The 288,358-nt window shown below is 43.1% G+C and overlaps 2 protein-coding genes, 1 non-coding gene and 3 pseudogenes across 6 annotated transcripts; 3 read left to right on the top strand and 3 right to left on the bottom strand.

Moving 5' to 3' along the window:
- Nucleotides 1-48,450: 48,450 nt before the first annotated feature.
- On the bottom strand, nt 48,451-206,377 carry Syn2 (synapsin II). 2 transcript variants are annotated; one of them, NM_001034020.2, is made up of 13 exons: nt 205,874-206,377; nt 97,107-97,164; nt 95,875-95,966; nt 92,401-92,557; nt 87,972-88,061; nt 78,062-78,124; nt 77,556-77,698; nt 70,566-70,640; nt 70,012-70,114; nt 68,693-68,842; nt 56,093-56,153; nt 52,059-52,311; nt 48,451-49,354 (listed from the first exon to the last, which is right to left on the bottom strand). In NM_001034020.2, exons 1-13 carry the CDS (start codon nt 206,251-206,253, stop codon nt 49,219-49,221), a joined length of 1,761 nt encoding a protein of 586 aa, NP_001029192.2. In that variant the 5' UTR covers nt 206,254-206,377; the 3' UTR covers nt 48,451-49,218. The 2 variants fall into 2 exon arrangements, with proteins under 2 accessions (NP_001029192.2, NP_062032.2); NM_019159.2 differs by lacking the exons at nt 48,451-49,354; nt 52,059-52,311 and having other exon boundaries at nt 55,842-56,153.
- On the top strand, nt 73,093-73,220 carry LOC120102740 (small nucleolar RNA SNORA76). The gene has a single exon (XR_005504331.1). It is a non-coding gene; the product is annotated as a small nucleolar RNA SNORA76 (small nucleolar RNA).
- Timp4 (TIMP metallopeptidase inhibitor 4) lies at nt 79,946-86,629 on the top strand. Of its 3 annotated transcripts, none has more exons than XM_039108336.2 (5): nt 79,946-80,594; nt 81,759-81,856; nt 82,294-82,408; nt 84,720-84,844; nt 85,771-86,629. In XM_039108336.2, the coding sequence occupies exons 1-5, from the start codon at nt 80,456-80,458 to the stop codon at nt 85,867-85,869; spliced, it is 576 nt and encodes a 191-aa protein (XP_038964264.1). In that variant the 5' UTR covers nt 79,946-80,455; the 3' UTR covers nt 85,870-86,629. The 3 variants fall into 3 exon arrangements, with proteins under 3 accessions (XP_038964264.1, NP_001102863.1, XP_063142742.1); NM_001109393.1 differs by having other exon boundaries at nt 80,092-80,594; nt 85,752-86,611; XM_063286672.1 differs by lacking the exon at nt 79,946-80,594 and having other exon boundaries at nt 81,772-81,834; nt 85,752-86,629.
- Edf1-ps2 (endothelial differentiation-related factor 1, pseudogene 2) lies at nt 133,063-174,653 on the bottom strand (annotated as a pseudogene).
- Tuba1b-ps4 (tubulin, alpha 1B, pseudogene 4) lies at nt 137,771-139,360 on the bottom strand (annotated as a pseudogene).
- A 73,206-nt stretch (nt 206,378-279,583) lies between the features above and the next one.
- On the top strand, nt 279,584-282,671 carry LOC134486834 (mth938 domain-containing protein-like; annotated as a pseudogene).
- Nucleotides 282,672-288,358: the final 5,687 nt, after the last annotated feature.

Genomic DNA, 288,358 nt, shown 5'->3' with positions numbered 1-288,358 from the left:
AGAAAGATAGGGAGATATATTGAGAGAGTTTGGAAAAAACAGGACCAATAACATGGGGGGGGACCCCACTGCATCCATGAAATAAGAGAAATAAAGATCAAGAGCTCTTAAAAATTAAAATATTACAACTAAAAATGAAATAGTTGACACAAGGTTTAGAACTTAAAGCTAAGGAACTGTCTCAGAAAGAACTAGAAGACCTAGGCATAAAAAAGGCAAGAAAAGTTAAGAAAATTAGAGGACCATGCAAATGTTTGGGAAAAAAGAATTCTAAAGGTACAAAAGGAAATTGGTTAAAAATCATCACTAAGGGGAAAAAATCTAAGAATTCACACCAAGGATGGACAGTAAACACATGCTATGTAGATAGGTAATGTGGATGTGGACAGATGAATGGATGGACAGAGATAGAAAGGGAGTCGCCAGCTTTCTGTTCCAAAATATCCCAAATAATCAACTTTCAAAGAGGAAACGATTTATTAAGGCTCCTGCTGTTAGAGGTTTCAGTCCATGGTTGACTGAATCAGTGGAGGCCCCACTGATTAGGCAGCAGGCTGGGCCCTAAGGTAGTATACAGGCCTTGGGGATGAATGTTCATGAGGCAAGCTTCAGAACTATTGCCTTTGACAGTATGTGGAGGATTTGGTGGTCTAGGTGAAGGGAAGGTAGTCATAAATCATTTACTCTACTAGTCAATGTTGATTCTGGTACTAATCACTAATGGATGCAAAGCCAGGAGGAACTTTGATATTCAAGAGGATATCAGCATTTTGAAGGGTCTTCCCATACCACCTAGAGCAAATAACCATATAAAAAGAAACCCCAAAACCAAAACAGCAACAACAACAACAAAACCCAGTATCTTTTTTTTTCTTTTTTTTTAATTTATTTAATACGTAATAATAATTCTTTGGTTTCCAGGCAAACATCCCCCTCCCCCCTCCCCTTTCTTATGGGTGTTCCCCTCCCAACCATCCCCCCATTGCCGCCCTCCCCCCAACAGTCTAGTTCACTGGGGGTTCAGTCTTAGCAGGACCCAGGGCTTCCCCTTCCACTGGTGCTCTTACTAGGATATTCATTGCTACCTATGAGGTCAGAGTCCAGGGTCAGTCCATGTATAGTCTTTAGGTAGTGGCTTAGTCCCTGGAAGCTCTGGTTGCTTGGCATTGCTGTACATATGGGGTCACGAGCCCCTTCAAGCTCTTCCAGTTCTTTCTCTGATTCCTTCAACGGGGGTCCTATTCTCAGTTCAGTGGTTTGCTGCTGGCATTCGCCTCTGTATTTGCTGTATTCTGGCTGTGTCTCTCAGGAGAGATCTACATCCGGCTCCTGTCGGTCTGCACTTCTTTGCTTCATCCATCTTGTCTAATTGGGTGGCTGTATATGTATGGGCCACATGTGGGGCAGGCTCTGAATGGGTGTTCCTTCAGTCTCTGTTTTATCTTAACCAGATGACCAAACTCAACATCGTTAATGAGGGACAGGTGGGCCTTGAGTGTCTCTCAGAGCTGATGCTTGGAGATTGTTGGCTTTGACCCAGAATGTGTTACCTGAACCTAACCAGGAGAAAGCAAGAAGACATGAAAAGGAAAAGAATTCTATAAAACATAAGGGAGGGACTTTACTTTTAAATTCTTAGAAGACAAAGCTAGGCTGCGGTAATGTTTCAGATGAAAAGAGACTGAAGACTCAGGAGAGTTAACTATAACATGGGAGCCTACATGGAAACACAACGTGGATCCTGAGAAACATACACAACCTTTCTGGACCAGTTGCGGTTAGAATGAAGAGGGGGAAGATTTTTATAAAAGTGTTACATCAGTATTACATTTACCAGAGTTGCTGGTATGTAAAATATTACTTTAAGTCATGTGGACTGTATTGGTAATTAGGGATAAAGGGAACAGAAGCTAGTTCCAAATGGCTCAGAATAGGTTTGCTTAATATAAATGCACTCTCTACCTCCTCTCTTTCTCTCTCTCTCTCCCAACCCCTCCTCTCTGCCACTCTTTCTTCTGCTTATATGTATAAAGGCAAGTAACAACAAAATGGGCAAAGTATCAGGAACAGGAGAGAGGTGACTACTTGCTGTATAACTCTTCTTGTAGCTTTTCCACAAAATTAAAGATTATTTACAAAGAACTTTCCTTGAGTTGCTTCCCGCTCAGCTTTTCTTAAGCTACTACCGGAGGATGTGCTCTAATAAAAGGATGGCGTAGACTAATTACACAGAAGACAAGAATCCAGGAAACAGAAGAATCAGCCCCGGAGAAAGGAAGGGCCATTCTGCAGATGACTGAAACCTGGCTGACACTGAACAGACAGACAGCAAGAACAGCTAATGCTGCCTGGGGTGGTGTTGGAAGAACTGCCAGAGAGGCGTCTCTCCAACCCTATGAAAGATACCTATACACCAACTGCTTGATGTGTCTGTGCTGGAAGGAATTTTATTTTTCTTTTGGAGAAGGTGGGAAGAGCTGTTGGTACTACAAGAGGAGGTGGTGATCAACCCTAGGGAAAAGCAAGCTTGTAGGAAAGGGGCGGGCCATGCTCATGATGGACACACTTGGCTCAATTAGTGTGATTAGTGTTTATACAGTAATAATAACACAAATAACTGTTCATTTCTTCCCCCAAAATTATGATAAAATTACATTGAGAGAATGAAAGAAAGGAGAGGATTGAACAGCACTGAAGCTGAGGGACAAAGAAAAGGCTGCACGAGAATGTCGGCTAGAAGTATCAAGGGAAGCATTAGGAGAGAGGGTGAATGAGGCAGAAAAGAGTGAAGGTTGGGGAGAAGTGACTGAGAAACAGAATTTTGGGCTGGTGGTGTAATAAATTATGCTTTCTTTTTAAAATTATATTAATTCTTTGAGAGTTTCATATAATGAATTTTGATCATATTCAAACTAATTCCCCCAGATCCACCCCCATCTCAAATTTTCCTGCCCATGGTGCCACCCACTGGAACCTAGTTGGTCTACTGACTCTTCCTCCTTCACAATGTATTACTGTCTACAGCTGCTCCCCAGGTAGGGGTGGGAGCCCATGAGCCCCGCCTCCCTCCGTGCTGGAAAGTTGACTGGCTTGATCTTATACCGGTCTTGTGCAGGCAGCTGCAGCAGCTGTGAGCTGAGGACTGCATCGGTCCTGTTGTGTTTAGGAGACAGTTTCGCTCAGGTCTTCCTTAACGTCTGGATCTTACAGTCCTGCCCCCTCTTAGATCACAGTTCCTTAGGGTTATCTGGTTTGACTTGTATACATATGTGTATTGCTTGGATAAACATTTCAAAACTCCTAATTCTGCTCACTATGATTACTACCAACAAAATATGTTCATTTTGTATTTTTGTTATTGTTAGTGGTATTTTTGAGGTGCTGAAGATAGAATCTGGGGACTCATGGATGCTGGACAAACAAATACCATTGAGCTCTATACACTGCCAGCCTTGTGTTTCCATTTCTTCAGATGCTACCAAAATACGACTAAAGTACAGGTGACAGCTCCATAGAAAATTTTTTATTATATTCAAGATGAACCTTAGTTTCTTGTGATTTTCATGTGACCCAAAGTATCCCCAGTGGGAAATGAGGCCTGTAAGAAGTGACCCGGTCTTGAGGGTTCCGAGTTGCCATTCCTTTCAGAAAGGGTCATTGCTCAGTAGGTGGCTGTCAAGGCAAGTCTGGCCTGCTGGCTGTCTGGATGTGTGCTCACCAGAAGAGCCCCAGGAACTGTGGATGACAACTCCCCACTCAAATGGCCTTGTGTTGTTTTTGAGATGAGAGTCTCACTTTATAGCCCAAGCTGGCCTCAAACTAATTGATTGAATACCTCAACTTCCAGACTCCTGGGATTACACTACCCCAAACGGCAGCAACCAAACAGACCAATGACTCTAATTTCTGAAAAGTGCAGCAAGGAGTGGTGAGTACGTGTGGGAACTGGTTTTGAGAGTAAGAAGTGAAGGAAGGGTTGGGGTTGGATATAACTGGCCTTTACAGAGCTAAAAATGAAATCCGTATCCAAGATCCACAATATACTTATGTTCAAGAATGTCATGGCCCCAACACAGTCTGAAAAGAAGAAATGGAAGCATGGGATGTGATGGGGGAACCAAAGACAGGTGTTTGCATTAAAAAAAAAAAAAAGGCTGCTATCTCTGGTCTCCGAACTTCAGATAGAATATAAAGGAGAAAACACAACAGGACAGATGCTGTCAAACAAGAGGTTCTCTTTCGGCTAAGATTTCCCTGGGGAGTTGGAGACTACCAAGGAGGAGAGAGTAGGTGGTGCACAGTCCCATCTGTTGGGTAAAAATCTGAGAGCTAAGTAGAAAATACGCTGAATTTTCTTTGTCCAAAACAAACCAAACCAACAAGAACCAGCCAGTCATCAGAGTACCAGTGATTTCTCAGTCCACTTGCCAAGATTGGGTCTGACAAAATGGGATGCTCAGTTCGAGCTAACTCGTCGTTCCAATAGGTCAGAGAACAGAGTTTAATGCTAACAAAAGGAAAAGGAAAGGACAGAAAACAGCCGAGTCAGAACGTTCTAAAAACAACCAAGTTCCAGGGTCTCAGAATTGCTCCCTGGCTCAATTCCTGCAAAGGGAAAGTGAACACCAACTCCACACAACCTCACAGTCCTTTCTTCTCTCACGTCCACTTGGAATAAAGCAAGGCTGGTGCTTTCTTGACGGCTCTCAGTGTCAATTACTAATTGGAAATACTCCAAATTAGATTGTGGAAGGTCTCATCAAAACGAAAACCCTTGGGGTTGGGGATTTAGCTCAGTGGTAGAGCGCTTGCCTAGGAAGCGCAAGGCCCTGGGTTCAGTCCCCAGCTCCGGAAAAAAAAAAAAAAAAAGAACCAAAACGAAAACCCTTAAGGCTGCCATCTGATGTCGAAAATCTACCTGTTTAGTGGCACAGAGACAAAACATTCACACAGCAACCTCCAACACACAGAGTCTTGCAGATATTTCTACACGCTGAAGATGGCTTGGCAGAATACTCACCCATCTTGCCTCAGACCTCAAGAGATGGGCTGCGCAGAGCTTGGGGCTTTGTCTTAATCTCTCTCAAGTTAGGTTGGGACTCCCTGCTGACAGGAGTCACGACTAGGACTCTTGCCTTCACACTCATATGCATATATAATTAGTTCATTGTATTTTTCACAGTCAGAAAAAAGATTTGCAGCCCAGGGCTTCCAAGTCAAATGAGGAACTTGTTCAGTTTATTCTGGTAGTCAGTTTTGTCTTTAATGAACACCCAGGAGAAGTTTGGATTTGAGGGGGGAGGGGGAGCAATTTGTTCTGTTATTTTAATGCAATAGAAAAACAGCCAATCAGGGTGTCCTAATTGTCACCAAATAAAAATAAAAATCTGAGGCCAATGCAAGGTTGAGGATCCTCTGGGACCACAGAGCCATCCTGAAGTGGTAAGAGTCAGAGGTGGCTTTGTCTGTCTGTCCATGTGAAAGAACCATTCTCATAGTTCACATTATCCCAGAGCTCAGGCCGGAAAGACAACCTAACCAAATGAGAGGAGAAAGAATGAGGAAGGAAGGAAGGAAGGCAGGAAGGAGAAGAAGGTGGGTGGGAAGGAAGGGAGGGAAAGAAGAGGGGGAGCAGAAGAGAAGGGAATGGGATAGAAGGAAAGGGAAAGAGGAGAGGGAGAAGAAAGATAGGAAAGAAGGGAGGAGGAGAAGGGAGGGGAGGGGCAGGGAGGAAGGAGTCTGTTTCCAATAGCTGTATTCACATATGTGTTTACACACCTATGAGTGGCCTACAGCCCAACAGCAAAGATTTTGCCTCCCACAATTCTAACACAAGTGACCAGAGTCCAGAAGGTGGAGACAAGGCCTTTCCTGCTGTCAGGCTGCTGAGGCTTTCGCAGAGGAGACTTCTTCTGGGCCCTAGACTGCAACTCAACCCTGTGGGGAGCTCATTCGGGCTTCCATGATACCCCAGGTTCTCTTTAAGGCACTGCCCAGCTTTTCTGTGCTGGGGGAATAGAGAACACAGAAGAACAGGGCAGGAGACTCCAGCTGGATCTGCAGAGGACCCAAGGACAGAAGGCTGACTTAGCCAGCCTGTGGTCCCACAGCCAGAGACACTCAGCCAATTGCCTGCCCTCAGCAGCTCCTAGTGCTTCTCTCTGGAGAACAGCAGCCTAACCCCACTCCCACCTAGCCTCTCTTTCGTTTGTCTTCTTAAACAAATCGTTTAAATTTTTATTGTTTTGTTTTGTTGTTGTTTTGAGGCAGGGTTTCTCTGTGTAGCCCTGGCTGCCCTGGAACTCACTTTGTAGACCAGGCTGACCGCAAACTCAGAGATCTGCCTGACTCTGCCTCACAAACGCTGGGACCAAAATTGTGCCCCACCATGCTGAGCTTAAACAAATCCTTCCATTGTTAACCTTAAGAAAAGTTTGGATCTTGGCTGAGAGAACATCTATATATAACTTATGGCTGTGTTGAAAAACATGAAGGCAAAATAGTGTGATGAAAGGAATATTCCCTTCAGAATGGGAGAGCCAATCTATAACCCTAGTGTGTCCAGTTCTCTGTAACTTTGGTTTAATCTGTCAGTTGTCCAATGTCACTCTTTTGAACTGTATTATATTACAATGTAAGAAGAAAGTTATCCTGGGCTACCCTCATAGTCCAGTGTCACTCTTTTGAACTGTAATATAAGAGAGTTAACCTGGGCTACCCTCACAGACTATGTAATATAGGAGAGTTAGCCTCGGCAACCCTTATAGCCTATTTTGATTTTATAGTTCTATGATTTATCATCCTGTTTTTAAGGTTTTTTATTGTTATTGTTTTAGGCAGGGTTTTATTACATAGCACTGGCTATGGTCCCCATGGAGACCAGGCTGGCCTCAAACTAGAGATCTGTCTCCCTCTGCCTTCTGAGTGCTGGGAATAAAGACATGGCCACCAGGACTGGCTGATTCTTTTGTTTTTAAATGAATTCATTTATGATATCAAACAAGAGCCCCTCTCCAATTTCTCTCCTCTTTGGTGCTAGCGATTGAACCCTTGTGTAGGTTAAGTACCAGCTCTACCACTGAGGGACTCTCCTGCAGCCCCACTCTTCTTCGACTCCTAATCCCCTCTCCACCGGAGCAGTCTGTATCTGTCTGTTGTGCCTCTGCATCAGCTTCCCTTTTGCACGCATCAGAACAAGAATTGTGTTTATGGAATTCTCCTTACACACTGTTTCCCACAGTATCACCGAGTCGCACTGGCTCAATAAAGATTTTGCAGTGTGACGATAATAGTGGCAAAATGTACCACAGACACAGATATCCAAATGCCTGACTCTCAGAAATGGTTCCTCTGTATCAAGGCTAAAATGTTGGTTTTGACAAAGGAAAATAAATTAGATCTCATCATAATCGCTCTCCTCTAGTAGACACATTAATTAATGAGCTTCAAGAGAATCCTAGGAGAAGCATCTTCCTCTCCTAGCCTGTCACAGTCAGGCCATGCTTGATCTATTCCAAATACAGTGAAATTCAAGTTAAGGAAGAGTTGAAAGAGAGGTTTTAGCCCCCAGGAAAAATGGAATATATTATTTGATTTTGTGTGTTTAAAACAAACAGCAACGACAACAAACAAACAAATAAAAATGGCTAAGTGGGCAAAAGTGCTTGCTTTGGAAGCCTGCTGACCTGAGTTTGATCCTCAGAATCTACATAAAGGTAGAAGGAAAAAATCAACTTTGTAAAGTTTTCCACCTACCTTTTCATGAATACTACAGCAGGTATATCTCCCCTTCCCTGCCCCCCTCCTACACACACACACACACACACACACACATACACACACACACTCATACACACAGAATCACACACACACACACACTCATACACACAGAATCACACACACATACACACAATCACACACAATACACACACGCTCATACACACACACGCAATCACACACAATACATAATCACACACACTCATACACACACACACACACACAATTTTTTTTTAGAGAAATAAAAAGAACACTTGTTTATAAAACTTCCTTAGGTTGACGTTGGCATGGTGATACATGCTTGTAATCCCAGCCCTTTAGGAGGCAGAGGCAGGAGGATTGCCTCAATTCCAGACCACCCTGAAATGCATATCCAGTTCCAGGCTAGCCAGGACTACATAGCAAAACCTTGTTTCAGAAAACAAGAATGAATCTTATTTAGGCCTATGGCTCTGGGGTTCATCATAACGAGTTCACTAGTGTCCAAAAGGTGCCGTGTGTCTTACAGATAACTTGAAAGTTGGAGGGCCAATGGTGACTTTTCTAACAACGAACATGAGTCACTATTACAAACGACAAGTGAGGAGAAAAAGAAAGATGCCTGAGAATAGAGAAAACTATCAGAACCCCAGACACACCATCAGACTGCTCCCAAGAGTTAGCTCAACTCTTCCCGCTATGAGGCTGGATTTGCCTTTTGAAGGAGCTCTGACTAGTTCTCACCACAATACCTGGTGTGGCCAATCGTCCCTTGCTTTATTGGTGTTTGCAGTTGCTGTTACTTGCCTGATTGTGGTCTGAGATTTCTCTGTGCTGTTTTCCCTAAAACAACAAATTCTCACTTTCAACTTTCTCTTGCTTCTTTAACTGGGTATTTAGGTATTCGAAAGGAAAGAGTCTTGCTTTCCTTGGCTTGACACTTCAAGAAAACAGTAAGAAGAAAGATGGGGGTTGGCGGGTCCCTTAGGCCAAGTGCAATTAAAAACAACTTATTAACGAGATCAGATCTTTTCCTCACATAATTCAAGGTGCGGGAGAACAGAAAGCCCATTCACGAGGACGGAGACTGACACTCAGCCCTCTGAGTGGCTCATGTGAGAACAATAGATGAGTTACCATGCTTGTGGGGAACTGACATGTTTATATTCCTGTATCCAGAGCAGCTACTAAACCTTCTCAGCTCTAATGCCAGCTGGGGACTGACCCCAGGGCTTGAACTCTGGCAATACTGAAGGATCTACGTACTGTTGACTCAGATGCTTTTTTTGGTGGCAAACTGACTTCCAAAGGTTTACTTCCAGAATTCATATTAAATACACAAAAGGTTGTTTTAAACGAAAGGTTCTGTTAACTCACTTTCAGTGAAATATTAAGCATTTCCAGTAAAACAGGTGTGTGTGTGTGTGTGTGTGTGTGTGTGTGTGTGCGCGCACACACACATACATGTGTGAATGGTTTCAGAGCTGTAAATGACAAAGCCATTTCGAGATCAGCATCTCTGTAAATAGAGACTGTAATCTATGTGCATCTTAAGTGTTCTCTTTCAGTACAGCTGCACTGCACAGAGACCGAGGCAGCTGTCGGGGAGGTCAGTCAGGGATGCTCAGACTGCAGGAGCATCTGTGGACGTGGCTTGGAAACAGGAGATAAGGAGAATGCAGAATGGTGTCTTGGGCTGGCACTTCCCTGCCCTCCAATATTCTGGAGTCCCTTTCCCAAGGCCTACCTCCCCTCTCCACCCGACCCCTTGGCTGAGATTGCCCTGAGTTGTCACCTGCTAAAATGCAAGTATCCTCTAAGTGTGGAACTCATAACCACTCCCTATAGCAGGACTCCTGTCCGCTGGGTCTGTTTTAGCCTGGCAGTTGTCTAAGAGCAAGTTTGAACAGCATGTAGGGGTGAGAGTGACATGTGGGGGGGGGAGGTAGGATGGTACGAGAAGTAGATGCTGATGCAAGGACCAAGCAGAAGATGTTCTGCAACGTGAGGGCAGAGACCCAAAGGGATGGATGGAGACTCTGCTTCCAGAGCAGTGAGAGCCTTTGGGCTAGCAGAGCTACACCAGGATGCCTGCAGCCAAGCAAGGGGAAGAAGCCTCCTGCAAGACACTCCATCTTCCCAATATTATTCACTTCTGGTAACACGTTACAAAACTGAAACTCTGTCCTCATGAAATACTAGTTCCTCTCTCCCTGGCCCCAGTCCTCAGCCCACTGACTTCGCATCTCTACGAAACTGACTTGACAATTCTAGGAACCTCCCGTGAGTGGAACCATCCAGCACCTGCCCTCTGGTGACATCAACACAGTGTTTTCCAGGTTCACCCGTGGTGCAGCATGTGTCAGCACCTCATTCCCTTTTATGGCTAGTGTTTAATGAGTACAGAGTCTCATCTGGGGACGGCAAGAAGGCTCCAGAGCCAGACGGTGGTGATAATTACATAATAACCTGCTCACTGCCGTGAAGCCGCACATTTGAAAAGGATAAAATGGTGGGTTTTATGTTTCTTTTGTACAATGAATAGTAAAGAAAAAGAACTGTTCTTGTTTACAGTCCTTGGAAGATACACAGCGTATAAGGGCAGTTTTCACTGAGTGTGAGATAAGAATGTATCTAAGCTATAAATAAAGAAGACAAAGGAAATGCAAGTTACTCCCTTCCATGTGCCCAAGTGGCTGCTGGGACACGTGGCTTTGTAACCCCCAGTACTTCAGAATGTGACAGTGTCTGACTGGGTTTTTATGAGTGACTCTAGTAAATTAGGTTAAATGGGTGCGCGCGCGCACACACACACACACACACACACACACACACACACACACAGCATACACTCACAGACCTATGTACATTAATAAAAATAAATCTTAAAACAAATGAAACGAGGTCATTAAGGCCAACTTAATCCAGTATTTCTGGTGTCTTTACATGAAGAGAAACTTTGGACATGGGCCCAGATGGAAAGCCACGTGATGATACAGGGAGAAAAGACCATCTATGGGTCCTGAAAAGAATCCTTAGATAGAATCCTTAGATAGACTCCATCTTGCCAATATCTTAATCTCAAGAGTTCCAGCCTCCGGACTATGGGACAATAAATTCCTGCTGTTTAAGCCTGTGGTATTCTGTTATTGTGATGTCACAAACGAAGACATCACCGTTTACTTTACTTACATTCCTTTACTTTATTCAGCAGAGTTTGAGGTAGGGCATGAACTCATCCACACAGACACTGTGGAGGCCAGAGGCCAACATGGGTATTTTCCTCAATTGTATGAATCTCTACCTTATTTCTCGAGACAGGGTCTCTCGCCAAGTCTGGAGCTCACCATTTAAGTTAGACTGGCCGGGTGGCAAGCTTCTGGGTTCTATCTATCTCTGCTTCTCAGTATTTGGGTCTCAGATATGCACTGTCATGCCTGACATTTTACATGGGTCCTGGGGCCCTGGAGCTTACAGAGTAAGCACTTTACCCATTGAGCTCTCTCCCCGGCCCCTCAGCATACACTTTACGGTGTACATTCTTCTAAACATTTTACAAATAAAATTTAATCCTTACAATGGCCATGGGAGGCAGAGGTTACTATCATTCACATTGAAGAGGATGGGAGTCAAGCACAAGGAGATCAAGTAGTTTGCTCATGGGCTCATACTTAATCATTGACGGAGCTGGGATTTGAACCAGGGCAGGCCTGCTTAGCACTCTTCTCTGTCTCCTACAGTTTAACAAGGTACTAAGTTGCAGAAACAGGCTGAAACCTGCCTCTACAGTTGTTGTATGCACATACAACCGAATGCCACACTGTCCCCTATGCCAGAAAGATAGACATCAGATTTCATAATGTGTTGCTGGATGTTCAAGCTTCACATGAAGAGAAACAGTTCAAGATTCTTGCAAAGTATTTGTTGGTCCATGAAGGGACACTGAGAACTCCAGGCTTTGGGTGGAGTCTTCGTGTCTTATCCAGCAGCCTTCCATGGAGATATGAGAAAGCTAACATTGTCTTGAGCCAGCCCAGAAAACTTCTAGTTGTGTAGAACTTTAGTTGCACTGGAGAGCAGTGCTTCGAGGGCACAAGCACACTGTGGGCAGCCAAAGGAACTTGCTGTGTCCTCGGCTGTCAGGGAGATGCCACTCTGGTGTTCAGCTGCTTCAGTTGAAAATCAACCTTCTGTAAAACCGACTGGAGAGCCACACAGAAGGAACACATGTTCTAGACTACAAGTAACTAAGACAAAGAAGGGGCTCCTGGTCTCTGATCAAGACATGCAAGCATTTTCAAGCCTGGTATTTATTGTCTCAGCAGCATTTTCCATGAGAACTGTGAGCAACTGCCCCGAAGTTCAGTGGCCACTTAATTCCTTCCTAATTAGCAAAGGGAAGGAAAGTATGCATGTCTGACCTGCTGAACATGCAGCTTCAACCTTGCTAGCCCTGTGCAGTAAAGCTCCCCACACCCTTCAGTTTCATCGAGAAGCCTTTGTTTGCAGTCCTTCCTTGCTCAGAGTCATGTGTGCAGGAGCCAGAAACACACCTCTTTCCTTTTTTTCTCATCTTGCTGACTCATCTATAGCTTTTATGGAGGTGACCATGAGAGGCAGGGCATGGGAGGCCAAGACGGTGCCAGCAAAAGTTTGGACTTTAATGAATCAACATTCTTAGCGATTAAAAAGATAGACCAAAGGGAGGGACTTCTCATGCTAGAGGCATTCAGTGGCCTTTCCACATCCCTCAAGTGCTGGCCCCAGCTGTGCAGTGCATGTCCTGAGAAGGTCAGGGACAACCTGCTCAAATGTGGATGAGACACGCAGAGCAAGTTCCTCCTATCGAGAAGGGGTATCTACCATCCCTTAAGCCTGGCTCCTTTATAAGGATCAATGTGATTTTCTGGCTTGTTCAGATAGGAGGTGTTGGCATTTCTCTTCCTACTTTATCTCTGGTATTTCTAAACAGGCCTTGGTCCCAAGATTTCTCCTGCAGAGACGTCCTAGGCAAGTTTGCTGGCAAGTCTGTCCTGTTGTTCCGGGAGCCAGCTCTTACCCAGGTGTGCTAACAGGGACGTGAGCTACAAGGAGCTATCCGAGAACAAAAGGAGGGAGACATTATGAAACGTGATTCTGCCCGGGATGTGCCAGATAGGAAGGAAACACCTTTGTCAGGAAGCAGGTCTCAGCCTGAGTGTCGGTGTCCAAGAAGAGGATGCCAGGAGGTTAGCGCTGGTGGCTGCGATGCTGGGGTAGGTGGGAGGCTGGCATAGAAGGGTGCTCAAGGATTTCTCAACGAGACTGCCTGGTTCCAGGGCAACAAAGTGATGTGGACATGTTTAAGTGACAGCCGTCAGGACCTGGCAAGTCCAGGGTAGGGACATAGTCACTCCTGAAACAAGCTATCCCATGTCAGGTAGATGGAAGAAACCGGGTGGGATTTGCCCACTTCAGGCATGAATGAGAATGCTCTTTAAGAAGCCAGCTGAAGAGATTGCATAAGAAGGGGGGAGACATTGCTGCAATTCAGATCTTTGTAGTCCTGAGATTATCTTTGGAGATGTGGCTAGACAATGCAGTTATAAGTCATCTCAAGGCAAGATTTGGGTTCTTCTGGGTGGTTTAACCCAAATGGCGAGCTGCAGAGGATTCTAGCCTTCTACGCCATGTCAGTGGTCAAAGTCCCTCCCCCGTCCCTCCCATCACACCAAAGTTCTTTATCACTTTCACATAGCTTTATACTGCTTCAGGTCCCACATAACTCGCATAACGACATTGTTAGATTATCATTTGCAGCTAAGTCAGGCCATACCTGTCCTGCAGGATTTCTGGGCAAAAATGATTTGCTCAAAGAAACTGTCCATTTCTTGACTGCCTCGGTGGCTCCAGAGAGACTGACAAAGAGCAGCGATAGGAAAGGAAAATATTTGCAAAGGCAAATCAGAGTCCCTGCTCCCTCTCCTCAGCCACCACCCTCGGCCTTCCCTGAGAAATTCTCAGACTTGTTCACGTTGAGAACTCAGCCCACGCCTTCACATGGTCGCTGTGTGTATGACTGGATGTTGGCTTCATTCTCCATCAAAGAACCGATTTATTTACATGGAGCCCCTTCCACAGGAAGATCACCAGCTTGCCTTTACTTTCGATGAGAAAGAGTTTCAATCCATCACAGGACGACTCGCTGGAAGAAGTGTGCTATGCGGCTCTTTCTTGAAGGAACACGCACACTTTCCGACTATTAGCTCACTACACTGGGTTCAACTAGAGATCATTTACAAAAAGTCTTCTATCGGGCTATTCTTTAAAAAAAAAAAAAGCTGATATTGATGAAAGTGTCTACATAGTTTCTCACCCCCGCTAAGTCGCATTGGTTAAATTATGCTGATGGCTTGCAGAACTGAATTAGGAACTAGGAATGCCAGAAACCCACTCGAGGTTGAGAAAGCAACAGTTAGAATAACTGTGGTCACCAAAGAATGGAGTCAAGAAAATGCTCCGGGTTCATGGAGGGATCAGAAGAGAAAGTAGAAAGAATTCCGTGGTCGTGTGGTAAAAAGAATATCAAGAGCTCTCAATGAGGCGGTCCCGCTCTCGTGACTATTGTATCCATGCTGTGAGACTCTAGGGAACTCACTTCTGGGCTCTGTACATAGAATGAGATGCTGGCTTGGCTGGTGTCCAAGACCCCTTCCGTGACTGCTAATCTGTGAAACAGGTTATAGTCGTTGGTGGTGTGTCGGTCTGGGGCAGTGATGTATGTTTTGTTTATAAGTGATTTAACTAAATTAAAATTTATACTGCATTAGAATGCTTGGGTTTTTTTCCAGTGGCTTTTCTAATCCCTATATTCAACTTGGTCAACCAGGCTACTTAAATAGTTTCAAACTAAAAACCTCTAGTTGAATTTACTGCCAGGGGGAGGTTATCAGAGCCAACTGTCAAAATAGTGGGAGGGATACTGGAATCAGAGAAAAGAATGAATGTATAAAGCTTAACCTAGCTAGAGAACTGGAATGCCAAGAAAGGAGAAAATATATATGCATAATTTTAAAACAAAACTTTGATTTAAAAATAAAGAAAATAGGATAATAAAAACAAATGCTTCTAATGCTGAAGAAATAAGGTCATAGAACATAAAAACAGGCTTGACATTTCATGGCCATGAGCAGGCAGAGTCTGCGTCAGTAGAGGCATCCTCTTTGTATACCGTTGCTGACACAGTGATCTGATTTAGCCATGGTTTTGCGTTCTAGTCTCAGACCCGGTGAGTGCCCACCGTGGCCACCAAATATTAAATGGGGCCAGGTGCACACCTGTAATCTCAACACAGGAGGCCGAGGTAGGAGGATGGAGTCCAAGGCCAACTTGAGTGACATAGGGAGACCTTTTCTGGAAATAAAAAGAACATCCCAGAAGTAAATGTTTATGCAGTTTTAAATTGTGCTGTTCTGAGTAGCATGGTGAAATCTCCCAGTCCCACCCTGTCCCACTCCAGATCTGAGTCATCTCCCTGTGTACCACATCCATATTGTGTATGATACCCACCCATTACTCACTGAGCACTCATCTGGCTATCAGCCTGGCTGTTACACACTATCACAGCGCTTGTTTTACTAAGAGGGCCCCAAAGTCCAACAGATTCGATGCTGGCAATTCAGATGCATTGTAGGGAAGCTGTAAAGTGCTTCTTCCATTGAGTAAAAAGGTGAAAGGGTTGTAAGGGGCCAGGTGTGGAGGTACACACTTGTAAATGTAGCTAATGCAGGAAGATCGAATGCTCAAGGTTATCCTCAGCTACAGGTGAATTTGAGACTAGCCTGGGTTCCCTGAGACCCCATGCCAAAGAAAGAATAGCAAGGTAGAAGGGGAGGGGCAAGGAAAGGAGGGAGGAGGAGATACTACATTCCTGGGACTTTAGTCACAGTAATAACTCTTCATTTTATTATTTAATATTATTAATCTCTTCTTGTACTAATAGCATCATACTAGTTTAGAAATTAGGCTTCATTGTAGGCATGTGCAGCAAAAAAATCCTTCATGGATAGGGTTTAGTATTATCCAATATTTTGGGTATTAATTAGGGTTCTTGCAGTATATCCTCTGTGTTTGTGTGTGTGTGTGTGTGTGTGTGTGTGTGTGTGTGTGTGTGTGTGTGTACCCTGAGGGAATACCATGGAAATACCAATTTTGAAAATGTGTTATTAGCATACATGAATTATATACGGTAATAGGTTTCAACATGCCATTTTCATACATGCATAGATAAATGTTTATATGTTATCAGGGAACATGGGGCTCTGCACATTCTTCTTGAATGGTGAGGGAGTCATACATATCCTTGACGTGACGGCTGACCACAACTCAGTTCTGAGACAAGCCTACCTATTTGGAACATATCCTCTGTTCCCCAAGAAAGCAAAGGAAAACTACAGTTGAGCAGACACGATGGGTGGTGCCATGAAGTCTGTGTTCCCAAAGTCATGAACAATTTTGTAAGAAAATCTGTACACAAAATTCAGCAATAACAGTTCCTATGTATCATTCAACTTAAATTGGATTTTCTTAAAATTTCAAGTTAGTTCAATTTCTTGAATGTGACCTGTCCCAATATATCTGCGAGGAAAGGACCATGAGGGAGGAAAAACATCATAACCACAGAGGATAGACGTCTACAACTAGTATTCAGTGCTGGGGAAACCGTCTAAGTGCCTTGTTATGCTTAAGGATCCTATTGCACTGTGCCTCACAGCGACTGATAATTTATAGGGTGCCTTCAAGAAAATGGTACTCTACACATTTTATTTATAAGGGAAAAAAACAAATGTCAGGAGGATTTCCTTCCTGGAAAGCTCATGTTATGGTGCCAGGAATGGAGCTCAGGGCTTCCAGCAGGCTAAACACACATTCTACCACCAAGCCACTCCCAGCCCAGGATCTTATTTTATAAGCTTGGCTGCTTCTTCATGGCCATCCAAGAAACCAGGCTACCTAGACTGCACTCCTCCTCGGAGGGTTCTGTGGGGCCCAGTTAGACTCCGTGTGTAAACACGGAAGGCAGAGGTTAATGGGCACAGCTTCAGCAAAGGTTTTAGCATGCAGTGCTTTGTAGGGTGGCCTGGTAGCAATGTGCCTCTATATCGTATTTCTTTCCTTCCTAATCAGGCCCCCTAGGGAGCACAACAGATAAGCATAGAACCAGGTACATAATCTCCCAGGTGAATTAGATGACAAGGTCAAGCTGAAATTTTTAAAACTATTTGTCTGTCTGTCTATCTATCTGTCTATCTATCTATCTATTGTGTGCACATGCATGTCTGTGCATGCCACATATGCATGTAGAGGTCAGACAAAAACTCCGGGGAGTCAGTGCTCCCTTTCCACCCTGTGTGTTCTAGGAAGGAACTCCAGCTGTCAAAGCATCGCAACAAGTAAGTGCCTTAGTTTGCAAATGGGGAGTCTGTGGCAGCTCTTTGCCTCTGCAGCCATACCACCTCTCCCTTGCTAATACCAGAACTCACTGCTGGAAGAGAGAATTCGGCCTTGGCCATCATCTCTGGCCAAAGCCAATATCCAGTAGGAAGCTGGTAAAGGGAACCCTCCCTGGTGCAGACAGAACTCTGGGCAGCCTTGAGAGGCGACAGCCACCCCAGTGCATCTGTTCCTTTCCAGCAACTCACCTATATGTGAGGAGAAATTATTCCTCAAAGTGTATGGAGCTGGACCGCCAATGGGATTGAGCTTTTTGTGAAATGCTGACTCATTGGGATGCATGGAGCCAGAAGTTTATGCAATTGCTCTTTTATCTCCGGAAGATCTTTAGTAATTGCGGGCACTCCCCTTATTTCAATAGCTTCAGAGAGGGACTGTTGACACCTTAGATTAAGCCAGTGGATACTTGCCACCCTTTCCCATTCATAAAGTCAAAGAACTAGGAGGTATTGAAATTAAGGACTGGACTCAATTTTTTTTAAGCTTAAAATGTTCATAGTCTTCTTTTAAAAAAAAATCAATTTGTTTGTTTTTAATTCTCTTTGTGTATGTGTGCATGAATGCGTGCGATAGTGCCTGAAAGGTATCCCATCTTTCTGGAGCTGGAGTGGCAGCTGCGAGCTGCCTAATCCACAACCTGGACCACCTCTGCTAAGTCCCTCCAAGAGCCCAACAACGGTGCGGTCCTCAGAGAGATGAAGAACAAACACTGCGGACAGATGGATGGCGAAAACTCACGTCTCCCTCACTCACCGGCACCATTTTCTCACAGGGCACTCAGCAGACACAGTGTAGGCAAATTCAAAGAGTCAATGTCGTGGTTAACTCCCGCCCCCGGAAAAAGCATAAAATGTGTGATAGACCTCTGAGAGGAAGCATAATGAAAACGTGGGACAGCCAAAATAGTAACCACATCTCCATGATGGACAAAACCCAAAGGCTGAATGTACGTTAAGAGAGGCAGCTGGCCCTAGTCCCCAAAGCACAATCTTAGATTTTTATATAGAAACGATCTGATGTCTCTCCTCTATGAAATGGTAAAAAGAAGTGTGCCTGGATGGGACAAACACAGTGGGGGGACCACTTCAGTGAATAAGGCCGAAGTGGAACTTACTCCACATCTGTAACCCTTTAAATGCTGGGAGGAATACGCCAAAGCCATTAGGGCAACATGTTGGTGGCGTTAATGATTACTTAGAAGTGAAGGGATAATTGTGGAAGTATGCATGGCCTCAGGGAAGAATGGGTCTTCACTTAGACTACCCACGTGATGGATGTGTTTCAGGTGAGCTGTTGAAGTCTCTCCAAGCTCTGGGAGACTCAGGCAATTTATGTGACCATATCTCACTCACTCATGAACTCAAACACCCAGCCCAATTTTACCTAGAGTGGGAACACAGCCATCAACAATCATTGTTCGTGAGACTAGGGAGTGGATTATAGTTCTGTTTCCAGGAATGGGTCTGACCCCCAGCTGGATGGAATCTACGAAACAGCATTGGACAGGTGAGAGATCATACAGACCACGGGACTGAGACCTTCAGGAGCAGCAGCAAGTAAAGAAACCCTGTGGGTCACCTTGGCTGCCAGGACTGCTGTCTGGGAAGGAGGAGCTCACCAAGAGTGTGCAAGTCATACTGAACAAGGAGATGGAGATTAGAGTTCTGGGAAGATGATGACATACAGTTTTTCATGAGGAAGAAGAGTTCCAGAACAATTGTCTGAGTTCTGTAGTTTGTGGCCAGATGGTAAACCAGGTAACCATAGGATGACCCTACCCAAGGCAAACCCCACGGGGAAGAGCACAGCTCTCAGGAGTTCTAAGATAGGCAACGTAGAGATCTCAAACACTGTGGGAGATGTCTTTGTTTGTTTGTTTGTTTGGCTGGTTTGTTTTTGAGAAAATTGGCCAAGCTGGCCTTGAACTCACTATGTAGCTATACGGCTGGCTTTGAATACTGTCTCTACTTCCCAGAATGTTGCATTTACAGGCATGTTGCCATGCCTGGCTAAATATAGTCCTCTTCAAACATCCAGGGTATTATTCAATTAGAGACTTCAGAAAAACCAAGACTTAAAACTAGAGCTAACTCAGGGCCAGCCAGATGGCTCAGTGGTTAAAGATGCTTGCTGCTAAGCATGACCACCTGAGTCTGACCCCAGAATCCACAAGCCAAAATAAGAGACCGAACCCCCCAGAGTTGTGTTCTGACCTCCATACATGGCGGTGGCAATGGCTAAAAACGCACACACATAGACAGACAGACAGGCGGATGGACTAACAGACACACGCAAGACAGACAGGTGGATGGACAGACAGACAGACAGATGCAAAGACACACACACACACACACACACACACACACACACACACAAACACACAAAACTGGCCTGAATGAACCATAGTTAAGATTGTTCTACTGGTACATAAGAAAAAATTCTTAAATTCCCGTGGAGGATCAAACTGATCATAAAATATTTTAATAGCTTCCCTCCTAGTCCTCACAACACTCTGAGGGAAGATACACAACACTTAAGACAGAACATCAGGATATCCAGTATCTCATAAAACATTGCTATTCTCAAAGAGGCAGAACCTAAGAATACAATAAAAGTCAGTCGCAGCAGCCCTAAAAGTGGAGGTGGTGAGATTATCAGACGAGAGCTGTAAGTTGCTGCAAATGAATGCCAGGCTTTATGACGACTCTGAAGACATGTTAAAGAACTGAACGAGCATTTTCGAGCTAAAAAACAGAACATGTGACATGGAAAATCTGCTGGGTGGGGTTATTAATAACACTTTAGATGATTTAACATAAGACTAGAAAATTCAAAGCCATAATTACAGAATTTATGAACAGTAAAGAAGAGGGCTAAGAATGTACTCTGTGGAAGAGCGTACCCCTAGCATGCAGGAGCCCCTTTCTTCCACACCACATATAAACAAACAAACAAATAAATAGAAACACAGAAGGAAAACACAAAAAAAACGAGGAAAGACTTTGAGTCTTACGTGACAATATGAAGTGCCCTTAGCTGAATATTAAGTATTCTAACATGAATATCAAGTAGACTGCCAAGAATATTAGTTAACCTAACATAAATATTAACAAATCTAATGTTATATGGCCTAATGTCCTTTTAAAAAGACAGAAATAATATGAATAAAGGATACCAGATACAAGGAGCAAACCAATAAAAATCACAGCTCTCAGGAGGTAGAGTCAGGAGGATCATAAGTACAAGGCCAATCTCAAACACAAAACAAAAAACAACAAACAAAAAGAAAAAGTAGAAAGAAAGAAAGAAAGAGAGAGAGAGAGAGAGAAAGAAAGAAAGAAAGAAAGAAAGAAAGAAAGAAAGAAAGAAAGAAAGAAAAGCCAATTTACCACATAAGTTGGAGAAAGGAATCAAATAACCCAAGCATCTTGTACTGGTGAGTTTTTTTATTGTCAATGATACAAAGAGAGTCTCCTGAGAAGAGGAAACCAATTAAGGAACTGCTTCTATCAGATTGGCTTACAGGAATGTCTGTGGTGAATTGTCTTGATTGATGACTGATGTGTAATGGCTCTGCCCACTGTGGGAGGCATCATCCCTAGGCAGGTGGATCTATGCTATGGAAGAAAGAAGACTGAGCATGCCAGAGAAAACAAGTCTAGTGAACTGCATTTCTCCCAGTTTTCTGACCTGACTTCCTTCAGTGATGGATTGGGACCTGGAAGCATAAGATGAAATAAATTCTTTCCTTTACTAATTTGTTTTTGTTTAGTGTATTTTATTATAGCAACGGAAAGCAAATTAGAAAACACCTCTACAACCTGAAAATCCAATGGCTCCATATATCCTAAGATAAACACCAAGGAAGTGACATCAAGGCGTATTATAATCAATTCGCCAAAAAAGAAGTCATAAAGAGAATGCTTCAAAGCAGCCAGAGAAAAGAGACATTATAATACAGAAAAGATGAGAAGCCAGATGAGATTTAGTGCTGAAAAAAGAGACCTGCTCTTCTAGCAACCATTAACTGACAACATTAAGTCCACTCAGGAGCATAGGGGCTGCATGAGCCCCTGTCTTGTCCATGGTGGGATGCTGGTGGGCCCTGCTTCAGGAGGGTCTTGTGCAGGGAGCCATAACCACTATGAATCCCAGAGTGGCCCTTCTTCGTCCAGGAGCTTCTCATTAGTGATTCAACCTTGCTTGCTATGAGTCTATCCAGATTGTAGAATTCTTCTTGGCTCACCATTGGTAGTCTACATGTCTAGGTTACCATAGCACATAAAAGTATTTCTCATATTCTCTTACAATGTCTGCCCCGCCCCAGCCTTTTCCATTAAGTTGGGAATAACAGCTTCTAAATGTCACTAATTTTGTTTCTTTCTTGTGTACGTGTGTCACCTGACTAAAGGTCTTGTCAAACTTTTTTAAGAGCCATCTTTTTGTTCAGCTAATATTTCCTATTGTTTTGTCCTTGTTCTGCTTTGGCTTTTCTGTAGTGTTCTCTTCCGTCTGTCAGCTTGGGCTCACTATGTCCGTCTTTTCCTAATCCCTAATGTGTGTGCCTAGGTTACTGACTAAGGTCTTTTCTCTTTTCAACGCCGGTTTTTACCTAGAAGTCCCCATCTCATACAGCTTCTCCTACATTCAGACACTTCAGCACCGCCCGCTTTGACCCTTTGGCTTCTTTAATGGTATGCTAATTACCCCCCAATTTTTCTGCTTTCCTTTTAGATTTATTGAGACTTGTTTTCTGATCTTGAGTGTGCTGTACCCTTGAGAGCATTTATTTCTTAAACTCTTTGAAGAGTTTGTAGCCCACAGTCATTGGATGGAGTGCTATATGCCTGTCTGTTAGAGTTAATTGGTTTATAGGGCTGTTCAAGTCTCCCGTTTCCTTATTGGTTTTTCTGTCTGTTTTTACTGTTATTGAAAGCACACTGCTGACGTCTCTGAGGACTATCACAGTCCTTTGATTGTTGCCTTTCATTCTGTCCATTTTGCTTTATATGTCTTGGGTCTCTACTACAGTCACATAAATGTCTAGAGTCATTATTTCCCCCCTCGGGTTGAGCTTTTATCGAAATGCACTGGTGTGTGTTCTATAAACTTCAGTCTTTACAAAATCGGCATTATCTGGTAACAAAGCCTCTCAGTTCTCTCTACTCTCTGCATGACATACGATCTTCAGTCCATGTACTCTGAAACACGCCATGTTTCTTTCATCTGTGATTTTCTGCAGACACGATCAGAGTTTAAAGTCAATTCCTCCAATCTCCACCCTTGGACGCTGAGTTTTGTTCCCTGCCTCAAAGCAATCACAGAGGAGGAAAGTCTTCTGTTTCTTGCTGTGTGTCTGTCTTGCGTCTTCTGTCCTTCTGCTATCGGCTCTTCAAGACTGACTGGCAGCATGACACTGCTTGACTCTCTCGTCTTTCATTGCTGTGCATCTTTAAGTTATTCTTTCCAGTAACTAATCTGGGATTTGCTGTTAGCATCTGATGTCTGTAACAACCTTATTTGCATATAGCCAACTTGGTTTTCCAAGTATAGACACATCCGGCCCCTCCACATTTCCTTCCCTTATCCCTTCTGACAGTTAAAGCCACACATTATGTCTTTAGACCTGGCGTGTCTGTTGGTTGATTTAAATAGTGGCCTCATGTATTTGCCTTTTAAACTACATAGAAAATATAGCAGTTACATAACAATAGGACAGCCACCAGGGATGTTATCTTCATCTGTGAAGTTACCTTTATCCTGTTTTTCATGTCGCTTTGGGTTGTGTCTGGTGTCATTTCCTCCCCGCATGAAGGAAGCTGTTGGACATTTCTTACGGATCTAAGAAATGTAGGAAATTATTTGTTTGACGAGGTGCCACTTTCTCTTCATTTTAAAGGATGGTTTCTAGAAATGGGGTTTGGGGTTGGGTTTTCTTTTTCTTCTTCTTCTTCTTTGGCCTTTTTCTTCTTTTAGAATTTTAAATCTGTCTGTCTTCCCCATGCCTCCTGGCCCCTGGAGCTTCTGATGAGAAATCAAGTGATCTTACTGAAAGTCCTGGGAACAGGCAGCTTCTTTCTCCCTGCTGCCCTGTGGCTTTGAGTTTATTCTGCTCAGGGTATGAGAATCCTGAGAACTTCAAGGGTCACGTCTTTCATCCAATTGGAGGAGTTTGTGCCATTCTCTCTTAATATTCTTTCCCTTTTCTCTTTCCCTATGTGCTGATACAACTGAGGCTATTCCTGGACTGTTAATTTTTTTCTCCTTACTGTTTTTAATATCTAGTCTGTACACTGGATGACTACAGCTGTTTTACCCTCTCAGCCATTGCCTGCTTGTAGTTTGTATCTGCCCCCCCCCCCCGCCTTTTCTGGAGTATTGGGCTTAGTTCTGGAATTTTGTTTTTACCAATTCTATACCTTTATTTAGTTTTATTCTCTTATTATGCCATCAAATATCCATTAGTGTTTTGGTTGATGGTTCCTCTGAGCAGATCACGTGTGTATTTACCACAGACAACTTAATGTGTTTCAGTATCCAATGAAGTAGATAGACTTCCTGGTTTTATTTAGATCGAGTTGTTTTGAGATTCATGATGAGGTTACTTGGAAGTCAGCTCCTCCCTCTCCTTGGGAAGGCTGTAGGAAGGCTCATTTCTTTTCTGATATCTATAAGGTTAGTCTGGGACCTAATATAGGGATGACCAAGCCTTTGACAGTGTAACATGACATGACTGCTATTTCTTTTCTGATATCTACGAGGTTAGCCTGGGACCTAATGTAAGGATAACCAAGCCTTCAACAGTATAATATGACACTGTGATGACAAATATGTTGGGCCATGTTCATAACCATCTTGACACATACTTAGTCCCTGAACCATAGATTGAAAGGGAGGACAGTTGTTCCTTTTTTTTTTTTTTTCCGGAGCTGGGGACCGAACTCAGGGCCTTGCGCATGCTAGGCAAGTGCTCTACCACTGAGCTAAATCCCCAACCCCTAGTTGTTCCTTAAATCTTCAGATACACACCAGGAAGCCTATGTAGCCTAAGGGGGCTGAAACAGAGCGACTACATCCAGTCCTTTAGAGAACCACCATGTCAGCCAAATTGTACCACCAGTGTTCTGGGGAAGATAAGTCTTTACCACTTACAGTTCCAACACCCTAGCACCACAGATGCCAACAGCAGTGTGGGGTAAAGTATAGAAGAGGGTGGTTGGTTCTACATGCATTCTCTTACCAAAGTCCAGCAGCCTCTTTCGTCCAGGAGTGTGCTCATGGCTCATCCTGCTCTCATATAAACGTCAGATCAGGCTCCAGTGCTCTGAAGGAGTCTGTTCTGATCACTGTGGCTTTCAGTTTAATGCTTGTTTATGAGGATAGCTGAGTCTTGGGGCTACCAACCTCATTCTTTTACCAGAAAATGCATCTTTTGTGCAGACTTTGTGTGAGAGGTAGAAGATCACTGGGCTGTGCTAACACAAAGATGCACACTGTAGACTCATAGATCAACATATCGAGTGGTGGGCCATAGGCCAATCAATTTGCCATTTTCTAGTAAAACTAGTATTCTAAAAATGTTAAGTTAACCCAAAGGAGGGGGAAAAAAGGAACAGAGAGCAGATGGGAGAAATGAAAGCAAGAAGCCGGTAGTAGTGATGTATGACTAATTTCAGCTACACAGGAACCAGAGGCAGGAGGATTGAGAGTTCAAGCTCCCTGGGCAGCTTAAGTAAAACCCTCATTTCTAATTGACTAAATAATTAAAACATAGCAACAGCAATAAAGAAACAGCTAGCAAGACAATATATCTAAATGTGACCATACCTGATTATATTAAATGTAAATGGTCTAAGCATTCTAATCAATGGGCAACAATTTTTAATTTGAATATTTAAACAAACCAGGTAGCAGGAAGGATGGACAAAAAATATTAAGATGAAACATTTACTGACTAGAACAGTGGTGGGGGAAGGGGAAGTCAGACTAGGGGAAAAGAGGATCAGAGTAAGGGAATGATGGAGTGTCTGCCTGATAGACGGATGCATGTATGGAAATATTGTAGTAAATACTACTAATCTGTGTAACTAATATATTAAATAGTGACAAAAATCCCAGATGTATGCTCTTTACATAAACACATTTTAAATATGAAGATACATAAAAATATAAGTATGTCACCATGTATATATTATATATAACATATAATATATTACATATAATAACTTGGGCTAGCAAGATGGGTCAGTTTAAGTTTTGCCTGTTACCAAACCTGAAGACCTTAACCAAATCTCTAGGACCCACATGGTGGAAGGATGGCACATTCACACACACACCACCATACAGATAAACAAGTATAACAACAAATTAAAGACACTGATAATTAAGTGATAACTCAATTAAAAGTATGCAAGCATCTGACTGGATACTTCTCCCCCCCCCCAAAAAAAATCAACAATATAGGTTAAGTTTTAATTGTCCTTAGGTCATTTGTTGAAGGCTTGATTCTCAGCTTGGGGAGACACTGGAAACTTTAAGATGTAGTGCCTAGTTGGAGGAAGTATATCAGTGAAATGTGCCCTTGAAGATGCATTTCTCAGCAGCCCCACTGTGAGCTCCCACTGTGTGTCCCTACTGTGTGCTCCCCACAATGACACACAGGTCAAAAGTCATGGACCAAGTGACCATGAACCCCAAAATAAACCTCTTCTCCTTTTGTTTTCTTGGCTACTTTGCCTCAGTGACAGAAAGCCGATTGACATTATCAGGAAGGATATAAAAAGATGCTTAGGACCTTTAGTCACCAGTTAAATACATATCCACTGAACGTGGCTATGAACAAAAGGACAGATAATGCCAAGTGACAGAGAGAATGGGCATCAGTGAACCCTTTGTACACTCCAAAGTGAGATCAACAAACTAAGATAGTATGTTATTAGTGCACACTGTGTCTTTTGGATAAGAATGGCCTCCATGAAAGAGGAACACTCCTCCATTGTTGGTAGGATTACAGGCTGGTAAACCACTCTGGAAATCAGTCTGTAGGTTCCTCAGAAAATTGGACTCAGCTATACCACTCCTGGGCATATACCCAAAAGATGCTCCAACATATAACAAGGACACATGCTCCACTATGTTCATAGCAGCCTTATTTATAATAGCTAGAAGCTGGAAAGAGCCCAGATGTCCCTCAACAGAGAAATGGATACACAAAATGTGGTACATTTACACAATGGAGTACTACTCAGCTATTAAGAACAATGACTTCATGAAATTCATAGGCAAATGAATGAAACTAGAAAATACCATCCTGAGTGAGATAACCCAATCATAAAAAAACATACATGGTATGACACTGATAAATGGATATTAGCCCAAAAGCTCAGTCTACCCAAGATACAATCCACAGGTCACATGAAGCTCAAGAAGAAGGAAAACCAAACTGTGGATGCTTCAGTCCTTAGAAAGGCGAACAAAAATATTCATAGGAGGAAATACCGAGACAAAATTTGGAGCAAAGACTGTAGGAAAGGCCAACCAGAGACTGCCCCACCTGGGGATCCAGCTTATACACGTACAGTCACCAAACCCAGAAAATATTGCTGATGCTAAGAAGTGCATGCTGACAGGAACCTGATAAAGCTATCTCCTGAGATGCTCTACCAAAGCATGACAAATATAGAGGTGACTCTCACAGCCAACCATTGAACTGAGAATGGGGTCCCTATTGGAGGAGTTAGAGAAAGGATTGAAGGAGCCGAAGGGGTTTGCAACCCCATAAGAACAACAATACCAACCAACCAGAGCTCCCAGGGACTAAACCACTGTCCAAAGAGTACACAGGGACTGACCCATGGCTCCAGCTGCATATGTAGCAAAGGATGGCCATGTTGGGCACCAATGGGAGGAGAAGCCCTTGGTCTTGCCAAGGCTCAAGCTCCCAGTGTAAGGGGATGTCAAGGCAGGGAGGCAGGAAGGGTTGAGTGGATGGGTAGAGGAACACCCTCATAGAAGGAAGGGGAGGGGGGATAGCTTATGGGGGTTATGGACAGGAAACCAGGAAAGGGGATAACATTTAAAATGTAAATAAAAAATATCCAATAAAAAAAAAAAGAATGGCCTCCATAAACTTATATATTTGAATGCTTGGTCTTAACGGAGTGGCACTACTTGAGAAGGATTAGGAGGTGTGGCCTTGTAGGAGTGAATGTGGCCTTGTTGGAGGAAATGTGTCACTGGGGTGAGTTTTGAAGTTTCAAAGGATAAAACCAAGCCCAGTGTCTTTCTCTTCCTACGCCTGATGGTCTGGATGTAGAAATTCTCAGCTACCTCTCCAGCACCATGTCTGCCTGTGGGGACACCATGCTCTTGGCCATGATGACAATGGACTAAATCTCTGAAACTGTAAGCAAGCCCCGATTAAATGCTTTCTTTTATAAAAGTTTTGATGGTCATGATGCCTCTTCACCACAGTAGAACACTGACAAAGACATATACCTAGCTGGGTATAGTTGGAAAGTACAGTTTTAAGTATATCAACATCCCCAGACCATGAATTATTTAGACAAAAAACATTTTAAAATATATACAAATTTTACCTATACAGGGAAAACTGGAAACATGGCCAAGGGAAAATTAAAGGAAGCATTAAACCATGTTCATAAATTAAGAAACTCAGTCCACAAATTAAATTACAGATCATAGTACAAAGAAAAATCTCAACAGTCATTTTTTAAAAAAGAAATTGATGAGTTGATTCTAAAACTCATAGGGCAAAAAGATCTGGACTGGCTAAAATAAATTTGAGGAAGAGGACAAATCAAAGTACTTATATTATCTGACTTGAAGACATGTTACGAAGCTGTAACGAACAAGACTGTAGTACTGGCAGACAGATGGACCTCGAAGATGATGGCTAACAGAGTGTCCATAAATAAACAACAAAACAGTCAGACATGTGCCAGCCTGAAACCACTGGCTGTAACTGTGTAACCGAAAAGAGAACACCTTTAGGAAATTCTGTCCCAAGAGGATGTTGTCTAATTCAGGTCTCTGGAGTTAAACCTAGTCATTGATGAGGAATGAATGGTGTGTACCCTTCACTTACGTACAGTCCACTCTGGAGATAAACCAACACAATGGAGCTAACGTCGAGTTAAACCCAATGATTACAACAGCAGCAGCCACTGGTGCTTGTGAAGGCCAACCGGGCTCCTGGCAACAAGATGCTGAACACTATTGTTCTTCCTCACATTGTCAACCCTTCACCATAAGTCAGTGAAACACATATGGTTTCTCTTGTCCCCCACTACCGATGAGGAAACCAAAGACTTGGGAGGGAGAGCAACTTTCACCATGCACACGCAGTTAATAATCTAAAAAAACAGCACAGGAAATAGGCTCAAGCCACGGCTCCCAGAGCCCCACTTTACACTCTTTTCCTGCTTCAAATTACAGTTTGGTATTTTTTCACCTGCATGTCCTTGGGCAAGTAACAAGATCTCAGAGCCTCTAGCAAAAGGCTTGAAGGCAAGAATAATTTAAAGAGGGCTGAGACGAAATTGGATAACCCAAGCTAAAACGACTTAGCAGAGCATTTAAAAATAATAAGATAAATACTAGGTTTCTTCCCCCTCTTTACTTTAGAATTACCTAATAACATGTACATAGTATAGAACTTTGTGGGGATCGAATGAGAGAATTACATACAAGCCCCCAACCCCAAAACAAGAAAGCTTAATTCAGATGACTATGGTAAATATATTCAAGCATGAAGTAGGGCTAGCGATGGCTTTTATATAAAATTGCTTGGGGCTGGAGATGTAGCTCAGAGGTAGTGTGCCTCCCTAACGTGTACTCAGTCTGAGTTCAATCTTCAATACTACAATTAATGAAATTAATTCATTAAGGAGAAAATCAAACTGCAAGAACTGCTTTAAATTACTAGTTTCCAGCTAGTATTTTAGGATGTGTTGGTACATGACTTCAATCCCAACTCTATAAGAGTGAGGCCAACTTGGTCTACATAGTAAGTTCTAGGGTAGCCAAAGCTACAGAGAGGGATCCTGTGTTTTGTTTTGTTTTGTTTTGTTTTTTTAAAAAAGCTTGTTTCCGCACATGGCTGCTCAAACCAAGGTTTCTGGGTCACAGACAGAGTTCACTGTGTCTAAAATCTCTGACTGGCGCCACAGCTCCAGGATCTAGATCATTCTACACACCGCAAAGTCTGGGGATGAGTTCCAAATGGACACGTTGTCTTTATCAACCTTCAGAAGCTATTTAAGGTATGTCACGTAGGCCCACACCCTCTGCCAGGTCCCAAGATCGATACTTTGCAGTCAGGGATATCAATTATTTATCATCGGAGAAGATATGGTATACCACATGATGTGGTATTGTGAATCATCTCCATTTCTCGCTGAAACCCTCTTAGTAAATGTCCATTTTCTGACACACTTCTCATCCTTCACCAGTGTCCTCTCCAGAAACAGAAACAACAGGACATACACAGCCACCCTCAGCACTCACAGATCCTGCATCCTTATATTCAGCTGACGGTGGACCAAAAGTATATTAAAAATATCCTCTCAGTGCTGAGCACAGACTTTTTTTCTTGCCACCATTCCCTAAAAATACAGTGTAGCCAAGTATTTATATGAAAAGCATACTGTTCTGTAAAATCAATCTGGAGAGAATTTAGAATACGTAGGAGGATACGTTTAAGGGAACTGAGCCTCTACGGGTTTTGGTATCTGTATGGGTTCCTGGAATCAATCCCTTAAGAGTAATTGAATGCATCAATTAGAGGAAGGGATCAATGCGTGTGAGGGGGGGTGATGGGCACAGAGACCTAGAGTAGATAAGGGCAGACAGTAAGGTATTGATACCTGCTGCAACATGGAAGCCAGTGACAAAAGAAAAACATATATTGGTGCTTGGTATGGTGGCACGCACCAAGCTTAGCACTTGGGAGGGGAAGGCAGAAGGATCAGGAGTTCAAGGCTGGCTTGAGTCAGCAAGAGCCTGTCTCAAACAACAAACAAACAAACAAAACAAAACCACAACCAACAAAACAAAACCTGTCAAATAAAACAAAACATATGTTGGGTTGAAGAGATGGATCAGTTGGCAAGATTCTTGCTCTGTGAGCATCAGGACCTGAGTTGGGATCCCCAGCACCCAGACGGTGGGAGATGGGACACTGAAAGTCAGCTGTAATCGAAGCACTGGGAGGCAGAGACAGAAGAAGGTTGCCCATCCAGCCAGTCTAAGGCAGTAAGTGAGCTCCAAGTTCAGTAAAGGCCCCAGCTTAAAAGAATCAAGAGAAGAACAACTGGGAAAGACACCCAGTGTCCACCCCTGACTCTACAATCACAAGCACACACGTGCATACACACCCACACAGAAAATGTAATCTCGTCCAACCCCACTTATACAAAATGCTTAACACAGGCAAATCCATAAAAAACATAAGGCAGATTCCTGGCCATGCGAAGCTAAGGAGGAGTAGGGAACAGTTAGTAGTAGATCTATGCTTTCCTTCCAGAGTGACAAGAATTGGTAAACTGTACTGTACAAACCTGTGAACATACTGAAAAGTACTGGGTCAGATACTTGGAGCAGGTGGCTTTTGCAGAACATATATGTGTCAGTAAAGCTGGTTATGAATGCATCCTGTAAGTAACACACTTGCATAAAAAATTAAAAATCAAGCATCTACGCTAAGAGGAAGAACATAATGAGATGACAAACATTTCTTGAGTGGCTCAAAAGCAAACATGAGAAGAGGGGAAAGGACAAAGGACATGTTGGACAAAGAAGAAAGGAAGATGGTGGATTGAACCCCAGTATTGTGTGAACAGTCCAATTACAGTGAAAATTAATTAGATTATCATCTCTAAAGAGCTGCCCAGGGAGATGGCTTACCAGAGAAAGGTGTTTGCTGACAAAGCTGACAAATGGACTCAATCCTGGGGCCTAACACAGTGGAGGGACAGCAGGGACCCACTCATGATATGTCCTATGAAATATACATTGTGCCATGGCACACCCCTACCCCAAAAGGTAAAAGAGAGGCTAACAAAGCAAATGGATATTATATCCAATCATTTGTGCCTTCTAAGATATCTTTATAGGGTCACAAAAAAGATCTCAGGAATTCTAATCGAAGGGAACTGTTGTGGCTTTAATGATACCACAGAGAGCAGACTCGTCAGTGACAGAGACAGACACAGATGATATCTGAGGCAAGACATTGTAGAAAGCCTTTTTTCTAATAAAATTGAAATCTTAAAAAAAATGGGAAAATTTCTCCTAAAACACATCCTTCCAATGTCAACATATGAGGGCATAGGGAATGTGAATTATGTTATGTTGACTAAAAACTAAATCATGATGAAAAACTTTAAAGAAAATTCCAGGTCAGTCTGTTCAACAGTAAGCTTTGCAGAAAAAACAACCATTCTAATGAAAGTCTTTCTCAGAGACAAGAAGAGAAGAGATCCTATCCCAGAGGGTTTCATCGAGACAACATAGTGATGATATAAAAGCTTGGTAAGGAAGCCATGATTCACATAGAAAACAAACAGAATATTGCCCAACAAAACCCAGTGTGGAATTAAAATAGCAATACATTATAACTTGTTCTTGTTTGGTTTGTTTTTTTTTTAAAGATGTACTTATTTTTATTTTATGTGGTTGAGTGTTTGCCTGCATGTGTGTATATGCACCACATGTATGCAAGTCGGAAGAGGGTGTCAGACACCCCAAACTGGTGTTACAGATAATTGTGAGCCACCATATGGGGGGGTTACAAACAGAACCCTGATCCTCTGCAAGAGCAGCCATTATTCTTCACCACTGATTCATCTTTGTAGCTCCCACCCATCCGGACCACCACTGATTCCCAAGTCTCGTTAACCCCAGGAACTAAAGAGGTGATTTGCAACTTGAAAGCTAAATAACCTAATTCACAAACAAACGGTATGAAGATGGAAATCCATTTGACTACCTAAGCGGTGGGCAAACACCATCTGATAAAAATCTACTCACTGTTTAAAACCAGGGATACTTCCGTAATCTCATAAAGGTTGTGTTGAAGAAGAAAAGAAAAAAAAATTCAGCAGACGCATTTTTTTTTTTTTTTGGTTCATTTTTTTGGAGCTGGGGATCGAACCCAGGGCCAGCAGACTGCATTTAATGGTGAAATATTGAAATTTTTCTATTTCTGCTTTATCCACCTTAGGCAGAATTAAACTAGAAGTTCCAGCCTCTGCAACAAGTCCACTGGGGGGTGGGGGACGGGGAGAGAGAATGGAAATTCCATTGCCCGCATATGGTGGATTGCAACATGTAAAATCCGACTGCTAAATATGTGAGCTTGGATTACTGGGTATAGGTCAGGCCCCAAAAGCATCTGCTGTATTTCTATACAGTAGACACAAATAAGAGAAGACAATTTATTTTTATCAGCACTGAACCTCAGGTGTCATTTATGCTCAGCAATGCCCCTGCCACTGAGCTGTATGTATCCCACACTTCTTCTTACGTTCAGGATTAAGACAGAGTTTCACTAGGTTGGCCAGACTGGCCTTCAAATCAGTCTGTAGCCAGAAAGGCCATGAAGTTGGAATCCTCCTGCTCCAGCCTCCCAAGTAGCTGAGATTACAGGCCGGCATCACCAGGCCGGCATCACCAGGCTCTGCTAAAGGAATACAATTTTCAAACTTACACCTGCACAACAGGAAAGAAACAAGTCTCAAAGAAAAGAAAGCTGGCAGAAGACGTGGCTAAGCTGGCACAGAGGAAAACCCAGAATGTCACTTGGAGAAATTAAACACCTTGGATAAACGGGGCGTACCATAGTCACAGACTTGCAAACTCAGCATTTTAAACATAGCAGTTCTTCCCAAACTGATCTTAAGAGTTACTGCAGTTCCTCAGCGATGTGGTAAATGATTCTTAGTTGTCCAGTCTTCTGTTGCTCACAGTGAATATTCATGGACACAGCCTACAGAAGGAAAGCTCCTCGAGTCTTTCTGGGGTGGGGATGGAGCCCGAGCCTCAGTTGGGCTACGGCCTCCCTTTGCCCCCACACTGTACTCCAGCTCATATTTCAGGAGTCCCCAAAGGTTTGGGAATCAATAGTCTACCAGTCTATCAGGTAAGCTTTGATGTTTCTCCCGAGCACCAGGCTACCTACCATTTCTTACTTGGTGTCTTTGTGTTTCTCGTTTTAAAAAAAAAAAAAAAAAGAAAAAGAAAAGTCAGCTAATTCTTTTGATTGTACCAGCTTTTTAAATGTATTCGTTTCAGTTTTTAATCTGATCAACTTTTGCTTTTATCCTTACCAGTTTCTCTTTTTCCCATTGATGACGCTCTGACTTATTAGTCACATACTTAATTTAGTTTAATTTTTAATTAACACAGGTGCTTACTATTACCAGTTTCCTTCTTTGGCTCTGTTTAACCTTACTGCTGAGATTCTAAAATACCTGTTTTCTAGCAAATTTAAAGAATCATTTCATGTTCCTCCTTTGATCCCAGAGCTCTTTGATAGTATTTTCAAGAATAGAAGCTTTTCCTTTTCTTTTATCTTTCTCCATCCCTTTCGCATTATTGCAAAATTGGAAATAACAGGATTTGGAAGCATGAAGTTTTACGGCTCATCTGTGGGCACCTGCAAGCTTGATTTGCACAGCTCCGTGCCAAGTTTGTGATGGGTACAGTGGGGCTTGATGTCCTCTGATATCCCTTCCAGTTCTAAATGTCTATTATCTTAATGTACATGCAGATCAGGGAAAATCTGCTTTAATGATTGCTTCTCCCTTTAGGAAGATGTTGTGCTTGCTGAGGAAACCCATGTCTCCATACCCTGACTCACACCCTCGCCTGACTGCAGGGCAGACTGGAGTGACTTCAATTCGGTATGACACATCTTGAAGGTGTGCTAAGACTCAGTACAGGTGGCAAGAGTTGGGGACTCCAACCCCAATTCTAGCCACCACCAAGCACAGCCGTCTGGTTTCAGGGCTCCTGCCTGGTGCCACCTTATCCTCCACAGGTGAGTCGTGCTCTGGTCTGTCAGGAGTGGATATCATACCCCTCCCAGGGCTGTTGGTCAGTCTCACTTCTGCACAGCTACTGTGGAGGTACCCTGGCCAGCGCCTTGCTGGTCTGTGGCTGGGGCACTGCTGCTACCATCAACAGAAACCATGAAGTCATTTGACATAGAAAGGTGTACTTCCTGCTTCCACAGGGCTGCTTGCTTGAACTCTGTGTTCAGAGGATTTGAAACCCCTCCCCCCTTCTGAAATGTTTTTGCTCATGTCTTCTGATATTCATGTTCCCATCTGGCTCTTAGTGGCATTTGACCCATGGACTAGTACATACCTACAAAAATCTAACCTTGGCCATCTTGCTTTTTCCTAATTTGGCTCCAGCAGCCGCACCCTTACTCACCACAGAGTGACCTTTCGGGCTGTCTTTAAAACACACTAGTATCTAAAAGATGGATTCCGAGATTCCTGTGGTTGCTGAAACCCACAAATGCTCAGGTCTCCTCTACAAAATGGTGTTGTGTTTGCCTAGGACCTGGCACAGCCTCCTTCATCCCCGAGATGGACTCTGCTTCCTGATGCCATGGCAACACTATAGGAATAAGCACGCAGGATTGTATAGGAAACAATGACAATCTGTACCTGTTCGGTACTGATGCCCCCATCCCAGGTTAATAGTACATGCCAGCCAGAGCCCAGCATAGGTCTGATCCACGGATGTGAAGCCAGAATTAGGATAAGGAGAGCCAATGGATTTTTTAAACGAGTCACTTCCTGCACATAAAGCTATGCCTTCTCTTTCTCACTGTGTCCAAGCCCTCAGGCCTCTGATGTCCCAGGGCTCCTTGGAAGGCAAGAACATCTACGTCAGGGCTGAGAGGGGCTCTGGTTTTGCCCTGCCTGGGGTTACACTGAGAGGCTCTGGAAAACTGTGAGAGCTTAGTTTCCCACTGTGCTCCTCCCTGTCAAAGCCTAGTTCCTCAGCACATGGACCACGGTATGAACTCTCTCTTCCCATAATGCCTTTCACATGAATATCCATTTCAAACCCTCGTCTTGTTCCACTCCACCAAGACAGGGTTTCTCTGTGTAGAGCAGGCTATCCTGGAACTAGCTCTGTAGAATAGGCTGGCCTAGAACTCAGATCCTCCTATCTCTGCTTCCTGCATGCTGGGATTAAAGGCATACACCATACACCCAGCTGAGTAGACCTGGGTCTACTTAGCAAGAATTAATGTATATATTTCCTGAGTGTGAATATATCTAATCTGATTTGTTTGGCCTTTTCATTTTAGACTTATGTGTTTTGTACATATTGGTATTTTATTTGCGTGTATGTATGTATGTGCACCACATGCATTCAAGTGCCCATGGAGGCCAGCGGAGGCCAGATCCCCTAGGCCTGGAGTTACAGGGAGTTTTGAGTTCTCATGAAGGTCTAGGAATCAAACCTGAGGCCTTTGTAAGAACAGTCAGTGCTGTTAACCACTGAGCCCCTGGTGTAATCCACTGAAATCTTGGCCTTCCTTATAGAAGGGAGACTAACGTCACAAGATAACAGAGCATAGACACATTCTTAATTCCGTGCTTGCCTTGGTAATCTTTCATTAAATTGCTCCTGTCACGTAGGGCAAATGTTTTAATTAAAATGATATTTCAATCAGCCAAAGGCCCTAGGCTTGAAGCGGTGGTAAGGATAAGACACTGCCAGAGAGCCCAATCCTATTTTCCAAGGTACTTGCTCCCTATGGAGCACCTCCTGATGCTGGCCTGCCTCGGAGGCTGTGGGCACTGATCCAGACGTGACTCAGCCTCTCCCACCACTGCAGATGCAGCACTGGGTACAAACACAAGGCACCTGCTAGTCTCTGTTAAAGGGCCAGGCCCCATGCATCCCAGGAGGAGTTTGTATCAAGATGCATCTTCCTCTTCCTGTTGATATGGGCGCTGTGCTTAGCTGCAGCCAACTGCCTGGTTTTGAAGACAACTGAGGGAGTGTATCTGCCATTTATGCTAGCGGGGGCAGGGCTGGCTCTAGTGGGGACTAGGCTGATAATAAACTGTGCTTAAAGACTCTGCCTTCCGTGGCAGGGGACAAGTACCACCTTAGGGTGTGATATGGGGGAACTATAGAGAGACAAACCGCCACTTAGGGATGTGTCTGACCCACATCCCTAAATCATCAGAATAAATTCATTACAGTCTATTGGGAACGTTGAAGTCCCATGTCAAAACCTTTTTAGGAAATAGTATTCAAGAACCAAAGAAAGAAAGTTTAAAAGCTACTGGATTTTAAGAATGGTATTTACGGTTTGTGGATTTCCTAGCCCATGCCCTATCTTCCAGGAGTTCTTTTCCACGTGTCTGAGAACCCAAGACTTCGAATGGGACTCCAGGTTCTGAAAGGATGGCTGGAGCAAAAGTCAATCCTCTGAAGAGGCAACCGGGGTGTTTGCAGCTGGCCCCAGTTCAAAATAAATGAATGTCAGCTTAGCACCCAGAGAGCTGAATCTGGCCCTGTAGAAAAGGCTGTAGGGTCTTGAGTATCCTTTTATGTCAGGATCAAGCTATGCAACCCTTGAGGAACCAAACACAGGAGGCTTGTTTGTTGTTTTTGCTCCCTTTTGGTTGGAACCTAGCCTTTAACAGCCAGGCTGTCTCTCCCGTTCGACTCTGACATCGTTCAAGCTGACATAATGGGCTCTGAAAGGTCTCTGCAGTCTCATGTTCACTGTAGCAGCGGTAAGGCTTGGATCCCTGGTCTCTGGGTCATCTGAGAGATAACTCAGTAGTAAACTGTGAGATGGGGGATGGGCTCTAGAGGTGAGGACTATGTGGCCACGCATAAGGGAAAGAGAGCTCATCTTGCCCCCCAGACGTGAGCAGGCAGGAGAGCCCAAGTTGTAGCAGGGGGTGGGACAGTTTGGAGAGCGTTAATCTGAAGCAGGGGACTTTGGGGACAGCAAGCTCAGGGTGGATTTGGCTCTGTTGTTGAAGGCCTTGATGATAAGCCCAGATCGAAGTTTGTGCTCTAGGCAGCGGGGAATTATTCTGGGTATGTGAGTCAGGGATACACAATGACGAAATTGGTGCTCCAGGCTTTCTCTGGCCCAGCATTTTCAAAAGGATGGGGGAAGTTGATTCTGGGAGTAGAGAGCACACGGTGAGGCCACAGTTTGGGGTTTTGAACAAAGGCAGTGTTCATTTTTGAAAACTGTAACATCAAAGACCAAAATGGTGGCCTAATTAATGTGTGCTTGGAAATGTGGGTTGGCTGGTTTGGCAAGAATATATTCATTCCATCCTGGTACCTGTCTACCCCCATCAAGGTTCAGGAAGTTGTGAAGGAGACATGGCTGGGTTAGACTGCCCCTCCAGATGGAAAGGGTCTCTAGGTTTACTCCATGTTCAGTTTTAAGACATGACCATCATAACAGTGTTTTCAGACAAAAATCAAGAAGGCATGGTTAGGGTGTAGCTCAGTGGTAGAGAACGCACCAGGCATGTCCAGGCTCTGGGTTGATCACCAGCACAAAACAAATCAAAACCAACCAACCAAGAGCCTGCTGATATCTGTGCCGCTGGACAGTTCTCTGGGAAGGTTCATTTTGTGGTAGGGTCTTTGAAAGGACATCGAACCTTAAAAACAGTCCCTTGTCCAATGACTCTATTATTTCAAAAGGCCACTGATCTCCTGAGAGAAGCCAAGTTCCAAGGTTAAAAAGAAGACAACAAAGTAACACAGAGATGTGGAATTCCCATAAACACCATTGCCCCGGGTGTCCGGCTCTAAGACGACCCATTTACTCAAATTAGTCTCCACCCATTCCCAAGCCATCTGCGTACCACGTCATGTTGCAATCACGGGCTCACAAACTAGCTTTTTGAGAAATCTCACCCACTTAAGGTAAAACTCCAGGGGAGGCCTATTCTTAATACATTTTTTTTGTTGATATTTATCACTCAGCTGTGGTATGAAATACCGATTTCTTACAACACAGGCATGCATTTATCAGCCAGATGGTGGCAGCTGCAAACTGGCCGGGGTTGCGTTACACCTGCCCACCCATCCTAAGGCCCAGTGGGACTGCTTTTGCTGTTTGTTTGCTTTTGTTTTTTGTTTGTTTTGTGTGTGTGTGTGTGTGTGTGTGTGTGCATGTGTGTGTGCATGTGTGTGAGCATGTGTGTGTATGTGTGTGTGAGCATGTGTGTGTATGTGTGTGTGCATGTGTGTGTGCATGTGTGTGTGTGTGTGCATGTGTGTGTATGTGTGTGTGTATATGTGTGTGTGTGAGCATGTGTGGTACTGGGAGATAGATCTCAATGAGTTGTTACAAGTGTGGAGTAAGTGTACTGCCTTCCAAGCCTCTCTCCGTGTCAGGGAGAGAGAGGAAGGAAAAACACTTAGCCCTGGTGGGAATCTATCAACATCTTACAAGGACAGTGAAGAACCCAAGACAAGGCCCTGCCTCTCAGTCTTCTCATTGGTCACTTTGAGGACTGTCTCAACTGGTGTGTTTAGTAAATACAAAATAAATTAGAAGGGTTGGGGACAGGGAAGCTTGCCTGTCTGGATACACTGGTGCCTTTGGAAATGGCAGCCTGAGGAGAAAGGATCCCACTGAGGATGAGTCCAGCCATTCACTTTCTTACATCATGGCTGAATTGCTGTCAGAAGTATAAGGACTGACTTTAGAGATGCAATACTCTCAGACTTCCTCTTGCTTTTCTGGTGCTGGGAGGAGGGGTTGAACCTGAGGTTTCACACATGGTAGACAAGTGCCACTGAGCTATACAGCCCTAGGACTAACTTCCAGAGCAGACATGAATCCATCTCTCTATCTTATAGAGGGAAAAGAGAATCCAGTGGTACAAACAATTCACCGGGAATGAAACGTTCAGGCAGTTATAAGGAAAAGCCATGTTGATTTTAGTATGTTCAGAAATTTTTAAAGCCTGGCTTAGGGGTTCAGGGGGCAGGGCTTGTAGTTAAATCCTTACCTCTGTAATTGTATTTCTTTGCTCCTACCCTAATCATACTCCCTGAGTCTGAAGTCTCTTTCACTGGAGAGTTCCCAGCCCTCTGGAATCTGATCTCAGCCTGGGCTGGTGTTTCTAGTCTCTGCTTTAACTGCCGAGTATAGGACAGCCCCACAGCTTCCTGCCCAGGCTGCACTTTCATGTCTCCCTCAGAGCACATGCTCTCCTCCCCAGGGATGTGTGAGGCGTGTGTTGCGATTACAACAATTCTGCAGTCTCATTACAGGGCTTGGGGAAGATTAGAGATGATTGACACCTGAGAGCACGTGGAGCTCGACACCAAAGGCCGTACTTACCTTTTCGGATGTCTGTGTACTTTTGACAAACTCCTTTCTCGAGTCCTTTTCTAACCCCAAACTTGGTTGGGTCCTTCATTATTATTTTCTCTTTATAATAATCCATCCAACATCGGTCTTCCTCACGCTAAGCTGCATGTTCCACAAGGGCAGAACCTTTATTTGTTTTGTTTCTGGGACCTGGCAGGATAGTAGACGATCAGTCTGTGTTCTATGGTTAAGCAGTGTTAAACTAATTGCCTGGTGTCTTAGGATGTTAGGGTTAGTTAGATAAATCAGATTCTCTTCAAAGCTCTTAGCAGATCAAACTGCTTTGTATGAAGTGTTCCTGAAGCTGACCGATAACCTGCAATTAACTACAGATGCATACAAATAAAACAGACTGTCAGAGTCAGAGTCAGAGTGAAGCTTACATGTGGGGGAAGCGAGGACAGGACATATCAGCTGTATATATAGGCAGTGGGTACAATATGGTCACGGTGCAGTTCAACTCTTTGAAACCTTTGTAATAAAATCTGTGGCAAACATAAGGGGTTCGGAACAGCCTAAAACAAGGCCTTTGGAGAAAAGATGAAGAAACAGTTTAATGTTAAAAATCAGTAACAGAGCTGCAGCATAGGTGGCAACGTGTGTGCTGGGCGAGCAGAAGGGCCTGAACTTGGTCCTCAGCACTCATATAAAAAGCCAGACGTGGCAGCACATGCTTGCAGTACCAATGCAAGAGATTACAAAATCCATGGGGCGCTGACCAGGACTTTGTGCCTAACTAGGTCTTGGTGAGAGGCCCTGTCTCAAAAAACAGGTGGATAATACCTGAGGGACAATGCCCAAGGTTGACCTCTGGCCTAGGCTCATTGACCTGAGCGCTCGCTCGCTCTCTCTCTCTTTCTCTCTCTCTCTTTCTCTCTCTCTCTTTCTCTCTCTCTCTTTCTCTCTCTCTCTTTCTCTCTCTCTCTTTCTCTCTCTCTCTTTCTCTCTCTCTCTTTCTCTCTCTCTCTCTCACACACACACACTCATGCTCTCTTACACACACACTCTCTCTCACACACACACTCTCTCACACACACATACATACACACACTCACACATACACATACACTACACACACTCTCTCACTCTCTTACACACACACTCTCTTTCTCTCACACACACATACACATACATACATACTTTCTCACTCTCTCTTACACACACACTCTCTCTCACACACATACACTCTCTCACAACTCTCTCTCAGTGTCTCTCTGTCTCTCTCTCTGTGTCTCTCTGTCTCTCTCTCTGTCTCTCTCTCTCTCACACACACACACCACCCCCACTCACACGTGCATATATAACACTAAAAAATAAATAGTAACGGGGCTAGGGATATGGCTCAGTGAGTAAACTGTTTGCTACACAAGTGTGAGGCCCCAAGTTCAGATCCTCGGCACCTATGTGACATCTGGGTACCAGGGTATGTATCTGTCACTGTGTGGGAGGAGATGGTGGATCCCTTAAGGTAAGTTTGAGGCTTAGTGAGAGAAATGTTCCATGGGTAAAGGTGCTTGCCACCAAGTCTAACACCTTGAGTTCAGTCCTCCATACCGACATGGTAGAGGGGGAGAAATGACTCCCAAAGTTGTCTTCTGACCTCCATATCTATTACACATGCATATACACACACATATACCACATACACACTAGTCAGCAGAAGTGGTTAGATTATGAAAGAGGAGATAAAGTTGACAGTGCATTTTTAACAAAATGGCATGAGCTTTCAAAAAATATCATTTATAAGGATTAGAAATAATGGGTACATTTGAAGAAATTAGAGAAGGAGAGACATCATGAAAGACCAGTTAACTGGGAAGAAAGTACTTAATGAAATAAGTGATATTACAGTCAGGCCTTGAAGGATGTCTATACTTTTGAGGCAATGAGGACAAGAAAAGCAACTTGGGTGATTGCTCTGTGGATCATGGTGCTTGCTACTGAGCCTGAACTGAGTGTGAGCCCCAGGACTCATGGTAGAAGAGACATGATTTCGACAAGTTACTCTTGTATGAAAACACACCACACACACACACACACACACACACACACACACACACACACACACACACCTTTCAAGTGGGCTACAACAGGGCAGAGTGGTGGTCTGAACCCATGGGCAGAATGAGAAGACAAAAGCAAGGTCCTCGAAGTTTCTACCAATGCAGTTGCAACTGAAGGGGGAAGAAAAACTTGTAAAGCAGCACTGATGAGAATTGGACGACTCTAAGCTCCTCTTTTGTGTAAGGGACCAGCCTGTGCTGCTTGGAATATACTATCTCACTTAATCTTTACAACAACCACAGTGGCTAGGTCATTACTGGCTAATGAGGAAGCTGAGGTTTGTAATTTAGTCATCTCCTGAGGCTTCACAGCTACTGAGTGGTAGACCCCATACCAGCACCAGCCCATGACCTTTAAACGTAACTACTGACATTCTGTCTCCTTGGGAAACAGAGCTTACTCTCCAGAGGGCTTTCAAGACCAAGTTCAGGAGTTTGAACTCTGCTTTCTAAGCCTGGGGATTCACGGAAAAGATTTTGATCAGGAAAATGACAGGGTCAGATATTTTAAACAGAATGTGTCTGGCAGAAATGGGTAGAAGAGTAACACAGGAAACCTGGTGGAGAAGCCATCAGAGTGGCTGTGTAGACTGAGGCTCTAATACAGAATAATGGTGAACAATTTAAGAAAAATAACCCACCATCCTCCTTCTTCTGATAATATGTGGACTATATCAGAGTAATTACTTGCAATAATGTTGGTTTGTTTTAGACCTCATGTAGCCCAGGATGCACTGAATCTATGTGGTTAAAGATGACCTTGAGCTCTTAATCAGCCTACCCTCACCACCCAAGTGCTGAACATTTGAACTTCAGCCACCAAACCCATACACAGTGTTGGGCTGAACACAGGGAAACCCAAAGAGTCTTTAGATTCCAAGGGTTATGGTATGTCAGCCTAGTGAAACTCCAAAGGCAAAAGAATTTATTCAGGCTCCAAAGGCAGCCTGAATTTATTCCAATCCAGTGTCCAAGCTAGTCAGGGACCAGGGTGGTTTGAGAGAGTCAATTTAATAGTCTACCCCTTTTTGGAATTTTCTATGGACCTAATCTTATCATTTCCTGTCATTACCACAGGCCTCCAGAGAGAATCAACAAGTCAAACCTTTGTGGTCCCAGAATTAATCCTAGAGAGTCAACCTTCCCCCCAAATTAGATTTCGAACCAGAAACTTCTTCTTCCCTTTTTAACAGGGTCAGGGGACTTAAGCAGATCTGGAGGAGGGCTTCAGTTTTCTTCGGAGAGATGCCTGGAGGAATGGCTGACTTGGAGGAAACTCTTATTGGAAGAGATGGATATGGAAGTGGCTGAAAATGACCAAAGGGCTATTCCTTGGGGACCATTTGTGTACAAATGGGGTGAGGCCCTTGTATCAGATCTCCCATGGTCCCTCCCACGCTGTCTGTCAGGTTAGCACCCTGATAAACGCAAGGGGAGCGGGGTTCACAAAGTCAGAGTAGAAAAGAGACATGAAAACCCAGCCCAGTGGACAAGCACAAGTGTGATTGTAAGAGAAACGGCGGATTCTCAAACTGATGAGGTGGTGAGTGAGAGGAAGATAAACCAGAGGGAATGACTAATTGCAGTATCTTTTCTACATGTTTATAGTCGACAGGCTGGGAGCCCATGGGGACTTACGAGAGGAAACAGTACATTCAAATGTGAGACTCTATCTTTAAAAAAATAGTCTTGCATGTTTATAGTCACATGATTTGGACACCACATATAATGTAGATTAATCCTTCAATCTGACTCCCGGAGAGAACCTTTCCATCCCAATTTTTAATTATTCTCTGTGTATGTCAAAATTCTGATAAAATACACACAGAATGCCCAGAACAGTCCGTGCAGGAATCTCTGGATTCCTAGATTTAAAATTCCTGATCATCCTAAGGTCACAGAAATCCAAGTAATGTACTTACAACAGATCTGAAGCAATTACGTTCAGTGCCTAAGCAGTAGTCTGGCTAGAATTCAGGTTTACTCTCCCAGAAGCATGACTTTGGAGGAATCCAAACCATAGTGGGTGATAGCGTAGGAGGTGCGTTTAAGAATTGGGTCTGTGGTAGGATGGAGATGGCTCAGATGCAAAGCACCTGCTTGCTCTCAAAGAGAACCTGAGTATAATTCTGTTAGGCTAGGAATTTGGTTCACAAATACCCATAACTCTAGCTCCAGGGAGATCTCAGGCTTCTGGCTTCTCTGGGCATCTGAACTCAGACATATACATATACCCCACATTAAAAATAATAAAAAATAATCTTTTAAAAAGAAGACTGGACTCGGGGGACAGAGGCAAATGAATCTCTGAATTAAAGCCAGGCTGGTCTACATAGTGAGTTCTAGGCCAACCAAGGCTGCACAGTGAGAGAGCCTCTCTTAATAAAATTAAGTTACATTAAAATTAAAAAGTTCATGACAGTGTAATGAGTTTTTTTTTTCACTTCTACACCTGCAAAGGTTATTCTGTGTATGTCTGTGTCTGTGTCTGTGTGTGAGTGTGTGAGTGTGATTGTGTGTGTGAGTGTGTGTGAGTGTGTGTGATTGTGTGTGTGTGTGAGTGTGCGCGCGTGCGTGCATGCGCCTCTGCACTCACACTATATCATTGCCAGTGGGAAGCCTGGCAGCTGCATCTGCTTCTCCAGGTGTCCACCCTCAACTCTAAATCTTCACAGCCTTAGGTCATTTCAGTTGGGTTTAAATCGCCCTAGAGGACCACTGGTCTAGGAGTTGGAGAAAGGCACTTGGCTACTTTGGGAAGAGTCATATGGAAGTCATATGATCTTTGAGACGAAAGTCGGATTGATTGTGATGATCTCAGAAACAGCCATGGTCAGGAGTGGACATTTACCTCATTTAATCCTTAAAGTCACCCAGAAAAGGAAATTTTGAGACAGAAAAAGCTAATCCTTGAAAGGTCAAATCAGTTAGTCAGTAATTAGCAGAGCCTGGATGCAAACTTAGGTTTGGTTCAGGCTCTTTGGATTGGCTAACAATCTCTTACCAGTTCCTCCGGGCCTGTCACTTGCTGTCTGTATACCTCTTCTTAGAAATCCGTTTGTCTCCGGAAGGACAAGTTCTTAGTGGCCCTAAAGACAGCATTAAGGCCCATTCGTTTGTTTATGTCACTCCCTTCATGACTGAGGTAAATGTCCTGAGTGCCTGGGCCTCAGTTTTCTCATCTGAAAACAGGCAGGAAGACTAATTGCTGTTTTCAACTGTAAAACTGTGAACGAATGCTTCGCACCCACCCCTCCCCCAGCCTACAGGCCTCCGGATCTTGTGGACTCATCCCAGCTCTCCTCTACCTGTGGTGTAGGCTTTTCTGACCCGGAGCTAGACATATGCTCCACTGAGACACGTACAGCTTGTCGTCTGTCTTACACTCATTCTCTTCCATACCTTATCGCACCTCATCTGAATTCCTCACACATTTAAACTCAGAGTACTCCTGTTTATGAATGAGAGAGAATATATGATTTAATTCCTCCACGAGGGACAACTGTTTGTTTCCATGTTTGGTTGGTTCCATGTTGGGTACCCAACTTCCTGTGTTCCCACCAACATTCTTTTGCTTTTTCCTTATGTATATGAGGTCTCTATAGAAGTATCCAGAAATGAGATTCCTGAAGCTCAGCTGGGCACTGGATGTTGGGAATGATCTCCCACAGTGGTAGTACCCACACATGCTCCCACCAGTCGTGTACGTGAAGGGTGTCCTACGTCCTCATTGATAGCTATCAAGCTGAGTTTTCCATGCGGACACCGTGACAGAATTCCTAAAGACAGTACACATCTCCCCTATAGGCTGTGGGTTTTGTGAGTGCAGAAACCTTTGTTAGCTCAGTTTTATGTTCTTCCCATGAAATTTGTTGAGCTTAGCAAATACACAATGAAGAGTTATCAACAAATACATAATGAGCAGAGTTTATTCACTTTGATCCAGGAGATGGGAAGCCCCATGAAGACAGATGAATCTTTCTGTTTACTTATCTGAGCTGATCATTATTGGAAGGGACTCCACAAGCTACACAGTTGATCTGATCTGCAAGACAGGCAGAGTTGGCCTACAGACCAAGAGCTTTTGGCCCAATTTTCGTTCATTTTTATTCACACTACTCACTGGGTGTTTGACTATTGTGAGGTACAATTTTTCAAGTCTCAGGAACCACCTTAAGTACCAAGAGGTTTGTTTCTCCATGGCCTCACCTCTGGTCCAGATCTATTACTAGGAGTTAGGTAGAATCCTTGTGTTCCTTGGATTAGGGCACTGCACGACTATGGTAAACGCCTCCTCCTTCTGTCACCCCAACAGTCCCTCCAGGGTGACTCATTTTCCAAATAAGCTACTTGTAGTTTTGAGTTTGACATCACATGTGGAAGAATGAGTAACTTTTTAGGAGCCAAAATTATATTTGATCAGAATAAGACACATAGTGCATGTTACTCATAGTACTAGGCCAAGAGGTCAATACTGGTAAATGTGTCCACTAACCTCTCATCCGGCCAAGTTTGTGTATTATATGATCACACTATGAAAATTTGAGGAAATTATTTCTTATGGACTGTGCCAGATTAAATAAAATGCAGCAAAGTGTTGAAGGGCATGTGCTCTGCTGTACTGTTGCTTGGCTTGCTCTTTGTAGTGTGCATGTGTATGCATTCGCACGTGTGTGAACACGTGTGGAGGTCCGAGGTTGACTCTGGCCATCTTCCTTGATTGCTCTCCACCTTCTATTTTGCGACAGGGTCTCTGGCTGAATCTAGAACTCACCGTTTCAGCAGCAGTTTGCTCCAGGGCTTCCCTGTTTCTGCCTCCCACACACTAGGATTACCGGCAGGCTGCCACACCCACCTGGCTTTTTTCTCGAAGAGTCTGAGGATCCAAACTTTGGTCTACATTGTGCAGCAGGTACTTTACTTGAGGAACCATATATTCTGAGCCCAATTATTTGGCTTTAAATCGTATTTCTACAACTTGAACAACTGAACAACCTTAAACAAGTAATTGGATTTTTCTTCAATTTCTTCATGTGTAACATAATAGTACTTATCCCATAGGAGATCAATAAGTTGCTTTAAGTGCTTAGAATTGTGCTTGGAACTTAGTAAGCTTAAGATATGCTAGTAAACATGTCTTTGACTCCATCACAATGTCTACATGTAGGGTAAATGCTCAATACATGTCACCAAAGAAGCAGGTTACATTACAGTGTATTTGGAACCAGAGAGGTAAGTGGAAGACTCTTGTCTATAAAGAGCTTCAGTACAGGCCACCTCAAAATATGCCACCTTGGGATGCTGACTATTTTGAGCCGAAGGTAGTGGGCATTGAGAGGTACAAGGGAAATCTCTAGTCTCCCTTTGTGCCTGAAATAGGACCTAAAGCTCTCATGAAGAAGCTCACAAACCCATACAATAAGAACATTTTTACTACCAGAGACTAGAAATTAACACAGAAATGAAATGCATTTATACAAATAAAACCTTACTTAAGGTTTGTGACCCTTCTCCTTCACTATTTGCCCATGTGCGCCATGATTCCTTTCCCACAGTTCACTGGCTTCACACCAGACCCCTTTGTAGTGTTACATCCTCAAGTTGTCATTTGTTGTTTACACTGGTATGTGCATAAGCAATAAACCTAATGCTTCTTCAGATCTTCACTTTTCTTATGAAGACACATGAGTAGGTACAAAAACAGAATACATATGCAGACCTGGGCAGGCAGAGGTATAGTGCTTGCCTAGCATGAGTGAGACTCTGAGGCCCTGGGTTCCAACCTCAGCAGAGAGAGCAAGGTGGGGGAGGGAGAAAAGGGAGGAAGGGAGAGAGAGAGAGAGAGAGATCGCCCCTGCCACCCCACTGCCTGTGTCTTGCTCTTTGCCCTTTGTTTAGCTGTCTGTAGGTTTGTATACTGTGCAAGGAAGGAATGATATCATTCACCAGGCACCATTCAATGGGGGATGGTGGGAATCATACTTCTTCCCTTACCTGCCTCAGTCCTTAGATCCTAAAAACATGGGATGATATGACTCAGAAATTCATTCTCTGCCCTCCTGGAATTCCTACTTATGACCACGTGTAGGGACAGAAATTGGTGTCAGACAGTGGCATTTCAAGGGATGTTAACTTGTTGAGTTTATATCACATGCAGGGAATTACATAGCTAAGATGTTAACACACTGATTTTTTTCTCAAATATATGCAAATGTGGAACTTATCCTCAGAGAACCATGAAGAAGTTGTTGGAGTAAAAGCCCTTAGGGCCCACCCCAGCCACAGTCCTTCAGAATATCTGAGTTACAGCTGTGGGACAAATTCATCAGAGCGGGTTGCTTCTGTCTTGTTGGCTATACCTTGTGGACTTTAGCTGAGGATCTTGATGAAAGATGGAAAGATGGGTTTAACTTGGCTGACAGACAAGCAGGGGTGTTGTGCATACTGGAGTCTACGAATTGAATCAAATGGGTAGAAATGCCAAGTTGTTGGCAGTCAACAGTTCTAGAAGAGACAGATCCACAGGGGAGCTGCTGTCAGGAGCGTCAGCATGTGATATTCAAGGTACAGGCCCATTCTTAACACAGACGTGCGCACCTGCCGTCACATGCCCACACACAGCAACGGCAGTTTTACCCTTCTGGACTTTTAACTCCCTAGTCACAAACACACCTGCACACCCATGTATGCGCTCAACCTAGAGCGGGGAACCTCAGGGCTGAATCAAATGCTGGTTAAAGCTGCTGCTTTTATTACACCAAGGTCTTGACATTCATAAGGTGAGGAACACAAAGGTTGGTGGACTGCTGTTATAGCGGCATGCATTCTCTTCTACAGTACAGCTTCGAAAGGTCAAGGTTACTGATGCTCACACAACAGAACTGCTCTCCAGAGGGGAGAAAGGAGACACTGTGGATCCTTGTTCTCTTGTTTCAAACAGTCACAAGGAACTTGACCTCCACAGCAGTCTAGGGAGTGCAGGGTCAGGTGAATGTGCTTTCAACAGGGACCACAGGAGACCCAGCTTTGGGGAGAAGCTCCTAAAACTTAGAGCCAACAATACTTCTAAGGTAAGAATATATTTCCCACAGGTAGCACTGACTACTAGGATATGCTGAGATAGGTAAGCTGCCAGGAGTCCTACGTTACAGAGATCCTGGCTTCACAGGGAAGAGTAAGACACGATGGCTCTGTCACAATAAGGCCACTAAATTCACAGCAACGATGACTTCAGAATAAAGCTCTTAAGACTACAGGGAAACAGCCCTTTCCTCTACTGTCAGGTCTTTCTCAGGGTAGCCACCTGCCCTGAGACCATCACATGGTCATTTCTGGGCTGCACAAATTACTGAGCACAAAGGAACAGAAGAAGGGGCCACACATGTCAAGTCATGGGACATTGCCACCAAACATGGCGGACTGCTGTTGATGAATGTCTTAGATGCCTTTCCTGGTTGGGCCGGATGCCCTCGTGTATCTGAAGAGCTAATCTGAAAAGAGGCTGGCAAAGGACTTCCTCAAGCTCCGGATGGTCTCCGCTTTGGCTTCATCTTCATTGGCTGAAGACCGGAAGAAGGAGGACTCAGAGAAGCTGAACGCATTTGTCAGGGACTGCGACTTGCTTGAAGATAAAAACCAGAGAGAACGTGAGGAGGGTGTTCCTAGTGAGGCAGCGAAGGGCTGTGACATGAAGGTATATACAACAAGAACTTCCCATTCCCTCCCCAGGGAGAACAGGGTAGCAGATGACTGGGAGGGCTGTGCTAGGTATTGGGAAGCCCTTCACTACTTCCTCACCTTCAGTGCGACTGAAACAGGAAGGTGTGGGAGCAGTGTGAAGACCAGAGAGAAGGGCAAGAGAGAGGGGAGAAAAGAGGGAGAATGGGCTGTGTCTTTTGTTTAAGGATAAAAGTCTCCAACTCCCAAGTACAGATCTAGGCATCTCACAACTTTTTCCTTTGATAGAACAGGCAGCAGCACTTGTGGGCTCTTGGCCCCTCTTTCTCATCCACTGCCAAGATGGACTCAACTTCAGAGTCTTGGTTCTGCCACAAAGTCTTATCTGGCCTCAGGCAAGCCATGTGTCACTCTGGCCTTGGGCTTTTCGAGAGTGGCATGAAGATTTTGGTAAAATGATGACCTCTGGGTCCTCTTGGTTCCTTCTATTTCTTATTTCAAAGGAACCTTCAGCTTGATCGCCAAAGTCTAATGCCTCCATTCCCTGGTCTTGCATTCATTTTTTTTTTTTTTTAATGATCGGATCTCATGTAGCTCAGGCTGACCTTGAATTTCCTGTGTAGCTGGTGGAAGCCCACGGGCTCTTCCTAAAGTGATTGATGATAGGCATGTGCCACAACACCTTGTTTTATTCCGTGCTGGGGCTTAAACTATCTCTGTCTTCATGCCCCTGTTTTTAATATGATCACAGTCAACTCTATAGTCTTTCTCTGAGGAACCTTAATACACGGTTTGTGGAGTTCAGAGTACATAGGAGTAAATGAGACGCTTTATCAGACCATGATTGTTAAGCAATATTATAATGAAAGAAACCCAACCACCTTACACACACACACACACACACACACACACACACACACACACCTTATTTTTCCAAAGCAAGTGATTTAAAAACTCTGAAGGCTGGGCTGGGGGGAAGCCAACACCGCAATGAAACATGAGGTTTGGCTTCCCAGGTGGCCTGGTTTGTCTCTTGATTCCCACTGTGTATTTCTGGCTCTAGGACTCCTCTGTAACTTTCATCCCTCTCCTAAATGCTGGGTGCAAGTAAGTCACACCTGTGTGTCATTCTCTCCTCCCACAGGGGCTATGGACAGATGTCCTGCCTTTCATTAGGACTGGTGACAAGTCCTAGCACGCTGGCTCTTGGGAATACCTCTGCACTCACAAGCAGAGGGCACCCAGTACAAGCCTCCAGCTCATCATCAGAGCCTGGCTCTGCTCATCAGCTTCAGCCCAGAGGCAATGACAACCCAAAGATTTGCTTTTAAATACTGGGGCCAGAGCAGATCTGATGATCCCAATCAGCAAGTAGAAACTATTGAACTGAGGAGATGACACAGCGAGTTAGACGTAAGCAATGCTACTGGCTTGGGCTGAAGACTAGGAGTGGCCATGTCTCTTCCATTGTGTACAACTAGAAGACCTGGAGAAGTGACCATCTGGACACCCAAACCCAACCCTGACTTTATCGCTGATTTAGATGGGTGGCTCTGAGCAAAGTCTTCTTCTATGTGCACAACTTGAGGGTACTCACCTAGACTCTGAAAGGCCATAGCGCCTCTCCTGCTTCCTGGAGATTCTCTATTGTACATCATTTTAAAGCAGTGGTTCCCAACCTTCCTAATGCTGTGAGACTTTAATACAGTCCTTCATACTGTGGTGACCCCAACCATAAAATTATTTTTCTTGCTATTTCATAACTGTAATTTTGCTACTGTTATGGATGCTAAAAATCAGTGTTTTCTGGCGGTTTTAGGTGAACCCTGTGAAAGGGTCATTGAAAGGGTCAAACCCCACAGGTTGAGAACCACTGCCTTAGACCTACCAGCAGGGTGGGTTGCCCTCATGTTCCTGGAGCTGCTGCTATCTCTATCAAGAGTGGTGACAGATTGCATGAGGGTACTAAAGCCAGCACATGTGGCTCTGGAGAGTTGGGGGAGCAGACTGACCTGGGATACCCTTCAAGGACAGAACCACTGCTTCCCAAGTACTCCCTACAGTTCTCTGTGCAGCACAGCACTGCGGAGGGACCTTTGGGTTGCACACTGACAATGAGAGTGCCCAGGAGAATGGATCTCTTACTAGGTGCCACTTTTGTTACCCACACACACAGAGCTGAAGGTAGAAACTGAGATGGGGTTAGCTACTTCCCCCTTTTTCCTCTAGGCAGCTGATTATATATTTTTGGATCAGAAAGAAGAATGACTTGAAGGTTTTTTTGTTTGTTTGCTTATAAGTTTAGGAGACATGCATATGGAAAAAAAGAGTGGGAGCCCTAAGTTTGTTTAAGGCTAGACAGAAAGGATCAGCAACTGCTGTAATTCCTTATGAAGAAAGCGGTGGATGTAAGATCCCCCTTAACCTGAGGCAAAACTGAATTTCCCTCTTTCCTCCCCTCCCAAGTCAATCTAGTCATTCTTCTCACACACACCAGAAAACAAACACACACCCACAAATCATCATCCTCAACCCCCAAAATCCTCAAACATCTGTGGCAACCTGAAGGTGGCTCTATTGCAGGTCAGAGGCCTACAGCCCATGAGGGGAGACAGGAGAGGGGGTAAGGAACTGCTGGGTTATCTTACTTGAGCTGTGGGTGAGGCTGGGGCTTCTGTGGTGGAGCAGCCTGAGGTGCCTGGGCCTCTGCCAGGGAGTTGCTGCTGGAGGATGCATCACCGTGGGTGGTGGTAGGGCCGCCCGGCCTCTGAGGAGCCGAGGAAGAGGAGGAGGAAGAGGAGGAGGAAGAGGAAGAAGGTGGCAGTGATGGTCCCGAGGGGAGCCGACGTGGAGGCAGCACCTTGCCTGGGGGCTGCATTCCTTGGGGTTGCCCAGGGCCCCCTAGGTTCAGTACAAGAAAAACTTCATAATTTAACCATATCAAAGGGTTTCTTTAGTAGAATCTACGTCTCAAACGGTGTGCTTAGATCATTGCCAAAAGGATATGCAATATTGTATGTAACTACCCAAGGCTCTGGAGTGCTGTGAAGGGAGTCCTTAGACAAGACATCCTCACTGTTTGTACCTCCTCAGAGACCCAACAACTTAGTCACAGTGGAAGTCAGAAAGGCAGGGAAGAGGGCAGAGGATTGGGAAGCCCCACAGAGAGAACTTCCTTACACAAGGCCTCCAAACCGGAGGAACTCTGCTGTTTCCCAGAAGTCCTCAGAAGTAGCCACCTTGCTCCGAGACTTCCTAAGAGCCCCATATTGTACACACAAGATGCAGGAGAGGGCAGGGGACAAACAGGAGAATAGGGAATCAGAACACCTAAGAAATACGAGTAACACTTCCCTCAGCAAGACACCCAGCTTCTCTGGGCCATAAACCACCTAAAAGTCCTACCATTGTATTTTAAAGATAGTAGTTGTTTTAAAGATGATAACAGATGAAAAAGTTGTTCAGAAAAGATTCTGGGCCTCCAGATCACCAGTGCCTGACACCGTTTCCATGGTGCTGCCCTTCATCCTGCTCCAAGCCTGCAGGTGCCTTATTGCCACAGCCATCCCACCTGGGCTTCACTGGAGCATTAACTCCCACGACCAGGATCAATCCTTTCTTCCCAGGCACTCTTTGCCTGAGTGCCATCCTGGGGGGGGGGCAGCATGACAAACCACTCAGGTGTGTGAGGAAATTCTCCAGACAGCCAAACCTTAGTCTCCCCCAGGGATGTTGTGAGCACCATCTGGCAAACAGCCCCTTAATAACAACATACCTCTCACCCAATGTGAGACACAGGGCCATCAGATAGATGGCCTGTTGAGAAAAAAAGCCCTCCTTTGTCTAGGCGGGTGAAGGACAGAAAGTGTGGTATCAGTTCATATTTTTCAGAAAAGGATTCTGCACATCTCTGAAGTCAAAAGACCCCATGGACACACACTGACTTGTGGAAATGATTCCCATTAACCTAGAAAAATCTAGTTTCTTGCCTCAACCCTAGAGTTTACGCTCATGGGCCTGCTGCAGCTAAGACTGGTTCTTAGCAGAATACCCCTATGTCCTCTGCAGAGGGCGAAGTGTGTCTACGCCACTGCGCACCTGGGATTACCAGCTCATTTCCCTTCTATTCCGCATGAGCTCTCCGTTATCATCAGTCACCAATTAATATTAAGTTATGCTACACATAAATAAAATACATATGTAAAGTATGAGGAATTCTACATATTTAAGGAGTTCAAAGCCAAATCAGATAACAAGCTTCTGCCTCCTGAAGCCTGACACCAAGACTATGACTTTGTTAGCATTATTACTGTGTTGTTTTTGGTCAAGTAACTCAAGTTGATAGCTCAGCCTCTCGCATCACAAACCTGAGTGCTTCCCCACTTGTACAGAGGTAATCGAACAGCCAGAAACTTTACAACTTAACACTGAAGACAGATATAACTTTTCCTTTATTGCACATTGAGCTGTACAAGAGAATCACAAAAGGGAGATGCTTCGTCACACCTCCAGCATGGCTGAGGGGCTCCCAGCCGGGTCAGTACAAAAGAGGGGGAACAACACTGGAAAAGAAATGGGAACAAAACACCTGAACAGAAACCCTACACTGTGACAAAAGTGTCCCCCAGGCCACAGAGTTGTCCCTTAGCATGCTGCCTGAGGGCACATGATAGTCAGGTGCTGCTATCTGCTTGCATGTGGCAGTGGGAGCTGTAATCAGCTTCTAACCCCCACCTGAGAGGCCTGTAGCCTGACTGAATTCAAATGGCAACTTTGTATTTGTGTCTCACAAATGTCACATGAAAAGCACCTGGATGTAACACACTGATAACATGCAGAGAAGCAATACCACCATCAGCTTATCACTTGAACAAAAAAAAATTTTTAAAAAACAAACAAACAAACAAAAATGTATTCCTCCATTTTGGGAAATTCCTGTATTCTCTTCTAGCATTTCCTTAAACCAGGAGGTGTTTAAGGTCCTGATTCTTAATCCACCTGGAAGTGCATATGCATATGTGTGTATATATATTTACAACTGACTGAATACCATCCTCATCTAAGGGAAGGGTCACAGATGATGACACTTATACTGTATGCTCCAGAGTGTCACAATTTTCCAGAAACCAAAGAAAAACCAGGGCATGTGCCCCTTGACTCAATGACTTATAACCAGTACTGCTCAGTTCTCAGACCTGGTAGTCCAGAACCCAGCTTAGCATTTCTTCGAAAAGGCAGACTGCTGACATGAGCTCCCATATAGGCTCTGGGACTAGAAAGGGCCACTTGGAACCCATTCCCAGCCTTGTCCACAGATGGCAATCTGAGGTATTGACTTTCAAGTTCTGGCTTAATTAACAACTAGGTCATCTGCCCAGGGCTCCTTGTCACAAGGAAGGACAAACACACTGGCAATAGTTCTCCAAGGCCTGCTGCCTCTGTCCAACATACCACCTACATCTCAGACAGATTTTTCCAGAAAGCTACCTGGCTTGGGGTCTCCAAAGAGGCCAAGGCTGAGAACTAAAGTGGTCAAGCCCAAAACTATGTAGGCAGAATACCCACTCAGGTGGCAGGAGACACACATATTTGATCTGGTCTCATGCTAGGAAGCCTGGAAAATGGTCAACATCTGACTATTGGGATTGGGCACTCCCTACATTCTCTGTCCAACACTGCTGGAGAATCAGCTCTGTTTCTAGGTCACACTTTGAGGAATACATGGCAGCCCAGTTCCACAGAAGCACACACAGCCAACTTAGAAACAGCAACAACAAAGAAACAACTGCAGGCACCGAGATCAACACGGGAAACACGAGATCACTTAGATATTGCACATCAGCGGCCCCTTGATTTTTTTTTAACCTTTAGCTAATTAATAATGAAAACGAAGGGTACACGGGGTATAAAATACAGAACACATTCCTGGAAGCAGCTGGTTCTTTGTATTTCGTCACTAAAAACACAAGAGCTCTACAGGCACAGCCAGCTTACTCACATACACTCGAACTGCACCAGACTGTAGCAAATGGAGAAAGATGGATGCCTTCAAGTTCACTGGGTGGAACTATGAAAAGTAGACCTTGGGAATCTCTTGGAAGTGCTATCTATTTACCCTAGTCATGCAGGGAGGAAGTTAAACACAGTTCAATGAAGACCCAAGCACTCATGGAGGTAAGTGCGAGAAGGTGAGGCTGAGCCTGAGGGAGGAAGAGAGAGAAGCTGGGCCGTCTTTGTGGTGGCTGTCTCTCTCCATCCACCCCAGTGCTAGGATCTCATCCCTCATTGTGGGATGCTTTAAAGACACTATCAAACCACCCAGAAGATAGTCACACTGGACTTAAGAGAGGCACAATTCTTTTGTACACTGTTGACAAACAGCCCTGGAACCACATGTTACACAGAACAGAGAAGCATTACAAGCACAAACAGGGAGGGGTAAACAACCAGACAGGGGGCTGACACTGCATAGGAGAAACAGTCCAGTCAGCACTGAGAGGACACAGCAGTGAACTGCAGAGCATCTGCTGCTCCCCTCCCCGCCTTCCTTTCTTTTCTCTTCTTTTTGTTTTTGGCTTAAGTTTTCTGTTTTGAAAAGTTAACTACTGATCGCTTTAAGAAGCTTGGACTTGTTTTGGACCTACTGCAATGCCATTACAGTCGAGAATATACTGTAAACAACCTTGGGGGGCTGGCCGCTGAGGAGGGGTCTTGCTGGAGTCCGGTTCCTTAAGTGTTCCACTCTGGAAGACAAAAATAACAACAACAAAAAAAATACCACAAGATATAAAACCAAAGCTCCAAGCAAACACCAAAGACAAGTGCAGTGGAAGGCCACGCTGTGGTCCCAGGGTCTCAGGAATTTCTCAGGAAATCCTCATGTGCAGACCACCAAGGACCCTCAGTCTCTGGGCTGTTGCTGGTCTTGAGTTGGCAATGTGGGGCTTGGAATTACTGATGGATGTCCAAGGCCTCCTCAAGCCTCTTCCATTTTGCTCACTGAAGACTTACTTTATCTGGAACTTTAAGTCTGTGCTTTGTTGTCACCCCACATAGCCCAATATTCAGGTTTGTACTTACTCTGTACCCAGCTTCTGAAAGGAAAGCAACTGGGCTGCCTGTGGATCTCAGGGAGGGGTGGTAATGAGGTCTGGGGTAGGGTGGGGTAGCTGTGTAAGCTTGTATATGCCTCCTTTCTAATCGGGATGAACTGTAGGGTGGGCTCAGTTCAGGGTTTACTAGGGGGTCCGACTGTACTGCCTGAGAGAGGGACCTGAGCAAGGGTAAGATGCTAATACTGGTAAAGTGCTCAAGGCCACGTTGTTTTGCTGTCTCAAATCGCAGAGTTGTAGTCTGCCTGACGGCATGGCTCCACTCCTACGCTTCCTCTCCTCCCAGCTGGGATTCTGATTATGTCCTGACAGGATCAAAGATGCATGTGACTCCGTTTGTCTCACACTTGTGTTTCAGGCAGTTCACGTTAGGAGTTTGTCTTCAGTGTGCCGGAAACATCCTCTAAAGCCAGTGTGCCAAGTGGGCCGATGGTGATGTCAGAGTGTGCCTTCCCAAGCAGGGCTTCGAAGTGGGCTAAATGTGCCTTCAGTCACTTCCCTTTCAACACTCACCCCTGAAGATAAGGCTCCAAGTCCTATTCCCACATCAGTGCAGTTTCCTCCCTGCTCCCCACTTCCCCCATGGCTAAGTCTGGCCATGTCTCTCCCCCTGCTCCCCATGGCCACTTTTTAGCTCAAATACCCTTGAAGTAGAAGTGTTCTCTTCCCAGTACTCAGTCATTCACTAATAACATGACTCCAACTGTACGGAAGTTTGGACACTAGCAGGCCTGGTCTTTGTTGTGTTCTTAGTATCACACAGCAGGGCAGCCCATCTTACCTGACAACCACCTTCAACAACAGAACATCCCTTTCTCCCAAGCACTCTAACTGGTTTCAGAAGACCTGCCCTGAGCTCTGACATCGAGACACACGCTCATTAAGCATTAAGCTAGTTGGTGGCCACCTAAGCCACTCCTGCATCGGGGCTCCTCAGTTCCTCCCTCCTGGCACCATCTGCTAGTTACCTGATTTGCTTAAGCATCTATCGGTTTTTGCTTAAACTATAGTTTCCTAATCCTTCCAACTCATCTCTCCCATCTTTGTTCCCCATGGACACTGTCACCCTTTCAAACCTCCCTAGGTGTGCCACTTAATTTCTCTGGAAATTCCTTGAGTGTTTACAGTGTCCCACATACACAGGCCCTTTATGTGACCACCCGTTTATATCTAACAATGGCCGTATGTGGTAGATGCTGCTTTACCAAGATTCCCAATTGCTCCAGCAATGTTGGAATGAAGCTCTCTAGCCTTCAGCTGCCCATATGTCCTTAAAGTGTGCATGCCTTCTGGTCCCAACCTTATTGGTTAGTCTCTTTTCTAAAACAGAATCTCAGGCATCAGGCAGCACAAGGCAAGCCCGTGAAGTGCCTAGACTGGTTCCTGCCAGTCCTGTCCCTCAGGCCTCACAGAAGGCACTCACCATGAATACTGACCCTGGTTCTCCTCCGTCACAGAAATACACACGTGAGACATTCAGGGATAAAATGAGTCTCAAAGTGCCCTTCCCAAGGCTTTGGGGAGAGAGGCCCCAGAGGCAGTCCTCAGAGCTAGAGCCTGGGAATGTGCCTTGGCTACCCTTGATAGTGCCTAAAGAGCTTCTCCTGTCCCTGGTTCCACTGAGGTTGTAGATGGAAGACTTCTCAGGGGGTGCGGGAAGCCAGGAGGAGAGTCCCCTAGGACTGTCCCTTGCCAGGCTGAGACAATCTGGCTCCTCCCACAAGCCTGCTGTCTGCTAGAGGCTGAGGACTTATTCCCTATGGGGTTTGGCTACCACGGGATCTGTCTCCAGTCACCAAGAGCCTCCTGGGATACTGAATTCCACAGAAGTCTGGCCACTCTGGCGTCACTGCCAAAATTTGGCATATAGCCAGCCCGAGGCAGGAACCCGTGGTCAGCCTGAGTAGCAGTTTCTCTCAGGAAGCTTGTTGACTCAAACAGGTAAGAATGTTTAGTGCAGCACCTGTGGCCAGCTGCACACAAACAGGGAAGAGGAAAACAGCCTTTTAATGGCCTCCAAAACGAAGCCCTGTGAAATCCTGAGCTTATGGAATGGCTGCAAGTGGCTGTCAGACAGATGCCACTGCCAAAACTAATGTGGTTGAAGGTGCATTTGTGTCTTAATGAGGGAGGGGAACCCTCCATTCTTGCTTGTTCAAGCCTCATTAGAAAGTAGTTGGCACCTCTTTGAAGGGGTGCACTGGCAGGATCTCTGAAGAGAAAGGGGGTTGAGAGACTGGAAATTCTTTCTTTATGCGCTTGACAAGTTACATCTCTGCGGCTCGGTTTCCCCAAATGGTCAGACTACAAAGATTAAATGCTGATGTGACCCTGGCAGCACCACAGTTAGTGTCAATCATGTCAGTGGTAGCCTCGGTAACAATGATTGTGCCACCGTGAGAGCTCTTCAACCAGCACATTGAAAAACTCTGGCCAGAGATACTGTATAGGGATACAAGTTGTCACAGGCAGATGAGTTCTGCTGGCTCCTCTGGCTCCAGGCTTCCACTAATTCTTTGTGCATTTTTGAGTTCTTTGGATGACTGAGGTGAGAGATAAGCCCTTCTTATTAGCAGTGCAGTCTTGAGGCAAGAAAAGCCTCAGGGCTGCTGGGCTGAACAGAGATATCCTGCAGGAATGGGGTTTGAGGGACTCGGTGAGGAGAGCATGCTGCTACCCATAGAGGCCAGCTAGGCTAATTAATATCCTGCTCTGCTGGGTCTGTGGGGCTTTAGCAATCAAAGAAGCCAGGGGGCAGGGGAGATGAATGTCCCGTGAAGCAGCTGGTGAAGTGATAGGTCGAGCATCTGGCTATTGAGGGAGGAGAGCAAGTTTTCTCATAAGGTACCACAAGTGCCCAGGTCTCCCTTTCTTTCCTTTCCCCTTACAGGCACACCAAAAACCCCTGGTGCACGGTATTACAGACCCTCCTGAGCTGGGGGTCAGAAGACCTAGCTCTCCATAGCAGCCAGGTGACTCTAGAGAGGTCATCTTCATTGTCTTTCCTGATATGGGAGCACATATAGAGTTACAAGTCCCATATCTCACACAAGGGTTAAAAACATCAAATGAGCTTTATAAAATGTAAAGTCCTAGTCAGTGAATGATATAAGACAACATCATTGTTTTTATTTAAATAAAAGTAAATCTACAGTGTATGAACTGCATGTATCAATGGAGAATATATATTGCTAAATAGCTTCCCATCGTCTTGTGCATATAGTAGTTTTTTTTTGTTTGTTTTTTTTTTGGTTCTTTTTTTCGGAGCTGGGGACCGAACCCAGGGCCTTGCGCTTCCTAGGTAAGCGCTCTACCACTGAGCTAAATCCCCAGCCCCGGCATATAGTAGTTCTTATATGGGGGATTTTGGGTTGGGTTAGACCATGCCTTCTCTCTGTGTATCACTGCCTTAGTTTGGGCAAGATCTACTCAATTGCAAATCACTGACCTGGGTGAGAAACCTAGCCCATGGCTGAGAATCTATGGGGGGTTTAACTAAAGGTCCATCTAATTTTCCACCCTGTGGCTTTTGTTAGACAGACTGGCAGAGGAGCTCCTATCTAAGTGAGGCCCCAACAGGATGGAAAGCTAAGGAAGGAAAGACATCGAGTGACTCAACTTTTGAGAATTGTTGGCTTAACACCAGCTGCCCCCACCAGGAAGAAGGCCTGTGCTTGCTCAGCATATCTGAGACAGGAAATTGGGAAAGGGTCCCAGGGTCTGGCCCCAGGAAAGGGGCCAGGCCAAGCTCCTTGCTGGCCACGACACAGAACTATTCTGATCAGCTCCCCCAGGCCTTGCTTCCCCGGTCCAGTACTCCAGGGAGAATGAGGCAGCAGGAAGGAATGTGGTCAGGAGGTTGTAGAGCAAAGGGGACAGTATGTTTGCAGCACCTTGAGACCTTTCCAGATCACCCTTTCAGTTGCCACTGTCCCCCTTCCTTCCTCTGCAAGGGTATAAAAGGTATCTGGGGATGAGATGATGCCGCTTCCTTCCCAGGGGAACCACGCTGTGGGCAAAGACCATTGCCTGGATAGTGGCCCTCCCATAACCTGAGGACACCAGAAATGGTCCATGGGGGCCCCAAGTCCTATGGGGGCTCTAAGGATCAGATCACCCTAGGTCAGAATGTCAGTTTTGAGTGATTAAAGATGTCCATAAAAGTAAAGACAGTCCCAAAATAACCAGTTTCTCTTAATAGTTCGTTGAGGGATCTAGTCACTGGTGGCTTTATCTGAACCTGCCCCCAATCTCCTTGAATTCTCAGCTTCTACTCACTGGGGAACACGTTCTCTCAAGCCAGTCCTGCTGTGGGAAGCAGGAAGGCCTTGGTTTGTCCTAACTTTACCTCTTAGAACAAGTGAAACAGCCCCGATATGGGACTAGAGGGACGGTTGTGCTTCTTGCTAATTGTTCAGCCCTAGAGGCTGTTCTCAGAGTGAAGAGATCCCTTCTTGGTCTTGGTCTCCTTGTACGGTTCACAGGAAAATTTATTTACTTTATCTTGTGTGTATGAGTGTTTGACTACATGTATGTATGGGTACCATGGGCATGTTTAGTGCCCACAGAAGACAGAGAAAAGTGTCCTTAATCCTTGTAGATAGCTGTGAGCTAGTAACTGGATCTGGGTCCTCTGCAGGAGTAGCCAGTGCTCTTAAGCACTGAGCCATTTCTCCAGAATTTATTCTAAATTCTTCCCCTACCTCCCCAGGTCTAGTGGTAACAAGTAGCCTGGAGCACAGTACTCTGACTCTGGAAGATTCTGAGAGCCATTTGCTTCATCGGCTCCCACCCATCCTGTCACCACCTCCCCACCCATAAGTAGCTTATCCTGCTGAAATCTGAACATTAATGTGACAGTCACATGTCCAGAGCAGTAGGCTCTGCTCTCAGTATCGGTGAGTTGATTCCTTAATACAAGGTCAAAGCCTGTCTCCTAGCAGATTTGCCTCTGGGACATTTCTAATCCGTGACGGCATCAGAAAGCTAGAGACATTGAGTCATAGCCTTCTGGAAACAGCTGGTAGTCAACTGAAGTGTCTTTAACTTATATTGTTTTGTTTGAGATAGAGGTCCATGTACACTACGCTAGCATCAAATCCGCTGTATAGTCAAGGATGAGCCAGAGCTTTTGATTCTTACGCCTCTCCCCTAAGAAGGCTGAGATTCCAGGCGTGCCGCCACACCTGGAGTGTGCCTACGCTGGGGACTGATCCCAAGGCACACACGCTTGAAGCATGCTACACAAGTATTCTGCCAGCTGAACTGCATCCTCTGCCACAGTTCTCTTACTTTTGTCCTTACAGTAGAGGAGCCACAAGCCCACCACCCTGGTCTCTCCTCTCAGGTGGAGTCCGCCCTGTCATACTACCACTCTTGGACTGGAAGCAGCATTCAGTGTGTTATCTGATCAGTTCAGGGAGAGAGCTTCATTTTATCCCAGATGCACATCAATGCAGCTCTAGGCTTCCAAAGGCCTAGTCTTAAACTAGGTCTCTACAGATCTCACCCACAAGCCATACAGGGAGCTGGCGAAATACATAGCAAAGGGGCACTCGAGAAAGACCAGGCCCAGATTCGCTTTATCTGCATCTGAAATTCTGGTCACCTGAAGGTCTCTCTCTCCCTTCTTTCTGGGAGTCTGGAAGGCAACTCTCAGCTCTCCAGAGCCCCAGCTTCAGGCCTGTCTCAGATCCTGATGACTCATCTCACACTTCTCAGGGATTTCCCAATTGTCAAGCTGTTCTTGACATATTCAGTGGCCCTGGGTGCTAGATTTTTTTCCTAAGCCCTAGAGAGGAGGCACCAAGCAAGTTTCTATCCTAAATGACTGAGTATGTTTGGGGATGGAAGAGCAGGGGGTACCAGGAAAGAGGCTGTTTGGACCACAGACGCTCTGCAGTCATTGGCCACCAGGTGTCACTGCCACCCTGAGAACAGCGTACCAGTGTAGAGGTTTCCTTGCATGGGACAGCCTAGAGGCTAACATTCCAGCCAGGCTGAGACCTAGTCATTGACAGCCAAATCAAGCTTTGCTATTGACCGATTGCTCTGCTTTTGGTAATGAGGCCAATGCCTCCCTGATTCTTGGGAGGATGCACAGCAGTTAACTAGCTTATGTTTTCCAAGTCACAAGTCTGTCCTGGTCCTCTTCTATATTGCTGGGCAAAGAGCAGATCATGGGGCTATGTGACTCAAGCTGGAAGTTCTTTCCCATCCAGTCTGTGGTTCCATAGTCACAAGTGAAGCTAACAAGAGTGGCTTGTGTGAGGAATGGCATACATGACACATGCAGGGGCTTGGCAGGAGATGTGACATATAGGCTGGGATCCAGGATCGGAGGTAGGATAGTAAAAGCTAATTGCTGGGTAGGAGGAATAGCTTGTCCTTGTCGTTTGCAACGACCTGTTACTAAATGCAGAGGTTTTAAAGACAGATTTATATTTGTTATTGTGATTTACATTTTCTACAGACAATGGACTGCAACTCGGGCAAACTGCTCTCAACCACCTTTCTTAGATCACCTGTGATGTTCTGTCACATGCTGCATAGCAATGATTTAGGTCAATGGTTGGCCACGTATATGCTGGTGGGCTCATGAAATTACATTGCCTGGTGATGGCCTCTTATAGGCCTGCACTGTATTGATGAAGTCACATGAGACCAAAACTCTCCAGGAGTATCCATCCCAGTTGTAGAGCCCTGTGTGACGATATTCAATGGCTGCTAGATTCTGGATGCTTTGCTAAGCCCTTTAGATGAAATGGTGAGCAGGTTCCTGTTTTCAAAGAGCTGGCATCCTGGCATCAGTGATGAACAAAGCGGGAAGAACAATCTGGTCTGATAGAAAGTGGAAAAACACAACTCCAGGAGGGAGCGGCAGCAGCTGCTGGGCAGGTGGCCACTTCAGATGATTGAAGAAATGTTAGACTGTCGTGAAGTTTCTTCACTAAAACAGCGAGCAGTTCCAAAAACAAAAGAGGTAATCATTTTAAGGAGAGGCTACAAGAGAGACATAGGCCTTTGAGACTAGCATGGCTAGGACACAGGACACAAAATGTAGGACAGGACAAGGGCTAAAGGTAAGTGACTATGTAAACAACAGGAAGGGATAGGCTGTTGGTGGAAAGGCAAGAGCTGTGCTTTCACTATGCTGTATTCAGACAGGCAAGTGAAGGTGTTACATGGACATCAGACACGTGACTTGCAAGGAGTGATCAAGGCAGGAGATAGAGGCTGGCCAGGCTCACCAGGGAATTTACAAGTTCAGGGTACATCTAGAGATTCATCAGAAGTGAGAGGGTCAGAAAAGAAAGCTCAGAAGGAAATGTTAAGATCAGGTGCCCTGATTTAAGTCATTCCACATTGTATTAAACAGTTGGTTTTTTATTTAAGGCTGTGTCTTGTTCTGAGGGACCCCACTTCATGAGAAGCTTTGGGCTCCATTTTGAAGAGGAAGGGTACCTTTGGGTGCATACACACATCACCATCTGTCCAGCACCATCTATTTGGCATCAACTAACAAAGGGCTATTCTGGAGTAAAAAGGATGCCACCTTATAAATTTACCTCACCAGGGAAACTGAGCCTAAGAACCTATCAGACACAGCTAGACAAGAAAAGGTATAACTCTCATACTGGTCCCAGAGAGAGAGTCCCAGAACTGCACCAGCAACACCCCTCACTAACCTGCCATCTGACCAGCTTGCGTATGCACTAAGGACAGGTAGACAGAATTCCTGACTATCCTTGAGCTTCGACTCAATCCCCACTATTCATTTTCCTTCAGCCTACATGACATACACCTGCCATTCATTCCTCTGTCCCTCCCTCTAGAGCTAGCCTGCCCCCTTGGTCTCTGCCTTCACACTCAACTCCACACCCCACTTTCAGACATGCAGCTGACACCTGCAGCTGAAGTGAGTGGCTTCTTCAGCTTCTTCCCTGCAGTGAGGTTTGGGTTCCTGTCTTATCAATATGACTTTATTTACATTCCTATCAGCCCTTTTCTGAAAAGCTCTTGATTTTAACCTAGTGTAGCCATGTTAACCTACATACTGAGAGAGAGAGAGAGACAGAGACACAGAGACAGAGAGAGACACAGAGAGAGCGGTAGACAGACAGACTGTATGGTGTGTGATGAGCAATCTTAGAGTTAATATTTGTACTTAAGATTGCAATGGAGGAGCTTGTGTTGCCTTAGTGACGTCGCCATGAAGAGGTGGGGATATCTGACAAACTGTCTCCGTTAAAAGCATTACACCCTGTAGATTTATTGCCCTTCAATAAATTCTGACAAAGGACATGAACAAACATGTTTGTCTGTTTGACATTACACACTGATGACAATAAGTCACTGAGGTAGAACGAAAAATAGGCAAGAGTACGGTCCAGAGGCTCAGCGTGGAGTGTCTTGAAGGAGTCAACTGTATCGAACACTATGGTGAAACCGGGGCAGGAAGAGAAGTAACAACCGGACTTGGCATGGAGATGACTCTGCCGAGAGGAATTTCAGAGGAATGGTGGCCATAGAATGCCAATGGAATAGACTGAGAAATGTCTGACAAAGACACAGGACAGTGGATGAACAACAGAGTGGGCAGTAGCTAGAAGGGAACAGGCTTGAAGAGTGTCTTAGTGTTCTTTATCTTTTAATGGGAGATGCTTACATATGAATGTGACCTTTTGGAAAGGATAAACTGGTGAAGGAAGAGAAGGGACACTTCAAAGCAAAAGGCGAGGTCCAGATCCCAGGTAGAGACTGGGCCTTAGACACAGATTCCTGTGGGTGAAGTGCAGGGAGGTGGGGAGGTGGCCCCAGGAAAAAGAAAGCGGCTGCTCTGAAGGTAAGCCTGGTCCCTGAGCTGGGTGTAGAATGGACAATGTTTTCTCAGTCACCAGCATCGAGTCCTTATCTAAACTAAACAGGGTCTGGAAATGTGACCAGTACAGTTGTAGCTTCAAGGTCCCATCTCTGCATCCTGCCAGATGTTGGACTGGCTTCTGGGCAGCCTGAGGTCAAAGCACAGGCTCAGGAGCAAGTTAATACAGGGTACAGAAGACACCAGGCAGGCAGGAATTCAGTCACCACTTCTATTTAGGACACCAAGGACCTTCGGGCAGGAACCATATCTCATTCATTGCCTATGTCTTAAGGTTACTGGGCCTTCCTTAGCCAAGAGAAAACACAGGGCAAACCTGGTCCTTGCTCGTGACAGGCAGAGACATTTGGGAAAGTTGCTATATTAACTTAACCGAGTGTGCAGGAAGAATTTGGCCTTGCCTAAAGGGAGGCTTGGCTTTTGCATCAGGCTTCCTAGAAGTAACCTCTAAACTCCCATATTTTCTTGAAGAATCAAAGTACCGTGATTCACTGTGAACCCCTTAGAGTGCATGTATCAGTTTGCCATCTGGGAGTGGGGTGTGTGTATAGTTCAGTCAGATCAATCAGTTAGGGTCAGGCAATGAAGTCCCAGCAATGACTCTGAACAGTGATGCTCAGGTGACCCTTATGATTGGTAACATTCCTGAGAATTATCACACATGGATGCAGGGAAAGAGATATACTCCAAGAGCCGCAGAAGCTTGCTTTTAGGACCTTCTCTGATTCGTCACTATGCATTTTCCTGTGGCTTGGTTTTGACTGGAGTCGTTTTCCACAACACGCAGTGACTGTAAGTACAATTTTCAGTGAGTTCCCTCGTGCCTGCAGAGCTCCATTAGAACTCCAGAACTTTTAGCTGATAGCTTACTGAAGGTGGTCCTACCAAGTAATGTCCTCTATTAAAGTTAACTGGGCCTCAGTAAGACTTCACAGAGGACTATGCCCTCAGACTTGGTGGTCTGGCTAACTGCAGGTGACCCCAGATTTGGATGGGATCTAGAAATCACCCATTTAACTCCATTTCCCAAGTGAGGTACAGTCTGGAGAGGTTGGGAGGGAGGGTGTGTTATAACAGAGTTGTACCCTGGTTTCCAGTGTGGTCTGCTAAGATGTACACTGAAAATATTTATCGTTTGTTTAAAAGGGTGGATGTTATGGTTTGGATATGATTTGGGTATTGTCCTCTAAGGATTCCTGTGCTGAAATGAAGTCTGCAATGTGATTAACAAGTCATCGTTAGCTATTTACAGAGGCATTCTAGGATCTGGAAGGTAACACTGGGACCCAAACATCTTGATTTCATTACATTTACAAAACTAGAGCCAGATGTCAAAAAAAGGGAAACACTCACCAGATGGTGTGACACTGCACAATGCCACCCTCAACTTGGCTATCCCAGAGAGTACAAGTCAACCTCTGTTAGCCCAGAAGTTCCCATTTTCTGTGCAACCAATGAAGATAACTCCTCCCCAAAGTTATTATGTCTCACTGTAGAGATTTGGTTAGTCTGGCATTCAATTTATAGACTAACCGAGATCTGCCTGCCTCGGGCTCTCCAGTGCTGTGATTAAAGGCATATGCCACTGGGCCTGGCTCCAGAAAAAATTTTAGAGCACAAAAGATATTTAGATTGGATCGCCCACAATAGAGGAATAAACAGACCCAGAGAGGGGTCAAACTTATCAACTGCCACATTGTTTCAATTTAATCAATTTTGGTGAAAATATTTATTATACATCATGTCTCTAACCTACCTTAAAAGGTATATATACTACTGACTAAAATAATAAATCTCTTGGCAATTCAGGTTCATTATCCTGAATATCAATGTTTCTATCTACGATTCTGCAATGCTCAAGTGTGAAGGGTAATTGGCCTCTACTCTAAATGACCTAGTCTGATTTTCCCTGCCAGGCATAAACTCTCAGCCCTTTATTCTTTCTCACTGAAGGATTTCTAGAAGGCTGTTACCTCGATCACTAATGGGTGCAGTGTAACCTTGGATGGTATGCGCTCATCTCCTTGTAACATGCTGATGCTTCTCCAAGTTTCAGACTGTAGGATACAAATCCAGATTGTGCTTCACGCATATGTTATCCTTCCTGGGTGCTTCATGTTGTTCTGCCTTATTTTACGGTTCTTCATCTTTTTCTTTTAATTCTCATAAAACTCTAGGGATATGGGCCGTGGTTACCTTCTCTTAACTATTGCTGTGGGCCTTGTCCAGGATCATAAAGCCAACAGGTGCAGGTTTACAATTCAGACTTGATGTTCATTTCAAAATGGACACCCTACACTGCTCTATTTCTACTTCTATCCCTATAACTCTTTCAAGCTGAATTCAGGGGAAAGGTTTCTAAGAGAATCCTAACAAAAATGGTAAAACCTAAACTTCATTAAAAGGAAGTGATTCCTCACAAAGTTACACAGATGCTCGTCGGAAAAGCTCGCTAAGACTCAGACCTTCGATTCACTGTTCACATTCTCACTACCCTAATATATAAAATTTTGGTGGAAAGAATCATGGAGATATAAGTGAGATGCCTCCCTCATGGACTCAGAACTTCGGGCCTGAGATCTTATCTGTTCTTTGGCTTGTTGTAGAGCTCCTGGGCCTAATGTTCTTCAGGGGTTTATGTGGATCTTCCAGTTAACCCACATCTGACTGTGATGGGAGTCATGTATCACATCAACTGTGAACGGTCACCTTCTCTCTCAAAGGAACAAAAACAGACTTCTAATTTAAATTTCACCTTGACAGTCTCCCCGACAACAGGGGACTGACTTTTCCCTACTTCTTCTTCTTTTTTTTTTTTTTCCTTTTCTTTTTTGGAGCTGGGGACTGAACCCAGGGCCTTGCGCTTGCTAGGCAAGCGCTCTACCACTGAGCTAAATCCCCAACCCCAGACTTTTCCCTACTTCTAAACAAGTAGCCAACTCAGAAAAAATGCTCTTCCACACAAGGACATCCCTCAGAGATCCCCTAGTGCAAAACGAGACACCCTGAGTCATAGGAGAAATGGGACGTAGCTCCCTGGAGTCTTTGAGCTCAGGGTGAAGATCTAGTACCCTGTCTCTGCATAGTTCTAGAGCTAATGCTGCAGACTGGTGAAGAGGGGGGTCTCTAAAGGGGAATACTTGAAGACAACCCAGAGAGGAAGGAATCAGAGAGAAGGCAGAGAGAGAACCGTGGAGCCCAGCACGTATCTGACCTCTGCTTCCTCCTGGAGCCACAGTGTCTAGAGCAGAGGTTCATGACTGTACTGGGTCTCTTTGCAGTTCCTTACCTGTGGCTGTTGGGTGGTTAAAGGTCTCTGTGGAGACAGGGCAGGAGTCCTGGACAATAGCTGGTTCATCTTGCTGATGACTAGATCAGTGATGAGTTGTCTGTCCTCCACTTGGTGTTCCCCAATCAGTGGCATGCTACAGTCCATGACCTAGTGGAAGATGTGACCCAGATGAGGAAGAGGTCTAGAAATATAAAGGCCCTCTATGTTGTGTGGGAATGGGTACCGTTTATGTCAGCAAAGTGTGTTGGTTAGCTAGAATTGTGTTCCCCAGCAGAGACAGGAACCATTTGCTCGTGCTGCGAACATTTGCCATGACCCCTTTCCTTTCCCTCCTCCTGGACCAGGGCTCTGAGATGCTGGCTATTAGGAGAGGGAAGAAGAAACAAAACAAGGAGAAGACACAGCCTGGGGCTGGAAGCTCACAGGGAGAGGAGCAGGAAGACATGGAAGGGAATGCCTTAAGAGCAGGCAGTTTTCATCTTTGACATTTCAGTTGGTCTCCAAACACGCTCTGCTCATTAACGGCCTGATTCTTGTCCGTGCTCCTGACCGGTACAGTCTCTCTGCTTGCCACTGATCTTGACTCTTCCTGTACCTGGGGTAATGTGTCCTTCTCTCCTTTGCAGAGGGTAAACAGGCTCACCCAGCAAGGGTGATGTGGTTATCTAGAAAGCTCCATGCTAAGCAGGCTATGGAGTAGATTCTGAACCTAAAACCCATTTTGGCCTCCTGATGCTGGCATTCTGAAACACCAATTCCTTTAGTCCCAGGAAGATTGAGCTCAGTGAGCTGACACAGTGGTGTCCACATTGCCACAGCTTTCTCTTTAACGGGTAAAAAGAAAGTTAGCCAAGCTTGGTTAGGGGGCCAGGCAGAGTACAGTATCGCCAAGGCTAAGAGACATTAAAAAGAACCACCTGTATCCAGGTGCCCAAGTTGACATTGATTCACCCTGTGGCCATAAGCACACATTCGCGGTAGAGAGGGTCCATTTCCTTCCTTACTAAAGTGATTAGGTCAAACTGAACAATTCTCAATGGCAGCTTTCTCAGAATAAACAAATGATACAGTCACAACAGTGTTCCTATAACAAGGTAGGCTGGGAGCCGGGCCTAGGTGTTCCACTGTTGCCCACTTGTGTGGCTTGGCCAACAGCTCTCTCCTGGAAGAGGAACTCTGCTCTGCAGATCTACCATCTAGGACCTTCGTCATTAGAGGACTCTGAATGCAGGACGGGATGCCCACACCATGTTTGGACGGAGACCGCCTTCAGCCTGAGTGTTCCCACACTGATCTGCTCACTGGGACAGACTTACCTCAAAAATGTAGTCTTTGCCATCTTTGCCATGCACAGCTTTGACTGCACAGATGTCCAAGCCCCCAAACATCTCAGAGCAGGCGTCGACCCAGAGCTTGTACCTGGAGGGGATAGGAAGATGTCCTGCATCTAAGTTCACATCAAGCCTACATTTTGGTAAGGTCGTTTTTGCCCCAACCTTTCCCATCCCTCACCTCCATTCTTCTTTTCCTTCCTGTATTCCACCAAGCACGGTCCTTATTTATGGTGCCTTCCCTTCCTGAGCCACTGAACCTGTCCATATTTCTAAGCCCAGACTTAGCTCACCTTGTCCAGAGGACCTTCCAGCCCTCACTATTATTTCTTTATGGGAGCTTCTATGTTCATAACCTTTATCTCTGTAACAGCACTTGACTAGGCCCTGTCTGCTCTGGTTTACTGGCTGTCAGAGCACCTGCGTTATATTATTCTTGTCTACACAGAGCCTCCCTCCCTTCACATGTTGCTTATTTCTAACATGTCTTTATGGACGGCAGCCTTCCTAGGTGAAAGGATGGGGCACCTCGTACTCACCGGTCTGACATGGCGATCTGCTCCAGCATCGCGGAGCCAGTGTTTGTCTTCCAGTTCCCTGAGATGGATGTCCTCCTGAAACAAGCCGTGAGCCACATCAGGAAAGTGCAGGAATTCCAGAACTACAGAACACCAGATCAGTCCTGCATTCCCTGTGGGAATTCCCCTGAGAAGCCAAAGGGTCTATGTGTTGGGCCTCAAGTTGCATACGATGCCTATGATTCCCTCAGCAAAGGTCTGTCTCAGACAGCTGTGGCTCCATGGAGCCTGTCCCAAGTGTTTCAACCAAAGGAGCTCTTGCTCTATTTGAAACCCCTACAAAACTACCTGTACCTTACTGGTAATCTTAGATCCACCTTAGCTACCTTTTTCCTTGCTATCTGAGCTAAGTTGTAAGCCAAATCTTGCCCACAACTATGTCAAAGTCTTAGGTTATTCTGCCTTGTACACCTAGCATCCTGTCTACAATCTGGATTGACTCAGAGCAGTACACAAACAGAATCCCACCAGCTCTCATGAACATCTCTCACGATCTTTACCTGGACAATTTTTTAATGGTTACCCTCTGAGGGTCTTAGAATAATAGCAGTTTGACCCTGATGAGTCAGTTCCCCCTTTGGGCTTATCCAGTTATCAAATAACTGACATACCAAGAACCAACCTTTCCTATGCTGTGCTTCACCCATGAAGTGGTTCTATCCAACCACTTCACAGTGTAAATAGAGACAACTAGTCCTGGCTACGTAGGACTTGGGTGATCAAACTTCTGGATCTGGATTTGCCTTTGACTGCTTGGGTGACCTATAGGTCACTCTATCTCTCTAACATGGTCTTGTCTATAAACACAGGGTTGCCAGGAGGACCAACTGGACAGACTTAGGCAAAGAAAGCTATTTCTATTGCTTAAATTATCAGCCTTCACCTGATAACCCAATCAGGAAGGAGGGGGAACATAGGGGACATAAATCCCCCTTTTACTATGGACACTCAGAGTTGCCAGGTTCTGTCATTGACACTCAGTGCTATGTGGAGGGTGCTGGTGCCAGCTTCCAGGTGTTTCCTCCATGATGAGCTGATTCCAGACACTAAAAATCCCACAAGCATAGCCATTTTTTCAGAGCTTTATGGTGATGCAGTGAATGAACTAATGGGATGATAATAACCTCACACTTGAACAGCACGAAATGCTTTCCAAAGTACACCTCAGTAACCCCATCCCAGCCCCTGTGGACTGAAGGGAGAATGGTGTCCATCTTTACAGATAAGGAGAATAAGACTCCAAAGAGTTCTTGCCTGGGTTTGCATATTCAATCAAAAAAGTCTAGGAATTTTGGTTCCTGGCTTGTGATAGGAACCGAGTTGGTTCCAGTGTGATATCTTTTCCCATATACCTACTACCCAGCTCAGAAATGAGTCAAGATTCTCTAAAGTTAAGTTCTACCATGGATCAATAGCACTTAACATATATCTACAGAAGAGTCCATCAGCAAATAAGAAATACAACTCTCGGAGGCTCATGAAACTTCTAAAATCAAGCACATAGAGGCCACTAAAGCAATCTTTAACAAAAACAAAAAATTAAAATAATTCCTTATTTCTTACCAGACTAAAGTGGAATAAAACTAAAAGTGAAAAGCAAGAGAAATCACAGAAAGAGAAAATACACAATTACATGACTAATGAACAATTCGCTTTGGATGAATGTCAGCTCACTGAAGCAATCACAGGAGAAACTAAAAACGTCCTAGAATCAAACGAAAATGAGAGCAGAGCTGGCTAAAAGCTCTGAGGTACAGATAAGGCAGCACGAGAGAAAAGCACAGCTAAAGGTCTAATGTTAAAAACACAAAACCCATCAGATGGGTTTCAAATCAATAACCTAATGATGTACCTCAAGACCCCAGAAAAGCAAGAAACCAAACCCAAAATGTAGTAACTGGTAAGAATAGAGATTCAGGTAGAAATTAAGAAAAAAAGATAAGAAGAATAGTACATTGAACTACAAATTTAAAACTTGGCTTTTTGGAAAGAACTAAGCAGAAGAAATAGAAGACTCCAAACAACGAAAGTAGAGATGAAAAGGTAGTTCTGACAAGAGACACTAATGATAACCAGGAACCATTAGAGAATATTTTGAAAACTTTATTCTCAAAAGCTAAAAATCTGGAAAAATGAATAAATTTCTAAAAGAACATATGGTCAACTAAAATTAAATCAAAAGATACAACTATTGTAAACAGACCCATAACAAGCAACATGATTGAAGCAGTAATTAAGTGTAATCAGAAAGAAAAGCACTGCTGAATTCTATAAAGATTTTAAGGAAGACCTGAAATCAATACTTATAAAACTCACAGAAATGGGAAAGAAAAGGTTGCTAAAAATTTACTCTAGTATACAAAATCACATAGCCATACCAGGTAAGAATACAACACACAAAAGGAAACTTTAGACCAACTTCACTGATGGATATAGATGCAAAAATTCTCAACAAAATACTTATAAACCAAATTCAAGAACACATTAAGAAGGGCTGGCCCCAGCGCACCTCCTCGTGGTGCCAGGGTTTAAGCTGCGGTGCTTTAGCACTTTGCTGGTGCATAACTGGGGCCGCCTGCCTATCGCAGGCAGCCCTTTTAACTGCTAGCTACAGGCTTAAAAAAAAAAAAAAACCAACAAAGAAGGGCTGGCAAGATGGCTTAGCTGACAAAAGTGTCTGCCACAAAGACTGATGTCCTGAGTTAGGTCTCACATGGAGAGAAACAACTCCCATAAGTTGTTCTCTGACCTCTGTGCCTACACTGTGGCATGCACACACACACACACACACACACACACACACACACACACACATATTCAGCTGTGCTATTGCACACACATGCTCACACACATACAAAAAAATACAGCTGATACAAAATTAAAATGATACAAGGTCAAGTTGATTTCAACCCAGAGATGTAACATTAGTTCATCATATAAACATACCAACATTAAATTAAAAAACAAAAGCACCATTAAATAGATGGAGTGGCAGAAGACATGACTATTTCAATAGACACAGAGATGGCATTCGGTAAAGTTCAACATGATAAAATTCAGAAGAAACTAGAAACAAAAAGAAGATGCCTCAGCATAAAAAGCCACAAGCCTGCCACTAACATTATTCTGCATGGGTAAAGATGAGAGCATTTCATCTATAATCTGGAGTAAGGCACGATGCCTACTCTCTCCACTCCGAGTCAACAGCCTGCTCAAATTCTTAACTAAGACATTAAAACAAACCACAAATAAAATAAGATGGACACAAACAAGAAAGGAAGAAGTCAGTCTGTTCCTATCTGTAGACTACTTGGTCCCATACAGAAAAGACCCTGTGGACTCCACCAGAAAACTCTTAGATCTGATAAACACTTTCAGTAAAGTTGCAGAATACAAAGTCAACATACAGAAATCATCAGCTTCTCTATCTATCAATAATTAGCCCGACAAGAAAGAAGTTAGACAAAAATATCTTATTTATAATGGCTTATATAAATTAAAATAAAATACCAAGGGATAAACTTAATGAAGAAACATGAGAGACCTCTACAATGAAAACTTCAAGACACTGAAGAAAGTGTTCAAGAAGACACTAGACTATTGAAAGACCTCCCATTGCCACAGATTGATAATACTGTTAAATGGTTATAATACCAAAAGTGGTATAGAAGTCAATACAACCCCATCAAAATCCCAATAACTGTCCTCACAGTAGAAAATAGCAATCCTACCATTCCTGAGGAAACAGAGAAGACCTTGACTAACAGAAGAAATCCTAGGCAGAAAGAACAGTCCTGGAGGTACACAATACCCAATCTACAGAGCCATAGTGATGAAGACAGCAAGACTAGCACAAACACAGACATGTAGATCAATGGAACAGAGGATCCAATTATACCACGATCAATAGCACTTAACGAAGAAAGCCATAAGGTACCAAAAACAATAATAAAAATAATCTTCTTAGATAAATGATGACGGGAAAGCTGGGTATCCACTAAGACATTGTTAGATGTATGTCTTTCAGTGTCAACAAAATCCATTTAAAACAGTCCAAAGACCTTAGTATAGAACCCAAAAACACTAGAGGGAAGCAGAGAAAACACAGTCATCAGCAAGAGCTTTCTGAGAAGGACTCCAGCAGTCGAAGAAATAACCTAAGAATTGAGAAATGTGTTTGCATGGAATTAAAACAGCTGCTGGGACCAGCAAGACGGTTCAGTGGATAAGGCACTAGGTACCAAACGACCTCGGTTTGATCCCCAGAACACACGGTGGAAGGAGATAACAGATCCCTGCAAGGTATCATCTAATGTCCACAATCATACCACACTGCACAGTGTGAAGGTTTCTCCACAAACTAAAATTAGAAACCTCAACCGGCCCGGCTCTTCTACCCCTGGCCATGTGTAGCTAAGTATTTTAAGTGCTATGGTGGAGATAACTGTACATCCTTGTTGCTACTTCACTACTCTCGACAGCCAGGAAATAGAACAGGTAAATGGATAAAGAAAACAGTGCAATTTTATTCAGCTACAAAGAAAACTGATATCATGACTTTGCAGAAAAATGGATGGAACTAGAAATTATGTTAAACAAAGCAACCCAGAGTCATACAAACACCACATTCTCTCTAATAGACAGAGCTTATATTCTAATATTTATATGTGTGTATGTTTGCATGTGGGACCTCGGTCACGGAACTAGAAAGGGGGCTGTGGGAAGAGGAAAATGGACCTGGGGATGGGCAGGAAAGAAAAAGAGGTAGAAATTATGTGCTATAAAAGCAGAGAGGAGGGACTGGAAGGAGGGAAGGGGGAGGCAGAGGCCTGGAGTGGGGGTGGGGAAGCTCAACAGAAGCAAAGTATGTATGAAAATGGCACAATGGAATCCATGACTGTGAATGCTAATTAAGAAAACTAATGAAGGTGTAGTAGCACATGCCTTTAATCACTGCATTCGGAGGCAGATGCAGGTGGATCTCAGTTCAAGGCTAGCCTGGTCTACAGAGTGAATTCCAGGGCAGCCAGGGACTAGAAATTCCATTCAGAAACAGAGAGTGAGAGAGAGGTGGAGGTGGGGTCGTGGGGAGGGGAGATGGAGACGGAGACAAAGACAGAGAAGAATGAAAGGCCCCTAGGACAGCTTAACTTCCTCTGTTGGTAGTGGACGGAGATGAACACCTTCTCACCAAACAATGCTGAATGCTGTTGGGGGATTTCCAGAGGGGAAGACTGCCACACCTAACCATAGCTCCTGCGAAGTCCATTCCTGCTCAGAGCAGAGATATAAACACTCACCCAAAACACTAATGGTCTCTCGCAAAGAAAAACACTAGAAATGTCACCCATAGCTTTTGTAGTTAGCCACTCTTCTTATCTGTCAGAATCAATCAATCTCTCTCTCTCACTCTCTCTCTCTCTCACTCTCTCTCTCTCTCTCTCTCTCTCTCTCTCTCTCTCTCTCTCTCTCTCTCTGAGATCTGCCTGTCTCCTCTCTCCTGGCCAGAAATATTCAGTTTTGCATTTTTAAACCAATTTAAAAAACAAACAGCTGTCTTTAATTTTACATAGTTTTAAAGCAATGCTTAATTCCTCTTTGGAAGCAGGAAAAATGATAAACAATTATAAATGGTTTGAAAGCAAGATTTTACCTATCTAGTTGATAGGTAAAAAAACAAATTCAAGACTATAGGGCATGTGCTTGGCATGTGAAAGGTCCTGGATTCATTTCCCAGTTCCCCAACACCATACATATGCAGACACACACACACACACACACACACACACACACACACACACACAGAGAGAGAGAGAGAGAGAGAGAGAGAGAGAGAGAGAGAGAAGCAGAGATGAAGAGAGACAGAGAGACACACACAGAGATCACAACCCAAACTCTAAATCCAAAACTCCTAAATCAGAAAGACACCCACCACCATGCCTCAGCTTTCTTCAAGGGTGTCCCACTGCCATACAAGGAGAGAACTTTCATCATTCTCCCACAGAAACTTACCCTAGAGAAGAGCACGCTCTGTGGGAAGGACTAAGTGTGGAGCAGGTGTGGAAAGAGTGACAAAAAGAGGGAGAAGGGCGCAGTGGGAACAAGGATATGGCTGAGGGACAGGAAGGATTCAACTTCATGTGCCTTGAGTGGCAGAAATCAAATTCATATATTAATAATGTTCTTTGTTTATAAAGAAAACCTCACATCTTAACCAACTTTTTAATAGGCCAAGGATTAATACCCCAAACTGGAGCTGTATGCTGCATGTGTATGACAGAAGGAAGGCAAATCTTGACGTCTTCTGTCTTCCTGACATCTCCACTTTCCCCTGTGGATGTGGCTATGTGGAGCAGCCCTCCACTCGTGGGGAGGCGAGGCTGTCAGCATTTGACTGCATTTCCAAGGCTGGGTGTTTCTGTCAGCTGCTTATGTGCTCTTGCAGTCTGGTGAAGCACACAGATCCCTCTGCTAGTATGAAACACGTAGTGTGTGTGATGTATAAAACAGAGTACAGAGGGTCACAGGGTGCACAATCCACTTTTTAAAAACTATTAAAATAGGTCTTTCTGTGAACACGGTGTACTGCAGGTTTACTGTCTGCCTTGTTTTAGAAGAGGAAGACAGGTTGGTTTTAGTGACATTTGCCATAACCTATATGACAGTGTTATTCAAGAATACTTATGACCACTGTTAATGAAAAGGCTCATACTAGTGTTTGTTCCTGTCAGTAGACAAAGTAAAATCTACCTTGAGGCTAATGAAACTGGCTATAATTTTATTTCTCAGACTGTGCTTCTGACTTATCAGAAGCCTGACATCTCAGGCATCCTCTCCCTGCTATTACCTTATAGATCTAATGAGGGTAAACTGAGGCTGCTGGGGGCAAAAGGACCTGTTGAACGCCCCCCCTACTCAAGCCCCCCACATCCTCCCACACCCCCCACTCACATGTAAGCCTTGTAGTTGTTGCCAATCTTCTGAACCCGGATGTCATACTTGGCGTCAATGAAGGGTTCTGCTGTGGCATAGGTTTGGGTGAGGGCCACCACACTGGCAATGTCCTGGAAGTCGTAGTGATTTTCCACTTTGACCTAATGTTAATGTAAGGTAGATAAGAAGGGAACAGGTACGTTCAACCACTGAGAAGTCACAGGCACATGGAGTCTCCAAGCCAACCACACAGTTTTGGTAGTGGCACAAAATGAGCATCCATTTCCCCAGCAGTTTCCCTGTGTCTGGTCCCTTCCCAGAGCCAGGGTCATAAGTTGTTGCAAAAGACCAACTAGGTGGCTTGTACTCTTCATTGTATAACTGGGCAAAACCCATGGCTGTCAAGGGACTTGGTTTGGTCCTTGTGGGGAATCCACTAACATAGGAAGAAGAGTCTACAGATGGTTTTGCTGACAAACACCCCTTCTGACTCAACCCAGACCTCCTCGGCCATTCTGTCTTACCTTGCCCATGCCCGAGTGAGCATGGCCAATCTTCACCACGACAGGAAACGTAGGAAGTGTAAGCTAAGAGGAGAAAAGGAAGAAATGGACGGGTCAGTAAGACTTTCCTCTTTGGAATCCTAAAATATTTTCCCTGGGAAGACCCTTGGGAATATCCTTTAAAGAATCAATGAAGGAGCTAGAGACAGCCCCACAGTTAAAACGACTTAAAGGCTCTCCAACGGGAAGCAGCTGGTTTAGCTCTCAGCACCTATGCCAGGTGTCTTAAAGCCATCTGTAACTCCAGCTTGAGGGGATTTGACACCGTCTGGCCTCTGCAGACACTGCATACACATGACACACACAAACTCATACATCCACACATACCTCCACACAAATAAATATTTGGTGAATCCGTCAAAATACATTGCATGACATTCTTGAATAACTAATAAAAATATTAAAATTAAATAATTAGTACACCCTACTTGCTTTACACACGGAACCCACAGAATGACAGCATTGTTCTCATGGTTCCATGGTGGGCTGGAAGCAGAGCTTCCTATCTGATGTGCTACATCTCTCTTTCCGTTTTCTCTGCGTTAGATAACCCTGGCAGGACCCCTCACAGCTAAGGAGGTTTGTGTTCTTTTTGTTTGTCTTTTAATTCATGAAAGGGTAAATTTTGCTGTCTGTAAAGTGTATTGTAGTAAACCAGAAGTGTTAGGAAATGCACTTTGAGTACCTTAACATCCATGCACCTTTGACCTCTCCCCATCAAGTGCCATCTTCCCGGTGCTGACCCTGTCCCTTCCTCTGTCATGCTCTTCACTCCTTGCCAACATCACAGACTCATGACCAAACACAGATTAGTATGCCGAGGCCTATCTCTGTCAGTTCAGGGTTTGAAAGAGATGACATAGAACTTGACATGTTTACCCTTGGGAGACATCCTTAAGAAAAGTAAACTCTTTCCCAAAGTAGCCCAGTTTTATCAGAGGAAGAATACGATTGAAAGGACAACGAGCTCTCCAAAGGCAGGATTTTGAGCTGCAACAAAATGCAGGCAGAAGTAGCATGGTACCATGGAGGTGTGGGAAGAGCACAAGAAGCTACACTAGCAGGTCTCTCCTCCACTCATCTTCAAGTCATTCCACGGCACTGAGCGTCTCAGCCTTCACATCTGCCAAGGGGCAAGGTTGAGCTGATGCTTTTAAGTGACAACTCTTGGTCTGAGCACTGATATCAGTCTGGACCTGTCACCTGCCTCTCTCTGACTTCATTCTCTTCTGAGTTCTTTTTTTCCAAACATCACTAACCAAATGTAAAATGAAGAGAGGAATAAATCGTATGGCTCAGTCCTATTTTATGGAGAAAAAAGTTAGGGCCCAGAGAGGCAAAGATCACTCCCAGACCCAATGGCAGTCAGAATCAGGGCCTTGCCTCCTACCCTCCCCAGGCAGTCACTCCATGAGCTTCTTTTCATTCAAATTCTTGGAGCACTTTGCTGACAAACAGTGGACAAGGCTTGGGTCACAATGAGTGCCTGGCTTGTTTGCTAAGCCGCTCCACCTTCTGCAACACCGCAGTCTCCAGGGGGCAATGATGCGCAGTAAGCACTCTGAGGTCCAAAGTTTACCCTGAGTTCAGACACCCCCTCTTTTAAGCTCCCTGAAAAGAACTGCTTCCAACTCTCTGTAGAGTCTAAGGTTCTGACTGAGAAAGGGTTTGAAAGCACTGGCGACTTTCTCTGACATCCTTCCCCCCACCCCCCACCGCCCCACCCCCATCCCTGGCTGACAGCGCCAAGACACACACACCCCAACTTTCTCTGTCCTGTTCCCTGACTGTTTGCTGTTGCTTTGGAGTCTCGTAAATAGGGCATTGAAAACACTTCCTGCAGCTGAAAGAAGCCCTGAGTAGCTTGTCTCATTCCCAGTATGCAGCTCAGCGAGGGGTCCGTCCTCCTCTGTCACTGTCTCTTTTGCCTGTTGTAATTCTGTCTGCCTCTGACTTGGCCTGTCTTTCTCTGTGTCTATGCCTCCTCTCACTTGCTCTTGCTCTTAATGCTGGAGCCCCAAACCCTCATCTTTCTGCCTTTTCTAGTCTCTTCACTGGTTTTTGCTTTTCTCTCTCTGCCCCTAGCGCCCAGTCTTCCTCTACTTCTAGGCTCTTTTCGGAAATCTGCATGTTTCCCTCTGCGTTGACTGGGTCTTGTTGGTCTGGTCAGGAGGGCCTCAGGTCCTGCGGCTGTGGGTGGCCGGGCGCCAAAGGAGGGAGGAGCCCATGGGGGCGGGATTGGCCCTAAAGCCACCTCATAAAGACTGGGACTGACAAGCTTTCTGGAGGAGTCCTGGAGGGGCTGTTTGTTTCGACAGGCAGACCCCACGAGCTCAGCTGGGGCTCTGCAGTGTCATGCCCTGGAGTCCCCTGGCTGCGCTGAGCTGGGCGCTGGTGCTGAGGCTGCTGGCTTTGCTGTGGCCCCCTGGACGGGGTGAGGCGTGCAGCTGCGCGCCTGCGCACCCCCAGCAGCACGTCTGCCACTCTGCTTTAGGTAAGTTCATGGCCCTTGAGGACCACAGGAGCGGTTGCCAGTGGGGAAAGTGTTAGGCAGAGTTTTAGATCTGGAGTCTGAGGGAAGGGGGTGGAGCTCAGATCATGTATGGGTGCCTCCTGTGGCAGCTGATAGGTCAGTAATGGCTATTGCTTTATTGACCTTGGAAGTGCAAAGCCTGATTTGTAGAATAAGTAATCTATCATGGACCTCTAGAGTAGTTCTGTCAGCTCAGCTTGATTCGACCTAGCTGTCTCTCGAGCTAAAGTAATTTCCAGAACTCCTGGAGGGAAAGGGCCTTTGCATTATAACATCTGTCTCCCAGCCTGCAGTTGAGGTTGGCAAGGGCCCCACAGAACACACCTTTTCTTCCCCTACCTGGATACTCTTCTTCCAGAACTTTAAATTCCTGGCAACTATTATTCACCCTTCATTTTCTGAGGCTTATTGGTTCTTTGTTGATCCCTTTTGTGGTAGGTGCTGCTGGGTTTTTGCTCTTTTGTTTGTTTGTTTTAAATAAGATATTCTCTATTAGATCAAGACTTCTACAGTATGAGGACCCTGTCGGTGAGCCTTGTGCCTTGTGCAAGTTCAGGAGGAGAGGAAGAACTTTTAAAACAGATTTTCCAATGCTGGGGCTGTAGCTCTGTGATAGAACCTTTGCCTCTCATGCCTGAGGCTTTAGGTTCAGTCTTCAATACCGGAAAATAAAATTAAATTAAATTAAAAAAAGGCTCTTGATTAGATGGGAAGAGATGAATTTCCTCAGTGGAGAATTGGGACATTTACAAATTGGGTAAACATTTGTTACCATCACTTCTAGGTGAGCTATGAGGTTCTAACTTATCTTGACAGATGAGTCTCACACCAATTGCCTCGATGGGATACCTACTCTCACTATACCCAGGGTTATGGAGAACTTGTGCTCTGGAAACCAATGGGTTAAAAGGCCAAAAGAACAGTGTGCAGCCTAACAGCCCTGAAGGGTTTAAAGCTAGCATCTATTGTAGAGTAAATTCCAAGTCCCTTCTCTCGTTTGTACCATACTGCTAAGGACCCAAAATACTTGACCCAAGAATTTACTGGACACTCAGAGGACCCCAGACCATCCAGATCTCAGAAGGCGTACTGCCACAGTGCTAAAGTTTCCATTTTTCTGTGCAGTAATACGGGCCAAAATATCCAGTGAGAAGGTAGTCCCTGCCAGTGAAGACCCCGCTGACACTCAAAAAATGATCCGGTATGAAATCAAACAGATAAAGGTACATGGGGGCAGAACAGGGACTGAACCATGATGGGCTGATGGAGGGATGGGGTTTGTGCAATGGGTGGGATGAACCTGGTGAGTGAAAGTCAGGCAGTGGACTCTGGTCTCCTTTTGAAGGTGCTGAAGTGAATGTGAGCTCGTATGGGCAGGGGAACCGAATGATTGCTCAGGGGACTTGCTATCTATCCTGTCCTACAGCTCTTTGTCCATGGGGTCTCCCCATCTCCCTGGGATAAACCAAGGTGTAGACTTGGATGGATGGATGGATGGATGGATGGATGGATGGATGGATGCATGCCAGCAAGGTCACAGGCGCACCAAGCCTGAATTTGAGCTGTGTTTAACGTTTGGGTAGAAATGAGCATCTTTTATCATGCTGTCATGCCCATTGCACTCCTGACCCACTGCTGCCCTTCCGTAACTGCCTTTCAGATGTTTAAAGGGTTCGAGAAGGCCAAGGATATTCAGTATGTCTACACGCCATTTGACTCTTCTCTCTGTGGTGTGAAACTAGAAACCAACAGTCAGAAGCAGTATCTGTTGACTGGTAAGTTAAGGGGCTAAACAAGACTTGTGATAGTGACCATGGCCCTTTTAGTTGGGAGGAACAATGAACTCCCTTTCAAAACACAGGAATCCTTGCTACAGAGATCTTGCCCACTGCTTCACTATGTTAAGGACAGGCTGCTCTGCCAATCTAGGACAGCTAGTTCCATTTTGAAAGTTTCTGGTATAAGATTTTTGGTGTCTTGAACCCTCTGGAAAGTGTTTCCTGTGTGTTTATCTTGCCCTGTGGATAAGCTTGACTCTTGCAGTTCCACGTCCACGAGCCTGGGGCCGGGCTAGCCTCTTCCACACTGAACTGGTTAGGATAGAAAAGCAAATGAACCACCCATTCAATATACCCAAGAATATGATCTGGGAATAAGTGAAAACAGTACTAAAGTACTTTGGAATTCAGGAAAAGAGGTGCTGGTGTGGTTGTGAACAAGCCAGAAAGCTCCACTGTTTGAGTGGGCTCTATGGTGGCCTATGAGATGGAAAAAAAAGCACAGCCCACAGGAGAATAGGGAGGAGTTCTACTCTCTATCCATGGAGCCATACTACCAATCCTTGGGTAGAAGAGTGGAGATTCAGGAGTAGATAATAGCCTTCAATGAGTCCATACTCCGACATGTACCCTGAAGAATGACAGGAACCAGAGGACACAATGAAAGGGACTTCTTGGCTCCTAGTCCCAAGAAGGATGTGAGGCTGTGCAGCCCGGGCAGCCTCTGCAGAGATAGGACAAGCCACCGTACCCTCCAGTGGCCTTGTAAGTGGATCAGTCCCTTTACTTCTCCCCACCCCTTTCCTGAGCTTCTGCTTTACTGAGGTGTGTCAGGGAAAAGAGAGTGTAAGGTCTCTGTTCTTGAGGAGGTCAAGAATAACCAAAGGTTGGGGCACATAAGAAAACATAATTCTGCAAAACAGTATAGATAAATGGTGCCCATGCCTTCAGGAGAAAGGATTGATTGGTAAAACCCTTTGTTGATAGGTTACACCATGACGTTGTAGCTTTTTCTTTGTCACTTCCCAGTGACATGACACCTTGCTTCTTTCTCCCCGAGAACTGAAAGAACTACCTGTAGTTGCAGGGTGTGTGGGTGTCCTTCTGCCTTTGTCCAAGATAGTCTGTGTCCAGAGGCCCTTGAACTTGGATTTCCACTCCTCCCTTCAAGGCAACTTCCTTTATCCACCCTCTTCTCCACTTTGTTCTTCTATCTGGGCAGTAATAGTCTAGTAACCAATGCCCACCTTCCTTCCATGTGCCCTCCTAAAGGGCAGAGATACTGCCATTGATTTCTGCATCTGGTACGAGGGCAAGCAGCTGCTTACTGAAGAAACGGTCGGGTGTCCAAGTCCTAGGAGTGGTGAGGGATGGCTTTGAGGAAAAGATGTATTAAAAAGATCTATGGGACTGGTGAAGTGGTTCTGTGGTTAAGAGCTCTGGCTGCTCTTTTAGAGGACTCAGTTCAACTCCTAGCACCCACGTGGGGGGGGGGCTCACAACTTCTGTGCTGCTTAAGAAAAAGATCATGAAAGATAGAAGGAACTTGACAAGTTATTTTTTAAAGGCACGTTCCAGTGGGGAAATACTCACCAAGATAGCTATCGGTGGGGCAAGAGAGGCCAGCAGGAAAGGAGTGGACATCTTTTGTGGGCCTACAACTGTATAGAGAACTCTATATACATTCTGTCATTTAATCTCAGCAACAGCTTTATTATTCCCATCTTCTATCTGAAAGTCCCTGTGACCTTCTTTAAGGTTAAGGCAGCTGGTGTAGGGATCTAGGCCTGCTCACAAGCTAAGCATGTGCTCTATTTACTCAGCTACATTCCCAACCCTGTTTCTCTAAGGAATGGTCTATGCAGCCCAGGCTGACCTCAAGCTTTGATTCTCTTGTCTCAGTCTGCTGAGGGCTAAGGTGACAGGCATGTGCCACCAGATCTGACAAAGAAAGCTGCAGTCTGACTTTAATGCTACCTTCTCCTGCTTCACACTAAAGGCAAAGCCTTCAGCAGATCTCACAGTTCTGGCTTGACAGATAACCATGATAGTCTTTGCTTAAAGGGTATAGGGATTTGTCTGAGTCCTACATTGTCACTGCTGTCATGAAGCCTTTGAGACTGGAGTTTTCTATGTGTTGTGTAGTGTGTGTTTAGCACACATAGGGCATAATTTAACACACACACACACACACACACACACACACACACACAAAGAGAGAAAAGAAAGACCACAACAAAAGTTGCTGTTTAATGACTGGGACCCTAAGCAGTCTCCTGATTCAACTCCTTTCTCTCTCTCCACAAAGGCCAGATTCTCAGTGATGGAAAAGTCTTCATCCATCTGTGCAACTACATTGAGCCCTGGGAGGACCTGTCCTTGGTGCAGAGGGAGAGCCTGAATCATCACTACCACCAGAACTGTGGCTGCCAAGTAAGGGAATGTCCATTTGTGAGGTTGCTTGTGGGTACAGGCCAAGTGTAGAGCCTTAGAGCCTCATCCTTCATGTATTCCTGCACATCCATGCATTTACTCACTTCTCTTACTTACACTGTGCTGTGCAAGTTGGGGGTGGGAGGGCAGAAGCACTCAAGGTAAGTACTTTGGGACACCAACAATCACATGCAGCAGACTGACACAATGCTAAACTACCATTTAAAGAAAATCTAAGCTAGGTGTGTAGTACACTCCTGCAATGGCAGTACTTGAGAGGCTGGGGCAGGAAGGAGGATGCCAAGTTTGAGCCCACCTTGGGCAACATAGTAAGACACTGTCTTTAAAAACAAAACAAAGGGGGTTGGGGATTTAGCTCAGTGGTAGAGCGCTTGCCTAGCAAGCGCAAGGCCCTGGGTTCGGTCTCCAGCTCCGGGAAAAAAAAAAAACATGAAAGAAAGGAAGGAAGGAAGGAAGGAAGGAAGGAAGGAAGGGGAGGGAAGGAAGGAAGGAGGGAGGGAGGGAAGGAAAAAAGGAAGGAAGGAAGGAAGGAAGACAGGAAGATAGACAGACAGACAACAAGAAAGGGGAACACAGAATGACAGACAGAGTGCTCTTCCAGGCCCTGTAATAATTGATTTATTTTCAAATTTTAATTTAGACTATAACAGATTTGTGAAGAACCAAGATTTTCATTTGAAAGTAAAGAAAGAATGGGGCCTATCAAGGCTGAGTCTGTGTGACACTAGGAAGATAATACTGTTATAAGGAGATAGGGAGGATAGCTCAGGAGGAAGGACTGGGCAAAGTGAAGGCAGCTGAGGTGGCCGTGAGAATGCAGGACTGTGAAAGGCAGCAATAGAGAGAGGACATTCTATTCACTTTGATATTGTGTGATCACGACTAGATCACCACTTGCTATGCAGTGCCGTGTACCATCTCAGCCCCCGATGAGTGTCTCTGGACAGACTGGCTGCTGGAACGGAAGCTCTATGGGTACCAGGCCCAGCACTATGTCTGCATGAAGCATGTTGATGGCATCTGCAGCTGGTACCGAGGACACCTACACCTCCGGAAGGAGTACGTTGACATCGTCCAGCCCTAGAAGGGACCGGCAACCATATCCTTGGAAGAGTTCTGAAGACCAAGCCAGTTCTCTGTGGTACTCTGATCACCACCACTTGCCATGTTGCTGCCAGATAATGAGAAGTGACAAGTGGATGGCCTGGCCAGTAAATTGGAGGCTGTGGGGCATGTGGCAGCCTGGGTCTGCTGTTCACATCTCCAGCTCACAACCTGTCAAGGGTTGGGAAGGAAGTATCTTATCTGCCTTGCCCTCAGCCCCTCTCCCCTGTCTCCCAAACCTTGTTAGTCTAGCTTATACCCATTACTCAGTTTTTATTCTGGCTTTGTTTAACTGGCTTTTCTTAACTCGTAAGGGAGAAGCTGTGACTGTCATAAAATGGTACAGCCTTGCGATGTGCGCTATGGAAGGTGGGCTGACTATATCCTGAGTGGGCTGGTTGGCTGAAAGGAAAAGATTGCCTAAAGCTCCATTATCTCCTACTCCCACTGTCTCAACTTAGCCTAATCCTCTGACACACTTTTATCTGCTTGAAGGACGCAGTGGGAGCTGAACAGCACACTCTTCCTTGGTGTCCTGCAAGTCTTCTGATACTTGTCCTGGCAGAAGGTCTGGCCCAGTTGGCATACATCTTTGGAAAAGAAAACTTACATACTAGAACACGCATTTTCCCCTCCAGGTTAAATATCTCTATTGCCTTCTGTTGGTGTCTGAAGACTTCTCTTCAGTTCCGTTAGGTTTCTAACGTCTTGGTTCCTACTTTAGAACGTTGTTTTTAAAGAAAACAAAAAAGGTGAAACAACAAAGGTGCCCCACCACCATCATGATCTTTTCCTGAGGCCAAGTTTCAGTAGAGGTGGGAGGGAGTCAAGACGAGGACCCTCTGGAAAGATGGTGGAATACACCTTCCACTTGCTTCAGGTTTCTTCAGTGGCTCTCCCTGCTAGATGTTACAGCAGGGAGAGGCCAGCTGTGGCCCTGAGAGTATGCTTCCCCTCCAGCTCAGACCCCTTACCACTGTGTCTTAGACTCTAACTGCTGTCCCCTGAGCTCCTCGGCTCCTCTGTAAGTCTTTCTGGTTTGTCTATATGGAAAACCACTGACAATGGCCTCTGTGGTTGATTAAACCATAGAGCTCAACATCCCCAAAACCCTTTCCTGGGGAAGATTGTAGAGATTACCCATTCTTTTTGACAGTGCAGGACTGGTTTTCATTTTTGACATGTGCTCAACTGATAAGCAGGGCCATCTGTGCTGTGCTGGGAGAAGGAGCTGGATTTAAATACAATGACAGAGAACAAATATGATCTCTGTCACAGGACACAGAACTTGGAAGGCTCTGGCAATGAGACTCCAAGGGATCATCTACTAAAATCCACATCACCCTTGGGCAGAGGGTGTGGGGATGGAGAGGAAGATGGAAATTAACTTCCAGGTTGTTCAATATGAAAGATCCTCATAGCCTCAACCAACCATTTTTCTTTTCCTTCTGATTTCTGGGGTGGACACAAAGAAGACATAGGATTAACTCTGCCTTGTTACAATTTGGAGGTGGCCATGGAAATGTAAGTTTAGTGAAGAACCAACAGCTGTTATGTCAGGAGGCTTTATACCCACCAGAAGGTTATTACTTGATGAAGCTATCTGAAATCGTGTGTACGCTGTATCAGATATCCTGGCCAAGGGCAGCTATGCCCACTTGGCATGGTTGGGAGACTGACACATGGTGGGGGAATGTAACATGCCCAGTGACACGTGGCAAAGCTAGGGCTACACTCAAAAATCATGAAACTCCAGGCTGTTGGTTCAAGGTTTGTTACTCTCTCACATTAGAATCCCTTTGTTTCTGCTTTTCTCTACTCTGTCCCCAGAATTGGAAAACAGAAAGCTGTTGGCTATAGTCTAGCTAGGTTTGCTGCTCTGAGTAGTCCCACAGTTACCTGACATGTTGGGCTTGAGGTGCAGAGGCTCTGGCCAGACCTCTAGAGTCACCGTGTAACTAATGTAGAAACAGCAGAGTCAAAGCTCCACTTAGCCACCTACCATCTCTCGGTGATTGGGGTAGTAGGTCTGCTCAATGAGTGGAAATTTCTCCCCTCCCAGTGTCTTGAAGATGGCCACCATCTGAGCAAACTGCAAAAGACAAGAGAGAATTTCAATGTATCCTCAACTTCTGGAACAGACAAAACATCAATTCATCAAATAAATAGAGCATTTCCTCTGGAGAAGGCACTGTGCTAAATGCACTGATGATACAGAGAAAGGAAAGGCACACGCAATTCCTTTTCAAGGACGTGTGCTTTTGGTTGGGGGAAGGAAAGAGAAAGCTAGCATCCATCTAGAGCCTACTTATGTTAAAAGAATAATCCCTTTTCAAACTGACCGAGATGAGAAGAGGTAGGGAACTTCACTCACTCACAGAACTGGAGCAGGGAAAGCGGTGCGCACATGTAATCACAGCACTCAGTGGAGGCAGGAGGATGATGTAGCATCAGCTACAGAGTGAGCTCTAGGCCACTGTGTTGGGCTACATGATAAAATCTTGTCTTGAGAAAAAGATTAATAACAGAACTGAAAAGGTGTGAAGCAAGGGTTAAAACTTGAGTCTCTAACTCCAATACGCCCTTCTGAGCAACAGAGCAAGGTATAACTGAAGAGATAGATAACTCTCTCCTGTGTACTATGTGGACCCACCAGAGTGTGCACAGGAGATGTCACGAGTGAGGTTGTTCTTCAGGAAGACTGGAGGGTCAGTGGTAAGACATACAGATCATCTTCCTGGCACTGACTTCCTGGGAGGACTAAAACAAAAAGCTAACAACAGAGAGGTCAGCTGCCCGAGGTCACACTCTCCAGCCAGGTTCACTGCCAGACCCTTCATCAATCCTTGGAGTATCTACTTTTCCAATTCTGCAGAGGCAATGCTCTTCTCACAGGAAGCAGAGGACTTCCCCAGCCAGTCCACATCTATCCCACAATGCCAAGCACAATGATGGGCAGCAGGGGAGATCTAGCATCTTTTCTCTAGTGGGATCAGTTCAGGCTCCAAACTACTAATAGCTTGGTCAGCTACAAGGGAAAGTTGTTAGATCAAACCTGTCCTCTACCTTTCTTTCTTTTAAACAAAGTTTGGTCCCATTCTCTGTAAGGGTATTAGTGTGTGTGCCAAGCTGGAGGGTTGTTAGTGAAGCAGAACCTTCTGGTGATTTCCTCTTAACTCAACAGTAGCCTTTGGACAAGAGCCCTGTCCTTCCCAGGCTCCTTCTTTAGATATGAGCAGAGAAGGGTCAGTTCCTTCTACTCCCCACACTGCATCAGGAAGAACACCTTTTATTGTATTTCCCCCAAGCATCAGATCACCGTCTTTTTTGGTGAAGATTCTATTAAAATGCAGGGAAACATGGGCCTTTTGGGACTACAGCCTCCAGTGACGTGGGACTAGTAACCTTAGGGTTCTAAGGCTTCCTTTAACTCAGTCTCCATCGCATTATTGCTGGAAGAGACCAGGCAGATTCCACACCAGATCTCTGTTTTCCATGTGAGGGGACTATGGCTGAAGCCTCAGAGCACATGTGGTACTGAGGCCACACGGGGAGAGCGCCGAGCTTCCTTTATCCTTGCCCACCACATCTTTCATTGCCCTTCCCTTCTCATCCATGGCTTCCTCACTTGCTCTGACTGTCCAAACTGACCCTCAGCCCTTGCCTTCATTCTACAATTCCTCCCACTTCACTTGACCTTCAGACCTACCTGCCCATCTGGACCTGGCAGGATTCCTTTCCTGCCCAGGCTTCTCGGGCGCTCCAGCATCTCCAGGGAGCTGATGGCAGCTCTGCCTAAAGACCTCTGTCCTGCTGCAGCCCACACTCTGGCATGGCACCAAGATGTAGGGCCCCATCTTCCCTATGTGTGGGTGAGTTACACAGACAACCACACAGATGCCAGGAAGGCCTGCGGCAGACTCCCAGGGCCCTGGGACAGCCAAGACTAAAATGACAGCCAGTTCCCAGGCTTTAGTTGGGTCCCTGAGAGCTCACTTTACCCTCCCCACTCCATTCCCTGTCTGATTAATGTACTGGGTTTGGCATCAAACCTCTCACTCCCTGGAAACTAAGATTAAGTGGCAAGTACACAGTTACCAATTAAACAAAGGTAATATCTGATAAGGGCTATTTCCTCTACGCCAACCAAAAAAATGAGTCTGAGAGCTGGTGTGGTGCTGGCAGTGAATAGGAAGATGCTTATTTAAACCACCCATCTAATGACTCAAGAGAGAATTCATTGAAGAAACAGGGTTTCGGGTTCTATTTGAATAATGTGTTATTCCTGTCTTTCCTAGACATTAACCCAGGGCTGTCAATCTCCAAGGAACCCAGAATATAGACACATCTGGAGCAATCAAGGATGGTGACATTCTTGCTTTCTTTGGACCATTGCTTTTACTGACAGAACTGTTTCCTCTGAAAAGCCAGTACAGTTTTGGGTCCAAGGAGTCATTGCTCACAGTCTAGTGCAGGGCATCGCATGCTCTAGCCTACTGGATGCCTGTCCTCACACTGAGAGCACCTTGAGAAATTTAGGGAACATGAGCCAATGTTATCATATCAGAGGGTCACTCCACTTACTGTCATTCAATATGTCTACTTCTACTGACGAGCTGAGAACAACGTGTAAAATGTCATTTGTGTGGCAGCTGCTTAGTGAGACTATAGGAAGAACTTGGTGTGTGGCCAACAAGTCCTGTTGTTCCCATGCAAGGCCAAAGGCAATGTGCTGGGATTGTGAATGGGTGAGAATGTGACCCCTCACCAGATCCCAGAGCTCCTGAGGGATCTCTTTGTTCCTGCCTTCTCTAGCCTCTGCCACAGTTCAGGGAAAGAAGCACAGGACCATTATCTGGGAGGTCTCAGTGTCAGGGAACTATAACAAGCACACTGGCAAAGTATGGCGTATATAGTACTAATTACAGTTTGTAGTCACATGAGATAGCTTGTCACAGGGTTACATCATTAAATCACTCAGTTAAAGCTGATTCCAGAGGCATCACCCTTCGTAGCCACAAGAGAACCAAACTCTGACAGGAATTGGAGATGGGGTGGGTTAGAGCATATTTCAGGAGGAAGGTCATGTAATTGAGAAGAAATGGGCAGTTCCCAGAACAATATTTAATAGATACCTCATATGTGTTTTCAGAGATAGGCAGCACACTCAAATCACACCACCCTTTTAGCCCATTTTTGCAGAACAGTAGGATTCCAGATGTCACAGGCCACACACAGGGAAAAACTGCAAGTGAGCTCAAGAACCCAACCCCTCCTTAACCACAGCGCTCTCGGACCTTGTCCACACCTCTTCCTCCTACACTGGAAGGTCTCTCTGGCATTCAGGGAACAGGAAAGCTGCCCATTTGAGTATAAAAAAACCAACCGAAAGTCAAGAACAGTGTCGGTGGGCCTGTGTGGTTACAGAATACCCCTCCAGCTCCCAGAGTGAAGAGGTTTAAGGTTCTGAAATGTCACAATAAGCCTGGTGAACCTTGGCAATCTAGCATGTGTGAAATTTGATTTTTGAAAAACAGGACAATGAAGAGGATACGATTAGAGGAGAGCATTTCCTTCAGTGAGGCCAGCCTGGTGCAGCAGAGCTAGCCGAGGGGAGTACCCAGGCATCCCAGTCCCTCATGCCTCATTCTTTCAATACTTTCTCAGCCTAAAAGTTTCCACAGCCCTCCAAGGTTTCTAGACTGACTGTGGAGGCGGGAACCAAGCCAGTTCTTCTTCACTTCGTGTGAGAGGCAGTGCGACTTACAGAAATCCTGGCTCTGTAAGTTTGGCAAGGGACTTGATCCTTCCTGGGTCTTATTTCTCTGTACAAAGTGAAAATAATAATACCTCCCTGGTAAGCTTATCATGAAGATTAAATGAAATTACGTGGAATAACCTCAGAAGGTGGCACCACACACAAAGAGGTTTTGTGCTCCTCGTTTTCTTCTTTCTCCCATGAGGGGTTAGGACTTGACTACCTCAAAGGAAACTTCCAACTCACATGTGCTGTCTGATTCATGCGTGTGCAGAAGAACCTGACTTTGCGGTTGTTGAAGCACTGGTAGAACTGTCTCTAACACCGTTTGGAGTTGAATTTCTCTACTGGCTCTAGGCCTTCCTGATAGTTTACCCATTTTAAGAGGCAAGAGGCAGGCACTTTTACCACGGTAGCCCCTGGTCAAGGAAAGACCTACATGAAAGGTTTTCATTACGGGATCTTTGCACAGCATGGTGGAGAGGTCAAAGGTCTACTCTGCAGCAAAATTGTGCAGCCCATGACATCTGGTAATATGCTATCGTGATGGTCTGCCCCATCCAGACTCCCAGATGACAAGCCTCTCGGAGCTTCTCAGTCGGTGATAATAACTACTGGAGTGCTGGAGGCACTCTGCGGGGGTTGGGATTGGGAGTGGGGGTGGTGTGCTTACCACCCATGGCTTGTCACAGAAGTTGTAAATGGACTCCAGTGAGTTGATGCTGGGGAGGCCTGCATACTGCATGCCAATGACCAGGTGGCGGAAGTCTTCATTCTCCGCCATGCCAAATGCATGCTGTCGGATGAGCACGAAGTCTGGCCTGAAGGACCTGGTAAGAATGCAGAGTCAAGTTTCCATTAACACCTCAAGTAACACATTTTCAAAGCCTAAGACAGAGAAGAGATGCAAATGAATGCCCAGTCCATGACCCCTGTGTTATCCTTTCTGGATGGGTAATGAAGTACCAGTACACTTTCCAAAGATCTGAGGACCATATCTCTGGCTCTCTCTGGACTAAATGCTGTCTTCTTCTAGCATACAAACACTCAAAGGGGGAAAGACAGCTTTAGATCCCCACACCTTAAGTGAAAGGGATTTCTCTCTGTCCTCATAGGGTAGTATGAAAGCCTGAAGTGCCTGTGGTTCTAGAGTTGTGCTCCAGTGAGGTCCTGGAAGACCACACGACTACCAGATCTCTGGTCCTAATGTACTGTTCAACTCCTTAAAGCTGCTCCCTAAAATAGGCAATGCCCTCATCAGGCCCCAGGAGAGCAAGGAGCTAGGCTGGCTGAGGGCAGATGCCAAACTTCCCAGTGTTATCCTTCCAAAGCGGACGCTAGGGAGGGTGCAAATATTTTTTGCAGAACTGAGGTTGAGCAACGGGGCTGCAGGAAGCACTGAGAGTACGGAATGTTCCCATGCACGGGAAAGCTCTCCTGGTTTCACCTCTAGCCAGCAAAGCTCCTGCTAGCGCTGCTTCAGAGGACTAGCTTGCCTGCCTTCATGCCTAGCGTCACAGATCTTCCCAGAGAGACAGTTTGTCACAGCATCTGCCCCAAGGCTCTGCAGCTCAGCATTTGACACCATGTACAATGACCTACCTGGTCCTCTGCCCAGGCACCCATCCAACTCCACCTACAGATTCAACCCAACCCAGCTCAGAGACCGGCTCTAGTAGTGAGGGTTAGAGGCGCTCTCCTCAGCCATTCAAAAACTTACTATAACATCTGCTCGGGGCATTCTGATCTGATCAGAGGCCCCCGTACCCCTAATTAGTCCTTTCCTGTTGGACACTGAAGCCCAGCTGCATCCCTGACAGAAAATCCTAACCTTTTATCCCAGTTATGAGAATCATTCAAGTTCCCTGTTGGCACCTGCCCTGGAGTCTTGCTGCTGTTCCTTCTGTCACCACCTGCCTGTGTATGCATCTCTGTGACACACTCAACCCACGGATGGAGAAGTCTGTCTATCTGTTGTGGATCTACCTAAGTTTCCCTCACACCTGAATAAGCAACTGCTTTACCAATGTTGTTCTTCAGAGTCCAGAATGGGCAAGCCCACTTTCCTATTGCCAGGTCTCAGACAAACTCAGCCTGGTCTTTCCTGCCAGATTCTGTTGGACACTAGACTCCAGGGGTCCAGGGTCCTATGACTAATGTGAGGTAAGAATAGTGCTATTCCGAATGGCTGAGAAACACCTAAAGAAATGTTCAACATCTTTAGTCATAAGGGAAATGCAAATCAAAACAACCCTGAGATTTCACCTCACACCAGTGAGAATGGCTAAGATCAAAAACTCAGGTGACAGCAGATGCTGGCGAGGATGCGGAGAAAGAGGAACACTCCTCCATTGTTGGTGGGATTGCAGACTGGTACAACCATTCTGGAAATCAGTCTGGAGGTTCCTCAGAAAATTGGACATTGAACTGCCTGAGGATCCAGCCATACCTCTCTTGGGCATATACCCAAAAGATGCCTCAACATATAAAAGAGACACGTGCTCCACTATGTTCATCGCAGCCTTATTTATAATAGCCAGAAACTGGAAAGAACCCAGATGCCCTTCAACAGAGGAATGGATACAGAAAATGTGGTACATCTACACAATGGAATATTACTCAGCTATCAAAAACAACGAGTTTATGAAATTCGTAGGCAAATGGTTGGAACTGGAAAATATCATCCTGAGTGAGCTAACCCACTCACAGAAAGACATACATGGTATGCACTCATTGATAAGTGGCTATTAGCCCAAATGCTTGAATTACCCTAGATCCCTAGAACAAAGGAAACTCAAGACGGATGATCAAAATGTGAATGCTTCACTCCTTCTTTAAATGAGGAAAAAGAATACCCTTGGCAGGGAAGGGAGAGGCAAAGATTAAAACAGAGACTGAAGGAACACCCATTCAGAGCCTGTCCCACGTTTGGCCCATACATATACAGCCACCCAATTAGACAAGATGGATGAAGCAAAGAAGTGCAGACTGACAGGAGCCGGATGTAGATCGCTCCTGAGAGACACAGCCAGAATACAGCAAATACAGAGGCGAATGCCAGCAGCAAACCACTGAACTGAGAATAGGTCCCCCGTTGAAGGAATCAGAGAAAGAACTGGAAGAGCTTGAAGGTGCTCGAGACCCCAAAAGTACAACAATGTCAAGCAACCAGAGCTTCCAGGGACTAAGCCACTACCTAAAGACTATACATGGACTGACCCTGGACTCTGTCCCCATAGGTAGCAATGAATATCCTAGTAAGAGCACCAGTGGAAGGGGAAGCCCTGGGTCCTGCTAAGACTGAACCCCCAGTGAACTAGACTATGCGGGGAGGGTGGCAATGGGGGGAGGTTTGGGAGGGGAACACCCATAAGGAAGGGGAGGGGGGAGGGTGATGTTTGTCCGGAAACCGGGAAAGGGAATAACACTTGAAATGTATATAAGAAATACTCAAGTTAATAAAAAAAAAAAAAAGAATAGTGCTATTCACTGCTGGAACCTAGAACTTATTTCTGAAAACCTAAAGCAATCTTAAGTTTCTGGACAAATGAAACCATTTCTCCCATCTGGAATTCTCATTCCCTTCATGAAAGAACTTCCCTGCATTCATCAACACCCCAGACCAAGGTGCTCAGGACACCACCTGGTGTAGAAGTGCTCAGGACCCAATAATTTTCTTCCATCTACAACAAATACTGTCTATTTCAACAGTAGATTCTCCTGTTGGGCACATGAGTTGTTGGGAATGAGGCATGAAGAGAAGATACAGGGATGTGCATCAAAATGAGCATTCAGTGCAGGGCAGGGCTTTGCCATCAACTCCGAGTGAATCTGAACAAATCAAGCATAAATGGGAAGGTCGGGTGCTTTAAAATGTTTTCAAAAGCAACAGGACCTGGTTCTCCAGGGTTACTATTTGGAGAGAGATAAAGGCACAAACCACCCTGACTTGAGGGTAGGTAGCAGTCCTAACATCAGTTACCTCTGAGTGAACCGGTGAAACTTAAGGTTGCTTTCTCTAAAGCTGGACTAAGAGCTGCCTTCTCTAGCACGTCCATGTAATACTTGATGCAACCATCTCAAGCTGACTTGAAGCCACCACATCAAGTGGAGGGGACAGCAACCCCAAGAACAGAAAGGCCCGTACCTGACAACCTTTGTGCCATTCCGGAGTACCTGCATGTCCACGGCGTAGGTTCCATCCGCATGGGCCACCAGGTTAAGCTCTGAAAATTCTGCCTGGAGAGTAAGAGTACACAGTGAGTCTCAGTCCCGTACACAGCAGCAGCCATAGACCACACATCTATTTAGTTTCTATCTTTCTCACATCCATTAGATTTCACCCAGTACTCAAGGAAACCCTTTGAGTTGGTGCTAGAGAGAACTCTCCTATCTATCAAAGGAGAAAACTGCCTAAGTCACATGACTTTTCTGAACAAACAAAAACCTCTCACTGTGTCTTCTGATTCCCAGCTCAGCTTCCCCTGAACCTCTCTACAGAGACAGAATGTGACCAGGACCAGTATCTCCTTTCTTAGTCTCTACTTGAAGCACTGGATTCTGGGTTAGGCTACTAGATTTCTGTCTCCCTGTCCCTGACAGCATGTCAACTGAGGTACTTGCCCTGCCTGGGTTTCCGTTTCTTCAGTCTATAACACAGGTAGTTTTTTTTAAATCAATCCAGAATATCTAACAAGTTGTTTTAAGAATGGAATATAGATTGGGCATGGTAGTGTACCCCTTTAATCCTTGCTTTCTGGAGACAGCGGTAGGCTGATCTCTCTAAGTCTAAATCAAGTTCCAGAACAGCCCGGGCCACTTAGTGAGATAATGTTGCAAAAATCAACAAATAGCAATAGCAATAGGTAGGAAAGTATCCTATTATTCTGTAAATTCTAACACAGAGAAAAGAAATAACTTCTGTTATTACATAGAAAATATATTTAAACAGCACATCTCCTCCTTACAAAGGACCTAATTTTCTATTACATGGAACAAGAGGCAGAGGAAGGTAAACAAACAGCCTTTCAAAATCCTTATAAAAACAAGGGAATGTTCTATCTGAAGTGCAGCCTCAGGGTCAGAGTAGGCAGAGCCTAAGACATATGCTTGCCCAGAATCACACTGCCATCAACAGCATGGGGGTAAGGTCAGTGGCCTAGGAAGACACTCCTCCAATGCTTCCTCAGCTTGGGAAACCTGCCTTGCAAGAGACCATTGAGAATCACATTGTTTGCTCTGAACCAACAGCTGAACCGTTAAAATTCAAAAGCCCTATGACAGGAGATGCGCATTCAAGAACCCACTGGGGGACATTGGACAGTAAGAGATGGCTCACTCTGGGATGATGGAGGGCATGTGAGGCTTCTTGCTGATTACCTGTTCTACTTTGATGTCATAATCTCCAAGGATTTTTTTGCCCCGAAAGCACTTGGCCCTAGAGAAAGGGAGAAGGGCACACTGATTAGTTTTGTTCATGCGTGTGAACTCAGATATGTAATCTCCTCAATAAGAGGACTATAGCAAATGGATCCCAGACTGAGAGTCAGGAGACCTGGGTTCTGGCTCTGGATTCTATTGATTGCCATAAAGTCCCAAGCAAGCCACTTCATTCCCTTTAGCACCACCTGCAAAATTATCCACAGTATCCTTTTACTTTCAACTGTTTTGTCATTTTATGATCTAATCTCCTGTATTACACACACACACACACACACACACACACACAGAGAGACAGAGAGACAGAGAGACAGAGACGGAGAGAGAGAGAAGAGGAGAGAGAATGTGTGTGTGTGTGTGTGTGTGTGTGTGTGTCTAGAAATAGGAATTTCCTCTATATTGTTCTTGGTAAAGACTAGGTCAATCTTACACACCTCTGATGTGTCCTTGTCTAACCCCATGTTTCACTCTACATGTAACTGTCATCAATTTGTAGACTTTTAGGATTTAAAGAAATCCCTATGGACAGGGTTGTGTTAGGTTGAGTTGTTAGATGAGGGGGGTCTGTGGAGATCCCTAAACAACCAGGTTGATGCTAGGACAGATGGTTACTCTCTGCAAACCAACAATGAGGTCCCATTGCAAAGGACAACATCTACAGAGCTCATTGAACATAGAAAGGTTAAGCATGGAGCCTTCACCCCTAGTTCTAGACTCTTTGGTGGTGACAGAAAGAGAAACATGGACACCAACTGGACCATAAACTTGAACTACAATGTGTCCTGCCTGTGAGATGTGTTTGAGCAATCATGACACTGAGCTTGTGGGAGTGGCCAACCAATGTCTAATTTAACTTAAGGCCGCTTCATGAGAGAAAGCACATGTCCAACACTGCTTGGATGGCCAAGAACCAAAGACCGGATATGCCAGAGACCTAGGGAAGAGACAAATATAATGTATCTTTAAAAACAATCAATGAAATGACTCCTACTGGTATTCAGGTATACTCATACATCAGTATCTCTTCTGGTCATCATCAGAGACCTTCCTCAAGCAGTAGATAGGAATAGATACAGAGACCCATAGCCAAACTTGAGGAGAAAGAGTCGAAATTAGAGATCTCCTTTGGGTTCCTACCCTTGGAGCTTAAGGAATCCCTCAGAAGAGGGGAGGAAAGGTTATAGGAGTCGGTGGGAATGGAGGACACCAGGAGAATATGGGTCACTGAATCAACTAAGCAGGGTTCATGGGGGGGTTCACGAGTCTGAAGTGGCAAGCACAGGCCTGCACGGGTCTGTACTGGATCTTCTGTATATGCTTTTGATATTAGCTTGGTGTTTTTGTGGGACTCCTAACTGTGAGAGTGGGTGTGTCTCTGACTCTTTTGCCTGCTCTTAAGACTCTTTTCCTCCTGTTTAGTTGCCTTTCCAGCTTCAGTGTAAGAATTTTTGCTTTGCCCTATTGTTGGAGGCCTGCTCTTTTGTGATGGGAAATGGAAGAGAGGGAGATCTGGGACAGAGCTGGGAGGAGTGGAAGGAGGAGAAACTGTGCTTGGGATGTGATGTATGAGAGAAGAAATCTATTTTTTAAAAAAGAAGATGGGATCAAAATAGAAAGAATGAGAGAGAGAGAGAGAGAGAGAGAGAGAGAGAGAGAGAGAGATTGCTATTAACTCTTGATTTCTTCATACACATACCAGAAGAGCTGACAACCAAGGAAAGCAACTGCAACCGAGCATATACAGCCTGTATCACAGACATTGGGGAAAACAAGTGATGCTAAGTTATGCAGCCCAGTGTCCTCCCAATCTGCCAGGGTTGAGAGGAGCTTCATCCTATGCATTAATGGCCTGCATCGGGCCTGTATGAGGAGACCACATTCTTGCAGTTGTATTCCTTCCTGCCTGCCTCTAAGCTTCCTTCTCTCTGTAGGATTTTTCTTCTCTGCTATTTAGGCTTTGTTTTCTGTTTGTAAAGAAGGGCCTGAGTACCTGCACCTAGTAGGCTAAATCATGCCTGCTTCTCCCCCTGTGTTCTACATTTCCAACTAGCTTGTTTCAGTGGAGGTTTTCCAAATCTCTTCTCAAAATAAAGGAGTATGCCAATATTTTATTTCACATTGTGTTCTATGAGCTGTATGCTAGTTGCTTGTAAGAATAATTGATCCTCATAATGACTGACCAAACAGGAAGACAATTCTTTGAAACAACAATAAGGAAAAAAAAGAATCAAAATTCAAAGGAAGAAAATGACATTTCCAAGGTCATTGGCAAGTTAGTGGCACAGTCACACGGGACCCTGAGTGCGGCGCCCCTATGCCACACAGCACTATCTTCCTCTGTTGTGTTTTCCCCACTGTCCCACACCATGGAAAATGACTTATCACATGTGCTGCAGCATTTCCCCCCCCCCCATTTTTTCTTCTACTCAGAAGAAACTTAATGATGCTATAAGTACTCGTCCCACCACAAATACTTCCTTTCCTGATTCCTGTCAACTTACTCAGGATGAGGCCAGGCTATTTCCTTTGCTCTATGGATTCTGGAACAGACCGTTCTAGGAAGTTGTCATTTGTGCTATCCAAGTCCCTGGCCACCCTGAAATTGCTCCTCTGAGGCACTGGGCCATCCTGGAGATGGATCACTAAGTCCAACCCCCCACCTCTGCCCTAATTCCTTCCTAAGTTTCACATCCGCTTGCATCCAGGACCCTGAGCAACATTCACAGTCCAGCATGCCCTGTAGCACATGCCACTCTCTTGACAGTTTTGTCTATGCATGACACTGTCACTGATCTGCTTACGAGTAGACTCAGTCACTTTGCTTATGACTATAGCAAGGACAAACTAAAATAAAGGACCAACAAAATGGCTTCTCTTTGGTTGTATGCCTGCACTGCTATCACAAATGCTCTCTTGATGTTTCTTCTTACCTTTGTGTCTCAAATAGCTTTTCTGTAAGATTAGCCTCGGAGACTTTATCAATAACTCTTCATTCTGTGTGCAGATTAGCATTTTCAAAGTATGTTCTTCGACATACTAGTTTCTCACAACACTGTGAAGGAGTCAAGAGAGAGAATGCTTCCTGTCCATTGAACTGCTGGGGAAACGGAAACCCCAAAACAGTTCAACAGAATGCCGACTCACAGAAAACATTGTGAGTTAAGCTGAGAACTGAGAGTTTGCATCTAGATGCTACATGCTGCCAAGTTTTCTAACTTGCTCATTTATTTTGTGGGTTTCGAACAGTGATACTGGGGGATATTTATAGCTCTTGGCTAGGTTTATCTGCCACTTCCTGCACCTGCCCATTGACCAAATTGGCTAATGGAACTGTTTTCATGCCTTTCCTCCATTCCAACCTCGTAAGCTATCCTAATGCCTTTTCCTTAAGGTAATTTGTCCTGTTGGAAATCTTAGTGTGTGTTTCATGGTCCAGGGTCACTGATTGTTCCTGGCTAAGCCACAGTGTTATTGTCATAAAAGAGCCAAGATGGCAACAGACAAGGCACAGATCCCTCTAGAGGGTGAACACATTCTTGAAGCAACTGGCACTAGGACATTCTGATTGGTGTTCTAGAAAAAACTTCATGTAATAAGTGCCATGACTTGCTAGCAAATGACAAAAACACCTCCTGAGCTTAAGGGGGCACTACAAGCAGGATGCAGTGTGCTATGATCCAGGGACAGATGCTCTGCAGCCTCGGTCTGGGGTGTGAGTGCTGGCTGAATCCTTTCCTGGCTGTGTGACCTGTGGATTCTACCTTTAAACAAATAACAACAAAGTTGTTTATGTTGATAAATTAGTCAATCTATATTCAAAACAACATAAAAGGGTAAAAATGTAAACAGTCCATTTCTCCATTCATGTCTTAACACATACAATTCCATTATCACTGGCCAGCACGCCTTCCCAGTGGGGTGGGGGTGTAAACATGACTGTGTGCTCCAAGCACACACACATATGTCATCTTGGAACTACAAAACCTTTTTCAGGCCTTAATTTTCAATCCAGAGTGTGTCTCGGTGATAGGCTTTGTGACACACAGCAGTGGGAACCCTGTAACAGCTGCATGAAATGCTCTCTCTGCATGGTGACTTAATGGGTGTTTCCTGTGAGTAGATCTCCATATTCTCAGCCCTGCTTCACTGGTGCTATGGCTTACGTTTTAATAAGTAGACATGAGAAATAATTTTTGTAGAGTTTCTGATGCGATAAATAGGCACAGCTTCTTACGGAATTATCAAATCTCTTCCCACCCAAGGAAAAGCATATATCACACATCTTCCTGCCTGGAAGTTTAGGAAGTGTATGTCACCTGCCTTGGTTTTCCCATACTGTCCCTTACATAAGATGGCAACAGAGTAAGCACTTAGCATGGATTTTTCTCCAGATTTGTACCCTTGTGCTCAATCCTAAACAGAACCCTTGCAGCACAAACTAAAAATATCTGTGGAGCCTGTGTTGTCAATTTCCCCCCATTGTAACATTTTCTTAATAAGCCTAGCAGCTGAGGATGGGAGTTTAACAGAGTGCAGCTTCCTTAATGGACCGGGTAATAAACCATCTCCCCTTATTACTAAAATGAGCAGGGGCATCGAGACATAACTCTTGTTATTCAAGGAAGAGAGTATCTTTAGTGGTGCATGATGGGGGAGGGAGGACATGGCTTGAGCCCAAAAGTTTGAGATCAACCTGGGCAACATATTAAGACTTTATCTCAAAACAAAAGAAAACAAAACAAATGTGGGTGGGGTAGCTAATGGCAAATTTAATAATTAGCAGTAAAGGCTTGCTAAGAACCAAACACTAAATGCTTTATGTAATTTATCATATTTGATAATATCTGGGGTGCAGATGCTATGAAGAGTATTATGTGTATGGAAGTGAGACAAGAGATGGTTATAGGTGTGTGTGTGTGTGTGTGTGTGAATATGGTCAGAACATATATATACATGTGTGAAAGTTTCATACTATAACCCATTATAAGTTTCTAAAAAGGAATGGAGCCTGATGGAAGTGTTCCAGAAGCCCTGAAATCCTATGGGAATGTGAATTTACAGTTAGAAAACACAGCAAATGTTTATGTTAATGTAATCAATGTGATTTCCTCACCTTCTGGACTATTACCATATGCATTGTCTGCTCATGACACTTGGCTCAATGCAGGATCATCTAATGCCACTTTCAAAGGCAGTTGTCTAATAGTTGGATGCCTGCCCTGTGTGCGCACTATCACTTCAGACCATTTCTTGTATAAATCCTGGACTTCCCAGAATCTTTTAGATTTAAAATATTTACTCTGTTCTGCTGTGTGACTGCATGTTCTGAACTTAGGCCTGTACAATTACAGTCACCGCCGTCTTAAATTTCCAAATCTTCACCCATCTCTCACTTAGCAGGCTCACAGTCAGGAACTGCCTACCCACTGAAGATGTTGGGAGGTCTGGTTTGTGGATGGCTGACATAGAAAACCAAAAGCCATTGTTACAGTAAAGGACCCAGTCTGTCTCTGCAGGCCTACATGTCTCTTCTCACATGCCAGTGCTAGGCTGTCATATTCTCTTGTCCCTACCCATCCACACAAGAAAACATGCTTTTAAACTCTATCTATAGGGGCCAATAACTGGCCTAATCTAAATCCTCCCCAAGACGACTGACATTTGCATAAGGACCAAATTTCAAACTGAGAAGAACTGCTAACGCGGCATCAGTAGGCTCCAGAAGGCTCACAGAAAATCTCCTGGAGCTTTGGAAATAGCCAAGGACTTAATAGATGCCTAGCACTTGTCTAGACAATTATCTCTAACAAAGTGCTTGTCTTTGCCTCTCAGTGACTTGTTCTTTTGACCAAGCAGTGCACGCTTTAAAAAGAATTTGAGAAACTGGAAATACAGGATTCTGTTTACACACACACACACACACACACACACACACACACACACACACACACACACACACACACACACACACGAGGGAGGCGGGTAGTTGGGGGAGAAAGGTAAAAATCCAGTCTGCAGGCCTGATCTGCTGTTTGAGTTTGTGAGTTCCTGCTGCCACCTACTGGAGAGTTGTGCGTTGCACTTTCTGCTTACTGCTTGGTGGCCCCTACAATCACTCTCCACATCCCGTTCCTCCTGGTTGGGGTGGGCATGAAAGCTGGAGGGCGGGCACAGCTCCTACTAGACATGGTCAAGGCCCTGGGTTCAGTCCTGAGCACAACAAAAGAGTGGCATTGGGATTTTGTTGTTTGTTTTAAATATTTCTTCTTTTCTTTAATTTTATTTACATGTTCACAGCCTGCATGAGTAGGTCAGAGGTCAACCAGCTGAGTCAGTTTGTCCTTCTACCTTGGATTTCTGAGGACCTGACTTGTTTTTAATAGCAAACACCTTTACCCACTGAGCCACTAATTAATTGTTTCTTCTAAAACACGCACATCTGCAGAGAGCTTTCTCTAGAGAAATAACACTTTGTGCCATGCCCCCCAAAAACAGGCATGGGGGTGCTGTGGCATGCCAGTAAATTCAGCAAGAATTTGCTGAGTAAACAGTGGTAAGTGTGGGTGGGAGTGGTGGGGTATTAGCAGTTGCTGGGTAGACAAAAACGTCTACAGAAGACCAATATCAATGAGTGATTGCTAAGGTTTCTTACACGTCCTGAGATTTACAACTAACAATTATCTTTCCACTCTTCGGTCTTCTCTATAAATATTTAAAATTTAAAGCACACAATGACAACTACATAAAAACAAAAGATTAGTATAGCTCAGAAGGTTGTCTCAACCTTCCAGGCACATAAGTTTCCTTTCACAGGTTAATGAGGACACAAAACCAACCATACAAGATGGTGGTGCAGGAAATCAGCCACAGAAGCACAAACAGGCACCATGGAAATTCAAATGGTAGACCTAAGGAGGACAAACACTGGAATGTGAAGGCAAGGGCTTGAGGAAGGCTCCAGATACTGCAGGTATACAGCTCACTATGGCTTAGCAGAGAAATGGGTTCAGGCTGAATATGTGAGACTTAAGGACCAGCTAAGGCCACACACACACACACACACACACACACACACACACACACACACACACACACTTGCACACAGCATACACAGCATCTAAGGAAACTAGAAAGAAAGTTGAACCCCCAGGAGCTGTGGCAGTTGTGAACAGCCTGCTGGGAACTGAAGATCCACCCTCTGCAAGAGTAACAAGCGCTTGTAGCTACTGAACCATCTCTCCAACCCCTAATAAAATGTATTATTTTCTTTAACTGTAGAAAATGTTTGCCTCAAAACTCAGCACTATTTTGTCAGGCCTTCACATATTTGTTCTTGGGACTGTGGTTTAAGGTTGTTTGTTTATTTGCTTTAGACAGTGTCTGAGATAGCTCAGGCTGGCCTTGAACTCTTGATCTTCCTGCCTCCACGGGGTGCTGGGATTAACAGTGTGTACCACCACACTTGGCTTTGGTTGAATACTTCAAAGAGAATCCCAGAACTCATTTGTCCTTCCCATTCTTCAACATGACCTGTAGCTGGTAGATGATTTAATTTTATTGTAGCATAATATATACCTAAATTTTTCATGTTACCCATACAATTACTCACATGATGTATACTCTTTGTGCTGTGTGCTTTTTCTGTCCTGAAAACCTGGAATCTTCTCTCTCTCCTTTTCTTCCCCATGACTCTCTACTCTAGGATAGTGGCAGAGGTCAACCAGGTTGTCGTCTCATGAACAAAGTGAATAATTCTATTAATATCTTTACTGAGTCTATGTTCAAGCTTTCCCAACTGCTTTAAAAAACACTCTCCAAGATTTTAAGTAGTAAGGTGACATAGTCAGGTGAGGCCAAGGTCCAAGAGACCGTGTTGAGACTGAAGGAAAGGAAGCAGGGATGGGGCTTCAGGGAGCCTGTGCTGCATCGGACCTCAGAGGGTGCTGCTCTGCTGACACCCAGTTACTGCACAGCACTCACCTGATAACTCAGTCACTTGTTTGAGCCTGGGAACTCGAGAGACTACCTGGGATACGACACTGGCACTGGAAAAACAGGACTTAATGAAAGAAGGGGACACAGAATTCTACTGCAAGTGTCCTGGAACAGAGATCATTAGATGAGATAAGGTTGAACCTTATGTCAGTGAAGAGATTATTAACTCAAATTTGGATTTGGATAGAATGAATTTCTTTCAGTACATGGGGAAGTGCCTGTTGTGGACATTTGATTTAGGACTAAGAAATTAAGAACAGGAAGACACTGGCACTGGCCTTGGTGGATGAAATGTTCAGGGGTTGGTTTTGTATCATTAATTCTGTGATTGAGTCATTGGATCAAACACGGCAAGGAAGGCATTGTTTAGATAGAGCGAGTGGACTGACAGCTTAGTCAACATCCTCATAAATGATTTGGAAGAGTGCATGGGGAAACTGCCAAGTTCGCAGATGGCATTCAGCATTTTCAGAGATTAAAATGCCAAGCTGATTAGGGGAACGAAGATGTGCACGTGGGCAGAAAAGTGGCAGAGGAGTTTTAATGTGACTAAGTGTAAGAAAACACATTTGGGGGGGAATAAGTCTCAGAACATTATTAACCATTGTTCAACCACAACCTCATAAAGTAGCCAGAATGGCAGAAAATTATTCCCTCAAGATAATTCTGAGAGGTGTCATAGCAATAACAAAAGGACTGAGAGAACTTTTAAAAATGTTATCAGCAGCAAGGGTATTGGGAAGTCAGCACGGAGGGCTTCTCAGTGCTCTACTCGGTCTTGCCAAGCTGCAGTATTCAGTGATACAGTGTACTGGGTCTTGTGTTCTACACCAACAACACTATGAACAGAAAAATTATGCAGAGAAAAACAGAACCCAGTGCAATAGCTACAGTTTTCAGGAAACTACAGTAATGATCCTTCTTCAAACTGAAGACATGAGTGTGGGGGAAGAAGAAAGACTGGATGGTTAGATGTCACTCACCCTAACCTAAATTCATCCCTACAATATTTAGTGCCTCCTATGGCAAAGCCACCCCAATGTTACTGATTTTTCTAGGGAAATGAGTCTGAAACGAATCTACTGGCTTACTTAAAATTATTAGTTAGTGGGTGTCACAAGTTAACAAAATCGAATGCTCTTCTGATGATTCTGTTTAGATGCTGGACATCTCTGTCTGACAGGCTGTGTGCTACACATTTTTTTTTTAATTTCCAATGCCTGTTCTACTGCTTGGCATAAAGCAGACACTCAGGAAATGTTTACAAGGTTATTGAATTGGCTTCAGATCAACATCTGGATATTAATACCAGAGAGGGCAACCAGCCTCAACCTGATAGAGTCCTGAGCTTAAAGGCCACTGAGGATTTGCACTTAGTCCTTTTTTCCTCAGTTTATTAAATTCCTCCAAGTAATTCTCAGGAGGTCTTCAGCTAGCAGACGAGACCCCTAACATCAATCCCAAAGCTCTCAAAATAATGAATTCCCTAGTAGGCACCCAGTTGTGACTTCAGTTGGGAACAAATCAAGTTTTCTTGAGCAGATTTTCTGAAGACATCTATTTTGGGGAGTAATTAAATGATGCAGCATTACGAGATAACAAGGTTATCAAAATTAGGGGGAAAAATCTGTAACTCGGGAGAACACATGACGGGAAGATTGGATGCATTTGTTTGTAATTACAGTGGAGCTACAGAACAGTGCTTTGCCGTCATGGACAGATTCTCTTTCCATGACTGGCTTATACAATTATGCCAGTCATTTTCAAAAGATAGGGATGTATTTAATGTAAGATAAACGGGGCCCCTGACATTGAGAAACTCCAGGTTTGTCTCCCATGGAAGGTTACAAATCATACCAACAGTCACTGCCACTGTAGGCCACAGGTCTGTCCTTCAACAGCAACCTAGACACAAAGAAGTACCCTCCCCATGACACACTGCCACTCTATTTCAAACTCATGCCTGGCTGCGTGAATTAGGAGAAGGCACCCTTTTCTTTGGGTTCTGGTACAGAACACACTTCTGTCCTGGGGCGCTTGGCTTGGAGAGCTGAGGAGGCGGCTGTCCGGTCACCATTTGTACCATGAAAAGCCTGCTAAGCATACTACTGCCTACATCTAGTTATTTGCCTATCACTTCCCAGTTACCACCACTGTACCCCTGTCCTCTGCAAAGTCACGCTGTCATCATCCTTTAGGGTCCCTATCTCCTCTTCCTACAGTAATTTCTTTTTTTCTTTAAGCCTAATATGAAGACCCGGAGATATGGCCTGGAGGCTAAGAGAACAGGCTGATCTTAGTTCCCCAATACCCATGGCTGCTCACAACCATCTGTAATTCCAGTTCCAGGAGATCCAGCACCTTTTTCTGACCTCTTCTGACACTGCAGGCTCATGGGGCATAGACATACATGCAGGCCAAACACCCATACACATAAAATAATTTTTTATTTAAAGAAAACCTAATCTGAAACCCATCAACTTGTCATTTTAAGCAGACATGAACTAGTGTCACTAGCTAAATTTCCACATATATCTTCAGTGACAATTTTGGAATTTTGGTTTCTTCAAAAACACAGAAATATTATAAGGATGTGTTTTCATTTTAATCCCAGGTGTGGGGATAGGGGGATACTTCAGATTGTCCTCAGTAGTGGACCACAATTTGCCTTGCCTAGCAGAAGTGTGATTTTGCCAGCTGCAAACAGTTCCCGTGACTGTGTGACATTTGAGATTCTGGGAACTTTCCAGAGGGTGTATGAATGCTGGAGCCCCGAGAGGCGTGGTTGTTGTTCTCAGGTTGTTAGTAGCCATGCTCAAAGAAACTGTAGGAAAGAAAGGAGATCGTGGATCTCTCCCCCCTCTATCCTCCTTTCTCTCCTGTCTAGTGATAGGGGGTGAAACTGGGGATTGGGGGGATAAAGGGTGGGGGAAAGAAGAACCCACAAAGTACAAAGACAGGCTATGTCTCTCCTCCTTCCCACTGTACCATGTACCTCATGAGGGTATGTGCTCCTTGAAGAGCTTACATGTTCTACTGTTCAACAGCTCACCTTACTCCCTTCTACTTTATGTGACTCACACCTATGACAGATAATTTCATGTGTCAACTTGAGTAGGGTACTAGGTGCCCAGTTATTTATTTAAACAGCATTTCTAACATGTGAAAGTATTTTAAAATCAGATTAACATTTGAATCAGTGGACTCAGTAAAGCATACTGTCTTCCCAATGTGGCTGGCCTTGTCTAAAGCATGAACTAACTATTCTCCCTCCCTCTCTTTCTTCCTCCCTCCCTCTCCCCTCTCCCCCTCCCTTCCCCATCCCCTCTCTCTCTGCCTGTGTGTCTGTTAGACTGCCACCAAATTGCTTCTAAACACAGGCTGAAACTTCTACTATTGGCTCACTAGTGTCTCCAGTTTGCCAACTGAAAATCTGAGAACTTTTTAATCTCCATACCTATGTGAGCCAATTCTGTTTCCCACTCTGTGTGTGTGTGTGTGTGTGTGTGTGTGTGTGTGTGAGAGAGAGAGAGAGAGAGAGAGAGAGAGAGACAGAGAGACAGAGAGACAGAGAGACAGAGAGACAGAGACAGAGACAGAGAAGACAGAGACAGAGACAAAGAACATTATAGCAAGAACACTGCTGACATGGGAATTGCTATATTTATCTTATGCACAGCTCAAACAAATGCAAAAAATAAGCATTTACAATGAACACTTACTCTAACAGATGACAGGGCTGAATTCTGTCTTAAATGTTTATTGTTTGATTGTTCATTTCTTTCACTTTTGGGAGGTAGGGACAGGGCTAGTTGGTTCTTTGGAACAAACTTAGGGCCTTGTATGTGCTGAGCTGGCACTCCACCATGAGGTACATCCCCAGCCCTTAATGTACTATTTCAGGTATACATCAACACAGCAGTTAATGAAAGGCTTGCATATTTTATTCTCATTATAACAAGAACACAATCTCTCATCTTTCTAAGAGAAAATTCTGCCTAGGGGCTTTTTACTTATTATTTATGAGGAACAGGCTCTCAGAAAGGAAATGTTTGACTACTTCAAGATCTAACAATAGATCCAAGTCTAATAGCACACACTGTCATCCCAGCACTCAGGAGGCAGAGGCCAGAAATCACAAATCTGAAGACAGTGGGAACAAGAATCTGTCTCAAAACAACAACAACAACAACACAATCAAAAAGGCACAATGTTGCTCATTCTACCTACCCGGCCTTAGAGGGGAAAAAATTCTAACCATGTTCCTTTCCACGCCTCTTTTATAGTAAGATGGTAATTCTCCCCAAAACCAGATACTAAAGTTGAACAGAGATCATGATTTCTGTTAAGAGTGCTTGTGAAACAAGGTCTGGAAAAGGCCTAGCACTGCAGAGTGCAGCGAAGCTGGTTCTGTCGCTCCGAGGATGTGCTAGTTCTTGGGCTGCTGAATCACCAGGAAGGACATGATTCACAGAGCAAACTGCAAAGACTCAGGGCGCTCTTCCCATGCTCTACTCCCATTAGCAGAGGAGGCTCGAGCCTCCTTTCTCAGGCCAAGTGTAAGCTGTGGTGGCTGGCATTGTCAGCCCACTCACTAGCATAGCGCAGCAGAAACATTTTCATATCTCAAGGCAATAATGCTTTGGATTTCCAAATCCCAGCGCAGGTGGCACATTCCATTCCACAATTTTCCAGCTGGCACCACTTCAGGGGGAGATGCAGTAATAACAACTGATTCTGGCATGCTGGAAGGAGACCTGGCACTGTCCTGCAAGTCACATGCCATAGTGTCCCAGATGCACCTGAGTATAGCAACAGGAAAGGGAGACCATCTTTAGGTGCCCTCTTTTCATCTTCATGGGTGAAGAAACTGAAACTTAGAGGAGAAAAGTGGCCAAGATCACACCACGGGAATCTTGTGGGAATGCTGGTATAATAGGAAATTCAAGCCAGGTACTAATCTGTCTCTCTTCTTTGTCAATGTGTCCTTACTTCTAGCCACTGTTAATGATTCGAAATAATCCTCACACTCAACAAGTCCTGAAAAGTAGTAGTTTTAAGGCCCAACCCAATCCTGAAGACAAAGTCCCTTTTGGACTTCAAACATATTTATTTGAAGAGGATTATTTAGTATCGTCATAGTGAAACATATTCTATGAACCCTTTAAATATGATAAATCTCATTCATTTACTCATTCAACAAAGATCTATTAGATCTCTGAACAAACTCTGTTAGTTCAAGGCTGGCCTGGTCTATGAAATGAAACTGTGTCTAAAATAAATAAACAACTAAACAAATCCAACAATAATATCAACAAATTGAACTTTTAAAGGGCATCCACTAAAAAGCCTCAGAACGTACTAGTAATTTTCTAAGATATTCACATTTATGCTAGTTTCCATTTATTTGATATATTAAAAATAATTGAGCATAACAATGTTCATTGATATTTTAACACACATTTCCAAGTAAGCATGACTTCTGAAAGAGCCTATCCCTTTAAAAGGCTTACCTATGCATGCTAGTAGAGACAGCCAGCCCCATTAGGCACAGTCTGATACCTTTCTAACAAGCAACTTTTATAACTGTTAATCCTCTTTTTGATTACAGTGGTTTACAAAAGAAAAACATCACAAACTTTAAGTTTTCATTAGGGTATATTAATTGAACAAAAGCAGTTGGTTCGTTTTAGCATTTTCATGCTTGTATATAATGCACTTGGATCATGTCCCTTCCCCCCCCCCATCCATTGCTATCCCATGTGTCCATTCTCTGCTCATGCTGGACACCTGTTCCTTTTCACAATGATCCCCTTCTACTATATATAGTAGGTAGACAGATAGACAGATTTTGTATATGAGAGAACACAGAATATTTTTTCTACGTCTGGTTTATCTTGTCCAATATGAACTTTGTTTCATTTATTTTCCTGCAAATTGCACACTTATGTTCTTCTTTATGGCTGAATAAAGCCCCATTGTGTGTGTGTGTGTGTGTGTGTGTATGTATGTGTGTGTGTGTGTGTGTGTGTGTGTATCTCACATTTTCTTTATCCACTGATGAACATCTAGATTCACCAATAACCAAGAGACTTCTTTCTGCAGACTAGACCTATAAAGCAAATTTGGGTGATGGTGATGTAGAAATCCTGACAGTGTTCTCATAACGAAAGATACCTTCTAGGGAAGTATTTATTCTCTAGGTTCTGGATTCTATTCTTTTGACGTTTTCCTAAAACATATATGAAGTTAAAAGTAGGTTTGTTCTCTGTACCATCGACCTCACATGTGGCCAACTTCACTTGAAGGCCTCAATGACTTACCTCTAATGTTCCCCTGTAGGAAACTTAGAACCAGGTCATCAAATCTACTTTAGTACAATATTAAAGGAAAGAGCCCTCAGTGGGACATATGGGGCTAAGGGTTGTTCTCTTTCACTGTCGACTGAGCTGAAATTTTCCATCATGAAACCTGCTGTTTGATTCTGGGCCTATTACATAAGACTCCCCGGCCTTTCTCTTATCCACGCCCACCATTTGGGAATAGTAAACAGGCTCATTGAGACATCACTTCTTTAGGGCTATGTTCTTTTCTCAAACGTTCCTTATAGAGTTTGGGTTCTTCTGCCTAAGCCTGATGTCTACCATAACTGGAATTTAACGAAACTCTCTTCAGTGGTCAGGACATTGAATAAGGCATCAAATATTGGAAGTTGGATAAACCTGAGTTCTTATTCTGTACAGTGTCTTCTGAGCAAATTATCACCTAGGGAGGTAGGACCTTGGAGAAATGCAAGTCTGGTTTTTTTTTTGTTTGTTTGTTTTGTTTTGTTTTGAAGTCTTGAATTGTAACCGGACTTAGTAGAAGATGTTTAAATTCATGAGATTATTGTATAGCTTGCCTTAAGATGAAGGAAAAGTGAAAGTTAACTAATTAGTACATAACTTTTCAACCAGGTACACAGTTTCCTTCAAATTTAAGCCATTTACTAATCAAAATAAGTAAGTTTTCAAGTGCTCAGAAATATTTAAAGAATGCCAAACATGGATCTGTCTGTCCACCACCTAGCTTTGTCAGTCTTACTATTTCTCTTTATTTCCTTTTCAGATTTTTATAAAAGAAATACACCACTAAAACCCACTGTTTATCTTTCTTCCACAAGAGACAATTCCAAGTGAATCTTGTCATTTCTTTCTACGTGTTTTTATAATTTTATTACATGTGCCTGTACCCACCAACTGTGTGCTGTATTACTTGTTAGGGAACTCTGTATAAGTGGTATTTATTGTTCTATGTCTACCCACCTTTCTCATACATGACATGTACTCATGGTGTTACATAAAGTCCTGACTCATTTCTTCTTCATGTTTTAAACATATTCTAATTTATCCTTACAATGATGGATATTAAGGCTTCTTGGCCTGCTTTAGATAAGTAAAGTTGAGTTCATCTTTCCTGGCTTTTCTTTTCAAAGTTGTTTACTAATCATGCCATTCCTTTCATTGCTATTTTCTCTGTGGTTACTTTTTAGTTCTGTCACACGCGTACCCTGCTCACCTGGCTATCTTTAAGCAGCAGCTCTTCCCTCTCTAACCTTAGGGTATCTAACATTTGTCACCCATGTCTCTCCTTATCGCTCTTCTCTGCCACATGCTATGGGCATCTTTCACTCTTGTCTTCCTTTGAGTTCTCTGAATGCGCTGCTTTTGTTGTTTTATACATCAGGATTTTTCTGAGTTTTGTTGTTTTAGATCTTTGCATATTTACCAATTTCTTTAACTATTGCTTTCTTTCATGTTTTTTCTTCCTTTGGATTTGCTTTCTGATAATAGCTGTGAATGTATTAATTTCAGAAATTACCTATGACATCACCTTGACACCCTTGCCTGTCTCTATGATATCCCCATTCTTCAGTGAAGTAAACTGAGCTAGGATGAAAGTTTGAGACTGACTACTTTTTCTCTCAACATTCTGGTTTTGCACCACAGCCTAATTGCACTGGGGATTTCTTTTGTCTTTGGATGCTCTTAAGACTGACTCTTGTCTTTGATATTCTGTGACATGTCTAAATGTGGCCTTGCTGAATCCTTGAACCCTGATGTACATCCTAATACCTTGTATTGTTTTGGAAATTTTTCAGCCATCGATTCTGAAAACTGTCTCCTTCCATTCTCTCTGTCCCTTCCTTCTAGAATTATGATTGAACATGCATTTAGAGTCCTCATTCTACCTTCTGTTTCTCTTAATCTTGCTTTACTGTATTTCTCTTCTTTTTATCACAATCCGGCTTTGCCTTCTTGTTCACAGTTCTGTTTGTCTTCACTAGTGTGTAATTTCCTCTTTTAAAAGCTGGGGATGGGGGGCTGGAGAGATGGCTCAGAGGTTAAGAGCACTGGCTGCTCTTCCAGAGGTCCTGAGTTCAATTCCCAGCAACCACATAGTGGCTCATAACCATCTGTAATGGGATCCGATGCCCTCTTCTGGTGTGTCTGAAGACAGTTACAGTGAACTTACATACATGAAATAAATAAATAAATCTTTTAAAAAATGAAAAAAAAAGGTGGGGATGTAACTCAGTGATAGGTGCTGGCCTAGGGCCTAGCACTCACAAGGTCCTAGATTCAGTTCTCAAAGCAGCAAAATCACAACAAAAGGAAAAAACAAACAGAAAAAAGTAAGCTCTTGTTGAAGCAGTGATCACATTTTTGTTTTTCTTTTCCTAAGTATATGCATGACATGTATGTGTGTATACATGCCAGGGCATACACGAATCATGCAGGTTGACTTTGTGTCTTCCTTGACCATTCTATCTTATTCACCAGGGCGCTGGCTCTCAGCCATTCCCAGAGCTTGCCTATATGGCCTTTCCTGATTGCGACCTGGGGATCCCACCTCTACCTTCTGAGGCTGGAATCACATGTGAGCGTCCATTCCTACTCCACATTTACATGGATTCTAGGGATCCAAACTTTTTACTAAGCTGTCACTGGTTGGGCATACATTTTAGTTAAATATTGAACTTGTGGGACCTCAAATCACCAGGCTATATTAACACAAGTGAAATAAGCTTGTGCTTATGAATTCTTGAAGGGAGAATTTTTCCTATTAAGAACATGAGCCTTCATAAACACATTTCTTATATAAACATATACAAGAGAATATTATTATTCTAGCCACCAATTTATTAAAGGTCTCAGTATTTTTCCAAAGGCCATTTTCCAAGACTCCTGTCTTATGACAATTCAAGTCACTATCTTCTGTGTCTTGTATTAAAAGCTAAGCCCTTGACGTTCCTAAGACAGAATATCCTCTCTGTCTGACTATTCAGTCTGTCTTCATTTTCGGCCTCTGGATATGCTCTCATTTTCTTGCAAGCTCATTTGTGAATTTCAAAGAACATTATTTTCCATTCAGAGTGGTCAGAATTTAGTGGTGTAAGATTTTCAGAGATTAAATGATCACCAGCAATAGAAAAATTTCTGAACTGCAGATAAGATGCTTAATTCAAAAGGCATTTATTGGTTGGTCACTTACTGTGATGATAAAATTTTATGTGTCAATTTGTCTAGGCTATGGTTCCCAATTACAGTGTTAAGTGTCCAACAACATCTAGAGACATCTAGATGCTGCTGTGAAGGTATTCTGTAGATGTGATTAGCACTTACCATCAGCTGACAGTAAATAGTGGACTTAACTAGGAAATGTGGATGAGAATCATCTAAGTAATTGAAAGTATTAATGAAAAAATCACATTTCTCAGAGGAGGGAGACTTCTACTGTAAATCTGTACTGGAAACCACCCCCCTCCCCGAATTCCCAGCCTGCTGTTATACCGTACAGATTTCACACATTTCTGCAGTACATGCTCGAGCATCTAGTCTGCAGCCTCTGCACCGAATTTGGATTTGTCAACCCCTACAACCAAGAGAGTCGATCAGTCAGTTTATCTATCTATCTATCTATCTATCTATCTATCTATCTATCTATCTATCCATCCATCCAATCCACCCACCCACCCACCCACCCACCTACATATCTACCTACATACCAATCCATCCTATTATGTCTGCCTAGGGAGCTCTGACTAATGCACTTACTATGAACAGGTCCTTAAGAGGGACAAATAGATTATCTTTCACATCATTATGTTCACAGGGATTTTCACCTACTAGTAGATAGATAACTATTAAAATGTAGAATACAACTCAAAACACAATATTAAAATTATTCACTCATTTCTTACATATTTATTAAGCACTAACCATGAGTGAGATGTTTCTGGGAGGTAAAGATACAGAGACAAGGCACAGGTTATCTCTCTGGGAACACTGAATAGTTTGGGACACAGATAAAACACAGGGTGTGCACTGGATCATGAGAGGAATCTAACCATGCTTGGGGAGAGGAGGACAACTTGAGAAGTGAAGCTTAAGCCCATCCTAAATTTGAATAGGACTGAGCCACACAAAAGTAAAAGAAAAGAGTAGAGCAAGACATTCTGAGCCAACAGCCTAGGGAAGGCCACAGAATATGAAACAACGAGGCATGAACAAAGATGCTGTGCATAAAACACAGGAAGGAAAACAATGGAAGACAAAGCCCACAAAGTTAAACAAACAACAGAGGAGATTGCATAAGCTTGGTCTAGAAAGATGCATACAATGTTAATAAGCGAGGAGGAGGAGGAAAGGGCAGAGAACCGTGTGCCTAGGAGAAAGCACAGGGTGCAGGACTTAAGACACTAGGAATAAAAACAATGAGACTACAGAGAGCTCGGAATGATGGAGGACTCTCAGAATACAGGCTGGAATCTATTTCCCTCAGGGAGTGGCTAGGGGCCTATGAAAAACAGAAGGCAATGAGGAAATTGCGGTTATAAACACCTACCACCTCCAAGGGCTTGGAAGGTCCCGAAAACACACCTGGCCATGGTATTCAGCTTGTTCTGAAAGACACAGCCAGACTGGCCAAGGGACAGGAAACATCTGTGCCACCTTGACCTGTCTGAATCCGCTCTCTCCCTATCCTTCTTGGCACCACGAAAACTGGGAGCAGAACAAAGGCTGAGGCAAGCCCCGGCCTGGGTCCCAGAGAAAAACAATAACAAGAGGGGGCCAACCTGATCTTCTACAAGGGAAGGAGAGGTAGACCCTGTCAGATTTCATCAAGGGGAATACAATAAAAGACCCATTGTTCCTGCTTCCTCCCCTTGGGAAATGAAGCTCCAAGCAGTAAATTGTGGTTAGGAGAGTACTGACCTGGAACGGAAACCTGAGTTCTGGTCCAGCTCATGCTGCTAGCAGTATTTGCACTGGGCACACTGTCTCACTCCTCTAGCCTGTTTTCCCATTTGTACTGGGAAGGAGTTAACAAGACTCATGGCTCTCAAACCATGTTCTGTGGTGCCCTGGAGTATTTCTAACTTGTTTCAACCGTAGCAGCTCCAGTTTTATATACAGGGTTGTATCTTGGGGGGGGGGCATTGTTTTAAAATGTGAACCCTCTTGGACTTTACATCATCGGTCATTTGTGATTATGATGATGTCAACAGACCTGACTGCACAGGAGCTCAGACAGAGCAGAGGCAGGCATGAGGTAAGAAGAGAAGGAACACAGGGGAAAACACCAGATAGCACAAGTTAGGCAGCTAAGTAGCCAGGCTCCAAAAGGATCTCATAGGACACAAGTCAATGGGGTCAGAAAACCTGAAAAGTGACTGCAGAAAAGGGTGCTAGAAAAAGGAAGCAAGCAAACAAACAGCGGAATAGGTTTAAAATTCTGCCCAGACCCCTTTTTCACCAAATAATAATAATAATAATAATAATAATAATAATAATAATAATGAAACAAAAAAATAATGAAAGTTGCCTGATTGCAACATCTGAGAGAACAAAAGCTACTGTTGAGGTGGGCAAACAGAGCCAGTGAGGAATCCAAAAATAACTCATTCATTTGTTCAATTGTTAAAACTCACCAAATTTCTGCTTGAGGTCAGAGAGCCCAGGTTAAGTGAGATTGCACAAATGAGGAGATATCTACCCCAGTCCTTATGGAACATGGTTAGAAAACAGAGCTGAATGCTTACAGAGAAGAAAGACGCAGGGCAGAAAACACAGCTGAGTTCAAACAGCTGAAAGAGAAGGCAAACAACAGACACATGCATAAACCAAACCAAAGGGAAGAAAGCCGGTCTCCAGGGCAGAAAGCTAGGAAATAGGCAGACCCACTGAAAGGAAATAATGAGGACAGGATGAAGGTTAGAAAGACAGAACTGGAGAGGGGTGTAAATGGAGACTGCGGGAGGCTCCACTTTCTAACACAACAGTCCTCAGCCATGGTGGCTCCTTAGCACGTAAATAACTACTGTAGACAATGTGCTCCGAGGAATATACACAGCCAGTTCTGGAGAATCAACATGAAAAAGAATGTAAGCATTTTATTAGACACCTGTGTCAGCCTGACATGGTGGCTTTATTATTTAATTCATCTGCTGCTGTGACAAGAGCAATGTAAGGAAGGGTTTGCTTTGGCTCACAGTTTCAGGTGGGAGGAGCTTAATGCTTTGATGAATGCTTTGCCCCCTCTTTCCTTTGTATTCAGCCCTGGACATCCAGCCCCTGAAATGGTGCAGCCCACAGTGAGTGTGGGTCCTCCTGCCTCAGTCAACCTCATCCTTCACAGACTTACCTAGAAGTCTGTTTCCATGGTGACTCTAAACCCCACTAAGCTGACAACCATCACAGAAGCAGAAGACCGCAATCCTACTACTCAAGAGACAGAAGCAGGAAGATTGCGAATTTGAGCCCAGACTGGGGTATAAAGAAGTTTTGTATTAATTAAATGTTAAGAAACAGTTTGAATATAATGTATTAAACAAAATATATTGTTAATTTTGCCTGGTTTTCTGTGGCTACTAGAAAATTTTTGTTTGCAATTTGTATTATATTTATATTAGGGAATACCTTATTTTTTTTGTCAGACCCAACAATGAAGACAGCATATGACTATAACATCCTTAGGATGAAATATGAATCCACAAACTATATGTGGTAGCATATGGCAGTAATCCCAGCACTTGGGAGGTCAAGGCAAGAGGATTGTGAACTTGTGGCCAGTTTGGGTTACTTAAATAGTTTCTGCAAATAAATAAAGAAAGAAACAAACAAACAGATAAAAAAAAAAAAACAATCTTCCTTACATCCTGCAAAAATACATTATATAGGGCCAGAAATATATCCATTATGTTAAGGGTCTTATAGGAAGCAAGGCCGACTAAAGTGGGCTAAAAGGCAAGAGAAATTGACATTTTGTGGTTGAACAACAAACAGCTGTCCATCCCAGCGTGGGAACATTCCACAGGTGGTTTGTCTCTCTGTCTCTGCTTCCCCACATTAAAATGTGACACTGTCACTTCCCATCTGTCTCTATTTAATTTGTGTTTTCCAAAGCTCACTCATATACTCTCTTACTTGAACCTAGAGGTGTAGGCAGGTCAAGAACTTTACATTAGTATTACTTTTTTTCTTTTTCTTTTCTCTTTCTTTCTTTCTTTTTTTTTTTTTTTTTTGGTTCTTTTTTTCGGAGCTGGGGACCGAACCCAGGGCCTTGTGCTTCCTAGGCAAGCGCTCTACCACTGAGCTAAATCCCCAACCCCCTCCTTCTTTCTTTTTTAGACAAGTGAATTAAAGAAAAATAAATTCACTCACAAATGAGCCTTTGAATCTGATTCTCCACGTGCGGGTCCGCTGCTCTTGCCTCACTTCATGCCGCCTACCCTGCACAGATATCACTTGTTTGAATCCTGGTCCTGATGTTTATTTTGCTCTTGCTGCATATAATCCAGCTCCCTAGCTAGACCAAGTTTTGAGAATGCACTATATATCACGTCAAACACCCTTCATGTTGTCAAAACTCAGGCAAGACAGTGGTCTGGGTAGGCACAATAAGAATATACAGGGATTCCCATTTCCCACTCCTTCCAGATCATCTAAGTCCTGTTTCTGGAGATGCTGCCACAAACTTCAAGGCAGGAAGAACAAAAGACAGAAAGTACAGTCACGGGAGAGAAGTCTGGAGTCTGACAATTGGCAATGTAGCCTGTAAGCAAATGGTTTTGCAGGTTATATAATAGACTCCTACTCCTACCTTCCAGACTTCTTGGATCCATTTCCAGATGCAATTAAGGATGGTGGGCTGGGACTGAGTAAGCACTCTGCCTCCCTGGGCCTTTCTAAACAATGAGTGACAAGATCTTATACGGGCTCAAATCCCGAGTGATGTAATAAGTCATTTCCATGAAGATTTTTAGATCAGTTTTAGACAAGTATGTCTTTTCCTAATACCTGTTTCTGGTACAATATTAGGGACCAAATCTACCTAGCTCAGGGTCTAACCCAAAACACCTGGCAAAGCTAGCGTTCTGTAAACATATGCTGATTGTCTCTTCAGCCATCTCTAGGAGAAACTGGTAAGTTTTCACTAGGAAGAACTAAATCAAATGACCTTTGTAAGTAGGGAGAATTAACAGTAATGGTGCCATTTTAAGTGTGTCTCTTGCATAGGGCAGTAGGGAAAGACTGCTTTTATATATGTTCCACCCAGTGTGTCTACAGAAAAATTTCTGGGTAACATTGACACTGAAATGGAAGCCCCAAGATTAGACTCCATTCGAGAATGCTCTGGAACCTAGTCTACAGCAATCACTAAACAGGAACCCTCCTGACTATGGAGAAGGATAGCTACTTAAAGCCTCTTCCCTTCTCAACCAAACACATAGAGCTCATTTTGGGATCTAAAGTCCTGGGGGTCTAGAAAAGTAATTGAAGAATGGCAGCTATGGACACTACCATCTGAAACAGTGGCCATTCCACCTCCAGAGAAATGGATCTCCAGCAAACATCCATTGGCCACCAGGTACTGCCATTCACAAAACCAGAGGAGGCCAAAGACACTGTAAGAGGGGGTGTGTGTGTGTGTGTGTGTGTGTGTGTGTGTGTGTGTCCTGTCTCCATCTCTCTCTCTCTCTCCCTCCCTTTGGTATAGATTTGGATATGGGTCCACTCAGGCTGGAAGAAGGCAAACACAGAATGTTTATGAAGGCCTGAGGACAATCTTTCGTTTGAGACAAGGTCTTTAAATGGCCTGGAACTTTGCATATAGGCTTGGCTAGGTGTCTGGCAAACTCCCAGGAATCCTCCTGCATCTGCCTTCCATCTCCCTGCTGCTGGGATTATACATATGTGCCACTATATCTCTTACATGGATTCCTGGGATTCTAACTCAGGACATTACTTGCAAGGCAAGTGTTTACAAGCTGAGCCATTTCATTTTGCTGTCCTCTCTGTCCTCTTGTTACCCCGTCTCCCAACCTTCCTTTGATCATGTTCTCCCTTTGTATTAGCAGTCTGAAACTCAGCAATCTCAGAAAAATCACTACTTTTAAGTCCAGAAATTTGATTAAGAAAGAGTTTTCTTTTCTTTCCTCAGGAGTTCAACAACATCCACAATTTTTGCTGTCTGGAGGCTATGAGTTCATTATTGCCAGTCTTTGATTTATCTAGGTCATTTCCCTCAAAAGAGCTGATATATAACCCTATGAATCAGCTTGTAGGCTCAGTCTCTTTTTCTGGTTATCATTAACCCTCTGATCCTGATTCAGTGACTCATTCGGGGTTCTAACTCTCTCTGCAGAGAAATACTTTGTTAAAAGTAGTCACCTAAAAGTGAAGTAAAAACCTGAATTCAATGAATTCTTTTAGACAGTTATTGAGTTGTTGTTTTTAATATAATAATCCCTATTATATGGTTGAATAGATTATCAAAACAAATGAACAAACAAACAAGCAAATAAAATGAAATATACAGGATGAATAAAAGGTTAAGGGGATATCTGAAGCCTGGAATGTTTCATCTGATAAATGCATATTAGTAACAGACAATTTTCCTAGTGCTTGTTGTAGATAAAGCAAAAAATAGTCCACAGCTATGAAGGCTGAAAAGTCCTCATGTGACAACTGAGAAGAGACTAAGTATTCCCATCTAAGAAAAGGTTGATTTTGCTTCCGGGGTTAGGTTCAGAAGTATGTCGCTGTCCATGCAGCAGAGTTGGAATGGGGACATATAGTTTTGGGTGGTTTTTTTTTTTCAATTATTATAAAGAACTGGTTCATTTGTTTGATAAATTGGATTAAAGTACTCCAGGTCCAAATTCTACCACTGATCAACAGTTTGACCTGGTACATAATGTGACGTTTCTTCAGGAATGTAGTTCTCCTGTCTCACAATCAAATTTTCTTTCTGTAAAAATGCCCGCTCTCTCCTCCAGCCGAGCAAGATGCCCAAAGGAAAGAAGGCCAAGGGGAAGAAGGTGGCCCCGGCCCCCGCCGTGGTCAAGAAACAAGAGGCCAAAAAGGTGGTCAATCCTTTGTTTGAGAAAAGGCCTAAGAACTTCGGCATTGGGCAGGACATCCAGCCCAAAAGAGATCTCACGCGCTTCATCAAATGGCCCCGCTACATCAGGCTGCAGCGGCAAAGAGCCATCCTCTATAAGCGGCTCAAAGTACCTCCTGCCGTCAACCAGTTCACCCAGGTCCTGGACAGGCAAACAGCGACTCAGCTGCTTAAGCTTGCCCACAAGTACAGGCCAGAGACAAAGCAGGAGAAGAAGCAGAGGCTGCTGGCCCCCGCTGATAAGAAAGCTGCTGGCAAAGGGGACGTCCCAACTAAGAGACCACCTGTCCTCCGAGCAGGGGTCAATACAGTCACCACTTTGGTGGAGAACAAGAAGGCTCAGCTGGTGGTGATTGCCCATGATGTAGACCCCATTGAGCTGGTGGTTTTCCTGCCTGCCCTGTGTGGAAAGATGGGGGTGCCCTACTGCATCATCAAGGGAAAGGCCAGGCTAGGGCGCCTGGTCCACAGGAAGACATGCACCACTGTTGCCTTCACACAGGTTAACTCGGAAGACAAGGGTGCTCTGGCTAAGCTGGTGGAAACTATTAGGACCAATTATAATGACAGATATGACAAGATCCGCAGCCACTGGGGAGGCAATGTCCTGGGTCCTAAGTCTGTGGCTCGCATTGCCAAGCTGGAAAAGGCAAAGGCTAAAGAACTCGCCACTAAACTGGGTTAAATGTACACTAAGTTTTCTGTACATAAATATAATTACAAAAGTATCTTCCTTCAAAAAAATGCCTTTATTCAGATCATTAGATTATTCTTTGGAATGAAAAGCAAGAAATCATTTCAGAGCAATGACATTTTGCCAACAATAGTAATTAAGGATAAAAATCAAGACTAAGAGGCTAGTTTCTTTGGTACATGCTCTAGAAAATCCTGAGTTACAACATAGAGTACCAGGCTAACAAAGGAGGTCTGAGTAGAAAGTCACCACACAGCTGGGAGCCTGCCACACTCATCTTACCTCCATCATACCCACATTGTAAAGCTATGAATATGGTAGACAGATGTACAAAGAGGAATGAAATGTAGGTTTCTTTCCCCTTCAACCTTTTTTATGGAAAATTTCCAGTATCTAGCAGGTTGAGCTGAAAGGAATTTAATGGAGTGCTTACCACTTAACTGAAATGTAACTTGACTGTACCATTAACATTTTAACACTTAACTCAGAATAGAACCAACACTGAAGGGTAGAACTATAAGTCATAAGTGTTAGGCATACACAGGAGGTGGGGGAAGACAACAGGACTTCATCAAAAGGAAAGGACAAGTCAAAGTGAAAGGACAAGTTACTTGAGAATGTATCTGGTAAGAGTTTAATATCCAGAATATAGAAAGGCCTTCTAACATAAGAAAATGCAATTAAAAAGTGGACAAAAAGCTTAAATCAACTTTTCCTTCCTTTTTTCCTCTCTTTCTCTCTCTTTCTTTTTTCCATTTCTGGGTTTGTTTTGTTTTGTTGTTGTTGTTTTGTTTTTTTGAGACAGGGTTTCTCTGTGTATTCCTAGCTATACTGGAACTCTGTAAACCAGAATGACCTTGAACTCATAGGAATTGCCTACCTCTGTCTCCTAAATGGTGAGATTAACAACGTGTACCACCCATGTCAGGCAGGCTCACAACCATCTGTAATTCCAACTCCAAGAGATCTGACACCCTCTTTTGGTCTATGCAGACCCTCAGACAAGTAGCATTCATATTCATATTCTCTCTCTCTCTCTCTCTCTCTCTCTCCCCCAGCTAAAAATAAATCTTAAAAAAAACAAATAGATTAACAGCCTTGTAACTGTGTTGTAAACATTTTGAAGCACAGAATATATGTTACAAGGACAAGCATTCATCATAAACAGAATTAAAACAAATATAAGTAGCCCATGTCACAATTTAGTTGATGGGGCAATTAAACAATGCCGAGTAAGAAAATGAATTAATCAGATCTGATTACAGGGTTCCTGGGAGTGGCCTCAGAGACAAAGCAGAGTTGATCTGGAAGTGAGGTAGCAGTGGCAGACATAATCTGCTGTGTTTTCAGACTTCAAGGAGGGCTGGGTACCATTCTAAGCTTGGCCCATCCTTAACATATACCAACCTTGTGTTTTTTCAGTTAAATACTGCTTCTTCATGTCCTGGAAGGACTAATATGATTCTACCAGCAGCCACCTGGGGTTCTTTTCCAGGGGTCACTCCCTAAAGCCTGAATGTTGGGGTCCAGGAGTCTCCTCACAAGTCACACAAACACCAATTGCATGCAGCTAGGGACAGTTTATTGAGCATATGCCACTAGGATTAATCAATCAGGGCCAGGGTAAAGCTCCGAGCTGAACGATGACACTGAGTTAAGATTCTTCAGGGCTTTTTAACCCTGAGATCTACAAACATTTGTGTAAGTTATTCCACCACTCAGGGTTTAGGAATAGAGGATTTCCTTAGGAACATGTCTTTATTGTAGACCTATTCCTGCTCCCATTGGTTGGGGTATTCAGCTGTGGCAGGGGACTTGCCTTGTCTAATATTCAAGTCATAACTTGTCAATCAGGATGGGACTTGTCATATATTACTTGTCAAAGATTCATGTCTTAACTTGCCAGTCAGGATGTCAGTTACCCATGTACACATTTCTTCCTGCCAAGTTGGATGTTAGTTTCCAGAGAGGTCTTGGGAACTTCAACTTTACCTCCTACTCAAAATGAAAGTCTTATTCCAAATAGTTTCTTATACTGGTGCAGGTGTCTCTCTTATCTGGGTCCATCCCAGATGCAGCTTACAAGAGCAAATAACATAATAGCCCATACACTGGTAGAGAAAGTGCTGCTGGGTGGTTGGTTCGGGGCCAAGCTTATTGTGGGTAACTATACAAAGCAGTTCTACTGACTTCTGTTGTGAATGGTTTCCAAGAGGACAGAATGTAAAAGAATATGCAATGAACTTGGGCATGAGAAAGTTTCTTAGTAGCAGCAGTAACAACATAAGAAAGTTTCTGTAGGACATTAGTAACAGCACAAATGGCAGATTAGACAGGCAACAGTTACCTATGCTTTAACACTGAGTAGGTCCTGAATACTTCTTTCTCAGAAGCCTGCCTGGCAACATGATGCTATGACCCAGATTCCAATTCACTATGCCAGTCACCATGCTCCTTCTCCAGCCATGTAATACATGCGGATCCCTGAATTAGATGTCACAGTACACTGACATCTCTGATGGCTTAATGCAGAACAGGAGTCAGTGTCCTCAGAGATGCAAGACTGAATGCAGGGAACTCACAGTTAAGGAGTTCCAGATTTCTCAACCCACTAGCCAGATGCAGTATTTTAGCTGATAGAGTGAAGAAAATATTGATACCAAAAATAAGTATAGGGGATGATGCAGTGGTTATGAACACTTGTTCTTGCTAAGAACCTGGGTTCAATTCCCAGCACTCACAGCAGTTCACAACTATCCATAACTATAGTTCTCAGAGGTCTGATGTCTACTTCTGACTTTCAAGGGTACATGGCACACAGATATTCATGAAAGGAAAACACTACTGTACATAACACAAATAGATCTTTTTAGAAAATTGGTCTTTTGAGATGGGATCTCTCTATTATGCAGTTCTGGGTGTTCTGAAACTTTCTATACAGACTGGGCTGGCCTCAAAATCACAGAGATCCACCTGCATCAACCTCCAGAGAACTGGGACTAAGGGACTGTACCACCACAGTCAGCTAAAAATCATTATTAAAGTTTGTTTAAAAAAATAAGTGTAATGTTTTGAGGTCAAAAGTCTTATTTAACTTAAAGAAAAATAAGATATTTGAAAGAGAGAAAGATAGAAACACACACACACACACAGAGAGAGAGAGAGAGAGAGAGAGAGAGAGAGAGAGAGAGAGAGAAGGACCCAATAAGTAATGAAGATGATTTCCTCTCAATCATCCCATTCTATGGGATTGGTAAGGAATGAGCGATTCTTTAAAGTTCATTTCAGATTACCTAAGAACTAGAAGAGGATCTGGATAGGAAGAGATGGTGACAATGATAATGACAACACAACAATATTCTGATCACAACTACAGATATATTATAATTAGTGCTTTCTTAATTACTCTTCTAATTCTGTGATAAAATAACATGACCAAGGCAACTTATAAAATAAAGAATATAATTTAGGGGCTTATGGTTTTGAGGGTTAGAGTCCATGACCATCACAGTGGGAAGCATGGCAGCAAGCAGACAGGTATGGTTTGAGAGCACTGAGAGCTTATGTCTTAATCCACAGGCAGAGAAAGCTAACTGGAAATGGCATGGGCATTTGAAACCTCAAAGCCCATCCCCAGTGACACACCTCCTCCAATAAGGCCCATCCTCCAAATCCTTCCCAAACAGTTCTGCCAGCTAGGCTCAAGTACTCAACTATAAGAGACTATGGAGACCATTCTCATTCAACCCACCACAGCAACATCTTAAGAAAGAAATATAGCACTTAAGTTTTATTTAAAAATTAAACTTACTTTGTGTAAACCAGTCAATAAATAGTAGGACTAATGATACAACTTTTGAGTCTTTAATCTATGGCCTGTTACAAAAAGGTTAGACAGGGAGAGTTCTTTCCTCTTGTACCTTACTCCAAATCCAGAAGAGCTTTCTGTATAGTCAGCCTTTTTCATTTCCTTACAGAGGCAAGACGTAGTATGAAAGGAGCGAAGCAAGTTTTGAGATGGGGTGTGTTGGGGGAAGGAAAATAAAATGAAAATAGAACAAAAACTCTAAAGAGCACTTAGAAATTATCAGGAATTTCACAGATTTCCTTTTTATATTATAGCAAAAATGTTACTTACGGGATCCCGGCCCGCAGCAGCTCTCTGCTCCCAGACCCGGTGAGAGAGAGACCCAACCGCCTGGTCAGGTGGGCACTCCTGAGGCTGCAGAGCGGAAGAGACCACCAACACTGCTCACCCCTGCCCACATCCCTGGCCCAAGAGGAAACTGTATAAGGCCTCTGGGCTCCCGTGGGGGAGGGCCCAGGAGCGGCAGGACACCTGCCTGAGACACCGCCGGAACCTGAAAGAAACAGACCGGATAAACAGTTCTCTGCACCCAAATCCCGTGGGAGGGAGAGCTAAACCTTCAGAGAGGCAGACAAGCCTGGGAAACCAGAAGAGACTGCTCCCTGCACACACATCTCGGACGCCAGAGGAAAAAGCCAAAGACCATCTGGAACCCTGGTGCACTGAAGCTCCCGGAAGGGGCGGCACAGGTCTTCCTGGTTGCTGCCGCTGCAGAGAGCCCCTGGGCAGCACCCCACGAGCGAACCTGAGCCTCGGGACCACAGGTAAGACCAAATTTTCTGCTGCAAGAAAGCTGCCTGGTGAACTCAAGACACAGGCCCACAGGAACAGCTGAAGACCTGTAGAGAGGAAAAACTACACGCCCGAAAGCAGAACACACTGTCCCCATAACTGACTGAAAGAGAGGAAAACAGGTCTACAGCACTCCTGACACACAGGCTTATAGGACAGTCTAGCCACTGTCAGAAATAGCAGAACAAAGTAACACTAGAGATAATCTGATGGCGAGAGGCAAGCGCAGGAACCCAAGCAACAGAAACCAAGACTATATGCCATCATCGGAGCCCAATTCTCCCACCAAAACAAACATGGAATATCCAAACACACCAGAAAAGCAAGATCTAGTTTCAAAATCATATTTGATCATGATGCTGGAGGACTTCAAGAAAGACATGAACACACTTAGGGAAACACAGGAAAACATTAATAAACAAGTAGAAGCCTACAGAGAGGAATCGCAAAAATCCCTGAAAGAATTCCAGGAAAACACAATCAAACAGTTGAAGGAATTAAAAATGGAAATAGAAGCAATCAAGAAAGAACACATGGAAACAACCCTGGATATAGAAAACCAAAAGAAGAGACAAGGAGCTGTAGATACAAGCTTCACCAACAGAATACAAGAGATGGAAGAGAGAATCTCAGGAGCAGAAGATTCCATAGAAATCATTGACTCAACTGTCAAAGATAATGTAAAGCGGAAAAAGCTACTGGTCCAAAACATACAGGAAATCCAGGACTCAATGAGAAGATCAAACCTAAGGATAATAGGTATAGAAGAGAGTGAAGACTCCCAGCTCAAAGGACCAGTAAATATCTTCAACAAAATCATAGAAGAAAACTTCCCTAACCTAAAAAAAGAGATACCCATAGACATACAAGAAGCCTACAGAACTCCAAATAGATTGGACCAGAAAAGAAACACCTCCCGTCACATAATTGTCAAAACACCAAACGCACAAAATAAAGAAAGAATATTAAAAGCAGTAAGGGAAAAAGGTCAAGTAACATATAAAGGGAGACCTATCAGAATCACACCAGACTTCTCGCCAGAAACTATGAAGGCCAGAAGATCCTGGACTGATGTCATACAGACCCTAAGAGAACACAAATGCCAGCCCAGGTTACTGTATCCAGCAAAACTCTCAATTAACATTGATGGAGAAACCAAGATATTCCATGACAAAACCAAATTTACACAATATCTTTCTACAAATCCAGCACTACAAAGGATAATAAATGGTAAAGCCCAACATAAGGAGGCAAGCTATACCCTAGAAGAAGCAAGAAACTAATCGTCTTGGCAACAAAACAAAGAGAATGAAAGCACACAAACATAACCTCACATCCAAATATGAATATAAAGGGAAACAATAATCACTATTCCTTAATATCTCTCAATATCAATGGCCTCAACTCCCCAATAAAAAGACATAGATTAATAAACTGGATACGCAACGAGGACCCTGCATTCTGCTGCCTACAGGAAACACACCTCAGAGACAAAGACAGACACTACCTCAGAGTGAAAGGCTGGAAAACAACTTTCCAAGCAAATGGTCAGAAGAAGCAAGCTGGAGTAGCCATTCTAATATCAAATAAAATCAATTTCCAACTAAAAGTCATCAAAAAAGATAAGGAAGGACACTTCATATTCATCAAAGGAAAAATCCACCAAGATGAACTCTCAATCCTAAATATCTATGCCCCAAATACAAGGGCACCTACATACGTAAAAGAAACCTTACTAAAGCTCAAAACACACATTGCACCTCACACAATAATAGTGGGAGATTTCAACACCCCACTCTCATCAATGGACAGATCATGGAAACAGAAATTAAACAGTGATGTCGACAGACTAAGAGAAGTCATGAGCCAAATGGACTTAACGGATATTTATAGAACATTCTATCCTAAAGCAAAAGGATATACCTTCTTCTCAGCTCCTCATGGTACTTTCTCCAAAATTGACCATATAATTGGTCAAAAAACGGGCCTCAACAGGTACAGAAAGATAGAAATAATCCCATGCGTGCTATCGGACCACCACGGCCTAAAACTGGTCTTCAATAACAATAAGGGAAGAATGCCCACATATACGTGGAAATTGAACAATGCTCTACTCAATGATAACCTGGTCAAGGAAGAAATAAAGAAAGAAATTAAAAACTTTCTAGAATTTAATGAAAATGAAGATACAACATACTCAAACTTATGGGACACAATGAAAGCTGTGCTAAGAGGAAAACTCATAGCGCTGAGTGCCTGCAGAAAGAAACAGGAAAGATCATATGTCAGCAGCTTGACAGCACACCTAAAAGCTCTAGAACAAAAAGAAGCAAATACACCCAGGAGGAGTAGAAGGCAGGAAATAATCAAACTCAGAGCTGAAATCAACCAAGTAGAAACAAAAAGGACCATAGAAAGAATCAACAAAACCAAAAGTTGGTTCTTTGAGAAAATCAACAAGATAGATAAACCCTTAGCCAGACTAACGAGAGGACACAGAGAGTGCGTCCAAATTAACAAAATCAGAAATGAAAAGGGAGACATAACTACAGATTCAGAGGAAATTCAAAAAATCATCAGATCTTACTATAAAAACCTATATTCAACAAAATTTGAAAATCTTCAGGAAATGGACAATTTCCTAGACAGATACCAGGTATCGAAGTTAAATCAGGAACAGATAAACCAGTTAAACAACCCCATAACTCCTAAGGAAATAGAAGCAGTCATTAAAGGTCTCCCAACCAAAAAGAGCCCAGGTCCAGACGGGTTTAGTGCAGAATTCTATCAAACCTTCATAGAAGACCTCATACCAATATTATCCAAACTATTCCACAAAATTGAAACAGATGGAGCCCTACCGAATTCCTTCTACGAAGCCACAATTACTCTTATACCTAAACCACACAAAGACACAACAAAGAAAGAGAACTTCAGACCAATTTCCCTTATGAATATCGACGCAAAAATACTCAATAAAATTCTGGCAAACCGAATTCAAGAGCACATCAAAACAATCATCCACCATGATCAAGTAGGCTTCATCCCAGGCATGCAGGGATGGTTTAATATACGGAAAACCATCAACGTGATCCATTATATAAACAAACTGAAAGAACAGAACCACATGATCATTTCATTAGATGCTGAGAAAGCATTTGACAAAATTCAACACCCCTTCATGATAAAAGTCCTGGAAAGAATAGGAATTCAAGGCCCATACCTAAACATAGTAAAAGCCATATACAGCAAACCAGTTGCTAACATTAAACTAAATGGAGAGAAACTTGAAGCAATCCCACTAAAATCAGGGACTAGACAAGCCTGCCCACTCTCTCCCTACTTATTCAATATAGTTCTTGAAGTTCTAGCCAGAGCAATCAGACAACAAAAGGAGATCAAAGGGATACAGATCGGAAAAGAAGAGGTCAAAATATCACTATTTGCAGATGACATGGTAGTATATTTAAGTGATCCCAAAAGTTCCACCAGAGAACTACTAAAGCTGATAAACAACTTCAGCAAAGTGGCTGGGTATAAAATTAACTCAAATAAATCAGTTGCCTTCCTCTATACAAAAGAGAAACAAGCCGAGAAAGAAATTAGGGAAACGACACCCTTCATAATAGACCCAAATAATATAAAGTACCTCGGTGTGACTTTAACCAAGCAAGTAAAAGATCTGTACAATAAGAACTTCAAGACACTGAGGAAAGAAATTGAAGAAGACCTCAGAAGATGGAAAGATCTCCCATGCTCATGGATTGGCAGGATTAATATAGTAAAAATGGCCATTTTACCAAAAGCAATCTACAGATTCAATGCAATCCCCATCAAAATACCAATCCAATTCTTCAAAGAGTTAGACAGAACAATTTGCAAATTCATCTGGAATAACAAAAAACCCAGGATAGCTAAAGCTATCCTCAACAATAAAAGGACTTCAGGGGGAATCACTATCCCTGAACTCAAGCAGTATTACAGAGCAATAGTGATAAAAACTGCATGGTATTGGTACAGAGACAGACAGATAGACCAATGGAATAGAATTGAAGACCCAGAAATGAACCCACGCACCTATGGTCACTTGATTTTTGACAAAGGAGACAAAACCATCCAATGGAAAAAAGATAGCATTTTCAGCAAATGGTGCTGGTTCAACTGGAGGGCAACATGTAGAAGAATGCAGATCGATCCATGCTTATCCCCCTGTACAAAGCTTAAGTCCAAGTGGATCAAGGACCTCCACATCAAACCAGACACACTCAAACTAATAGAAGAAAAACTAGGGAAGCATCTGGAACACATGGGCACTGGAAAAAATTTCCTGAACAAAACACCAATGGCTTATGCTCTAAGATCAAGAATCGACAAATGGGATCTCATAAAACTGCAAAGCTTCTGTAAGGCAAAGGACACTGTGGTTAGGACAAAACGGCAACCAACAGATTGGGAAAAGATCTTTACCAATCCTACAACAGATAGAGGCCTTATATCCAAAATATACAAAGAACTCAAGAAGTTAGACCGCAGGGAAACAAATAACCCTATTAAAAAATGGGGTTCAGAGCTAAACAAAGAATTCACAGCTGAGGAATGCCGAATGGCTGAGAAACACCTAAAGAAATGTTCAACATCTTTAGTCATAAGGGAAATGCAAATCAAAACAACCCTGAGATTTCACCTCACACCAGTGCGATTGGCTAAGATCAAAAACTCAGGTGACAGCAGATGTTGGCGAGGATGTGGAGAAAGAGGAACACTCCTCCATTGTTGGTGGGATTGCAAACTGGTACAACCATTCTGGAAATCAGTCTGGAGGTTCCTCAGAAAATTGGACATTGAACTGCCTGAGGATCCAGCTATACCTCTCTTGGGCATATACCCAAAAGATGCCTCAACATATAAAAGAGACACGTGCTCCGCTATGTTCATCGCAGCCTTATTTATAATAGCCAGAAAATGGAAAGAACCCAGATGCCCTTCAACAGAGGAATGGATACAGAAAATGTGGTACATCTACACAATGGAATATTACTCAGCTATCAAAAACAACGAGTTTATGAAATTCGTAGGCAAATGGTTGGAACTGGAAAATATCATCCTGAGTGAGCTAACCCAATCACAGAAAGACATACATGGTATGCACTCATTGATAAGTGGCTATTAGCCCAAATGCTTGAATTACCCTAGATCCCTAGAACAAAGGAAACTCAAGACAGATGATCAAAATGTGAATGCTTCACTCCTTCTTTAAACGAGGAAAAAGAATACCCTTGGCAGGGAAGGGAGAGGCAAAGATTAAAACAGAGACTGAAGGAACACCCATTCAGAGCCTGTCCCACGTTTGGCCCATACATATACAGCCACCCAATTAGACAAGATGGATGAAGCAAAGAAGTGCAGACCGACAGGAGCCGGATGTAGATCGCTCCTGAGAGACACAGCCAGAATACAGCAAATACAGAGGCGAATGCCAGCAGCAAACCACTGAACTGAGAATAGGTCCCCTATTGAAGGAATCAGAGAAAGAACTGGAAGAGCTTGAAGGGGCTCGAGACCCCAAAAGTACAACAATGCCAAGCAACCAGAGCTTCCAGGGACTAAGCCACTACCTAAAGACTATACATGGACTGACCCTGGACTCTGACCCCATAGGTAGCAATGAATATCCTAGTAAGAGCACCAGTGGAAGGGGAAGCCCTGGGTCCTGCTAAGACTGAACCCCCAGTGAACTAGTCTATGGGGGGAGGGCGGCAATGGGGGGAGGTTTGGGAGGGGAACACCCATAAGGAAGGGGAGGGGGGAGGGGGATGTTTGCCCAGAAACCGGGAAAGGGAATAACACTCGAAATGTATATAAGAAATACTCAAGTTAATAAAAAAAATTAAATTAAAAAAAATGTTACTTAATTCCTCAAAGGCAAACTGTAACTGGTTTCATGAATATAACATAGTAACATTTTAAAATACTTTGATTTATGAAATCTTCATAATCTTGGAAAGAGTAATATTATTTTTATTTTAGAGATCAGATAACATGCCCAGAGAGATTAAAGATTTTGTTCATGATGGCAAAGTTCAAAACCAGCAGACACCAGGAGGATGAAAATGTACCTTTTCTCAACCTATGCATTTGATTTCATTTTCTGCTTGTCTCTTGCCTCACTTCTAATCCTGTTCCCTTTCTCAAGTCCAGCCACTTATATTTCCTGTAAGAAACTTCTAGAGGAAGATTTCTGATATTTCCCAGTTGAATGAAGTAAGAATGAAAGGTCTTCAACATATGCTAAAGCAAGTATTTAGGAACGAAAGTACAGGCTTCCAGTGACATTCTGAGCTTAACCTTTATTACCATGCTTTTAAAAAAACGTTCTTCAAGGTTTCTGTCTCCCCCATCTCTGTCTTTAAGTAGAAAGTCAAGAAATTTTGAGAAAAAATATTGTACCTCAAATAAGCAACCAAAAAACTTAAGTCCCAATTGCTAAATATCTGACCCTCACTCACTGAATGCTCATTCCTATCGTATGAAGATTGCAAAGGATGACTTAGTTCATGTTAGTGGCAGATGTCATTTTAAAGTAAACTCTAGTTTTTAAATTTCATGAGTATGAGTGTTTTCCTTTCCTGTATGTCTATAAACCATGTGTGTAGTACCCTTAGACACCAGAAGAGGCACTGGATCTCCTAGAACAGGAGATCTTCTCCCTAATCCTATGTCCAAACTGTGAGAATTAAAGACATGGCCATCTTCAGGGGGATAGGAGGAGCCTCATAACTAGGTCCTTTTCTCGGTTGTTAAGACCTGAACTATAATAAAGGAAAACTCAAATTTGAGACAGGGATCTTGATTATTCTTATCCAAACTTTGTCCCTAACAGTATATTGGGCAAGTCTCTTCAGACCTGAATGGCCTCCGATTCCCCAGTTGTTATAATGTAGCCAGATGATGAGTGGTGACTAAACTACAATAAACACACATGGATGCTCCCTGAGATTTGGGTGGACTTCCTTACGTTAGAAGGCACTAGTCCTTCCCAAACTGTTTTCTATGGTTTATTGAGTGTTCTAAGGTAGAGATCCTGTAGTCAAATCACTCTAAGAAACGTTGCACTAGCCGGGTGGTAGTAGTGCACCTTTAATGCCAGTACTAAGGAGGCAGAAGCAGACGAATCTCCCAGTTTGAGGCCAGCCTGGTCTACAGAAAGAGTTTCATAATACCAGGGCCAAATAGAGCAACCTGTCTCTAGAGAAAGAAAGGAAGAAAGAAAGGAAGGGAGGGAGGGAGGGAGGGAGGGAGGGAGGAAGGAAGGAAGGAAGGAAGGAAGGAAGGAGGCAGGCGGGCAGGTAGGGAGGAAGGGGGAGGAAGGGAAAGGAAGGGAAAGGAAGGAAGGAAGGAAGCAGGCAGGCAGGCAGGCAGGGAGGGAGGGAAAGGAAGGGAAAGGAAGGAAGGAAGGAAGCAGGCAGGCAGGCAGGCAGGGAGGGAGGGAAAGGAAGGGAAAGGAAGGGAAAGGAAGGAAAGGAAGGGAAAGGAAGGAAAAGGAAGGAAAGGAAGGGAAAGGAAGGAAAGGAAGGCAAGGAAGGAAGGAGATAAGTTAAAGCCTACGTTGTACTGAAAGGACAAAGATGATGAATAAATGGAATTGCTTCCCTTTGCATGACTTCCTTTAATGCACAGTGCCATATTCCAGAAACCCACATGAGTCATCTCAAATGGGATTGACCTCTCAGGATGACCATTCACAACTGACTAAGCAGAGAATTACATTACTTAGCCTGATTATGTGACATCATTATACTGACAAGATCTCTGTTAGATATCTGCTAATCTACTTTTTCAGCAGATTGTCAATAAGGGTGGAGTCAATGTCATTATACTGTAACAACATCCATTAGAGAAAACTACAGGTTTAATAAGATGTAAAAGGGAAAACATTCAAGCAGGAAGGAAACAATTTGGCAATAGATAATCCCAAAGTAATGGCATTTCAATCCCAAAGATAAACTTCTCACAGAAGCTATTGTCGGTATCTGTTTTGAATGTGGGCAGTACGAAATAGTTAATACTTCTGATGTCTAACTTCAAGTATTTTTTCCTTTAAATAAGAAAGCTTCTATGAGATAGATGCAAAGTTTTTAACATAGGATGTGTCACCATCTGATTTGTATTTTGAAATACACAGCATGTGTCTGACTCCATGAAACACACACACACACACACACACACACACACACACACACACACACACACACACCACCCCTCCCTAGTTAATGGTAGGACCAAGACCTGAATCCATAATTCATCACCTATTCAAGTTCTTCTTTTTTATGCCAGAAAAAAAGTATAGCAGACACTTCTGTGAATAAACAGCAGAATTTTGCTTTTAACCAGGCAGTGGTGGCACACACTTTTAATCTCAGCATTTGGGAGGCAAAGACAGATGGATCTCTGAGTTTGAGGCCAGTGTGGTCTACAGAGTGAGCTCCAGAACAGAGGAAATGCTGTCTTGAAAAACCAAACCAAACCAAATAAACAAACAAATAATACCCAGTAAATCATATCATCAAAACTATGCCAATTTATTAAAATTAGAAATTGTGAATGGAAATTTTTAAACATATTATTCTATATAAGCACCAGAACAATGGTCACAACCCTGAATTGCATAATGAATAATTATTAGTTTTTTATCTACTTCTCTAAATCATACTAAGTACTTGACTTTTTCTGTCAAATAGTTGAACATGAGGAAGATCATCATTCTTGTAGGTAACTTCTATTATTAATTTGGTTACTAAAAATGTAGGTATTTACTTACTAACTGAAATATTATGTCAGCCATTAGCTTTCCTCAAAACCAATAGATCTGGGGGTGGGGGGAGTGAGTTGAAATAGAATACAGATATGGCAGACAAAACCATAACCCTAGGTTATCGGGTGCTATGAACAGGTTATCACATGACAAAGTTAACTTTGAAATGGGAAGATGAGCCAGGGAGGCCTATCACATCAACATGTTCTTTACAGCAGAAGCTTTTTCTGCTGGGGAGAAGAGAAACTCAGAGAGCTGAAGCACAAGACAATGTGAAATGGACATGGCTACATGTGTAGAAATGTACATGGCCTCCAGATGTCAAAGTGATTGCTGGTTCATCTCAGTCTAACTACAACAAGCAGAATTCTGCCAACAAGAATAAGCTTAGAAAACAGATTTTTCCCAGCACCCAGATATCTTAATTTTAACTTTGTGTGACTATAAGCACAAAACCTACATGCATTACACCTGACTGCATGGCTGTGAATGAGTAAATAGGGTGTCACACTGCAAAAGAACTATAGAAGCCATGTCTACATTGGAAACCATAGAACTGCAGGACTTCATCATGCACATCAAGGTGGCTAGATTAGTCTAAGATAAGAGAGGGTCTCCTTTCAAGCCATAATAGATTTTTCCCAGTAACTTTTATCTTCTCCCAAAAACCTTAGGAGAGAATACTTTCTAATGCAGCTATGTGAATTATGCACTGAAGGACTTGCCCATCACCATTTGTGTTTGGTTTTGTTTCCCTAGGTAAGACTTCCTGATCTCAGGTTTTCTTTCCTTCATTTTCTCAGAAAAATGTGGATCTTCACTTTTTCTTCTTAGGCTTCTTATCTTTCACTGAAACATTTGTTAGTTGTCTGTCATGTCAAACACTGTGTATAAATAAAAGACTGCAGTGCTCAGGAAGTGAAAATTACCTCAGGCTACACAGAAGCAAGGCATATTATAAAAGAAAAATTGGAAAATCTTCCTCAGGCTTTTTGGGCACGCAGAAAGGTCTACACGCACAAAAGGATCAGACCTTATTTCTGTTGCATAACAGATGCAGACTCCTAGTCCAATGCAATAGCCAATGCTTGAACTGGCATTCTCGGGTAAACCTGAATAGCTGGAACCAGACTGCTCAGACTACTCAGTTAGGTTGTCAGAGACACAAGAAGTTCCTTCTCATCTTGGTGCAGTGTCTGGATATAGAGAGAAAATAGATGCATTTCAAAGGGATGGCCATGGCTTCAGAAACAGCCAGCTGCACTGTGCTTACCACTGCCTAGTAATGCTCAAAATTAAGAAACACTGTTCATCTCTTTCTTAATGTTTTAATTAATATAATCTGCTCAGTTTTCATGATCTGTATATTTCCAAAGTTTTGTCTTTGTTGTTGTTGTTGTTGTTGTTGTTATTGTTGTTAGTGGGGGTTGTTGGTTTACAGTTTTATAGCACTGTGAGCAGAAAAAGGTATGCTTTTCTTCTATCTTTTTCTTTCTTTCTTTTCTTTTTTGCAAGGTTTTGCTTTGTTTGACAGCAGTTATGGGTTGAGGGGGCACACAGGCCTGAGCCCCGTGTTCCGTTTGACTATGTGAGGAGGAGACCCGTAGCAGTGCTGGTGGTCCTGGGGGACCAGCCAGAAGAGCTCAGCTGGAACCACTGCCTTCGAGGCTGTGTGTTCATTTCACCTTCAGCTACTTCTTGATAGGCTTCCTGATATCCTTCCCCTGGAGCTTAAGGCCGATGGCTCTCTCAATTTTGCCCAAACCTGGTTATTCAGAATGGCCTGGATACTTTCAAAATCTGTGATGACTTGCGGTTTTTCATTGATTTTCATTGCCAGATCCTTCTGTGTCAGGCCTTTGCTCTGCTGGCCCTGCTGGATCACTTTGCCCAAGTCCAGGGTCACTCTGTCGTGATGCAGCTCCTCTGTCTCCCGGTCTAGCTTGGCTGTGTTTTTAGTGATGGAATGCTGCTTGTTCTGGCCAGCAGTCCATTTCTTTTTTTTTTCTTTTCTTTTCTTAAAGCTTTTACTTTGAGACATCATGGAAAACTTAGAGGTACACATGGAGAAGACATGACCACAGAATGGAAACAGCACAGAAGCATCAATGCCTGCAGCTAGTGTTGAGCTGGAGTTTTGAGTTTGACTGATACTGAATGAATGAACTAGCATTCCTCTCCTTCTTCCTCACCCTCACCTTTCACAAAATCCATAGCAACCTCCTCATAATCCTTCTCTAGGGCAGCCATGTCCTCACAGGCCTCAGAGAACTCCCCCTCCTCCATGCCCTCACCCACGTACCAGTGCACAAAGGCACGCTTGGCATACATCAGATCAAACGTGTGATCTAGGTGAGCCCAGGCCTCAGCAATGGCTGTAGTGTTGCTCAGCATACACACAGCTCTCTGAACCTTGACCAGGTTGCCACCAAGTACCACAGTGGGAGGCTGGTAATTAATGCCAACCTTGAAGCCAGTGGAGCACCAGTCCACAAACTGGATGCTGTGCCTGGTCTTGATGGCAGCACTGACATCCTTGGGAACCACGGTATAGCAGGCAGCAAGTCATGTATTTACCATGGCAAGGGTCACATTTCACCATCTGGGTGGCTGGCTCAAAGAAGGCATTGGTGATCTCTGCTACAGAAAGCTGCTCATGGTAGGCTTTCTCAGCAGAGTGACAGGGGCATAAGTGGCCAGAGGGAAGTGGATGCAAGGGTAGGGCACCAGGTTAGTCTGGAATTCTGTCAGATCAACATTCAGGGCCCCATCAAATCTGAGGGAAGCAGTGATGGAAGACACAATCTGGCTAATAAGGCGGTTAAGGTTAGTGTAGGTTGGGCACTCAATGTCGAGGTTTCTACAACAGATGTCGTAGATGGCCTCACTGTCTACAGTCAGAGGGCTCCAGGGTGGTGTGGGTGGTGAAGATGGAACTATAGGGCTCAACCACAGCAGTGGAAACCTGGGGGGCTGTGTAAATGGAGAACTCCAGCTTGGACTTCTTTCCATAATCAACAGAGAGCCGCGCCATCAGCAGGGAGGTGAACTCAGACTCAGTTCCCCCAAAAAATCTGTGGAAAACCAAGAAGCCCTGGAGACCTGTGCACTGGTCAGTGAGCTTGCAAATTCTGTCCAAGACAAGGTCAATGATCTCCTTGCCAGTGGTTTAGTGGCCACGAGCATAGTTATTGGCAGCATCTTCCTTGCCTGTGATGAGCTACTCTGGGTAGAAGAGCTGGCAGTAGGTGCCAGTGTGAACTTCATCAATAACTGTGGGTTCCAGGTCTATGAACACTGCCTGGGGCATGTGCTTGCCAGCTCCTGTCTCACTAAAGAAGGTGTTGAAGGAGTCATCTCCTCCCCCACTGGTCTTGTCACTTGGCATCTGACCATCAGGCTGGATGCCATGTTCCAGGTAGTAAAGCTCCCAGCAGGTATTGCCGATCTGGACACCAGCCTGACCAATGTGGATGGAGATGCACTCATGCATGACAGTTACGGGTTAGAAGGCGAGGGTGATAGAAGCAGACACCGGGTCCCGGTTACCATTCCCGACAACTAATAGTCCAGGTAAGTAACGCAATCCAGCAGTCCATTTCTTGATGTCTCTACATATTCTCCTCGTCGCTGAGCTGCTAAGACGGCCTGCTTAGACTTAGCCTGTATGGCCGTGGGGCCCTTCTTGCGCATCACCTTCACGGTGTCCCAGTCACTCTTGGCCATGGCGCGGTGGGGGTGGTGGTCCGTCCAGAGGCTCTGGCAATTGCTCGAGCAAGGTATGCTTTTTCTATTTAAAAACTTTTAGATAGAAGTGATGGCTTAGTAGTTAAGAGAATTTATTGTTCTTCCAGAGAACCTGAGTTTGGTTCCCAGCACCTATGCTAAATAGCTCACAAACATCCGTAACTACAGCTTCCAGGGATCCAATGCCCCGGGTCTCCAAGGGCACCTTCATTCACATGCACATACCCACTTGTCAACACACATACACACATGACTAAAAATTATATATATTAAATGATAATGTTTAAGTATACCACATGAGCTATCACCTTCTTTTTGCTTGTGTATGTATGTGGTACATATGTAAGTACATATGCCTGTTGACACATGTGGATGCAAATGTGTGATCTTGTATGTGCGTGCATATGGAAGCCAGAAGTTGGCATCAGATTTCTTCCTCAGCCACTCTTCACTTAATGTATTTAAGCAGAGTTTCTTGCAGAACCCAAAGCTCACCACTTCCCGGTCTAGCTAATCAGCTTGCCTTGCAGATTCTCCCTCCCTCTCCCCACCCTCTGCTTCCTAAATGCAGGAGGCTACCATACCTGCCAGGTTTTTATGTGGGTTCTGGGTATCTGAATTCCAGTCCTCACACTTGTATAGCATTTATCTACCATCTCTCTAGTCCCCATCCTCTATTTTTGAAGGAAAATGTCAGATAAAAATATTTAAATATTACATATTTGTATTGATAAATTTAATATAAATATATAAATAAGTATATTAAATTATATAAATTTAAAATGTTAATATATATGAAAAATGTCAGATTAAAATATATGTATACATTATATATGTATGTGTGTGCCACTATGATTTCTGATAAAAAATAAGCTGTTAATCTTTCTGAGGCTCTCTTGTACATGATGAATCATTATTTTTCTTTTCTACTCTTTAAGTCCATCATTTGAGGGTTTCATTATATATCTAAACACTTAGGTTACCCTACATGAACCTTGTGAAGTTTCATGCATCTGTAAATTCAAATATTTTATTAAATTAGGAAGTGTTGTCTTTCTTTTCAAGATTTATTTATTCTATTTATGTGGGTACACTGTCGTTGTCTTCAGACACACCAGAAGAGGGCATCAGATCCCATTACAGATGATTGTGAACCACCATGTGGTTGCTGGGAATTGAACTCAGGACCTCTGAAAAGCAGAGAGTGCTCTTAACCACTAAGCCATCTCTCCAGCTCCGGGAAGTATTATCTTTCATCCAAATATTCTTTCAGTCCTTTTCTTTCTTATAGTATCTCCTATTGAGACACTGGCTGGAATTACAGTTATCTGAGGCTCTATGTAGTTTTTCTTTTATTTATTTTGACCCCTATAATCTCAATTATAACCAATCTTAAAATCTACTGATTTCTTTTGCTTGCTTAACTCTGTTTCAGTTATTGTAATTTTAGACTGTTAATTTTCTAATATATATGATTATATTTACCATTAATAACTATATAATTAGCAGTATATAAACAACATGTATAGACAAATATATACACTTTCCATCTTTTCATTGATTGTGTCTATTTAAGGGCAAACCATTCTCATCATTTCCTTTATTCATTTAGTTACTAGAACATATTGTAAATAGTCACAAACAGCAGAAACCGATTATCACGAACCTTACAGTACCAGGAGCAGAAGTTCTGAACTAACAGTTCTGTCTCTAACCACGTGCTTTCAATGTTGAGAAAATGTCACTTGGAATCAGATTATTGAAAATGTTCTAGAGCTCTGGACTGGTCTCAGTCACCTGTGTGCTCTTCTGAGTCACCCCCTGGCCTGGTGTGGGATTCTGAAAACCATCAACAAGAATCAACCCTTTAATACAAAAACACTTAACCATATCATTAACTAATTCATTTCTGTTTAAATCTTTTCTGCTTAAATTTAAATTTTCTGTTTAAATCTCTTATGGAGAAAGGTTTATAAGATGGTAAGTGTGAAAACAGGAAGAATATAGAGGAGCCTATTTTTTTAATATATATAAAAATTGATGATGACTTGGGATAGAGAAAATGTAAGGACAAATACAGGGGTATAAAAGATTTAGCTCATGTTAAAGTAGATGAAATGAATGGGAAAGGTGTAAAAAGTGACCTCAAAGTTCTATCATGATTGAATGGATGGTGATTGATAGTATTTATTAAGATGGGTATAAGGTGTTAATAATTAGTTTCCTTTCTGTTGCTATGATAAAATGTCAGGAAAAAGCAATCTCACAATTTCAGGTTACAATCCATCATTGTGGGGAAGACAAAGTGGCAGAAATTTGAAACAGCCTGTCACATCATATCCACTGTCAAGAGCACAGTCATGACAGGTGAAATGGCTCAGCTGGTAAAGAAACTTCATCAAGTCCAATTGTCAGAGTTTAATCCCTAAGACTCACATGGTAGAAGGAAAGAATCAGTTCCCACTAGTTGTCCTCTGACCTGTACACACACATTTACACACTGTAGCACATGTGTGCATTCACTAAATAAGTAAACAAATAAGGTTTTTAAAAGCAGAAAGCAATGAGTCAGTCAACAAGCTAGTATTCCGCCTGTCCTATTTTATACAATTCACAAATCTCTGCCTAGGGAATTGTGCCATCCACAGTGGGCAAGTCTTCTCTTATCAATCAACGCCATTATAACAATTCCTCACTGACATTCTCAGAACCCTTTTTAAGTGACTCTAGATTATGTCGAGTTGACAATTAAGACCAAACACCACAGAAATCATCTTTACTTCTTTTCTGCTGTCATGATAAAATATCCTGACATGAACAACTTAAGGGAGAAAGGGTTACAGTTCATCACTGTGGGGCAGTTAATATGGAGGAACTTGGTCATTCCAGCTGGAAATTTCCATAGAATGGTCCTAACCAAAGTCCATTTCTTGGTCAGCATTTAAAATTTAATAAAGCTTGCTTTAAATTTGTTCTCCCCCCTCCCCAAGATGGCAGGAACTTGAAGCAGCTAGTCACGTTGCATCCATAGTCAAGATCTGAGAGCAATGAATTAATGCATGAATACTGGTGCTCAGATCGCTTTTCCCACTCTTACACAATCCAGGGCCCTATACCCAGAGAATGTACCACACATAGTAGGCAAGTCTGCTCAACTCAATTATCATATTCAAGATAATCTCCCACAGGCATATCCACAGGCTAATCTGAACTAGACATCCTTCATTAAGACTCCCTTCTCAGGTGATCAGACTGTATTAGGTTGACAATTAGAACTATTTGATCATGAGATGAGGGATGACACCAATTTGAAGGAAGGAAAATTTAGGAGACATGTATATAAGAAATGTAAGTGAAGATTTTACTTGTGGAGACAGGGCTGAAACAGAAAAAGGATCACAAAATCTAGTTCTGAGTTTTCCTCCATCATGCCTTATCCTTTGAACTTCAGTTATTAATATGACACTTTCTATTACATTTGTTTTTCTCTTCCCCCCCCCCCCGCGTCTATCCCCTAATCTCTTCTTGGTGTACTTCTATGGATGGAGTCCAGAGCTTCCTACATGCAAGACTGCCAAGGACTGGCCTCAGCTTGGAGAGGGGTGTTTGAGAGCATCGAAACAAATGACTTGAAGTCAAATCATGAGTCCAAGCTGGTGGCCTATACTCTGCTCAAGATGGCTTCCTAGACAGATCTCTGTAGATAGGTCTTGACTCTGTAGTCTTCAGACTGCTTTCTCTCTGTGTGATCTGTTCAAGATAGCTTTTCAGACTGCTCTAAATGCACAGCTGGGTGTTTAAGACCTGCAAGTTTGAGGCTAACCTGGGTTCCATGGGAAACTCAAGGCAAGCCTGGGCTAATAGCAAGACCCTGTCTCTAAAACAACAAATAATGCACACACACAAAATAATGAGATGATCATACAAGACTGAGAAGGATTAAATAGCATGGCAGATGCCTCTTAGAATTTTAGAAATAGGTAGAAAAGGTGGATAGGAATAGACATGGTAAAGTAAGGACTTTTGAGAATGACTAGTTAAAACAGTTACAAACATCAAGGGGAAAAAAAGACTATGGAAAAGAAAACCGTGTTCAGAGTCAATGATAAAAGCAAGCTGATTTCAACAGAAAGTCTTAGTTTGTCCACATCAAAGTACTCATATTACTAAGTTTCCTTGTTACAGCTAAAGATCCCAAAAGAATAAAGGAAAATTCAGCCCATTACCAAGACCAAATGTTCTTTAATGATGCTCTACCTTTCCAGGAAAGGGAACTAAACACATTCTGACCCACAGGATTCAAAAATAACTCAGATGTCATGGTGTGCTTTGAAACTACCCAGTTGTTAAAACGGGTCTAGTGGCATCCATAATCTTTTCCTATCTTACATTCTCAGCTGCAGCTGCGAATGCTTAAGATGAAACCATTCCTATGTCCAGAGTTTCCTTTGATTAAAAGTCCACAGGATACACTGATACTAACATGCCACGAGTCTGGAACGTAAGTGAAAGTGTTATTCTCCAGAAGTTGGCTTTTATGTCAAAGAGTCCTGCTGTGCCAGTGTCCCCAAAGTCTAGGAGAGTCTGGACAACAGCATAACAATACCGGAGCTGGAAAAAAAATAGCTTTAAGATCAATTTGATGTAAATTTACTAATGAAGACACAAAAACCAAAAGAAAGGAAATAATCATTTCAAGGCCAAAGAGATCCTAAAAGGCAGGAAAGATCATTAGGATGGCTAACAGAACTTGGGAAAGAAATTATCTCAGCATACTCTAGTCAGGATAGTTATGAAGATGTGGAAAAGAAGAAGGGTTTATAGAGCTACTCTCAAGTCACCATGCTCCTTCAGAAAACTTAGAGAACTGCTTCAAGCCAGCTATGGTTGGCACATGCCTTTCATCCTAACATTGGAAAGGCAGAGGCCAGCCTGGTCTACAAAGTGAATACCAGGATAGCCAGAGCTACATAGTAAAAGCCCACCCTCCAAAAAAAACAGATAGCTGGGGGAGAGGAAGGGAGGAGGAGGAAGAGGAGGGGGAGGAGGGGGAGGAAGAAGGGGAAGAAGAAGATGAAAGGGAGAAAGAGAGGGAAGAGAAGAACAAATTACTCCAGTCATCTCAAACCCTAACTCAATAAACACTTCTCACATCTCCTGAAGATTCTAAATTGTCAATCAGTAAATATTTACTGTATGAAGAAAAGTCCTAGGTCAAGAAAATGTTGGAGGAATGCTAATTAGGTGAATTAATTCTAAGACATAAATAGAATAACAGAGAACAAGAAGAACAAATTTTCATACTCAAAGAAAAGGCTGAAGCATTTGTGGGACCTGAACAAAAAAAAGAGTGTTGATAAAGCCAGTGTTTATCTCTATGTGGCTACTTAGGAACTGCCCATAAGTCATAGAAAAATCGGGCTTAATAGAGATGTGAGATAGAAACTGGAAATCCTTATTTATATATAAAAAAGCTGCATGGATTTTTTATACACAGGTAGATTTGATAACTGATGGACTGGATAACAATTAAGATTCCTTTCACTCCTAAGAACTTCTTTTTCTCAGAAAACAATGAACTCTGAATGTCTGAAGAATTATATTTAAATTTCAGAGATTCCAAGACTCAAAAAGTTTAGGAGCAGATAGCCATATTATCTATTTTTTTTTTCGTGATTTGCTCTTTACTTGTGAATGACTTTCCAGTTCAGTACAAATGTACTTTGCCCTATTTTATCCTCACAGTGATCTCAGTATATACCCACCATGGTTATTGTCAAATGCTGCCACGAAATCTTAGCCTCAGAGAACTCAGGGAATATCCCCAGTGGGATCCCTATGGATTTCACTGTGACCTGTTGGGTTTCAACCTCCACTTTCTTAATTATTTGTCAGACTATCACTGAAAATTAAGGTTTAAAAAAAAAGGCTCCCACCACTTCCCAAATAGTTAGTGCTCTCTCTCTCTTAGTTCTCTCTTAGTGCTCTCTCTCTCTTTGTGTTCTCTCTCTCTCTCCCTCCCTCTCTCTCCCTCCCTCCCTCTCTCTCTCTCTCTCTCTCTCTCTCTCTCTCTCTCTCTCTCTCTCTCTCTCTCTCTCTCTCTTGTTTCCTTGTGCTTTGGTTTAAGATGTAAACTCTCAGCTATTGCTCCAGTAGAAAAATGCTGCTCTTATAAGTTGGCTTGGTGTTTTACCATAGCAGTAGAAAAGTAACTAAGTCAGCTACCTGAATCAAAAACTCTTTCGTCTTGGTACTCTTTTGATAAAACAATAAAATAAATAAATAAAACAACTCATGGTATGGCTGGTTTTCAAAGACCTTTTCACTTTTGTCCCTGCCTGATTTTGTGAATCCCTCCTTTGCTGACTCGTTCCACACCATTATACCATAGCATCTACCTTTAAATACACAATCTCTGCCCTTTGACTTTTATGTTAGTTTCAGGTCTTATATTTAGGTCTTTAATACAATCTGAGCTGATTTTTTGCATAAGGTATGAGATAAACATCCACCTTCAGTCCTGACTAGTAGAATACCCAGGTTTCCCATAACTTATGTGCTGAAGAGAACATTCTTTCCACATGTGTGTTCTTGGTGCCTTCAAGGAAAACCAGTTAACTATATATGTATGCTTTCTTTCTGGATTTTCTTATTCTGTTCGTATGTTTTATGTCAGTATCAAGCTATTTTGATCATAATAACCTTGTATTTTGAGGTTAGGATGTGTGATGTCTCCAAATCTGTTATCTTACCCATAGGGTTGAATGTTCAGGGGCTTTTAGTGATTTTGTAAGTATAGTAGAAATTTCTACTGTACTTATAGTGAAAAGTGACACTGGAATTTTAAAAGGATTCCACTGGATCTATAAATTGCTTTGGGTAGTATAAAATGTAACAGCATGCTTTCACTTCACGATCAGAACATGTATTCTAATATATATTTGTCATATTGAAATTCTTAAATGTTTACAAGTTTTTGATATATAAATCTTTGTCCTCTTTTGTCAAACACACTCCTAGGCTTTTAAAGAATATTAGTGTATATGGAACTGTTTTCTTAAAAAAAATTGTATACTTTGATGAGTATAGAAACATTATTGGTTTTGTGGCATACACTTTACTGAATTTGCTTACCAGATTTTTTTGGGTAGAATTTTTACTTTTTTCCTTTTTAAATATAATAGAATGGAGCAGAGACACAATTTCACTTTCCCTTTTCCCTTTCCTACTTAAACACATTTTTTCTTGTTCCTGCCTAATGCTCTTAGCATGACTTCTAGTACTATGCTGAATGTGTATGGGTGTATGGTGGCGTTGTTTGTTTTTTTTTTTATTGTATTGGGGGTTTTTGTTTGTTTTTTGTTTTTTGGGTTTTTTTTGAGACAGGGTTTCTCCGTATAACAAAGCCCTGGCTGTACTGGACTCTATTTGTAGATCAGGATGATCTCAAACTCACAGAGAATGACCAGACAATTCCTCTCCAGTCCTGGGATTAAAGGTGTGTGCCACCATGGCTGGCCACTAAACAGAAGGTTTTCAGAGCAGGTGCCTGGTAAAAAGCTTTTCCTGTATCTATTGAAATGATCCTATAATTTTTGGCTTTCTGAAAGGACCCGGTCAAACAGTACCCTGCACCCAAGTCCCATGGGAGGGAGAGCTAGACCTTCAGAGGGGCAGGCACACCTGGGAAACCAGAGGACACTACTTTCTGCCCACATTTATGACTCTAGATGAAAACACCTAGCACCATCTGGGCCCCCTGCGCACAGGGACCTAGGAGAAGTAGGGGCAGGCCCTTCTGGTTCCTGCCCACAGGCACAGCTAAAAGCCACTGGACAGGAATGACTACATGCCTGAGAGCAGAACACTCTGTTCCCATACCTGGCTGAAAGAAAACAAGAAAACAGGTCTACAGCACTCCTGACACACAGGCCTATAGGAAGGTCAAGCCACTGTCAGAAATAGCAAACTAGGTAACACCAGAGACAACCTGATGGCAAGAGGCAAGCGCAGGAACCCAAGCAACAGAAACCAAGACTACATGGCATCATCGGAGCCCAACTCTCCCACCAAAGCAAACACTGAATATACAAACACAGCAGAAAAGCAAGATCTAGATTTAAAGTCACATTTGATCATGATGATGGAGGACTTTAAGAAAGACATAAAGAACTCCCTTACAGAAATGCAGGAAAACACAAGTAAACAAGTAGAAGCCCTTAGAGAGGAAAGACAGAAGAATTACAGAGAAACACAATCAAACAGGTGAAGAAATTGAAAATGGAAATAGAAACAATAAAGAAAGCACAAAGGGAGACAATCCTGGATATAGAAAACCAAAGGAAGAGACAATGAGCTGTAGATATAAGCATCACCAACAGAATACAGGAGATAGAAGAGAGAATCTCAGGAGCAGAAGATTCCATAGAAATCATCAACACAACTGTCAAAGATAATGGAAAATGGAAAAAGCTACTGGCCCAAAACATACAGGAAATCCAGGACAAAATGAAAAGATCAAACCTAAGGATAATAGGTATAGAAGAGAGTGAAGACTCCCAACTCAAAGGACCAGTACATATCTTCAACAAAATCATAGAAGAAAACTTCCCTAACCTAAAGAAAGAGATGCCCATGAACATACAAGAAGCCTACAGAACTCCAAATGGATTGGACCAGAAAAAAACTCCTCCTGTTACATAATGGTCAAAACACCAAATGGTCAAAACACCAAATGCACAAAACAAAGAAAGAATATTAAAAGCAGTAAGGGGAAAAAGTCAAGTAACATATAAAGGCAGACCTATCAGAATTACACCAGACTTCTCATCAGAGACTATGAAAGCCAGAAGATCCTGGACAGATGTCATACAGACCCTAAGAGAACACAAATGCCAGCCCAGGTTACTGTATCCTGCAAAACTCTCAATTAACATAGATGGAGAAACCAAGATATTCCATGACAAAACCAAATTTACACAATATCTTTCTACAAATCCAACCCTACAACATAGCCATGTTTTTATATTGCTTGGACTTTGTTAGTTTCTTAAGTTTTCTTAGCTACTGACTCCTATTAAATGCTGCCCTTTATAAGAGTTGCTGTGGTCATGGTGTTTGTTCACAGCAATGAAAACCCTAAGATAGAAGCCTCACCAGTCCCACTTGTGTCCTTTAGTCAGTCTCTGCCGGTCTCTAAGCTAGGCTGGGCCGTAGACGGACAAAGCTCCTCTCTTTTTCTTCCTCTTCTTTTCCTCCACTTACCAGTCCAGGGTTTCCAAAGAAACCTGTTCAGTGCTCTCTAGCCCCCCCCCCTGCTTATTCTTGCTGCCCAGCTCTGGCAATGTTCCTGATCTTTTTGCTCTCTGACCCAGGAGCTGCGTGTAGCAAGGAAATAGAGACAATTGAAACGGAGTCCACTGGAACCTCTCTCAGAACTGTTTTCCAGAGGCACTGACGCTCTTGAAATCAATACTTTATGGCATCAAGCAAACAAGGTAGTAGCATTACCTTAGCCACTTTTAAAAAAAGGCAGAAAGGACATTTTTAATCAGATTTCAGACATCTTTGCAGCCGACTTTTTGAACAGGCCAGCAGGCAGGTATGACGTGACTTCTGACAGACTGTCACATTCCCCATGAGGTCCCCTTGAGCACATGACAAAACTTGAGACCCAGTCATAATTCCTACTAACAAATGACCCACTTATCTTGGAGCATATTTTAAAGTTTATTTTGAGAGATGGAGTCTCACTGTGCATCCCCAAGTTATGACTGAACTCAGTGTCTTTCTGCCTCACCTTAGATGACAGGTGTGTGTCTTTATTGAGACTTCTAATACTTTCTCAAAATCTGCTTCCCCAGATTGCATTCTCATGGCGTGTCTATTTTTTCAAGCTTTTACTGGGGTTAAAAAGGATAAACCTGTTAAGATGATGCATTAGTTTTTTAAATAGCCATATTCCAATTACTTTTCCTAATGAGGCAAGGCAGGTGCCTGGACAATAAAGAAAAATAGAAACAATTGCCAGCAGGTTTTCTGAAGCTTTATTTTAAATGGAAATATATTAATCGTATCCCATTTTTGTTCATAGGTTTGCATACTGCACAGCAAAAGGGAAAAAGGATAATAAATGGTAAAGCCAAACACAAGGAAGCAAGCTACACCCTAGAAAAAGCAAGAAACTAATCTTTTTACAACAAAACAAAGAGAAGAGAAGCACAGAAACATAATCTAACATCTAAACACGAATATAACAGGAAGCAACAATCACTATACCTTAATACCTCTCAACATCAATGGACACAATTCCCCAATAAAAAAGACACAGATTAACAAACTGGATATGTAATGAGGACCCAGCATTTTGCTGCCTACAGGAAACACATTAGAGACAAAGACAGACACTAACTCAGAGTAAAAAGTCTGGAAAACAACTTTCCAAGCAAATGGTCTGAAGAAGCAAGCTGGAGTAGCCGTTCTAATATCGAATAAAATTGATTTTCGACCAAAAGCCATCAAAAAAGATAAAGAAGGACACTTCGTATTCATCAAAGGAAAAATCCACCAAGATAAACTCTCAAACCTAAATATCTATGCTCCAAATACAAGGGCACCTACATACATAAAAGAAACCTTACTAAAGCTCAAAGCACACATTGCACCTCACACAATAATAGTAGGAGATTTCAACACCCCACTCTCATCAATGAACAGATCATGGAAACAGAAATTAAACAGAGACATAGACAGACTAACAGAAGTTATGCACCAAATGGACTTAAAAGAAATTTATACAACATTCTATCCTAAAACAAAAGGATATACCTTCTTCTCACCACCTCATGGTACTTTCTCCAAAATTGACCATATAATCGGGCACAAAACAGGCCTCAACAGATACAGAAAGATAGAAATAATCCCATGTATCCTATCAGACCACCACAGGCTAATAACAATAAGGAAAGAACGCCCACATATACATGGAAGTTGAACAATGCTCTACTCCATGATAACCTGGTCAAGGAAGAAATAAAGAAATTCAAGACTTCTTAGAATCTAATGAAAATGAAGGTACAACATACCCAAACTTATGGGACACAATGAAAGCTGTGCTAAAAGGAAAATTCATAGCTCTGAGTGCCTACAGAAAGAAGCAGGAGAGAGCATATATCAGCAGCTTGACAGCACACCTAAAAGCTCTAGAACGAAAAGAAGCAAATACACCCAGGAGGAGTAGAAGACAGGAAATAATCAAACTCAGAGCTGAAATCAACCAAGTAGAAACAAAAAGGACTATACAAAGAATCAACAAAAGTAAAAGCTGGTTCTTTGAGAAAATCAACAAAATAGATAAATCCTTAGCCAGACTAAACCAGAGGAAACAGAGAGTGTGTCCAAATTGAGAAAATTAGAAATGAAAAGGGAGACATAACAACAGAATCAGAGGAAATTAAAAAAAATCCTCAGATCCTACTACAAAAGCCTATATTCAACAAAACTTGAAAAGCTGGAGGAAATGGACAATTTCCTAGACAGATACCAGGTACCGAAGTTAAACAGGAACAGATAAACCATTTAAACAATCCCATAACTCCTAAAGAAATAGAAGCAGTCATTAAAAGTCTCCCAACCAAAAAGAGCCCAGGTCCCAATGGGTTCAGTGCAGAATTCTATCAGACCTTCATAAAAACTTCATACCAATACTATCCAAACTATTCCACAAAATTGAAACAGATGGAGCACTACCGAATTCCTTCTATGAAGCCACAATTACTCTTATACCTAAACCACACAAAGACCCAACAAAGAAAGAGAACTTCAGACCAATTTCCCTTATGAATATTGATGCAAAAATACTCAATAAAATTCTTGCAAACTAAATCCAAGAACACATCAAAACAATCATCCACCATGATCAAGTAGGGTTCATCCCAGGTATGCAGGGATGGTTTAATACATGGAAAACCATCAATGTAATCCATTATATAAACAAACTGAAAGATAAAAACCACATGATCATTTCACTAGATGCTGAGAAAATATTTGACAAAATTCAACACCCCTTCATGATAAAAGTCCTGGAAGAACAGGAATTCAAGGCCCGTTCCTAAACATAGTAAAAGCCATATACAGCAAACCAGTAGCTAACATTAAACTAAATGGAGAGAAACTTGAAGCAATCCCACTAAAATCAGGGACTAGACAAGTCTGCCTACTCTCTCCCTACTTACTCAATATAGTTCTCAAAGTCCTAGCCAGAGCAATCAGACCGGGAAAGGAGATCAAAGGGATTCAGATTGGAAAGGAAGAAGTCAAAATATCACTATTTGCAGACGATATGATTATATATTTAAGTGACCCCAAAAGTTCCACCAGAGAACTACTAAACCTCATAAACACCTTCAGCAAAGTGGCTGGGTATAAAATTAACTCAAATAAATCAGTAGCCTTCCTCTACACAAAAGAGAAACAAGCCGAGAAAGAAATTAGGGAAATGACACCCTTCATAACAGTCCCAAATAATATAACATACCTCAGTGTGACTTTAACCAAGCAAGTGAAAGATCTGTATGATAAGAACTTCAAGTTTCTGAAGAAAGAAATTGAAGATCTCCGAAGATGGAAAGATCTCCCATGCTCATGGATTGGCAGGATTAATATAGTAAAAATGGCCATTTTACCAAAAGCGATCTACAGATTCAATGCAAGCCCTATCAAAATTCCAATCCAATTCTTCATAGAGTTAGACAGAAAATTTGCAAAATTCATCTGGAATAACAAAAAACCTAGAATAGCTAAAACTATCCTTAACAATAAAAGGACTTCTGAGGGAATCACTATCCCTGAACTCAACCAGTATTACAGAGCAATAGTGATAAAAAACTGTATGGTATTGGTACTGAGACAGGCAGATAGACCAGTGGAATAGAATTGAAGATCCAGAAATGAACCCACACACCTATGGTCACTTGATTTTTGACAAAGGAGCCAAAATCATCCAATGGAAAAAAAAAGATAGCATTTTCAGCAAATGGTGCTGGTTCAACTGGAGGTCAGCATGTAGAAGAATACAGATCGGTCCATTCTTATCACCCTGTACAAAGCTTCAGTCCAAGTGGATTAAGGACCTCCACATCAAACCAGATACACTCAAACTAATAGAAGAAAAAGTGGGAAAGCATCTTGAACATATGGGCACTGGAGAAAATTTCCTGAACAAAATACCAATGGCTTATGCTCTAAGATCAAGAATTGACAAATGGGAACTCATAAAGCTACAAAGCTTCTGAAGGTAAAGGACACTGTCGTTAGGACAAAACAGCAACCAACAGATTGGGAAAAGATCTTTACCAATCCTACAACTGATGGAGGGCTTATATCCAAAATATACAACGAACTCACAAAGTTAGACTGTAGGGAGACAAATAACCCTATTAAAAATGGGGTTCAGAGCTAAACAAAGAATTCATAGCTGAGGAACATCGAATGTCTGAGAAGCATCTAAAGAAATGTTCAACATCTTTAATCATAAGGGAAATGCAAATCAAAACAACCCTGAGATTCCACCTCACACCAGTCAGAATGGCTAAGAGCAAAAACTCCAGTGACAGCAGATGTTGGCGAGGATGTGGAGAAAGAGGAACACTCCTCCATTGGTGCTGGGATTGCAGACTGATACAACCATTCTGGGAATCAGTCTGGAGGTTCCTCAGAAAATTGGACATTGAACTACCTGAGGACCCAACTATACCTCTCTTGGGCATATACCCAAAAGATGCTCCAACATACAACAAAGACACATGCTCCACTATGTTCATAGCAGCCTTATTTATAATAGCCAGAAACTGGAAAGAACCCAGATGCCCTTCAACAGAAGAATGGATACAGAAAATGTGGTACATCTACACAATGGGATACTACTCAGTTATCAAAAACAATGACTTTATGGAATTCATAGGCAAATGGATGGAACTGGAAAATATCATCCTGAGTGAGGTAACCCAATCACAGAAAAACACTCATGATATACACTCACTGATAAGTGGATATTATCCCAAATGCTCAAATTACCCTAGATGCACAGAACACATAAAACTCAAGAAGGATGACCAAAATGCGGATGCTTCACTCCTTCTTTAAAAGGGGAAAAAGAATACCCTTAGGAGGGGATAGGGAAGCAAAGTTTTGAACAGAGGCTGAAGGAACACCCATTCAGAGCCTGCCCCATCTGTGGCCCATACATATACATTCACCAAACTAGATAAAATGGATGAAGCAAAGAAGTGCAGGCCGACAGGAACCGGATGTCGATCTCTCCTGAGAGACACAGCCAGAATACAGCAAATACAGAGGCGAATGCCAGCAACAAACCACTGAACTGAGAATGGGACCCCCGTTGAAGGATTCAGAGAAAGGACTGAAAGAGCTGAAGGGGCTTGAGACCCCATATGAACAACATTGCCAACCAACCAGAGCTTCCAGGGACTAAGCCACTACCCAAAGACTATACATGGACTGACCCTGGGCTCCAAATTTATAGGTAGTAATGAATAGCCTAGTAGGGGCACCAGTGGAAGGGGAAGCCCTTGGCCCTGCCAAGGCTGGACCCCCAGTGAATGGAATTGTTAGTGGGAGGGCGGTAATGAGGGGAGGATGGGGGGGGGGGAATACCCACATCGAAGGGGAGGGGAGGGGTTAGGGGGATGTTGGCCTGGAATCCGGGAAAGGGAATAACATTTGAAATGTAAATAAGAAATATGCAATTTAATAAAGATGAAGAAAAAATAAAATAAAATAATTTCCTTGCATCCAAGGGAGAAATCTTCTTGATTATAATGATTTTTCTGATATTCTGTCGAATTTGACCTGCTAGGATTTTGTTGAGAATTTTTCTACCTATATTCAGTAGGGATATTGTCCTATCATTTTCTTTTCCTGTAACTGAGTTTGATTGTATTACTTTCTCTTGGATTTTTGAAAGTTTTAAAAGACATCCTTATCTGAAACACGAGGTGAACACAATGATGAAAGCCATATTCAGGGAAAGCAGTGGCTTTCATTCAGATTTTTTTAGTGATATAATTATGATGGTCCACAAAGACAGTCATTATAATGGTACAAGAGTTTCAGAAATATTCAATCCCTTAGTTTTTTTCTACGTATCATCAAGCATACAGGCTTCCCAATCCTCAGGAAAGTTCTGAGAAGAAAGAGCAAAAATACTAACCTCAGTTCCGCCCTTGACCTTTCCTGTCTTTAGTGGCTCAGTCCACCAGTCTCAAAGCAAAGTTCCAACTTTAAAGTGATGGGGGCATTAGTGATGGTAATCCTAGAAGGCATTGCCTCCCAAAATAGAGAGTTGCCCAAAAGATAAAACTAAGGAGAGTAAGAATCACTGAACATTGTACAGACTATGAATGCCACAACAACAATGGATGTTCCAAGTGATTTTAAATTTCTCATAAAGGTTTTTAACTACCTGTATTTTAAATACCTTTTAGTAACAAGGCAATATTTATTTCCTAAGGCAGCCAATTTCAGCTTCTGATAGCATTCTCAGAAAGGTCATATAACACTACACTTTGCAAAAAGAGTTACAGGATGAGATTGCTAACCCTTAGGAAGACTGGCCTTAGCCAGCAAGTGGTAACTTAGATTTCATGAAGGTCAAAGGCATTCTCGGAATTCAGAAAAGTGGTGTACTATGAGATATTTGTATATAACAGTTTATGCTGAACATGTGCTATATTTTCTGAGGGTCTGAAATGCTGGTCTATATGAGACACAAGATGTCTACATGAGCAGACACAGAAAAACCTTAGCACACTCAATCTCTAATGAGTTTTTCTGGCATATAACATTTCAAGCTCATATCTTAACTTGCTTTTGGGGAAATCTGCACAAGGTTTTCTCTATACCTTGTCCATGTGCCTCTTTTAATTGCCATCTTTGATTTTTATTCCTCCACTGCCCTGAATTCAGTTCTGGTGACCACATGCTGAGTCCTTTTGTCCACCTGAGTTATCAAATCGAGGTGGTTGTAAGGATGCCACAGCGAGTCAAATTCAGTTTTCCTTAGTCTCTGCTCTCAGAACTCTACCTCCAACCTTTTGAAACTCAGATATGATGTTGTCATATACAGAAATTGAGCTCAGGAACTGTGCAATTATTCTTTTTTTTATTTTTATTTTTTTTATTAACTTGAGTATTTCTTATATACATTTCAAGTGTTATTCCCTTTCCTGGTTTCCGGACAAACATCACCCTCCCCCCTCCCCTTCCTTATGGGTGTTCCCCTCCCAAACCTCCCCCCATTGCCACCCTCCCCGCATAGTCTAGTTCACTGGGGGTTCAGTCTTAGCAGGACCCAGGGCTTCCCCTTCCACTGGTGCTCTTACTAGGATATTCATTGCTACCTATGGGGACAGAGTCCAGGGTCAGTCCATGTATAGTCTTTAGGTAGTGGCTTAGTCCCTGGAAGCTCTGGTTGCTTGACATTGTTGTACTTTTGGGGTCTCGAGCACCTTCAAGCTCTTCCAGTTCTTTCTCTGATTCCTTCAACGGGGGACCTATTCTCAGTTCAGTGGTTTGCTGCTGGCATTCGCCTCTGTATTTGCTGTATTCTGGCTGTGTCTCTCAGGAGCGATCTACATCCGGCTCCTGTCAGTCTGCACTTCTTTGCTTCATCCATCTTGTCTAATTGGGTGGCTGTATATGTATGGGCCACCTGTGGGGCAGGCTCTGAATGGGTGTTCCTTCAGTCTCTGTTTTAATCTTTGCCTCTCCCTTCCCTGCCAAGGGTATTCTTTTTCCTCATTTAAAGAAGGAGTGAAGCATTCACATTTTGATCATCCGTCTTGGGTTTCCTTTGTTCTAGGGATCTAGGGTAATTCAAGCATTTGGGCTAATAGCCACTTATCAATGAGTGCATACCATGTATGTCTTTCTGTGAGTGGGTTAGCTCACTCAGGATGATATTTTCCAGTTCCAACCATTTGCCTACGAATTTCATAAACTCGTTGTTTTTGATAGCTGAGTAATATTCCATTGTGTAGATGTACCACATTTTCTGTATCCATTCCTCTGTTGAAGGGCATCTGGGTTCTTTCCAGTTTCTGGCTATTATAAATAAGGCTGTGATGAACATAGTGGAGCACGTGTCTCTTTTATATGTTGAGGCATCTTTTGGGTATATGCCCAAGAGAGGTATGGCTGGATCCTCAGGCAGTTCAATGTCCAATTTTCTGAGGAACCTCCAGACTGATTTCCAGAATGGTTTTACCAGTCTGCAATCCCACCAACAATGGAGGAGTGTTCCTCTTTCTCCACATCCTCGCCAGCATCTGCTGTCACCTGAGTTTTTGATCTTAGCCATTCTCACTGGTGTGAGGTGAAATCTCAGGGTTGTTTTGATTTGTGCAATTATTCTTAATGCACACACAATCTCATCGTGTTCTAAGTAATTTTATGATTTTTGTATTGGGCCACTTTCACAGCTATCAATGACCACATGTAGCCCAGAAGCCACCAGTTGGGCTCACCTACAGACTTAGAACAGATGCTGAGGTTAACAAAAAACCAATACCCATGGGGAGAAAGAACAGTGTAAACAATACAGGAAAGCTCTTGAAAGAAAGTAACACTTGAGTTGGGCCTTGAAGAAATAATGACACAGACAAGTAGGAAAATAAATTACAAGTAAGTCTATTTAGAGACTCAAGGATAAAATTTGATCACTGGCAAAGACTGAGCATAGTGGGGAGGAGGTACGCATGGTGTCAGAAGGATGGATTAGATTACTGAGAAAAATACTTTGGGGAATCTGATTCTGAGGTTCAGGCACAGTTAGGGAAAAAAAATCAGCTGAACCAAGTGAACTACAGCAGAAAGGAAGAGAGCACAATCTCTGAGTTTAACAAGGCTGATAAATTGAATAGCCTTGTTGAGTACTTTTAGAAGATGCATGATTGTATTAACAAGAGAAAATACAAGGGACTAAAAGCTCAACCATCTAAAATTAACAGCCTAATAATTATAATAGACACTAAAATAAGGAATGCTGAAAAGCAAATTATTTCAGTGACCTTTTATTGGAGAATTGAGAAACTATCTGGAAACAATAGCTCATTCCTTCTGAAATCAGAAGGTGCTGTTACATATACCATTCTCCTCTTAAAGCAGCTCCTCTTGAAATTTCATATTATAAACCCACTGGCTGCATGGTATTTGAAATGACAATTGCATCTGCATACAAAAGGGCAGGCTTTCACTTTTCACATCCATTTATTTATTTATTTATTTATTTATTTATTTATCAGAGGTGAGGCATGCCGCCACACACAGGAGATGAGATGAGATGAGATAACAATTTGTGGGAGTCAGTTCTCTCCTTCCGTTATGTGGATCTTGGGAATTGAACTTAGGTTGTTAGGCTTGGCAATAAGTACCTTTGCCAGCTGGGGTATCTCAACATCCCTATTGTGTGTGTGTGTGTGTGTGTGTGTGTGTGTGTGTGTGTGTGTGTGTGTGTTTTAAACAAATGTTTATTCTTATACATAACTCCAAGTTTCCCAGACAACCTTTCATTCTAGCTATATATATTAAAAGCAGAGAATCTGGATATTAGATAAGAATGGCATAAATTGGGGTTGGGGATTTAGCTCAGTGGTAGAGCGCTTGCCTAGGAAGCGCAAGGCCCTGGGTTCGGTCCCCAACTCCGAAAAAAAAAGAAAAAAAAACCAAACAAAAAACAAAGAATAGGATAAATTGTCATCATCATATCAAATACAAGAACAACTTGCTTTTGCTAAGACTTTTTTCTTAACTTTAATTGGTTCTTTGAGTGTTTCCCATCATGCACCCCAATCCCATTCATCTCCTCATACCTTCCTATCTGCCCACCACCCTTGCAACCTCCTCTCCAAAAGCAAGCAAGCAAACAAAATCTTGCCATGGAAGCTGTTGTGTGTCACAGTGCACACAGTATACCTTTTGCCCAAATAGCTTTACTTAAAATGTTCATTGCAATGAGTCATTGGTCAGGTTTGAGGTCTCTGGCTTCTGCTACACTATCAATACTGGATCCTCATCAGGACTCCTTTTTGATGTCCTGCTGTTTCCCTGTGTTATGGAAATCCTGCAGCTTTGGCTCAGCAGAACCAGCCCCTTTACATGTTCCAGAAGTTCACAGATGGGGCAGATGTTGGGGTGGGCCAACTTAAAGCCCTGAATCTGGGCCTGGGTGAAGGCTTAGATGGTCAACCCACCTCTTGCACCCACCAGGGACAGCTCTCTAGCTTTACCCAGGTGAGGGGCAGGGCCAGTTCAGGGATGGGGCCAATTGTCCTGCTCTCAGGCCCTTAGGACTGTCTTTACAGTTTGCCCAGGTAACTGCTTTCCTGCTTGCTGGAGCAGGTGGGACATACAGGAATCTCTCCTATGTACATTTATTGAAGTCTCTTAATTGCATTTAGTTCTTTGTGTTTCTTCCACTCACATTTTCTTAAAGATAGGATCTTGTTATACAGGTCTCCATATATAGAACTTGATATGTAGACCAAGCTGGTCTAACTCATAGAGATCTACCTGTCTCTACCTCCTAAGTATTGGAATTAAAGGTATGTGCCACCGTGCCTGGGCCCTTCTATGTCTCTTTCTGTGTCTGCTTGGAAGCTTTGTCTTCCATGGACAGCTGCTCAATCTGTTTCTTGCCATATTTGTTAGTGTGTTGAACATTGTGCCTGCCATGCCTTCCAGGGACCCTTTTCTTCAGCCTTCATATCTCTACCCTCCAGCTGGATGGGGAACCAAACCTTCAAGGTAAGCTGATATCTCACCACTGAACTACATTCTCAGGCCTCAAATTCTTAAACATAAATTTTCTTTCTTCTATCACCACTGAAATCACAAATCACAAAGATTTTTGCACAAAGCTGAGTTGAAATTATTGCTAGCCTTAGAATAGTCTTACATAAGTTTCCCTAGCAATGCTTCTACTTTAATTGGATTCCTGGCATGAAGTCCTGTGCTGAATTGTATCTACTAACGTAACTAGCTCTGGAGACTAGATTAGGGAGGAGACAATGTGGCCACTGCCTACTGTCTGCAAACTGAACTGAATAGAAAAACAATGTAGAAAAAAATCAGGACGGGAACTGTAACTCCTCCTCTATAACACCTCCTCTTCTATCAAAGTTCTAGCCCATCAGCTAGCAGCTGCTTCAGAATTCCTTCCACATCCCTCCCTCCTCTCTCTTATCATCTACAATTATACAATTTCCCAGGTAGATGTTACCTTTGAAAAATTGTTACTTCATATTACCCATGACTACTGAGGCAGTTGACATGTAATCTTAGAGCTATGAGGAGTACATTAATTTCCAGAAGCATTGTGGTAGAAACTCAAGAGCTTTGCAAAGACAGACTTGTGTTCAAAACACACAGCCAAGTGATACTGGACAAGTTATTTAACCTTCCTTAATTCTGATGAGTAATGATACTTGTCTAAGGGGTTGTTACATAAGGATTCAAACACATAAACATATCTGGCATAATGTTGTCACTTAGCATTGATCTTAAAAAATAACTTCCAACTTCCAATGGTCATATAGTACCCTAATCAGAAATTAGTACATGTTGTCTAAAGTAACTACAGTAGTACCTGCTAAGTCCTAAGCACTTGGTGGAGGTTGGATGCTCACACTGCCAGCTACATGCTCTTTAAAAACAGTGAGTAATTCATTGTGTTAAAAACCTTACTTGTGATACAGCATTTTAAATAGCCACATCTTTTCCTCTGAATAGGTTTTTAAGCTTGTATTTTGTTCTAGTGATTTTAGAAATGGAAAAAAAAATGGCCAATGTTTAAGTCACTGTCCAAACACTGAAGAAAATGTTGCCTTGATAATTGACAGCATATAAAAAATTAAGCTAGGGAAAAGTAGAACATCTTTTCAATAATGACCTGGGAGATTCACTTTATAATTTTAAGGTAAATACAAGACTAATAAAAACAATATAAGCAATATCCATAGATAAATGTGCACATGTGGTTATTCCGTGATTTTACTACAATGGCAGGGAGTTCTTCTCTATCATTTTAGGCATTAAAAGATACATAACATATTTGTGGTGGTTTAAATATCCGTGGCTCACAGAGCAGGAGCACTATTTGGAGGTGTGGTATTGTTGGAGTAGGTGTGGCCTTGGAGGAAGTATGTCACTGTGGGTGTGGCTTTAAGACACTCGTCCTAGCTGCCTGGAAGCCAGTCTTCTTCTATTGGCCTTCAGATGAAGATGAAGAACTCTCAGCTCCTCCACCTCCAAGTCTGCCTGGACACTGCTATGCTCCCACCCTGATGATAATGGACTGACTCTCTGAACCTGTAAGCCAGTCCCAATTAAATGTTGTCCTTTATAAGAGTTGCCTGGGTCATGGTGTCTGTTCACAGTAATAAAACCCAAAGTAAGACAGTATTAATTGACATATCACTTATACCTAAGGTAAATTTTTACAAATAAAACAAGAGATTTCTCATTATCTCATCTAAGCTTTTAATGTAAAGCTCCCACACCCCTTGATCCCCAACTGACAGTGCTGTTTCACACACACACACACACACACACACACACACACACACACACACACACCAGGGATGTTAAATACAACCAAATATACTTAGTACATTTGAGTTTAAATTTTAATTTAAATGTTAAACACAGCTTTAAAGTTGCAGGTATGATATACAGATGGAGTTGACACAGAAGTATATAAGTCAAGGAAGCATTTATTCATTTTCTCCCTCTTGAGGGAGCCTTCATGTATAACACCATGAAGGAGTCACACAGATACTGAATGTATTTCTAACAACTTTCAGCACACCTCCAGCAACAAATGCAATCAATCCTCATGCTGCATCTGTGTGCCTTCACATCCACTTTGCTCTTCTAAAGCTATGAAGACCATACAGTGAACCTATCTGGGAGATTAAGACATCTATCTTACCATGTGTGAAGAGCTAGGAGAAGAGACAATCACTACAGGAGTGTGGCCTAGGAGAAAAATATTCATTCTCAAGGCTCAAGCAATAAACATGGTTGTAATTCTTGACACTTCTATTACATATCTGGAGCTCTAAAAGTACAGTTTATCAGCCTTGATTTATTACAGCACATGAGCCGTCAAATGTTAACTGTGGTGAGGACCTCAGTGATCACTTAGTCCAACATTCTCACGGAAAAGCTGAAGAATCTAAGGGCCTGAGGATAAAGTGATTTTTCTAAAAGTTAAATGGTTAAAAAGTGGTAGAGCACTTCTCTAGTTTGTGTGGGGTCTGGATTTAGTCCTCAGTAAGGTAGGTGGGGAGTGGGGATAGGTAATTCTCAGGCAGAATCAGAACTGGATCTTGGAAGTCCATGTCCAATGCCCTCTTATTCCTCTCAGCAATCACAGCATACTGTAGTCTCGGCAATCACAGCATACTGTAGTCTCGGCAATCACAGCATACTGTAGTCTCAGCAATCAATCACAGCATACTGTAGTCTCAGCAATCACAGCATACTGTAGTCTCAGCAATCACAGCATACTGTAGTCTCGGCAATCACAGCATACTGTAGTCTCAGCAATCACAGCATACTGTAGTCTCAGCAATCACAGCATACTGTAGTCTCGGCAATCACAGCATACTGTAGTCTCAGCAATCAATCACAGCATACTGTAGTCTCAGCAATCACAGCATACTGTAGTCTCGGCAATCACAGCATACTGTAGTCTCAGCAATCACAGCATACTGTAGTCTCGGCAATCACAGCATACTGTAGTCTCAGCAATCAATCACAGCATACTGTAGTCTCAGCAATCACAGCATACTGTAGTCTCAGCAATCACAGCATACTGTAGTCTCGGCAATCACAGCACACTGTAGTCTCAGCAATCACAGCATACTGTAGTCTCGGCAATCACAGCATACTGTAGTCTCAGCAATCAATCACAGCATACTGTAGTCTCAGCAATCACAGCATACTGTAGTCTCGGCAATCACAGCATACTGTAGTCTCAGCAATCACAGCATACTGTAGTCTCGGCAATCACAGCATACTGTAGTCTCAGCAATCAATCACAGCATACTGTAGTCTCGGCAATCACAGCATACTGTAGTCTCAGCAATCAATCACAGCATACTGTAGTCTCAGCAATCACAGCACACTGTAGTCTCGGCAATCACAGCATACTGTAGTCTCGGCAATCACAGCACACTGTAGTCTCGGCAATCACAGCATACTGTAGTCTCGGCAATCAATCACAGCATACTGTCGTCTCCTCCCTCATGCTAGGAGGCCAGGATGGGGTTTTCAGGAAACACTAAGCGCATCACTTGTAGTCTGATTAAACTTCTTTCCATTCTAACTTTTTATTTTCTAAAACAGAACACTCTAATTTTTTGTTTTCCCCAGTAATATTTTGTTTATTTTACCTCTGATGTTGAAACAACTACTTTCATTTTATAAAACTAAACTTTATCATTTAAGACAGTTTGAGATTTATAGGAAAAAATATGTAAAAGTACCACCCAGTTTCCATTATCCTCAAACCCAGATTCCTGTTAACATCTTTAGTACATTTGTCACAAATTAATGAACTAATACTGATTTGAGCTAAATTATTATGTTTATTATGTTACTATATGAATTAGCATTCAAGACAGTGCCCCATAGATATACCTACAGGCTAATTTGACAGAGGCAAATTTCAACTGAGGTTTTCTCTTCCCAGGTTTGTCAAATAGATAACCAAGATCAGCTGCCACAAGTAGCTTGTTCTGGAATCTCAGTTCTTAGATGAGTCCGGGAAACGTGAATGATTTTCATGTTGTTTACAGTGCAAGGCTAGAAGTAACAGCTTTGACTTCTTTGGTAGTCGGTAGTTGGTAACTGCATTTTCACTCCCGGGCTCAATAGCAGTTCTCTTGAGTTATTCTGACAGGCTACTTTTGTGTTACCTGTCACCAGAGAGCTGGATTTTGGTCCATCTCAGGGCTAAGATCTAGTTTGGAGCCAAACATTATGACTCTTTGAGTTATTCTGAAACATGATAAAGTAGTCAGGACTATTGTGGAACTGGAACAGAAGAGCCTTCCAGGAGGCTGGGTAGGCGGTAGTAAAGATGAGTAATCCTCTTACGTATTGCTTAGTAAAGATAACACCACAGAAAGAACAGAAAAAGCCATACCAAATGGGTCTCCAGTACTCACATTCCTTTCTGGGTTTTAAGCTATCCCCTTACTCCAGCACTGACTTCACATCTGCCCTCCAGGGTGCTTCTGTCTTGATTCAGTGGGCACTGACAGCCTAATGCTCAGTGTTAGCAGAAGGGATGAGAGTGGAGTGAGTGGAACTAATGAGGTAAATTGTCCAGCATTGGAAGGAACAGTTTTCTTGAGATGGAACAATCACTGTCAGGAAAAGAAGTAAATTACTACCATCTCACACCACAGACACATAAAGGTTAATAACTGGAATAACTAACATTCTCTGGGGAATCTGCATTCTGGTTCCTTTTCAGTCATCTACTTCCTAAGTAAATAAGAAGGAAGACTCACTCAGAATCCAATTCCCAGCTCTAATGTAAGCTAATGTCTAACCGCTCAGGGTCGTTTTCCTTTGTCTCTGTCTCTTCATATATTTAATGGAAATGATATGTGAGAGTTTTCAATGTGATGGTTGTAGAGTATGGTGAAACCATGTATGTAAAGTTTCCTGAGAAAAGTCATCTTCAGAAAGGCACATGTTAGAGTAAAAGGATCAGCAGCCTGGTTGTTGGTTCCTGAGAGAAGCTGACACATACTTGCCCTTCAGGAATTAGCTGTTTTAGGAAAGAGCACTTCAAGATCATGATCCAGCCTTGCAGGGGGAGAGCATTAGAAAGGAACAGCATGCTGTATTAAAAATAGCATAAGAGAGCCTTAAAGGAAAGAGAGGCTCCATTTAAAACCTGGAGAAGATCTGAAGGTAAAGGGATACCTTCAAGTGGGAGCTGTCGTGGACAAAATGACAGTGGTGGAGAAGGGGAGGTAGAGAGGAGAGCTTTCAGAGAAACCCCACTGAATAAGGGTGTGTGTGACTCTGATACATTTTTGGAGGCTTGTGGAAAATTTCACACCACATGAGTAAGTTTGGAATAACTTGAGTGACAAAGGAGCATGAAGGAGCCAGGTCCTGGGGAGGACCACAGACTGTAAGAGTCACAGCACAACATATCTTTTTAACTCTCCCTCCAAGAGAGCTGCACAGTCTAGGAATGAGGATAGGGAGTTATTGCCCAAGTTCTTCAGGCTATGGAAATCTGGTTTTTTAAATGAGTGGCGTCTTATTAAAGAGACAGGCCTATAATCTAGCAGCAATAAATTCAAAGCTATATTTGGCAGTCAAAGGAAAGTACGTGTACTGGCTATGTATTCAACCCCCTAACCTACCACTTATTGGAAGGCTAAACCACAGGGGCAATACTAATAATCTTGGATATGTTACAGCTCTTTGGAACAAAATTAATCTATTTTTCTCTCTTTCCACGAGGAAAGAAGGCATGACCAGACCTGGCTGCTACAAGTGATCTTGATTAGAACACTCTTCTACCTTGTTTTCCTGACCCCACTCTGCACTCCCACAAATCAGCTACTGGCCTAACCCATTTAACACACAACTCTGTTATGCTAGCCATAGGCCTGGGCACTAGAGCAGTTCTAGGTTCCTCAGTTCAGGTCCTACCCCTCTACAGATCCGTTAGCTTTTCAGTCCCCATGACAATGTTGTTTCTTCTTGCTATCTTACAATTAACTCTTGACCTTGGAAAATGACTAAGAACAAAAGTTTAACAGTTACTTAAGTTTTACTCCATCTTCCAAAAATATGACACCTTCAGGCACTGCTTGGACTGCATGAGACATTTCTAATGCTGAGTACAAGTGTAACCCGGTGGTAAGTACTAGAAACCAGAAATAAATGGAGCACAAGCTCTTTAAACTTTCAGTTTCTTTCCAGAAAAAAATGAGTCCTTTAAAATTATGTGTGTGTACACAAATGTGCATAAATGAGAAATTCTAGCACAATGCATAGTATATAACCAACATCCAATAAGTGTTTGCCGACTCCCCAAGCTAAACTGTGAATGCTACGCATTCCATATGACTGGTATGAGGATTAAATATGGATGTGTCAGCATATTAGTAACTGAAGCATTTGATGGGTGCATAATTATCACTGAAAAGTACAAAACAAAAGGACAAAATGAAGAAAAAACAAGCAGAAGCCAACTCTGAACAGCTCCTTTCTTACATAAGTTGAACGAATGCCTGAGGAACTCCTGCCTGAAAGGGTAGGACCCTGACATCTCCAGAACACACAAAGCCTTGTGCAGACACAGTCTGTGCCCACGACGGTCTTTCTTTGCAGTTAAACTACTTAAGGACTATTCTCTGTGCTCCAGAAAAACCCATCTCCAAGGAGACTGGAACAGCCTAGGTGTTCTCTCCCAGAGAATGTAGAGTAGCTCAGAACATACAGCACAGAAAACAAAGAAGTCCACAGAACCTCTCAGACTTTTAGTCCTGACTGAAGAATCTTTCTGCTGTAAAATCTACAGGAGGAGCAGCAATTTGAAGACTAGTGTTCCCATACCTCCTTTCAAGAAAGTATTCTCTGAGCCCATGCAAGAAATAGAGAATGTGGCAACTTGTCACGAAACACAACAACTTCTGCTTCTGCTTCAGTATAAACAAGAGCCTCTACCAAAAGCCACTGTGGGAACCTGAAGAAAAGACACCATCCCCCTGCTGTAGTTTTACAAAGTTATCTTAAAATCCCACCAGTCCAGAACACAAGCTGGATGGAAATCAGCAGCAGAGTGCCTACCTTGAAAAGGAAAGGCCCTGGATCCAATTCCCAGCCCCCCCAAACCAATTATTTTTAGCATTAAAATATTACACAGAATATTTTACTTAAAAAACACATTATCTGAACTGTCTTTATTGAGAGACAATTACAAATCAGAAATAGCTCTATTGTATAATCTCACATTGAATTGTGCATAAAGACTTGGATCCTGTTCTGCCTTTCTCATAGCTTACCATGCTTCTTTTGCCAAAGATATTTATATTTCATTATTCTTCTTTTGAATGCCTTTATATGTAAAATGAAAAACCAAGCTTGGTGGTGCATACCTTTAATCCCAGTTAGAGAGGCAGAGGTACAATCCGGCAAATCTCTGTGAGGATAGCATGGTCTATATAGCTATTCCCAGTCAGCCAGGGCTACACAATGAAACCCTGTCTTTTAAAAAGAAACTATTCTGATAAAATTTAGCATAGTAAGATTGTAAAATTCCTTGCAGAGATGTGTACTGACAGCCCAGAAACTTCTGGGTTCACTTTGGCACGCAGCAACAGCCCAGTGCATGGAGCTCTCCAGGGTACTGATTCCAGCTGACTCTGGTTTCTGACTCTGAACACGGACATGTTTCCAAATATAGGCCACCTAAGCAAAGATGTAACACAAAACAATGTATTTTCCAGTGGGCATATGAAGGGACAAAAGAGAAGACTGTTACAGAAGAAAACAAGTTCAAAACAGGAGATTACAGATATTTTCTATATATACTCTACAAGTTGCAAACTCAAAAGCCATGACAATCTTACCTCACTTTGAACTCAAAAGACTGACATGAATTCTTGGTGTTTAGATGTTTAGATATGCATGTGACTGCAACATTCCTACACAGGCTGCTATAATGGTACAGTGAACAGAGAACACGCTACTCTGTGGATTGCTGTAACTCTAGTAGAGAATTAGGAAGAAGTCTGGAGCTGGGGAAATGCAAGCTTGAGCCTCAGGTATCATGTCCTAGCTGCACAACCTGAAATGTTACTTCACTTCACTTCACTTTTCAAATGAGGGAGGGGTAGTATATATAAGACTTCAAAAGACTGATAATAGAATTTTTAAAAGACAGTATAATGAAAGTATTCACTATTGAGAAACTCCTTAGATTGTCTTTGGCATTATACGATTGAATTGTGCCAGGTACATAGTAAGCTATAGAATAAGGGTTAGCAATTGGGCCAACAACTAAAAGGAAGACTATGTAGGTGGCAAATATCCTCATAAGACACTTACACTTTCAGGAAACAGGTAAAAAAAATCACAAATAGCCTCAGGAAAGTAAAACACAGCAGATAAGACTGGCTTACTTCAGAAAGACATGGTTTCCCAGGGTTTTAGAGGCTTGTGATTTACTGACCTACTTTAATTCTGAATTACACAGAGCAAAAAAGCATGTTAGCTGTTTCCTTCAAACTAAGCAACATTATAAACTGTCCCCATAATAGTGACAGCAACCAAATGAGCAAACATCATGTACATCTGATGTGTTTGAACATTTAATAATCACTGTTTCAGTCCCTCATCTGCCTCGATATTTGGCTTAAAACTCGGTGATCTAGGATGTCAATATCTGAATCTCCTTTCATTCTCTTCCTTCATCTGTTAGAAACCTAAAATAAATGTTGGTCAGCTCGAGTACCTGTTCACCTTCTGCATCTCCAAGTCGCTAAAATGCCAGGAAGGAAAAAGAAGCACAACAGAGCAGACTGTCACATCACGAAGGTTCCCGACACATGACCAGGCATGTTTGTCTGGTCAAAAGACAATCATTTCAAATCTTTCCTTTCCCTCAAATAGCCCCCTCCATCATCCTTCTCTTTCTCGGTGTTGACCCACCCGCCTACTAAACAGAGAAAATAGAAGTCACCAGATGGATGCATTCCTAACTTCCCACCATCCAATCTACACAACTTTCTGTAGCTTTGCCCAGTTTTTCCTACCACATCTGTTAAAATAATAAATCAGGTGCCCTCCTCTTACCCAAGATCAAAACCATCTGTGAGCCTTACTCATTTTCTAACAGAAGTTCACAGTATCATAATGCTGTTTGCCATGAAAATTACCTTTTCCCTAAGTTTACTGTGGCATGTAATTTGTGCCTCAGTATAGTCAATGAAAGATCACTCCATCATGAAAAAAAGAGTGAAGTAGTTCTTTCTGTCCTAGTATGGACCAGTTATGGAATACAGTATGTTCACCTGAACTTCAGACTTCTAAGTCTAACCCACTCCTCATCTCCCCATAAAACCTGCTTATTCAGACTCCCCCCTGAGTCAGGGCCACCTCTACACACCCAGCTGTGTGGTCAGAAGCTTCAGCATCTTCATTCCCTTCATCTCTCACCTAATCAACCAAGCCCTGGCTATCTAATGTGTTAATATTTCTTATGCCACGCCACTTCTCTCTGGCCCCTTTCATCTGACAATTCAATCCCATCTGAACATCTGCAGCAGTTTTGTGGTCACTTCCCAGCATCCAGTCTCTCGCTCCCCGAGTCTACTGCCCAGCAGATTAGGCCAGGGTAACAAACTCTAACAAAACCCTTGCACAGCTGCCCCTTCCACTTAGTATACAGACAATCCTTAGCAGAGTCACCCCGGCTGATTTTAATTCACCCATCCAACTTACCAGACTTTCTTTTATTCATCCAACAAATTTCTATTGCTGTGCTAGGTGCAGAGACTGTAACTATCAACAGTGCAATTCTCGTGTGTGTGTGTGTGTGTGTGTGTGTGTGTGTGTGTGTGTGTGTGTGTGTGCAGGTGCATTTGTGTAAACATATGTGGAGATCACAGGATAACTCTAGTGTAATTCCTCAGGCACTGTAAAACTTGTTTTTAAACAAGGGCTCCTCTGGGTTGAAGCTCACCAAATGACAAACTAGCTGGCCTGGAAGCCCAGTGATATGCCTGTCTCTGCCTGCTGGCACTAGGACTGCACACACAAGCCATCACACAGAGCTTTTTTTATTTTTTAACATAGGTTTTTGGAGTCAAACTCAGGCCCTCCTGCTTGAGAAGCAAGCACTTTACTGGCTGAGCTGGCTTCCGGGTTTTCAAAACCATATGATTCTTATTGATTGTATCCTTAGCAACGTACAGCACAGAATAATCACTAAAGAAATAATTAGTTAATTGTAGTTGTAATTTAATACTGTAAAGTGTAAAAATGCTCTGAGAATAAATGACTGCCTGGTAAAAAGAGAAGGAACTAATTAAAATCCATGTCTGTTCTGCCTCTCCACGGCCCAACACTTCCTCACTGGAATATGGTGTAAATTGAAGCTGTTTTTCCCCTAAACATAACTGATTTTGGCTTTCCCCCCCTAACTTCTCCACAGTCCAGCCCCGTGCTTCTAGGAGGCGCTGTGGAGCTGGACACCTGCTAACATGGTAAACTCCAACTCCACAGGGCCAGCAAGTCACTCCCTGTCACCGCCGTCCTAGGAGACACAGTGAAGTAGGGAGTCCGCATAACACAAGCAGACATGCACAGGACAATGCAGGCATGAGAGACAAGTGGGTAATTTTGCCTGAGGTCTGACACGGTCCTAGGACTGTGGGAATGTTTCCCATCAGTGATGGTAATCACAGAGGTGGTCTCCATAAACAACAGATTCCTCCAAGGAAGGGAATAATTGTTGAAATAGAAGCAATCGAGTCATTTATTTAACACATGAAAACCTAAAGTATATTTCTGTCCATCACTGTTGCTGATTTTTTGTTTTAGAAACCAAACTTCTACTTGCAGCAAAAGATCAATGAATTTACCTGTCTTATTTTAGCCACTCCCTTTTATTGAATCAGAAATTTCTCTAATTTTACCACTTATTATAAATTATAATTAAATCTCAGTCACTAAGCAGCTGCTGACACTTAAAAACACTAAGATAAACGCAATGCAACGATCACATTTTCACGACACAGCACTTGTACAGCCCCCTGGCGGTAAGAGCGTGGCATGACAGTGGGTTGCAAGTTCAAGCTTCAGATTCCCGGAATGAACGCCAAAAGAGTTCCTGAACTCTGACCCCTGCAACCCACAAGGGCAATGAGACCAAGAACACTTAGACTACAAAACAAACAAACAAACCAACAGACGAGGAAGTCATTGTTTTAAACACCTAAAAGGTAAATCTGCTGCTTTTGAACCCAGTGTACTTACTTTAGAGATGAGGAAGTGCAAGCTCATTAAAGCTTATCTAAACTGCACACTCCAGTAGAAATGATGAATAATTGGACTGACCCTGGACTCTGACCTCATAGGTAGCAATGAATATCCTAAGACTGAACCCCCAGTGAACGTGATTGTTGGGGGGAGGGCGGTAATGGGGGGAGGGTGGGGAGGGGAACACCCATAAAGAAGGGGAGGGGGAGGGACTAGGGGGATGTTTGCCCGGAAACCGGGAAAGGGAATAACATTCGAAATGTAAACAAGAAATACTCAAGTTAATAAAAAAAAAAAAAGAGATGATGAATAAAAAATTCACTAATACACATATTTAAGAAGCATAGGTTTTGAGATAAATAACTTTTAGGAATTCAAAAGACCTAGTTTCTTATCATGTTTGTTTTGACTTCACTTGTTGACCTACCCTCCAAAATCCAAATCCATTGCAAAAAAGATAAATCTATGCTCTAAAAATCAAAAGTCAGAATGACAATTCAAACTAAGACTGGAAGCTCATACCTAGACCTATCTCTGTGGACAAGAGTGCAATGCTCTTATTAGCAAGGCATGGCTTCCAAGCTCATCCTCGGAGTCAGAGATAAAACAGGCTCTGTCCAAAGCCTGAGTACTAAGGAGGAAGTACACCCCAGAAAAACCCATATTCCCACACTAAAGGGGGAAATGACACTCAGACATAAAAATAACAAATGTTCTCTAGAGGTATAACTTAAGTCAGATCTGGGGTCAGAGTTCAAACTCAAGTCTCCCAATTTTTGGGTATTTCTTAGAAAGTATACTATTACAGAGGACTTCAACCAACTCTCAGTGTTAAATTGTCAAAGCTAAAAATATTTTGTCTACAGGTGTATCTCATAGGTAGAGGGCTTACCCATAATTCCCTGGGACCTGAATTTGATCCTCACCACTGAAAAGAAAGCTTCCAGGGTATAGGGATGTCTGCTGGAGGCTAAGGCAAGAAAAATGGCAAGATCAAAATTGACCTCAGCCTCAGAACGTGCTCCAGAGCAGCCTACACTATTTAATAAGATCCTGGCTCAAAAAAGAAATTGAAAGATAAGGATATTAAAAGACAGTTTAATGAGAGGCTAAGAGAAAAAGAAAAACCAACCTGCTAGGCGTGGGATCAGGAAAACAGAAATTCAACAAACAACAGGTGTTATGAATGAGGATTCCTGGTACAGAGATATAAAACTGAGCGAGATGAGCCCCAGTTCCTAGACAACTATAGCATGCCTGTGCAAATAAGACAGGATCCACACCAGAACAGACAGACCGGAGAAAGAAAAAAGAAGCAGATGAACTGCTATAGACTTCCATATGGGGAGAAATAGCAACAAGGAGAATAGGTGACAAGGGACCTAAGAAAGAGGTGTCACTGTGTAGGAGGTGGGGAATAAGGCATTAGGAAAGACAAGGCAGGAACAATCTCAGGGAAAGCAAGGGGTGCATGAGACCTCTGGTCCACTGTTTACAAGTTTAGCCAATCCAGCATAGACAAACCATTTCAATTAAGTAAATTGCAAACTATGTAATGTGTGAAATGTGTTCCACTTACACTCTCTGAGTAGAAACATGAGATCAAGGTGCCCTCCAGGTCACTTTACTTTTGAAGGCTACTGGGGACCAGCTGTACCTTGTTCCTTCCAGATTCTGTGACCATCAGCAATGTTTGCTGGTCCCTGGCTTGTGGCTGCTTATGTGAAGTCTCCTAAAGTCCTGAGTGAATGTGTGTTGCTGACATGGCGAATGCCATGTGAAGGACCTCGTGCCTTAGAATCATGGGAAATAGGTCTTCTCAGGGGTATGCTCAGAGAGATGGCAAAGCTTTCCTCTGATCCAAGTAAGATTGTTAGCTGTATATTCTAACAATGTTCACTGTAGCTTTCTCCCCCAATTCTGCCCCACCATGTTCACTAGCTGAAACTGTTCCCCTTCAGACAGCTAAAGCAGGTTCCCTGCTCACCTGTATGCAATAATCCTGCCTCCTGTTGAGCTGTATATAATAACTGCCCCCTTCAACTGTAATAAATACACTGAGCTTCTGTGCTGTAGCTTCTCCATCAGAGAGTCCAGCCCACCCAATCCCAGCGTTTCTTCTGTTCATCTGTCTGTCACTTCTTTATTCCTTGGCCGCCCCAGTCAGGGTACCAGGATCAAGCTGATTAAGGATGCAAAGCTGATTAAGAAAGACAAAGTTTCTCTGTGTATGCTTTCTGGCAAGGACACGCCATTGGATTGATTCCCCATTTTGAATGTAGGATGATATAATCTCAAGCTCTTTAGACAAGTATTTCTCTACATCAACATAAGGCCACATCCTGAGGTCCTGGGTAAGCATGGGCAGAAAGTGAAGGGGAGGAGCATTATTCAATTCTCTGCAGTATAGAGTCTGTACCTTTCTTAATTCAGATCCACTTGTGTCTGAACATAAAATAAATAAATAAATGTTTAAAAAGAAAACAAACAGGCTTCTAAGGGATAATAATAAAATAAATCAGAATAGGGCAAAACAAACAAACAGCAGGAAAAAAAGGCCAAGAAAAGGTGTGAGAAACAGAGATCATACTCATGAATCCCATAAAATCCCCAAACTGGAAACCATGATATATGCAAAGGGCCTGTAGGATATAAAAAGAGAGGGTGGAAGGAGAAGGGAGAGAGAAGGAGAGAGACAGAGACAGAGACACAGAGACAGAGACACAGAGACAGAGAGAGACAATGAATTTAAAAATTAAAATATCAAGAAAGAAAGAAAGAAAGAAGGAAGGAAGGAAGGAAGGAAAAGAGAAGAAAGGAAGGAATGAAGAAGGAAGAGCAGGTCCTGACACATTATGAGACAAAGAACCTCCAAACATACCATTAAGTTCATTTTCAGATGGCCATCTACTGCTGGCCAAGAAACAAGATCTTCTAAACACAGTAAGACTGGTGCACCTATGAGTTCACAGAGACTCAGGCAACATACACAGGACCTGCATGGGTCTGCACCAGTTGGGGCCCTAGATCTGAAAAGAGAAGTGGATGCATGCCCCATCCCATCCGAGAAGCAATATCCAATTGATAACCATTTGCACATAAAATTTTAGTTTTCTCAAGGGAGTCTCATTGGGGAAATAAACTACTCTGAAGAGTAGCACACACTTCTAACCACTGAGCCATGTCTCCATCCCCTTGCCAAACTTTTAAATGACTTCCATTTTTCAAATTATGTGTCTGCCTGTGTTTGAGCACATGAGTGCAGTACCCATGGAGGCTAGAAGAAAGTGCCTGATCCCCTGAAGGTGGGCTTACAGGCCACTGGAGATCACCTAATATGGATAATGGGAATAGAACTCAGGTTCACTGCCAGAGCGGTACACAGCCTTAAGTGCTGAACCATCTCTTCAGCCATGGCAATATCTTAAATGGAGGTAAGAAAGGGAAGCATTCTGTGACTTTGAATGACTCATATTCAACACTAACACAGTTAAAATATGGTATCATTTACCATTAAATTATTTGGAAGTTGCTATAAATGTCTGATAAGCAGAGATGATATTAATCTATAATAGCTGGAAGGAAGACAAAGTTAAGCTAAATCTTACAGGACAGACAGGACTTAGCTAGAGAAGAAAGAAATGTCTAGAGAAAGAGGTTCAGGTGCAGATTAATATTCTATCTTGGGGGACAGAGAGGAGATAAGCCTCCCAGGAGCAAATGACAAATGCTAGAAGGAAGATAGAAAACATGGCTAGACATAAACTTCAAAGCGAGGCAGTATGATGATGGGCTTGGTGCAGATCAGCAGGCACTAGGGCACCTGAATAGTGTGCACTGTAATGAAAGCAGGGATTTGTGGGGAGAGCTTGGCAGCATTTCCAGACTAGATTAGCAAGGGAGAAGCTAAAGGGAAGGACACAAACTAATCCAAAGCATGCTCATCTTCACAAGTTTCTAAAATCGTGACTGGTTGCAAAATCCATAATTTCTGAAAAGCTGCTTACTTAGAGAATAATTCTAAGTCTTTCCCAGTCCCCCTCCTTCCCTCCCACCCACCCACAGCATGTCCTGTGCTGACTTCACTGGGCCAATCACTGGACTGCACAGAAGCTTCCATTTCTTATCTCTCATAATTCCAGAGCAGAGTAGGAGCTGGGAGAACACATATGCAAGCTCCAATCCAATCTAAAAGTCCTCTCTAAACCAATGTGGATTGTAGAAGCCACTTTGCCTGTTTAAACATATTAGACTAAGAAATGCCCATCTTGCCAATCATCATCCCTGAGGACCAAGGACAACCACATTAGCTCCTTACAGAAAACCAGGGCAAACTCTGGAGTTTGAACTCCCCACTGCCAGAACAGGAGGAGGAATGCCATCATCAGATAGCTCTTGAAAGAGATGCAAACCATCCCCAGTGTTAGCTGGTTGCAGGGAGGCAAGTCTGAGTCAGTCTGTCAAGCAATGAATCCTCACTCCATCTGCTCAGAGTAAGTTCTCTGCCAAGTTTTGATGCCTGGACACATGAGATCCCACACCCACGTCCATTCCTTTCTCTTCTGAAGCAAAATCTGTTTCATATCTTCATCTTTTTCCTCTTCCCCATATTCCAGCTCTAAGAAACTACTTCTTGGTTTTCAAGATATAGAAGAAAACAGAGTAACACATGTTACCCTTGAATCTCAAGGTAGATAAAGGATGCCTGGCTTTTCTACCTATACTATCCCTTTTCCTTTATCTACATTTATTTCCCCAACCCTCTTGTTGTGTGAAATATAAAACATTCAGAAATATAGGTGAGTTATAGATAGATAGATAGATAGATAGATAGATAGATAGATAGAACTACATTTTCAAGAATGAAGTTCAAGTCCTAATTCACATCATAAACAAAAATTTAGGCAAGATGATTCAAGGGTCCAAATGGAAGAGAGAATCTATAAAAACATTAAAAAGCAGTGCAGTTGTTCAGTCTGGGAGTGTAGCCCAGCAATGAAGTGCTTGCCTAACTTATCCAAGATCTTGGTTTGAATCTCTCGGGGTATAAAAACATACAAGTATAAATCTTTGTGAGTTTTTACTTAATAATAGTTCCCTTTTTAAATATTTGATTTTTACTTTAGTTATGTGTATGTGTGTCAGGGAGTTGCATGTGAGTGCAGTGTCTGAGGAGGACAGAAGGCAAGGTGGCATTGGATCTTGGAGCTGGAATCCAGGTGGTTGTGACATGGCCTGCCCTTCCTCCTCATTCACGGCAGTATTCTAACCACAGAGCCACCTCTCCAGCCCCAACAACAGTTTCTCATAAACACACAAAACAAGCAACAAGACAATTAGTTTTTTTTAAAAAAACTGATAAATTGAACTGTAAATTTACATCTAAAATTTGTGCTTCAGTCCTACCAAAAGTGCCAGGACAATACAAAGAATGGTAGGAAATATTAGTAAACCAGTGGCCTAGTAAGAAATTTGTGCTTAGAATATATAAAGAGCTCTTACAAAGCAATAAAAAAGTCACATGTAATTAAACCGACCCAATTAGTCTGGTTAAATTAGAGACCAGCAACTGCATAGATAATTCTCTATGAAAAGAAAAGACACAAACAGGCAACAAACACATCAAAAGATGTTCAACATGAAACTCAAGAAGGATAACCAAAATGCGAATGCTTCACTCCTTCTTTAAAAGGGGAACAAGAATACCCTTGGCAGGGAATAGGGAGGCAAAGTTTAGAACAGAGGCAGAAGGAACGCCCATTCAGAGCCTGCCCCACATGTGGCCCATACATATACAGCCACCAAACTAGATAAGATGGATGAAGCAAAGAAGTGCAGGCCAACAGGAACCGGATGTAGATCTCTCCTGAGAGACACACCCAGAACACAGCAAATACATAGGCAAATGCCATCATTAAACTACTGAACTGAGAATGGGACCCCCATTGAAGGAATCAGAGAAAGGACCGGAAGAGCTTGAAGGGGCTCGAGACTCCATATGAACAACAATGCCAACCAACCAGAGCTTCCAGGGACTAAGCCACTACCCAAAGACTATACATGGACTGACCCTGGGCTTCAACCTCATAGGTAGCAATGAATATCCTAGTAAGAGCACCAGTGGTCCTGCCAAGACTGAACACCCAGTGAACGTGATTGTTGGGGGGAGGGTGGTAATGGGGGGTGGATGGGGAGGGGAATCCCATATAGAAGGGGAGGGGATGGGCTAGGGGGATGTTAGCCCGGAAACCGGGAATAACAATCAAAATGTAAATAAGAAATACTCAAGTAAATAAAGATAAAAAAATGTTCAACATCATGCCTAATTAAGGAAACTCAAGCCCAAAGCACAAAAAGATGTCAATTCATACACATTAGGATGTCTATAATAGTATATGTTTCTAAAAGACAATAACTAGAGTCAAGGATTTAATAAACTGATGGTGAGGACGCATGTAAAATGTAAAATGTAAAATGATGCATGCACCATGTAAACTGGTGTAGCCATTATTGGAAAAACAGTCTGGCTGTTGTTCAAAATGTTAAACACAGACTCAGCACCTCTACTCCTTTGCACATACTTAAGAGTACACTGAGACCCTGAGAAGGAGTAAGGAAGAAAGGAGGCAGGAGAAGGAGGGAGAGAGAGAAGAAAGAAGAGGGAGGTAGAAAATGAAGAGGGAAGGAGGAAAAAGAAGAGAAGAGGGGAAGAAGAAAGGAGATGCTTGCTTGTGAACAAATGCTGCTCATAGCAGCATTATTTACAACATATGAAATAGAAACATGGAAACAAATCAAATGTATACTAAATAAAATAACATCTAGATAAAGAAAATGTGGTAAATGTATACAAGGTATATTCTGTAAAAAGAAATAAAATTCCAGCTGGATATGGTGTCCAGGACAGCAACACAGGAAGACCCTATCACACACACACACACACACACACACACACACACACACACACACACACACTCTTCATAAAAAGAACCCAAACGTTGAAATACTAAAATATGGAAGTGTTGCTGTAAAATTATTTAAAAAAAAGCTGTCTTTTATCCCACACTAGATCTGGCACCATAGTGCCCCAAGACATCTGGCAGATATCTTCATCTCAGTCAGCAAAGCGTCTCACCCACCCTGCTCCATCCCATATCACACTGCCAATGGCTTTCTTTGAACCTGGCAACAATCTCTCTACCCATCTAGTTCCCAAGGCAGGTTGCCATCATGCCAGAAATATACATCCCAATTCTGAGGTGGCCTAGTGTCTCCAGCCACTACATACTCTCTTGAACTTATATTGCCACATGAAAGAACACACAACACAATAACCTCTGATCAAATTGATAAGATATAATTGCCCACCTAGACATACAAAGCCCTGTAAACATTCATCCCTTAAGAATATTCATAACAGCCGAGAGGAATCTTAAAATCAGCCTCCATGTTCCCTTTGCTGCTGCTTCAGTCTCCTCCAGTCTCCTCCTCTCTCTAAAATTTTTCTCCCACCCATCCTTCCTTCTCGTCCAATGACAGGCCTCATTCTATCTTGTACCTGCCTTCATCTGTATGACATCCTACATGGAAGAACTTTGAAAATGTCAGGCTAAAATGAAAGAAGCCAAGCACAAAGAGCAACATATTGTATTATTCCATTTTTGTGAAATGTCTAGCACAAGGAAATCTACAGAACGAGAAAAGAGACTTCTTGTTTGCCTAGGACTAGAGTAAAGAGAACTGAGGAGTGACTGCCAAAGGTATGGAGTTTCTTTTGAGGGTTAGGAATGGGTTTTGGAATTAGATAGCTCTGACAGTTACACAAACTTATGAGTGCACTAAAACCAATTAATTGTATGTTTAAGCAGTGAATTTTGTAATATGTAAATAATGTCTCATTTTTAAAATGCCCATACTTCAGATCAGTTTCTTGTGTCCTGCTCTGCCTCACATCTGGAACTTAGCTAAGTTACCAGCAGTTCTGGCTTACCGCTTGATTCCCACGGTAAGAGACATAATGGTGCTGCTTCCAACTCTATAAATACTTCATGAAGGCTGTAATTTTTGGTAATTGCTCATCCTCAAAAACCCCTTTTCTGATACCTAAAGTCCTTCTCCTAAACTTTCTCTATGAAAGTTTTGATTAACAATACAACTGTTCTGCCATTATAGTAATGAAGCACAAAAGCACAAGTTGTGAATTCACACCTAAACTCAATTGCTTGTCCATCCATTTGTAGCTGTACTGAGGGAACTTAGTTAATCCACTGCTCATGTGTAAAATGGAAACGGTCCCTCCGAAAATACAAGTGTTCAGTGGTGTAACATGTGCAGTGCCTGTTAACAGTAACATCTCAACCACCGCCGACTCACTCTGGGTGATTAGTAAATGAATAAAGTGGCACTTTCTCCCATCTAGCAAGATACTGTACCCCAATCTGAAGCTATTCTTACCCAGGCCAGAAATTTCACAGGACTCAAAGACACCTGAAAACCACAAAGGCTTTTTTAAAGGCTAATGAGTGAAACATCCTTCATATGTGTTTAATTAGAGAGCTGATTTCCAACCTAATGTAATTCATAGGCTCATTATATCAGACTCTGAAGATCAACAGGCAGGGGACATAGAATTTGACAAGAAAATGGAAAGGCACTGCTCCAGTTACCGTAAATGGAATACATTACAAATAAGCATATGTTTCTGGGGACAAAATAAAGAGGCCCCTTATGGAGAGGAGCTGGAGAGTGAGCCAGGAGGCCTACTCTAATTTTTTACATAGGAAGCTAAATTATAATCTTCCAGCTCTAATGATGAGTTTTAAAAGCCAGGGCACTGCTAATTTATCAGTGTGAGACTTGCTTCTCCTCAGCACAACCTCCAACTCTTTACCACTTTGTTTGATGCAAGGAATATGCATATATCCAATACCCTTATGTGGCGAGGAAATCAGGATAGACCTTGTATCACCAAGGCTTTCTCTGATCAGCATCATTTCTGAGTGTATGAACACTACCCCTGCCTGAGTTAACATCCAATACTGCTCTGAGTGTGGGGGTCCTGCATCTGTTAGCTGCGAAGTGAGGCATCTGCCTTTAGAAGCAAATTCTAGTCCTTACAGTGAGAAAGCTGCTGCCCCTTTAAAAGTACCTTTTGAATGTAACTTCAAAGTTTTACATTTTATTCAGCTAACACTCGTTAGAGAGATCAGCTGAGATCATGTTACCCTGAACTCATTCTTTAGGTGATCTAGAGTACTCTCTGCTCATTAAATATTACATTCTCTGCTGACTAGCGTTGGCACATGCCATGTTTCATTTTTGAACATGTGCTCTGTGACCTTAAGCTGAACATACTCAGAATATGTCCATCATCTTTCTTTTTTAAACATGAGTTTTATGACTTTGAACTAATTATGCTTAGAAATGTTTAGCTGTTTGCTTGAGATAAGGTCTCTCTATGTAGGACTGGATGTTCTGAACTCTCTATGAATGTTAGGCTGGCCTTGAACTTACCAAGATCCTTCTGTGAGTGATGGGATTAAAGGGCATGCACCACTCTGCCTACCTCAGAAATGTATATCTTAGGTGAGCATGCTCAGAAATGTACTCAAACACTACCTATCTTTGCTTTCCTATATGAACAAGTATAGATTTCCTACAAGCAACTCTAGTGCACTCCTCATTTGCAACAAGCAGAACATCCTCCCTTTATTTCCTCATTGTGCTTTTAGACATGACACTCATCAAGACACAAAACTAAGTTTCATCTGGTAGAGCTCAACATTCATAGAAGATATTTATAATTCTTTATTAGCCATAACCACTATAATATTCAAAACCTTTTATAAAGGAGCCCAGGGACAATCCAATCTTATCTCCTAGAGCACTTCAGTCACGCCACTCCCATCATAAACAGTATCCACATCACACACAGTACTCCAAAATAGCAGTATCTTTCCATGCTTTCCCACCTCACTCCTCTCCCTGAAATGCATTATTTCTTCAGTTTCCCAACCCACTTATTCAACGTCTCTTCTTTTATATCCGGCCCAAATGTTTCCTTTTGTCAAGCCCTTACTAATCCTAGCAAATTAACTATGGCAATTTTCCTATGGTGGTCAAGAGGCTTTGTGTGCATGTAAAGGAAAGGTAAAGGCAGATATTTTGCTTACTTAAGTTTTACCATTCATAATCTCTCACAAAGGTGACAAGACCTTTTACCTTCTAACAATACAAATCAGCAATGAAAGAGAAGAGACTAAAGCTGTACAAAAGGAAACAAGTGAGTCTCATGAAGACATGGACAAACTAACAAGACTAGACACAAAGAAGGTTATGTTGTATGAATCTGTATATATACGATGAGCAAAATAAATAATGTAGCAAAGAAAGAAAACCTGGTGGCCATCTAGTAAAGAAGAAATGATGAGAGAAGATACTTCAGAGGCTGAGCAGGACCTGGTAATATACACATACTTCATAAAAGTTACTGAGCTATATAATCATTACTTGTGTATTTTATGGATGTCATTTAAAGTATACTCATTTTAAAGCTCATACAGAAACCTCTTAAAGACATAGCAGAATGAGATCATGAAGCCCAAGAGTTCTTTTAACTAGTGACTGCATCCTGACACCACAAATCCATCCCTGCTTCTCCACTGGCCAGATTCTCTTTATTTCAAGCTTCTAATACATCAGGGCTGTCCATGTTCTTTCTCTTCACACTTTCTATACTAAGCACTGAACTCATCTAATCAGCCTCTGCCCCAAACCATCACCACTTTACACTAGCCACAGGATAAAGTACAAACAGTAACCCCTATCAAATCCCAATCTCACCCTAGGATCAATTCATTTTGACCAATAGCTCCAATAAGGTGAAATAAATAACTCAAACTAAATATATCCTCTACTCTGTCTTCTTTTCATTGACCTATATGAAGTTATCAGGCATCGATAGCCGTGTACTAATGTGATACAACTTTAACAAAGTCTACAGTCTTCACAAAGCCAACTCTTGACCTTCTATTCCTCAATATCTCCTGACGGAGGTGGAGGAAAGCTAATGTTTAGAAACTGTGATTTCATCTTCCAATGATAAAAACTAACTGCAAATCATAAAGAATAACTCAATCTCCTGGGGGAAAGGCAAATTTACTCTCCTATTCTTGTGTTCACTGTGCTATGGTGATACTGACAATAAGTTTTTATTGATGCAGTACTTTAGAATTTATAGAGCACTTGCATAACTTCTTTATTTCAGTTAAGTCTTAAGAGAATCCTAGAATATGGCATGCTCATATACGTTTACAGGCAAAGATACTATGATCAGTAACTAGGGGTTATCTTCCAGTCTCATGGGTTCTCTGAAATAAATTTTATTTCTGACATGTTCTTTGTGGCTGTGTGGGTGTGTGGGTGTGTGTTCAGATGTGTGCATGTGAGTGTGTGTGCATACACAGGATGAAGGTTGACATCAACTGTCTTCTTCTCTCAATATTCACTTTATATTTTAAAATAGGGTTTCTTCATGGAACCTGAAGCTCACAGAATGGCAAGCCAGTGAGTACTGGGAATCTTCCTGCCTCCATTCCACCTAATGCAGGGGATACCGATGCACACTATTTCATCAAGCTCTTACATGGGTGTTGGGGGACCAGATATCGTTATTATGTAGCAAGCACTTTACCTACTGAACCATCTCTCCAGCACCTGAAATCCTCTTATAACACTTATGAGCATGTTTCCCACCAATCTCCACTTCATTACTATTAGGTGTCTATTCACCCCTGAAGGTGGTGTTCTCCTACTGTGGATATAATCTCCAGTATACTGCCTTAAAGCACCATACCTTCTCTATTCATACTCATTCCAAAGAGACCTTCAATATCATGAAGCCTTGAGATTCAAAAATTTAAATGATGAAATTTCATGTAATACAAGATGATGTACAAATGGTATTAAAAGATACCTATTCACTGCTCTAAGAACTTCATATTTCTTCAACAGTTATCAAAATTTACTATCAGCCAAGCTGCTAAATGTTAAAGGAAGAATAAAACAGCTCTTTACCCCATAGGTCTTAGTCCTACCTAACACACTGACTTTATCTTAAAGAATGCTTTTGTAGGGCTAGACATGGTGGTGCATGTCTTTAATCCCAAGACTTGGAAGACAGAAGCAGGTGGACTCTATGAGTTTGAGCAAGCCTAGTCTGCATATCAAGTTCTAGGCCACCCAGGACTATGTAATGATACCCTGGCTCAAAACACCTCCCCTACAAATCCCTCTCTTTTTCTTTCTTTCTTTCTTTTTTTTTTTTCTCGGAGCTGAGGACTGAACCCAGGGCCTTGCGCTTTCTAGGCAAGCACTCTACCACTGAGCTAAATCCCCAACCCCACAAATCCCTCTCTTAACTTCATAATCACTGATTATTTCACCATGTAAAAACAAATTCTCATGTTTTTAGTTAAAATACTCAAAAAGGCATTCTGGCTATCACCAGCACCTGCTCTTCGTTGACAATGAACATATCATTTAAAATTGTGAAGTTCACATACTTTAAGCAAACATAAACAAATATTAGAATATTTAAATTTTCCAGTTAAAATTAATTAACAACCTAACCCCAGGCACAGCTATGTGAAGTAATTTATATTTAGATAAATATTGACAACAATTATGAAAAGATGAGAGAGCCATTTCTCTTTGCTCTATTGCTATGATAAAAACACAGAGAAAAACTTTCTATCTAAAACTCCCTCTGAATATGCTGACATAACAATAAAAACACATTATTGCATTGCTTATTTAACTCTGTCTTACTGGTCAACTGTAAGCTTTGTGAAGACAAAGCAATATCGCCTGTGCTCAGCCTTCCAGCAACGGTTCCTATGGAAGAGTCCGTGGAAGAATGAAAGAAATGGGTGGGAACCCCAAGAAGAGGAGTTGGACCAGTCAGAACAAACAGAAGGCTCTTTATGTCTCTTTCTAAGGCTTAACCACAAGAAAAACTAAATCAACTCACTGAAGAGTCTCTGGGAACTCTTTCTTCTTCCGAAGTTCCTGGTTTAGAGTAAAGTGTGATGCTTAGGAAGTGGAGTCGCCACAGTTTTCAAGGAAGACTCCTGCAGGAGCAGGAGCTTAGAAATACCTTCCCTCCTCCAAAACTAACCTTTGGGTCCCAGAACTTTCCATATAACTATAACTGGAATTAATTGGAGAAAGGAGACTGTAGCAAGAAGGACTATGTGGGGACAAAAATGAATAAAAAAGATACACCAATCAAAAATAGTCCTTTTAGTGGAAACTTAAGTCTGACAACACCCTGAGCTCTAAGCTATACATTTATTGTAAAGAAAAACAAAATGCTTTTTAAACAAAAACAACTGTGTTCTTGAGTGAAAATTCCCTTTCCTGACAATTTAAAATCAGTCTGAAATATACCAGAAACAGAAGGTGTTCTAAGTTTAAAAAGTATTACAAGAATTAACAAAAACACAAGGAAAAGAGACAGTCCTTAAGTTATTTTTCAAACATCCTCCGCAGCACCTGTCACAAACCATACAGGCTCTTTCCAGCTTAGGCAGTTTTTTTTTTTTTATGTAAACTTGGAACTGCATACAAGAGCATTATCAATTGACTGACGCCGAGCTCAGAAGAGAGTTGAGCTGGAGAGGAATTGAAAGAGAAAGGGGCACAAATCAGATGTCTAAAGTTTAGATGTAACTTGATTTGATTATAGCGACTTCAAGAAAACCAGACTTTCTGAGCATTGGTTTCCTAAAAAGAAAAAACATACTATTTTTTCTCAAGATTAGATGACAAGTAAATAAAACAATACACAAAGTAACATATACAGCTAATTGTAACATTTCTCTTACATATATAACATATTATAGCATCACAATGGCATTTCAGGATCAGATGAGTTCCTTTTTTTTTAAATCAAAACTTCACAGTTCATCTAGATGCTGCAAGAAATCAGTCACATTCTACTTTGCCAGACCAAATAATAATTTATGCTTTCAAAAGTTTCCATTTAAGAAGTTGGCAAAGGGGCTGGAGAGATGGCTCAGCAGTTAAGAGCACCGGACTGCTCTTCCAGAGGTCATGAGTTCAATTCCCAGCAACCACATGGTGGCTTACAACCACCTGTAAAGAGATCCAATGCCCTCTTCTGGTGTATCTGAAGACAGCTACTGTGTACTTATATATAATAAATAAAATAAATCTTAAAAAAAAAAAAAGAAGTTGGCAAAGAAGATTCATATTTCCCATAGCTTTAGTGTTAAAAATGTCCTAATTCTACTCACAGATGCTTTTCTGTCTTTATACATTTTTATAAAAATGCAAAAAATATGAAAAATATCACTAACAGCCATTACAACTCATAGTTGAATCTTACCTGCTGGAAACTGACAGGGAACAGGAATGCCAACAGCAATTTGACCTACATTGCCCAAGAAGCTGGCAACTTACATTTTCATTGTCATCATTTCTAATCACCAAAATTTCTCCAAATTTTAGCACACAAAAAAATCTTGCAGAGTTGGTTTTTCAACTGCTGATTCCACTGGCGGTAAGCAAGCCTCATGAAGCAGTGGAAATCTTACAAGTGAGCTGGAGGTAACCAAAAAGTGTTTGAATGAGGGGATGGGCAACAATGTGCAGCCATCCTGGGCTAACTTAAAGTTGGGTTTCCAGATAAAGATGAGCGAGGAGGAGTTTGACTTTGAAACTTAGATTTCCACACAGGAAGATACCATTCACAGGATGATTACCTCCTGGCAATTCTCAGTGTTCTTAGGTCTTGGGGTATTCACCACTGAAGGCAGGAAGTTTGCCCTAGACAGGGCCTCTGCAATCAAATTTGGAAAGCCCCAGGGCAAAAACAAAACAAAACAAACAACAACAACAACAAAACTCTCTTTTGTTCCCTGGGAGTCTGATTTTAGATCCTAGTTTCAGGGCCCTTCCCTGGAGCTCAGCAGCCTAAGGCAAATGAGCTCGACTTGTACAACAATGCCTCCCTCCCATTCGGGGTCAGCTTGAAGCCAATGATGGACTCCACCTATGAGCCTGGGCTTCCTACAACACTGAGGAGGCTGTCTCACCTGTTGTAAACACGGTAGCTTCAGTTGTGTTCAGAAAGAAAACTTATTGACTACAAGATGCCTTTGGTAGCAATGTGGTCCCCATAGCAGGGTAATTCACAGTTAAGTAGAAAGTCTTCCAGCTTTTTCTGCTCCCTGTGATATGAGAACCCAAATTTTTAAACACCCCCTAATAACACTGAGCAGCAGGCTACATCTGTACTGCCATGCATTGAGGACACTCTACCTGTATCTTTGCCTCCATAAACATGTGCAATCTTTAAAGCTTTCAGGACATACAGTAAAGTCATCCCTACTTATACTATAAATGCACTTAACATTGAAGAAAGTATTCCTCAAACTCTGGCATCCAAACTACCAAAAATTACAACAATGGTTAGCAGACAAGGAGGAGCTTTTGCTTGGGTAAATCAGGGTTTGAGAGACTAGTACCAAATTTACCAAGATAATCAAATGCTTTTTGGAGTCCATATTACCAGGCTGAAGTGCATGGATTATGTCTAACATTTCCTCTGGAAATATGACATTGAGTGTATTTTATGTTGCTAGTGTGAAGTCATTCATATAAGTTTAACTGATTATGAGTTGTGTCCATTTACATGTTTCCTAAAATAGGGATGTTTAGATATCTGAGGGTGTGTGTGTGTGTGTGTGTGTGTGTGTGTGTGTGTGTGTGTGTGTATGAATGAGACATGTAAGATAGATGATAGCCTAGAATAACAAAACTGTTGTCATTTAGTCACAATAATTAGTAATGTGTCTTTATTCACTGATATGTACTCTGTATTTAGTAAATCTAAAATGTCTGCTTCTCCTAATAAACTGAACTCGGTATAACCTCTAGTGTCAGAGTCTAGATGCCTCCTTTGGTGATTAGTAAGCAGCTATAGGAAGTCCTCAGGCAACCTACCATCTTAATACCACAGAAAATGAAACCTAGAAATACTATGCAATAAGCAAAATAAATTCCTTTCTTTATATTAAAAACCAAAATCCAAACTAAAAAATGCAATTACCCTTATAAAATATCCCCTATAAAGAATTTTTAGCATTAGTAAGTCTAAAGATTAACAGGTTAATCTATAAATTATTCCTATATGAGGTACTTTTTAAAAATCTCACAAAAATTGTTTATTCTTGATAATTTCCTTTATTCCTACAAAGCATGTATTTCTACTCATTCAAGTGATTATATGAAAATAATTTACACGTATTTTCAGTGTTACTGATAACCAGTTTTATTGTTCTAGAGATCCACTGCTTGTTATACATATAGTACTGATGAATGAGGTAGAATATATACATGGGTTTGCACCGGTTTAAATAAGGATAAGTGTAGGTGTATCATTCACATACCTGGACTTGTATGTTTTGTTTTGTACTTTTAATGTGAGAGTAAATATTTGGGGAAGAAAAATATTCTACACAATTTCTTGCACTAGAAAGTAAGACTTCAGAAATGAATTTTGTCTCAAACATATGTTCATCTCAGGAATAGGCTCGAGATTCTAGGACATATGCCCATGGGCAAAAAATGAGAGGGACAAGTAGTGAGGGAGATGGGGGGGATGGCTCAGTGGTTAAGACCACCGGTTGCTCTTCCATAGGACTTTGGTTCAATTCCCAGAACCCACAATGCAGCTCACAACTGTAACTCCACTTCTAGGGGATCTGATGCCTACATCTGGAGTCTACAAACACTGCACACACATGCTACAGACATACATGCAGGCAAAACTCATTTTAAAAGTTCACTATTTCCTACAGTTCAAACTAGAGTCAGTAGCTCTGATATGAGAAAACTATTCTCAGTCCTTATAACTAGAAAAACTGCCTGTAATAATACTTAAGAAAAAATTAAGTGGAAAGTGCTTTTTACATATCTACTCTACGTTCCCTGGGTTGCCACAGTCCCCACCCACATAATATACTGAAATCACTGTGTGTGTATAGCATACCAAGCTCTCTGAGACACCGTGAAGAAAGTACTTTGGGTATCATAACTGGAAGTTTAAGTTTAAGAAAATGGATGTTTAGAGAACTATCAACTCGTTATGGCCTGAATTAAATGGCTCTGAACGTTGCAATCATCACCTTCCAGAAGAAGAAAATAAAGCAGCTCCTCGCTAACGTTTTTATATCAGAATCTTGCAATTCTACAAGAAAATTCTCAGTTAACACCAAATGATTCAACTAAATGATTTGGAAAACAAAGAAGTCTGTGAAGTGTCTTGCACAACTGAATTCTTGCCTATATGTGTTTCCAACCAGAGTAGCCAATCACCTAACTCTAAGACACCTGAGACTCAGTCCAGGAAGCCTGTAGAAATGCATACAGAATCAAAATCGAAGACTTAGATTTAATCCTGACATTCTAACTTGCTGGCTGTGGGGGCATCAGTTAATCATCTTAACCTCCGTAGAGAAAATTAAAGGATTAAACAAATGGATTTGACAGTGTTCAAATGTAAGGATAAAGATTCTAAAAATTAGCCAGTTTAAAAGCTTTCTTTCTTTTCTTTCTTGGATACTGTTTTAAAACCAATAGTTGGTATTTTCTTTTTTCAAAGATTTATTTATTATATATAACTACACTGTAGCTGTCTTCAGATACACCAGAACAGGGCATTGGATCTCATTACGGATGGTTGTGAGCCACCATGTGGTTGCTGGAATTTGAACTCAGGACCACTGGAAGAAAAGTCAGTGATCTTAACCACTGAGCCATGTCTCCAGCCCTAGTTGATATTTTCTAAACTATATGCAATAAACTATATCTACCAAAAGGTAATTTATTTCACTGATCCTCCTAAGAACACTCCAAAATATATTGTATCTCATCTTTACAAGTGAAGATGTGGAGAAGGAATAAAATATTCACTGCGATTTGTTTCATTTTTCAAAGTTGGGTTTTTTGTTTGTTTGTTTGTTTGTTTTGGGGTTTTGTGTTCTATAACCCTGTATATAACTTTATATAAACAATATAACTTCAGCTGAAGACTCCCATAAACACTGGTGCAGTGAGTGAGCTATTGTCTTAAACGTACTAAAAAATATGCCTGACCTAGTGGAATGAATAGTTATTGAAGTCTTTCATGTGCCAGTCATGATGCCAGGCATTCCCAAAATTCATTTCAACTGATTCTTCTAAGAACTCTCTAAAATAGGTTCTATCTCTTTAGAGCGATGAATAGTATAAAACAGGAATAAAATATCATCCACTATTAGGGCAGTTGGTACATCTCAGCAGTAGTTTACTTAACATATGCAAGGCCCCAGGACCACAATAAACAAACAAACAAATAAAATACAAAAAGAAATTTCCTGGGTTCAGTCCCCAGCTCCGAAAAAAAGAACCAAAAAAAAAAAAAAGAAAGAAAGAAAAGAAAAGAAATTTGCTTCGCCTCAGTCATCTTTCTCTATCACAGACTTGAGCATGCCTACATGAGGAGAAATACAGAACAGTATTACCTGGTGAATGGAGCATGACAGCTGGGAACATAGGCATAGGAGTTAGACTCCTGGTGCTAAGCCTCTGAGGTTTAGTTTCTCCATTTGCAAACGAGGTTAATAACAGTAATCTTCATAACATAGTAAGTTGGTTCATAAAGCAGTTTCTACCCAACATGTGGTATATGGCTAATACATAATGTATTATTATCATGTGCATCCCTTTTTTCCCTACTCAAAACCTTCACAGCAGCTAGCCTAAATCTCTACATATCAGACTCATCATTATTACAGTTTTGCTTTTGGTCTTACTCTTCTTCTCACTAATAATAAATCACACTCATCCTTCAAATTCCAAATCACATGAGAAGCATTTTCTGACCTCCAGTACATGGTTATTTTCTTCCTTCTCTGAACAACTCTTTATACTGCCAAGGGATTCAAATTTTAGAAATCACTCAACTTCTAGAAATTAATTTGCAAGGGCTTGGAAGACAGAAGAAATCACATTCCTGATTTTTAAATAGAAACTGAGGCCCCAAGAATGCCTATGGTAATGACACAAATTGCTGGCAGCACAGAGATGTAAATGTTTGAACACTGTTTCCACTGTACAACAGTAGTTTTGTTTTCCTTGAGATTTCACAGAAGTTCTTAGAACTGAAAGCATTCACACACAGACACACACACACACACACACACACACACACACACACACAACATACACAAATGCACTCTACAAATGTTTTTACCAAGTATTTTACTGGTTTTATTGCTTTCATAGGAGCTATCACTCTAGAATTAGGAGCTGTTTGTTCTGGGTTATTAAGTTATAGGAGCTAGTTGGGAACAACCCTAAGCTATAAGGTAAAGGCATAAATAAAAAAACAAACAAATAACATTGTTTTTTCATTTTCTTTCTAAGAGTTAAAATGACAAAGAATACAGCACTTAATACATGAAATGCTCAACAACAGTTTTTCATCGGGAGGAGACAGGGACTAGAAACCATAGTACATTGTTATATATCTCTAGAGTCACATCGTAAGATGCAAAATAAGAAAGGACTCGGTCTACATCATTGGAACCTAACAAAGTATAAAGGAAAAACAGTTTGGAGCTATATTATCGTTTTAATATTGGGGTCCTCCAAAGACTCAAGTCTATGACAGAGAAGAGTATCTCTATTTCCTCCCAAAAAGGCCCAAGTATCCTTGTACAGGATTAAATTAAGCTGGAGTCATTATAGAAAACGGTTGGGATCCTTAAACAGAGAAGCAGATAAGAGGCTTATATTCTAGAAAATGATAGAAAATGAACTTCAGTTGTTCTTCAAGAACTGGAATGGGAAAATGGTCCCATACCAGTCTATCGTTCAGAAGAAGGAAAGACAAGACTCTACAGTGAGAAAGACACAAGTAAGTAAAGTCATCTCTGAGTTGCAGAGGAGCAGAGGATATGAAGCTATTCTCTGGGAGGTGAAAGCAATCATGGAAGCATTTCTCCTCACCAGAGAGGCGACTTAGACTCACAGTGAGCCTATCAACACACTCACTAAGGAAGAGTATAAGGTGCAGATATCAAACAATAACAATTAATGCCATCATAGCAACTTACAGTTTATAAAAGTATTTGCAAATATAGCCAGGGCTGGTAGCATAGGCCTGTGATTGTAGATATACGGAAAGCTGAGGCAGGATGGCAAATTCAGGTTTTCCATGAACTACAGAATGAGTTCAAGCTCATCCTAGAACTACTTCGAGAAGCCCTATCTCAAACGAAAGATAGCTAAAGATTAAAATTCATTAGTCAAGCACTTACCCAGCATACTTGAGGTTCTAGGTTCAATCCACAGTACTGTAAAAATAAATAATTCATTAACCATTAATTAGCTATCTTGGTTGATGTGACTGATGTTTGTTTTTCATATTTATAAAAAAACTGAAGAAATGATTTTGCTCATCATTGATAACTTTGTAAGTTTTTAATGAATCACTGTTCAATTCTCAAGTTAATTATTAAAAGCCTTCTTTGACCTATCTAAACTTAAATAAAAGTTATAGTCATTAGATCAAGGATAGCAGTAGACACCTTCCAGAAAGGCTGACTGTTCTAGAGTCAATACCATGAACCAAACATCCTAAGCCTTCCTGACTACTAACATGGACTCCTGTTGAACTATGAGTGAATCAAAGAGAAATACATGGTAGCTGAGCTTCAGGACCCCACAGCTCAACTGTTGTCAGGACCAACATGATTAACACACCCAGAGTTTACTGTGCCTGATTCATGAGGTTTGGTCTGTGTTTGACATAACTCCTCATGAACTCCTTCTGCCTGGGTTTCATTGTGCATGTGTACTCTGTGAAGTCTGGTAAGCAATACTGGGCACAGGCCCACCTTCACTACAAAGTGCCTGAACATTAGTTTCCTGATTTCTTTTAGCATCCTTATGACTATTATCTGAATCATTATTATCTCCACCAGGACTTCTGTGGCAGACTTTGAAGCTATTTCAAAAAAGATATCACATTCTAAATTTTAAGTCTTACCAAGTGCTCAATTGTTCACAGCTACCCCTCGCCTTGGTGGAGGCCTAACCCTTTACATCATACATGAAAATATTACTCTCACATATCTGTCTACAGTAGATTCAAAAAATGTACATGGTGAAAACCTTTTTTTTAATGTTACAAGTCATTTCCTTCAAGGGAATCCTAGAACTGTTGAAGGTGAAGAGATGAGACAGGCATATATGGTATTTGACCCATAAAAGCATGTATGTAGGATAGGCAAGCCCCTTAAAATATACTATTATAACATGAGGGCTACAGTTACAAGTATATTCTAGTCATGATTTTTGTTAAGTGGGTGTATTATAACTGTTCTTGCTGTGCTGAGGGAAACTGTAAACTATGTGAAATGATGGATATAGTAATATGTTCCTCTAGCATAACCGTTTCACTATATGGGTATCACATAACACCAACTCTGTAAACTAGGCAAGCCTTGCATTTGCAATTCTTCTCCCTCAGATTCACACTAACTGGGATTGCAGGCCTGCACCACAAGGCCTGGCTGCATACATAAAAATCTTCTTAGAAATTGTAAAGTGCTAGAACTATTAAAGCATTACTGTTAAATAAAACATTATAACACAGTGAGTTAACTATTACAAGAAGTAAACAGTCATACTGGTTGTTTGACAAAATGAAACACATCTAAGGAAGGATTAGCGACAGCCCTGTGTCTTCAGAACTTCATGAGCAATGACAGTGAAGAAAGGCCTTTCTAGCTGTGCAGTGGTAGTATAAATAAGCATAAATGACAGCACGGAGACATGGCACATTTGGTTACCTCAAGCAGTCTAGCATGGCTACATCAAACAGGTAGAGAATCAAAGAAAAATAAAACTGAAGAATCAAGCAAACTCAAGATCTGATCATGAAGGTTTGCTGTCTTTGATTATTTGTCAACCATAATGCTATTTTGATTCTCCAAAATGCTAGTCTATCATTACACAATTTATAACTAACTTGTTTCTTTTGATTAAAATAAATATATTGTTTGTGGTAGTTTTGAAGAGTCCTTGTAGATCAGCAAATTAAACCAGTCCTGTACTTCTATTAAGCAGGAAGCTCATAAGAGCTATTTGGAGGGGTTGGGGATTTAGCTCAGTGGTAGAGCGCTTGCCTAGCAAGCACAAGGCCCTGGGTTCGGTCCTCAGCTCCTGGAAAAAAAAAAGAGCTATTTGGAGAAGTTACACAAAACTTTGGTAAAAATACAGGCAAAGCAGTAACACATAGAAACTACTTCTCTAGAAAAAAAGATAAGTAACTTAGATGGCTCAAGACTAGAATTTTACACTCAGGGAAAGAATGAAGCAAGAAGGAAAGATTAGCTTAAGAAAAATGGCCCCTTGAAAGTCAATTGACAACATAGGTAAGTAAGAGGAATTTGATCTTATATTTTATTCCATTTGCCTTCACTCAATTAGAACTGCTATGGTCCAAATAATGTATCCCACTGGTAATGGGAGGTCATAGCTTTCACAATCAGAGCTAAACCTCTAAAGATGGTTGGTTTTTGGAGTTTGGAAACTAGTAATTAGTCTTCCATACACACAATCTAAAGCTTATATGAAGCTTTCTGAAGAGAAAAATGGTTGATTTCCAATATATAACACATGTCTGTGGTGGTCTGAATGAGAATGGCCCCCACATTCATAGATTCAAATTAACACTTACTTGGTCACCAGAGAATGGCACTATTTGAAAGAATTAGGAGTTGATGCCTTGTTAAAGGAAGTGCATCACTGGGGGGTGGGGGGGTGGACTTTGAGGTTGCAAAAAGACCATACCAAGTTCAGAGTCTCTCTCTTCCTGATGCCTATGAATCTGGATATATAACTCTCAACTACTTCTCAAGCACCATATCTGGCTACATGCTGCTATGCTTTTTGCCATGATGATAATGGACTGAACCTCTGATACTGTAAGCCCAATTAAATGCTTCCTTTATAAGAGTCGTCATGGTCATGGTTTCTCTTCACAGCAATAGAACACTGACTAATAAAATGTTTCATCTTAAAATAATTTTCTATGGACAATGTTCCCTTCTATCCTTTTTTTTTTTTCTAATCTCCCAATCTTTTTATGCTCTGGTAGAACTCAATATGGCAATCAATAATTGATATACTTCAAAGTATGTGAAGTAATTATGATGTATGGAAGGATATAAAGATTAATAAAATACTAAGTGGAGACAGACAAACAGATGTTATATCTGGGGATAAAGATATTCATGGACTTGGGCCAGCCAGATGACTCAGAAGATGAAGGCATTTGCCATCAATGCCTCAATTTGATCCTTAGAACCTACCTGGTGGAAGTACAGAACTAATTCCATCTAGAAAGTGTCCTCTGACCTCCACATGGCATACATACACAATAAATAAATAAATAACATGGAGAGACAGACAGACAGACAGACAGACAGACAGACAGACAGACAGACATAGGCTTGAAAGAGGATACCCAGCACACAACACAGTCTAGGTCATTTGAAAGGGGTGTCTATAAAAGTAGACCGGATCTCAAATCAGAAATGTAAATTTGCTCAGGCAACAAAATGAAAGAAGAACAAAGGTAATTACCTCAGGAGTTAACAGCTAGACAAAAATAAGAAAGAATGACACATGTACAGACTTCCATTTTAGAATTACAAAAAAATAATGTTTGGGAATGGTTAGAAGGAGGTTGGAGAACAAAGAGGTCAAATCACAGGAGGACCATGAACTTTACCTATAAGACATAAGAAGCTACAGAAAGCTCTAAGCAAAGGACTAAAATGTCAAATTTACATTCAAACAGCTCTTCAAATTGTTAAGTAGAAATTATGGAGAGACTTGCAGGTGTTCTGGACAAAAGTCAAGGAGGATCTGAGGTAAGTAGTCATTGTTATGGTGATTTAAAAGAGAATGGCTCCCAGAAGCATATATACTTGGTCCTCAGTTGGTGGAACTCTTCAGGAAGGATTAGGGGATGTGTCCTTTCTGTAGGAAGTGTGCCAATGGGAGTAGGTTTCGAAGATTCAAAAGACTTGCATTCCCAGTATGTCTCTCTGCCTCCTGCTTATGGATCAAGATATGAGTGTGTGTAGTAGCGTATGACTTAAATGCCAGCACTAGGGAACCAGTAGGATCTGTGAGTTAGAGGTTTACCTGGTCTACAGTGAGTTCCAGGACAACCAGCACTAAATAGGGAGAGCATATTTAGTCTCAAAACAAGCTCTCGGTTGTTCCTGCTAATGTGTCATTGTTCTACCGTCATAGACTAACAGTCCAAAACTGTAAAACCAATTAAACCTCTCTTTTATAAACTGCCTTGATCATGGTGTTTCATCACAGCAATAGAAAAGAAACTAAAACATTGTGTATCTCTAAGTAAAACAGAGCATGAGAAGAACTGGGATAGAGAAAAAAGAAAAGAAATTCGATATTGGAACAAATGACCTGGAGCTGCCTTTAACTACCTAGCTAGAAATGTCAAGCAGCCCACTGAACCAATAAAGATCAAGACAAATTTCTGATTAAAGGTTAAAAAAGATGGGGGGGGGGTGCGAGGTGATCACATTGAGGAAATGGCATCTTGAGAATAGATGGACCAGTGAAAAAATGTCAAATGGAAAAAGAAAGTGACTGGAAAATAGTCCCCTGAGGAACAACTCCATCTAATTAAAAAAAAAAAAAAGCAAAGAAATTTAAGAAGACAGCAAAGAACGCAGTGCTCAGAGGCCAGGAAACTTTTAATATTGTCAAACACCAAGAAATGACCTTCTCAGTAGGTTTCAGCAGTTCAATGCCTGAACAAGACCAAATATCTGCATTGCAAAACAGACGAGACACCCAGAAAGTGTGGGGATGAATAATTATGGGATAAGAAAGTAGAAACAGAAGAGGCGATCAGTAAAAAATGGGAACATGAGTAGGGTGACAAAGAAAGAAGGAAGGAAAGAAGAAAAGGAAAGGAAAGAAAGAAATCTACAGAACGAGACTTTTTAAATACGTGGTACTTTCATCCTCTGAGAACAGAGTAAGGAAATATTAAAAAATACACAAACCAAGAGCACTCCAAACTAAGGCAAATGAACAATAACATCACAGGATCCTCAGTCCAGCACAACTGCAGAGAGAAGAGGATCAAGAGAATGGTGAAAGTACCCAGGAGAACACCAACAGGAGTCTGAAAGAGATGCTGCAGCTTATGAAGCAAGAAGGTAAGCATAGCGAGCAGTGCGTCAGAGAAGAACATTAAGAAGAAACTAAATTATAAGATCCGAGGATGCTTTGTTTGTTTTGCTCATAAGTACTTGGAAAGCAAAATGAACAATGGACTAGGTAAGGGGAAGAATATAAGCAACATCTTTTAAATACATTCTGCTTACCTTTCTTGAATTTCCCTCTTAACCCCCTTGCCTTAATGGTCACAAACGAAATGGAAGCCATTTTAGCATTTATGTTATTAAAATAAGAATTTATGTAATCCTGTCCCTAAATTGTTAAAGACAACCAAATCAAATAAATAATGCTTCTTTCTAGAAAGAAAATAAATAAATATTTTTTTTAAAAATAGCTGAGGTAGTGAAATGGCTCATTGGGTAAAAATGACACATTTAATTCCGGCCTGATACTGGTGTTAAATCTCTAGCAATGAATATCATATGAGGAAAAACTCTCACAATTGTCCTCTAACCTCCACAAGTGCACTGTGGCATAAGCACATACACATACATACACTCACTACACAAATTTAAAAAGAAACCAGTCAGGTTCAGTGGCACATGCCTATAATCCCAGTATGCAGAGGCTGAGGCAAGAGACCAGGAGTGTGAGGCCTGCCTGAACTACAACAATGAGTCAAACCCAATCTGGGCTACTCAGAAAAACCACATCTTAAAAAAACAAAAAAAAAAAAAAACAAAACAAACAAACAAAAAAAAACAAAAAAAACCACTAACCAGCAGCACTGGGAAGGAAAAGACAGGTGGAACCCTGCAGCTCCCTGGTCAAAAAGTCTTAGTGATTCTGAGAGTTCTAGACTCATTGAGATCCTGTTTCAAAAAACAAGGTTTAGAGTCATAGGGTAAAATAGACAAAATTGATCTCCGGCCTACACACACACTTATATACACATACACAAACACACACATATGCATAAGTATATGTATACATGTAAATGTGTATATAGGTATATCCTACACACATACATGTAATATAGGAACATGTACATAAGCACATACCACACACGCACACACACACATGCACACACTCACATACACACACATGAACATGCACACATACACATGTAAACACATACACGATGGGGAGGTGCCCAAACAGATTGGATACCTACAACTATAAAACGGGGATGTAGAATGAAGCATAGCATTGGTGGCTCATCTTTTACAAAATGCTTTTTTGGAACCATATTTATTCCTTACAACAGTATTTGAAATATATTCTCACAACAGCATTTTTAAATATATACACTGTTTATATTGTTGTGTCCATCTTTCAGATAAAAAAAGCTAATTTTATCTATTTTATTCCACAATCCAGAATGGTGTTTGGCATATAGCAGCCTCACACTGAAACACTATCAAATAAGAGAAAGGAAAAGCTAAAAAGATTATGTAATTCTGATAGTCATATTGTTAATGGTGGAGTCAGAGCTCAATTTTAGGTCTTCTGGTCCTCAGTCCTGTATCTTCATATTGCCTCAAACTGATGAAGAAAAAAAAAGGCAGGGGTAGCTGAAATATAATATTAATTTATATTATAAAATTCTGGGGGCTGGGGATTTAGCTCAGTGGTAGAGCGCTTACCTAGGAAGCGCAAGGCCCTGGGTTCGGTCCCCAGCTCCGAAAAAAAAAAAGAACCAAAAAAAATAAAATAAAATTCTGTAAGATGACTAAGATTTCTTAAATAGCTCTTGTAAAGAAATAATAACAAACTTGGTATAGCCTTCTATTCCTAAACGCATAGACGTGCCTAGACTTCAGAGATCTGTGTTAGTTATTCACTTTATTCTCTCCAAGGTAACCTGCCCTGTTCTCAGCTACCTCTTCCTGCTGTACTGAAGCAATACTAGGAGGAATCACTCCTAGATCATCCATCATGTCCTCTAAAGTGGCAATGTTATAGCCTTTTGGTCTTTAATTCCAACTACATGGGAAGAACAGGCATGCAATGCAACCCAATATGCACACACAGAAAACATCACCTAATCTATTTAGAGATTCACACATGGCAGGAGTGCCTTGAATTAGATGGAGATTATAGAGAGCCCTCAACCTGTGGCCACTGCATTTAAACATGTCCTTACTCCACACAATAGGCATGATCCTTAAAGCCCTGCGTGTATCATCTATTTGTAAATACCATAATAGGAAACACACCGGGTGGCTACTACTTAAAATGAATCATATGGTATACATTATTGCAAAATAAATCATCTTTATATATGGAAAGGATTTATAGCTAGGTATGGTAGTTCTCATCTATAATCCTAGAACTCAGGAGGCTGAGGCAGAAGAACTGCCATAGTTCCTGAGTTCCAGGTCAGCCCAAAATACAAAGCAGAAGCTCTATCTCAACAAACAAACAAACAAACAAACAAACAAACAAACAAAACAACTTGTGATGGAAAATTTTGTAATTTTGTATCTAATCCAAGCTTCAGTATAAGCTAGCTAATTGACAGCTATTTTCCTGAGTCTATTTATCTGCTAAATGGATATTGTATCTACTACTCAGGACCACCGTGAAGATAAAATGAGAAAAGGGATATGGATATGTTGAGTAAACTGTGAACACAAAACACACAACAGGAATCAAGAGATAAATTTTGTTCAACAACAGAATGCATACAAAATAGAGGCCAGACACTGGTAGCACAGGCTTTTAATCTCAAAACTTGGGAGACAGAAACAGGAGGATCTCTGTAAATTCAAGGTCAGCCTGGTCTACAGAGGGAGGTCCAGGACAGCAAGAGCTGGGGGGAAAAAAAGTCTTTGGTTTTTATCAAGGGAAGAGAATTCAGCCAAAAGAGTTCCTTAATGAAACACGCACAACAAACATTACAGGATTAGCTCTTTTTCCCCCTCAGAAATCAAGTGGTTGAGAAACTGTAAATTGGTACTAAATATAGACTACTCAAAAGTGTGCTTTTCGTTCAAAGAATTATAGATACTACCAACACAGAAAAAGTTAGAGAAGAAACGATCTTACAGAATGTGTGTTACAATCCTTTTAGTTGGCAAATTTTAGAAAATCAAAGTCTAGAGCTGCAAAGTGGTTTACCTCAGAATCATGATGTACATTTTATGCAACGTTTCCAATCATAGTATATCCATCCCAATAATCTATCCCTGTGCTATCTTAACACTTTATGCATACTAGTTAACACAGTATACTAAAAAGCTGTGTAAATGCCTGCCCTTTCCTCAGGGAACAGGAAGATCCCAACAGATACATACACCCAATCTATCCTATATTCCCAGCACGTGGTTTGTGTTCCATGGTGCGATGAACCATATTCCAGTTAAAACTGTTTTGTACATTTTAGAAACAAGCATAACCCTTCTGGAGATTTTCCTGCTTAATTAGCAAGATATTTTAGCAAAATTTGTTAGAAGGCTAATGCTACTGAACTGAATTTGATTACAGGAAGTCAGTAAGTAATCTTGGATACATAAGAACAGTAAGATAGGAAAGGGTTCCTGAAGAGGTCATCATTATAACACAGGTCCTAGGAACATTAGCAGATTTTTGGATTTTTATGACTAGGTCTTCAAGAGTATCTTTCAACAATTTTAGAATGACTTATGCTGAAACATCAACAACCCACTAACAGTATGATTTCTGCCCTGGCTATTATGTGATATGCTAAGTGCTCCAAACAACTCCTCCATGACTCTTTAAAGAGAGGGAGGGGCTGAAGAGATGGCTCAGCTGTCAAGCGCCCTTCCTGCTCTGGCAGAAGACCCAAAGTGGGTTTCCTGCACCTGCATCAGGCAGCTCACAACAGCCTGTAACTGCAGATCCAAAGAAATTGATGTCTTCTTCTGTCCTCCTTGGGCACCTGCACAAATATACACAGGTAAATATATAAATATATATATATATATGTATATATATATATATATATAGCTTTAAAAAAGAATTGAAGGAGATACAAAAGTATTTTTAAGAAAGGTACAATAGATTGACAGGTTAAGACACTTGATATCAAACCTACTAATCCAATCCCAGGGTCCACATGGTAGAAGGAAAGAACTTATTCCCCCAAGTTGTCTTTGCCCTTCCAATGTATACCATGGCATGTGCACCATCTCTCCCTTCTTCCCTCCATCTCTGACATAAACAATAAATAAATGCAAAATTTCACATACTTTTAAGGAGAGTCTAAATTGGAGATTTTCCTTAAATAGTGAATTAAGAAAGAAAAATTATACGTTGAAAGATGTGTTCTAATTTCCCATTTTGTTTTTTACTTCTTTTTTAAGATTTATAGGTGGGGAGAGGGAGGAGGGGGTGCCTGTGGAGGCCAGAAGAGGACATGGGATTCCAGGGAGCTGGACATAGAGGTAGAGCTTCCTGACGTGAGTGCTGAGATCTGATCTGGCCTCTGTAAGAGGAGCAGGTGCTTTTACTGCTGAGTCATCTCTCCAGCTTTTTACCCTTTGACCTTGACCTTCAACAGATTGTTTCATTTCTCTAGGCTAAATGATTATTTAGTTTCCTTCAAGTTTAATTATAAAATCAAAAGCCCCCACCAACAGTTGAGAGAAATGAGAATAAATATGAAGGGACAAAAAGTTAGAGGCTGAAATTACAAATTCTGGTTTTGGTTATGTCAGTAACTAGTCTAATAACCTTGAGGAAGTCACTTGACATTCTTCACACCAATATTTTCCCATTTGTAAGTATCCCAAATAACCAGTTATAGTTCAGCTATATCCTAGAAGTTTAAAATATTAACTATTATTGCTATAAACAATGAAATTCTATAAGAATGTTATGTTCCTACTAATTAGGAATACGAGACATAATATCTGTCAAAAATAAAACCTAAACTTCCTTTGATTCCACCCCTCCTGAGTTCCAATCCAAATATTTCCCTAGAGCCACTCATGAGCACTGATCCAAACAGGCTCCAAATCTTTCATTCCGTTATTCTTAATAAAATGCTCAAAAGCTAGTCATCAAAAACAAAAACTCTAGGGCCAGAGAGATGGCTCAGGAGTTGAGAGCACCGACTGTTCTTCCAGAGGTCCTGAGTTCAATTCCCAGCAACCACATGGTGGCTTACAACATTGGTAATGAGATCTGATGCCCAATTCTGGTGTGTCTGAAGACAGCTACAGTGTACTCATATGCATAACATAAATAAATATTTAGAAAAAATGTTAAACTCTGAACTTGACACGGTGGCACGCGCCTTTAATTCCAGCACTTAAGAGGCAGCAGGTGGATCTCTATGAGTTGGAGACCAGTCTGGTCTATGAATTAAGTTCCAGGACAGCAGAGATATGCAGAGAAACCATGTCTTGAAACACATAGAAATTCTGTATATCACATCAATCTAATCTCTTTGTGACCTCCTTTTTAGGCACTGTTTATATTCTCTTATGGACGAAGCCAAACCTGCTTCTCTTAAATCAAGTTTCTTTGAAGTCTCATTTCTTCCTTTCATTTCCACTCTCGTCTGTGTTTGTCCCTTCTTCCTTACACATAGTCTCATTAGCTCAAAACAATCATCTTGCCTCAGCCTCTTGAGTGCTGAAACAGCAGGTATGAGACACGACTCAACTGTACCACACATTCTTTTAAATCACCTGATGACCACAAAGAACAAATGACATTTTCAGAACTTAATATAACATCTTGTATACAGTAATTGCTCAGTAAATGATAGGAGTTGTCACATTGCACACTAATAGCACTAATCACATATCTGTCAGTTTAGTATGTCTCAAATTTGATTATGAGGATCAAATACAAAATACATTTCAGTGGGTAGAAAGTAGGATCTGAATTCTATTCTTCAAAATGCTTCTGGTTGATGCCAGTGCTGTTGATCCAAGGGCCATATTTTGAATACAAGAAGTAGACTTTAGCAAGCTTTTTAAAAATGTATACAAATCTTATCTGCTCAGCTGGATAGTAAGCTCTTAGAAGACATATTATTTATCATTTGTCTTAACAAATGTACCCTTTAAAGATACTGTTGACTTATTGTTATCTGTGGTTTCTAGATAATCAAGAATATCTTTGCCATACTGATTTTCAAATCAAATGCTAAACTGTGCCAACAGGAAAAGCTTACTTGACAACTGGAGTCACAGTTGCTTGATTGAATGAAGACAGGGAGAATCTGGTAGAAAACTTTACCTGTTCACCAGTGAGGACGTATTAGAAGCAAAACGTGCCAACTGATCACCTTCTCTATGATAAAGTGTAAAGATCATTAAAGTGAAACCTTAAGTGCACTTCAAACTTAGCTATAAACAAAGAGATGTGTATTTGGGGCAATGCAAAAACCAATAGTGTGTGTGTGTGTGTGTGTGTGTGTGTGTGAGAGAGAGAGAGAGAGAGAGAGAGAGAGAGAGAGAGAGAACGAACAAGCTTGATTTAATTCTTAGTGGCACACACACACGTATTTTTCAATAAACTTTTAGTAAGCAATTAATCTAAAGCTCTCAGGTTACGTTGAAATTTCAAGGAAAAGAAAGACATACCCTCCAGTTTTCTCATGAACCAGGTCACAAGTCAGGGCTCCATGTTACACTGCCCATAATTACACTGATAAGAAATTCAAAGGAATCTTCTGTATATTAACACAGATCTGAAAAGCTACCTGTTTTAAGATTTTTTTTAAAGATTTATTTATTTTATTTATATGTGAGTACACACACTGTAGTTGGTCCTCAGACAATTCAGAAGAGAGCATCCTGTTACATAAGGGGTTGTGAGCCACCATGTGGTTGCTGGGAATTGAACTCAGGACCTCTGAAAGAGCAGTCAGTGCTCTTATCCACTGAGCCATCTTGCAGCCCAAGATTTCTTTTAAATGTGAAATTATTTAGATGCTTGTTAAAACTCTCTTTATGTTAGTATTTATAATTCAGATGGGGACAATACATTTAAATTCTACTGGGATACTCCATTCTTCCTACTCGAACAGCATAAAAATGGCATTGGGTATATGTAACACCTGCTTACTCAGTTCTGTCTATGTAGCTTAAACTATAAGACAAATTATTTAAATTAGTCTCCAGAACAAAAAGCACCCTTGTAAGCTACTGTGTTTGTCAGAAGCAGCCACCTGCTCCTTAATTCAGAGACCTTTCAATAAAACCACTCATCAATATTTAACTAAGGTGTTTTAAACAAATTTAGACATGTTAGAAGATGACAAAATTCTTGGAATTGCTATTACCTACAAAAACACAGAAGCACAGAACTACCATCAAGCGCAGACTCAAACTTGGCTTAAGAGTTTTAATAAATCAATGTTATTACTCCAGAGAAAACCATAAGGCATTTGAGAGTCAGCCCACAGGAAAGTGAATCCTATTACTTCCATCAGAAGTCGAGTCTCTAGGGCAAAGTAGATTCTCGGTTTATACCAGGCACTCTTCCTAGAAAATAACCCTATCCAAGGAGAATTTCAAATCTCAACTCTCTCATTTCTAAATAAACAGATGCACTGTGAGCCTCGACATACTCAACACTTATCCACCTATCTGTAGGTATCTAACTAGCAATTAGAACCAAGAAAATAGCTTCAGTTGGGTAAGAGATCGGAACAAAGCTCACAAGAATCAGATTCATCCACAGAAAAATGAAATGTCAATGTTAGTCTCATTCCTCCCTATTTCCTGGCTTTTCTTTATGCTTCATTTTTTTAACTGTTCACCAGTAACTCTCAATGTCACTGATTTCTGTTTTTCCTTTTTTTTCTTCTTTTTTTCTTTTCTTTTTTTTCTTTTCTTTCTTCTTTTTTTTTTTTTTCTCGGAGCTGAGGACTGAACCCAGGGCCTTGCGCTTGCTAGGCAAGCGCTCTACCACTGAGCTAAATCCCCAACTACTAACTTCTGAAATAGTCTTAATAACTCTAGATTCCTTTGTTAGCTGTCTCAGATATCTATTGGGTGACCCAAACCAGTGAGTCTTTCAAAAGGTCCCCAACATTGTCTAACCCCAAAAAGTGAGTGTATTGTTACTATATATGGTAGTAACATTCTAATAATGAGACAATACAGAAGGAAACCAAGCAGTCCTAAAGTCAAAATGTTACTGTACCATTTGTTAGCTGGATAGCTGTAAGCTCAACACTTACCTTTCCTAAGTCTCAGTTTTCTGGTGAAGACCCAATAGAATATCACATTAAGAGTCCTTACTAGAGAATCTGACATACAGTGGGTGTTTAAATTGCCCATGCTTGCTTTCCCTTCCTCCTGAACAAACACTTGTTGATTTGAACTGAGAGTGATCCTTCCAGGAGACTGCTAGTGGCACTACTGTCATACTTTCCCTGTTACCCTCCTCTTGGTATTCCCCATGACCTTTGTTATTTCCTGATAAAGGTCTTTTCCACTCTACTACCTTGAAAAGTAAGGGCCAAACACACAACCCACCCAAAGGAAATGATTCCAGTATGGTAACAGCAGGAGGACATGCAGCTCCAGGTAACATGTCACTTTCACCAGCTCATACCAGCACTCCTTCCCTCCCTCCCTCCCTAGAGTCTCAGTGAAGGGATAGCAGAGAAAGCACAGCAGGGAAGCAGCTAAAAGAGAAATAAACAGCTCTGGGGTCATGTCTTCCTCTTGCGAAGAACTCTTAGGTGTGGGCACCAATTGACCTCATCCCCTTAGGAAAAACAAAACAAACACAAACCCTTCCTCACATTACTAAAGAAAAAAATACCTCAGACTCCTGGCCTTTTCTTATTTCCATACCCACCAGTCAGCCCACCATTCACCATTGCTTTAGTCAGCTTCCTACTGGATCAAAGGAACCACTCTGAAGCTCTTAATTAGTCTTCAGTGGACCTCATTCATGTGTTTCTCAACTAAACCTAGCACCTTCCCCAATCTTCCCCATTCCCTATATCTCTTTAAAAAGAAAAAGAAAAGCATTCTTAAAGTTTCCCCTTTACTGCATTAAAGCCAATCATTTTATCTGTGCCCTTTAACAATCTATAATATTTTTACTCATGATTCAGCTGAAAAAGCCAACATCGTTTACACACAAACACAGGACCACACACACACACACACACACACACACACACACACACACACACACACAGAGGGGGGAGAGGGAGAGAGGAGGGGGAGAAGGGAAGAGGGGGGAGAGAGAACAAAATTTTAAAAACATACATCCCCTCCATGCTGCATATATACAATAATCAATCTCATTATTTTTAAATAGATGTCAATCACACTCAGAGCACATCTGTGATCTAACCTACCTTGATGTCAATACAGGTACAGGTTTAAAAAAAAAAACAAACAACGACAACAACAACAAATACCTATCGATTTTAAATACTAATATCCACTTCCAATTCATTCCAGACCTTGCAGACTAGAATCTTTTTTGGTGTCCTTTATTTGATGGCCATCTGGGACCATTTTCACCTTAGCTTATATGTGTCTAAACTATTAAGTCTGCCCCCCCCCATAAGTATTTTTTGTTTTGTGTTTTGGTTTTTTATTAGTTCTTTGAGGATGTTGTACAACCTGTTTTGATATTTGCCCTTCCTCCCCCAACTCTTTTCAGATCCATCCCCCCTTCTCTTCCCACCCAACTTTGTGGTGTCCCCATCATCATGGCCAATATGTGCTGCCTAATATTCTTAGCTGTGTGCCCCTCCTGTGGTCGACTTATCACTATTTTTAAGCCCCATAGGTGCTTAATGAAGTAGCTTGCTTTGCCACCAGCCTGGAGGCCACTGAATCCTTTACCTCAGGACCCGGTCTCTGGGAGGTCGGTGCCTACCCTCGCCCCTCCCACACAGGGACACCTGCTCGTCCCGGGTGCTCTCCCGGGTAACCTCGAGGGTCCATCTTCACACCCTGCCCCCGGTGGACCCCGCAGGGGCCTACCAGTCGGTGTGCGGCTCGTCGACCACCAGCAGCACCTTGGCCTTCCTGGAAGCGGCCGAAGGCGCGGGCGCGTCCACCAGGCCGGCGGAGGCGGCCGTCTGCTTCACGGCTTGCGACAGCGAGCTGAAGAAGCTGCTGCCCACCGACGGCGTCGGCGCGGGCTGCGGCGCCGGCTGCGGCGCGGGTGCCTGGGCGGGTGGCGGCCTGCGCTCGGGGCCAGGCGAGGCAGCTGAGGTGGCCGCCGACGCGGTAGCGGTACCGGGGCCAGGGGCGGGTGGGGGCTGCTGCGGCTCCGGGCGCTGAAGGTCAGTCATGTAGCCATTGGGCAGGTTGGCAATGAAGCTGCTGTCCGACAGCCGGCGCCTCAGGAAGTTCATCATCTGGCTTGAGGGACTGAGGGCGCTCGAGGCGGCGGGCCAGGCGGCGCGGAGAGGACGGCGCGGAGCGACCAAAGGTGGTCCGCGTCTCCGTGAGCCCAGCAGACAGCCGCGGCGCTCTGGGTCTGGGGAGCGAGCCCGCTAGCGAGAGAGCAGTGGGCGGTGCCAAGGGCGTGGCTACTTCTGTCTCCGCCCCTCTCCGCAGAGCCTGCTCCGCCCCCGCCTACTCGCGCGCACCCCTCCTTCAGGCTCTGGCGCAAAGGGAGAGTCTGCCCTGCCGCTAGCGGAGCGTGACTGTGTGGGAACCAGGCGCTCTTGCAGTGTGGCGGGAAGGGAAGCCTAGAGTCTCCCACCATCACCACCTTCGTGGTTTGAAGAGGAGAGTGGCGTCCCACTTCCAGGCGAAGATACCATCCTAATGCCATCTAGGTAGAAGAGGTGTCAGCTTCCCTACCCTGAGGTGAGAGAAAAAGAGCTACACCCGCCTCTCCTCCCCCACCCCCAACCCGGGCTCTGGCGTGTGTACACGCGCGCGCACACTCAAGCGCACCATTCAGTGAGCAAAACCAAGCATCTCCTTTCCTGAAGCTCAGGACAAATATGCCAACGGCCCCAACTTTCAAATGAGAAGGAATAGACTAATCTGTTGCTGCTAACTCACACCCTGTATGCTGAGACCTAAATAAATGAATGAATGAAAAAATAGATAAAAGCTGCCTACCCATGCTGAGTGGGAAAATCTTTCCCAGACCCAAGAAGAGGGAATCCAGACCACAGTAAAGTAAAGGGCTATCTCATCCTCCTTGAGGAAGAAGGAACCTAAGCAGAGCCTCTCCACACTGCCCTGGAGGGCACTTGGAGGCAATTTCTGTGGCCCACCTAATAGTGCACAATTCTCTCACTAACCAGAGTTGGGGGGGGGGAGGCAAGAAGACTCAAAAGGTCTTTTCAGAATCCCTCAGATGGATAGCCAATTTGCTACCCCCTCAATTTGCTTCCCTGACATACATTGTTTTTTGGTTTTGGGTTTGGTTTTTTTTTTTTTTTCTCAGTGTTATAGGGAAACCTAGTCCTCTAACTGACCATCTCCATGAAGGTTTATCTGATTACAAACTTCTCTGTGCACTCTCTAAATTCTGTGTGCTCTTTGGACCTTCATTTTAATCTATCTTCAGATATATTCGTCCCCTCCATTGTATTGGGACAAAATACAGCAGATGTACGTGACAGGCAGACTACCTGGAGTGATGTACACGACTTTGGACAAATTACTCCTTTGAACCTTTCCCTTCCACAGCTAATAAAAGCAGATAGCACTTTTCAAAGCTGCTGGAGTAAATGGAACATGTAGGTAAACATGTAGGTAAACATGTAGGTAAAGCATCAGGTACCCAGTAGATATTCTAATAGTGGTGCCTAAATCCTTATTATTATCTGACTTAGTTCTCAGTAGTATTAATGAGACTGCATGGAATCAGTGAGTGTCTTGACACTAATGTTAGCAGGATGCTCCTGTTTTGTGCATCCCAGTTGGTGCTCAGCTCTAAACCAATGGCATCAGAGAGGCCTGCTGCCAGTTGTGAAAAATAAATAAATAACCCATAAAATTAGGAAGCAACCCTTGTCACAGGTATACTCACCACTGAGAGCTAGGGAGGCACTAAAGAGACGGGAAGAAATAACCACAGTGAGATGTGAGGAATTCTGTAAGTCAGTTGGATAAGGTGGTTTAGGAACAACAAAGATACAGGATTCATTCACCTCTGAGGAGGCAAGACTTCTCAGAGGAAGTAATGTTTAAGAAAGGACTTGAGACTCGTGGTAAATGTTAACAGAACTGGAGAGATGACTCTGTAGTTTGGAACACGTGTTACTCCTCCAAAGGAGCCAAGTTTGGTTCCCAACACCGAGGTCAAGTGACCTATGATCACTTATAACCACAGCTCCAGGGAATATGATACCCTCATCTGGCCTCCAAGGATACCCACACATACATATCATAACATTTACACAGATATACTGTCTTGGTTACTGTTCTGTTGCTCTGAAGAGACACCATGACCAAGACAACTCATAAAAGAAAGCATTTGATTGGGGGCTTGTTTAGTTTCAGAGGATTAGTCCATTGTCATCATGGCAGAAATCATGGCTGGTGGTAGGCAGGTGGACATGGAACTGGGAACTTACATCCTGATCTATAGTCAGACAGGCAGAAAGAGACAGAGACAGACTGAGACTGGGCCTAGCATAGACTTTTGAAACCTCAAAGCCTGCTCCCAGTGACACACCTCCTCCAACAAGGTCTTCTAGTCCTTTCCAAACAGTTCCACTAACTAGGGACTGAGCATGCAAACATATGAGAGCCATTCTCATTCAAACTATTACACATACATACATACATACATACATACATACATACATACATACACACACATAAGTAGAAAGAAAAAATTTTTGAGAATGTATTCACAGAGAAGTAAAGGAAGCACTCAGGCAGAGAAATGGATGTTTATGAACTCATGGCTCCTCCAGAATGGGCTGTTTCATGTGCTGACTTTGTCAGCTCTCCCACAGACATCATAATAAAATATTGTAGTGACTAGGATGTGAGTTTTTCAAATATAGAACTGTAATTTAGTCATCTTTGGTCCCCCAAGATCCAGTGTATTACCTTCCACATAGTAAAGATTTAATTGTTTCAGAATTGAACTGTATCCCCTTACATAATTTAGTTCTTTCCTACTGAAGAATAAAACTTATATCGCTGATAATCAAATAAGCATAATTTATCACACTTTCCTTCCTAAAATTCCTAAAAGAATTTTTTTAAAGAAAAATCAAAGAAATCTTTCCCAAACATGTTTCTCTATTGGCAGGATTTCAGACTATATATGTCAGGGTTACTATTACTGTGATGAAACACCATAACCAAACTACTTGGGGTATAACTTGGGGTATAAAAGGGTTTATTCAGTCTAGGCTTCTATATCACAGTTCATCATCAAGGGAGGTCAGGACAAAAACTCGAGCAGGAACCTGGAGGCAGCATCTGATAGATAAACCATAAAGGAATGCTGTTTACTGACTTGCTCTTCATGACTTGCTCAGCCTGCTTTCTTATAGAACATAGGACCACCAGTCTAGGGATAGCACCACCCACAATGGGCTGGACCTTCTGCCATTAATCACTAATTAAGAAAATGCCTGGGCTGGGGATTTAGCTCAGTGGTAGAGCGCTTGCCTAGGAAGCGCAAGGCCCTGGGTTCGGTCCCCAGCTCTGAAAAAAAGAACCAAAAAAAAAAAAAAAAAGAAAAGAAAATGCCTAACAGCTAGCTCTTATAGAGGCATTTTCTCAGTTGAAGTTTCCTCCTTTAGACAACTCTAGTTTGTGTCAAGTTGACACACACAACTAGCCAGCACAATGCAACTTCTATTTTTAGGTGATTTTGGTATTTTTCTAATATATTTCATTAAGAAATTCCCCTTAAATATTGAGCTTGTAGTGTGCACATAATTTTTTTTGCACATAATTTTTTAAACCGGCCTATTTAAAATGTATTTTAAGTATCTAAAACGCATAAGGCATTGTATGCTACAGACTAGGTGATCGAGGAGATTCAAGTATGAATAAACCCCAAGTTCATGCCTTAAGAAGACAGCTTATAATTAGCAGCAGCAGAACAGTCTGGGAGTAACCAGAAAGTGGAGCAGGCAGTGAGTGCTACAGGAACCAGCGGGAGAAGCATTTTCAGGGATGGGAGATTTTATAGGTGAACTAAGGAAATTCTGATAGTCAAGAAAATGTGGGGAAAGGAAGTGATGTGGCTGGGAGAGCCAAAGATTGGTCAGAGAAGCTGGACTGCTAAGTATTTAGCACTGTGTAGATCCATTGCTGCCTATGTTATTTTAATCGTTGGACTTTTGCATGGTATGTAATATGCAATGTTCACGGAGGCTTAGAGAGATTGCCCTTGTGTGCAGTGTTCTGTTATTATCTATAGAACTGCTCTCCACAGTTCAGTTACCTGACGTCAACTGTGATCCAGAAATATTATGTAGAACATTCCAGGGAGGACACTGAGGTGGCTCAGTAGGCAAAGACATTCGCCACCAAGCCTAACAACCTGCTTCAACCCCTGGGACTTAGATGGTGGAAAAGGAAACAACTCTCACAAGTTATCCTCTGGCTTACACATAACAGACACACACACACACACACACACACACACACACACACACACACACACACAGAATAAGAAAATTCCAGGAAGTAGGGGAAAAGAACATTTGAAATCGCATGCCACTGTGTGTTATGATGGATCGCTATGACTCACACCTTTGCCAGCACATGGATGCTGTAGACATCACTAGGCCATTATGTCTCTTGGTTATTACCTCAGCTATCGCATCCCAGTGCTTGTGTTCACATGAACCAGATTCCCCTTAATATCCTCAAAGCGCAAGAATAATGGTGCTGGCCACAGAGGAAATGGGAAAGACAAGCCATAAAGTGCCTTTAAGAGAAAAGATAAAAGTTCTCAGTTTAATATGGAAAGAACAAAATTGTGTACTTAGGTTGTTAACGTTTATGGTAAAGTATGGGGGGAGAGACCACATTCTCAGGATTTTTATGCTAGTATAGTGTTGTAATTGTCTCATTTTATCATTACTATTTCTTGCTATGTTGAGTTTATAAATTAAGCTTTGCCGTTGGCATATCTGTACAGGAGCACCCATTATGGTATGCATAGAATTCTGTACCACCCTATCATTCTTCTTTATGCACTATGTTTTACTTAGAATTGAAGGAATGGTTGAGTTTGAATTTAGGCAGCTTTTCAAAATATAAAAACCTGGACTCTTGTTCCTATCTGTCTCTGAAACCAGCCAGCTTTCCCCACCCCCATCTCCTCTTAAAAGGTTTTTCTCTGGACAATCAGCAGAGATGTCCCTCTTGCCTCTCTTAATCCTTCTGTGACCAATTGAGCCAACTGTCAGGATCTCAGGGGTATTCCAGGCAAAGCCCAGGACTTTGCATTCCTTCCATGTGTAATCTTTATCTTCTCACTGAATTGTAAGCACCGGTAATCATCCAGCAACTGTGGATCACATAATATATATATTAGCCCAGGGAGTGGCATTATTAGGAGGTCCTTCCCTTGAGCAACAGTACAGTAGAGAAAGCTCACGGGCGCAAAAGCTGAGTGTGTGCCTGTACAGCAGTGAGAGTGCCTTGGGTAGGCAGAACCCAAAAGCCTAGTGTAGGCTACAAGTGGTAGTGGTTCACACCTGTAATCCCAGCACTCATGTGGCAGACACAGGAGGATGACAGCAAGATCAAGGTCAGCCTGGTCTACATAGTGAGACAGAAAGGAAGGTTGGTGGGCAAGATGGCCCAGCAGGTAAAGGTGCAAGCCTAGCAGCCTGAGTTTGATTCCCAGAATCCACAAGAAGGTAGAAGGAGAGAACCAACTCCCCATGTTGTCCTCTGACCTTCTATCTCTCGTATATAAATTATTGTTATTATTACATTTCTAATGAAAGGAAAAGAGAAGGAGAGATGGGTAGTACAGAAACCTAGCTTAAAGGAAGACCTGTCACACTAGCTACTGAACAAAATGTTGCCAGGTTTCTAAACCTGGAAGTTGGCTTGAACCACCATTTTTAGCTCTTGCTCACTTTCCAGGTTCAAGAAGCCCATTCAGACTCATCTGCTCTAAAGAGAAATGGAAATGTTTGGGATTCCAACATTGTGGGTCCTTGTCCTCCTCTGCCACTAACTCATTGACTTTGCAGTCCTCCACAGGCTACTGAGGACTCTCAGTTCATATGTAAACAGGAAGTGGTAGCATCTACCTAGATGGTACCTGGATGATATGACCAAAGAGGATAGTAGAAAATGGCAAAGCTCTACCAGAAGAGACATCGTGGTTTCTTTCCACACTTGTGTGGTGTTTGGAGCACCTCCCAAGAATCTCTCATGTCCACTAAGGTGGTCCTTCTTGACACTGCTGGTTTGGGTCCCATCACTTTTTTCTTTTCTACTTCTTAATGGTCAACAAAGAACAGTTATACCCCAACATCCAATCAAGGTGGCCAAATAAGGTGGGTCAATGTGTCATAATCAGGAACCATAGGACTCTTAACTCAAGTCCTAAATCATGTTAGCTCATATCTTCACCCAAGTCATCTTCAGCCTCAGTTTCCTCAGCTGTGAAAGAACATGACAACTACCTTGAAAGACTTGAAAGAGAAGATTAAGATTGAGTGAGTGCATTTTATAAGCTGTAAAGCACTGTGCAAATGTTAGCTATTGATATTTCTCACTCTAGTGGATCACAGAGCCTGCCAGCAAAAGTAAATTACCAAAAAAAGGAGGAAAAAATCTTCCCACACATAATTATCCCAGTGTTAAACACTAAAGAGAAAGAATTCAGGCAGATGTGGGGTGTAAGGTCGTCCCTCTCGATGACTCTCAGGCTTAGTCATACCTGCTAAAATAAATGCAGCAACCACTTTGACTGATGGTTTCTACTTTGTAGGTGACCTTGAACAAGCCCCCCTCCCCTCTCTCTCACACATACACACACACACTCTCCTTCCCTCCCTCTTTCTCTCTTCCATTTTCTAGTGTGGAAAATATGGGTGAGAGAGCTGAGCAGGCGATCCCCAAGGTCTAATGATGTAAGATTCTCTGGGTGGAGCCTCACAAGTAAACAAAACCTGATGTCAGCAGGCTAAGCAAGGAATTACAGGCAAGGGTGGGGCCTGGGCCAATCACTGAACAGGTGGTTCTAGGGAGCAAGAGAAAAGGACAGGCAACATGGGTTTTGGTTCCAAGTTGATTCTAACGTTAAGGGAGTCAGAGATGGTCCCCATGCCAAATCTCTGTGTATTGGGACCTAATGATAACTATAATTAGATACTGACTTCATGCCAGAAACTGTCCATGTGCTATCTCATTTCATCCCCCACAAGGGAAATGTTAAATTTCCTTCTTTTGCCGATAAAGCAGTTGAGAATCAGAGAGGTTACACCAGCTAATGTTAGCTCTTAGAACTAAAATGAAGCAGATCTGGCTGACTGCAAAGCCCATGAGATTCTCCATTAGGATATACTGACAGGCTCCGAAGAAAGGTGCCATCCATCAGCAGCTTGGCAAATGCATGAGCTTATTGGGAACCATAGCTGAAAGAACATACTTTCCTAGACTCTTATCGTAAGCTTCTCTGACACCTCGTATTACCCAAAGTCTTGCAGACATGTGATGTTTCCTGTACAAGGACCCCATAAAAAGCCTCCTGCCATGAAGCCAGCTAGATTCAAGCAAAAAATTCTAGTTGAAGAAACACTCCCCCCTCCCTCCCCCCTCCCTCCCCCTCCCTCCCCCCTCCCTCCCCCCTCCCTCCCCCTCCCCTCCTCTCGCCCTCCCCTTCCTTACCATACCCAACTCTTATTTTCACCCAGGGAAGACCACAGCTCCCCAAAGAGCAGCTCTGGCCTCTTGCAAGATGCTAGTGTGTTAGCTGTTGCCATGGTGATGGAGGAGCATCTCTGTCATGCACACATGAGCAGTACAGAATGGGTTTCCTCTGCCTGGGAAACTCAGAGGATTTATCAGCAGTTGCTTTCCAGCAGCATCTTCACACTGATTCAAGGATGAGTGAAAGTGCAGCCCTTCTTAGAATTCGCCCCACACCAGAAGCAAGAATAAGCTTTCCTCACCACAGGGTCTGTGTCTAAAGCAACCCCCTCCCTCTACTGCTGAGACAGTTCCCTTTTAATGGAGGTAACTTCCAGGTGGTAGGAAAAGGAGGGAGGGAGCTGTTGGGTTTACAGAGTAAACAGACAGTCCTTGGCTTCCTAAGCTTTCTTGACTAATACCAGTTATGTGCTAATTAGAGCTTCAGAGTCAGACCCATGTGGGTTTGTCACTTGCCTCACTCACTTATTAGCAAGTAATAGAATACCATTTCTTTAACCAAACCCTTTATCTATAGAGTTAATGATTACTTGCAAAGCTGTTTTTTAAAAAATTAAATGGATTTCACATAAATAGTATCCAATATCAAGTCTGGTATCTGGCAGGAACATATTAATGATAAAAATTATTTTAAAGAAAGTGTAGGGGTGTGGTTCACACAGCAGAGTGTATGCCTCACCGGTGTAAAGCCTCGGGTTAAATGCCCACCGCCATATAAATCAAGTGGCAAATATCTATAATCCCAGGACTCAGAAGATAAAGCAGGAGCATCAAAAGTTCAAGGTCATCTTTCATGACACAGTGAGTTCAAGGACTGCCTGGAATGCATGAGACCCCCGTCTCAAAAACAAAAATCTTATGGATCATCACTTGGTGGAATGATAGCTATGTAGTATTTTCTTCTGAATAAAAAGATGAAGAGATTGGAGCAACCTGAGATTCTGTGAATATTTTAGTTTGAAAACATGGTTACATCTCTAATGGCAATCTAAGGGTTTGAACTGACAGGAAAAGAAAGAGAGCCTGTGATTGTCGATATGGCTGACTCTATCTTCACTGAGTACCATCAATGTGCTAAGCATGGTGACAGTGCTGTGTGTTTGCTAGTCCTTTAATCCAGGCAAGAGCAGTTATGAGGTAGGCACCGTTTTTGCAAATGAGCAGTGTAAGGATATGCATAACCTGCTAGTAAGTTGCAAAATAAAAATGAACAACTTCTAATTTTGACCTTACTGTATCTGTACATTGAAAAGAAAAATCCCTCCAGTGTCAAGCCATGGTACCACATTATGTGAGTACCTACATGGCTATCTTCAAAGAAAGGCTCCTTGGTGCCAGGGCCAGCTTGGAGCAGATGGCCCCATTTCTTTTATTGAAAAACATCCAGCTTTCAGGAATAGGAGACAACAGTCATATTCCAAGATCTCACACTTGACTGCTGTCTTTGTGAGTAGGATTCTGCCCAACAAGCCTGTCTGCACTTCCTCTTCCTCTTAACTGCCAGCAAGCATGATGTAACAGAGGCTTCAAGGCATCTGATCTGCTTACCTGCCCACCATTCCTGATCAGGAATAAGTCCATATTCCTATTTACTGGTTTTTCTCTTCTCCCTGCGCTGCTGGTGTCAAAAGAATGTCTTTTCTCATCTCCAAATAGCATCTGGTCCATTTGAAGCCGGCTAGCAATAGGCTGTCTGCCAGCACCCTCATTTCTTGGCGGAGAGAAGGCATTCCCCATCCAATTATCTAAAAGTCTCCTTGCCTGATGATTCAGCCAACCTCTCCATCATGAGCCAGACCTGGGTAGCCTAAAGTCACCTTGAGTAGCTCAATAGTGATGAGCGTTTTGTATCTGAACTTGAATTCTTGTATCAGTTCTACTAGGTAGGAGTCTCATTCTCATTTAAGCAAATGAGGAAATGGAGGCTTACAGGAGATTTCCCCAAGGTCACACTGCTTGTCACAAAGAAGAATGAGATTTAAACTTCAATTTCAAACTGACAAACTTAAAAAAAAAACATTTATTATCCTGTGTATATGATGTAGGGGGTAGCATGAGTCAGTTCTCTCCTACCACCTTTACATTTTGTTCTAGGGATCAAATTCAGGTTATCAAACTTTCATGGGAAAGCACTTTAACCTCTAAACCATCCCAGTGGCCCCAAATTCCCAACTTAAGAAGAAAGAGTTGAACATTCACTGAGCCCTTGCTTTTCCTATAGACTATAATGAATGGTTAGAAAGTTCTGTGGATTACAGAACATGACTGTGCAGGGCATCTACCCCATGTAATCTAGTACATCTCTAAGCTTTCGTATTTGCTTGGGACATCCTTCTTCATGCCTTGAAGCATGGTGCAGTTGGACAACCACAGGTTTGTGGTAAATACAGATGTTTTGGAATCTTGGTGTGTCATCTGCATGCATCTGCTCTCAGGTAATTTATCCAACCCTTCTGAACTTCTCTCAGTATAATAGGGCTACCTACCTCAAGTTGTTGTCCTGAGGCTTCAAGCTCAAAGTCCTTCTATGGTTCCCTAGTCACTCACTAGTATGACCAGCCGTGACAACTGCTGTCCACCCACCATCAACTGCCTGGAAGCTCTCTGACTATGTTTCCATCCCCGATGCCCTGGCATTTTTTAATGTCTTTAGTTGAACCCCTCACACAACAGTTATAAGTGGGTCATATTTTCTCCACTCTCCCACCTTCCTTAGTCTAGGAATCTTCCAAGGGAAAGATTCTTTTCATCTTTTAAATCTTGAATGCCTAGCCCTTAGCTATGTGGGAGGAAGGAATGGAGGAAAAAAAGGGGAGAGAAAATGAAACCAAGGCATAAGACTGTTTATGAAACACTGCAGCAAAAACACACCCTATCTCTGTATCCAGGCAAGCAGAAGCCCCTGGTCTTCTCCCAGCCTCCTTTGCAAATGCTTCCCAATTCCCCCATCCACAAGAGCCCACAAGACAGGAATACCAATGACTGCCCAAATAGGAAGTCTCCGAGGAGCCCCGCACCCAGGGAGCAGACAGGCAAGTGATGAGTGGCAAGACACAGCTGCAGAAAGGAAAATTCCGTCTGTTAGCCAATGGGAACAGACTGCAGCCCCAGGCCTGGTAACGGTGTGTGTGGTGTGACTGTGCCTGAGCTCCTCCCACCTCCAGCAAGTGTAGCTGCAGCCCCAGCAACAGCTCAGCCTGGCAGGTGATGAAGGCAGCTACGGACTCAGAAGGAAGGCAGGTGGTTGGCTGAGGCAGTACAGGACTGCTGCTTGGAGACCCGAGCTTCAGACAGAAGTGCCAGGGATGAGGAGGGAAAGGTCTTTCCCCTGGCTCCCCAGACAGTGACTGTGCCCACCACTAAACCATTAAAGGCTTTTTTGGTTGGTTGGTTGGTTGGTTGGTTTGGTTTGGCTTGTTTTTTTTTTTTTTTTTTTTTTTCAAAACATGGTTTCTCTGTATAGTCCTGGCTGTCCTGGAACCCACTCTGTAGACCACGTGGCACTTGAATTCCAAGATTCACCTGCTTCTGCCTCCTGAGTGCCACCACCTTCCACTTAAGGGTTTTTTTAAATGTCCATTTTCCACATTAAATCCCATCCTCCACAGAGGCTAAAGCCACTTGTTAGCAATGCATTCATGATTCTCCTTTCTGCCTTTCTAGCTGACCCTCTAGCTCCCTGTCTCTCACACCCTTTGTGGATGCTGTTTCTCTCCACTTGAGATGCCCCCTAGGCATTGGGACTGGGCCAGTTTCCCTAAAGCAGATCCCAAGATTGGGATTTGAGTGCAGATGATTCATTAAATGTGCCATCCAAAGAAGTCCCAGTTGAGGTCTGAGTAGGTGTGGTCATGAGCACCTTTGGGCAAATGACAGCCAGTTCCACTCAAGGACCCTCGTAGATACAGGAGGATATATTTGTAGGATAGCCCACTAAAGAGATTTAAAACTTCAGTCATGTATTCACCAAACTCCATTCGAGATGGTTAAGTTCTGCTCCTGGCAGCACTAACTCCACTCTGAACAATAGCCAACCACAGCTTTGCGCTAGAGCAAGAACTGAACTAGGCAATTACAGAGTACTGGTACCATCTGCTGTGTTTGCCAATCTAGCTAACACCACCACATCCTTCACAGCCCAGCTCAATCTTAAATCTCACAGCTCCCCTTTCTGCATTGCCAGAACAAGGCGAACACATTCCTATTGGAGTGACTTTCTGCATATCTCCTCTTCCTCTCTGGACCATGGGCTCCTCTAAAGGAGGAAGTGTGACTTAATTCTTCTCATCTCTATGTCTTACCTCCCAGCACTGAGCAAGTAGGTGCTCAATAAATACCAGTGTTGCTGGCACTAAGACTCAGAGGCATAGGAAGTCACTGTGCCCATTATGAAATGGGGGACTGTAGACAAAGATTCTGAATGGACACAGTGCCATTGAGGAGAAAAGCCAGACTTCTTTAAAACTTACTCTGAGCATCCGAGGAAGCTCCACAGCCTTAAATACTCTGGCCTAATTCTGAATTACTGTGTGACTGTGCCTCTAATCACCCCAGTGTAGCTAGGGTAGCTATCCTGAAGCCCTTGACCTAAAGTCACAGTGGACATTATAATTAAAGGGATAGAGCTGGAGAGATAGCTCAGTGGTTAAGAGCCTTGACTGCGGCTCTCCTTTAGGACCAGGCTTCATTCCCAGCATTAACATGGCAGCTTACAACATCTGGCCTCCACAGGCACTGCACATACTCGGTACACATGTATGCCTGCAGACAAAAAATACTCATATACATAAAATAAAAATTTAAAGGCAAGGGACACCCATGTGACTCAGTCACTGGCTCCAGGAAACTGAGATCTGGGCTCTAGAATCTTCTCTAATTTCCAGCTAAAAACCAGGCCTTAAAAAAAAACAAAAACAAAAACAGGTACTTGGATACACTGGGCCAGATTCTGGTCTCCGTGTTTTGCCTCAGTGGGTTCAAACACAATCGTATGGGTAGGATAAATTGAGCAGATCATTGTTGGGGTACAAGACAAGAGATTTGGTTGGTAACACTTGACTTACCAAGGAGTGGACATAGGGAGAAACTGAAGGGTAGTAACTGAATCTAGGCTAGGCTCTGCTAAAAAGCTAGGGGCAAGAACTAAAATCTAAGTCAAATTAAATATGATGTCTCCCAACACAGCCTAAGACAACCTAGCCAGAATGGAGTTTTGTTTCTTTTTTTTGTTTGTTTGTTTGTTTTTTTTATTAACTTGAGTATTTCTCAGAATGGAGATTTTTAAACTGTTGCCAAAACAAAATCCATTCAGGAATACGAAGGAAAACATAAATGATTTACAATAGCAGTTGAAAAGATATGTTACCTAGTAGAGTTAACAAGATGTGTGCTAATTCATTTGTGGGGAGGAAAGCATGACTAGGGGACGGCAAAGAACCCTTGAACAATAGCAGAAAAGCATATCATGGTCTCAGGTAGGAAGACACGGCATCATAAAGGTGTCATTCCTGACTAAATCATCTTGGAAATGTAATAAATCAAACATAAAATAAAACAACAGATTTTGGGGGTGTTAATTGGCAAGTGGTTCTGAAACCCATATTTTTTTAAAAAAAAAAAGAAGAAGACAGACTAGCAAAAAGATTTCTGGAAATAGACCATTGAAAGAGAGGTGGTCTCCACACAGCTAGAATGGATATTAAGCTGTTAGTAATATAAGCTGTGGTGCTTACATATCCTGAGACAGAACAATAAATAGAAAGCCCAGAGACAAGCCCAAGCGCATCCAGACAGAAATCTAGTATGGAATAAACATGGCGTTTCAAGTCTATGAGGCCAAAATGATAAAAAGGAAAAAATATTGGAATAACTGGTTAGTTATCTCAGAAGCCAGTCTCCTTGGGAAAAAAAAACTTCAGTTAGATTCATTTCTCACATACTAGGCTAGAAAACTCCCAGATGGATTAAAACCAAAATAGTAGAAGAAGAAAATAAGAAATTTTATTTTATAACCTTGGAATAAGAAATAGCTGTCTAAGAATGATAGATTGTAAAAGTCATGAATCCAAAATTTGATAAATTTGACTGATTATATTTCTCCATGGAAACAAAGACTTTCATAGATTCAAAAGGCAGCCAGGCATGGTGGCTCACACTTGCAATCCTAGAGGCTGAAGTGGGAGGGTTGCCACGAGTTCAGAGCCAGTGTGGGCTGTGTAGTGAGTTCTATGCCAGCCTGGGCTGTAGGGTAAAGCTCTGCCTCACAAAAAAATAAATTCAAAATGCCGAAAACAAATTTAGAAGATAACTTCCAATCTATAACGCAAGCACAGGACAAACCTCCTTAATGTACCCAGCATTTCCACATTCAATAAAAAGAAAAGCCAAGGACCTTTAAGATGACTCAATGGGTAAACACACTTGCTATGCAAGCCTGAGAACCTGAGTTTGATTCCCAGAACTCAGGTGTCTTGGGTTTCCTATTGCTGAAGTAACACCATGACCAAAGCATCTTGAGGAGGAAAGGGCTTACTTCAGCTCACAACTCTTTTTAGGTCACAACACTTTTAGGTCCAAGTCCCTAACAAAGGTCAACTGTGAGTGGAAAGTTAAGGATCTAGTAGTTGCTCAGTCCCACAAGGCTAGTAGATTCAAACACATGTGCTGGCAAGTAAATGGCAGGTGAAGGAGACGGAATCTTCCTTCTTCCAATATCCTTATGTAGGGGCTCCAGCAGAAGGTGTTGCCCATGGCTAAATCTGTGACTTGTTCCAGGCTGACCTTGAACTCAGAGATCTCTTTGTCTTAGTCTCCTGGGATTCATAGCCACTATGCCATAAGATCTCCGCACCAAGATCCAGGTCAGAAACTTGTGTCTCCCACCCTCAAGATCTGGATCACAGGTAAGCCTTCTGATTCTGGGTTGTAGTTCATTCCAGATATAGTCAAGTTGACAACCAGGAATAGCCATTACAGACATGAAAGGAAGTAACTATAAATGGCTTTAAACCTCAACATAATGAGAAAAATAGATGCTGTTGTTTGTCCCCCACCTCCAAAGGTCAGTATGGCGGCAGTCAGTCTTCAGTGTGACAGTGTTCAGGTGATGAGATCTTTATGAGATTGAATCTTTTGCAGGTGGTTAGATTACTAGAGCTCAACCTTCAAAAGAGATCAATATAGTTCTCCAAGGACTCTGATTAATTCCCTGCCAAAAAAGAATTAAAAAGTTGCAATTGTAAGAGCAAATATGGTCTCGGAGTCCCTCTTGCTTCCAGTCTTGACAAGTGATCCCTTCCATATTGCTCTCACCATTGTGACACCATCTACCATAAGGCTCTCACCAGAATGGGAAGGCCCAATCTGGAACTTTACACCTCCATAACTAAGATAAATAGACCTTCTTCCTTTATAAATACCCAGCCTCTGGCATTCTGTTAAATGTCTCCATTCTTTTGTGAAATCCTAAATGTTGTGCCATTTGCAACACCCTCCCCAATACACACACCACCTATGGGTCAGGATGTAAAGGTTTTTGATACTGATCCAATGCCTGTCTGCATACCACCATGTCCCCCACCACTGTGATGCTAATAAACTAAACACTGAAGCTGTAAGCAAGCCCCCAATTAAAGGCTTCCTTTTATAAGAGTTGTATTGGTCATGGAGATCAATCAAGGAAGGTACCCAACGTTGACCAGTGGCCTCCATATGCACACGTTCATGTGCACTTGCAGCCGCCTGCATGTGTTCTGACACACAAAAGAGATGATGCAGAAAGAGCGCAATGTCTGGCATAAGCAAGAACATGTCTTTTGCATGTGCTCAAAGGACATGTGTGACAGCTTAGTGGCCATCATCCATAGGCAAGCACTCTACCATTGAGCTGTATCCCCAGCAAGCAGATAGGTAGACCTCTGACTTTCCCAACTTGATTGTAAGGCTGTGTCTGCACTTCCTTGCAGTCACCAAGCTACTCCTTTATCTCAGAATATGTGTAAGAAATAAAAACCTCAGATACCCTCTTGCTATTGTTTTCTTTATTTCTCTCAATGCTTCTGATACTCAAGAATTAACAGGGTTTTTTGTTTGTTTGTTTGTTTGTTTTGTTGTTGTTGTTGATCTAAACAGAGCTCTCTGGCCCTGACTGCTCCTGGAAAATTCCGGTACAGTTCTAAATATACTAATCTATAATTGTGACTCAATTTGGTTTACATTTAGAAAGCTCAGTATATGCATTTTGCACTCTGCCTTGACTGATTCACCCCTAGACCTGTCGACAGAGCCATCCCACCCACGCATCACATTCCTGCCAGACCTTAAAAGCAAGCTATAAGTGGTAGCTGATACCCAGGGCAGTCCTCAAGGCTACTGGCTTCTTATTGATGCTGACCCTACCCTGTGCCGTAGAACCTGGCTCTCTGTTCTTTGATTGATACCCCTGTGCCCCTTTGGGTGATGATGGTGGTAATAATGATCATTGTTTTTATTTTTTAATAGTGTTTGGGATGGGCCGTTGGGGAGTCTCAAGCAAATGTTAGTCATGAGAGCTAGTAGGTCTTCAGGACTGTTCCTGCTTTAGTAGCCCTGACCCCACTGATCTCTGGCTTACAAAGCACATAGGAGATGATTTAAGAACAAATGCAGGTGATGAACCTGAGCAGTAAAGCCAGTGAAGGGCTCTGTAGCTGCAATTCTTGGGCACATTCTCACAAGCATCTCAAAGAAATCTAAGTGGTGTATTCAAATAACGCTAGCTTGCTATAATCGTGACATCGCTATCCTGAGAAGAATCCTGCAAAAGCTCCCGATGCCATTTCTTTCTGAAATCCAGCTTTCTCTGCCTTCAAATGGTGTCACTGTTCAAAATTGCCTTGCTGAGCTGATAATTTTCTCTTTTTTGCTGACGCCGGGTTGAATTGCAACCAAAGGGCTCTTAATTGATCCAGATTGAAGAAAACTAACTTGAATGGTGAAATCTGGGCGTTTGTGGTCAGCTGTTAGGGGAGATATTTTTGGTGAGAGAATTCAAATCAAGTCAAATAACAAGGCCTTAGAAAGTAGAAATGCAGAGACAAATAAGAAACCATGTGCATGTTTGCTACAACGATGACATTTTTGCATTGACTTCATGTATAGCTATGAGGTTCTTGAGTCAGCACCATGCACTGTACTTTTATAGCTTTGGTATGTATTGGTGCTCCCAGCACACAAACCTCAACAAGTTGATTAAATGAGGTGGAGTCTTCCCCACCCCCACTTCCCTGACCATGAGTTCATAATCTGGAGGCAAACTGACACAAACACACCAACACAGTAAGAGGCACAGTAGAATTAGATACAAGGCACTATAAAGAGATAAAGGGATATTACACTTTCACAGAAGAGATAGTTTTAGATCAGAGTGACTCTCGTGCAAGCATGAGGACCTGAGTTCAAGTCCCAGCTTCCTCATAAAAAGCCAGGCGTGACTGAGCATGTCTAAAACTCTAGCATTGGCAGATGGAGACTGATAGTTCCAGGAGCTTGCTGGCCAGCCAGCCTAGTTGAAAAGATAAAATTTCTGGTTCCGTGAGAAGCCCTGTTTCAAAGGCAATAAAGTTCTGATAACCTTTGCTGGTTCCTACATACAGGCACACACATCCTCACAGCCCTGTGCATGCACTACATACACATAGATACAGAAAAGAATCATTCTACAACTGAGCTGGACTATAAGGAATTAATAAGCTTGTGCTAATAAGGGAAGAGTTAGGCAATGGGAAGCATCAACAAAGTTACGATGGCAGAAACATGAGGATTTCAGAATAAGCAAATGTAAGTTAACTGAGCCATAAGCCTCCATGTCTTTTAAACAGTCTTGCTCTGTAGTGGTTATCTGTTTAGTACAGGCTCCGAATGCTAAGTGCTTCATACCCTTTTAAAAATAGTATTTCAAAACAGCCAACCTATGATGGTGTAGGTGGGATATGAAGATAGGTAAGACCAAACGAACTTATCACTAGAACCAACTAGCGATAAATAGTTTAAAATGATAAAGTAGTGGCAACTGGGCCAGTACTGTGACTTAGTTGATAGGGTGCTTGCTTATCATGCACAATAGGACCTTGGGTTCTGTCCTCAGCAGCACATATAACTGGTGGCACATTAAACATGATACCATGTGCCTATAATCTCAGCACTCAGGAGGCAGAGGTAGGAGGACCAGACATTCAAAGCTAGCCTTAGCAAGTTCATAGCCAGCCTGGCCTCACTGCCTCAGGAAAAAAAATACAAAAGACATGAACTGAAAAATGACTAGAGTGGCATAGTAACTCTGGATAGGGACACTAAGTCCATAGAGAACTAGATGGGAAGTGGGGAGGTATAAGGAAATGACCTAAATGACTTTTTAAAGACCCTGTGTAGCCCTAGGTGGTCTGCCTCTGCCTCCCTGAGTGCTGGAGTTAAAGATACTCACCACCATGCCCTGTCAGAAATTGATCTTAGAACCCACTCTTCCTTTCAAATACCAGTGTATAGTTCTAGGACAGACCCTGCCTCAGCCCTTCCATTGTATCTTGTTCAGTTGACTTTATACCAGCTGCATGGTGATCCTGGAGTTCAGAGAAGCCTAAGGTTATGCTCAAGTTCATTTAGTCAGTGACTAGCAAGGCGAGGAGTACAATCCAAGCAATTTTAACCCTTGAACTCACATTCACAGCATAAGACTTGTGTTTCTCTGGTGTTGAGTCACTTTGCTTTCCTTTGTCATGACAGCCTGATGTCTCCAGGGCCTGAGGAATTAGGTCAAGCCACACAATGCCATCATGTGGTTTAGGTGTTCCTCTATGGTGAGCTGTACAGATGGACTATTGTAGTTCTCTAAGCTGAGCCACAGTCTGAATTGGCTACTGCAAGAAGGGTAGCACCCCTCCAGTTTTGGAGAACTCACAAGCATTACTATGATTGACTTTCACAGAGAAGGTGTCTCTATGATGCCTTTCAAGTCCGTGTTACTGGTGAAAAAGCACCCGTTTAGCCATGTTTAACGAGAAATGATGTTTAAATGTGCCTTGTAGAGCAATGCTATGATGAATTTGAATCTATAACTGAAAGCTCTCAAGCAGTGGGGGGCGGTGGGGGGAACAGTAACAACTTCTAAACTAGCTGTCAAGAAATGTGGTAATTGGAGAAAAAATAAGCTTGAGGCATCAGTGTGATCACACCATTATGTAAACTGTTTCCTTCTCCTTCTGCTTCACCAAGAGGTGAAAGGACCCCGGTAGGAGAAAGAGCGTGTGTGTACCTCTATGGCAGAGCGAGAACACTAAGGAGAGAGATCGTTCCACCGGCCTGTGTCATCCTGTAATGACAAACAGGCGAGTGATAAGAAACTGTGACTAGTGGGAGTTGAAATCTCTGGGAAGATGTTTCATGTCACCCCCATTTAAAGCATGTCTAGCATGGGTAAGCTCTGAGAAGACATCATCCAAGGATATTACAGAACATTTCAAAAATATCATCTGTCCACCAGCCACTGTGGCTCTCAGTTCTGACCTCTTCTGTCACATCTGACCTGACATTAAAAGCAAAGTGGTATGCATGTGACCTTGGTGAAGGTCGTGGAATAAGGAAGTGGCAGAATTAGGGCTTATTTTTCAAGCTATTTGTGGCTTGTATTTGCAGGTGATTTTTAACAGTTTTTTTTTAAACTTTACTTCATTTTATACAAATGGGTGTTTTGCCTACATGCGTGTCTGCATACTTGTGCGCCTGATGCCTGTAGAGGCCAGAAGAAGGCATTGGATCCCCTGGAACTGGCATCAAGGGTGGTTTTGAGTTGCTGTGTGGGCGTTAGAAACAGAACCTGGGTCCTGTGGAAAAGCAACCAGTGCCTTTAACCACTGAGCCATCTCTATTAAATTCAAATTTTTCATTAACCTTAAAAGGATGCCTAACTTTAGTCTCAATCAGTCTTTCAGAAAGGTAGAGGTAAGTAGGTAAGAGGTAATTCGTTGATCTAGTACTCACATCTCTGTTTTTCTTTTCTTTTTTTCTTTTTTTAATTGGATATTTACTTACATTTCAAATGTTATCCACTTTCCCAGTTTCCCCTCTAGAATCCCCCTATCCCTTCCCCCCTCCCCCTGCCTCTACAAGAGTGTTCACCCATCCACTCCCTCCCATCTCCCCACCCTGGCATTCCCCTACACAGGGGCATTGAGCTTTCACAGGGCCAAGGGCCTCTCCTGCCATCGATGCCTGATAAGGCCATCCTCTGCTATATATGTGGTTGGCACTGTAGGTCCCTCCATGTGTACTCTTTGGTTGGTGGTTTAGTCTCTGGGAGCTCCAGGGGGTCTGGTTGGTTGATATTGTTGTTCTTCCTATGGGGTTGAAAACCCCCTCAACTTCTTCAGTCATTTCTCTAACTCCTCCATTGAAGGCCCCCTTTTCAGTCTAATGGTTGGTTGAGAGCATCTGACTCTGTACTTCTCAGGTTCTGGCAGAGCCTCTCAGGAGACAGCTTTATCAGGCTCCTGCCAGCAAGCACTTCTTGGCATCCACAATATTATCTGGGTTTGGTATATGTATATGAGATGGATCCCCAGGTAGAGCAGTCTCTGGATGGCCTTTCCTTCAGTCTCTGCTCCACACTTTGTCTCTGTATTTCCTCCTGTGAATATTTTGTTCTCCCTTCTAAGAACAACTGAAGCATCCACTCTTTGGTCTTCTAACTTCTTGAGCTTCGTGTGGTCTGTGGATAGATCTCCATTTTTCATCTCTCACCTTTCCCATCTTCCCCTGCATTGAGACTCATCTCAGTCTCTCCTCTCCCCTCGTTCCCTCTCTCGACTGAAGCCCTGCTCTCAGGAAAGGCACTCATATTAACACACAACTATGGAGCCGTTGGGTTTTGACAAAGAAGAGTAGCTTGTGTTGAGAGATGAATATTCAATGGCAGAACTTCAGTGATGACGCCGTAGAGGGAAAGTGCGCCTGAGAAAGCCACGTCTTTCTAACTGATCTCTGGAAGGAGCTACCAAGGTGCATTATGATTCAGATCACTGTCAGGAATCACACTGGCACAATAATTATCTGCGCGTGGATTGCTCGTGTGCACGCATTGGATGCTGTGCCTCATAATCTCCTGCTTAATGTGTAATGTCCAGCGGCACCTCCTCCACATGGGAGTAGCCGAGGCCCATTTGCCCTGGTCAGGCCTGGCCTCCTAAATGTTCCATGGCCCTCAAAATAGTCACTGCAAGCTAGGGAGCCGAGCCCTTAAAACGTGAACCTATAGAGTACTTTTCAGAGTCAAGCCTTAACAATCATCCTCTAAACCTCATATTCCCCATCTGTGATCATGAGAAATAAAAACACTACTTCACAGTATTGAAGAAACTCACAAAACATCAGTACATGGGAAAGTTCAATCAGTACTGGTTATAACCACTGCCTTCTGCTACACGGTGGCCACCTGTTTTCTGGCCAGCAGCCTGTCCTCTGTTGGGTGAACACTCTTGCTGTGAAGTTTAGGGATGAAGCTTCCATTAAAGTTTACTAGTTATCTAACTGACTCAGAGAGACTTTTATGTCCAAAACAATTGGGAGTCTGATGAGAAAAGAAAAAAAAAAACAACACTTTCTTTCTTAAACAAATGGAGCTTTAATATTCTAACTTTTCACCCCAGCCTGTTTGAGTCACTGAAATTAATTGAGTTTGAATATTGAAAGAAGCAAATTATCCTCTCCATGTTTTCATAATCAGCTCTCCTGAAAGTATTTTTAAAGAGAAATCAGTATGTCACACCTGGTCAGCATTATAACACAATTAGTTCTTAAATTAACGAGAAGAAAAAGCATCGCATTTTATTAAGTCATCTTGGAAAAAAAATGCTGTGTTCTGGCAGCTCAATTGCTTGGGATAATTTTAGTTCTCGCTGTTCAATACAGATCACATCCCAAAAAAAGCCTACATAAAATTGCATGTTTTGTACCACAGAGATGTATGTGCATCTGTGTTTATTGCTGCAGGATTCATAAAAGCTCAGAAGTCGGGCCAGTCTAGATGCCCATCGAGAGGTGAATAAAGGCAGCATGGTACCTAGTAAAACCTTTCGGGCTGAAGATAAAAATGCAGAACATGGAGATAATTGGGAATCATCATGTTCATCTGATCCTTGACTTTTCCTGACAGAGTGGACATGAGTCAGTTGAAGTACTGAAAACAGACCAAATAAATAAATGTCATCCTACCCAAGTCCAGCCTTGGGAACCAGTGAGTTTATCGGGTTACTTACATGAATTTGACAGCTGCATCACACCCCAACATGGATGGCAGCTTGTGAAATCTACATACCCACCCCACTTCCAGGCAACTCCACCAAGGAGTCTCTTCTTCCCTGGCAATTGTTTGCTGCTTATGTAACCCAGGGTATGACCGCATCAGTCTTTTTTTTTTAAAGATTTATTTATTTATTTATTTATTTATTTATTTATTTATTTATTTATTTTCTGTATATCAATATACCAGTATGCTATCACTGTCTTCAGACACACCAGAAGAGGGAATTTGACCCCATTACAGATGACTGTAAGCCATCACGTGGTTGCTGGGACTTGAACTCAGGACCTTTGGAAGAACAGTCGCTACTCCTAACCATTGAGCCATCTCTCCAGCCCCACTCCCATCAGTCTTGTAATTTACTGTGCTTTCTGTATCTTGTGTGTTGTTAGCTTCTTGAGCCCTGTGACTTCCCTCCTCTCTCCAGGAGGAAATGCTTCAATTTGGAGGAAATAGCTATACAACATAAGAAAAGAAGCTAGACTCAGAATAAGTACTGCGTGTTTTTTTTCATATGGACAATCCAGGCTAAGGAGTGGGGGCAGGAAATATCTCAGTGGGTAAGAACAAGCATAGTACATGAATCCAAATCCCTAGTATCTATATGAAAACCCATGCATGCCTGTAATCCCAACACTAGGTTACGGCGATGGGGCATGGGAGGTGCAGAGACAGGAGAGACACACAGGGTTTTTGAGCTGACTGCCAGTCTAGCCAATGAACCAGTTTCAGGTTCATTGAGAGACCCTGTCTCAAGGGAATGAGGTACCAAGCAACAGAGGATGCCCAACATCTTCATCTGAAGAGGAAGAGAATTTAAGGAGGGAAGGCAAACTATTGGGGCTAAGTAAGAGGACCAGCAAGAGGAGAGCATGAGGATAAGGAACTAGTGGAGTAAGGGATAAATAAATTCAAAATATAGTTATACATAAAGACACCATACACACACACAGACACACACAGACACAGACACACACACACACAGACACAGACACACACACACACAGACACAGACACACACACACACACACACACACACACACTACCATAATGGAACCGTAATTGTATATATATTTCAGTTGTATCTTTTGTCCATCAAAAGTTAAAAACATCCCTGATTGCTTGAGCATTTTACAAGATCATTGCCTTCTTTTGTGTCTCCTTTCTTTAACATACCAGTAAATGGGTTATAAAAATAGAGAACAAAAAGGAAAAGAAATCCCCAAACTCTTCATCCACTACCCAAAGCAGACACCCGCAGGGTGTTTTTCATCTCTCTACACTTCAGAATGGTCACCTCATCTTGTCTTTCTTCCTCCTTGTTATCTCTGAGACTTGGAATCTCTCCAACATAGGGGCACTAGACTTGGGTCAAGTTCTCTTATCTGACCTAAAAACAAGAACCAGCAGCATCAGTATCACATGAAAACTTATTAGAAATGCAGAATCTCAGGCCCTCCCCAGACCCATGAATCAGAATTTTCATTTTAATAAGATCCCTGGGTAATTCATATATACCATAAAGTTTGAGACATAGCTGTGATAGTCTTTAGTTTTCTTTTATTTTGTGTGGGGTTTTGTCCTTGTTTTTAACGCAGGGTCTCACTACATATCCCTGGCTGGCCTGGAACTTACAGAGGACCGCCTATCTCTGTCGCTTCCCACATGGTGGGATAAAAGCCCTGCCTATATAGTGAGTTACCATGCCTATATGGTGGTTAGCTTTATCTGTCAACTTGACACAATCTAGAGTCACCTGGGAAGGGACCCTTAGTGAAAGATCATCTAGATCTGCCATGTCCGTGGGGAATTGTCTTGATTATGTCAACTGAGGTGGCAAGACCGCTGTGCGTTGTACCATTCCCTAAGCTAGAGACACTAAGCTGTGAAAGAGTAGAGAAAGCAAGCTGACCGTGCATGCATTAATTATTCTCTGCTTTTCGACTGTGGATGCAATGATGTGACTAGCTGCTTCACGTTCCTGCTGCTTTGATTTCTCCATTGTAATAGACTATAACCTGATTTTATGAGCCAAATAAACCCATTCTCCTTTAAATTGCTTTCATAGGGATATTTTATCACATAAAAAGAAAAGAAGTGAGATAATTTCTCAAAGCCACAGGGGCTAATCAGTATGATCCTTAGACAGGCTTTGAATGGTTCTGTCTTTATTTCCTCGTGTCCTACATGGCCTTTCCCCAATCCAACCTAAAGGTTAAAAATGAAAGACTCTAACAAGTAGTCTGCATTCCTCTCTCCCTTGAAACCACATAACAGCATCTGTAATGGACATGTTTTCCTAGTCGAATCTCTAATAGTTGTTATTATTATTATTGTAGCTGACTTGGGTTGTCTGTGTTTGGGAGGTGTGCTTTGGTTTGGAAACACCCACTCACTCTTCAGCTCTTAATGGAAGGCAAAGATGGACTCACGAGATGGATGCTAAATGGCCCAGATGCACTCTGTCTCAGCCTTTCTGGCAACTAGAGCATGAACACATAACTTGTAATTGTCCAGGCCGATCTTCAAGGAATTTTGAATCTGGAGTTAGTGATAGAAAGAAGGAAACACAGTCAATCAGTCCCAACCCAATTTCTAGGGGTGAAAATGTAGAGGTGACCAGAGCTGGAAGTGTAGACGTGCTTGAACCAGAGCATCTGATGTTCAGCAGTGACAGCAATGATAATACCAATGGGGTAATCCCAAGGCTAACTTTTGTGTGTCGTTCTGGCTGTGTTTTTTCTTTTGTTCCTTCACATCTTCCAATCCTGGATCTTTAGCCTTGTGATAGTTCAATGAGCTCTCAAGAGTCCTTGGCTTAATTCACTTCTTACTGATATCATCAGCCCTCCATATATATGGGTTTTGCATAGATAGATAGATAGATAGATAGATAGATAGATAGATAGATAGATATGCAAATTTACTTACTTAGACTGAAAATATTAAAGTAATTTCACTTATTGAATATGTAATGTAATTTTTCTATTGTTATTATTCCAGAGCAAACATACCACAATTCTATTAAATATCAATAGTGTTCCCATTGCTGTGATAAAAACCATGAATAAAAGAAACTTATGGAGGGAGGGGTTTATTTGGCTCACAGGTTACAGTCTGTCATCAAGAAAAGTCAGGGAAGGAGCTCAGGGCAGGAACTGAAGCAGAGATCGCGGAAGAACACTGTTGCTGGCTTCTTTTCTTTGGTTTGCTCAGCTACCTCTCTTTATACCTCAGGCCTACATAGTTGGGATCACCTACTATCAATCAGCAAGGTCGCAGGCCAATCTGATAGAGATAATTTCTCAATAGAGAGTCCTTCTTCCCAGATATGTCTATGTTTGAGTCAAATTGCAAACCAATCAAAAAAACCAACAAGAAGGGGTGTCCACAGTAGTCCTGGAACCAATCCCCAATGAACATCCGGGGTGGTTTCTGTTGTTTATTTGAGTTGTAAGGCTTGTCTACCTGTCCATAAAAATCAGTCTAAGCTTCTTTTAAAATTTGATTTACTTAATTATGTATCTATGTGAAGGTATGTACACATATGTCAGGTGACCACAGAGGCCAAAAGGAGACATCAGATGCCCTGGAATTAGAGTCATCTGAGCCAATTTTAAGTCATCTGACATGAGTGCTAGGGACCAAACTCAGGACCTCTGTAAGAGCTCTTAACCTCTGAGCCATCTCTCCAACCCAAATCTAAACCTCTTGACCTGACTACAAAGCCCTTTATTTTCTGTTAGTGGTGTCTCTAATTTCAGGAGTACCACACAATAGGTTTTATGTACATTTGCCTAGAATGTGTGCTCATGTGTATGTGCATGTTTATGTGTGCGAAAGCCAGAGGACAAGTCTTGGGTTCGATGCTCAGATGTTGTCTACCTATTTTTCAAAGACTTATTTTCATTGTGTGTGTATAAATGTTTTGCCTATATGTATGTGTATGCATCACATGTATGCAGTTTCTACAGAGGCCATAAGAAGGCAACCAATCCCCTACAACTGGAGTTACACATGCTTGTGAGCCACAATTTGGATGCTGGGGACTGAACCTGGGTCCTCTGCAAGAGCAGCAAATGCGCAAAACTGCCGAATCATCTCTTTAGCCCCATGTCTACCTGTTGTTGTTGTTGTTGTTGTTGTTGTTGTTGTTGTTGTTGTCGTCATCATTGTCATTGCCGTTGTTTAAGACAAAGTCTCTCACTGGCCTGGGACTTACCTAGTTAGCTGGCCAGTGAGCCCAAGGAACTCACCTGCTCTGCCTTCTAGCACAGGGATTACACGTGTGCCACCGCACAGAGATTTTTACATAGGTTCTAGAAGTAGAATGTATACCCTTGTGCTTGCAAGGTGGGCACTTTACCAAGTTATCTCACACGCTCCCAACATATGCTTGATGATTTACATAAATTTCTTGGATTTCAGCTTTCTTCTTTGTAGATAGGGATAATGATACCTTCTGTGCCTGTCTTATGGGTTTGTTGGGAGGACCCAGTGAGAAGTGTAGTTTTCAGTGAGTAGAAAGTACACATCAGATATGAGCTGGGGAGCACTGTACTGGTAGTGATGTGCTCCTCTCATGTTGGTCTCCTTGGAATCTTTCTCCATTAGAGGTGGGATTGAGGATGTGGGGGTTGGGTGATGAGAATGGAAAGGACTAGATCCAGGGGGCCAAATGAATGATTACAGTGACACGGAATTCCATCTGGATGCTGCTTCTGGGTATGCTGGCAGCAGAAAAGAGACTATTTGCTATTCAGCCCCAATAACCCTCCAGTTATGGAAGGGTTACAGACAACAGTTTTTCTCCCCCAAAATTTATGTTGCTTCCTTCAGGGAATGTCTCATTCTATCACCTGGGTTTTTCTTGGGTTTATCTCTACTGGCAAGCAAGTGAATTCAGAAAGCTCACAGGGTAGCTCTATGGCATTGTCTCATTGAATCCCCTCAGCATGAAGTATGTCTCATAATTCTTTTTCATAGATGACCTCATGTGGGCTCAATGGGTTGATGGCATGGCCAAAGTATCAGAGCTAGAAAATGGCAGAGTCATAGTGTGATCCCATAGCTCTTGGACTCCAGGCCAGTGTTCTTTCTCTGGGGACATACCTGGTTCCACAGCCTCAAATTCAGATCTTAGTGTCAGTGTTTACACAAGTTCCATGACTTTTGTGGCTGTAACCATTGGTTTCATGTCTCAAATAAGTTTATGAGGCCACAGACAGAACAGAGTACAATCGTGGAGTTATTCCACACAGTCCAAAAGTTTGAAGAAAAAAAGGAGGAGGGGGAGGAGGAGGAGGAGGGGGAGGAGGAGGAGGAGGAAGAAGAGGAAGAGGCCAGGTCTAGATTTGAGGAGTTGGCCTTTGAGCTGTTTTCCCAGCTTCCAGACCCTTCAGTGCACAGAGGATAAAAGATGGCTTTCCCCACATACATAAAGTGTAAGAAGAGGAGAGGGCTGAGAATATGGCTCAGTAGTGGAGTGTCTACCTAGAATAAATAAATGAGGCCCGAGAGTCAATCCCCAGGAGAGAGAGAGAGAGAGAGAGAGAGAGAGAGAGAGAGAGAGAGAGAATATCAACCTGTTCTCTTTGCCTGCCAAAGAGACAGAGTGAAAAGGTACACGTTTGTGACCCAGATTAAAGCCCTCGCCAGAACCCAATCACAACAACTCCCTGATAGCAGATTTCCAGACTCTAAAGCTGTGAGAAAATGAATTTTCACTGTTTAAACCACACAATCTAAGGTGTTTTTCTAGGACATCTAAAGCCAACTAAGATGCATTTCAACCGTTAATTTCTGTGTGTCAAGTTGCCTGGGCCACAGAGTGCCAAGATTGGTTGAGTACTATTTCTTCTGAGGGGGTCTATGAAGCTATTTCTGGGTATGAGTCGCATTTGAATAGACAGATTAAGTAAGACAAAGTGCCTTTACAGTGTGGGTTGGCTCATCCAATCTATTAAAGGTCTTAAAAGGATAAAATGACAAGCAAAAGGGAACTCTTTCTCACTAATGTCTTCAGCAACATTAGTTTCCACTTTTGAACTCAGATCAAACTAAAGCTTATACCAATGATAATCCTGATTCCAGCCTTCATAACTGTCAGCAATAAACCTTTGTTGTTTTTAAGTTCTTCTGTTGTGGGATTTTGTTATAGCATTCATCTGCAGCTAAGACACATACTGAAAAACTAGATCATGGCTATAGGTTCATTTTTTACCAGTTTTTTAAAAATGCATGTACAGGGAGAGAGTAAGGAATAAGAAGTTTCCAAGCTGCACCCTTAGTGTCATATCTCATATCCATCATGGAGGACTGGATAGGCATGAACAAGCCCCCACATGAATACATTTTCTAAGCTAAAGCCTGAAAGGACCATCTGGTTGACCCAACAGAAGACTGGCTAAGAATAAATGGCTGAGGCCGGATGCACGATTTGTTACTTGTTTATCTTAGTTAGAATTTTTATTGCTGCAAAGAAACACCATGACCAAAAAGCAAGTTGTGGAGGAAATGGTTTATTTGGCTTATACTTCCATATTGCTGTTCATTATTGAAAGAAGTCCAGACAGGAACTCAAACAGCAAGATCCCAGAGGCAGGAGCTGTTTCAGAAGCTGATAGAGGTGTTCTGCTTACTGGCTTGCTCAGCCTGCTTTCTTATAGAACCCAGGACTACCAGCCCAGGAATAGCACCACCTACAGTGGGCTGCCTGCCCCCTCCACCCCCCATTATTTACTAAATGAGAAAATGCCTTAAAGGGGGGATCTCATGGAGGCCTTTCTTTAACTGAAAATCCTTCCTCTCTGATGACTTCAGCTTATATCAAGTTGACATAAAGCCAGACAGTACACCATTTCTCCATTCATCTGGTCACTGTGTAGTCCAGACCTTCATGGACTAGCAGTTCCTCAGTGTCTTTCCAAGATCTTCTTAGAAAGTTCTGGATTGTCTGTATATGCCACCTATCTCTTCTTTCTCTGCTCATTCATCACCATGCACCTGGAGAGATCTTATCTGGACTTATCCCTTCATTTCTTGGTGGTTAAGAACATGGCTCTGGAGACAGACTGCTTAGATTCATACCTCCGCCCTTCTATTACTATCTCTGTTGCTTCAGCAAGTGACTCAGCTTCCTCATCTATAAAATGACAGGTATAATGGATTGATTGATGGCTTCCTAAAAGATATAAACATGTCCTAATCCTCAGAAACCTCTAGGAATGTAACAGTATTTTAACAAAAGTCTTTACAGCTATAATTAGGCTAATGGTTTTAGGATGAGATCATCCTAGATTATCAATTGGGTCCTAAATCCAATATGTGTCAAAACCCAATTGGTCATAAAGAAATGACTTCATTTCTGGGTTCTCAATTCTATTTCATTGATCTATTATTTATATCTGTCCTTGAGAGTCATTTTTAATGATTTACATTGTCCATGATTTACACTCCATAAAAACCATCCTTCTAAAGTGTCATACTCAATGGCTTTTACCATATTCACAAAACTGTGCCATGTGCAATTGTTGCTGCTGAGTCTAGAACTCTTTAATGATCCTTTCTTTCCACATAGATTGTTTTTGGGGGGTTGGGAGTCATTTGTTCATGCATTTATTGATTTCTGAGGATCAAACCCAAATCCAAACTCAAACATGCTAACCATACACTCTATCTCCAAGCTATATCCACAGGTAGGTGATGGATGGGGTTTGGGTCTTCCTTTGCTTTGCTTTCTGACTTAAGGTGACTGCCTTGTTCTGGTTTCTTGAGAAGGGCCTTTTTAGTTCTGGGCCCACCAAGATAATCATTTTCTGCCCTAGTTGCATTCTGTTACTCTGATAGAACACTCTGACCAGTGGTTTGAATGAGATGCCCATAAAGCTCAGGTATTTGACTACTTGGCCCCCAGTTGTCTGTCTCAGGGAGGATTAGGAGGTATGGCCTTGTTGGAGGAGTTGTGTCACTGGGAACAGGCTTAACTTTTCAAAAGCCTCCAGTCACCCCCTGTGCTCTTTACTCCCTGTGTGGTTCAGTGTGTGAGCACTTCTTGCCTGCTGCATGGATTCCTATCCCTCTGGAACTGTAAGCCCCAATTAAACCCTTCCTCCCATAAGTTGCCTTAGTCATGGTATTTTGTCACAGCAATAGAAAACCAACTGAGGCAGAGAAGAAAGGGTTTGTCTAGCTTACACTTCCAGGTCACAGTCCATCATTGAGGGAAGTCAGGGCAGGAACTCAGGGCAAGACCAATAAACAAATGCTTCTTGCAGGCTCATGCTTATCAACTAGCAATTAAGACAATCCCTCATAGACAAGCCCATAAACCAATCTGGCAGTTACTCAGTTGAAACTCTTAATTTCAAGTGATTCTAGGCTGTGTCAAAATTAACAGTTAAGTCTAACTTTGATACTTCCGTAACAGGCCTTGTCAATGTCCTGGCCATGTGCATCACCAGTCAGATGTGAAGGCGTTGCCTTCCCAGTATCTGTAGTTCTCTCTCTAAAGGATCTCTCACAAGCCATGGAAGTCTCTACTGCTCAGAATAACAAGCTGTAACTAATCCTGCCTTATAGGAGCACAGGAGCAGCCATGATGGCAGCTAGAGTAAACATATCCAGCTCTCCCACTTTCTCTCTCTCTCTGTGAATGTGTGTGTGTGTGTGTGTGTGTGTGTGTGTGTGTGTGTGTGTGTGTGTGTGAATCTGAAAGTAAGAGCTTGATACTAGCTCCCGGAGTTTCCAGAAGGGATGAGCTCAGAAAGTGCAGTAGGAGCTGGATTGTCGGTGCCCTTTCTTGACTATTCAAATCATTTCTCTGTGCTTAGATCCTTACTTCAGAGTCATCTTCTGTGACAGACTTTACTTCCTGGGTTTTTGTTGTTGTTGTTGTTTTGGAATAGACAACCAATACTTTCTGAAACCTGCACAATGTCATGCAAACAGAACTTCTACCCCTTCCTCTAGTCAAATTGTTGGTTTTAAAGCCACATATAAAAATTCTAGAACCTCTGGGCAGTGATAGCACATACCTTTCATCCCAGCACTCAGGAGGCAGAGGCAGGTGGATCTCTGTTTGAAGCCTGGTCTAGAGAGGGAATTCCAGGGCAGCCAGATCTACATAGAGAAACCCTGTCTCTGTGAAATAATTAATTAATTAATTAATTAATTATAGAATGACTGTTGCACTGCCAGACTGATCTTTACCTCTCTCTGCTCTCAACATACATGGTCCCTTATCCTATCCCTAACCAACTCTCCATCTCTAAGTTTTCTGTTAGGCTTGGAAAGACCTACAAATCATGAAACCATCTAGTTGTAGCTGGCGGGGCTCCATTGGATGGCACAAAAGTGGGCCAGCATTTCTTATTTCTATTTGTTGTCAATTCCAGGTCCTCTTGGCAGGCAGAATCACTGACCTGCCTGTCAGTGTCAAGGGCTGTCTGAAGCCTCTGAGGAAAATGGATCACAGATGAACGGCTACATAAATGCAGAGAATAGCAAAATAACAAATCAGGCGGCTACAGCAAAGTGACCCTGGGAGGAATAGGATATAAAGCCACAGCAGCAAGGGAACCCTCAACTGCCCACATCCTACCACCAGACTTTGGTGCCTTCAAAGTCTCAAAGTCGGCAGTCCGTGAAGCAAGGAAAAGTCAAGGTCAAAGTGAACCCCAATTGGCAAGATGAAAAGCCTATTGCCAGGCAAGGATAGGAGAGGCCCAGGGGAATCTGGCAATTGAGCTGTATACCATAGCTGTGAGCATAGGGAATTAGAAGTGCAGCCAGTAACTAGTACAGGAGCTGAAGTTCCACATGCAAGCAGCTCACACTTGGAGCTGGATCACCTGGCTTACGAATCCCAGCTCTGCAGTTTCTCAGTGATACCAACCTTGGGCATATACCTCAGTCTGCCTAGATCCTAGTATCCGCATCTGCCAGGTAGAGGTGAGCCTCGTAAGACCCTCTATTTTCTTTCCTTAGTGGTGGGGATTGTGCCTAGGGCTTCTGCCATGTTTGGTTACCATCCCTTCACTGTATCCCTAGTCCTCTTTTTCTTTTATTTATTTCTTTTTTAAGACAAGCTCTCTTAGTTACCTAGGCTGCCTTTGAGCTTAGTCTGTAGCCAAGTGTATTAATTTGTTGTTTAATGGTGTGACAAGGCACCATGACCAAGGCAACTTAGAAACCATTCAACTAGAGGCTTGTTTACGGTTTCAGAGGGTGAGTCTCTGACCATCGTGGCAGGGAGCATGGCAGCAGTCAGGCAGGTTGCAGTAGCTGAGAGCTTACATCTAATTTGCAAGTTGGAGACAGAAAGAAAGTGAAACTGGGCCAGACATAGGCTTTCAAAAACCTCAAAACCCACCCCCAGTGACACAACTCCTCCAATGAGACCACAGCTCCTAATCCCTCCCCAAACAGTCTCACCAAGCATTCAAATATGTGAGCCTATGGGGGCCATTCTTATTCAAACCACCACACCCAAGCATGCCTTGAACCTGACATCCTCCTGCATCAGACTTTGCTAAACTGAGATTGCAAGCCTATGACACCAAGTTACTGTGAAGATCTAATGACAGTATGAGTTTTGTTCATTCCCAGCTAGGCGATTCCAATGAATGTTTCTCAAATTTACAGGTGTTCTCTCTCTCTCTCTCTCTCTCTCTCTCTCTCTCTCTCTCTCTCTCTCTCTCTTTCTGTGTGTGTGTGTGTGTGTGTGTGTGTGTGTGTGTGTGTGTGTGTGTGTGTGTTTTGGGAGGGAGTTGTTGCTAAAATTTCCTCCACAGGGAAACATAATCAGCATCCACTCCGTCTCATACTGTTCCAACACCAAACCAAGGTGTGATTCCTCCAAAGCTCAGTCTGGGGAAGCAGTGAATTAGTTCATTGGGCTTCCTTGCAGAGCATAAGGGAGGAGTTACCTAAGGGTTATGGATGCCCCTCCCCACAACAGACCATACCTGAAAAACAGCTGCACAGATGAACCCCCAGCCCCCAAACTTCTCTAGCCCATGTAATGGAGCCCCTCCCTGAGGTCACATGCAGATAAGAAAGTGTTGCATAAAACAGGTGGTAGCAAATGGTGGGATTCCCTCCCCACTCCTCCATGAGGTTCAGATGGGATAATCCTTTTGCAATGGGACACAGCAGAACTTCCCAAGATGGTAGTTGCTTGGCTCAGGAGAGCCATTCACAGCAAGGTATCTGAGCGCATGTGTGCTGTGGTATATATTCAGAGGTCAGAGGAGCCATTTCTCTCCCTCCCCCTTGTGGGATCTGGGATAAAATTCAGATTAGCGGGCCCTGCAGCAAGCATCTTCATGCACTGAGCCTTCCCACCAGCCCTGTTCACAGGTTCTTTCTTAGAACTGTTTTGGTTTATGTGTATAGGTGTTATATATGTGTATATATATGTGTGTGTGTGTGTGTGTGTGTACATATATATGTTTATCATATCATATATATATTTATCTGTGAATGACATGTGTGCAGCACACTTGAAGGCCAGAAAAGGCCACCTGATCTCTTGGACCTAGAGTTACAGTTGGTTATAAGCCGCTATGTGGGGAGCTGGGAATCAAACCCCAGTCTTCCAGAAGAATAACATGTGCCCTTCACAAAGGAGCTAGCTATCTCCCCAGGCCCCAAGTTCTTCCCATAGAGTCACATGCTTCCTCCACATCCTCCCCACTATGCAAAATAAACAAATAGATAGATAAATAGATAGATAAACAAATAAATAAAAGCTTGAAGTACTTCTATTCTCCCTTTCCACCCTTCTCATTATTCCATGGAGGCATCAGCCTGATATCCTACATCTTTAATAATGGTCTAACTATTGTGGATTTGCAAATTCACTGTCTCCAACAGGAAGTGTGGGAAGAGAGACCAGAACCTTCTCAGACAGGTGTCTGACTCCAGTGTACTAACATTCTGTTCTGGTACTTATTTCTATGGTTACCTTCCTTTTATGGAGGGGTTCCTGGGTCTCCTTTTATTTTAGCCATCCAACCCTTCTTTAAAACATCAAATGTACTTCTTAATCAAGACTGTTTCACAATATTAAACACATCCTGTTAGTTTCAAAGTGGGCCTCTAAAATAGCAATGCCACTGACAATGTCTTTCATGACAGTCTGGGCTCAGCTCAGGCCAAACACTGACCAGTTAAACAAAGGGGTTTTGTCAGTTAAATAGGCAAACTCCATGACCCTCAAAAATCTCCTGAAGCTGGCTTCTGTCAGTGAAGCTATTGCTTCTCTTATCCACTTCCTATAGTCAACTACCTCAGAAAGGGCATCTAGTCCCAGATTAACCCAAACAAGCCTGCAGTAGATCAAAGTCCCCATTGATAGCCCCAAGGCTGTTCTGGCCTGCACACCTTCCACCTGCTACTACCTCCTCCCCGTCAGACGGGCAAGGCTTTTCCTGCCAGTCACTCTTCTCTGCCCTTGAGAAACAGCCAGGCAGTTTGATCCCCCAATAAAACATTTTTTAATCCATGGAGTGGTTAGTTTGGTGGTTTCCCTGCACTCCTGCTTAGAGTAGATATTTCTTGGAAATGAAACAAAAACATCAATCAACAAGACAATAACATGAGTGAACACTGGAAACCATGCTGTTAGAAGAAAGCAGAGTCCTGGGTCACCCCTCCAGATGTCGTAGTCAGGGTTTCTATGGCTCCCATGAAACACCATGACCAGAAGAGGAGGAAAGGGTTTATTTGGTTTATATTTCCACACTGCTGTTCATCACCAAAATAAGTCAGGACAGGAACTCAAGCATGGTGGGAAACTGAAGGCAGGAATTGATGCAAAAGCTGTAGAGAGGTGCTTCTTACTGGTTTACCTCCCCTGGCTTGCTCAGCCTGCTTATAGAATCCAGGACCACCATTCCGAGGGTGGCACCACCCACAGTGGGATGGGACCTTTCCCATTGATCACTAATTGAGAAAATGCCTTACAGCTGAATCTCATGGAGACTTTCCCTCCTCTGAGGCTCCTTCCTCTCTGATGACTCTAGCTTATGTCAAGTTGACACAAAAGCAGCAGTACACCAGGGATATGCACAGATCACCCCACAACTAAACACATTCCCAAGTCTGCAAATGTGCCCTGGGTCCCGTGTTCTCATGCGGAGTCACCAGAGACTCTTGCACTCACACTTAACACTTGCACTCATCTCATATTTTTTCCCCCTTGAGCCAGAGTCTTGCTAATCCTCCTGCATCAGCTTCCCAAGTGTTGGGATTACAGGTTAGTGACACCAAGCCCAGCAAGAATTTGGCACATACGTTACTAGTAAGCCAGCAATTCAATTTCTAGGGGTGTATTTTCATAAACACAGAAGGGGTTCAAAGATGTGTGGCTAATTTAGGGGGTCCCATCATTTAGGACAGGGTAAAACCTAGGTACCACCTACAAGAGTAACAACAAGGGGCAAGCATTGCTAATGATAGCACTGTGTGTGCCTCCAAAGATGGCTCCCATGACAGCGATATGTCAGACCGTACGCGGCACTCTCCAGGAACCTTATATGTCACCACACTTGATCCTCACGCTTGCACCTGGAATTGCTCTTGGCTGCAAAGGGCAGAGACTTGGACAACAGGTGGCCAGTCAAGCACAGAAAGGTTAACAGAGGTGCCCCGGGCCACACAGCTGGTAAATGGTAAAACTGACATTGGAAACCCAGCTATCTTAACACAGAACCCATGTTGTTAATTACCCTGCCACACGCTCTGCTTGAGGCTAATGTTATGGGTGAAAAATGACAAACCTAGCAAAGTGAGGAAGAGAGGCAGGGAAAAAAAAGGTCTTTGAAAACACACACCATATGTCAAAGATGGTGTTTCTGGTTGCCTCCGTTGTTATTTTTATTATTTGCTTGTTCTTACTGTGATTTCCAGGTTTGTCTGTATTGAGTGTTTGTTACACTTAATTATAGAAGCGAAGCTTTGGCAGGGGCAACTCCCTGAATCTTTGCTGCTTTTAACGGTTGGTTCTTCTTAATAATAAAAAATTATCATAATGGCTGGTATGTAGATAAGTTGAGAGGGTGCCTAGTGTGCAGACTGGGTATAGTAATGCTTATCTGTGATCCCAACATTTGAGAAGTGGGCGCAGGAGGATCAGAAGTTCAAGATCACCCTCAGCTACACGGGAAGATTGAGGCCAGCTCAGGCTACATAAGAGAATAGATAGATAGATAGATAGATAGATAGATAGATAGATAGATAGATAGATAGATAGATAGACAGACAGACAGATAGATAAATGCCAAAAAATCTCATTAATAGTGAGCTTTTTGCATGCTAATGGAGTGACCTGCATGAGATCATTTGACCCTTCAAAGCCACCAGATACACTGAGTAGGGCTTCACCGGGTCTGTGTTCTTACTGCAGAAGGCAGATATGAGTCAAAGAACGAAAAGAAAGATCTAGACGCGTGAGCACCGATTCCAAGCTGATGAGGCACCCATCCAGAAGAGGACACAGACCGAGACACCCCGACTTCCCTCAAGCTCTGTCCCTCTTGGAATTCATGACCTTAGGAAAGGTCCCCTTTTCTCCCTCTGGGCTCAGCATCGCCATCTGCGGAACAAGAGAATTAGACAAGATGATCTTTAAGATCTTGCAGCTTTCGGAGTCTGCAATTACAGATGGCATCTCAATGTGCGCCCAGAGTCGTGCCCTCCCACGCAGCACAGCCTATCTCCCTCCTGCCTGCCGGAGGCAGCGTCACTAGAGCTGACCTACTTTGTAAGGCTAGAAGAGAAGGACAAAGAGTGGGGTTCCCTCCTCTCCCCAGACCCCTCTCCCTCCTCTGTAGCCTGTCCCGATTGATCCTCTGGTGGCAGGTGGTTCCACACGTGGCTTTTGTGGTTCAGCACTGGTGAGTCACCCGGGGAAACAGCCTTTTTTTGGCCTGGCTCTATCAAAGCCAGGCTTCATGATCCACAGGGTGTTTAAGCACAATGCAAAGGCAGGGGCAGGAAAGGATGGATAGGTGAGCAAACCGTAAACCCAAGCCCTCTGGGTTCGTGCCAGGAGAAAGGATAAGAGCCCCTGGCAGGCAACCTGAGCCGGGTGTCATGTCTGCGAGAGGGAAGCTGTGTGAAGACCGGCAGGAACTTTGCCAGGTCTCTCTGCACGTGTGTTCCCAGGTTTGAAAACAGCAGGAAGCAGCCATTCCCTCCTCAGTGCTTCCTGACTGCATAGAACAGCCATCACAAAGGGCCATAGATAGTGGTTTGAATATGAAATATCTATTTTCACCCACCCCAGAGGCTAGAAGCCTGAGCCACAGTGTGGGCCACATAAGCTGAGACCTTATTTTAGTTCATTAACAATAACAACAACAACAATGACAATAATAATAATAACCGTAGCATGCATACAAACCCATCTCCAAAGGTAGTCATATTCTGCAGTTCATGGGTATTTAGAACTTCTATGTATGAAGCCAGGCCCTAACGCTGGCCGGTACTGATGGGCTCAGCCCTCTAGGACCAGGGGTCTCCAAGGGACAGACACAGGTTTTCATATTCACTCAACACTCTGAGCATCTTTCATGTATAAAGGTGTCCTTTAGGTTAGAGGCTAATGCCAGACTGAGTTGTTTTTGCTCTGGCCAGGAAGGCAACTGGTAAATGAAAAAGAATACAGGGCTCAGAGCTTTAGGCTGGGAATGTGTCTCACTCAGTGGTAGAGCTCTGGGCTCCATCCCCAGTACCAAAGAGTAGAATAAAAATAAATTTAAAAATGTTAAATCCAGGCTCTGTTGCTTACCCACTGGGTTGGTACAAAGAGCCTCTGGGCCTCTGTACTGTCTGCAAAGTGTAGATCATAATACACGCCTCCAAGGGTTGTCGGAGGGATTAAAGGAGAACAGGTCTGAGAGAGCCTGGAGTGTAGTTCGTGTTCAGTGTACAGCTGGCCCTTTCACTTCATCTCCTTTGTTGTTACCTTTCCTTTGAACAAAATATTTATTTTATGTGTATAGGTGTTTTGCCTACATGTATGTCTGTGTGCCCTGCGCATGCCTGGTGCCAGCAAAGGACAAAAGAGCTGGAGCTGGAGTTACAGGTGATCGTGAGCCACCTGCAAAGGTCCCAGGACCCAAACTCCAGTCCTCCCATAGCAGCAAGTACCCTTAATTGCTGACCCATCTCTCCAGCCCTCAAATTTTATTTTTTTTAACTGATAAGTAAAGGCCTAAAAATTGTACATATTTATAGGGTACTGTGTGATGTTTTAATACACATATGTATAATGGGATAAACTTATTCTAAACTTCCTTGTACATTTGACATTTCGTGTGTGTGCATGTGTGTGTGAGGTCGTGTGTGTGTGTATGTGTGTGTTGTCGTGTGTATGTGAGTGTGTGTTGTTGTGTTTATGTGTGTATATATGTGTGTGTTGTCATGTGTGTGTATGTGAGTGTGTTTTGTTGTGTTTATGTGTGTGTTGCCGTGTGTGTGTGTTGCCATGTGTGTGTGTGTGTGTGTGTGTGTGTGTTGTCATGTGTATGCAGTTTTGTAAAAGTCATAGTACAATCTTGATGTCATTTCTCAGGTACCTTACATCTTTTGGTTTGAGAAAGGGTCTCTCCTCAGCCTGGAACTTCCCCAAGTAAGCCGAACTGGTCAGTGTGCTCCAGGGATTCTCCTCTCTCTGCCTCCCAAGTGATGGAGTTATAGACATGTGCCTCCAGCTCCTGGTATTGAACTCAGATCCTCCCACTTGCAATGCAAGCACTTTACAGAGCCATCTCCCCCAGCCTGTTTATTCTTTCTTTACATTGAAAATATTCAAAAATCCTTTCCCCTAGCTGGATGCCATGCTGTGTACCTTTAATCCTCTCTACTCTGGAACCTGAGGCTGCACAGACCAGGAATTCAAGATCAGACCAGCAATGCAATGAGAACTTGTCTGTTAAGGAAAAAAACTTATCTTGGTTTGGGTTTTTCATTGCTGTTGTGTTTAAAAAAAACTACTATTTTTTCACCATCTATAGCCACAAACTAATGTCATCTCATGTCCCTTGCACTGTGGGTTCCCTCGAGCACAGTGAGTGTCAAGGCCATTGTTAAGGCTCCACAGTGTAGCTGTGAACAAGGCTCTGACCATGCCATTTTTCTGGAAGCAGTTCACCAGGCTGATTTAGGAGACCATGTGGATAATCTTCCAGAGGGGCTTTCAGAAATGCCATATAGGCCATGTCTAAAAGCAGGTTTCCTAAATGAATAAAATATGGGTATTAATGTAACACGACCCTCGAGGGAGCCAGAAGCTGAGGATCTGAAGTTTGGCTGAGCTATATGTGAAACTGCCATCCACCCCTCACAGCCCTCCCCAGGCATCATGGGCAACACATCAGATTGTAGCAGACATCTGGAGTTTGGACCTGTCGGGTGGAAAGCACTGTTACATCCTCCAGAGAAGCAGAACCAGAACCGTGAGATAAATATATATATTCCACCCATATATATATATATATATATATATATATATATATATATATATATGGGTGAAAGAAGAGGCTTGCTACAGCAACTGGCTCGTGTGCCTTTGGAGTCTGAGACTTACACAAGCATCTCTCTAAAAGCCAAAGAGCCGCAAAACTGCTGCCCTTCAGTCCAAGTCTGGAGGCTAAAAATGGGAGCCTAGGAGAGTGGTCCCAGGCTGAGCATCAGGAGTACTGATGTACAGTGTGGAGAAGACAGGTGTGATGGTTTGAACAAAATGTCCCCCATAGTCTTGAGGATTTAAACACTCAATCTCCAATGGACGGTACTGGGGGCTTAGGAAGTGTAGCCTTGTTGGAGGATGCATGCCACTGGGGGCAGGCTTGAAGTTTCAAATCCTTGAACTGTAAACCCAAATAAACACCTTCTGTAATTTTCCTATCACATCCACAGGATAGTAACTAAGGTCACGAAAGTCTCGACTCAGGTAGGAAGAGATAGTTATCCCCCTCCCCCGCCTTCCTATCCATCTAGCCCACAGTGATGGATGATGACTGCCTGTCTTAGTTTGGGTCTTACTGCTGTGAAGAGAAACCATGACCAAGGCAACTCTAATAAGAACTTTTAATTGGGGCTGGCTTACAGTTTCAGAGGCCCAGTCGATTATCATCAAGGCAGGAACATAGAGCATCCAGGTTGGCATGGTGCAGGAGGAGCTGAGAGTTCTACATCTTCATCTGAAGGCTGCTAGCAGAATACTGGCTTCCTAGCAGCTAGAATGAGGTTCTTAAAGCTCACACCCACAGTGACACACCTACTCCCAAAAGGCCACACCTACTTGAACAGGGCCACACCTTATAATAGTGCGACTCCATGGGCCAAGCATAAGCAAACCTTCACACTGCTCATGCTGTGGAGGTCTTCTCTCTTCATGTGCTGCGTTGACTTAGGCTTTGAATGTCTGTAATCCCAGCCCTTAGAAGTCCTAGTCAAGTGGATCATGGGTTCAAGGCCAGCCTGGGCTACATAAAGAGATCACATTGAAAACACTTATTGCTGCCATTTACAGCCTTATAGACACCCTCAGAGACCATATCTGTTTAATTATCCATTAGCCAGTCAAACTGACAAACAAAATTAACCACCACTGTCCCCCTTCTTCTGCTAGCCAAACTACTTTTCCCCTAGGGACATCATGCATTCACAAGCCTTGTGTTTATATGGAAGAGAACATGTCTATCTGTGGGAGTCCACACATGTCTCAGACCTGGCCTGAGGGAGTACTCTATTTCCTGATCTTCCCAGTTCACCATAGTTGACTCAGAGATTAGCACGTGGTCCCAGATAAACCAACCAGAGCAGTTTCTTCATGTTTCATGGGTATTGTCAGAAGATATAAAAGCACTCTTGTTTTCAGTCAAGGTTAATAAACTGGGACTTCTGGTGGTCATTTGCCACCATGAAGGGAAAGCATGTCTGAGTTCCTGTATACTTTGTTTGAGCACCTGAATCTAGCCATTCCTGAAGGTAGCAGACTAAAAAACCTGGTAATATGGGTCAGTGAGCTTTCCTTATATTATAGTTTATTGTGATTTTCTGTCATTCACAGCCAGATGAGTAGCAGTCAAGGGATGAGGGATTATTTCTCCATGACTTCTCTCTGCCTTAAGTCCTTTCTGAGTGACCTAGAACCATTCCCTGCTAAACATCAATTCACTGAGCAAACAGCTTATGAGAGAACATAACTTTTGAGTTTATAAAAACTCTTCCACATATTGAGGGGAGGCAAACATGAATAGAGAGGTGTAAATAAATACTGAAGCCAGGAAACAAAATGACAATTCCATCTGTCAGGTGTACGCAGATGCTAATGGAGACCCAGCTAGGACAACCTCACCGTCTGGTGATAGATTTCATATTCTGGGTCAGTGCTGGGAAGTGGGCTTGTACTTGCTAGGGAGATGATGGGTTAAAGGGTAAAGGAAGCTGGTTCCTTGTCCATCACTTGACCCAGCCATGGTTGTTCACATTATAAACATTACTAAGTTTACACATCAAGCCATTACCTCTGATTGCAAAATCATTGAATGAGTGAACAAAAGGGCCCGACTTTGTTTCCACAGGACACCAAGTTAAGTGGCAAGAAGGGATGATGACCATCAGTAATAACTGCCACCAACATCTATATAAGTGTGCACATGAACGTACAAGTACACCTGCCTGTGTGGGCACCTGTGGAGGCCAGAGGTTGGCATTCTGTGTATTCCTCTGTCGATCCATCATATTTATTAAGACAGGGTCTCTCACTGAACTCAGAGCTCACTAACTGAGCTAGACTGCTGGTCAGGGAACTCCCAGCCTCCTCCTGTGTTGTTCCAACATTCCCTGCCAGTGTTGGGGTTATACATGTGTGGTGCTACACCCAGTGTTTTATGTAGATTCTGGCGATGTGCACTCAGGTCCTTCTCTTTACTGACTGAACTGTCCCCACAGCCCTCTTCCTTCACAGTATCATCCCCACTCAGCCGTGGATGGCCATAAAACTTATCACTCTCCTCTCTTAGTTAAAGAATCAGAGCCTGGCAGGTACTGACCTAGGGTCCAGCAGCAGAACTAAGAAATAAATACAGGCTTTTGGACCCCTTATCTACTGCTGTTTCACACTGCCTGTGGGAGGTGACAGGGACATCAAAACAGGATCTAAACGACTAATTTGGTTCTGGGTCTTTAAAAGGCTGTTTCTGTAAAAACAGCATTTTAACAATGTCTTTCTGAACGGAGGTGGCCAATTAGCAAAACTGTTGCCCAAGGATTAGCAGCAACATGACATATTTAATCTGCTGGGAAAACAGCACTACCTCTGATAAATTATATACCTCACATTTGCACACAAGGCTTTGGGAGGAAGCCTTCCAAGTCTGTCACTGCTGTAGACCAATTCCCTTTAAATAATTTAAATAATTGGACCTCACATGGCAGATTGATTACCCTAAAACCCACCACCCACACTCCTCTCCCCTGATTGGATCTAGTAAAACAACCATCCCCCCAAAATAAACAAACATTTTTACGTTTGTGATATCTCTCAGAGTCCTACAGACTTGTGATCTGGCTTCCTCCTTTCTCGATTTAATCAAGTTGACAAGCAAGACTAACCATCACCGATGTGATGCCTAAGACCCTAGATAGCTGTCACTTTGTAACCATGTGTTGACAAGACAAAAAGCTATATACAGTAAGGCAGATCGACGACAAAGAGGCACAGGGACTAGAAAAATGATGAACAATAGAAAGTTTCTGAAATAAATTATGTGGCAGGTATACATTATATACTATTCAGTTATTGAAAATATTAATATTTATCTATTTTTATCTGCATATATTCATGTATATGAGTTTATAGGCATTGTGTGCATGGAACCTGGAGGCCTGAAGAGAGCAGCAGATTCCCCGAAACTGGAGTTACAAATAGTTGTGAACCACCATGTGGGTGCTGGGAACTAAACCCAGGTCCTCTGCAAGAGTAGTAAGAGCTCTTAACAACTGAGCCATCTCTTCAGTCCCAAATTATTGCAAATTGATATGATTCATTTTTAATTATTTCATATTTATTTAATGTATGTACACTGTAGCTCTCTTCAGACACATCAGAGGAGGGCATCGGATCCCATTTCAGATGGTAGTGAGCCACCATGTAGTTGCTGGAATTTGAACTCAGGACCTCTGGAAGAGCAGTCAGTGCTCTTAAGCGCTGAGCCATCTCTCCAGTCCTATATGAAATTCTTAAATCTGTATTCTTAAACATTGTCCTTTAATCACACATAGGTGTTTTTTATGTAAACATATATACAGCTGTCCCTGGGTATGTTGCTCATATCAGACTTTTAAGGGTTTCAACAAAACATCGAACAATGTTTATATTGAATTGATACTTGCAGCTGTAAAAAGAAGCTCACAGTGTCTTCGTGGAGGTTTACAAAACTGTATTATTCCTTATTAGAAAATTTACATATATGTTAGAAAGGAAGGCATATGAACCTTATTCAAAGCATTGTGGAGTTTGATTTTAAATTACTTTATTTTGATTTATTTTATTCTTTTTTTTTTTTTTTGGTTCTTTTTTTCGGAGCTGGGGACCGAACCCAGGGCCTTGCGCTTCCTAGGTAAGCGCTCTACCACTGAGCTAAATCCCCAGCCCCGATTTATTTTATTCTTGAGACAGGGTCTCACCATATAGCCTTGGCTGTCTTGGAATTTTCTCCATAGATCAAAGTGGCCTCATATTCACAGAAATCTGCCTGCCTCTGCCTTCTAAGTACTAGGATTAAAAGCATGCACCACCATACCCAGCTCAAGAATTTTAATATTTTAAAGATTTATTTCTTATTTTATATGTGTGTCTGTTTGAGTGTATGCCATGTGTGTACCAGTGTCCACAGAAGCCAGAAGAAGGTCTTAGATTCCTTGGAACTAGAGTTATACAAAGTTGTAAGCTGCCAACATAGGTGCTGGGAACAGAATTCTTGTCCTTTGGAGGAGCAGCAAGTTCGCTTAACCACTGAGCAAGCTCCCCAGAATTAAAGAAAAAAAAAACATTTAAGGGTGTGTAGTTCAGTTGTTAAATCCCCAGAGCTTAAAAACACAGTATTAGGCCTTCATTAGGTTCTTTACTATAAACATTTCTTCTGGACTGGAGAGTTCATCAGATTGGTATCAACTATCCTTGTGCTCTCTGTTCCCCTGACCCTCTGCCCTCTGCCCTCTGCCCTCTGCCCTCTGCCCTCTGCCCTTTGCCCTCTACCCTCTGCCCTCTGACCCCTGTCAACTCTGCACTCTGATCCCACATTCTCTTCCCAGCCTTTCCCTCCCACCATACCCAGCAACTTCCGCTCAGTGGAATTGGGGTCCATATTCCTTCATTCTCTCCAGAATCTGATTCCTGCTTCTTCTACCTCCTACCCAGGATACCATCAAGGAAGTACTCTGCTCCTCAGGGAAGCCTCAGATTCTTTTATCTGTTGCATGACTAAGTCATTACTTATCTGGTAGGACCGACTTGGCGATTTACAAAACAGCTGCCTGGAGCTTCCTGTGAACCACAGCTCATCACACTGATAACCCAGAAACTCTGCAGCTTCTGAAATCTCAGCCTAGAGCCTTTAAGATGAACTCTCTCAGGCAGAAGCCAGAACAATAAAATCTCAACTATACCGTCTGTCCACAGAGCTGCCACTGTAGTCTCAGGGAAGGCTGATTTCTGAGCAAACCTTAAAAACCCTGTCAGTTGGTCAAGTGTGTGAGTCAGCTTTCTGTAACTGCCACAAACACCCAAACACCTAACTTACTTATAAAGAGGAAAGGTTTGCTTTGGCTCCCAGGTCTATAACTGGTTGGGCCTACTGCTTTGGGCCTGTGGCCACAGCACATTGTGGTGGAAACACCTGAAGGAAGGATGCCAGAATGTCAAAGGAAAACAGGAAGACAGACCAGGGTCCTACGGTTCTCTTCAAGGGCGTGCTTCTGGTAGCCTCCTGTCTCCTCACTTGGCTCCACCTGCTGAAGCTTCTGTCACCTCACAGTAGCATCTTGGGCTGGGAGCCTTGGCCTGTGGGTGACATTGCAGATCCAATACCAACAAGTGGTTGAAGTCGTGTTTCTGACACTCCTTAGCTATGGCCTTGGCCAGATTACCTGCTGTCTCTGGGTCATGGCTGGTTTATTTAAAGAATGAGGGTGATAAACGTAGGGACTTTTGTCTCTACAATGAGTACAGGACAACAGTGCAAGGGCTCAATCAATGACCAAGCCCAGAGCCCCTAGGACAGTGCCTGACACATCAGTGTGTCACACAGCTCTTGGCTGTTGCTATAATTATGGCCACAAGAGCAGTGAGTTTGTCTTTGGTGATAGGCTTGGTGCAGAATTTGAACTTGGTGCTGTCTGATGCTGTCCCAGATTCCAACCACTAACTTGTCACAAGTGCACTCTCCAGCTACCTTTGCAGTTCCTTCTACTCCTCACAACAACCTTATCCTGGGGATACAGGCCTTTGTCCTGTTCTTATTCATTCCCGAAGTTGTCTGCCTGTAATTCTCCTTCTCTGTCCCTTTCCCTCTACCAGTGCTGAGGCCCAACTATTGTCAACGACGGGTCTGGGTACCTGGAAGAGAAGAGGGGACAAGAGACACGAAGAAGGATGTCAAGACAAGAGTCTGATCAAGGCGACAATTTTATTTTTCCCCAAGGCTGAATTTATACCATAACAGGGGTAACAGAGGGAGGGGGGAAGTAAGAAATGCAGGCCAAGGACACAATATTCGTGTGGTCAGGGAATCGGCTGATGTTGACAGGATGTCAGAAAGGTCACAGGTTTGTCATATCTATTAGTCAGCAGGATGTTGGTTTTTCAGAAAGGTTACAGGTCATCACATTGGGTATCTTGACGTATCATATTATTATTCATTTTGACCACCAGATTTGTATTAGTCTTCTGCAGCTGGCTGGGGATTTTCCATGAACCCAGTTATACTTAATTCTAACCATAATAATAACATCAACAGTGGGGGGCTTCAAGGGCATCGCTTCCAACAAACTGTAACACCAATCATATCATAGAGCCAACTCCAGTGACTCAAACACATTTGTATTTTACTTCCTCCTTCTCTTACATCAAAGAAGAGAATGCTTTAGAGCAGGTACAGTGGCTGCATCATTAAAGAGACTTTAATCACATGGCTTCCATCTTCAAAGTCACAGTGACAAGTGTTTCATTTCCAACCATCACATGCTCTTTCCAAGCAGTAGGAAAGGCCGAGAGGACAAGAGGTGACTGCACTGCCGATGCCTTTTAAATAACTTTAGTGAGAGCCTCACTCGGGGTTCTGTCTTTTGACCACTCTTAGCTTCAGGGAAGAACTGTGGTCTTTCATGTGGGCACACTGTTGTTTCCAACTGAAATCAGAGGCTTTCTAAGGAAAAAGAAGAAAGCAGCCAGCTTATATGGCCGCACTCCCTCCCGTAAGCAGTGGGGAAACCGAGGACTTAACTCAGTTGGTACAGTACTCACCTAACCAGCAGGAAGGCCTGGGTTCGGGGCCCAACATCACATAAAAGGCCATGGTGGTGCATGTCTGTGATCCTGGCACCTGGAAAGGGGAAGTAGATGGATCAAAAGTTCAAGACCATCTTCAGTTATAGTTTGAAGCCTCTTTGGACTACTGGAGACTGCCAAAGAGGGGAAGAAAGACAGAGGTAAGAAGGGAAGAAGACAGGCCAGCAGGCAGCTGTCTCTACAACATCATTCTTAAAATTCCTTCTAAGGTGAATACTGGACAGGGCTGGGAAGAATTCTTTTAGGGACTTTTTAGGAAAGATGCTAAGACACCAAAAAGTGTGACCTGAGATGTACGGGTCCTTAACTCACCTTTTAGAGGAGGAAGCTGAGATTGTTTGAGGGCCTTTTGTTTTTGCTAAATGGAGATGTAGTTTGCCACCCTGGCTGTTGGACAACAGAGAGAATAAATACTGCCAAGAGGCCTATTTGTTTGCATTTGCAACACCCAACAGCATCCAGCCCCAGCTCCAAACACTAGCTTAGACATTCGAAGAATGAGGGCTTAAAGAGGCGCCTGATTGATTATTAGTCTGCTTGGAAGAATGGCTCGTGCTCACCAACGTCTGGCTCTTTTCCTCCTTCTGAGTGCACAGAAAGAGGCTCACTTTCAGCCCTCTGCAGTGACTCTGGGCTTGATGGCTAATGCTGGCTGGCAGGCTGCTCGCAGAGGTAACAGATTTCGGGTCCCAAACCAGAAGCTTCCTGGAGCTGATAGGTGTGCCTGGCTTCTCTCTTTCTAGTTGGGGGGGGGGGGTGTCTTTGCTCAGAGCTTGGAGCCACAAACAGAAGCAGCCTCTAGTCTCCAGAGTCTTAATAAATGGAGCACAGCTCTTAGGGTATCAGGTCAGGCTCCCTGGAGACCTCTACCAGTCAAGAAATAAAAATTTTATAATAGCCTAGAACCTGATAAATAATTGGTTGATAGATTGGGGTGTATCCATACAATTGAACAGTTGGAGCATACCTTTAATCCCAGCACTTGGGAGGCAGAGACAGGCAAATCCCTGTGCCAGGCTAGCCTTATGTACACAGTGACCAACAACAACAAATTATGCTAAATAAAAAGTGCCATCACAAAAGGTCATGAGTTTCCTGACTCTATTTATGTGAAACATCCAGGAGAGCCAGAGCCAGGAAGTAGGTTGATGGCTGCCAGGAGCTGGGAGGAGAGGAGTCATGGGGAGACACCATTCATTTATGTATTCCTGGGTATATAGTTTCTTCATGGAGCAGGGAATTTTTTTAACATTATGTATGGTAGCTGCATAACTCTGTGAACATACCAAAAATCATTTAATTGAGCCATTTAAATAGGTAAATTTTGTCTTGTATGAATTTTCTCTAACATAGTCATCAAAGGAACAAATCTTTGTTGTTCTTAAACACTGAGACTGCAGGGCTAATTTGCTACCACTGCGGCATAATCTTGTCTGGCCTAGATAAAATACTGCCTGAGGTGCCACCATGTCTCCAGGCAGCCTTTCCTCCCTCCTTTAACAGAGTATAAAGAGGTCATGTGGGAGCACAGATCAGGAGTTAGCTAATTCTGTCCTGTCAGAGGTGGAAGAAGTAACGTCTGGGTTCTGTAATGAAGAATGAGTGGACTCACTCCTTTTCTCCAGAAATGGATCAACGATGGGTAAATAAGATGGATGGATGGACGGATGGATGGGTGGACGGACGGATGGATGGATGGATGGATGGATGGATGGATGGATGGATGGATGGGTAGATGGATGGATGGATGGGTAGATGGATGGATGGATGGGTAGATGGATGGATGGATAGTTGGGTGGGTGGACGGGTGGACAGGTGGACAGATGGACAGATAGACAGATGTGGATGGATGGATGGATGGATGGATGGATGGACGGACGGACGGACGGATGGATGGATGGATGGGTAGATGGATGGATAGTTGGGCGGGTGGACGGGTGGACAGGTGGACAGATGGACAGATAGACAGATGTGGATGGATGGATGGATAGATGGATGGATGGATGGATAGTTGGGTGGGTGGATGGGTGGATGGGTGGACAGATGGACAGATAGACAGATGTGGATGGATGGATGGATGGATGGATGGATGGGTAGATGGATGGATGGATGGATAGTTGGGTGGGTGGATGGGTGGACGGGTGGACAGATGGACAGATAGACAGATGTGGATGGATGGATGGATAGATGGATGGATGGATGGATGGATAGTTGGGTGGGTGGATGGGTGGATGGGTGGACAGATGGACAGATAGACAGATGTGGATGGATGGATGGATAGATGGATGGATGGATGGATGGAATATGAGTAGCTTATGACAGACAGGATATAGATTCACTGAAAGAAGACCTTAAAGAAACTGGACTTCACTGGACATGGCAAAGGATGATGTCTACACCACCCAATATGGAAGTGATGAGGCGACGAAGGGCCTCGAGCTCCTGGCCCAGATGCTGAGGACCTGAGAAAGTCGGAGAAAGAGGACTCCAGAAAGATTTTTAGCAGAGGACAAGGGTGGGAAAAAGACTATTTCTGAAAAGAATAGACTAATGGAAGGAAAATACTGGGTGAGAGTTTGGGTGGCCTGGGGTGCCTGAGTTTTTCCTACCTGGTGGTGGGTCCACCTGCTTTGCGTGTGCTTTTCTTGCCTCTTCTCCCAGCCACCCATTCCTACTTCTAAGCTTCCGTGTCCAATTCTCTGGCTATAGGAAGCCCACCTTGCTCCACAGATAAGAAAGGCCCTTGGTGGGTGCTTTTAAACCATATTATCCATCAGTTGTCTCAATTGGGCTCTTAGTAATCCCCCTTGTCCACAGTTTCAGCTTCCTATGGTCAACCATGGTCTGAAAATATCAAATGGGAAAACTCCTGAAGCAAATAAGCCCAGTATAGCCTTGAACCCGTGATCCTCTTGCCTCTACTTCTCCAGTATTCATCTTGCCTTTTGTATTGTAAACACCTCATGGTGCTAGTGTCATTAACTACTGTTGGAACTCTTGGGTCTCAGCTGACTCCCTTCCTGGACCTTGAGCACACCAAGCTTGCCTTTCTGCTAGACCTGCACTGGCCAGCCCACTGGCTTCCCCACAGCAGCACTCAACCCATGCTCTGTAAATAAGCCAAGGTGGATGGGTGACTGTGGGTCTTCACTGCCCCAGCCCCATAGAACACCTTTTTTGAGAGCCACTGGTTTGCCTCAACATCACATCCTTCAAACTCACAGATGGCCACGGAAAGTTGTGAACTGTTGCGATCTTTACTGTCAATTTGTAGGGATTTAACATCACCTAGGAGGTGCACATCCTCATATGCCTGTCTGTGAGAGCATTTCCAGACAGATTTGGCTGAGGAGGAAAAGGCCTCCTCAAATGTGCCTTCACCATCCTATGGATCTTAATGAGATAAGAAGGGACACAGGAGACAGTGAGTTGAGCACCAGCATTCATCTTTCTAGCTTCCTTACTACAGGGGAAATGTGAGCAGCTGCCTCAAACCCCTGTTGCTGTGCCTCCCTGCAGTGATGAACAGGGAGCCAGGCAAGCCCAAGATCTTCCTCTTAAGCCACTCTCTGTCAGGTATTCAGTCATGGCAATAAGAAAGTAACTAAAATGTAGCTCAGCCAGGTATCTTTGGGAGAAAGTACAAAACTATGTTGTTACTCCAAGCATTGTCGTTATTGGAAGGGGATGAGGAGACTATAAATTGGGGGAAAAAACAGCAGAAATCTAGGTGTCAAACTGCTGTCTAAGGCCATAGTCCCCAGCCCCTAACAATCCAATTACGTCAGATTTTGAAAGCTAAGCAGTCATCCCTGGTCAGTTCTTGTCTGGAAGGATCTAAAACTTCAGCAGGAGGTGGACCAGGCCACCAGAACAAGCGATGTGGCCTAGAGAGAGAGGAGCTGGCTCCTACTCCCCAGCTGTAGTCAGACAAAAGCAGACAATTGTGGGTGTGTGCCACCTCCTCTTCTATTGGCAGATCTCCAGAGGGCAGTTGCCAAGGCCCAAGCTTACCTCACACCCATGCTACCAGCTCTACCCAAAGATGGAGGAAAAAAAAAAGGCCAGGCTGCCTTAGTCCTGAAAAGAGAGGAGACAATTGGACAGCTGTGAGAAGACTGTAGCAACCCCTAACTCAATTTCTTGCCTATCATCCTGGTGAAGTGTCTGCAAGGGATGCAGGTCTGTGTTCTGGATAATGGGAGCACCAGACGTCTGGAGGTAGACAAGCATCCCAGCCACAGGATTCATCCGGAAAACATGAAGAGGGAGGAGGAAGGGGAGATCACAAAAGATAGGCTGTAATTTCAGGATCCATGAGAGAGACCACATGATGTAAATAAATGCCACGCCCAAGGCTAGGGTGCAGCTCAGCGGTGTACCACAGAGGATTCAAGCCCCACCAACCAAAAAAACAAAGCAATTTTATTAGTTCTTTTTCTCATTACTGTGATCATTTCTGTGATAAAATACCTGACAAAAGGAACTTCAGGAAGGGAGGGCTCACTTTGGCTCACTATTTGGATAGAGTCCATCATGGGGTGAGAACTCATGACAGGAGGAGCATGTGGTTGGCGCTTTGCACCCACAGTCAGGGACAGAGAGATAAATGCTATTGCTCTGCTCAGTCCAAGATCCCAACCCACAGAATGGTGCTGCCCACATTTTAGGGTAGAGCTTCCCGTCCTAGAAGCTCCCTCACAGGCATGCCCAGGGCTTTGTCTCTTAGGAGATTCAAGAGTCTGACAAGGCCGTGGTCAACACTGACCATCAGAGCAACCCTTTGTCTGAGTTGCAGACTGGACTCGGAGCAGCACCATCTCATTTAATCCTCACTTCAACCCTACAAAGCAGATCCAGTAGGCCTGAATGGAATCGGATTCAAGGTCACGGTAAAGGGCGCAAGGTCACCACGGGTCAGCAGCACAGCAGCGGTTTGAACTCAGTGCTAACCTCCAACTACTTTCTGTTTTCTTCTCCTGCATAGCTGCGTCTGTATTACCACTGCCTGCTTTGGCCTTTAAACAGAAGAGGACACATTATTTCTCTAACTGTGGAGCTTGATAATCTCCCCTGCAGAGTCCAGGGGAAGCAGAGACCTGCAAACCCTTGCTACCCACTTCTATCTCAGTTCCGACCATGCAGCAGCCATGAAAGAGCCCGGCTTGAAGATGGCTGTAGAACCCAGACTACAACCTAATGAACACTGGAAGCTTTGAAGGGTGCCTGTACCTGAGAGGGGAGGCTTTTCTGAGCAACTGCCTCTAGTTTAGCATCAGAGCTTTCTGCTGTTTGAATTTGCCCCCGGGGATCTGCAGGGACAAAGCTTCTATTTGAAAGAGTCATGCTGAAGTGGCCACAAGCACAGCCATTTCATTTCCTATGTTTTTTTTTTTAAAGGACCCAGTGACATTTTGAACCAGCTGAGAGGTTTTTGTGCTTAAGAACAGTATTTTCACTACTTCTTTACTTCATACCTCCACCCCAGGGCACTCCGTGGCTCAGCGACCTCCACCAAGGTGACTCTGGTCCTGTCTGGTCTTCATACCCCTGGCTGAGCTCAGAAGCTGGAAAGCCCTGGCAGGGGAAGACAAAAGGTCTCTTTCCATAATGAGAGGGGGAAAAAAAGACCGAACAGCAGATGCCAGGAGAAGGACAAGGTGAGATCTTTCCAGACCGTCAGCCAGTGAAGGCCGAGCATCAATCCTGACTCTGCTCTTTAATGGCTCACCCACCCCTCAGAATGGCTGAGAACTGCAGCAAGCACAGAGCAGGAAGCAGACTTCAGGTCAGGCTTTCGAAAAACCAACAGGTTAGCGAAGCAAGAAAACAATTTCCTTTTTTTTTAAATCTTTGCAAGCTAATGAGAAATCCTCTTCCCTGAGGGTTAGAGCTAGCTAATAAACCAGGGAGTGACTGGATTCTGTAGTAGATTCCAAGTTCATCTGTTCACTTGCGTCTGTCCATCTGGGCGTGGGATTCAGCTCACTAGCAAATTTATAAGCAAACTCTTGGTTATGGCTCAGTAGGAGAACACGTAGTTAGTCCCCGGCACGCACAAAGCCCTGGGTGTGAACTCTAGCACCGAAATAAAACGAAAACCAGCCAGTTCTTATTAAACCCCCTCGATTTCTTCTTTGAAGCCAGTTGAGATGTTTCAGATAGCAACAGGGCACTCCCACTTTCTCCTGTCTAGTACACCGGGACATCAACCACTCACGATCTTCCACTCTGCTCAGGTAGACTTTCTGGTTATTTCCTCATGATCACTTCAGGTAGTATTATTGTGAACACCGCTGCATCGGTGTTGTCATGGCTTTGTTGTTGATGATGTTGTTGTTGTGCACGTTCTTTTCCATTAGCCATATGTAAGAGTTCCAGGGTTGGGCACACAGGTCCTGGGTTTGATTCTTAACACTGGGAACAAGGCAAAAGGAAGGATGAGGTGGAAGGGGGAGAGACAGAGACAGAGACAGAGACAGAGACAGAGAAAGAGAGAAAGAGAGAGAGAGAGAGAGAGAGAGAGAGAGAGAGAGAGAGAGAGATCTCCAGTTGCTCTTTCTTTGCTGACTCTTAGGTCTGTTTATGCAGGTGGGTGTATAATATCCTTTTTTGATTTGGAGAGTAGGCGTTTTGTTTTGTTTTGTTTTGTTTTGTTTTGTTTTGTTTTGTTTTGTTTCTGCAGTGCTGGACATCAAACCCAAGTCTTCCCCTGTGCTGGGCAAGTGCTGTACACTGAGCTGCACCCTGGTACTCAGATTCATTTTAAATTCTACTCCAGCAGAACCAATGCCCTTCTCAAAGTGCTTTGACATCTTCTTGATAAGGTTCCTATTTAAGTCACCTCCTCCTCCTCCTCCTCTTCCTCTTCCTCCTCCTCTTCCTCTTTGTCTTCTAAGTTTTGTATGTTTCTCTTATTTATTTACAAAAAACTCTGCCAGTGCTCTGGATGCAAATCTTTCGATACGCCTATGCATCTTCCCGCTCCCCTGCCACCTATCTGGATGTAGAACTCTCAGCTCCTCTCCAGCCCCATGTCTGCCTGGTTGTCACCACGATGACAATGGACTGGACTTCAGATTGCACCAGGGCCTTATACACTGGGTAACCTGTCCCCAGTTGAATGTTATTCTTTATAGGAGTTCCTGTGGTCATAGTGTCTGTTCACAGCTATAGCACAGAGCCAAAGAGGCCTCCTTTAAGCTGATTTAGGCTCTTGTTGCTGTAATAAAAGCCATCTACCACACTGGAGTGCCATTTAGAATAGTTTCTTACTCACAAGGCCCTTGCTACTCTAGTGAACCAGGATCCTGATCTGAAACCACATTCACATTAAGTAAACTGAAAACTAGGAAACCATGTTCGTTTCAGGATGCCTTTGAATGCAGATGACAAAGCAGTTTTGATTTGTTGGTTGGTCATGTTTGTATGTTTGGTTGATTGGTTGGTTTGGATTGGATTTTTTTTTTTTTTTGAGGTGGGCTCTTTCTATGTAGTCCTGGCTGTGTCTCTGTCTCCTGAGTGCTGGGGTTAAACATATACACCATACCCAGTCATTTGATTTTATATATATATGAGAGAGAGTGGAGAGAGAGAGAGAGAGAGAGAGAGAGAGAGAGAGAGAGAGAGAGAGAGAGAAGAAACCACAGGTCTAGATATTCAACAAATGTAAGATAAGTAGACAGTTTGGCTTTATACATTTAATCCAGTTCTCCTCTCTTTCATCCCCCCCCCCCCCACTTAGAATTTGTCCTGCAGAATTTATCAGCTTAGATCCTGTGTACCTTAGGAAGAGGTCTTACTATCATCCCCTCATTATAGATGGGGAAACTGCGAATCAGAAAGTAAGGCGATTTACAGCTAATGTCCTATGGATAGGGATTCATGGTTTTTCTAGTAGTTGTGCTTCAGATTGCACCAGGGCCTTACACACTGGGCAAGCACTCCGTCTCTGGGCTGCGCCCCTGCCCTAGGTCCAAGAATTGAAATCAGGTATGTTTGACTCTATTCCAGGCTCTGGATTTCTCTCATCTGTGGCCTGTACCAATACCTCAGAGAATTCTGCCTGAGAATGTATCTTCTGGAAGAAACTGTGGGTCTCTCGGCTGCAGCGATGTTCTGGCTTCTGGTTGGAATAGAAAGAGCTCTCAGGTGAAGGGCAGGGCTGTCATCCACCCACCCCAATCCCTCCTGTGCATTGTCTGCCTACACTGTTACATTTTCCTAAGCCTTCAGCTTTCCTCTGCGTTTCCCTCCCATGGCTTCTTTTTTATGGCTTCAATATAAATAATTTACCAGGAATTGTCATGCTCTCAACTGCTCAGACTGCTAGAGAAAACAACTTCTGAAACTCTACAGTGTAATTGAATGTTTGAAACACAAGTACCCTTACCTCTAAGAGTCCACAGCAGAGACAGAAGGGGGCTGCCACACCAGCCACCGTTGGGACTGTGCGGCGGTGCATCTCAGAGCCTGCCTCGGGGGAATTCTGTGAACAAGTGCAGGGCCCTGCCTTCGATTCTCATCTCCGTGGGTGACTGTCGACCCATGCTAACAATTCCAACTCTGAGCTTTTCTGTGAAAGCTTACATCTTATTTGTTGAGCTGCTTTACTTTTTCTCTAAGCAACCAACCTTTGAGGGTACAAAATGCAAAAAGCAACGGGAAAATATTCAGTTTATTGATCATTTCCTTGGACAATACAGTCAGCAGGGAACCCCTAAATTTTGCCACCACCCAAAGTCACTAAATGCAGAAATTTTTCTGGGGAGATTTGCAGTCACCCAAACAGCACCCATCTCTTAGGACTTTATTGTCTCCGATGCTCATCAGCTGGTATAGCCCCGTAGAATCAAAAGAGACTCCTCTTGTCCATCGTACTCAAGATCTCAGACAATACCCCTTAATGTCCCTCTTGAAGGGCAATTTCCCCAAGCTGTCATGAACAGAAACTTTCACAAAATACAATTAGCATGAATCACTAGGAGGAAAATCTAAAGACATGAAATCAAAGCTCTGACATTTTATTAGATTAAATAGATGGAAAATTACCACCCGATTGCTCTAAAATTTTCTAAGCAGTTCTGATTTCAATTCTTATCTTGTCCTAGGCCAATTTCAAATGGTTTACAAACCAGTGCTGCTCCACAGACCACAAACAAGCAGCCCTTTTACCAAGAAGTAGAAAGCACATGTGTGACGTACATGCCACCGGCCACCTGTACTGAAACCAAAGCAGACACTACTAGTCGATCACAGTGCCCATTGTTCACTGGGGCCCCCAGATTCCTTTTCAATATGCTCATCCCTACCCATCGTTAGACTGGGTGTACAAAATGAAAACTGGCGTCCTTAGCTCCTTTTGCCCAGAGTCACACTCTGTCTTTTTTGATAGTAAAGAAGGATGTCCTGGTCTTCCTCCGGCCTCTCCTTCCTGTTCTGCCTCATCTGGGGAAGTCATCCCTGTCATCTGATTCATAGTTGGAAGGCAAGGCAATACTAACCTCAAGTTTCAAAGGAAGAAAAGACCAAGAGAATGCTCCTTCTAGTTCTATCTTCAATCTCTTTAAAACCTTCTAGAATGATCTGATCATATGCTTGGCATCTTTCAGTAGAGGTGTCATATGTGGAGTACCTACAAGGTTCCTGGCCTTGTTTTTGGTAAGTTTTGCTATCTTAAGTTATTATGTAACAATCCCATGAAACAGCCGTCATGCTGACCCCACTTTAAACAGATGATAAAACTTGAAGAGGGAAAATGACTAATTAAGGTCAGGCAGTTAGAGCTAGAGCAGATGTTGCCACAGGGGTGAGCTGCATGCCAAAGGTGGTCACCTCCTTGTAGACTCACTGGGGAAGCAAGCTCTAGTTCCCCCTGTAGGTGACCCCATACAATGCACAGCCTTTCTCCAAGAGGTCCAGCCAAGCAGGAGACGGGACACTTCCTCTCCCTACGCCTAGAGGGCGATAGTGGGCGGACCGATGCTCAGCCCCACACTGAATGCTGTTTATCCTAAACATTATAATTTAAGGTGCCTGGAGGGATAACAGTGGATGTCCACTCCCACAGCCCATGGATGTTGCTGCATTTCCCTGACAGTATTCATTTGCTTGTTGGGGGTCCTGGAAGCTTGGCATTTTAAGGTAGGACTTGGAGTGTCCACCCAGAATAACTGATGGAACGAGCTAGTATTTTAGGCAAGTCATTGGCTGGAGAATTTACCCATCCGGCCACAGCAATCTGGCTTCCTAGACAACTGCAGAAATAAATAAAGCCAAATAGGCGAGTGGTAATGACAACCAGTACTATTTATTGAACTCCATATGCTGAGCGATGCTGAGCAGATCTATGTATACCTAAAACTAGACGGTATTGTCTTCCCATTCGGCAGCGAAGGGAAATTCCTTCTTTGAGAGAATGTTTCTTCCCCCCACAAGACCCTGAAGTCGTCTTGGTATAGAGGCAGATGAATAAGGTGGGCGATGGACGGGAATCACAGCTGTATTTGTGTAAAATGAAGCGGGTGACTTCGGAATAATGAGAACAATTTCGCATGTGCTTTAGAAACTCAGTCTGAGGACTGCTGAAGAGAAAGCTCTGGAAATTTTTTTTGAACAGTGGCAGCCCTCCAAAAGAGTATTTGTAGTTAAGGATCCCCTCCCTCCTTTCCCAAAAGCAGCCTTTGTTTGTTTTCTGAATTACAGAGGCTATTTATCTTAACTGTAGAAGGTAGAAAATAGAAAAAATAAAAACAAAAACATTAAAAATCTGACTAAGTCTCTAGGATCCAGGCCTAACGTTGGAAAAGCAGTTCTTGTGTCCATTGTTGCTGTTAAAATTAAGCTGCACTGAATATTTTCTTAGTTATATATTTCTTGTACATCTCTGATTATTCCCTTAAAACGAGCCTCGAGAAGTAGAATGTCTGGCTCAAAGAGCATGTATGTTTCAAAGCTTTGAAATGCATTACCAACATGGCTAAGTGAAAAAAAAATCACCAGATTTTAAGGTGAGTGTTTTGATAAGCCAGAACTTGTATTATTTGGAAGTATTTTCTTGTCTGTGGATTGCTGGTTCATGACTTCTGCTCTTTTTTTTTTCCATGAAAATTTTTTGGTACTTTGGTAAGTTGGGTTGTTTTCTGGGGGCTGCTTTCATACTAAAGAAACTAACCCTCTGTGTATCTTGGTTTGTGCTTTCCCTCCCTTGTTGTTTGATTTTGAATGATATGAATTTTGTTTTGTTTTGTTTTCAGTGCTAGCACTGGATCCTAGGGCCTTAGACATATTGTTTACCCAGAAGATCACTCTCTAGCATATACTGAAAAAATATCAGTGCATGTCATTTGCACAGCCCTCAATACTTTTTAAAGACTTTTCAGTTTTTTTCTATGACAATTTCACACATGTATACAAAGTATCGTGACTGTAGCAAACCTGAGCTAGGCCTGGAACCTCCGAATCCCTTCTATCTCCGCTGCAATGTTGAGGGACTTGATCTTGTGCGGGAGCCATAGCCCCAGTGAGATCACCAGTGCAGAGGCTATGCCATGGCAGAAGACAGCATGTGTGTGAGCGTGCGCACGTGTGTGTGCGCATATGTGTGAATGTGCACATGCGTGTGGATGTGTGTACATGTATGCATGTGTACGTGCATGTGCGTGTGTGTGTGTGTGTGTGTGTGTGTGTGTGTGTGTGTGTGTGTACACCTTTTGCTTCTTCACAGTAGAGTCTGTAAAGGTCTCCCTGCACTGTACTTGTTCTTATATTCTTTTTCTTTCTTTTTTGAGACTCGTTTTTATTTTTAATTCTGTGTATGTATATGTATCTGTGCGTGAGTGTGCATTGAATTCCCTGAATTGATGGTACATGCAGTTGCAGCTGCCTGATGTGGATGCCTCTGAACTGAACTTGGGTTATCTGCAAGAGCAGAACCAGTTCTCTATCTCTGAGCCATGTTTCCAGCCCTCTTGTTGTTTTATTGAGAGGCCTGTCCCAGACAGAGATGCATAATTTCTGTGGTGAGTGTATTGTATGAAACATGTTTTGAGAAGCAGTGTCTGATCAGTTACAGTGTTTTTAAAGTCTCATATGTTCAGAGTTATTTGATCCCCACCCACTTTGTTAAATCCTTAAAAAATCTGGTGAATCCCTATCCTACTAAAATTTCTATTAATGTGATAGACACCATAACAAAAAGCAACCTGGGGAGGAAAGGGTTTATTTCAGCATATCATAGTTCATCATAAAAGGAAGTGAAGGCAAGAACTGAAGCAGAGACCACTGAGGAGTGCTGCTAACTGTATTGTTCTCCATGGTTTGCCCAGTTTGCTTGCTCATACAACTCGGGACCACCCACCCAGAACAGCACTACCCACAGTGGGTGGGCTCTTTCATAGTAATCCCCACTCAAGAAAATACTCCTCAGGCTGGCCTGCAGGCCAATGCGATGGAGACATTCTCTCAATTAAGGCTCCCTCTTATCGGATGACTTCTACTTAAAGTTGACAAAAAACCTACCCAGCATAGTCTCTATTTGTCAGTAGCTGGAAAAGCAGAGACACACATTCAAAGCATTTGGGGACACACCTGACCTTCTTCCACATTGGCGATGGTCCAACTTGACAACAGAGGAAACCACAGGAAGAGAAGAGGGACTTGGCAACTGTCCCTTAAGTGCCTGTGTTCCCTGGAATTTTTGTCCAGGTTTCCCCTCACACTTCACACGGTGTATAAAGACACCCATATCTATATCAGAGCTCTGTGTGCTGTCTTCATGTCCACATGGGACACTGAACACATCAAACCACATCCTCCAGTTGATTGCATTTGCAAACCCACAACAAAGACCCTGTTCTGGGTCACCTTGACATTGTTCTTGAATTGCTGCCCAGCCTCCAAACTAAGCCACTTGCTTTCTGTCTGTTCTCCACAGCAGCCAGGGAGAGGGGGACATTGACAGTGTCACATGTGATGGTGACTAAGACCTTAGTCTTTGCTCATCAGCCTCATGGTGAAAGTCATGCTTCTTAGTCTGCAGACCTCTTATAAGATGACATCTTTATACTCATTGGTGTGTAGTCTCTCTGGCCCCTCCCTCCTCCTTCCAACCACATAGAGATGTCTCTGGATAAACCAAGCTTTCTCCTGACTCCTGAGCATTTGAAACACTGCTCCATCTGCTCGGAACACTTCCACCAGACACCTTCGCCTGACTAAGTCCTCTTCATCCACAAGGCTTAACTCAGATAACTTCCTCCAGAAGCATCATTCAAAATTCCCTTCATGCGTTCTCTCTCTCTCTCTCTCTCTCTCTCTCTCTCTCTCTCTCTCTCTCTCTCTCCTTTTTTGCTTAACATTAATGCTGTGCCTATTTACCAGTTTCCTTTTTTCAACCAGTGGCACGGCAGCATGGGCATATTATTGTGCATCTCACAAGAGACAATGATGTCAAGAATGACCTCACACCATCACAAAGAGCAAGAAGACTGGGTCTCCTTCACTTCTATGTAACAGAATATACTTATTAAACACTAGAACATGGAGTTCAAGATCAGCTTGGGTTACAAGAGGCCCTGTCTCAAAAAGTAAATAAATAAATACATAAAAATAAAACAGGAGCAGGCGTGATGGCCCAATAGTTAAGAACACCTGGCAGCTACTTTTGTAAGAGGACCTGGGTTCGATTTCTTTTTTTTTTCTTTTTTTTTAAAGATTTTATTTATTTTATATAAGTGAGTACCCTGTCACTCTCCTCAGACACACCGGGAGAGGGAATCAGATTGTGTGGCAGATGGTTGCGAGCCACCATGTGGTTGCTGGGATTTGAACTCAGGACCTCTGGAAGAGCAGTCAGTGCTCTTAACCACTGAGCCACCTCTCCAGCCTCCTGGGTTCGATTTCAAGCACCCACATAGCAGCTCACAACGATTTGTAACTCTATTTCCAGGGGATCCAACAACCCTCTTCTGACCTCCACAGGCACCAGGAACTCATAAGGGACACATACATACATGTAAACAAATGCTCGTATACATAAAATAAAATAAATATTTTAAGAAGACTAAATTATTCTAAAACTAAAATAAATCTGGGCATGGTGGTTTATGCTTTTAAGGCCAGTACACAAGAGGTAGAGGCAGGAGGTCAGGAGCCTCAGCTCCACATCGAGGTCAAGGCCACACTGAGTTGAGACCCTGTCTGAAAATTGTAATCATGTAGAGCCGTACCACACAGAGATAATCCTTGCTATCATTTTGATGCTGGGCCTTCTAGTGTTTTTCTTGTGAATTTGTAACTAGACATATATAACATACTTACAAGATTTATGTGTATGTGTGTGTCTAGATATACTTGTATGTTTTGTAGCTTTGATTTTACCAATATGGGATTATAATGTACAGATTGGCTTTCAAAACAGCAATGTTTCCTTCCTCATTAAAAAGCAACACATGTTCGTGGAGAGATTTGGAAAATGTGGAAAAACAGAATGAAGAAAGTCTAAGTCACAAGCAATGCTACTTTCCAAAATATTGACTGTTTTATAACCTGATTTAAAAAAAAAATGTTAGAGCTAAGAGCGAACATTTGAATCTGATCAAGGAGACTTCAGTGCTCCCTCAGGCAATGCTGAGGATTAAACCCGAGGTCTTGTACCTGCTAAGTAAGTGGCTGCCACTGAGAAACACCCCTCCCAGGCTCAAACCTCTAGGCAGAATTCTTCCAAGATCTTCCTCCCCCTTCACACAAGGGGGAAAATGTCTGTACTTTTCCAAAGGCAATTTCACTTTAGACAGTGGACAAAGGGAGAGAAAGGGATTGGAAGATGCAGGCTGCTTTCTCTTCAAATCTTCTGTGCCCCAGAAAGCACCGGCAGAGACTGGCCGGTTTGTAACAGTATCAGAACAAAACCTTAGGCGATCTGTCATTTCTGATTCCATCTAAGAGTTGGGGCACAATTAAAAACTGTATGTCTTGACTATAAGCAAATCATTTCTAGGTATGAGTCAGGATTATCTTGGAAGGAAGAGAGGGTAATAAACTGCCCATGGGAAAGCAAATGGGAGATAGTAGGGGCAATGAAGAGTGTGAGCTTTGATTGGACATGGAGACCAAGGAGCACGTTCTATATTATTCCATCCACCCACCCACCCACCCATCCATCTATCCATTCACCTATTCACTCACCTATCCATCCATCCATCCATCCATCCACCCACCCACCCACTCATCCATCCATCCACCCATCCATCTATCCATCCATCCATCCACCCACCCACCCACCCACTCATCCATCCATCCATCCATCCATCCACCCACCCATCCATCTATCCATCCATCCATCTATCCATCCATCCATCCACCCACCCATCCATCTATCCATCCACCCATCTATCCATCCACCCACCCACCCACCCATTTATCCATCCATCCATCCATCCATCCATCCATCCACCCATCCATCCATCCATCCATCCATCCATCCACCCACCCACCCACTCATCCATCCATCCATCCATCCATCCACCCACCCATTTATCCATCCATCCATCCATCCACCCACCCACCCATCCATTTATCCATTCACCTTTTCACCCACCTATCTATCCATCCATCTCTTTGCTAAAGTGTCTTTTTTATATATAATAAGCACATTTTACATGACAGTTACTGCTAATTGTCAACTTGAGAATCACCTGGGAGATGGGCTGATGTGCTCACCTGGGAGGGGTTATCTGATTAGGTTCATTGATGAAGACCCACTTTTACTGTGGGTGCAACCATTCCCTGGGTGGGAATACTGGAGCCTATAAAATGGAGAGGACTCACTAAGCAGTCATATTCATCTCACTTTGCCTCCCGACTACAGATGTAATGTGACCAATTGTGTCCTGTTCCTGGTGCTGTGACTTCCTGCCACGGTGGGCTGCAACCCCTCACAGTGAGTCAAAACAAAACAAAACAGCTTTTTGTTCTTCAAGTTGATTCTGCCATTGCAACAGGAAAGTAAGATAGTTAATAAGCAGAATATTGTTATTTTTTTATAATTTGAGGCTTTTTAAAACTTCACTATCAGAATTCTCTTACAACAAATGGTATTTTTTAAAGCCAATTTTTTTAACTTCCTCCCCACCCCAAAAGGCTAATCCTGTTTTTCCGTCATGTCCTGCGGCAGTATTTTACATCGCCCCTGGAGTACTGAAACCTGAGGGGCTTCCTGAACAGCGACCAGATGAAGCCTAGGGTTCAGGGTTTGGCTACAATCATGTTGTTCTAAATAAAGACCGGGAACACACGCTGCCCTTCATTACATAACAGCTGCGCTCTTCCTAATGCACGCCACTCTCCTCTCTAAATTACTGACTCTCTGTGCATCAGAGTCAATCCTCCCTTCTTGGCTGTTATGCTTTGAACATAAAATGCCTCATACATCCATGCTCCTGGAATTTTTTTTGGAGGGGGTTTGGAAACCTTAGGTGGTGGGCCTGGCAAGAAGAACTAGGTCACTAAGGGCTGATTCTTGGGAATATTTTGTCCCTGCCTTTTTCCTGTCCCCCTCTCCCTGCTTCCTGTCTTCCATAAGGTATGGAAAATCTTCTGCTCACATCCCTACTGCCACCACATTCTGCCTACATTCATGGGACCAAGCATAGGAATTGAGCTGTCTGAAACTGGGAGCCAAAGCGAAGCTTTCCCCCTTCCAGTTGTTTCTATTGGGTAATGGGAAAGTAACAAAGACGTTGACTTCCTTGAGGGTTATAACACCACACAGACCTAGTCCAAACTCTGACTACTGAGACAGGGGAGTGGGGTGTAGATTGATGGTAAAGCATTGCCTAGCAACTGGGAGGCCCCGAGTTCCACACTCTGCACACACACACACACACACACACACACACACACACACACACGCACGATCAGTAAAAGTAACAAATAACTTTCAAGGTCACTGTAAGAAGCAGTGAGGGCTGGAGCGATGGCTAATTAGTTAAGAGCACTGACTGCTCTTCCAGAGGACCCAGGTTTGATTCCCCAACATCTACATGGTGTCTTACAACTGTCCAAAACACCAGTTCCAGAAGACCCAAGGACATTTTCTGACCTCTGGTGGCATTGCCTGCCCTTGGTGCACAGACACTCGTGCCAATAACAAACCCATATACTTAAAGTAAACATTCTTAAAGAAGAACCAGGGAGGCGAAAGTCAGGAAAACTCCTAGGTTAGTTAATACCAATGCTTTGGGCATTGATTCTTTCTCAGAAATGTGTGTTTTGAAAATGTGTGTTTTGTCAGCCGCTTAACCTCTGTTTCTTCATTTGTCATAGGAGGGTGTTTCTGTCTGTCTCCATGCTGATGTAATAAATGTGAGAATGAAATGTCCAGATGCCACCTCAAGGAGTGGCTTGTCCCTGCTGCCAGCTCCTGCACGGTCAGCTTGCAGGTAAACCTGCACTGAAGACTTGAACTTAGGACCCAAGGGCCAGCCTGCTCTAGTCACTACTGCACAGCTTTGCAGGCATCGGCCAAGGCTGCTTGGTCTGCAACATGGTTCAGCTGCTCTCTCTTCCAAGTCCTCTCCCTCCCCAGCTATTGATCCCTGATCAATATTCCACATGGCAACTCCATCTCGGCAGCTGTTCAGAGAGCCAGATTGGTGGCAGTTAGTGTCCAGGGAGGATGATAAAGCAGACAACAGAGTAGGACCTCAATCCAGATGACTGACCAAAAGGTGAGGACAGATTGGCCCAAGCATGAGGTGACCCTGGTTTGAGTGTTACGTGCCCACTGGAAGGGACTTGGGGCAGGGCATATGTGTGGAAAGGATGCACTAGCTAGCATGCCGTACAAGGCCTGGGAGATGTGCAGGCAAGTTGTTGCCATAGAGACAATACAATTAGATGAAGGCTTAGTTTCCTGACTGCCATAATAAATTACCACAAACTTGGCAGCTTATAGGAGCAGAAAAATGTTCTGTAGACCAGAAGTCCAAAGTCAAGGTGTCACTGTGCCCGTTCTTCTGGGAGCTCTGAGGCAGAGTCTGCTCAGTGCCTCCCTCCTGGTGGCTCCTGAGGAAGCCTGGGGCTTCAGACTCTATGTCTGAGTCCTCCTTCATTTGTTGTTATTTCCCATGTCCTCTGGGTCCCAAATCCTCCTCCCTTCTCTCATGAGGAAAGACATCTCTCTCCTGAAATAATGCTTATCTGGAGTATGAGCTCATGTTGAAGACTTTGAGTCATATCTGCAATGACCCCACTGCCACCCTCAGATGTCTGAGATCGATTTGTGTTGGAGGAGCCGCAACTGAGCCTACTGCAGATGCTTGCTGTTACTGCCTGTTGTTCCAGCTGCTCCAGAGGCTGAGGCAGAGCATGGCTTGTGCCCAGGAACTCAAGACCAACCTAGACAGTGGTATGAGACCTTATCTCTAAAACAAAACCAAAGAACAACCCCACTAAATGAGAGAGAGAGAGAGAGACAGAAAGAGACAGAGAGAGAGAGACAGAGAGACAGAGAGAGACAGAGAGAGAGACAGAGAGACAAAGAGAGACAGAGACAGAGAGACATATACAGAGAGACAGAGACAGAGAGACAGAGACAAAGAAAGACTGACAACTATCAAAGTCAAATGCCCCTCCCCCTGGGAGCCTACCAAGAAGACGTCATCTACAGCAGGTGGGCAGAAGGGCCAAGCGAGATCCTGGACTTCATACTCACAGGGGCTAAGCTCCAGAGAACATGAACTATCCAATCAAGGCAAACCCATATGCCAGGGCCGGGCCCTGCCTAAGGAAAAAGGGGAGGAGGGGGTGGCTGACACTTGAGCTGGGGACATCTGGCCTGCAGTATTTGCTTGAGAAGCTCTGAGCCAGCAGCAGCAACCCAGACTTTTCCCAGCCAGGACAAGAGCTGCCCCTCAGGATCTGATCCTCCTCCCTTCCTGGCCATGAGACCCACATGTAAATGCGCTTGGTGAGGAAAGAGACTACCCCAGAGAGAGACCAGGACAGCATGTGTCCGTGTTCAGACATAAGCAGAGCAGGATAGTAAGGACATCTGGTTATCAGGCCTGGGGATTTAAAAAACAAAAAGTAAGACTGAGTTCTGGAAAGTTTAGTAATTTCTAAGCACACTCTCAAAAAAAAAAAAAAAGCCCAAGAGTTAACACTCTGGGAAGAACAGTGGGGGATGGAGTAAAGACCACAGTGTGTTTATTCTTGAAAGCACAGAGGAATGGTTCACGCCAAGTGAAGTTGTCGTTGCTGAGGAAAGATGAAGAGGAGATGAGGACACTCAGCAGGTCTGGGAAGATGGCTCAGTGGTCTCCAGCACTTGCATAGATGTCAGGTAGGCGCTGTGGCCTGCCTGTTGCTTGGGAGACAGAGACAGGATCAGTGAGAACAAGCTGGCTAGGTAGCCAAACCGTGGAGCTCAGGGCTCAAGTGAGAGACACCCAGTGTTAACCTCCGGCCTCTAAGTGCTTACACATTAACTCACACATGTGCACTCCCACACGCAAACATGTATATACGCGGGCATATACAACATATACACAAATACAAGCAAAATCATTTTTTTAAATGCTCAAGGAAGACGATGTGTCAAGTCTGCAGAGAGACAAAACCAACAGAATACAAACAGCAAGAACTAGCTTACAGTACTATAGGAGCTGATAGGTCCTAAGATCTGTACTTGGCAAGCAGAGTGCCCAAGGGAGCTAGTGCTGTGGCAAGGCCCGGGGAGAAAATGTCTTTAAGTCTATGTCTTAAGCAGGGAAACCTAGGCATGGTGGCGGCCGCACTAGTTACATAGTGAGATGATGCAGGTGGATCGGACGATCACAGAAATGTGAGACCAGGCCACACTCCACAGCAAGACCCTGACCCACGAAACAAAAATTCAAAGACAGATCTTCCGTGTAGCCAGGACTGATGGTACAGTACAAAATGATTGGGCTCCAGAACAAGGGAGGCCAGGGAGTGGCAACCATTGCCAGAAGCCACGTGGAGATTACTGCACTCGGAATGATGCCCAAGGGGGATGATTCAGAGAACAGGTCAGTGAAGGCAGCACGGATGATAGGCTGTGCTACCTGAGGAAAGAAAATAGGGAGCTTAACATGAGGCTCCCACAGGACAGCACAACCCTACGCCCTCTTCCACCTGAATTCCACAGTGGAGGCAGAGTTAGGACCCCTGAATCTCCACACCAACAAACACAGTGAGGACTAGCAGCATCCGGCCCTGAAGGTACCCATGGCAACCATTCCCATCACACTTCTCTGCAGAATGGCAGATGCACTTAGAAGACTTGAGGACATGCGGTCTGAGCTGACCTGCAGTGCCCTGGCCTCCTCTGACAGAGCAGGGGGTATATAGGAACACAGTCATAAATGGATCCCTGGGTCAGAGACCAGGAAAATGGCTCTCCACTCTCTAACCTCTACCCTGCATCTCTGCTCCCTCTCCTCATCCCTCCCTCTCTTCAAGCTTAAACCTCTTCCCCTCTCCTTCCTTTTCTCTTGTCTCTCTACTGCACTTCTGTTTCTACAACCCTCACCCCTCAGTCTTACACACTCTCCCTCAGCTTAGGCTGTTAGAAGCTTTTGCATCAGTTCATAAAGCCCCTACCCCACCCTTCTTCTAATTACCTTCTATTGTGCCTGCACTCGGTTCAGAAATTATCTCTGAAGCTTCAGGAGAACCGCCTCAAGGTCTCTGTACCTGTCACGAGCATGATAGCAACTAGACTCTAACCACCAGAATCCCCTAAATTGATCTAGCGACTCAGAGCAATCGTTATTGAAACTCAAGCTGACTTCCATTCAGAAACTGGAAAGCTGTCCTAAAATTCATGCAGAAATACAGGTGATCCCCAATAGACAAATCTACAGCAAAGCAAGGGAGCATAGATTACCCTAAGGCTCCAAGTATAGGTCAATGGAAGAGAATCGATTGCACGGAATAAAACCTCAAGTGCACAACTGAGTTTTGCCTGGATAATTCAATGAAGACCTGATCATCCCTTCAACAAATGGTGCAAGGACAAGGGGAAATCCACATGTGTCCATGGTCCACAAAAACTGGCAAAAATGGCTCAAAGACCAGAACTGAAGAGATGAAAATGCTTACTCAAATACAAAAGCCCTCCTCCAACCGGGAAATACAAGTCAAAACCATGAGATCCCACAGAAAGGGCTACAATAAAAAGACAGTGAATATGATGTTTCTTAAAGAAATTAAACATAGCCAGGCAGGGTGGTGCAAGTCAATAATGCCAACCGTCAGGAGGCAGAATCAGAGAGATCAGAAGTTCAAGGCTAGTCTCAGCTACCTAGTTAAATGCTGCCTGGGTATGATGGTTCGTGTTTAGAATTGCCAGCCTAATAGATTCAAGAATCACCCTGTGGGTGAACCTCTGTGGGAAGACACCACCCATTCCCACCGTGGGTGGCGTCATTCACTTGACTGAGGTCTTAGAGCGTGTGAGCAGAGAAAAGGAGCTGAGTAGCTGGGCATTCACCCCTCTCTACTTTCTGACTGTGAAGCCTGTGTCACCACCTGCTTCCAGCTCATGCTGTATTGACATCCCCACCATGTTGGACTGGACGCTCGGAACCATGAGCCAAAAGAAACCCTTTCTCCCCCAGGTTGATTTTGTCAGAGGATTTGGAGATTTTTTTGGTATGGTTCTTTGTTTTTAATCACAGCAACAGGAAAAAATGAAGACACTGGGCTCTATATAAAACACTGCCTCAAAAAAAAGAGAGTGAAACAAAATTACCCTATGAGCTATTACCTTCATGGCGGGGAACTTAAAGCAGGAACATGAAAGTATGTCTGTACCTTCAGAGGAGTGTTGTTCACCACGGCCTGAGTGTTGAAGCTATCCCAGTGTCTGTCTATTGAAAGGCCGTTCAGACAAGGCAATGTTGCTCAGTCCTTTTTAGTGATGATGTGTTTATTTATTATACACACACACACACACACACACACACACACACACAACATGATGCACATGTAGAGAGGTCAGAGGATGATTTGAAGGAGTCATTTCTCTCCTTCCACCGTGGGCTCCAATGGATGAATTCAGGTTGTCAGACTTGGTGACTAACACCGTTACCTTCTGAGCCTTCTCACGCGTCCTATACTCACGCTTCAAAATGAAGGAGGGGCTTGGGAAATGGTGTAGTGGTTAAGGTTCTTGCTACTCATACATGAGGTCCCAAAGTTGGATTCCAGACCCATGTTGTGGGTGTGGAGACCCATCTGTAATTCTGGCCTCAGAAGATGGAGACAGAGGAGTCCCAGGACACACTGGCTCACAAGACTAGGCGTACCAACCAGATCTGGGTTTGGTTACGAGAGTAAAGTAGAACAGTGATAGAAGGTGATCCCCAGTGTCAACCTCAGGACTTCGAGGGAACATGCCCACTCTCCCATGCACCTGCAAGCGCCTGCGTTCAGCATATAAACATTTGTACCAGAAGGGCGTGGGGTGGTAGGAAGGAGATTCCGGCATCCACGTGGATGAGCCTTGAGGACATTGTGGTAGGTAAAATAAGCCGATCAAGAAGGGGAAAAAAGATAAATGCTGGATGACTCCATAATAACAGCACCTAATATGATAAAACTAGTTGAGCAGACAGCTGCCCAGGCTGGGGGGAAAGAGGCTGGGGCACTCAGAGTCAAAGAGGAAAGAACCCTAGTTTAGGATGATGTTGGCTTTGGCAATGGATGGTGATGGCTGAATAGCATTGCGAATTGACTTAATGACCCTGAGTTGTGAGGTTAAAACGGAAATTTTCATAATATGTTTTTCTATAATATTAAATAAAGGGATTTTTTATAGTTGCCTAAACTTACCCATGCCAAATAAACAGGCTGGGAATAGCTCAGTAGAGTGAGCATGTTAAAGGCCTGGGATAGCACGCCCATCCAGGCACTAAGTATGATTATAGATCAAAACATGTAAAAAACACGAGAAGAATCATGGATCGAGTCCTGCTCCCCCAGCTTGGAGTCTCAGGGACTGTCCTCTAATCACCTTAAATAGTTCCAAATACAACCTAATAAAACATTCTCTTGCCTTCCGAAAGGCTCCCCAGAACACTAAAGAACATTGGTTTCTTCCCCGTGGACTGGGATTATATGACTTCAGTGTGGACCCACAAGTTATTAGTTACAGCATTTTTGGAGAAGGAAGGGATGAATCTGTGTTGCTTGTTGCTTACATAAGCTGCTGTAAGAGACGGGTGGACCTCGAGCCTGTGAGCACAGTGGGGAGGTGGTTAAGAGCCGGTAAAGGTGCAGCAGTCTGCAACTGGAGCCACTACAGCCACAGCTTGAGGAGGAGGGAAGAACAGGCAGAGTACCTGAGCCCCAAAAACGTCATCCCAGGGCTTTAGGATATCAGCATCAGGAGTCCTATCTCAACCTGTCACAACCAGGAGAGATGGAGAAACAGTTCCTCCCACACAGCAGCTGAGACAGAGTGTTGTTCCCAAGACTGTTGATTCCCGAAGTCATTGGCTCTCAGAGGGCTTGTTAAAGCACAGAGAGCTGGGCCACCGGAGATGCTGTTTACTAGGCTGGAGGAAACAACAGAGCTTACCAGAATGAAGTCCCAGGCAAGGCCTCTGGGGTTGCTGCCTTGAGGACCACATGTTGAGAATACTGCCAACCTGTGCTGGTACAGACAGGGTATGGCAGGGTGTGTAGAAACAAACTCTTTTGAGAGTGCCCAGTGGATTGGCCCCCATGCAAGCTTATCTCTGGCTTACACCACTGTCCGGTACAGCCTGGCTGATCCTCCAGGTTCAAAGAGCCAGTACTGGAAAAGCTGATGAGAAGGTTGGGAAGGCAATGCCAGACAAGTGTGTTAGCTCACAGGCAATTCCACTAGGCTCCTCCCAGGGACTTAGCAAAGATCATCACCTACAGCTGCCAGGTGCCCGAGTATAGGCTGCATATAAAAAGATTGCCCACCATTCCACACACCTCTCTCTCTGTGTGTCTCTCTGTCTCTCTGTCTCTCTCTCTGTCTGTCTCTCTGTCTCTCTCTCCCTCTCTCCCTCTCCCTCTCCCTCCCTCCCTCCCTCCCTCCCTTCCTCTCTCTCTTTTCCCACGTGTTCCCGAGCAGTCTCTCTCCCCGTTTGTGTTCTCTGTGCCCCATCCTTCTCTCTCTCTGGCTCTGCTCTGTCTGTCTGCCCATCTACGTGACCACTTGTCTGCCTCTACCTCCTCCCCAGGTCCTCACTCCCCTTCCTTCCCCCAAATAAATCCCCTTATGCCAGATCTGTTGCACGGTGTGATTTCTCAGGGGGACACCTTGGCATGGGTCTGCCAGGCACCCCCTCACTGCATTATATTTCATACCAGAAAGAGTTCCAGAACCTCCTGCTTCCCACAGGCCAGACCCTACCCTCACTGGGATACAGTCTTCCCGGGTGCCCAGAAGGAAGTCATGTGACCACACAAGAGTTACCCCCACCACACCAGCTCACACTACACTCCCACCAATCCCCACTCCTCTGTTTCTTTCTCCAGGAGAGGGATGGCAGCCATCCTCAGTTCTAGAAGGTCCCTCAGACTAAGATGACAGCCTCACCAGCAATGCCACCAGGAACCAGGTTCAAGCCAATCAGTGTCTGCCCTTCCCAGCTCTTCTCATTGGGCCAGGAGTGGTCATGTGACTGGATCCAGCCATAGATAATGCAGGAAAGAGTAACCTAGTTACTTGAATGAAGAAGCATCTACTTCACTTGCCACTGGCAGTCATCTCTGGCCAACCCAGAGGATGACTGGACCTAGAGCCAAGTGGGAAATGGAACCAAAGCTGTCTAATGAAGCCGGCTGACCTCTGAATATTTTTTAAACTTTCAGCGTCCAAATCTGTCATAGGTACCAGGAAATGAGTAGCCAAGTCAGCGGCTTCTCAAAACATCAGGGTGAGAACAGAGATAATTTGTTTCCCTGCTCCATGCCTCACTTTCTACAGTCTTCTACAGAAGCAGAGATGGTGCCATGTTCAATAAAGACAGCCAGAGCCTTGTGGGGCCAGGCTCTTGGCATGCCAGCACTGCTGTGAGAACTGTCATGCCAGCACTGCTGTGAGAACTGTCATGCCAGCACTGCTGTGAGAACTGTCATGCCAGCACTGCTGTGAGAACTGTCAATCCAGAATTCCGCGTGCAGCAAAACAAAGCAAATAAAATAATCCCCAGAAAAGGAAGAAATCGAGAGTCTCAGGACAGAACTCAGGACCAGCAGGTCTAGTCTAAAGGAAGTGCTTCGAACATCTTCTTCAAATAGTAAAAGAAGACACACACTGAGAGGAACTTAGGATTTGGAACAAAGAAAAACCACAATAAACTTATATGGAGGGAAATATAGCAGCAGAATAACAAAATATATTCATGACCAGAATTTTCAGTATCCTCAACTTAATAACAATAAAAAAAAAAATGGATGAAGCCTGCAGCCTGTCCTTGAAATCACTCAAATGATGAAAGGCAACAAGACAAACAAAAGGATGTCCACTTTCACCATTCCCACTCAAGTGGAGGTCGGTGGACACAATGGAACAAGAAAGGGAGTAGAAATCAAAGATGGTGGGTGAAAGAAATTGTATATTGTTCATGGTCGCTGACAACATGGTCTTCTGTGAACTAAAAAAAAAAAAACCAATAGGAATCTACAATAACTTATGGACTAATAAGTTCAACAGGGTTATAGGTTATAAGACAAGTATACAAAAATAAAAATGTTTTTAAACAGCAGTGAACAGCTGAAAATGAAAGTTTGGAAATGTGTCCTACTTACTAGAGCTCAAAAAATCTCTCAGGTCTCAATCGAACATACATGTATAGGATCTATAAGCTGAAGACTACAAACGAGAATTCCTGCATCCTCTCCAGCAGGGGAGAAAGCTTGGGTGCCACGGCTGCTGTTCCTACAGGAAAAGATTAGGCAGCTTAAAAAGCACAGCTCTTCCTGAACTGAGGTGAAGAGCCCCTGCTCCCTGAGATCTGGACACACACACAAATCCAGAGAGGCACACACGGGACCTGAGATAGAAGCTTCTGGAATCGGAAGACTGTGAGATCGTGTTAAATGAGCTTGGACTTGCACACGAATGAGGGAACCTTGGGGGACACAGTGTCAGATTCAGCTACTTCTGTGAAGCTCACCAGACTATCATAGCTATGAGCCGAAAACATTCTTGTCCTGGTTTGAGAAGAGGAAAGGGGAAGCAACCACCCTGAAAGAAGTCAGAATATCCTCTGCTTCAAAGTACCACACAACTCCCGAGGCCTTTCAGAGTCCCTGTCCACCTGCAGAAAGGACATTTCCCTGACTCTGGCGCCCCCTAGCCTTCCTGCATCAAGCCTTGTCCTCAAGTCTAAGAGACTGGGATTTGCCAGCTCCTGGCTTGCCAGCCGTGCCCCAGGGCAGTAAACAGCAGATGACAGTCAACAAAGGCTAAACACACAGATCAATCTGACAGGGAACAGCTGGGAAGGACCAAAGACTCAGAAAGGACTTTAGAGGAAAGAGAGGCTGCAGCACAGGCTGCTTTAGCAAACATTTAAAACCTAAACCCCAGTGAGGTCAACATGGAAACCACACGCTAAAGAACTACATATTTGGCACTTGGAAGACATTTGCAGGTGGATCTCTGTGAGTTCAAGGCCATTCTGGTCTACACAGTTCCAAGCAGCCAAGGCTATGTAGTAATATTCCTTATTAGGGAAGGAAGGAAGGAAGGAAGGAAGGAAGGAAGGAAGGAAGGGAGAGAGAGAGAAGGGGAGGGAGGTAGGGAGGGAGGAAGGAAGGGGAAGGGAAGAGGAAGGGAAGGGAAGGGAAGGGAAGGGAAGGGAAGGGAAGGGAAGGGAAGGGAAGGGACAAGACGAGATGAGACAAGACGAGACGAGACATACTTCAGCTTCCATTTTCTGACACTCTTGTACCAAAAGCAAGAAAGAGTAACAGTCTATGGTGGGCATGGCTCTGTAAGTAAAGCATCACTGCCTGAGCAAAGACCTCAATTTGAATGCTCCAAACCCAGGTGAAGCTAAGGCACGGTGGTGTGCCCATATTCCCAAGGCTCCTATGGTGAGATGGGACGTAGAGAGAGGGGAACCCCTGGAAACTTTTGCCAGTTACCTGGTGTATGAGTGACAAAGAAGAGACCCTGCCTCAAACAAAGTGGAAGGCACACATGGATACCTGAGGTTGACCTCTGAGCTGTATTCATATGCCAAAGCAAGCTCACTCTCTCTCTCTCTCTCTCTCTCTCTCTCTCTCTCTCTCACACACACACACACACACACACACACACACAGAGAGAGAGAGAGAGAGAGAGAGAGAGAGAGAGAGAGAGAGAGAGAGAGAGGTGGCACAGATGGTAGAACTGCCACAAAAGAAACTTAAACTGCTTATTATTCATGTGCCAATGGCTTTAGTGGAAGCCATAGGCCGCATGCAAAAGGTGGTTCATATACGTGCAGTGATAGAAATTCTGAGAATGTGGGTCACATAAGGGCAGTGGTGGAAATTCTGAGAATCAAAAGAGAGTCGGAGAAAAAAATATTCAATGCAGCAAACAAACAAAGGAAAAAAAAGGATACTTTGGATGGGGCATATGCTGTAGATGTGGCTAAGAAAAGTCCCCAAGATCACTCAGCTGCAGGGAGAGGTAAAGTGCGGGGCTGACTGGAGGAGCAACCGAAGAACAGAAGTGCTGCAATTCAGTTCTGTTGCTTATGGCTTCCCCTAAAATTGCTTCCCTCTCTAGGGGACAAATGAAAGTTGAAGGCTCTACCTTAACCTATAAGGATTGTGCAGTCCGGCTTGGGATTGGAGAGAAACAGGAACTGAGCATTCTCCTGGAGTGCAGCCAGCAGACATAAAGGAAGTTGCTGAGAAGGGTGTACAGACTCTTGTGATTGGCAGAGGAATGAGCGAGGCCTTGAAGGTGCCTCCATCGACTGTGGAGTAGCTCGAGAAACAAGGCATTGATGTGCGAGTCCTCCAGACAGAGCGGGCAGTGAAGGAGTACAATGCCTTGGTTGCCCAAGGCGTAAGGGTAGGAGGTGTCTTCCACTCCACCTGCTGATGGAGCCTACAGAGGAGAATAAACCTCTGGGCAGCAATGCCTTGACTGCCTTCCATTCTCCACATCAGCCTCCACTGTGTACTTTGGACATATGCTCAAGTTCTTGGAACAGATTGATGGGAGGCTAAGGCACAGTTCTTGCCCTCCAGGTTGCTTAAATCAGAAGAGAGATTTGCTGACGTTTAGTATTGTGCTATGTGTTAGGTTCAAAGTATGAGAAAGTTCATACAAAAATAAAGGTTGAAGCTTGGAAGCAAAAAAAAAAGAAAAGAAAAAAGAAAAAGAAAGAAAGAAAGAAAGAAGGAAGGAAGGAAGAAAGGAAGGAAAGAAAGAAAGAAAGAAAGAAAGAAAGAAAGAAAGAAAGAGAAGAGAAGAAAAGTCCCCAACCTGAACACAAGTCAATAGAAGTACCTGAGACTAAAGTGCAAGGAGGAAGTGGATGTGGAGGGGATAGAATGGTGAGAGGGGGAGGAAAAGAGACAGAGCACCAGGAGAGGACCCGGAAGGTCGTGTACTCGCTGGGGAGGACCCAAAGCGTCCGTGCACTTGCAGGCATGTCTTCTATCTTGATGTGTTCACCGACCCAGACGTTCATCAGACATATCCTTTCAGAGGGTTTAAAAATTATTTATTTATTTTTAATTTGGTGTGCATTAGTGTTTGCCTGCATATATGTATGCCTGTGTGAGGGTGTTGGATCCCCTAGAGCTGGAGTTACAGTGGTGAGCTACCATGTGGCTACTGGGAGTTGAACACAGGTCCTTCGGAAGAACAGGCAGTGCTCTTAACCGCTGAGTCATCTCTCCAGCCCCCTCTGTGTGAGTTTTAATAGTACTTATTCTCCAGCCTCTTTGTCACCTTTGTAGATCTGCCCAGATGGTGGGACTGAGAGTTCCAATCCCCAATCATCTAGTCCTTCCTATGACCAGCCTCATTCAGTTCAGAGTCTATCCAAGATCCCTACCTTGAGTCTGCTCAGGTGTGGCCAAAATGGGGCTCTTTTGTTTTGGTGCGTGTGTGTGTGTGTGTGTGTGTGTGTGTGTGTGTGTGTGTGTGTGTGTGTGTAGGTATACATATATGCACATATGTATAGAGGTCTGAAGTTGACATCAGGTGTCTACCTTGGTCATTCTTCATTTTTTATGGAGGCAGATTTTCTCAGTGAAGCCCGAGCTCCCTGATTCTGGATAGTTTAGCTAGTGATCATAAAGGGCTCTTTCTAAGTAGTAAAAGATGCTTAAATCTCTCAGAAAAATCTGAAAATTTTAGGGGTGCTGTGCTAGAAATAAAAGATAAATAGTAAATTGACTTACCCTACAGGGTGCTTGTACATTGACTGTAGGATGTCTTCTCTATTCCTCTGCCCATGAAGAGGCCCTAGTGATGTCCAAAGCAGTAAGATGCCAACTGAAAGGCTCACAAACATAGTCTACAAATTATTGGGAGTTTACATATGAGTACTAATGAAAAGGATAAGAGGCACTGTTTTGGATGGGGCTCCTGAATAGGTCAAAGCTAAAGAAAGGAGTTACTTGTGCTAAAGACACCCATCACCAATTGAAAGCTGTTTACTGACCTAAGAAGACAGAAGAGAAAGATAACAGCCAATTCCCCAACCATGACAGCTCCAACTGACATAACAAAATCCTTCTACTTTACTTGTCACACAGAAATGGAACCTGAAGTTAACCTAGTGTTACCCCATCAATTACCTGCCTGTTGTTCTCTCTCCCTGTCCCTGCCTGACCCAGAACTGGTTTTGAAATGCCCAGTGTGTGTTAGTTCTTATGTCTGCTTTGTTCAGGTCCTTCTCTATCTGTAAAGTTTACCCCACTTGACTCATGGACACAGTGACCCTGTTTTATAGATTGAAGTATTACCCTATGCTAGAATGAAACAATAAAGCCTATTAAGAATTTTAAAACAACCTCATGTCATTCTGTTCTCTAAGGACAGTAATTAATGCGTTGGGAAGCTGTCCAGTTTCTCTCACAGCCACAGATGCTCCAGGGCCTTCAGGCGAAAGAAGTCAGGTGATAAACAGGGAGAGGGAGGGAGACAGGAAGAAGCCCAGTCTTGGAAACTGCAAAATGATACCTGGTCTGTTTTTTCTCATGAAGATTCCCGGTGCTCACTAACACTGTAGCGCTCTGAGTACTCCGTGACAAACTCACTCGTTCTTCTCTATTTACCCCAGATTTCCCATATGTCATTTGACTTTGAGATGTTTTCCAAATTGTCAGTAATAGTTCGGGTGAACCCATCTTGGGACGGACTACAGATCTGATAGATTACAGACCTCCATTTCTGCAGATGGACTTTGTATGTAGCAATTACTTCTTTCTCTTTGGACCAAATGCTTCACCGTCTCATTTTCTCCCAAACTTTAGGCCAGTTTTAGGGACACAAAGTAGCCAGTTGTTTCTTGCTTGAAGATCCAGGACAGTAGAGAATAACCAGTACCACACTCCTAGGGTGGCTACACACCAGGAGTCCTCAGCACTCCCTGCATGTCAACCAGTTTTTTCTCATGACAACCCTATGTGAGTCATGCGCACGTATGAAAAGAGGACCAGAGTCACTTGCCGGGTCATGAGTCAAACATGTAGAGAAGTTTTCAGTTTTATTCTTTTCCTTCCAAAGTTTAAATGATTTCAGCCCGTGAAATAAACTGACACACAACAACAAACAACAACAGCAACAACAAAGGGGGGAAAGAATGCATAGATTTTTATTCCATGCTTAACAGAAAAGCTACACATATCCGGTATGAGTCTCACGGAGGGACAAGATGGCTGAACTTCCTGCTGGAGTTTACAGAGGAAAGGGGCTGTAGCGTTTAGGCTGTGAAAGGCCAGAGAGAGGAGGAGGGTGGTGATATCTTTTTTGTTATCTTTTAGCTCGGCGCTCAGGGATTAGACCCAGGTTCTCACATAAATAAGCAACATCCCAAGGGTTGTATTAACACACATAATGTCTCCTCCCCAGATAACAGTCCATCTCTGTCTGGGCTGAAAATGTCAAACCCTTTCTCCCCAACTCCCCAATTCTCTCCAGCAGTTCATGCAGGCAAAACACCACACATAAAACATAATTTTTTAAGTATATACATTTAATGGCTGGAGAGCTGGCTCAATGGCTAAGAGCACATGCTACTCTTCCAGTGGGCCCAAGTTCAGATACCAGCACCCACAGGAGGCAGCTCACAATAGCCTGTAACTTGAGTTCCTAGGGATCCAAGGCCCTTTTCTGACCTCTAGGGGTACTCACATGCACATCCACATACATATACATGAACACACACACACACACACACACACACACACACACGTTTTAAAAAATTATAGTATATATCTTATTTAAAAAGAATAAAGGAGAGATCAAGACCCCTCTCTGCTTTTGTCAGCAATTGCAATGACTAAATAAGTGGTTCAACTGTAACACACACACACACACACACACACACACACACACACGCACATCACAGACACACACACATGCCCATGCACACCACAGACACACACACATGCCCATGTATACCACAGACACATGCACACACCACAGACACACGCACACGCACACATACACGCACACCACAGACACACACACACACACACATACACACACACACACACCCCCCAGATCTCAGGGTACATCCAGAATGTGAGGCCTTTAGGTTCCAATCCCAACATCGCGGATAAATTACAAGAGTAATAGAACCAGGATTTTTTTCACCAATCCCTTTTCCTGTTCTTTTAAAACACGGATGAAAGACCAAAGCTTATAAGCTACAGACATTGTACAGAGCTCTAACACCCAGCTGGGGTGAATCTTCTCTGTGAATCCTAGCCTGGCAACATCCTTCTTAAGGAATACAGAGACACCTGCCAGATAAGCTAGCAGCGACACTCAGCACTGGCTGAAATCCGGTGGCATATGTCTTTGGAAATGGCTCTCAAACATTTTTATTTCATTGGCACGAGCTTTTCATCAAAACCTCAGAGCTATTAGATCGAACATGAGGGCTTTTTAATAGCTCCTAACGCAGTGAGCCACGGTAATTTAAAAGAGCGGATGAGCTGAAGGGAGCAGGGGGTTTTCTGCTGAGGAATGCAAATGTGTTCTCTGCTGTTCGACTTCTGCCTCTTCCTGAGCAGAGGCAAAAAAGAAAAAATGCACACAGGAGTGGGATGGAACTTTCCAGCTGCTGGTTTTGTGTTAGCAGGAGGGAGTGTGTTGTGAAAATGAAAATTACTGATAATTAGATGTAAATGACTGCAAGGGAGAAAAATGGTGACGGATTAAAGGCTTTTTATTTCTATCAGGGGCTGAGCCCTATTGGTGGCTGTGAGAACCCGTGTGTCTTTTCCAGGGGAATTTAGCAGTGTGCTGACGCTTACACCCAGCAATTCCACTTCTAGGCAGCAAGCATTTTAGGATTTATTTGTGTGTGTGTGTGTGTGTGTGTGTGTGTGTGTGTGTGTGTGTGTGTGTGTTGTGTGTGTGTGTGTGTGTGTGTGTGTGTGAATTATACATATGGGGGTGCACATGCTGCAGCCTGTGTGTGAAGGCCAGAGGGCAACCTCTGTGGAGTTGTTCTCTCCCTCCAGCCTTCTGTGGGTTCCGGGACTTGAACTTAGGTTGTTTGACTTTCATAGCAAACACCTCTACCTGCTGAGTCATCCTGCCAGCCATGGGAATCAATTTTACATCAACACAGTACTTGGCATGTACAAAAAGAAATACCCAGAGGGCTGGAGAGCTTGCCCAGCAGATAAGAACACTTGCCATCATGCCTTATGACCTAGGTCGGGGTCCTGGAATCCACATGGGGAAAAGAGAGAATGGATTCCTCCAAATTGTCCTCTGACCTCCACGGACATGTCACAGCATGTATGTGCTCACTCGAAGACACAGAAATGTAAAAACATTTCTAAAGGGACAGCCAAAAAGACACTCACTGTCTCATGTGTGGAAACTTGAAATGGGGCTGGGGGGTTGGCTCGGCATTGCAGCATTGGCTAGAGCACTCGAGGCCATGTGTCATACTGCCAGAATTGCAAAAGGGAAAGAAGAGAAATAATCTATGTCCATCAGAATGTAATATCCATATTTTAGAGTAATTCTTTGCTAGTAATCGGAATGAAATAAATCTATATACTCTGAACAAAGATGCCCTTGATATGTGAGGTGACCAAAAAAAAGCAATTTGGAAAATAATATCTTTCATCCATTTCCACTTAAAAATGTTTTCGATGTTAATATATTCCTAAGACTATCTGGAAGAACATGTACGGAAGATTACCAGTGGTTTCCTCAGGGGATGAGATGCATAGCTTGTAATGTTTACATTTTTATGAGCACGCATTACTCTTGCCAGTGAAGGGGTGGGAGGAATGTTGAGTTATTTCCTCAAGGAGAGAGAGGAGATAAGAAATGGCTGGTAATAAGGTTCATTTGGTCTCCATGTGGAAGGGCTCTGTGTACGTCCACGGTGAGTGCATCTCGCATCCAAGTAGTCTGGACAAGAGTGAGGGTTCATTAGAATGAACCAAAATGTTGTTGCCAATGCAGGAAGCCTGAAGTCCAGAGTTTTCCTTCCTTCTTCTTCTGCTCTAGAGACTCCCTCTCCATGTTGCTGTCCTGAAATTCCACTCATGGTTTCCACCCAGCTGATTTCTTGTTTCCACCAAATGCCTCCCCATTCAAGACCTGGCTTTGTGGCCCACACTTCTTCCTCTGCTGCCCCTCTGCTCCCCAATTCATGTCCTCTTAATAGAAAAATATTATATTCTTAGCACTGAATGACTGCTGCGTGACCTCACTTGTTTGTTTGTTAAGTCTGTCTGCCACAGACCCTGAGTTCCTGCATAGCCGAAAGCTATAACCTGGTCACTGCAAAATTCCCAGCACCAACTTCAGTGCAGTGTGGCGAGCGAGACTCCAAATAACCATCTTTCCAACTGAATGCATCAGAGCTAGTCCTGCATCTGCCTGCTGGGTCAGGCCTTTTTTTTTTTTAGTTCATGGTGACACTGTTGCAAAAGCTCAATCTTCACTCTCCCTGCCTTTTCTCCATAATTGGTTATTTGACCCCACTGGGTCCCTGCTTCAAAGATGGACTAGAATGAGAGAGACCTTGGTGTGTCGCCGACCCTGAATTTGAACTCTTCTTTTATTACATGTTCATGTGAGCTCAGAAGGGCTGCTTTCTCCTGATCATCACCTGTAAGATACAGGTGATGTTACTACTCCCCGCCCCCGTGTATATGTGTGTGTGTGTGTGTGTGTGTGTGTGTGTGTGTGTGTATGTGTCTCTCTCTGTCTCTCTCTGTCTCTGTGTGTGTGTATCTGTCTCTCTCTGTCTGTCTCTGTCTCTGTGTGTGTGTGTGTATCTGTCTCTCTGTCTCTGTCTCTGTGTGTGTGTGTATCTGTCTCTCTCTGTCTCTGTCTCTGTGTGTGTGTATCTGTCTCTCTCTGTCTGTCTGTGTCTGTATATATATACTCATGCATGCAGAAGTACCACAGCTCACACATGAAGGTCAGAGGACCTCCAGTGTAGGTTTGAGACAGGGTCTCTTGGAGTCCTTCAGCGTGTACCCTCAAGCTACTCTCCCGTTTCTGCCTTCCATCTTACTGTAGGAGTTTGGGGATGGCAGACTTGAGCCACTATGCCTGGCTTTAGGTGGTGCTGGTGACCCAAGCTGAGGTCTTCAGGCTTGCATGGGTTAAGCACTTTCCTAGCGGGGCCCTCCTCCTGGCCTCTTAGTAGTAGGTTGGTTGTTGTTTTAAGATTTAAAAACAATTTTTATGTGTATAAGGGATCATCTGCATGTATGTATGTATGTATGTGTGTATGTATGTATGTATGTATGTATGTATGTATGTCACATGTGTGCCTGGTGCCCTTGGAGCTCACTAGAGGGCATCAGACCTTCTGGAGTTACAGATGGTTGTGAGTGCTGGGGACTTATCATTGAGCCACAGCTCCGACCATGGTATGTTGTCATTTGTTGTGCTGGGATGGAACCCAGGGCTTTGTGAGTACTAGGCAATCTCCCTAGCACTGAGCCACAACACTCAGCCCTAAGCACTGAGCCACACCATCAGCCCTAGCAGTTTGTTGTTTTTGTTTTAGAGCGGGATCTTTCATAGTATCCCAATCCAACCTCAAACTTGCCAAAGCTTGCCTAGAACTCACCACCCTCCTGGTTATAGCCGCATAAGTAGCTGGGACTGCAGGTGGTGGTGCTGATCTTTGAGAGGCAGTACAAGTTAGAGAAGAAAGCACAGCTTCAAAGAGTCTGGGAGCTCAACCATCTCCTGAAGGCCTCTGCCATCTTGAGCACGTTTCTCTCACTGTGTAAAAGAAATCTTTGATATCTTCTACCTCAGAATCCCATTTTCTCCAGAAGAGGAATGGAAATTAAAGGGTCCTTGGTGAGGCCATCCCTAATGGGGCAAGGAATCTTCTCTGATCCTAAAATCGAGAGAAAATATAAAAGGAATGTTTATTCAATATGTTTCCTTTTGTGGGGCATTTTACTTATTATCAGACTTGGAAGGGACTTTTAACATGAAGAAGCCATGGCC

This window comes from Rattus norvegicus, chromosome 4 (assembly GCF_036323735.1).
Source record: "Rattus norvegicus strain BN/NHsdMcwi chromosome 4, GRCr8, whole genome shotgun sequence".
Lineage (NCBI taxonomy): Eukaryota > Metazoa > Chordata > Mammalia > Rodentia > Muridae > Rattus > Rattus norvegicus.
The sequence above is the reverse complement of the archived record's forward strand: the minus strand, read 5'-3'. Positions and strand labels throughout refer to the sequence as shown.

Coding starts and splice junctions, on each gene's coding strand:
- Timp4 (NM_001109393.1), top strand. CDS start 80,456: ATGCCCTGGAGTCCCCTGGCTGCGCTGAGCTGGGCGCTGGTGCTGAGG. Junction 81,857..82,293: donor ATGAAATCAAACAGATAAAG/GTACATGGGGGC, acceptor ACTGCCTTTCAG/ATGTTTAAAGGGTTCGAGAA. Junction 84,845..85,751: donor ACCAGAACTGTGGCTGCCAA/GTAAGGGAATGT, acceptor GATCACGACTAG/ATCACCACTTGCTATGCAGT.
- Syn2 (NM_001034020.2), bottom strand. CDS start 206,253: ATGATGAACTTCCTGAGGCGCCGGCTGTCGGACAGCAGCTTCATTGCC. Junction 95,967..97,106: donor ATGACATCAAAGTAGAACAG/GTAATCAGCAAG, acceptor CTTACTCTCCAG/GCAGAATTTTCAGAGCTTAA. Junction 78,125..87,971: donor ACCCCAATCACCGAGAGATG/GTAGGTGGCTAA, acceptor TTCTCCTCTTAG/CTTACACTTCCTACGTTTCC.